The 243793-nt window shown below is 35.2% G+C and overlaps 14 protein-coding genes, 2 long non-coding RNA genes and 1 pseudogene across 23 annotated transcripts; 11 read left to right on the top strand and 6 right to left on the bottom strand.

Moving 5' to 3' along the window:
* Window positions 1-548: 548 nt before the first annotated feature.
* On the bottom strand, window positions 549-2744 carry LOC148587896 (uncharacterized). Its single transcript, XM_088519125.1, has 6 exons — window positions 1944-2744; window positions 1768-1830; window positions 1615-1677; window positions 1431-1505; window positions 1082-1289; window positions 549-1039 (listed from the first exon to the last, which is right to left on the bottom strand). Exons 1-6 carry the CDS (start codon window positions 2742-2744, stop codon window positions 549-551), a joined length of 1701 nt encoding a protein of 566 aa, XP_088375251.1.
* Window positions 2745-7722: 4978 nt separating this feature from the next.
* Window positions 7723-12818, top strand: LOC132172240 (uncharacterized). The gene is made up of 5 exons (XM_059583706.2): window positions 7723-8156; window positions 8790-8877; window positions 9603-9850; window positions 11123-11342; window positions 11500-12818. Exons 3-5 carry the CDS (start codon window positions 9605-9607, stop codon window positions 12642-12644), a joined length of 1611 nt encoding a protein of 536 aa, XP_059439689.1. The 5' UTR covers window positions 7723-8156; window positions 8790-8877; window positions 9603-9604; the 3' UTR covers window positions 12645-12818.
* Window positions 12819-23393: 10575 nt separating this feature from the next.
* Window positions 23394-30486, top strand: LOC132168864 (Protein kinase superfamily protein). 3 transcript variants are annotated; one of them, XM_059579936.1, is made up of 8 exons: window positions 23394-23589; window positions 24058-24453; window positions 25069-25131; window positions 25212-25529; window positions 26385-26612; window positions 28136-28236; window positions 28837-28954; window positions 29760-30486. In XM_059579936.1, exons 2-8 carry the CDS (start codon window positions 24091-24093, stop codon window positions 30096-30098), a joined length of 1530 nt encoding a protein of 509 aa, XP_059435919.1. In that variant the 5' UTR covers window positions 23394-23589; window positions 24058-24090; the 3' UTR covers window positions 30099-30486. The 3 variants fall into 3 exon arrangements, with proteins under 3 accessions (XP_059435919.1, XP_059435917.1, XP_059435918.1); XM_059579934.1 differs by having other exon boundaries at window positions 24847-25131; XM_059579935.1 differs by having other exon boundaries at window positions 24023-24453; window positions 24847-25131.
* Window positions 30487-31997: 1511 nt separating this feature from the next.
* Window positions 31998-46780, top strand: LOC132170906 (ARM repeat superfamily protein). 2 transcript variants are annotated; one of them, XM_059582060.2, is made up of 22 exons: window positions 31998-32286; window positions 33259-33360; window positions 34784-34927; window positions 35023-35103; window positions 35203-35272; window positions 35443-35513; window positions 35588-35751; window positions 35854-35925; window positions 36047-36284; window positions 38588-38650; window positions 38752-39042; window positions 40062-40175; window positions 40330-40456; window positions 40543-40712; window positions 40801-40902; window positions 41588-41691; window positions 41782-42076; window positions 42235-42479; window positions 44508-45011; window positions 45241-45535; window positions 45659-45842; window positions 46488-46780. In XM_059582060.2, the coding sequence occupies exons 1-22, from the start codon at window positions 32173-32175 to the stop codon at window positions 46565-46567; spliced, it is 3630 nt and encodes a 1209-aa protein (XP_059438043.2). In that variant the 5' UTR covers window positions 31998-32172; the 3' UTR covers window positions 46568-46780. The 2 variants fall into 2 exon arrangements, with proteins under 2 accessions (XP_059438043.2, XP_088375443.1); XM_088519317.1 differs by lacking the exons at window positions 31998-32286; window positions 33259-33360; window positions 34784-34927; window positions 35443-35513 and having other exon boundaries at window positions 35027-35103.
* A 6357-nt stretch (window positions 46781-53137) lies between these two features.
* Window positions 53138-53643, top strand: LOC132172183 (uncharacterized). Its single transcript, XR_009439127.2, has 2 exons — window positions 53138-53352; window positions 53463-53643. It is a non-coding gene; the product is annotated as an uncharacterized LOC132172183 (long non-coding RNA).
* Window positions 53644-55269: 1626 nt separating this feature from the next.
* LOC132168710 (uncharacterized) lies at window positions 55270-56698 on the top strand. Its single transcript, XR_009438917.2, has 2 exons — window positions 55270-55577; window positions 56427-56698. It is a non-coding gene; the product is annotated as an uncharacterized LOC132168710 (long non-coding RNA).
* Window positions 56699-57949: 1251 nt separating this feature from the next.
* LOC132168709 (translation initiation factor eIF2B subunit epsilon) lies at window positions 57950-76164 on the bottom strand. Of its 2 annotated transcripts, XM_059579730.2 has the most exons (16): window positions 75959-76150; window positions 75544-75710; window positions 73522-73752; window positions 73029-73343; window positions 72140-72247; window positions 71246-71435; window positions 70835-71097; window positions 69626-69755; window positions 68496-68575; window positions 67951-68199; window positions 67781-67857; window positions 63907-63998; window positions 63000-63082; window positions 62114-62185; window positions 58482-58607; window positions 57950-58261 (listed from the first exon to the last, which is right to left on the bottom strand). In XM_059579730.2, exons 2-16 carry the CDS (start codon window positions 75676-75678, stop codon window positions 58211-58213), a joined length of 2202 nt encoding a protein of 733 aa, XP_059435713.2. In that variant the 5' UTR covers window positions 75679-75710; window positions 75959-76150; the 3' UTR covers window positions 57950-58210. The 2 variants fall into 2 exon arrangements, with proteins under 2 accessions (XP_059435713.2, XP_059435714.2); XM_059579731.2 differs by lacking the exons at window positions 57950-58261; window positions 58482-58607; window positions 62114-62185; window positions 63907-63998 and having other exon boundaries at window positions 75959-76164.
* Window positions 76165-81147: 4983 nt separating this feature from the next.
* On the top strand, window positions 81148-89110 carry NHX2 (sodium hydrogen exchanger 2). Of its 2 annotated transcripts, XM_059584497.2 has the most exons (15): window positions 81152-81552; window positions 81903-82222; window positions 82349-82467; window positions 84623-84720; window positions 85489-85548; window positions 85630-85676; window positions 85767-85961; window positions 86101-86147; window positions 86586-86652; window positions 86784-86884; window positions 86978-87079; window positions 87262-87400; window positions 87491-87553; window positions 87787-87870; window positions 88468-89110. In XM_059584497.2, the coding sequence occupies exons 2-15, from the start codon at window positions 82049-82051 to the stop codon at window positions 88795-88797; spliced, it is 1626 nt and encodes a 541-aa protein (XP_059440480.1). In that variant the 5' UTR covers window positions 81152-81552; window positions 81903-82048; the 3' UTR covers window positions 88798-89110. The 2 variants fall into 2 exon arrangements, with proteins under 2 accessions (XP_088372796.1, XP_059440480.1); XM_088516670.1 differs by having other exon boundaries at window positions 81148-81552; window positions 85489-85676.
* A 700-nt stretch (window positions 89111-89810) lies between these two features.
* Window positions 89811-95716, bottom strand: LOC132172256 (uncharacterized). Its single transcript, XM_059583728.2, has 3 exons — window positions 94590-95716; window positions 90875-91044; window positions 89811-90779 (listed from the first exon to the last, which is right to left on the bottom strand). The coding sequence occupies exons 1-3, from the start codon at window positions 95668-95670 to the stop codon at window positions 89973-89975; spliced, it is 2058 nt and encodes a 685-aa protein (XP_059439711.2). The 5' UTR covers window positions 95671-95716; the 3' UTR covers window positions 89811-89972.
* A 2833-nt stretch (window positions 95717-98549) lies between these two features.
* CSD1 (copper/zinc superoxide dismutase 1) lies at window positions 98550-102420 on the bottom strand. 2 transcript variants are annotated; one of them, XM_059582927.2, is made up of 8 exons: window positions 102227-102420; window positions 100988-101067; window positions 100796-100897; window positions 100579-100674; window positions 100355-100386; window positions 100199-100274; window positions 99164-99217; window positions 98550-98784 (listed from the first exon to the last, which is right to left on the bottom strand). In XM_059582927.2, the coding sequence occupies exons 2-8, from the start codon at window positions 101061-101063 to the stop codon at window positions 98762-98764; spliced, it is 459 nt and encodes a 152-aa protein (XP_059438910.2). In that variant the 5' UTR covers window positions 101064-101067; window positions 102227-102420; the 3' UTR covers window positions 98550-98761. The 2 variants fall into 2 exon arrangements, with proteins under 2 accessions (XP_059438910.2, XP_059438909.2); XM_059582926.2 differs by having other exon boundaries at window positions 100988-101076; window positions 102227-102417.
* Window positions 102421-103486: 1066 nt separating this feature from the next.
* LOC132171746 (coiled-coil domain-containing protein SCD2) lies at window positions 103487-114872 on the bottom strand. Of its 2 annotated transcripts, none has more exons than XM_088517808.1 (18): window positions 114572-114872; window positions 114136-114446; window positions 113049-113410; window positions 112524-112596; window positions 112295-112336; window positions 111914-111976; window positions 110486-110535; window positions 110365-110392; window positions 109441-109512; window positions 109206-109316; window positions 109054-109114; window positions 108341-108448; window positions 108049-108170; window positions 106605-106674; window positions 106282-106329; window positions 105754-105794; window positions 104447-104573; window positions 103487-103766 (listed from the first exon to the last, which is right to left on the bottom strand). In XM_088517808.1, exons 2-18 carry the CDS (start codon window positions 114433-114435, stop codon window positions 103648-103650), a joined length of 1797 nt encoding a protein of 598 aa, XP_088373934.1. In that variant the 5' UTR covers window positions 114436-114446; window positions 114572-114872; the 3' UTR covers window positions 103487-103647. The 2 variants fall into 2 exon arrangements, with proteins under 2 accessions (XP_088373934.1, XP_088373935.1); XM_088517809.1 differs by having other exon boundaries at window positions 106282-106323.
* A 2396-nt stretch (window positions 114873-117268) lies between these two features.
* Window positions 117269-120590, top strand: CAND2 (Protein of unknown function, transmembrane-40). The gene is made up of 6 exons (XM_059581798.2): window positions 117269-117642; window positions 119095-119286; window positions 119671-119833; window positions 119924-120026; window positions 120153-120234; window positions 120339-120590. Exons 1-6 carry the CDS (start codon window positions 117382-117384, stop codon window positions 120414-120416), a joined length of 879 nt encoding a protein of 292 aa, XP_059437781.1. The 5' UTR covers window positions 117269-117381; the 3' UTR covers window positions 120417-120590.
* Window positions 120591-127748: 7158 nt separating this feature from the next.
* On the top strand, window positions 127749-134363 carry VAP27-2 (vamp/synaptobrevin-associated protein 27-2). Its single transcript, XM_059583326.2, has 9 exons — window positions 127749-128102; window positions 128664-128801; window positions 129696-129766; window positions 129880-129961; window positions 131296-131411; window positions 131476-131649; window positions 132416-132700; window positions 133228-133305; window positions 134196-134363. The coding sequence occupies exons 2-9, from the start codon at window positions 128753-128755 to the stop codon at window positions 134304-134306; spliced, it is 966 nt and encodes a 321-aa protein (XP_059439309.2). The 5' UTR covers window positions 127749-128102; window positions 128664-128752; the 3' UTR covers window positions 134307-134363.
* A 10968-nt stretch (window positions 134364-145331) lies between these two features.
* LOC148587895 (putative disease resistance protein At4g27220) lies at window positions 145332-158813 on the top strand. Its single transcript, XM_088519042.1, has 4 exons — window positions 145332-148184; window positions 149968-150510; window positions 150621-151307; window positions 158394-158813. The coding sequence occupies exons 1-4, from the start codon at window positions 145380-145382 to the stop codon at window positions 158811-158813; spliced, it is 4455 nt and encodes a 1484-aa protein (XP_088375168.1). The 5' UTR covers window positions 145332-145379.
* A 24766-nt stretch (window positions 158814-183579) lies between these two features.
* Window positions 183580-183996, bottom strand: LOC148587894 (NADH dehydrogenase [ubiquinone] 1 beta subcomplex subunit 10-B pseudogene; annotated as a pseudogene).
* A 32934-nt stretch (window positions 183997-216930) lies between these two features.
* LOC132170809 (putative disease resistance protein At4g27220) lies at window positions 216931-224124 on the top strand. Its single transcript, XM_088518449.1, has 4 exons — window positions 216931-219717; window positions 221186-221728; window positions 221828-222514; window positions 223708-224124. The coding sequence occupies exons 1-4, from the start codon at window positions 216931-216933 to the stop codon at window positions 224122-224124; spliced, it is 4434 nt and encodes a 1477-aa protein (XP_088374575.1).
* Window positions 224125-226789: 2665 nt separating this feature from the next.
* LOC132172348 (Transport protein particle (TRAPP) component) lies at window positions 226790-231461 on the top strand. The gene is made up of 4 exons (XM_059583832.2): window positions 226790-226981; window positions 228175-228292; window positions 228402-228633; window positions 230896-231461. The coding sequence occupies exons 1-4, from the start codon at window positions 226830-226832 to the stop codon at window positions 230922-230924; spliced, it is 531 nt and encodes a 176-aa protein (XP_059439815.1). The 5' UTR covers window positions 226790-226829; the 3' UTR covers window positions 230925-231461.
* Window positions 231462-243793: the final 12332 nt, after the last annotated feature.

The raw sequence follows: 243793 nt of genomic DNA, 5'->3' as shown, positions 1-243793 counted from the left end.
CCACATCTTAAACAAAAATAAATCTACAACAAGTAATTACATGCATACAACACATTCACAATTTCCATAAAACAAATGTCCACATTTCTTCTTTCATCTACTTCCAACCAAGTCAAAACTATGTACGTTCACATCTTAAACCAAAATCAATCTCCAACAAGTAAGTAAGCCTGCAATACATGAATAATTTCCACGCAAATATCTCAATATTTGTATCCTACTTCCAGCCAAGTAAAAAGTATGTACCTCCACATGTTAAACAAAAAAAAAATCTGCAGCAAGTAACCAACCAACACATTCACAATTTCCATACAAAAAATGTCCACATTTCCAACCTACTTCCAACCAAGTCGAAACTTATCTGCAACACATTACCAACTTCTTACCACATATGCTGTTATCCATACATATATCCAACAACCAACCGCATATATTGTTATCCATACACATTACAAATGAAAATCACATATATTGTTATCCATACACATTACCAAAAAATGAAACATATCAAAACCACAAAAAACACATAAGGCTAATTGTCTATGACTTTACGGCTTCCATTGTGGATTGAGCCGTTTCCTCTTGGCTTCCATAATTTCAATACCCTTTTCTACTGTTGTTGCAATGCGTTTTCCTTTCAACTTTGCGATATTATCAGACTTTGCTACAGTACCATCAACATGAGGAGGTGCAGCAGTAGTAGGTGCAGCTATACCACCTCTGCCTGCACCACTTCTGCCTGCAACACTTATGCCTACCCCACCTCTGCCTGCCCCACCTTTGCCTGCAACATCAATGCCTACACCACCTCTGCCTCCACCACCTCGAATTGCAAATCCCCTCCCCATTTTAGCCATTTTAGGTCCACCACCCATAGTTTTCCGTCCAGTTCCACCACCTCTAGTTCTAAGCCCTGTACGTGAAGGTTGGGTTCCAGCGGGGACCTGTTCAGTAAGGTCAATATGTACAGGAGCCCGGGTCAGTGTACTACGAAAAATACCTCTAATCCTATCAGATGTACGAGTCCTTGATGTATGACCTTTTGTGACCATTACAGGAATTTCAAGGGCATCTTATGTACCTTCCACCCTGCCCCATGCTGTAGGTAAGGTAATTCCTACGTCAGGTTCAAAGGGGGCGAGATCGTCATTTTGGTCTTCAACAGGTGGAGGTGTTGCGCCTCTTTCAGCTCCAAATCCAGGGGGATGTGTGTGCTCTCTTTCATCAACAAGTCTAGGGATTACAAATCCACGTGGAGCATGTGTAGGTTGACCTTTCCCCTTACCCTTCTGCAAAAACAACAAATGAATATATATATATATATAATACAAAATAAATAGGTACTAGATGGTAGCAAAGATGTTATATGTCATATTAGGGTTTATATGAATAAATGTAAAAGTAAAGACGGCTATCATATAGTTAAGTACCTTGAGTATGGTGGATGCTTGTGGACCAGCGGTTGACCCAGATGCTGTATTGTTCTTGTTCAAGTCCTCTTTATTCTAAACAATACCATAGAAAGTAAGAACAAATTATGAACTAATAAAAATATACCCATTATGCGTTGGGTATGAGAAAACTTACTACTAAAACAACATAATTTCTAAGTACTTTTACTGCATTTGATGACTGGCTGGGACCACCACTGCCACTACTTTTCACCGCCTTAGCTTTCTGCTAACATCAAATGTAACAATTGTCAAGTGACTACATTTGCCTATAAACCGTAAAAAAATGGCAGTACAAGCGCCTAAAAATGTCTACCTTGCCCACAACACGTGCCTTGCTTTTACCAGTTGATCGAGTATTGGACCCAACACTTTGTGACTGCATAAAAAATTGGAAACAAATATTAGCATGTCATACAAAGTCTAAAACAAGCCAGTTAAAACCAGGTTATATATTAAGGACGATTTAATAGGGTTGAATAACACTTTCACTTGCTGTAGGGGGGTATTAAGCTGACTTCCTGAATATTGATTAAGTGGACAGCTCCTCTTATTGTGACTCAAACCAGTACACTTCGCATATCTCATCCTTGCTCCAAATTTCCTAATTCGATTAGGATTTTTGGGGTCCCTACTCTCATTAGGAGCCCTCTTTCTTAACCTCTTTGGTCTCCCGGGGGCCACTCTAATTGTAGGTGGTTCCAAATGATCATGTCTGGTCTTTATCCATTGTTCCTCACTAGGCATTGGGTAAATTATTGGTGCATATGCCTTCTTGTACGTCTCGATTGTGTAGCATGCATCAACATAGTCCTCCGAATTCCCACAATCATAGAGTACAACAGCAAATGCATGGGGACAAGGGATTCCAGTGATTTCCCATTGCCTGCAACCACATCGTCTTCTACGTAGGTCTACCACATACTGTTTGTTGCTCGGAGCAGAAACCTCAAACATTCCATCACCAACATAGGTTGCAATGCAGTCCATTGCATCCAACCCAATTACCTCCAATTTTTGCACAATCCTAGGGCACAACCTCCCTGTCAACTTCGCAATCCCTTCCCTCTTAGCCCGATATCTCCTCAACAACTTTTTTCTTATCATTTCCAACATTGTCAAAATAGGCTTGTCACGAGCCTTGAGGATGTATGAGTTGAAACACTCGTAGATATTGTTTATTAGCAACTCACACCTTGGAGCTTCATTAAACCAAGCCCGAGACCACCCACTGGGGTCAAGCTTGTTCAAGTAATCGTATGCATCCTTACTAAGTTTCTTCAATTCTTCCATATGAGTTGTAAACTCATGTTCAGTGTATGCGGTTGCTACAGCCCATAACTGCTCTTTCAATGTCAATCCTTTATGGCCCTCCAAGTCTCTGAAGTTGGCATCCAGATGCCTAACACAAATTCGATGATACGTCGTTGGAAGCACAGACTGTAAAGCTGGCATGAGACCCTGCACAACAAATTCATAATGCATGAAAAAATGACCAAAATAATAAAATTATTTAACAAATTTGTTTAAGTGTGATTTGAAAATTATGAGCAAAAATTAAATGTAACATAACTTACCTTTTGTCTATCCGAAATAAATGTAGGTCTGCAGCCCCTTTCATGAACTCCAAGATCGGACACTAGGGTTTCCAAAAATCATGTCCAAGAGTCCTTGGTCTCAGCTTCGACAACAGCAAATGCGATTAGGTACATGTTATTATTCCCATCCCTTCCAACTGCAGCCAACAATTGTCCCTTGAATGGCCCTTTTAGGAAGCATCCATCCACCCCTATGACAGGCCTACAACCATCCAGAAACCCCTTCTTCATTGCAGCAAGAGAAAAATACAATCTTCCAAACTTTGGAAGCACATTTGGGTTTGGCCTGTCAACCTTTATCATCATACAACTTCCCCTATTCGTTTGTCTCAATGTCTCGCAATAATCCCACAGGTGACCATATTGATCTTCAAGCTTCCCGTATATTTTTTGACATGCCTTAGCCCTAGCCCTGTACATCATACTTGGACTCACATCCACTTTCCACTTTTCCTTCACTTCATGTTGTATGACATTCAAGGGCATATTCGGCTGAATTCGGAACTTCTCAATCAACTTGTTCGATATCCAAGTTGAGTTCACAATGGAGTTCTTGTATTGCCTACCACACACATGTTTAGGCTGCATAAATCTTATCTGAAATGTTTGTTCATCAGAAACCTGCCTTGCATATACTCGGTACCGACACTTGTCATCCCTACACACAACAATAGACTTTCTTCTTTCATTCTTTTTGAACCTAATTTTCTTGCCCCTCAAAAGATTGTACTCTTTAACAGCTTCTCTAAATGTTTGTATGTCTGGGAAAGTTATGTAGAGATGCAGCACTGGGTTAACTAGGTCCATTCGCTGAAATTCGGGTGTTTTTGTAGATGTCCCTTCAGCTTCCTCATCACTATGGGGTGGTGACTCCAATATGTCACTTCTAGCCAATTCAGAGTTTGTGTCATCATCATCTACTTCTTCAAATTTTTTATTTTTCTTACGCCCACTTTCGGACCTAATAGAAGCATCAGTTCTGCGGGCCTCACCATGGTTCCCATCTTCTTCATCACCTGTTTCTTCCTCCTCACCCTCATTGTCATAACCACCATCACCATCACCAACGGTTCCAGCTTCACTAGTTCCTGCTCTGGTTGCTCCAGTTCCAGTATCGCCTTCGTCAAGATCTACATTAAATAAATCTTCATCATCACTGAGTTTGCCTTTCCACCAAGGGTCATTGTAATCAACCCTTCCCTCCTCTTCATCGTCATTTTCTCCTTCGTAATCCTGAACATCACCCTGACCCTCCCCAAAACACACGGCATACAAATGCACAATATATTGCCCTTTATGGCAGCCAACCATGAACAATACGTCGGCATCAGAGCTGATTAAATGCAAACCCCCCATTAACGTCTTATCAGGTTCTCTGAAGTATATTAGATCCCCTGGCTTGTACCCGTAGTCTTTACAAATATCTTCAAGCTCAAAAAAAGACAAGTTGTTAGGATCATACCCTTCACCATGAACAGCAACTTCTCCCCCCACGTAATTGCAACCACAACTTCTGTTGAATCTACCGCCATACCTAACCTCGAACACTAGATTCAAAGACATCCTACAAAAATAATGAATAAAATGTATGAGAAGCAGCTTTAAATAAGTTTACAAATATAATTATTGCTTAAGAATGAAGTTATGCAAATCTAAGCTCAAACCCTAAAAATACATACAAATATTTTGGAAGCAAGACAACCAGGTGATAATTCAAATATTTGTTAGGGTTAGGATTTAGGGTTTAGGTTTCTTAATATTTGAGAGGAATGTGTAGCGTGGTGTCTTGTGTGCACATGACGTAAGTTGGAGTGTCACATCAATAATATGAGTTATAATACTACATTGACTGTTAGAGTAAATGATTTTCAACATTGCATGGAATCTAATTTGATTATGTAGCTGATTACTAATTAAAGCCAAATCTGTAAAAATATAGACATGCATAATAGAATAGTCAATCTAGTCAATTACATTAGAAAGAAAAGGAGAAAAAAAAAAAGAAGAAAAAAAAAGGAGGAAAGACTGTTAGAGTAAATGATTTTAACCAATACCTCTAAATCGGACTTATTGAAACCTCTAGCTCAAAAGACCTAAATGGTATAGATTTTACCTTATTATTTATCACTATTTATTAATGAAATACTAAATATTGTTCAATCCAAAATGTCTATCATTTAATTTTAAAATAATGATTGAGATTTTAATATCTGCAATTTTTGTATCTATTTGTGTAGTTTATACCGAATGCTGCAAAGGATGCAAATTGATGCATCTTGCACGGCATGATTCGATTAGGTAGAAATATGAACATGAAGACTAGATCTAAACGTAAGAAAAGATGTGCATCCGGCCATTTTTTTTTAAAAAAAAAATAATAATAATAGTGATAGTGCATTAAATAATATAAGAAAGAGAGATAATTCTAAACAGGATCAAACAATATAGGAAGGAAGGAGAATTCTTTTACTGGGAAACAGATGAACAGATGAACAAAATTACCCAACTATCTCCATTGCAAACAATTATCTCACTTGCAAACATGCATGTGTGGGATTAAATATATGACAACATTACCCAATTTTAATATTTTTTTTTTAAAATAAAGAAGAAGGTCAAATTAGAAGGAAAAGATTATTGAGATATCGACCTATAGCTTAAGTGAAGTTTGTCTTTAAAATTTGGCTGGGAACAAAAAAGAAAAAAGAAAAAAGAAGAAGAAGTACATAGAGAATTCAAGTGGTCAGCATGATACATGTAGGCAACATTAACAAAATGTCTTATTCAATAGACTATAAGCAACAGAAATAAAACAGTCACTAGAAACCGATTTATGCTAAGTTGATGCTAATCGTCCCCCAATTTGATCAACCAACACACTAAGCTCCAACTAAACCTGAACAAACCAAACCATTTTTTAAGTTTTTTTCAAACATGTTATTATTTCCTTTTAAATGGTTCTTCTAATAGAGGGTCTGAAAACTCTTAATTACCTCAAACTACATAATTTCCAAGTAGTATTTCTATAGACATACATATACATATATAATGACTACTAGGCCCTGCCATGTCGGCATAGTAAGATAAAGGTATAATATTAATTACTCATATTCTAGAGCATAAGTTAAATATATACCATACCATACTTGAAATTAGGACGAACATAAGAAACAAATTTAAGAACTAAGAAGGCCTCTATAATTTTTTAAGCCAGATGTATGTTAATACCACTTGTACAGAAAATAAGAGAAATAAAAAGCCCTAAGAGTGAAGTGCGAAGAAAGAGAAATTGATGAGGGATTATTTGCATAGGGTCATTGTAATCAAACCAAACCATTTTTTAATTTTTTTTCAAACATGTTATTATTCCTTTTACTTTCAAATCCAAATATCTCACTTGATTAATAAAAATAAAGGAAAGAGACAACCTTCATCCATAACCACCAAACCCCATGCCAAATTCTAATGGTTTATTGCGAAAAAGATGAACAAAACTAAAAAATTATTACGAAATTAATAACTCATTTATCATCTTACAAAAACCTCAATTTACCGAAAACCCTTCTTTCATGGTAAGTCGGTTAAAATTCTATATCCAACAACATTATACATTTTGGGGACCACTTTTGTTCACAGGACAAGATTATGCACTTTGGGGACCACTTTTGTTCACACGACAACATTATACACTTTGGGGACCACTTTTGTTCAAACACAAACAACCAAGTTTACTCTCTCTTCGCAATAAATCAATATACAATAGAAAACAAAAATTTGTTAACAATAAATCAACATTATAGAGTTAGGGATTACCAAATTAAAAACCCCCTCAAGAAAACCTCAATTTACGAAAAACCCTAGAAAGCTACTACATAGTTCGGTGCAAATTTACAAATCAAAGATGGCAAAAACTCACCTCGTCGTACACAAATGCGCAAAAGATGGAACTTTGGGTTGATCTCGAGTGGGTGTCGGGTAGATTGTCGAGTGGCTGTCAAGGAGGTGGTTCCCTCTGTCGCGTCCCTTTCGCTCGTGAGTCAGCAAGGTATTCACCTCGTGCATGACGGAATGCCTGAGATTTTTTACGTTTGTTTATTTGTTGTAAGTCTGGGTTGGGTTGGGGGTTGGGTCAGCAGGGTTGGGGCGTGGGTGGGTGAGCTGGGTTAAGGCATGGGTAAGCCGGGTTAGTGAATGAGTCAGGGTTGGAATGTAGCTGGGGGTATTTTGGGCACTAAATTGCATAAAGTGACCACGTGCGTCGCAAGTGGTCACTGTTCCGTCAGTCAAAGCGGGTTTGACTGACGGAGTGCCTGAATTGCAAAAAATTGAAACTTTAAGGGGGTGGATTGCAAAAATTGAAACTTTGGAGGCAGAATTGTAAATCGCTGACAACTTTGAGGGAGTAAACTGTAATTTTCCCATTTTCTTATTTTGCTTTAAATTACTATTGTAATTTCTTGTTTCACTCGTCTAAAAAAATTTAAAAAAAAAAATCAAGAGGACAAAAAATGAACTTAAGTGTTATTTACACTCTTTTTTTTTTTTTTTTTTTTTACTACTTAATACTAAAAAATTATCATTAAATTTTGATTAAATAATAATTTTGAGTAGTATATCAAGAAATGTGCATTTGAGAATCTTTCTTATTTCTACCTTTCTTTCCCATGCGACTAGAAGGCTCCAAAAGTACCGACGCTCAATCGAAAGAAACAGAAATTACCGCCCTCAGGATTTTTCTAGGGTTTCTGGACGCTCTAGCCGTCGAGTAAATTCTTCTGCTTGTTTTTACAACGTAAATGTGCATAATTTCTCATCTCTAATGGTTACTAGAATCCACACTCCACACTCGACAGAATAACCACAACAACGTACGAAAATGACAGAGCTTCCACTAGTACACACAAAGCATACACTACCCTACACACCTCCATTCCTCGTAAATTTCACTTCCGTCAGCACGATAGAGAGAGTTATAGAATGGCGTGAAATATTTCTTGTTTACACTACTGTCTCTTACTTTCCCGCAAACTTTTTCCCTCACTTTCTCGGGAAATTTTTTTTCAACCAAGAGTCGGGACGGTTTCCGAGGTCAAATTAGACAGCCAAGGTCAGTGGCTTTCTTTCTAGCTCATACCCAGATCATTTCGCGTTCGTTTTCTTGGAGTTTTTGAAGTGCTCTGTGTAGTTGCCGAGCTACTTTGATTTTTGATTTCCTACTATTTTACAATTCTTTCCAATGATTTTGGGTCGTTTATTGTGTATTTGTTGATTATTGGGGTATGATCGAAATGGGTTTTGGATTATATTGGTGGGTTGGGGTTGGTATGAGCTGTTCAAGCTCTGCTTGGTTGCTGAGAAAATGTGGGAAAGAGAAATAAAATTGGACTTATGTGTGGTGAATTTGACCATGAAGGTATTCACCCTCTGTTTAGCTCGTGCTCGGATCATTTCTCAATTGTCTTTCTTTTTTTTTTTTTCACTGGGTTTGGGTTATTTAGTTCTTTTTCTTTTATTAATTAGGCCTGATCGTAGTGGGTATTGGATATTGTAGATATGCTTGTTTATTAAGTAGTTCTGCTTTATTACGGAAAAAAAAAATGGAAAAAGGATAAGTTGGAAATTTAGCAGTTTAATTATTGAGATACTGTGGAATACACTACTTTGATTTTTTCTTATCTAACGTTTGTGCTTTTCAAGCTTTTTTGTAAACTAATTTATTGATTTTTGTGCTTTTCCTTAGTTTTCTTGGCAACAGCAAGGCTTCAATCTTGTTGATTGAGTTCTTTGAAGGAGTTGACGACTGTGGAATTAGGGTCAAGAGAGAATAGGTACTGGACAGAGCTGATAATCATGTTTGCTTATTAATATTTGTGTTTTGGTTGATGGTTTGTACGTTTGTGATGATGACTTGGCTTCTTTACTGAGAAAGTATATGAAGGCTAAAGAGATTATTAATTTGAGTGCAAGAATCTTAGGCCTGTCTGACGAATTTTGTATTCTAAAAGCTCACATTTGAAATTTTTTTGGGATTCCACCAAAAAAAATGTTGACAGTTGAAAATGGGAAACAGTTTTAAAAACAGAACTGCTTTTCTGTTTTAATCTTAGATGTAATATGAAAATGAGAGCAAAAAGGCTTGACGGTCTTTTGGGAATGAGCACTTTCCAGGAATTTGAAAAAAAAGGGGGCTTCTTTCAGTGAGCTCCACACATGTTTTCCGCATAATTTCCTTTTTCACTTTCCTTTTCTATTTGGTTGTTCAAGGGATAATAGATTAATGGAACTGGAAACTTTTGTTTATTGTTAGTATTTGTTGCTTTGACATCATGGTTTGATAGAGCTTTTTATGGACTCCAAGAATTTGCAAGCTATTGCTTTGGTAGTTTTTTAAGAAAGGTCTTAAACTTCTTTCTGTAAAAGTTCCCTAATTTTAGTTGGAACACTTCTTGTATGATACACCTGAGAGTTATCTTTAACAAATCTCTTACTTTGGAAATATTATGGAAATTGGAATGCCCTTTCAAGCAATGTATAAAATTTCATATGCATGCAGACATGTATAAGAACCAATTACAAGAGTTAGCTCAGAGAAGCTGCTTCAACCTACCATCATATTCATGCATCCGGGAAGGACCAGATCATGCCCCTCGATTCAAAGCTACTGTCAATTTTAATGGAGAAACTTTTGAAAGCCCTACCTTCTGCTCTACTCTAAGACAGGCAGAACATGCTGCTGCTGAGGTAGCTCTGAACACACTTGCAAGAAGGGGCCCTTCTAGAGCGTTGGCTGCAAGAGTTCTGGTGAGCATTTAAGCAATTTCAAACATATATTTCTCCTCCTTCTCTATATTCACAGTAGTTTTATTTATTTAATTTATTAGTTTTTAGGTGCATAGAGAGCATAGATTTGAACTCTTGGGTGAGAGAATTATTGCCTCTTTTTTCTTAGAACAAAACCGTTGATTTTGTTTTTGAAAAGTAAGAAAAATAATATCATATAGTGTTTGAGTTGCATGATGAGAGTAAGAGGAAATAAGAAATAGGATTGAAGTATAAAACAACCATGGTAACTGAAGTAGTGTGGAATGCTGGAATAGAAGCGCAAATTGTGGGTTTTCAACCCTGAGGGAAGAGATATTGGGAAGCATGTGGAATGCTCTGTATTTAACGGAACATTAGGTCAAGTGCCTAGAAAGCACTTGTAAGTTATGTGTGGATTCTAGCAATTGAGAGGAATGTCCTTGGCCTATAAATTAGAAGAGATAAGTAGTGGTGAATTGTAATATTATAAATTTGTAAATCCTAATTGCCATTGGCTAGCCAATTTTAAACAAGTATTATTAAATATAAGCAATTCATAATATATATGATAGTGTTCATTTGGTTTAGCGGTTTGAAAAAATAACGATTTCAAAACACCAGTAAGGAAAATACAATTTTTCAAAGCGCAATTAAGTGTTGATAAAATCGTAGTTTAACCTTTAAAATCTTGCATTTTTAATGCGCCTCCTTGCCTGCCACCTGAAAATGTGAATTTTTTTCCACATTTTCAAACCACAATTTTTTTCAAACGTGACATTTTTTGCAATTTTGTTTACAGCGCATTTGACCTATAAAATCGCAAGGCCAAATGATAATGTCAGATAGTTTTCATTCATACACATGTAGTTGCCAAAAAAAAGCATGAAGACAAGACAATCAAAATTAATCAAAGTGAAACATGAATTGTCTGAAATACTTCATCCCTTTTTTATTCGTTCTTATCCTTTTCTCTAGACTTTTGAAGATTTTTGTCTCTCGGAGAGTAATGCAATTATTGGTGAATGGAAGGTTCACGCAAACTTGAGTTGATAATATAGCAGGAAAAGAAATAAAAGAGAACCGATTCAAGCTATTTGATAAATTCGGTCCTCTTTCTTATGCTGAACTCTAATACCATATAGCCTGCTTGTCATTTGCCCTTTCATGACATGTAATCGTAGATATATTTACTGTAACTGTCTTTAACTTACATGCAATCTGCCATCTTGAAATTGAAGGTCATGTGATTATTTTTTTCGTGTGCTCTTGCAGGATGAAACGGGAGTTTATAAGAATTTGCTTCAGGAGACTGCTCACAGAGCTGGGCTAAAACTTCCTGTTTATAGCACTGTTCGATCTGGACCAGGCCATGTACCTGTTTTCTCATGTACGGTTGAGCTTGCAGGAATGAGCTTTACAGGTGAACCATCTAGGACCAAGAAACAAGCTCAGAAAAATGCTGCCATGGCTGCTTGGTCTGCCTTAAAAAAATGTGAGAATGTCTCTCTCTATTTTAAGCTTCCTAGTGCTCAATTTTTGTTAGAATCATACAATCACTGTTTAGCTGTGCTGTAAGAATGCCTCTGGCACTCCTTACACGATAATTTGGGTTTGCTTGAATATCTAATTATTTAACATGCCATGTGTAGTGTCTCAGAGTCACTCATCTTCCCCCACTCCATCACTGGAGTCTAAAGCCAATGAAGAACAGGAGCAAGTAACCATTGCTCGTGTTCTTGCAAGTTTACGACCATCAGAGTCAAGTCAGTCTGCGGAAAATTATCACCGACATGGTCAGCGAAGATCCACACCCGTCTTATGGGGATCAACCCAGCCAACCCCAAGCTTATACCCTGTGCAATGCCAGAACTGGGCATACTCTAGTTTTTCCCCGGAGATGGCCATGTACCAAATCTGGCAGCAAGAACAATTATTACAGCAGCAAAACCACCTGTTGGCACTTACAGTTCCAGCAGTTACTCCATCAGCTCCTCAGATTTATCCATTTGTGCAATCTATGCTCCAGCCAGACCACTGTCTATATTTTCCAGGAAGGGAAGTAGAGTCAATCCCAATGGGACCCAAAATCACAATTGCTACCTCGGGCACATCATTCTGCTTCTCAAATCATTTGGTTCCTGGTTCAATCAGGGGCCGGTCCACAGTGACTATTCAAGAGATACAGGAAGAGAAACCAGAAGAATCATCCAGGTACTCTCCATCTAGTGTTGGCAACAATGGTGGTACTGAACCACAAATCCCAGAAACAGTTCGGGAGGACGACAAACAGAGCTTTAGTGGGATAGAAAGCAAAATTAGAAATCTTCAGCTGGAAGGGAACCAAACAGGACAATTTGAATATGCTTCTCATAGGAGCACGGATTCTGGATTTAAGCCGATTGAGTCTCAATTACAAAACCCATGTATGTACTCTTCTCGGCCTAATCTCAGACCCCAATATCCACCAAGAGCAAGTTTCCACAGTATTTTTGGACCACCTTCATCTGCAGCTGCTCCTGTGAGGATTAGAACCATCGGCCCCAATTCATCGATGGGATTTAGACCACAAAATATGTCATCACCTGGGGCTGCTCCGCCAAGAATGCGAACTGGGGTTCCTTCATGTTCAACCAGACCACCTGATAGATTGGACCTTGGAGGAGTGCCTCCTGCCTTCATGGCACCAGCTGTTCGAATCAGATCGGTTGTGCCAGTCTGCTCTGCTCCGCCAGTGAGAAAGATGCCAAGCCCCACTGGCGATGGAGGGTCAGAAAACAAGGAAAGAAAGAATTAGAACTGGAAGATTTGTCAAGAGCAGGTTGAGAGTTCGGGAAGCTTAGGATATGAAAGGAGTATAGATACTACAAGCGACTCTGTTTCTCTTGTATTTTCATATGCAAATTATGGTGGTTTTTGAGAGGCCATTAATGCTTCATCGTAATTAGAATAAATTGCAGTTCTTTCATAATCGGTGTAAATGTGAATTTTATATTGCTTGTGCTTTACTAGTATCGACCCATTTATTTATTTATTTCTATATGTATACTTGATCAACGATGTGTTGTTTTAAAATAATCTGCTTTTTGTTATCAAATGAACTTTGTTTCTGTGTTTCAAACCATCTGATTTTTTTTGGGGTTAAAAATCAGATTTGGTAAGAAAATTTAGTAAAAAAATTAAAATGGCTCGAGTTCCACTCGATTGTTTAGCTTTTAATCTGTCGAGTTCAAGACACAAGTTTGAACCCGAGAAAAAAAAATTGTGTATTGGGATTTTTTGTGGATTGTTTTTTTTTTTTTTTTTTCTTCAGAAAGTTGAAAAATGATTATGTTGTTCAAAATGCTAGCGGGGTTCACCCTCTTCAAGGTTTTGGATGAAGGGAGGCTTAACAAAGTTGAGGTACTTATCTACACTCTGCTTGGTTGTGGGAAAACTGAAGGAAAATTTTGTCCAAGATGGAATTTTATTAAGATTTATGTTTGCTTTTCGAATAATGAAAGGTTTACCTCAAGAAAAAAAGTACTCGTGTTGGGCAAAGTTCACTACTTTTTCTTTTTTGCTTATATATATGATTTGTGTTGCAGGACTTATGGAAGGAGTTTTCCAGTCCAGAGACAGCTAGGTATTAATCTCTCTGTGTCTATCTTTTGTTCTCTCCTAAACAAGAAGCATAACTTGGAAGAAGGAAACTCTCTTTAACATACTTCCCTCAAATACTGCTTCTCGTGCTCGAAAATTATACCCATTAGTTACCGAGCTTAGTAACGTGAGCTTGTAACCTGAGTAGGGGTATTATTGTGATGGGATACTTATCAAAAAAAATTATACCCATTAGCAAGTTGTGTTTTATCTTTGTAGGCCATTGTTTGTGGTTTTGATACGCTTCTAGCAATTGATCCAGCAGAAAGTCAGACAGCCACAGCTGCATTAAGAAGTGGTGAGTCTTGAGATATTCATGACCAATATTTTTCAATTAAAATGCATTAATGTATTCTGTTTTTGGCATCCTTTGATATTCATGGCTTCTCTAGACTTGACAATTTGAGTACTCTTAAATTCTTTATCTATCTAGGTGCTTCTTTTCCTAAGCCGTTGGTGAAACTAAGCGGAGAAATCCTTTAATCAAGTCATCTACTAACCGGAGTTGATGAGTAATTCACCTAGAGTCATTACAGTCAATTGCAGGTTTAATGTGATAGTTTGATCCCTAAACGTCATTATTGCCGATCAATGCTAATTGGTTTCTGGTCCAACACAACTTTGTTCATACACAGTGGAGACTGTTATTTAAAAATCATGATAATTTCGAACTCATTAAAGGTCAGGTTCTTAAACTTTTCCTCGTATCTATCTTCTAAGAAGACGCACTCCTTATGACCCGAAACAGTTGAGACAAGACCTGCTGTTGAAAAATCTGGTCTCCTCTAAAGCCAAATACCATTTTTGCTGAACTGGAATGGACTCCTGCTTGTTGCTCTTCTTCTTGTGTCTTTCTATTGTAACAGAGACTATAGAACACCTATCTGTTGATCTGGTAGTCCAGTAATCTGGTTTGTAATTGATTTTTCTGTTGAAGCTCTTATGTAGATTTTGTTGGCTGTCTTTTCATTTGTAAACTCAACTCAACTATTCCTCAACCAAATAATCAGTAGTGAAATAGATTTAATTGGGTTATTAGGTCAAAACCTCTACATGTATTTCTGACATTTACCTTGAAGTTGATATTATCACTCTAAAAAAGGATCTGCTGTCGAATAAGATAGCCTGCTGATAACTGTTCTTCAAATCTTGGATGTAGTTTTTGGACGAAAGTATCTTCTTCTATATCATTTTCACCTTAGCTCTCTTTTGGTGTATTCCTGATCTTAAAAGATATGCCAAATGGATCTGGGAGTGGCAGTTTTGTTTGCAATAGAAAACTCGGATGTTTCTTACACCCATGGAAACCAAACAGCTCTGTCTTATTTGCCTTAAAACTTCAAATGAAAATAAAGTCACTGTGTAAAGTGATAGGCATCACCAAAGCTCGTTTCAAGGTATGTTGATACTATTGAAATCCAAAAAAACTGATTACGTGTGATGTTACATGCTTAATTTATTTATTTTCTCTGAATTTGTCGCTTGTCTGATATCTTTCTGAAATTGTGTCTGTGTACTTCCAATTTTCCTCTTTCTCCAACTTTTTTTACAGTTCTTTTTGATAGTTAAACAAAGAAGTTTTATAAAAAGCCGCATACAAGGGATAGTTAAACAAAGAACTTTTCTTTTACAGTTCTTCACAACAGAACCTTATGCTTGTGAACCTTCTGGACTCCCAAAATATCCCCCGAGCAAGGAAATGGATGCTAAACGATGGGATGACGAAGATCGGAGGTGTGGATGCTCTAAACCCTGCTTTGTACTACACTTATTTGGTTCTTTATAACCATATTTTGAAATTGTGCATATTGCTAAAGGTCTGATTGATATCAACCTGTGGGATCATATCCTAAGTAAGGACTATTATTATTTTAGGCTTTTTATATTGATTGCTTTGGTTAATATGGTAAAGGGCCTAGGCAACTCCAGTTTTTGTCTTAATTTACTCATGCTCTTCATCTTGGTATGTAAACATGTATATTACCATTGTTTTTACTTTCTAGTGCAGATTTCTACACTAATGCAAAACTTAGACCTCACTGTGGTTTGAGGCATATTGTTTTCTACATTTGCTGGATAGGTTGGAGATGTGTTTATTGTGATATGGTTAAGAAGCATATGATTTAGAATCAATAAGTATTAGAGGTCAAGTTGGCAATCTTATTGCTGTCAGTCTCCTTTTCAATTTTTGTTATATCTTTCAATTCTTATTGTGCATTTAATCTTAATCTGTTTATAAGAGACTCTTCGTCTAGTTTTCTTATTATTGGTATATAGTGGTTTGCATGGACCTGTCTTGTTTATATGAGGTATAAAATGGAAAGAATATTAACTGTATGGTTGTACAGATTAAGCACTGCTAGTAAAGCCTAGGCTGATGGCGTAAAGAAAACACATACCCGCGATCGTGCTGTTAGGGCATATCCTGCTCCAGAAGCTAATGCTGAGCTTCAATCTAATCTTGATGTATGTTTGATTCGTTGCTTCTATCAACCATCCCTTTTTTTCTTTGTTAATATGTTTTCTGGTTTGGCTTACTAACCTACTGCATGAAAGTGGGTTCAAATTTTAGTATCCTCTTTGAATAGAAAACCAGATGACGTGCTTTACCATTATGTAGAGATAATGTTATTAGTGCTCTTTGTGTGCCCCCTCCCATTTTTCTTCTCCTTTAGGTACTGAAGTTGACTCAATATTCTTGCCTCGCTGATGTTTATAAGTTATCGACTCAACTTACTTGGAAACAAATGTGGGAATTTAAGATTTGAATATTGTGCCCTTGATAAAATTAAAAAAATAAAATAAAATAAAATAAAAATGGCAATGTGAGCTTAGTTTCATATTTAGTCTATATGGTAGTTTGTAACCAATTGTCATCTGTTAATTTTGAATTATTGGCAATGTTAATAAATAACTCTAAATGAGACAGGAAAAAGTATCATCGTGTTTCATAGGCTATAAGTGCAACACTTGGGAACACTTTTGAATTTTTTTCTGAAATTGTAATGACTATGAACTCTATTTGAAATGTATCTCGCTCTCTCTCTTTCCCACTTTACACACACACACAGGCATTACACACACAGAGATAGATATTTGACATGCACGCATGTGCAGAAACACTAGGAAATTACCAAGATGGATATGAATTAGATGGATGATAATCCAATACATTAATGTATGAGAGCTATTGAAGTTTCTTTCTTAGTTTCCCATACTTGTCTTGAATTGTAAATTAGCGTTCCCTGTCTCCTTGTTATTGCTTGGGCTACCAGATTTGGTTCTAAAGTCTATTCAGAGATATTTTCTTGGAAAATGCTCATTTGCTAAGATATTCAGACGTTGAAAAAAGTGTTGCATAAGTAAAATGGATCATTGGATTTGGAGCTCATGACGTTTGAATAGAACTTGTCACTGAAAAAACAAGAAGTTGCAAATTTCCTCACCTTTACTGAGCTTGAGATATATGGGTTAGCCAATTCCAAAAATTTGATGAAGTAGCTTAGGCTCTCTTGTTCTAACTCTTAGCGACATCACGAGTGTGTGAAAGATCTACATGCATACAATTCGCATGTCAATTTGGCCAAATTTTAAAGTCACTCTTGGCTCAGTTTAGGCTTTAGCTCTAGTTTATCTTTCTTGACCCTTGGCTTTCTTCTGAAACTTAAAAGGCGTCTTGTTATCCAAGCAAATGCAAAGAGCAAGAGTGAGACCAAGATGGACAACTTGGCTTTCCCTTGGGTGCTTCACATCATATTGATTCTGCCATCGTTCCTGAAGATGTCCCATATAGTTCAACCTCTTTGGCTTATCCAAAAGAACGGCTCCAAACTTGGTCGGGTCCATTGGGTGTCCCTGCCGGTCTTGGTGCTCCAAGGTGGAAGAAGCATGCTGCAGTAAATGAACAAGAACTATCAAAACCACAGACGGTGGCCTACAAAGATGGAATTGATGAGAGGCGTCAGACATCAGATGACAGAGCTCATATCCGGCCTTGGTGTTCAAGACTTGGCTCCAATGAGCTTGGGTTTATCTCATAGCTTATCTAGATACAAAGTTACAAACTGAAGTTCAGTGCTGACAAGGTGTGTCTCTTTTTATTTGTAATTGGTTGCGCTTGGAGATGATAATTAAGATTGCTTTTTATGATCGTTGTTACTGTTGGAGTACATTTGTTAGTTTTTGGGACAAATGTTGTGGATGTAACACCCACCAATGTGAAGTGTATCATGATATTAGCTTTAGATGCAATGCTTCTTTGTGACTTTAACTACCCATTTATGATTGATAGAAAGAATATGAACTCTGTTGAATTTACACTTTTTAGGTGGTAGAGCAGCTGGAAATGGTTTTGAACTGAAAAGTGAGTATACAAGATTGTATTCTGACTGGGCTGGATCAATTTGGTTGGATTTTGTAGTTGTTGAAGCCCATATTCTTGTTTTCATTTTCCAATATTTATTACCTTTTTGGGGGGATTGTGTGTGTGTGGGGTGGGGGGGGGGGGGGGGGGGGGAGTAGTCTGTGCCTGTGGACCTGTTGCTCGAGTAGATTTGTTTTCAGAAGAGCTATTTATTAAGCCTTGTGAAAATGGGACTATTAGCTTGATGAATGTATGATAACTATCAGTTCAATTCCAGTTTGTACAAGCTCTCATGAGTTATGCTACAAAGAGAAATTTTTGGACTTTCTGTTATGGCTGGTCAGAATTGGTATTATCTTGAAGAAGCAATTAATGAAATTTTGCAGGAATGCTGTTCCTTTTAACTCTGATATATAAATATTGCTTCTTCTTCTTCTTTTTTTTTCTTTTTTTCTAGGTGGATACCATGATCATTCAGGCCATTGGTTTGCTTGATGATCTTGATAAAGAGTTAAATACATATGCAATGAGGGTGCGAGAATGGTATGGTTGGCATTTTCCAGAGCTTACTAAGGATTGTCCAGGAGAACATTCTTTATGCGAGGACGGTGAAGCTCATGGATAACAGTACTGTTAATGCTGCAAAGATTGATTTTTCCAAGGTAGAATTACTCATTTTACTTTTTTAAGTAATTAAGTGCTCCCTATAGTTTTCCCCCTTCCCTTCTGTACCATTAGCCTTCTAGACATCTGAAATCCCAGCACCCACCCCATTCAAATTACTATTGTTATTATTATTAATACTTTTTATGCTATTATTATCGTTGTTATTTTTATTATTAGTTCTTGTCTAAAACCTATATGGATATTGACTAGTGGCTTCACCTGCAAATGTCATGCTACCAGCAAGTTACCTGAAAGTGTAATATGAACACACTTAAATGAACATACCTCACTATTGAAATTCTTAATCTCCTTACTGAGGAAAAGCATGGATATTGTTATCTGATTAAAGAAAATGAAGATGATAGTCATTAAAGTTTCTTTTTATTTTAATTGCTTAAAATATTGCAGATATTGCCAGAAGAGAACCGAGCCACGGTCCTTTAATTTGTATAAATTTGTCTTGTACTTGCCTGATCTTTTCTTTGAAGCATTATCTTATGTTGCACCATTGTTGACAGCTTGAAGCACGGTTAAGGAACTAGAAGGCAGAGAATTGGGTCGTTTTGCTGGGTCAGCCAAAGGCAAACCTAAGATAAAAGTCTATGTTAAGGATCGAAAGTAGGGAGCTGGTGGATTGATAACTGCTGCCAAGGTTTGAAATCTGTTTTTGTATATGCTTCATAGTTTTGCCCCTTGTTTTTAGGTGCTCATTGGCTGTCAATTATCCTTCGGTGGATTCTGTTCTTGGGAAAACGGCAAATACTGCTGCTGGCAATGAAGAAGAAACAGTCCCAAAAGGAGAGGAAAGCTGAGGAATTGTCTCGGGGAAGCAGCAGAGAAGACTCCATAAGAAAGGTAAGGAGAAGAAAGAGAAGAAGAAGAAGAAGAAGAAGAAAAAGAAAGTGTTGGGGTTATCCCACATTGATTGCGGAAGGAGCTGGTAGTCAATTTATAGGTGTGAGGGAAAGTCTCACCTCTTGACTTAGCTTTTGGGGTTGAGAGAGGCCCAAAATCACCAAACATTAGAATCAGAGTTCAGGTTCAACTAACAAGTTTTGGCCCAACAGTCCACGGGAGAAACGGATAGTCTCTGCATCGACCTAGAGCCCGATGTGTGAGGGGGAGATTGTTAGAGTTATCCCACATCGGTTGTGGAAGGGGCTGATGGTCAATTTATAAGTGTGAGAAAAAGTCCCACTTCTTGAGCTAACTTTTGGGGTTGAAAGATGCTCAAAACCACCCAACAAAAAGTTGATGAGGGGGACACAAGTACGCCAACCAATGGAAATGACCATGTGGAACAAGATGGTGAAGAGGTGGTGACAAAGGATATGAAGTAAAAAAAAAAAAAAAAAAAAGAAGAAACATTCAGCTGAGGATGCTTGTATCTGTAAAATTCATTTTTGGACCCTTCATCCTTTTCCTAGTGTGGTTTATATGTTATTTCTAATGTATCCTCTAATCTCTTGTGGACATGAATGCAAGTTAAGGGAGAGGACAGAATGTTATATTTGGTGATATCAGTTGATTTAGATTCATGTTGCTTTTGTTTCAAGTCCATTTTCAATCAGAGTTCTGCACCTTTGTGGTCAAATATCATTTCTTACTATTGTAAGAGTAATGTTACACGAACTTACTTCTCTACACCCATTTTTTCACACCTATAAATGGCTTCTAAACCAATATTGATTTTTCATCACAAATTTAACAGTAGTTTTAAAAGCCATCTATGAGTGTGGAGAAGTGAGAGCGTGTAGCATTTCTCTTGTGAAATGACGGAGCCTTAATTTTTTAAGTTTGATTATATTCCAGTTCCAATCCACCTGAAGGTTGTGGCTTGGGGTGTAAAGATTGTATTAGTCTTCTTTGTTCTTTTCTTTTGGATAATATTAAATCATTTGAAAACTACAAGGTATCATTTTCTTGGTGCACTGGCAAGCAAAAGATGGTTAGTTTTGCTGGATTGTTAATTCCTTTTTGAGCATGTTGATAATTGAGATTCTCCCTATCTTTTGATGAGATGGTCTAGATAGAAGATTTGATTGATGGTAGTCATATTTGACTGAACATCACCATGAATTTAGGAGAAGATTTTGGTAGAAAGGCTTTGCCCACGGATTATGTAAATGATTGGAAAGAAAAAAAGTTAGGGTGAAGCTAAACACCTATTAACTATAGTTTTTTCAAACGATATTACAATGATTTAAAAATCTAGATTGTCTTGTATACCTTGGCGGGAGTTAAATCTTTGGCCCCTTTACACTTTTCCATTAATCATGCATAGTGTCATGACAAATTGGTAGATTAATAATATAATAAAGCTTATTTTCATGTAATGATATCTTTCAGTCTTTGTAGGATTGAGATTTCTTATCATTTCTTATTTTCATCTAAAACTACTAGAACCCAAATAAAAATATTTCTGTTATTTGTAAATATATATATATATATATATATATATATATAGTAAAAAAAATCGATGGTTTTGTTGGGGTATTAATACAAGTCCTCATTTTCATGTAACGATGGTTATTGAGATTTGGCGTCTTTTGTTTGAAAAAGTATTTTGATATGACAAAAAAGTAAAAACTGTTTTTGTGTTTAACAAATGTGTTTGAGAGGAGAAATGAGAAATAAATTAGTTGATGTGACGTAAAAGTAAAATGAGTTGTAAATTTTTTTTTACGGTGAAAAGTGAAAGGAATTGTTTGTTAATTTGAAGAAATGAGTTTGAGTTTTATAGATAAAAAAAGAGTTGGTTGCCAAACCGGTTTGTATTTTAGATTGTTAATTAAAGATTTTATTTGAAAACAGCAAACTAACAACAAACAACAAAATTTTTAACAAACATGCTTGTCATTTCTTATCTTGCATCTAAAACCACTAGAAGTCTAGAACCCAAATAGAGATAGTTCTGTTAATTGTAAAAAAAAAAACAAAAAAATCAATGGTTTTGTAGTTAGTAGCACAAATCCTCATTTTTTGGCAACACTTTGTGGCTCTCTTTCTCCTAATAAAGAGTGTATTTACTAGTTAAATCTCAAACAATTACTTGATTTATTGAGCATCTTTCTTTTTTATGTTTAAGAACATGATTGAGATTGAATTTAAGAAATAGAGTTTTTAAGTCAAAAAACGCTTTTGAAAAAAAAAAAGTTTCGTTTTTAAGCTTTTACCAAAAGTACGTTTTAGCCATTTTTAGGCTTTTTGGATCCTTAAAAGCACTTTTCACTTTTTTACCAAACGAGTATTTTTTTTCTTCAAACGACTTTTTGAGTGTTAAAAGCATTTTTAGATCACTCAAACGTAATCCCAAACAGGCCCTAAGTCCAATTAAGGGTCACCTAAAGGGGTTGACTTAATAATAATAAGGGGCTTTCACTTTTCAAGTGATTAGGTAAGAAGGAAGACATGTTTGAGTGTTAATCAACACAATACTAAGAAGGCAATATTCATGCCCATTAATCCTTATTCACCGCCTTCTCGTGTGTTCGACCCATGTTGAGAGAGTACATGTGAATCTCATGCATTCCGCACAGACGGAAGTAGAGAGTTCCAACCTTTTAAGTAATTACAAAGGAAAACTTCACTTACCCTTCGAAGTGCCACTAGTTTTCAATGTCGACCTCGAATGATCTAAATTTGCAATGTGAGTATTCTATTTTTCAATTTTATTTTTATTTTTATTTTTTTTAATTTTTGCCCCTTTGTTTGGATTTTTCATTAAATTCTGGCTAAGGATGTCAAAATGCAAAATATTTCAGTTTTTTTTTTTTTTTTTAAATAAAATAAGAAATAAAATTCCCTTGTGACTCCACACTTCAAATGGGGCGATTATAATCGACCTACCAACCCCTAACTACTTTGTTAGGCGGTTATTAAAAACCGCTAACCTCTTAGGGCGGTTGCGGTTAGCGATTTTAGGGGGTATGGCAAAGCGGTTATAACTGCTAAGTGTCTTCATTTATATATAATAATATAAATATATATTATATTTATATATTAATAATTATCATAATATAACCTCCAAAACGACGTTGTTTTGATGTTAAACATGACTATGTATGTGAATTATGAAATATATAATGTGGTATGTGATGTTTTGGGCCAAGCCTTATTCAAAAATATTGGCTGGCCCAAAAAATTGCATATTTTTTTTTTTCATCTTTTTTGGAACATTTTGGCCTTAAACTCTTAAAATAAGCCCAAAAATATGCCAATCCCTTAAAATAAACCCAAAAAATAGGCAAATTAAAGGCTTAAGACACTTAAAAGGCTCAAAAGTCTATATAAAAAAAGCGGTTATAAAACCGTTGATTATTGGATTGAATAACCGCTAACTTCCTGTTATAAAATAACCGCTAAACGCCTAGGTGGTTGCAGTTATTAAAAATCGATAACCGCCCAAGGCAGTTGCGATTAGCGATTATAGTCTATAACTGCCGGTTAAAACCGCTTCAAACCCCTAGTGTTGATCACATTTAGATTTTTTATTTTTACTTTTTTAAAAAAATTAATTTTGTAATTAAGGATAAACTTTTATAAAAGTATATTTTACATGAGTATAAAAACATTTCACATATTTGCGGTTTGATTTAACCCTAATTTTAACAGTAAAGGTAAAATTACTTATATATATAAAAAAAAACAGTAAAGGTAAATTTTTTTTTAAAAAATATAAAAAACAGAATACCCACATTACAAATCTTGATAATTCAAAATCAATGTTACAAAAACTGTAATACTTTGAAGGTAAATGAAGTTTTAAAAAAAAAAAAAAAAAAAAGAAAAAGAAAGAAAGAAAGAGTCTGTCGGTCTATTTAGGAAAATAATTATAAAAATCCATTCCTACGTGAATTGTGTGAGAAGGGGAGAGAGAGAAAGAGTACATGGGGGTTTTGACTTTTGTGAAAATGGGAAGATCTCTGCTGCTCTTTTTATTCCTCTTCTTGTCCGAGTGCAAAGAAAAGACTGCATAAAACACCAAAACAGCAACAGAGCTCACAATCTCTCTCTGTGTCACTGTCTTGTACCCCAATTACTCTGTTTTTATAACTAAGATTCAATCACTGTAAGTCTCTCTCTCTCTCTCTTGCCAATTTTTTTGATGCCCCAACAATTTATTTCCTTTTATGTATCTCACTTTTGAAGCTCTTTCTCTGCCTCACTTTCTTCAATACCCAGATCACCTTTTGCCTCCAAATGAATCTTGGAAGCTCCAAATCATTGATAATTGACTTTAATGAGTCTGTTTCTATCTTTTTTTAAAAAAAAAATTTTAAATTTTTTTTTTTTTTTTTTTTATATTTGAATGGTTATATTTACTTTTAGTCATGTGGGTCAATTTTTGTATAATTAAATATGTTTGTTTTGTGAAATTGATATTGATCGATTGAAGTTCTTATGGATCGTATAGTTAGTGATAGACTTGATTTAAGCCGTTGACTCTTGAAGTTATTTATGCTTGTGGTTGATTTTTAGCGGCAAATTCTTTGTAATTGAAGGTCTCATTTGTGTATATGTGTGGGTGGGTGCGCAGACCATGTTGAGCAATGAGGCTTAGATTAAAGAAATGGGGTGTGTGATCAGTCGAGAAGTATCCTCGGGTATAGTATCCGAGGCAAAGGAGGAGAAGAGTCTGAGTGCTCAGTCTAATAGAAAGGTAGATGATCTTTCAGCAAGGAAAGTAGAAAGGAACGTTGTTGGGGCTCATAACGGTGGGATAAAGGAGGAGAAGGATGGTGGTGATGGGGGTCAGAGGTCACCGGGGGAGAGAAAAAGGTCTAAGGCGAACCCCAGGTCGGGTAATCTACCCAAGCATCCACGAGGAGAGAAGGTTGTGGTTGAGTGGCCTCCCTGGCTAACAAACGCATGTGGGAAGGCACTTGATGGGTGGATTCCACGAAGGGTGGACACTTTCCGCAAGATTGATAAGGTGGGTACCTTTTTGTTTTTTTGTGGAAAATGCAAAATATTTGGGATTTTTGGATGCCTCTCTTGAATGATTTTTCCCTGGCCATTCTGCAGTTAATAGCAATAAATGATGTTTATTTTGTTTTGGAAAGGGGGAAATGTGATGATGGTTGATGGGTCATGTTCAGAGGTTTTCCTTTTTGTGTTTTTTTACATCAATTGCCTATCACAAATGATGTGGCCAGTGACAGGCTCAAAATTAATGCACAATGTTGTTCAGTATATGTGAAAATGAAGGGGAAACGTGACAGTTACATCATTTGATATGGGCAATTCATGATGTATAGTGTTAAGCTTGGTGTATAATATTCCTGCTTTTGATTCTTTTCTTTTTCCTTGGAACTTCTGATGTTAGATTGGGCAAGGAACATATAGTAACGTGTACAAAGCAACTGATTTATTGACGGGTAAAACTGTTGCCCTGAAAAAGGTTCGATTTGATAATTTGGAACCTGAGAGTGTGAAATTTATGGCTAGAGAGATTCTCATTTTGCGGAGATTGGATCATCCCAATGTTGTGAAGTTAGAGGGTTTGGCTACATCAAGAATGTCATTTAGTTTGTACCTGGTGTTTCAGTACATGGAGCATGACTTAGCTGGGCTTGCTGCTAGCCCAGGAATCAAATTCACAGAGGCTCAGGTTTGCCGGTGTTTGCCTTGAAAATTGAAGTTAATGAACATGTTCTTTTTGTGCACTTCATAATGTTCCTCTTATTCCAGGTCAAATGTTACATGCATCAATTACTATCTGGACTTGAGCACTGTCACAACCATGGTGTGCTTCACCGTGACATTAAAGGATCAAATCTTCTCATTGACAATGGTGGAATACTTAAGATTGCTGACTTTGGGTTGGCTTCTACCTTTGATCCAAACCGCAAGCGCCCCATGACGAGTCGTGTGGTCACTCTCTGGTATAGACCTCCTGAACTTCTTCTTGGGGCTACTGATTATGCTGTGGGCGTTGACCTTTGGAGTGCAGGGTGCATTTTAGCTGAGTTATTGGCTGGGAAGCCAATTATGCCCGGTCGTACAGAGGTAACTAGTTACATTATTGTCTCTCTTTACTTTATTTGCAGTATCATATGTCAACCTTCTATTTCAATTTTGATAAACTTTGGTATTTAGGGTGATAGGTTCTATAGCCAATACTATTTTGAACATCCATGTTCTTGTCTTATTATGATTATTCCTAATCATGTCTACATTCTCTACCCCCAATGGTCAAAAAAATACTTTTTTTTAGATGTGCTATACATCCTTCCTCTCTCATTCTCACTTTTCAAAATCACCATTGAATCTGTGGGGTTCATGTGTGGGACCCATATGGCCCCACAGATCTAATGGTAATTTTGAAAAGTGGGAGGATGGGAGAAGAACTAGGGCAAGAAATGTAGCATTTTCCTTTTCCTTTTCCTTTTTCTTTTTCCCCTTTTCTTGCTCTTGGTTATTTTTAATTTTGATAGAAGCTTGCAAATGTTGTATTTATTGAGGTTCTTGTTATTGTTTGAGCACCTCTTTTTTTTTTTTTTTTACATTATCTATTATTTACTATTCTTTCCTTTATGTCAATAGATTTTAAAGCCTTGTTATTGCCTTATTCCGTAACTTAATGAATGAGGGGTTGGATATAATTGTGGTTATCTAGCTAGGTGATGTTGCCTGGTAATTTGATTTAAAATGACTTTGCTTTAGTAGTATGTCCATATTCCTATTTTGGATGATTCAAAATCTTGGATAGGTCAGATTTTGCATCTTATTGATTGGGAAACCTAAATTATATTTTGAACTTTAAATATATTCTTTTTTCTTTCCCTTCTTTTCACTGGTGGGTACGACATGCATATATAATGTATCTTTAGAGCAGGTCTGATATCTTTACTGCTCACTTAGGTAGAGCAACTACATAAGATATACAAGCTATGTGGCTCACCTTCGGATGAATACTTTAAAAAAGCAAAGTTGCCTAATGCAACCTTATTCCGGCCCCGTGAGCCTTACAATAGATGCATAAAAGAGACATTTAAAGATTTCCCTCCATCATCATTGCCCCTTATTGATACGCTTCTTGCAATTGATCCAGTAGAACGTCAGACAGCCACAGCTGCATTAAGAAGTGAGGTGAGTCTTGAGATATTCATGACCAATCTTTTTCAATTAAAATGCTTGAATGTATTCTGTTTTTGGCATCCTTTGATATTCTTAGCTTCTCTAGACTTGACAATTTGAGCACTCTTAAATTCTTTTATCTATCTAGGGGCTTGTTTTCCTAAGTCGTCGATGAAACTAAGTGGAGGAATCCTTTAATCAAGTCACCTACTAATTGGAGTTGATGAATAATGTACCTAGAGTTATTACAGTCCATTGCAAGTTTAATGTAATAGTTTGGTTCCTGAAAGTCATTATTGCCTATCAATGCTAATTGGTTTCTGGTCCATTACAAGTTTGCTCATACACAGTGGAGACTGTTATTTAAAAATCTTGATTTTACGACTCATTAAAGGTCAGGTTCTTAATCTTTTTCCTCCTAGCTATCTTCCAAGAAGATGCACTCCTTGGGGGTGTTTGTTAAACAACACCCCACCACACCGCACTGTTCATGAAAAAAAATAAATAATGATTGATATGGGAAAATGAAAAAGTGGTATTGGAATTGGAAAGTAGAAAATTTTGTTTTGTAGTGATTTTTTTATTTGAATAGTAATAAAAAGTAAATGATGTGATATAAAAAGTGAATGATTTGATATAAAAGTAAGAATGTTTTTTTTGGAAAAAATGAAGTGAATAGTGTGGTGGAATGTGGGGGAATGTGAGGGGGTTTAACAAACACCCCCCTTAAGACCCAAAAAAGTTGAGACAAGACCTGTTGTTGACAAATCTGGTCTCCTCAAAAGCCCAATACCATTTTGCTGAACTGAAATGGACTCCTGCTCGATGATCCTGTTGTTGTGTCTTTCTATTGTAACACAGACTATACAACACCTATCTGTTGATCTGGTAGTCCACTAATCTGGTTTTGGAATTGGTTTTTCTGTTGAAGCTCTTATATATATTTTGTTGGCTGTCTTTTCATTTGTAAACTGAACTCAACTATTCCTCAACCAAATAATCACTAGTGAAATAGATTTAATTAGGTTATTAGGTCAAAACCTCTACATGTATATCTGACATTTACCTTGAAGTTGATATTATCACTGTAAAACAGGATCTGCTGTTGAAAAGATAGCCTACTGATAACTGTTCTTCAAATCTTGGATGTATTTTTTGGACGAAAGTATGTTGTTCTATATCATTTTGACCTTCTTTTGGTGTATTCTTGATCTTAAAAGATATGCCTAATGGATCTGGGAGTGGCAGTTTTGTTTGCTATATAAAACTCGGGTGTTTCTGACACCCATGGAAACCAAATAGCTCTATCTTATTTGCTCAAAATTTCTAAAGAAAATGAAGTCACTGTGTAAAGTGATAAGCATCACGAAGGCTGCTATCAAGTTATTTAGATATATTGAAATCCTATAAAATTGATTATGTGTGATGTTACTTGCTTAATTTATTTATTTTCTCTGAATTTGTCACTTGTCTGATATCTTTCTGAAATTGTGTCTGTGTACTTCCAATGTTCCACTTTCCCAACTTTTTTACAGTTCTTCACAACAGAACCTTATGCTTGTGAACCTTCTAGCCTCCCAAAATATCCCCCGAGCAAGGAAATGGATGCTAAACGGCGGGATGACGAAGCTCGGAGGTGTGGATGCTCTAAACCCTGCCTTTTGCTACAAATATTCGGTTCTTTATGACAATATTTTGAAATTGTGCATATTGCTAAAGGTCTGATTGATATCAACCTGTGGGATCATATCCTAAGTATTATTTAAGGCTTTTATGTTTATTGCTTTGGTTAGTATAGTAAAGGGGCCTAGGCAATTCCACCTTTTGTCTTAATTTACTCATGGTCTTCATTTTGGTAGTAAACATGTATATTAGCATGGTTTTTACTTTTTAGTACTGATTTGTACAATGCAAAACTTAGACCTCACTGTGGTTTGAGGCATATTGTTTTCTACATTTGCAGGATAGGCTGGAGATGTGTTAATTGTGATATGGTTAAGAAGCATATGATTTAGAATCGATAAGTGGTAGAGGTTAAGTTGGCAATCTTGTTGCAGTCAGTCTCCATTTCAATTTTGTTATATCTTAAATTCTTATTGTGCATTTATTCTTTAATCTGTTTGTGAGAGATTGTTTGTCTAGTTTTCTTATTGTTGGTATGTAGTGGTTTGCATGGACTTGTCTTGCTTATATGAGGTATACAATGGGGAATAATATTAACTGTGTGGTTGTGCAGATTAAGAGCTGCTAGTAAAGCCCAGGCTGATGGTGTAAAGAAAACGCGTACCCGTGATCGTGCTGTTAGGGCACATCCTGCTCCAGAAGCCAATGCTGAGCTTCAATCTAATGTTGATGTATGTTTGATTCGTTGCTTCTATCAACCATCCCTTTTTCTCTTTGTTAATATGTTTTCTGGTTTGGCTTACTAACCTACTGCATAAACGTGGGTTCAAATTTTAGTATCCTCTGTGAATAGATAACCAGATACTAAAGTTTTAGTATGAGAGCTATTGATGTTTTTTTCTTAGTTTGCCATACTTCATGCCCTGAATCGTTAAGTTAGTGTGCCCTGTCTCCTTGTTATTTCTAGGGCTACCGGATTTTGTTCTAAAGTAGATTGATTCAGAGGTAGTTTGTTGGAAAGTGTTCATTTGCTAAGCTATTCAGACTTTGAAAAAGTGTTGTATAAGTAAACTGGGTCATATGGAGCTCATGGCTTTTGAATAGTATTGTTAAATCACCACTTATTTCAAAAGCTTAAGCCTAAAATGGGGGGTGAATTGACGGAGTCAGGATTTGAACTCATAACCTCTAGCTCCGGTACCATGTTAAATCATAATTTATCCCAAAAGCTTAAGCTTATAAGAAAAAATGAATTTTATTATTTAATCAATACTTTAACAAATAGAACTTGCCGTTGAACAAACAAGAAATTGAAAATTTGTTCGTCTTTACTGAGCTTGAGATATATGGGTTAGCCAATTTCAAAATTTTGATGAAGCAACTTAGGCTACCTTGTTCTCACTCTTAGCGTGTGTGAAAGATCAACATGCAAACAATTCACATGTCAATTTGACCAAAATTTAAAGTCACTCTTGACTCAGTTCAGGTTTTAGTTCTAGTTTATCTTTCTTTACTTTTGGCTTTCTTCTGAAACAGAGAAGGCGTCTTGTTACCCAAGCAAATGCAAAGAGCAAGAGTGAGAAGTTTCCTCCACCACACCAAGATGGACAACTTGGCTTTCCCTTGGGTGCTTCGCAGCATATTGATCCTGCCAATGTTCCTCGAGATGTCTCATATAGTTCAACCTCTTTGGCTTATCCAAAAGAACGGCTCCAAACTTGGTCGGGTCCATTGGGTGACCCTGCCGGCCTTGGTGCTCCAAGGCGGAAGAAGCATGTTGCAGTCAGTGAACGAGAACCGTCAAAACCACAGACGGCAGCCCACAAAGACAGAAGTGCAGATGCTCGTGGTAAAGGAAAGAACAGCATGGTTTAAACTTTGAGTGTTTACATCAAGATTCAGATCTGTTAAGCTGGATTGCCTATGCTCAACACAGTTTTGATGAAGTCCTACTGCAATGTAAGGCAAGTCTATCAAATCAGCCTGGCTTCTTTTCGCATTGAAGGATGTGATTGATTGGTTGGTTAAAGGTTCTGGGGGTATGATCAATTTTTCATCTATAGTCCCTTACCTTTTCCCCACAGAAAAGATAACAAAGAAAGCAAAATCCTGTTCAATTTGCTGTGACACTGAACAAAATTCTCATATGTATATCTTCATTTATTTATTTTAGTTCCAGGTTCCTCGTTTGAAAACTGAATCCTGACTAGAATGGTTAAAAAGAATCTAATAAAGGCAGCAGAGCCACATTCTTGTGTTTTAAGTTTTGTTCAGCAATCCGACTTCTCAAGCTAGATGCCTTTCAAATGCAGTAGACTGCAATTCTGTCTGTGTTGTTCATTGTACATCGTTTGCATAGCAACTTTTACTTTTTACTTTAGACCAATGCTTATGTTCGTTATTTTGATAATCTTTTGAATGGCCGGAGATATTTGTCTGAATAATGCTATAAATTACATTTTTATTTTACAATTATCTCATAATGTTAGCATAGCAATTTCAATCAACTTTTTTATTTTTTTGGTTATCTAATAAGGATTGATCCAACGGTTACATTGGTATTATGAGATAGTTGTAGGATATAAATGTTGTTTCTAGCCGTACTTTTTTTGTTGGCATTCTTTGGGCATTAGATTCGGCAGCAATCATTCCGTCATCAATGTGGGTAATGTATATGAAAATAAAAAATCAGTTGAAAAATTTCTATCACAAACTCTAAAAGCCAAGAGTTTGAGAATGATGCTCAAGCAGAAAATTTCCCTTCAATATTTCGTTGTAATTTTCTTCAAACCAGTTTAAAAGAAGTTTCCTCCTACCAACTTCAATAAGTGTGAAGTGTAAAAAAAATAAACTGGCATATTACCATTCTATTTGGACATTGACACAGATTCTCAAGGTAGGTTGGTAGGTTGAAATGCTTATCACGTGAATGAAGCAATTACTTAAACAAGTATTCTCTTAATTTCATTTAAAATGGATATAGTATTAATTTCATGATTAAGATTTAAAGTTAGTATGTTTAACGGGGATGCAAAAAATTTTTATAAAAAAAGGATTTTTATTTATTTTAGTTTCTCTTTTTTCTAAAAAAAAAAAACAAAAATGTTTGTGTTCACTTTATGTTTGGTTCCCTTTCCAAAAAACAAGAAAAGTGAAAACAATAAAGAAAATATTCTTAAATTGCTCTTTCAAATTATATACATATAAAAGTGGTATGAAATATATAATTGTACAGTTGCACTTAATTACTAAGATTATGCACTATTGAGTTAGAATCAAATCCTCATAAACCCTTTAATCTTGTTTGAAATATATACTTGCGGTTTGTTGAATTGTTTATTTATTGAATTTTAATTCAATGGTAGTTTTAAAAGTTATTTATAAGTATAAAAAAATTATGTAAAAAAATGGGAGTAAGTATAATATTCATCTTATTTTATTATTTATACTTTTTAATTTTTTAATCAATTTGTTTTTTTCAACTTGTTGTTTTAAGTTTAATCTATTAATCAGTCAAGATAATATCCTTCCTTCTTCACTAATAAATCATTTCTATAATCAATTCAATCCCCCGAGCCAATGGAGGGCAAATACCTATAAAAGGTGAACAAGAGTTAATTAACTTCGTGTAAACACTTCTTTTCCCTTTTCCTGAATTGAAAAGGAAATAATAATAATAATAATAATAAAAACCTGAAGGAAAACATCTTTCCCCATCCTCTTTCTTGACACACATTAAAAGAAATTTAAAAAATAAAAAGAATATTGCTTTTGCGCATGAGAAGGAAGTAAAAACCTGAGACTTGAAAATGGTGGCTTTTTCTCGAGTCCTCTTTACTTCTCTACCACTCCAACCGCATACATTTGTCTATCACTGTTCATTTTCTCCTTGAAGCCCAAGAAAACCTTTGAAAATCCCGTACTCGATACGGAGTAGAACCCAGTAGCCATGGAGGACAGTAGCACCAATACAGCCAACAATGTGGCCCGAGCCATAGCTGCAGCCCTCGACTGGACCTCCCCTCCCGACGCTCGCAAAGCAGCCGTTTCTTTCTTAGAATCTGTACTCCCTCTCTCTCTCTCTCTCTAGCGCGCGCGCGCGCGCTCTCTGTATATCAATTTATCTTCCTATGCATGTTATTCTCTGATATATTCAATTATCTATATGCAGTAGCATCTTGTGAATTTTTTTTTTGGTGTGGGGGGGGGGGGGGGGGGGGGGTTGTTTGGGTCAACTAAGATGAGTTTCACTATATGGGTATTACTGCTTTGTGTTTGAAAGCTGTAAATTTGTGATCCTTTGTGCTTTTATAGGGTTTTGGGCTTTTGGGTTTGAGTAAATTTTATTGATGCTAAGGTTTTTAGTATTTGGAAGTGGTAAATTTGTGTAACTTTAATGTTTCCATAGGCTTTATATCCATTTTTTTGTTGGTTTTTCTGTCAATTAAATTTGAAAGTTTGATTTCGTTTTACAAGGTTGGAATGGGTCTTTGTGTTTAAAAGACGTGAAATGTGAACTTCTTATGTTTTCTTTCCCCTGGTTTTGGGCTTTTGGGTGTCAAAAGAGTTGATTGCCTGCTCTGGTTTTAGTATTTAGAAGTACCAAATTTCTGAACTTCAATGTTTTTTGAAGGTTTTTGATTTTGTATGCCGTTAGTAATTTGGTTAAGTTGCACCAAAACTGTTTATGTGGTTTCATTTGAAGGGGGTGAACTTTTGAATTGCTTATTTTTCGACAGATCAAGACGTTATTTGATTATCTTTTATCAGAAGCATATTCATGGTGTCTCTAACTTTTACAAATTATCAAGTCTGCTTTAAATTCTTGGTAGTGGAAAAAGTTTACCAGATGAGGCTTGTGACTGTATTATTTCTTTTTCCCTTGAGTAAATTCAGTGGATTAACATCCCTATAAATCAGTTCAGTCACTAGCATTATAATTTATGCAATTTTGTTACTTCTATGTAATAGGCGCTCCAATTTCCTGTTTATATTTTGTTTTGGTTGATAACTACATTCCACTTAATATATGCAGATCAAAACAGGAGATGTACGGGTTTTGGCAAACACATCCTTCCTTCTAGTCAGAAAGGATTGGTCTTCTGAAATTCGGTTGCATGCATTTAAAATGTTGCAGGTGCATATACTTTTTGGAGAAGTTTCTTTATGCTTTTTGGTGTTTTGGTGATATGGTCTGTTGTCATCTTATCTAGAGAGAAATGCATTTTGTACAGCATGATTGTGTTATAATTTCTTTTATGTAGGAATGCTTTAGGTTATATGCTGTGGATGATCTAGGTGGGTAGAATTTTGGCCTCATATTCTGTCTACATGTAACTCATTAACTGCAACTTGTGTCCTGCACTCCTGGTTTTCTCTCATGATATATTGGAGGGGGCGTTTCTGCTCAGAATGAGTAGTAAAAACTCCACAAAAAAGAGGAAGGGCAACATGTTCATGCATAGGCACAGTGTATAATGCTAAAGAAAGAGAGTTACAAGTTAAAGAAATGAATCCCTACAAATGGAGACAAAAAAAGAAAATTTCTTTTCACTTGACTGCAGAGAGAAAGCTTTTTGGCAAAACTCTCTGAAACTTCACTGACATATGCTTCTCATCAGTTTCTCCTTATCCAAAAGTGCCAAAATAAAATAAACATGTAGGCGCGGGCACTGCCGGATGAGGTGGAATTGACTTTGTAGAAAGCTGACCCTTCTGTGTCTGAAGATATTGATGTGGGGGAATTGATGCTTGATTTTCAGTTCCTCGATGGAAAATGCTCTGTTAGGCAAAACTGTCATTTTATTTGTTATACTGCCTAGTCTCTAAAGTGCATCCTCCATATCCTTCAATAGTATTTCAACTTCATATGCCTCTTGTATCCAAAGGGGATTTACAAACCACCTAAATACAAATTGTATTATAAACAGCTACACTAAAATGTCCTATTCAAGTGCTAAAGTAAATGGTACTGGGATTCAGGTGAGTGATTGGTAAGTGTACTTAGTTGGATTTATTAGGAATTTAGATGCCTTGAAGCGAGTGGCACTGGAATGTTTATAGTGAAAGACATTTCTTAATACGTTAAAGTAAATCTCATTACATTTTGGCACATTCCTACAAGCTGGCATGCTAGTGGGTGGGTTGATAGTTTTATTTATCTGTTGCCCTGTGAACAGGAATTAGTTTAAGTAAATGCTACATATTTGCAGTTTTTTTTTTTGCAAGATTTCGAAAATGGTGGCAAATAAATTTTAAATTAAAATAATCCAGTCACAAAAAAAGAGTGCTTCTTGGATAAATTATTAATCTGTCAAGTGCGGCAAAACCACATAGAGGAAGAATTTAAAACGATATAACAATTTGCTGTTAAATTACCTAGATCTTGATTGATGTGAATGTGTTAGATTGTAAGATATTTACTAGACTATTTTTTGGTAGCCCCATAGTAGAATCTGTGGGTTGCCCTTTTCACACCTACATTACCTAGCTAACGCTATGATGATTTCCATTTTCACTGGTCTAAAAGATGTGGCTATAACATATGCATCTTTCTGCAGCATTTGGTACGACTGCGGTGGGAGGAATTAAGCTCTACAGAACGTAGGAATTTTGCAAATGTTGCTGTTGATTTGATGTCTGAGATTGCAAATCCTTGTGAGGAATGGGCTTTGAAAAGTCAGACAGCCGCTCTTGTTGCTGAGGTTTACACCACACCACACTGGTCTTGACTTATGTTTAATGCTGCTGATAATCTTATCATTTGCAGTTCTAGTGCTCATCTTATGATGTGTGACAGATAGTTAGAAGAGAAGGCTTAGTTTTGTGGCAAGAACTGCTCCCGTCTCTTTTTTCCCTGTCCAGCAAGGGTCCTGCACAAGTAAATCCATTTTCTGCTTGCAACTATGGTCTTGCATGATTACATTTTTATTTTAATATATGCATGAGGTATTATGTTGATTCTTTTCTTTTATGTTAGGCTGAGTTGGTTTCAATGATGCTGAGGTGGCTTCCTGAAGATATTATGGTTCACAATGAAGATTTGGAAGGTTATCATGGATTGCCCTTAGGCGTTCTTCACTGTCTTTTTTTTGTGTGTGTGTGTTCCCCCGGGGGGGGGGGGGGGGGGTTTATATGTTAATGCGCTTGCATGTCACTTTCTCGTCTGGAGTGGTGTTTCTTTATTTCTCTCTTACCCTGGTTTGAATGTACTACACAGGAGATCGACGTAGGCTGTTGTTGCGAGGGCTTACTCAATCTTTGCCTGAAATTTTGCCTTTATTATACACCGTATGCCTTGGTCCTTATCTTCAGTAGAAGTCATTTATCCTTTCAGTTTTGTAATGCCTTAATTCTTGATGCAGTTACTTGAAAGGCACTTCGGAGCTGCAGTGCGTGCAGCTGGTAATCAAGAAATGGATGTTGCAAAACAGCATGCAGCCACAACAATAAATACTTTAAATGCTGTTAATGCATATGCAGAATGGGCTCCATTGCCTGATCTTGCTAAATATGGCATAATTCATGGGTATGATATCCTTCTTTGCAGTTTGACATGGTTGGATTTGAGATGGTTGTACTGGTATCTCACTCTCTCACTCCCTCCCCCTCTTTCTCACTCACACGACAGGTGTGGTTTCTTACTTTCTTCTCCTGACTTTCGTCTTCATGCTTGTGAGTTTTTCAAACTTGTCTCGCCAAGGTATGCACTATAGTTTTCTCAATTGCATTTTCAATTTTGTTTGTTGTTAAAGACAAGCAAACATTTTCCGTGGTGAGGCTTTTCCATGAACTATTGTGCTACTCTGAATTGGGACTTGCAGGAAGAGACCTATTGATGACTCTGCTTCTGAATTCAATTCTGCAATGAGTAATATCTTTCAGATCTTGATGAATGTCTCTAGAGAATTTTTGCACAGATCAAGCTCTAGTGCTGGAGTTATTGATGAAAGTGAATTTGAGTTTGCGGAATATATATGTGAGAGTATGGTGTCTTTGGGTTCTTCGAACTTGATGTCTATTGCTGGCGATAGCACCCTTCTTCCCCTTTATTTACAACAGGTAATTAGACTCTAATATCATCTTGCAACATGTATCATTAGAGTTTTCATTGCCAATTAGCGTTATTTAGTTCTACTCAGCTTCACATGGTAAGGCATTATCACAAACTAACTTTGCGAGTTACCAAAATTTAACTTGTTGAGGATGAGTCTGCACTGAAACTTAGCATTAACATCTGATGCTTGCTCATTGATAAGCCCTAGCTCCTATAACCTTTCCCTTAATTTCACACCATACAGATAGCTTGTCAGCATCTAATTAATCTCATTATTCATTGGTCACTTGTGTGAAGCTATTGGCAGCACTTGAACTAGGTTGGCATCATTTTTCTCAGTTTGGTCTCTTCTCTCTGCAGCCTTGGTTTGAGGGATCGTAATTATATGAATGAACAAGTAATGGAGTTTTCATGTTGCAGGAACTCCAATGCACTTGTAAATGCCATGTCTTGACCTTTCAAAACATAGCTACATTTTTTTTTGATAGGTCAATAAATGTATATATCAAAAACCCAAAAGGGCACATCACAATTACATAGGGAGTATAAAAAGAGAGCGCCAAGCTCACAAGGAATACCCAAAACCCAAACAACACCTACAATAGATAACCAACACGAATGCCCCTGAAGAAATGTTGTCCATCCTACCCCGGGCAGTCCTGCTGGCCAAGCCAGAGTTGATTGAACTTTCTAAGTTCAACAGCTCTCTCTTGCCACCATTCCTGAGGATCTATCTCACCTTTCGACGAGACAACACCCACCACAAACCCCTTCGAGGACACGTCCATCTCAGGGGGGAAGGAGAAAACATTTTTAGACCCAAACAGCCCCCGTCGATGCTGGAACTTCACCGGAGAAATAGAGCAATCCAGATTTTTGAGCTCCCTCATCCCCTTAACCTTAGGTGCAGAAACGACGACAACAGGAGTATCAACCACCAACTCGGCTATCATCTCCTCGTTCTTGTGCAACTACTTAGCAACCTCTACCTTCACCCTCGGGAGTACCCCAGCTGAGACTTGGAGACAGAGGGAGAAATACTCACCGGAAAAACAGGAACCTCCGCCTGAGAGAGAGAGGCCACCACCGGATAAGCAGGAGTACACACCGGAGAGGTCTGCCGGACAGCAGACGAAGACCCAGACCCAACATCGGCAGCCCCAAAGAACCCCCGTCTGATCAAGCCTTTAGCTGAAGAGGGGATCCAATCAGCAGCAAGAGATTCCTCCGTCGCCGGAGAAAGGACAGGATCCGCCGCCCCCGAAAAAGAAACCTCCCTATCCTTACTCAGAGGGCGTACCGGATTATCCACCGCAAAAGGGATAGAGAAAGCCTCAAGAACAGAAGGGCTCACCAGCTTAGAGTCCGACAACAAAACTGCCTCCGGAAAACATAGGTTCTCAGTCTGAATTGCATTGAGCTTTTGAATTCTATCTGAGCTGAGCTTGGTCAAACTTTAGGACCTAAATCCAAGTTTTGGCTGAGCTAAGCTCGACGCAGCCTGGAGTATAGAGATACCTTCATACTTTATGCACTGGCGCTGCCTTTTTAACCAAAAAGTCAGAAGTGGACAAATCCTCAGGCTATTGAGTTTTGATTTTAAAGGTCTGAGGTAAACCAAAATTAAGTGAGTGTAGTTGTTGGGTGCTAATATAGATTAAAAAAAAAAATTCTACTAGATGAGCCAGTCCAAATTCAGTCAGAATGGGCCGAGGTCAGGCCAGGCTTGTGGGCTTTCTGTGGGCCAGCTGAGACCTCGGCAATGATTTCTTCTAAGGGTGTGCTTGAGGTCGCCTCAACTGAGCCTGAATGGCCAATCTACAGGTGGTCTGCCTATTTTGGTCCATCCACATGGTTTGCATGGCACAAGTGGGTATACTAAAGGTTCTTTCGCTAAAAAAATTATTCAATAGAACCTGTATCAGTCATTTCTTATAGGGTGAGAATTTCAGATCTTTACTATTCTTAGTTCGATGCTTTGCTTTTCATCTAGACATTATATGGGCATCTCGGTGGCTTTGAGTTCTTCTTATATCTTGTCCTTATATCTCTTATGGAAGCATGGAGCTTGTTATAAAAAAAGAGATATATTCCCTGTTTCTTGATTTAAATAACTTATGTGATCTGGATTTGACTTGCACTGCTTTTCATCTGCAAGAGCTAGTTTAAAATCAAAATTGTTGAACTATAGATTTTTATATTTCTGTTTAGAATCCGAATGATTTCTCATCCTGTGTAAACTATTCATTTTTATGAGCGTAAACTGAGTTGTTCAATTACTGTATAACCCATTTCTTATTCTTTTCAGATGCTGGGGTTTTTTCAACACTTTAAGCTAGTTCTTCATTTTCAATCCCTGCTCTTTTGGCTGGTATGTAGTATTTTACCAATAATTTTTTTAAGGTGTCCATAATAAAGCTCAGCTAGCAGCTAGCTATCTTTGAATATTTTTTATGCTTGCTTCCCTTTTAGGCACTAATGAGAGACTTGATGTCAAAGCCAAAGGTTGTTGCACATTCAGCTGGGGACAGTTCGGCTGTTAGTAGTCTAAGCACTGGTTCTGGACAGGCTGATAGTGAAAAGAGAAAGATCTTAGATTTTGTGAATGATGATATTTGTAGTGCAATTCTGGATATATCTTTCCAGCGCATGCTAAAGAGGGAAAAGGTTCTTCCTGGAACTGAACATACCCTGGGGGCATTGGAGTTGTGGAGTGATGATTTTGAAGGCAGGGGTGATTTTGGCCAGTATCGTTGGAGGCTGGTATGTATCACATGTCTAGGATCTAAGATGTCTTTGTTTTTCACATTTTGCATTATGATACTTTTCTTTTTCTTGTTTATAACCTGCTACAGTTACAGACTGCTTTCCTTTCAAGCTATTTCTTTGCAAAATGGAGTGAACCGGCCACTAGGATCCTAGGTCAAACCTGATTTGGGTCCAATGAAAGAGGGCCGATCCAAACCAATCAACTGAAACCCAAACCAACCTTGCCTGATCCAATCAACCTTACAACACGGAACCAACGGAGAGAAGAAGCCCAATTAAAAAAACAATGCTGAAACACACGAAAACCCATGGGCCAAATAACTTGGGTGGCCCAATTAGCTAGGAAGCCCAGAACCATAACTGAATAGAGCTATTCCATAACCAACCCATGATTATCCTTATTTGAGAGAAGGAAAACTGCAAAGAATTGATTTACAAGAAGGAAGGGAATATTCAAATCGCAGGCTTTGATGCCATGTTAATCATGATGGAAAAATGGAAGAAAATGTATGAAAGGAGGACCTGTTTATATATATATATATATATATTCAGCCCTCTACTATTCATTCCATAATATAGGAGAAATGATGACAATAGAGTGAGGAATATTCCTGAGAATGCAAGCTGGTACTAGGATACCTATTCTGGACACCTCATATAAGTATTCTTCTAGAATCATACAACTTATTACAGCATGCATTCTATCATGAACCTAGTGTATTATGAGTTGGGATTTAAAAGTTGTCCATGGTCTCTCTTAGGTCACAGTTAACTCATAATCTGGAAATCTGGTAATTTTCATCCAATGCAATATCCTAACATGGTAATTTGGTTTTATGATCAAGTCAACAGAGTGGTCTTGGATTGGGATGATATCTCTTTTCAAATAGTTTTTTTCTTTTCCTAAGGGAGGTTAAGGTGTTAACATTGTTGGCATAAAGTTGTTAGGGTTTTCCTTTTCTTGTCTGTTTTTTCTGGGGTTTTGTCTACTGATTCATGATCTCTTAATGCAGTCAGAGTTAATCAGGTTTGTTGCTTCTTACAAGCCCCTTATAGCCAGTGCTAAAGTTTCTGAAAGAATTATTACAATCATCAAACACCTCTCGCTTTCTCAAATGCCTGCTCAGGTTTGGTTACAGACTCTTGTTTTTATGATTACTCTCTCTGGAGTTACTCATCAAAAAATTTACTCTCTCTGGAGTTGCCAGATCTCCAACATCACTTCATTTTTATATTAGAAATGACAGTCTTCTGGTATGCACATGCTTTTCCAAATTTCAGGACTTGGCCGTGATGGAAAGTATGCAATTGGCTTTAGAAAATGTTGTGAATGCAGTTTTTGATGGATCAAATGAATTTGGCGGGGGTAGTTCTGAAGTTCATCTTGCACTGTGTAGAATATTTGAAGGTTTGTTAGCAACTTCTTGTATCTTATTAGAATTTTTTAGATTTTTATTTTAGACTCCTTAAAAACTTTTGTTACTTGACCTGAAGATTTGCTCCAGCAACTTCTTGCTTTGAAATGGACCGAGCCAGCACTTGTGCAAGCACTTGGGCACTACTTAGATGCATTGGGTCCCTTTCTGAAGTACTTCCCGGATGCAGTTGGTGGTGTCATCAATAAGCTATTTGAGCTCCTAAACTCACTTCCTTTTGTTGTTAAGGTTCTCTTCAAATTTTAGTCTTCATTTCCATTTTAATTCATGTAAAGACAATCAAGGCATGCAATTCAAAACCATGTTTGCTTGGCAGGATCCTTCTACAAGTAGTGCACGACATGCAAGGTTGCAGATTTGTACATCATTTATTAGAATAGCCAAAGCTGCTGGCAAAAGTATTCTGCCTCATATGAAGGTGACTTCTTTTGTCCATGAGTTAAATTGTAAGCCAACTCCAGAGGGTTCAAACTAAAACATGGAACTTAATGTACGCATTTGTGATCACATATAAGGCTTTTTATTGGAACCAGATGTAAATTAGTGGGTAATGCAGGGCCAAATGACCAATTGCTATGCAATCTGGTGGATCATTGACAACCAAAATATGAATGATACCCAGTTGAGGCCTAGTTAAATCTAAAACTAAAATTAATGAAACAGCTCCGGAAGTTTTGCTGGAATTGTGAAAGGTTTTTTCACAAAATGTAAAATCAGAAGTGCAAGGGCTTCTTGGGATTGCCATTGATTGCTCTCAAAAGAACTCTACAAAGCCTTTGGACGCCATATCAACCTGTTCTCTATTGTACTTTCTCAATGTGATAAAAATTGTGAGAACCTGTGATTTCCACAGCTTGAGAAGCTGTGAACACTGCTGAGAAAAAATAAATGTACTTCAACTCAAGTACTACCTCATAGGCAGCTTGTGCATGCTTGACTATATATATATATATAAATACAAATATATACTTAGAGTTAAGATGCCTGCTAAGCATGTGAGGAAAATTTATTTTATAACCATACATGCCTGAATAAAGGAACCTAAAAGCTTACCCCTTATACATCTTTCTTTTAATTCACCTTGTAATGTTTTCTTTATAAAGGGTATAGCTGACACCATGGCATATATGCAAAGAGAAGGTTGTTTGCTTCGGGGTGAACATAATCTTCTAGGGGAAGCATTTCTTGTAATGGCTTCTGCTGCTGGGTAATTACTTGCTTAGAAGGATGTCTCTGTGTTCATGTTTCGGATTTCGCTTGTGTTCCTTTTTATTGCAAGCTTCTGTAATTGTTGCAGGATTCAACAGCAGCAAGAAGTTTTGGCATGGTTACTAGAACCCTTGAGCCAACAATGGACGCAGCTGGAGTGGCAAAATAATTATTTGTCTGAACCACTAGGTCTGGTTCGCTTGTGCTCTGAGACACCAACCATGTGGTCAATTTTCCACACTCTGACATTCTTTGAGAAGGCACTTAAGAGGAGTGGATTTAGAAAAGCCCAGTTGAATTTACAAAACAACTTGACATCTGGCTCTACTCCTTTGCACCCCATGGCTTCTCATCTGTCATGGATGCTACCTCCTCTTTTAAAAGTATGCTTGCCACTCCCAAAAATATGGCCATGTTGAATATTCTCATTAGTTTTGCTCTTTAAATGTGACAAAACTTCTAGGACCATATGATTTTTTGACATATCTTTTCTTAAAGTTTAAGATAGTAATAATTGCAGCATGTCCTTGTTTTTCCGCAGCTGCTTCGCGCTATACATTCCCTTTGGTCTCCATCCATATCTCAAATCTTACCTGGAGAGGTGAAAGCTTCAATGACAATTACTGATGCTGAGTTATTCAGTCTCCTAGGGGAAGGGAATCCTAAATTATCAAAGGGTGCCTTAACTTTCACAGATGGATCTCACTTTGACATGGGTAAGGAAGGAAATGCGGAGCCAAACGAGTCTGATATACGCAACTGGCTGAAAGGTATCAGAGACAGTGGGTATGTATGTATGCCTTTGGGTTGGTTTTGAATAACTCAAAGTTGTTTTTTTTTTTTTTAATGTATCTTTATACTATTTCCTTTTCCCCTCTCCTTTTTGTGGCCTTTTCATCAAACACAACCACATTAGAAGATAAAGAAATTGAGAAAAAAAGGTATAAAGATAAGTACAAAAGAGAATGGAAGTTCAACCAATTGGCAAATGTATTAGTTGTTTCAATAGAAACCATGTTCCAATTTAAGAAAAAAAAAGGAGTAAACAAGCTGACAAGTTTGTTTGAATTAAATTTCTAGCTTCAAACTGCTATATGATTCCCGGTGTCAGACGCAGAGAAAGTAAATTATTATATTATCTATTGAATCTACCTATTGTTAATGTAATAAAACTATTGAAAATTAACTGCAAGTCTTAAATGGCTTGCTCAATCTATCATGGATAACAGTATTTGCATCTCACTGAGGTATAGTTAGGCAGTAGAATACTTGTGGTGGCAGGGGAGTTCTTACAAATTTGGCAACTGAGCCAACATTGATTTTAAATCTGAAGTACTGAAAAATATTTTCTCAAGGTGTTCAGAGCTAGTTTATCAGAGACTATGCATTTGCTTCTTGTCTGATCAACGAGATGAAGATAGAAGTTCCACCAAAAAAATTTAATAAACGAAAGATATGCTTGGGAAATTTGTCTTAGATTTAAATTCTGCTACAGGTTTTGCTGCTGTAGAATCATGAAACAGGGAGAATGTACGACTGTAAATGAACTGAGCTGTTCATGAATAGCTTGAGCATGGCTCATATAATCTCAACCTGATTTGGTTTGTTTAATAAACAAGTCGAACTTGAACATATTATTGCTCAAATATTAATTGAATGAGCCGAACTTGGATAAACTTGGTTCAGCACGGTTTAAGCTCACGAACAATGCTCATATAAATTTGACTCGGCTCAAGCTTGTGTATGTATACACATATGTGTGTGTTGGCACACATTAAAATATTAACTTAATAGCAAAATACTAACATAATACATAACTATGAGTTTGTACATATACACTAAAATAAAACGGATGTACAGATTCATGTGTAATACATATATATATGCATGTATACTTATATGTATATAATAACATGATACTGCTATATTAACACACGCACACACGTTGTAGAATAATATATAATAGAAATTTTATAGTGTTCGCATGTTCAGCTTAGCAATTTTATGGCATAGAATTAATGTTAATTTTCCTTGTAAAAAAAATTGGAAATGAGCTTGAGTTCGGCTTGTTTAATTAAACGAGCTGAGCTCGAACTTGGTTGATTTCTATTGAGTGGAGGTCGAACATGTTCCTAAAGCTCGATTCGAGTTCAAGCCAAGCTTGAGCCTATGTATATGTTTTTTGAGCTGATTTTGAATAGCCAATACTCTGCTCAATTACAGCCCTAGAAGAATGTGTAAAAACTTTACATACCCAAGTATTTTTCTTCATTCAATTAGTGTTATTTGGTGCAACTTTTAGCTTCATCTCATTAATCAAGTAAGAGGCATATTCGAAGTCATAAGTAAAGTTTCCATGAACATTTTTGAATGGCTTCTCATTAGCTGCACTTAGTTTAGGTAGTGATGGCTTTGTCACCGTAAGTTATTTACTTTGGAATAGTACGTCTTTATAACTATTATGTTACAAATTTCTTGCTGAAATTACTACTGAATATTTATGTTAGTGATTGGCGGAGTGAATAAGTCTATAGCTTTCCTAATTAAATTTCATTTATCAATCCCAAAATATGTGTTGGTTTCATTTAGTGTTCCTCTCTTGACTGCATGTGGAATTTTGTCACTAGCTTTCTTCTTCTTTTTTATTTTATTTTTTTTATGGATCAAAGTTTTACTCTCCTCCTCCCTCCCCCCCCCCCCCCCAGGGTGCAATCTTAAACTTATTTTTAAGCTAGTTTTGTCATGTACTATTTGTTTTTCTAGTTGATGTGAACTATTTCCTTTTTGGTACTGATGTGTCTTTTATTCTCCTAGGTACAATGTATTAGGGTTGTCAACAACCATTGGGGATTCATTTTTCAAGGGTTTGGATATAGATTCTGTTGCACTAGCCTTAGTGGAGAATATACAGTCGATGGAGTTCAGGCATATAAGGCAGCTTGTTCATTCAGTTTTGATTCCTTTGGTTAAATGTTGCCCTTCTGATATGTGGGACATCTGGCTGGAAAAACTTCTGCACCCATTATTTCACTACTCTCAGCAGGCTCTCAGCTGCTCATGGTCCGGTCTTCTGCATGAAGGTAGAGCAAAGGTTCCAGACATCCATGGAATAGTTGCTGGGTCAGACTTAAAAGTGGAAGTAATGGAAGAAAAGCTACTTCGAGATCTAACTCGTGAAATATGTTCACTCCTCTCCGCTATAGCTTGGCCACCGCTAAATGCTGGTCTTCCTTCTTTAGAACAGTCTGGGCATATTATCCGTGTTGATATGTCTTCTCTCAAAGATTTGGATGCATTTGCATCAAGCTCTATGGTTGGGTATGTGGATTTGCATTATTTTCTAGAGCTTTGTCTCTTGTTTTCTGCGATTGCTTTTACATCCCTATGATTTCTGTTTTGGTCTGTAAGTTTGATTTGTTTGTGGAATTATCTTGATTTTGTATATTTGTTCCTTTTTTTCTTTTTTCTTTTTTTTTAATCTAATGGTAAAACAATCTTTACTCCAACAAACTCTAATTTTGTCCAAAACTTTGTAATTCATTTGCAGTTTTCTTTTGATGCACAAAGGTCTAGCCCTTCCTGCCTTGCAGATATGTTTAGAAACTTTCACACGGACAGATGGTGAAGCCGTGACAAAAGTTTCTTCCTTTTGTTCTGCTGTGGTTATCCTCTCTGTATCAACGAATAACGTGGAACTTCGAGAATTTGTTTCTAGAGATCTATTTTCCGCAATTATCCAAGGGTTGGCCCTCGAGTCAAATGCTATTACCAGTGCAGATCTGGTTGCTCTGTGTCGTGAAATATTTGTTTTTCTCTGCGATAGAGATCCAGCTCCCAGGCAGGTTAGTTGTGATACCTACATTTTGTTTTAATGTCTTCGTGTATGACATTTACAAGCGAGTATACTTTGATTAAAGGAGTATCAAATAAGTTATTAATGGAAAAATGTATTGAGTTTTTCCCAGGTTTTGCTTTCACTCCCTTGCATCAAACCCCATGATTTGGCTGCTTTTGAAGAAGCTTTGATGAAGACATCTAGTCCTAAGGAACAGAAGCAGCACATGAAGAGCTTGCTCTTATTAGCTACTGGAAACAAGTTAAAAGCACTAGCTGCTCAGAAAAGTGCAAATGTTATTACAAATGTTTCATGTAAGCGTTCTGACTTTGTTATTATCTTTTTGCACATGCGAGAGCATTTTGGCTTCTGAGTGATTCTTAAGCTGTTTTAATTATGCTGTAGAATCTGCGCTATTATTGATGATTGCTTTTGTATTAGACTTGAGTTCCTTAAGGATTAGGGATCATGGATCATGAAATGGTGAAGCACGGAAACCGAGAAATGTTCTAAATGAAACTCCATTACAAAGAGGCTGAGGAATGCTACAGATACCTGTTGCTCCTCAGTTAAATAATCATAGACATTATTCTTCCTGTATTGGACAAGTATTTTTATCAAGAGAAATGCTACACACAAATCTACTCCTACACTCTCATTTCCACACTATCTGGCGCGGCTTTTAAAATCACCATTTGATCAAAATTCAATAGTGATCTGTCACAAATTTAATGGTAATTTTTTAAGTCGCACCAAAGAGCATGTGTAGCATTACTCTTTCATCAAATATTATGTATTCTACTGAAGAAAATGAATTGAAATGGGAATATTCTATGAAGTTGGGAAGTTGAGTCTAAATTTACTAAAAAAAATCCTTCCATCATTAAGAGACATTTATTTGTTGTATTTTTCACATTCAATACTATATTTTACTAACCTGTTGCACTCCCAACTTTCAGTGAGGACTCGCAATTTGGTAAATGTTCCAGAAACCAGATCTGATGATGGGGATACTCTCGGGTTGGCAGCCATTCTGTGAAGGGTTCCTATGATCTTGGCTGATTTTCTTGTACAGAAATGAGTTTTACTTGAAACAGGGACCATCTTGTTTGACACATATACCGTGGTATGAGGCATCTTTTTGTCGCCAGAGCTCCACACAAGTTGTAAACCACATTTCCTCCTCAACACTACTTCCAATGGAAGATTTTGACCTCTTTTGAATAAATGTTTCAAAGCATTTCATTATTCCTCTTAGGTGTTTTTCTTGTATTTACTTATATTTTTTCTCTTTACAATGCAATCAGAAATTGTTTGTCCAAATTGTCTATCTATATCATGTTTTGAGGCAGATGTGGGTTTTCTGAAGTTCATCAAATGCTTTCAGCACCTTTTGATCTTCGCCATATACTTTGTCTATATCAATGCTTATCTTGCCCTCCGATATTTGTAAAAGGAAAAAAGAGAAGAAGCAAGCAACATAATACAAGAAAAGAAAAACTGAGCAAATTCCGAAATAGATTATTACATTAGTTTGTAAATGACTTCGTAGTAAAAGTTGTAATATTTTAAGCATTTTTTCTATATTACTATGCTTGGAATAGTTGCTTTAACCTTTGAAACCTTAATCCTAAACCCTTAAATGAGTTCACACAGAAAAATTTAAAATGAAGAAAGCATGAGACAGGACCAAAACTGTTCTTTCTTCCCAATTTCTAGTACTCAACTTATCAAAAAAAAAAAAACCTCATTAACCGGCACCTTACCTATGGAAGTAGGAGATTTGGAAAACAAATATTTTATTGATGTCTTTGAAAACAATTTGTTGCTTAGATCTAAATTTACAATTTTTTTCATCTTTTTTTGAAATTTTTTTTCGGTTAGACTCACTGTTCTAACTTCTTAGCATCGATTACATATTTACATAAAAAAAATAAAAAAAATAAAAAAAAAGAAAAAGAAAAAGAAAAAGATATTACGTAGTCATTGCTTGCATGTTACCTAAATTTGTAATGAGTAATGCTTCCTGTATGTCCATGTGGCAGAACTTAGCACTCCAATACAAAAAATCTCCACAAAATCACTAAGTCTGATAGTCGGTGCCACCCCTAACCACCACAAGGAGGTGACTCCGACCACCATATTTGATTCATTGAGGTGGGTCATGACCACTCCAGGAGAATTGGTGAGGGTGACCGACCACCCCTTTGCCTTTAAGGAAGTGTTCAACTACCCATAGGAGTGGCTATAAATTAATTGTCCGCCACCTGAAAATAACTCACACAAAACAAAGAACCCTATTCAACACAGAATTCTTAAAACCCTTCTAAGAAAACACTCTATTTCCCTATTCAACACAGAATTCTTAAAAAACTAATATTGCCTTCATTATGCTTTCTTAAGACTTCACTTACCCTCCAAAAAGTCTGTAGTTTATTTACAACCAAATATGAAATATCCGTGTTGAGCTGGGGGCTCTTTTGCAGAGAATAATCTGACTGCAGTTAGCTTTCAGCTAGAGTCTATGGAGATGAGGAGGCATAAGTTACTTTCGGCTAAAAAGAAAAAGATTGTTACTATTTGCAATGGTAAATAAAGCACTGTCTCAAAATAGTGCTTTGATGGCATCATGTGGCAGCACAGATTGTTCTAGAGACCAACATTGTGACCCAGATCGAAATTCATCCTTGTGTGCCAAGGAAAATGCATGGGCATGCACATTATTTTAGCATGATAATGATAAAAATGGGACTTTTCAAAGGGAAAAGAGTCTAGCTTTGACTGGCAGCTTGAGGAGAAGAGTAGGTGCAAAGTACTGTTAGATTTGATTGGTGGATAGCTGCTTGATTTGGTATAAATGTGAGTAGATAGATGCATGCATGCTTCTAGCTTAAGCAATTCCCTCTATAAACCCCCATAAACCCTCGGCCTGTACAAGTCCCCAGAGAGCCATTACAAACTTTTGCTATTGTTGTGCACATTGTGCAAAGACAACCTCTAAGGTTGTGAGAGAGCTCCTTGTTTTGGTGGCCGGAGATCACAGAGAGCTAGCTAGTAATGGGCCCAGGAGGACCGGGACCGGGACCGGGAGGACCCCCCGGACCGGGTGGATGGGGCCCACCTGGTCCTGGTGCACCAGGACCTTTCTTCTGTGGCTTTTTTGACATGATTGGTTCTTGGTATGTTGATTTAATATCAAGTTTTTATAATTAGTTTACTAATCCTGATTTTAATTGCTTTCATTTTATTTGGGTGCATGTTCGGCTGTAGCCTGAACTTCATATGCTGCTGCTGGTTGCTACGAGATTGCTTCGGAGGTCCATTGGGCCCACCTGGGCCTCCCGGACCCCCCGGCCCAGGTGGCCCACCTCCTCCATGAATCATCTGCTTCCCAGTTCCTACCATACTACGTGCTACTGCTATCTTATTAATTTTACAGCTATCTATTATGTAAAAATAATGACAGCTTTGGAGCAAAAGGACTTGTATTCTTGAAAGAGATTGATGTCTGGTTTTTTGTGTGCCAGTTAACAATGTCTCTTCATCGATGGATGTTTGACATTTGTATGAATTGACTTGATCGTAGCCGTCGGACCCATCACCCATGGGTGTTGCATTTATTGGCCAGCATCAATTTTACCATGAACGGGTTTTTGAAAGTCTAGTGACAATAGATTCGGCTTCTATGCGGTAGTTAGTTTGCACTACCGCAGCAGCTATGCGGTAGTTCAAAACTGCACCGTTTGGTTCACAACGGTAGTTTGCACTACCCCAGCTATGCGGTACTGGGAATAATTGTGGGCTCCATCTACTTAATAGGTTTTTTTTTTAAAAAAAAAAATAGAATCAACAAATCATTAAAAATTAAATATTATAAAACAAACACTGCAGCAAACGAGAACCCATCAAGGCCACCGGACCGGACAACGACATCATCCTCCATAAGGGCCGGGGACCCTGCCGGGTTGTCGACCCCCAACGAACACTGGCAACACCTGTCAGTGATGACGGTGCATCAACAGCAATAGCCGAGCAGCATCGGCTTTTTGTTTTGGTGGTACAAGTAGATTTCTTGGGTGGCTTCAAGCTGGAGCTGCTGTAGTGGAGCTTTGTCAGGAGGAATTTCTGCAACTGTGGGCTTAGTAGTGCCATTAACAGAGTTTGAATCAAACTCAGTTCGATGGCTCAAAGTGTTGGAAAACAGCTTTGGACGAGGAAGTGGTTGAGATGGTTTGGTTTTGTGGAGGATAAGAGAGAACGAAGGAAGGCCTCTAACCGTTTGGCCCAGTAGGGCCACCACCAAAAATCAAACCCAAAATTTTTTTGTTTTTATTTTGCCTTTTTGGGGTGGTTTGGCCAAACCACCCCAATGACCAAGAGGTGGTTTTTCCACTTCAGACCGGCCATGCGAGATGACTCCCGCCACTCCTAGTCACCCCATTTTAGCAAAGTGGAGCCACCCCTTTTATTTTTTTATTTGCTTTACTTTTGTTTAATAGTTTTTGTTTTATATTTTTAAGAATTCATAGGCATTCGGTCGAAAACAAGATGGTTTATAAAAGTAAAAGGGAATTTGTAAATGTAAAGGTTGATTTTGACTGCTAAATCATCCAAAGTGTATAATTAAGAATCTACTAAATAGTATTATTCTTTCATTTACTAAGGTTGAATGGCTATTTTAATATTAGTTTTTATCATTTTAAGGTTACTAATTAATCATTAGTTGGGGGTGTTATCTATCTCGGCTTATTGTAAGTCTATTTAAAGATCAGAGAATTAATGCTAACAAAATAATCAAGAAATTTTCTATTAACAACTTTCGTTGTTAAGAGGCTCGAGTTTCCTCAAAGAACCGTTACAGCAGTGCATGGTTGGACATTATTTGTAACAATTGGATACTATAAGTTCACCATTAATATTTTTCTACACTCAATATTTTAGAAGCGACAAAATTACAAATGCCATTCATACATGTTATATATGAAGAAATTCATAATAAAATAGAAAAATAAATAAATAGCGGAACTAAAATAGAGTAGAGACAAAATATTTTTACATGGTTCGGTCTATGAACTACGTCCACAGATAAATGCAATCTTAATCAAATCTCCTAATTTAGGGTGATCAAATTATAATAAAATCAATTAAGCTAATCTAATCTTCATTAATCTTCATCAAATTCTTAACTTTAAGGTCATTCAAATATACTTTAACATGTCATACGTAAGAGGGCTAGAGGAGGCTACCTAAACCCATCATTATCTGCGATGATGGGCCTCTAGGAGCAATCATGCATGGGGGCAACTATTGGAAGGGGATAAAGGAAGAATGTGTACATGAGCTGGTTAGATCTCTCCCTCTTCTGGTGTACGTGTTGAAGGTGGCGCATGAGGTTCACGCGCCAAGAAGAGATGGTGTGAGGAATGGAGTGGGGTCGGGGAGAGCCAAGGTGGAAGAGTGCGTGGACAATGGAGACAGACTTCGAACAATAAATTTGAGTTGTGTGAGACATACTTGTGCCAACAACGGCGCATGGATTCCAAGTGCTATACGGAGTGGCACGTGGATGGTGTCATGAGGGAATTTTTTTTTTTTTGACATGTCCACATAAAAGGAGGAAGGATGATTCGAACTAGTAACCTCTGCTTCATTAGGCGTGGTCTCAGCTGATTGAGCTACCTCTTGAGGACGTGTCATGAGAGAAATTAAGATGATGTTTTAGTGCAAATGTGAGGAAGTAGAGGCCAACAGATCTAGCCGTGTGAGAGAAAATAAGTAGAAAAATGAAAAAAAGTCCACATACTCCCACCTTTAAATTTGAGAAAATATAATTGAAAACCCACGATAATGCCATGGATCTTGTAACTCATAGCAATGTCATGGGTCAACCTTTTTTTTAAAAAAAAAAAAATTATTATCTTTTTATTAAAGACATTTTTGTCATTTGTTGGATATTAATAATCCAAAGTTTGTCCTCAAGAAGTAGTTCAATCAGCTGGGACCACGCCTAATAAAACAAAGGTCACTAGTTCGAATCTTCCTCCTGTGTGAACATGTCAAAAAAAAAAAAAAACAAAATCCAAAGTTTAGAGAGACATTAACAATCTAATAATGGTTTAAATAGGGTATATAAACTTTTTTTCAAAACACTAATAAACAACGGGAAGGAGGGGAAAGGGTAGGGGCAAGTAAGGGGCCGGCGGCGATGAATGGGAGATGAGGAAGATGCATGATAGGAAGGAGTCTCGAACTCTTAAGCGAGGGTCTCCCTCCTAGGTCCCAGGACTCTCATGCAGGGGAGGAGGCTCCTTCCCTCACGGCGGAGATGGAAATCCCACTGTACATATATATAATTAGTGAGAGTCAATATTGACTCAAACGTACATGCATCATGCATGTGGGTTACCTAAAGACTAGTTTTAATTTGTTTCCACTTATTGAATTCCCGAATTCTATCTACCCTTCCTTTCTATACGAGCTAGGCCTTCAAAAATTAAATGTACATTAATCCTTTTGGGCTCATTAAACATATTGTGGGAACGAAAATAAATGTCTCACCCACTACAATTTCAACATGAATGCTCTCGATCGATACAGCTTCATTTGTTAGATGCCCGTCAGGACTGTCTTCCCACCTATTTAAGAAGCCACCTGTCCAATTTTTTTTTCATGATAAAAATCCTACAAAGTATAGTCACTTTGTATACCTATTCCTGTCACTACAAGAATCTATTTTTTTTGTCACGAACCATTAGTAACGTGTTTATGGTGTTAACATGTTACTAAAGTTTAGTAACGTATTTGACGGGTTAAAAAATTGGTCGTAACTATTTCAATTTTAGTAACATTATGACACGTTACCACATGGTAACGTGACATTTTCAACACGTCACCAAATGGTGACATGTGGAAAATGACACGTTAGTATAAATTTATACTAATGTGTCGACAATCAACACGTCACAATATGGTGACGTGGCAACAACTCATGAACTATTGTGCCACATCACTAAAAGGACAGTTTTTTGTAGTGTGTCGGGCAAACTTTAGACGTGTGCAAAGCGTGCTCCTCCGCATAATTCGAGTAAGACTCTTACTTCAACAGCAAGTTAACACGGCCCCAAAGAACAAAGATTTTAAACTAGATACAAGACAGTTGTCCAAATATAAATCTAAAGAGTGAAGTTTTGCAAAATTTCAATATTTAGACAAGTGTTTATATTTACTTATAAGAATTTATCCATGTTGTAATTAACTTATCCATTGCTTGATCATAAAGGTCGGTCCACCCACGCCACGACGTGATGAGTGAAATGCATCATTAATTGTGAGGGTCACGTATAAGGGTGCATGTGGCATAATTAATTGATTCAAATTGGACCGACACCTGCCCATTTTAAAGCAACGAAAAATCTCCAAAGTCTTTGAAACTCCCCCGGGTGAATGTTAGGTCTAATTTTGAAGCTTTGAACGTTAGGTTTTGAATATTAGGTTAAAAGAAAAGTTGATCCAAGTATCCAAGAAACCCTCGGAATATGTACTTTTAATTTCTTAACCATTAAGCTTTCTTAATTTATCCCACAAAAAAAAAAAAAAAAATAAAATAAAATTCTCTCTCTTTCGAAGGTCTATATAAAGAGGCCTACACTGTATGCATGTTTAGTTCATTTCCATCTACTACATTGCAAGCTTGTGCATATTTCAAAAGAGAAAGACAGCGATGCCTCCGCCTTGGGGACCGCCACCGGGGCCTCCAGGCCCGCCCGGCCCATTTGGTTGCCTTGATTTCCTCTGTGGTGGTATATGCCGCCTTGTATCATCCTGGTCAGTTTTTTCTTTTTTTTTAATATATATATATATATATATATATTTTTTTTTTTCTCTAATGTGACGAAACTCATGATTATTTTTTTATTTTTTTATTTTTATGACAGTTTATATGTGCTGTGCTGCTGCTGCATCCTAGAGAGCTGCTGTGGACCGATGTTTGGTGGGCCTGGTGGCCCGGGTGGCCCGGGTGGGCCACCCCGGTTCTGATCATCCGCTAACTTCCGAAACATGGTGTAATTTTTATGAGAGAATACAGAAATAAAAAAAGCTTGTTATGTGATTTTATCGTTTGATGTTTTGATAGCTAGTCTTCAATATTCCTGCATTGTCATGGGTGGTGTTTGGGAATGTGAGAAAAGCTATGCCGGCATCGGTTAGGTTTGAGTTTAGTTGGAGTCTAATTAAACTGAATAAATGGTTGGTGTTTGGCACTTATTTTGGAAATATGTTCAAAGCAATGGTATTGTCAATGGGTGTAAAATTACTAAAATGGAGCTTGAATGCCACCAAAAAATATGGAACAATTAACTTCTAATGGAATTAGTTCGATTGGTAATGTAAACATTGTAATCGTTATATAGATTATCACGTAGCTATTGGCATAATAAGCGCTACATGAACTATCATGTCAGTCTGTAAAAAACTTACAGTAAAAATAATAATACCCGCTTATCCTGAGAGTGTAAAATCTTGAAATGAGATGATGAGATTTTTTAGGAATAGTAAGATAGGGAGAGGAAAGCGGAAACAAAAGGAGAAAAAAGATATGATAAATTTTGAGTTAGTTCAGTGTTAGACATTTACATCAACCACATCTAATTGTCTTAAGGCCTACGTCTTCTTTTATGAATCAAATTCAACAATACAACATTGCATGACCGACATACATATACCTACCAAAGATTAAGATAACAATTATATTTGTGTCAACACTAGGAACAAATTGGGAACAAAAACAGGTCATTGTTTGACCTTGATGTCACTAAAAAACTATCTCTTGGCGACCACCTAGACCCTTCCTTTGGAAAAGACACAGAATAAAACAAAACACTGATCATGTGATGTCAAGGCCATTTTCAGTGTGCTACCTTTATTTTCAAGGTAATTGCAATCTCCAGCCACTTATGTCATTTCAGTGTGCTACTGTTTTCTATATATTTTGTGGCCATATAATCCTCTCTTCACTTAGAGCCAAGAAATAAAGAGAAAGATATTTTTTTAAGGGTAGGTAAGTTTGTGTTAGCGTGTTAGGTGACATTTAAATGAGTGAGTGACACAATACAATCCATATAATCTATTTAATAAATAATTCATGTTGGATTGACCCAAACTAAACCCGTTTGAATAGTTTAAACTTATTGACAAAACAAAGAATCCCTTTCGTAAACGCTTATCCCCTTTTTAAAATGACAAAAAATACATAATTTTCTCGAATGTAAGCCAAATTTTATCAATCATGCATTAAGATATGCACAAAATATTATAACTATCAAATTTAGAAATTACATGCATATTGCGCAGTTCTAATGTTCTGTGGGTTCAGATATATACGAGCGTTGTAGTTTTTACTGCATCTTCATACAAACTCAGATAGCAGTCCACACAACATTTATCACGACAACTACTAACTAATTAAACTGACAAGTCAAATACAAACTCACATGACAGTCTACATGACACTTACTATATTAGTAACTAAATAATTAAATTTACCCGTTAAATCTAACTTGTAACTAACGTGGTAAATAACATATAGACTCCACGAAGACGGTAGTAAAAACCGTAATACCTTAAACATTTTTCAACTAATATTAACCTCAAGATTGAATCCAAAAATTTGTTTTAGTGGAAACAGCCAGATCGATATGTGTTTTGTGCCCACAGTGAATAACAAAGTCAATGTAAAAGCAGGCACACATGTGAACTTTTGAATATTTGGTAAACAAAAGTAGACGGTACTCGGTGTATCCTTATCCTTTTGCTTGCAAGTCCAAGAGGGTGCTAGAAAGTCAAGAATCCTAAGCCATTGAGCTCACTACCTTTCCTTTTGAAGTTCCATAAATGCATGTACCCATCTAAAATTCCTAAAATTGAAAAACAGAGAAGGAAAGAAAGATGCCGGGTTGGGGACCGCCGCCGGGAGGGCCGCCTGGGCATCCAGGGCTGTGTGGTTGCTGTGATTTTCTCTGTGGTGGTATATGCCGGCTTGTATCTTCATGGTGAGTAACATGTCTCCAGCTTAATACTAACATGACCAAAATCAGTGATATTGTCCTTTGATTCTAATGTTATTATGTTTATATTTCTGGATTTTTAATGTCTATGTACGAGATAGAAACTTTGTCTTCTAAATGGGATGATTGCTGTATTGTAGATGGGATTGGGATGGGGTGAATTTTTTTTTTTTTTTTTTAATATGTCCGCCCAGAGAGTGAAAGAGAGATGAGTTGAAAAAAGAAGTACACCCCCTTCTAAGGAAAAAAACAAACAACAAAACCACTTAAAGAATATAAAGCTTTATGGCAGGAAAAATTATGAATTAGGCTCACAACCACCCAATCTTATTGTGTAACTCACTAATAGTGTATCAGTGCTATCAAGGATACTATAGTTTTTACTATAATCTTCTTATAAATTGACGTGATAATTCATAATTAGTAAAATGATTAAGAGTGTATGATCGACAAGTAAATTGATAAGTTTGATTTTTTGCTTAATCATTTTACCAATTATGAATTATTATGTTGGTTTGTAAGAATATTGCAGTAAACGTTGTAGTATACCAAACATTTTCCTTTGCTGCTGCTGGCTGAAGTACACCAAATAGTTTGTAATGATTATGAATTATCATTCATGAGAAATTTTATACGAATTCCCTCTCTTACACTCCCAATTGTTTACACTCTAACATGGTAATTGCAGAAAGAGAGTAAACAAATGGATTAAAAAACCATCGCATTAAAAAAATAATTACTCAAAAATGTAAAAGAGAGAATTCGTAGATTTCTAAGTAAATTGCAAACATCTGGTTTTGTTAACCCAATTCATGTTTTGTTGGCACTTGGCAGTTTCTATTTCCTTTGCTGCTGCTGCATCATAGAGAGCTGCTGCGGACCAGTGTTTGGTGGACCGCCAGGGGGCCCTGGCGGCCCGCATGGTGGGCCTCCTCGCTTCTAAACAGCCCATTTTCAGTAGAGTTATTGTACATCCATGGTTAATCATGCATTCTCCAGACCTAAATAAATAAAGCAACAAAAATATGGTGTTTATTTGTTAATGCGGATATGTAATATATTGTTTTGTATATTTATTGATAGTTATATGTTTGACGCATTTTATATATTGTTGGGCAGAATCCATTTATTTCTCTATATTTATTTCCTCAATTTTTGAGTGTCAAAAACTCCCGGATAATATCTTTCGGGGTGTAAAAAAATTATATTTACTTACGATTTACCGGATATTTGTTTCAAGTATTTGGAATTGAAAAATGTTATATAAACTCTCTTTTATATTTGTAAGTGTGTACTCTCAAATGTTATAGTAAAAAGCTGACGTGTCAACTGTTACATTAAAAAGCAAGCACTTCTGAATTTGCATGTACATTAGTGTGGTATCACATCTACTTGGTGAAAATGTATGTACGCACATTTCCTTGTTATCCAAAAAATTTAAAAATAAAAAATAAAAAAAAAAGTGAAAAAAAATAAAATAAAAATAACGTGAGAAATGTGAAAAGGAATTGCATTATGATCTATGTCCACCACCCCAAAAAAAGAGAGAGAAAGCTAGCTTAGGAGCAAAGTGGGGGTTAGGAAGATTCAAAAAATGAGATCGAGTTACATGGGTTTAGGTGAGAATAAATCTTGCTTGGAGTTTGAGATGACCGGTTAATGAGTTGGATTGAAATAAGGTGCCTAGTTTTTGCATTTTTGCAATACTCTAATATAGGATGTTTATATTTTATCATATCAGCTAAAAAAAAACTTAAACATTCTTTTTCCACCAATCACCGCAACTCTCACAAGCCTCACTAGGGTGGTTGACCACCCCTTTGATTTCTTAGGAGTGGCCAAACCACTCTAGCGACCATTGAGGTGGTTCAGCCACCTTCAAGCAGCTAAAAGGGTGGCCGGCCACCTCTAGTAATAGTGGTGAGAAACTACGAGGCTTGTGAGGGTGACACTATAAAAAGAAATAACTTTAAATTTTTGGTTGACGTGAAAGAACCTAAGTTGTTCATTTTAGGTAATACAGGATTTCAAGTGAAGGAAGAAAAGGCAGAGCTAAGTGGCTTCATTTTCTTGGTTTTTGAGAGGTTTTTGATGATGGGAGTGAGCCTGTCTAGGAATTTGCAAAGAATGATGGATCAGCTTGTTTGAAAGAAGGGTGCTTGTTAATCAGCTTGTTTGAGACACTCTTGCCAACAAAGACGAGAGGTTGGAGGCATTTTTCTGCCTCTATCGCCTATGGGGATTATTTTCCATTACCTGAAGATTATTTTTTGCCGACAATTTAACCCAACACCAGAAAACACAGAATATTAGAGTTCCAGAGGTGGTTTTTCTGCAGAACAAACAGACAACCCGAGTAACAAATTTTAGAATTTACTTTCTCAAACCTTTCATTTTCATTCAAAATCACATTAAATGTTAGATTAAAAGTTCAGGTTTCTGGGTTCCCTCTATTCCTAGAGTAGATATTGGCTGGCTCCTTCAAATTCAAAGACCATGGACAGAACCCTTATCCCCGCTCCACAATACAACACCCCTGAAAGATGATACATCAATTTGATATTTATGAAAGGATATCTCAACCCCCCACCAAATTAGATCTACAAATCAACTCCTCCCTAATCTTCTCCGACTTCTTCGTCTTCTTCTTCAGGTGCCTCTCTCAACCACTGCAACCAGAAAACACACATATAAAGAAGATGCAAATATTATGATACAACAAACAAATCAGGTGAAGTCTAAGAGAGGCATGATTCATCAATCTTAAGTTTTATTCCTGAAAAGTCGAACAATCCAGCACATAAATGATGGCCACGCTGCAAGAACAACTAATTGATTTCTTTTTCCTTTAGAAAAGAGGAAAGGAGAACGATGAATAGTAATACTTACTTTAATGAATTCTTCCGACTTCTTAACAAAAACTTTATCCAAATCATCAGCGTCTTTTTTCTCATCATCCCACTTTAGAATAGCATCTTCTTGTATAATTTCTTTGTCATACAGAAGCCACAGTATCTGTAAAAGAACATAACAATGACTTGAATCAGCAGAAAACAACACAAAATACGATCAAAGCAAGACAAAAGCAAAAAGAACTAAGAATGCAAACAATCTCCATAATTTCTAATCACATGGCACCTATTTTGGCCAAGAATCCAGTTCCCTTTAGCCAACCAATTCACAAAGTTAAACAACTACAGAGCTAGAAAGGTCAATAGCCTTTCTGAGTAGATAAGAAAAGTTCCAACGACTTCAGTCCAATTGACAACATTTTCACAATCATCCTCCACCATTACAGAAACCCTGCCTCCTTCCACTACCAATCTCCACTTTATTTATGGTAACTTCACCAAAAAGTTGGAAAGTGGAAAGAAGGAATAGATCCTTAAGGTTTCACATGAAACCTACCCCAACACCAAGTTGGCCCAGGTTTCCAAGAAATAAACTATCTAAATTCATGAAACCAACCAGAAGATGGCTCTCAAAGTAGATCACGCTGAAGTAGACCAAATAAGGGCCAACATCATAACTTTCCAAAGCCATCTTCAGCTTTTGGCTCCGAAGCAAGGAAAATAGAAAGAGAACACCAAGGAAAAGACAAAAATTGGCTGCAAAACAGGCAGCCACTCCTGCTGCCTGATTACACAATCGTCTCATAGCCCACTAATGTTCAAGATGCAAATAATCTTCATGTTTAGAAAGTTGGTTTTTAATTTGCCAGTGGCAGTACTACTCTTCATCCATTGCATGAGCTGCTGGCCAAGACAATAGTAGCAGCAGTTTGATGAGCACATTGTGGTTTCTCCCACATTCATTCTTTTTTTTTTTTTTTTTTTTATAAGTAAAGTTGTATATATCAAAAAGCGTAAAGCGCCCCTAAGTACACAGAAAAACCAACGTTAGCCCACAAACAAAATGACGCCAATAAAAGAGCCCTAATACCCAAAAAAACCCTAAGCCCGCATACAGAACCCTGAAACCCCAAAAAAACCCTAAACTCACAAGGCAGTCATCACCCTACCTTTGCGACTTTGCCCCTACTGTAGCCACTACCTCTAGCCTCAAAGTTAATGAAGCATTCCAAATTTTTAAGCTCCCTCTTCACATTAGTATTTGAGGCAAAAACCCCATCTTCACGATACCGAACCTCTTCAATGACTGAAAAAAGATCCTTTAAGTCTTTTCTCGTCATCCCCAAAAGACAACCCCATAGTGGGAGCAACTCCCATCACATTGAGCACCTCCTCGGAATAGCCCTCCACCCCCATCAATAGAGTGGCTGCCAGAGCCTCGACCATCAACTTCTTATTCAGCTGCGCACCTATATTGTTCTTCACTCTCCGAGAATACCCCTGTTGTGACTTGAAAATAAAAGTATAAATAGGTGCTCCACCCTCCGAAATAACAGGATGAGAGAGGCTAAGTCTCATACCCAGCTCAGCCGCCCCTAAGGAAAAACCACCAAAGAACTCTGGAGAAACAATCTTTGAGACGGTATGAAGGGCCTGTAACCTTGCTATCAGAGGACCCATCTTCTGAGAAGCAAAAGAATCTTCCTTGGCAACCAATGTTGACGAGGATGCCTCCTTCACCTTAGGCGGAGATGAGGAAATGGTTCTTAGCCCAAAAAACCCGCACCAGAGCAAGCCCTTCGCAGGAGAAGATTTCCTATCAGCCTTGCTAGGAGCTTCCTCCACCGCCGGAGATACAGAAACCACCGCAGCCTCCATACTTACCAAAGGTTGAAGACTAGTCAGACACTCCACCGCAAAGAGAAGACCTTCACTGTGTTCGTCGGAGAAGCCATCAAAGACCACTGAAAGCAGCGGAGTTAACACCGGTGACTCAGAGACAGGCTCCATGCACTTGAGTAGATCACCTTGTACCACCGCCGACACCCTCTCTGTAGATGCATCCCCAAGACCCATTGCATGACCTGAAACTACCTCATCTCCCAAGAGAGAAACAAGACCCAACAAAGACCCAAATAAGGGCTCTAAATCCGGACCCAAAAAAAGGGGCCTAACCTTCTTGAGCGATACCTTAGGCCCAGCCCTCATCTTTAAACCACGAAATGATTTGGGCTTTAGGCTCAGCCTAGTAGAAAGGACCTGATCCATGTCATCAGCCCTAATAGTTTCGAGAACCCTCTTCAACAAGCGCAGAAGCTTCATCGTTTTCAACACTGGAGCGCCGCCTCCCTGAGAAAATCTCCTACCCAACCTTCTTCTTTTGAGTCGGCGCACCATACTCAAACTCAAAACAATTTACTGGTGATCTCGCCTCCTCACCACCATTCACCAACTCAGAACAACCTGCCACTGGAACCAGATCTAAGTGATTCACGGACAACAGCTTCAAACCACCAGGAGCCGCGAAGAGCATTGCCACATAAGAACGAGTAGACAAAATATCACCACCGCCAGAGATAACTCTAGAGACCAGTGGCCGATCCTTTGCGACGATGAGCACTAGCAAATGCCGTAACTCGACCACGAATTGACGCCAACCCCATCCTCCACGGCCCTCAGGGAGCCAGATAACCCCTTTTTGGCCCCCCTCAGCAAAAACAGCCGCCTCTAAGAAACGGCCAGCCTTATTGCTACCCTTTTTTTTGATAAGTAAAAGTAATATATAACAAGAGCGCAGAGGGGCGCAACCCATATACACGGGAAGTATAAAAAGAGAGCGCCTAGGAAGGAGAGAAATGAAAGAGGAAGTAAGAAAAACTAATTACTAAAGGAGCTAACCAAGCGGCCGTCCAAGAGTAAAGAGTGAAGAAGAAAAAATGAGTCAGTTCCTCTATAGTCCTAGTAGAATTCTCAAAACATCTAGCATTTCTTTCAATTCATATACACCACATAAGACATAGAGGAACCATCTTCCAAACTACCACGTTTCGAGCACGACCTCCCAGCCTTATTGCTACCCTTACGAACCATCAAAACCTCCACCTCCTCACGGAAAGATTTAACAAAATCCTCCTTCCCCTGATACAACAACGCCTCCTCCACTATGTCCAACAACCAATTAGAGCACCGAATCCCCAAAGAACAAGAACCACCGAAACTTTTCCTTCTTTCCTCCAAACGAATCCTTGACTTGCCTGTTTTCACCAAGAGAGAAAAGGATTTAGCTTCCACCGTAAAATGACATTCCATCTCAAGCTAACCAACCGTATCTCACGAACCAAAAACCAAGACTATAGCGGGACGTGCCGCCGCTAGAGGAAGAGAGAGGGAGAGTTTATTGGCCAAGAGAGAGAGAGAGTATATATATATATATATATTGATCAACCGCATTGTCAATAGATATTATAGAGGGCAATATCGATGAATTTTTTCTAAAACTTTCTTGAACTATATTGATGTGATGTCATCTTCAAGATGCAAGAACAAGCACAAAATGTGTGTCGTGTGAACCAAAATATCATCATAGGGAACCATTATCTATTGAAGCGGAGTGCACATCTCATTCTCTTCTGATGAGATCTACATTATAAAGTATAAAGATAAATATACCTGTGAGAACAATGGGGAGAACTCCATGGCAGATTCCAAACACATTTCTTCAAACTTTAGTATTACTTCAATCTGCAAAGTATTCAAGAAAAATTTATTAAACGGAATTGACTATGAAATAACGAGACTTATTTTGGTAACCACCAAAACCAAAGGAACTGGGTGCACAATATCTAATTACATTCTAGAACCAAGTTAATCATATTCCTTGTGTAAACATATCTAAAACTCAACTGCAATGACACATGACTCTGATATGTAAGATCAGCATTCAAGTTCCCTTGGTGAGAAATTACTGCATTACGAACTTAAAATCTACATAAATAATTTAAAGATGTAAAATGTAATTGGCACTCAGGTAAATGCTGGTGCAATGCCAACACTTTATTTGATTGGAGATAAGGACAAAAGAATTACTGGAAGGAATTTTTTTTTGAGATATTCCTAGAATCCCTCTATAAAGGGGAAAAATTAAAAAAGAAAAAAGAAAAAACAGGGAAGAAATAGAAACTCAATAAAGATTGTTCTATTGCGTGATACATATAACAAAGTGATGGGCAGCACCATGCACACCGCTTAAATTTAGTAGATGCATAGTCTGAAAATGGTTGAGATAAAATCCTCCTAACAGACGCCTAGCACAAAAACTAAATCGGGAGTCTAAATTTCTATAAATTAGTCTTTCCTCTTTTCTTATGAATTGACATAGGACAAGAATATGATTTGAAATCACCTAATTTAATTCAAAACTAGCGATCTTAAAAGGAGAATAAAAGGAAGGACTCATTACAAAACACCAAGTTCAGTAGTAGCACAAGCAGACATTGAAAACTTTACTGGTCAAAGAAACGGCAACAATTATCTAAAAGGATTATCATAAACAGACCTGGTCATCAATGTCAGTCAGGAAAGACTTCAGAAGTTTTTGCCATTGTGTAATTACATTCATGGCATTATTAAACAACTCACCTGAAAAGTAGATTAAGAAGAACCAAATTGTTTATTCCATAGATCAAAAGGCAAGGAAAATAATTTTTCATACATAAATGAAATCTGTTACACAGAAAGATATGTATAGCATTAGGAAGTAATGTACAAACAAGATATGCTATCATTGAAACAGGACTGAAACCATGACAAGTTCAGTTGATGTGTATCAACCTTATCCTAGCCGGCCCTGGACAGAGCAAACCCCAATCCAAATCCTCACCAATCCCAAGTCCCTCAAAAGTACAGTAAAACAGACACAGTTTTCTTCAGTGTTGATACTTTTAACAACTTATTTCGGGCCAAAATAAAGGGGGCACAACTAAGGATCGAGATATGTAAAGGGCCTTAATTTTTAACAGAAGAATATTTTTAAAAGTACACAGTAAGATGATAACGCCTTTCAGTTCTTATAATATAATAGGATTACTCTAAAGATTTCTCAATATATAAACTATTGATGAATGAGGATCTATAAATTATAATTAGGTGTTCAGTCATCCATAAACATAACTCATTCTCTTCACACACATAGAGAGAGAGAGAGAGAGAGAGCAGACTACATAAGTAGTTATGGTATGCAACACGAATAAACAACTTTTGCCAAAAAAACGTTTTTTGACTTAAAAGCTCTATTTTTCAAACGCAATCCCAAACAAGCTCTTAATCTAATTTAGACATATTCAACAAAATTCAAAAAGCCACTATCACTTTCGAGCATAAAGAGCTTTTATTTGAAATCAAATAAGAAATGAGAATCCTCTACCTGAATGTATATCAAAACAAGAAAACATAGAAAAACTTACTAGGTGAGCTATGTGGAGTTTCTAATGACAATTTCATCATTGAATAAAATATAACTCCAGCAGCGTCTGCACATGACTTCGTGCATGACATCCTGTTAAATAAATGGCCAAAAAAGTTATATGATAAGCAACTAATCCACACAGAACAAAGCATTCTATACTTAACTCGGCTAAACCTCATACCAACTGAATATATATAAAAGCATCATCCCAGTAAATACATCCAAACATAGCCTAGAGAAAAAAATGCAGAAGAATCATATAAAGTGTGCATTTGGATGGAAATGGGGAAGGGTTTGCAATGCTGATGTAGGACAAATTCCAAAAGCTGTGTATAATACTTATTTCTTCAGCTAGGGTTTTGCCAACAGAAGATTTTAGAGATTGGAATAACTGGTGAAGGAGATCAACATTGGCATATTAGATTTCTGAGATCTTCACAAGATTGGGTGCTTGAATCAGTTGACATTTTCTTGGAGCTAATGTATTATATTCCATTTGTTGAAGTGGAAGATAAAATGTTTTGGAGACTTTCTAAGAATGGAAGATTCATGATTATAAGACTCATAATGGGGTTTAGCCATTGAATTTTCTCCGAAAAGTATTTGGTGTGTCAAGGTACCGACAAAAGCAGCATTCTTTGGATAAACACCTGCTTTGGGTAAAATACTGACAGTTGATAACTTGGAAAAAAGGGGTGAGTACATGCTGCATGTGTAAGAATAATGGTGAGAAGGTAGATCATCTCCTCTTACATTGCATTGTATTAAAAGAATTGTGTTTGTTTGCCTTATCTTATTGAAGTGTATTGGCTGATGCCTCGGACTGTGATAGAAGTTTTTGCGAGTTGGAAAAGAAGACTCGTTACCATGAGCCCTTTGCATCATGTGGACATTTAGAGGTTAAAAAAATAATCACTTTCAATGATGTCAAGTTTAGCAGAAACTTGCTTAAAACTATTTCTTACACTCATTAATTGATTTGTGCATTCTTTGGGAAGCAAACACTGATTTTCTTTTGAATTTTAAATTGTAACTTATTGAGAGGTGAAAGCTCTAAATAAGCTTTAACTTCTAACTTTTATATGAAGCTTTAATACATTTTTTTATAAGTAATCGAAATATCATTAAAAGCGAAAAGCGCTACTTAGGTACATATGGAATATACAAGAGAAACATATAGTTAGACGGAGAAAAAAGAACAAGAAAATCATGAAAACTAAGTACCCAAGAAGCTACAAATGTAGATGTCCAAGATTAAAGAGTAAAAAAGAAAAATGACTCAAGCTCTGCTAACGTCCTATCATGCTCCTCAAAAATTTTGTCAAGTCATTCCCTCCAAAGACACCACAAGAGGCAAGAAGGCATCATTTTTCACACAGCAACACCCAGAGTGCTACCACCAATCCACCAACAAGCAAACAAGTCAACTACTCTACTATGCATCACCCAAGCTAGCACAAAACAACTAAAAAAGACATAAGGTGCAAGCAACCTCACAATGGAGGAGAAGATGGTCTACGAACTCCCCATTCCTCTTATACGAACAACACCTATCGACCACAATGACAAGCCGCCGCTTCCTAAGGTTGTCCATAGTAGGGATATTTCCTGTGGCCACCAACCAAGCAAAAAAGGTTGCTCTCAAAGGAACCTTGGTCCGCCAAATACTCTTCTAAGGAAAAGGAGTGCCATCATTACAAGCAAGGACACTGTAGAATGAGCTAACAACGAACAACCCTTTTCTGGAGAGGACCACCAAAGCTTGTCTTCACCATATCTCACCTTTTTTTTTTTTGATAAGTAATGTTTATATATCAACAGCGCAGAGGGGCGCAACCCTTATACACAGGGGGTATACAAGGGAAACGACTAGCTAGAAGAAAAAAGAACAAGGAAATCAAGATAGCTAATAACTATAGGAGCGAGCCAAGCCACTGTCCAAGTATAAAGAGTATGGAAAAAGAAGGCCGTGAGCTCCTCCAATGACCTCTCAGAATCCTCAAAGCATCTCTCGTTCCTTTCTAACCAAAGACACCACATAATGCATAGAGGGACCATTTTCCATACAACAGCACTCCTAGATCGACCTCCCGTCGACCAACAAGCAAGCTGGTCTGCCACCTTGCTAGGCATTACCCAAGACAACCCAAAATGACTGAAGATGACCTGCCATAAGGAACGAGCAATCTCACAATGAAGGAAAAGATGATCAATAGTCTCCCCCATCAACTTTGCATAAGCAACATCTATTAATCACGATGATATTCCTTTTTCTGAGATTATCAATTGTGAGAATCTTCCCTAACACCGCCGTCCAAGTAAAGAAAGCCACTCTCGAAGGAGCCTTGGTGCGCCATATACTCTTCCAAGGAAAAGGACTTGCTTCTTTGCTTACCAGGATGTTGTAGAATGATTTAACATCGAACTTCCCTTTTCTCGAAGGGATCCACCAAATTTTGTCCACCCCCCCCCCCCCTACTCCACTTGTGAGAATATAACGTAGTATAACAAATTGAAGAACGAGGCCCACCCGATCATGAACTGATCTAGGAAAGCTTATGTTACACTCATTCAAGCCACCAGAAAACTCCAAGTGCGGCGCTACTGAAGCATCCCTTGCACAAGCAATACCATATAAATCTGAAAAGGCTTCCTTTAGAGCATTCTTCCCACACCACAAAACAACTCTCAAAGACTTGAAGCTTTCATTTCTCAGATCTCTTCATGAGTGGGATAGAGTACTAGTAGTCTCTCTTTCTAATCTTTTTTTAAAAAAAAATCAAATATCCTAAGTTGTTTTCTTTTGGTGTTTCTCTTGTAACTTCCGATCCCCCCTTTTCTATATTAATTGCTACGCCACACAGTACAGTACTGAATTGTGTTGTCACACCCCTTTTCCATATCAACTGCTAAGCCACACAGTACAGTGCTAAACTGTGTTGAACACAAGGACAAAGACCTCCAACCATAGGTTCCATACTACTTTATTTAATGTTATACAAACCAGACAGTAATTGATGGGATTGATCTTATTCCTCTATTCTCTAACTGGGTGATGCAACATTTGTAGGCCTACTCTTTGGCTGCTCATCTGTGGTTTCTGAGCATAATTCTCAAATCTGCCTTTTACATTATACTTATCAACACCGTTTGAGTCGATTACCAATTCCTTTAGAGTAATGCTAGAAGGAAGATTATGTATCCTCCTAAATGTAATGTGGCTTTTACAATCACCATTGAATTCGATGATTATTATTAGATTTTGATCTATTAATAATTTTAAAAGCCACATCAAATTTGGGAGGACACAATAAGGACTCTAGTCATCCTTCTAGCATTACTCATTCCTTTATAACCTTGAACATTGCAACACAGTAATACAAACACTTCTTTTCAAAGTACCAAGTGTGAAACTCACCAAATGGATAAGAAAATGGACAAGAAGAGGAGAGGAAGGGGAGTGAATAGTTTGTGGAGTACTTAGGAATATATAAGCTAGTAATTAAACCAAACCAAGTCAAAGAAACTTTGTAGGCAGGTTACAAACATCATTAAAGTATGTCATCATTTTTGGCATCAAAAATTAAATATTCAAATGCATATTCCATTTTTTCCAGATACATAATATTTGTCCAAAAAGTCTTTGTCCAATGAGCCATAGCTCAAATGGCTCCTCTCCCCCATGAAGGAACAGGAAGGAGGTTAAGGCTGTGGGTTCAAGAGCTACTAGGTATGTGACTAAAAAAAAAAAAAAACAGAAATAGGAAAAGAAAAATTAAATATAATGAAACACAATAGTAGAGGCACAATTACGCAAACAACGGAGTGAATTGAAGCAGTTTAAAGTGTAAATACAAAAAAAAATAACATACCGCAATGTGTTCAGTTCTAAGATTGCAGAGCCTTCTTCAATATTTTCATGCACAGCCCGTAGAAAAGTTGCTTCAGCCTGCAAATGATAATGGCTGAATAAATGTTCATTCTCTGCAAATGTGTATCCACTAACATCATCATTTCTGGTTTGACATTATTTTTTTATCACCTCCGTCTCAAAGGAGTCACCTCTGGAATCCTCATTGACATCATCATCTGAATCATTATAGTCAGGTTTCAACTCTCCCGCAGTTGGGAGAACACTGCCATCATGGGTTAACAACACCAGATCATCGTCAGTAGTTTGCATTGCCTCGGCAAGCTTATCTGCAGGAATTGGTGCAATTGAATGTCTCCATTCTTCTTCATGGCTTCCTTCACATACTGACCAAACATATCCAACCCCACCTGTACCAAGCTGATCGATAATAGTAACTGGTATAAGAGTCAATGACATATTAGTTAATGATCTCAAACATTGATTTGTTCTTTCTTTCTTCCCAGTTTTATTTTATAACCAAAAATGAACCCCCCCCCCCCCCCCCCCCCCCAAAAAAAAAAAGGGGGGGGAAGAAGAAATAAATGTTCATTACCAGTTATTTGTTTGCCAGTTACTGAAAAATCTGCCACATATGTGACAGAAATAAGCCTGGACATTTAACTCTATCAGGCTAGTGTATCCTGAGCATATACCAAAAAAAAATGCCAGCTAACCTCATAAGTAGGCCAACTTTGTTTCTCCAATAATTGGGATGTCATCGCCTCTTTTGACCCTTCCAATGTACTTGTGATTGCTGCATATAAAAAAACTTATAATAACGCACAACAGCACTTCAAAAAGTTATATACATCTTAACTGTCAACAACTAGTATAAGGCAGAAGAATTGTAAGGCATTAAACAACACAGCTAAGAAAGCATCAGTATAAAGACACTCTGGCCTCATCTACCAAAACACATATGATGTCTAAAACTCCATTTGCAATTTGTTAGCAGCAAAGAAATAAGTATAGCTCTAATACTTCAGTCTTTGGAAAACACAATTCATACAAACACGCACAAATATATTTATATGTGTGTAAACATGCATAGATAAACTTTGATAGGGCGGCGCCCTATAAAGTTTAATGGGATCTCACCCATTTTCGCTTTCAATGGTGAGATGTTTTACAAATCCGAATCATTCAAAAACCTACAAAATATGAAGGTGGATAGCTTTCAAATTTTGCTTAAATTAATGAAGTAAAATGATTGATATCTTTACTTATATTTGAACAGTGATTACTTATTCTTCGTTTTTTATGTCGAGGGACCTCTCCAAGGCAGGGCCCTTCGGACCCACCCCTGCAGAGTAAACCTCAATCTCGTGCACTGCACCCTCGGAAGTTTCCCTACACGGAACTGGTTAAATCGCTAACTTTTCACCAGGGGGTGTGGCCCCAAGGGACTGTTTGCACTCATGAAGGGTTAAACCTTAGAACTTAAACGGAGCAAACCCTCAAGACCAATGTCTTCACCACTTGGGCCAACCCCTTGGGGTTAGTGATTACTATTATGTATGCGTCAATAAATAAGGTTCACACACATAGATATGTATATGGGAACCCCGCCAAAAATTTTGTTCTTTCCATACAAATTCTTAATTCCTCATCACTTCAAGGCACCCCCACTTTAAGGAAGCTTAAGAGGTTTATATTATCTAAGAATTATTATCAGTAACCTTGATCTCCTGCCCATATCATGGTTAGATCAAGGCTATACGCTTTGCAAAAACAATTAATCTAACTGTAACTTAACTAGACAAGCCAGAAAAGTAGGAAAAAGATGGGATGCAGTAGAAGTTACATAAAATTTCAACAACCCCGCTGCTATCGTCAGCATACTCCAGCTCCTCATCACTATCCTGCTTAATTGGTTGTGGATGCAATGATACCTTTGAGTATGAAGGAACAACAAACTGTTGCCCTATTACAACCTGGAGGATAAGAAATTTCAAAACACCATACAAACTACATATAGTCATAAATCACAAAAGGATCATAACTTTCAATATTTGTACCTTGCAATTATTATTTTTCAAAAAAGAAAGATGAATTTGAAAAGACACAAATAATATATACCAAAACTTAATGAAGCAGATAGGAAATTTAACTAATTAAGTTGATTCAAAATTGACCGATCAGGTGGATTTTTCAGCTAAAAAGGGGTGGCACCACTTTGGAGTCATGTGCGCCCCAAAACCAGATGTCCTTAAGTTTTGCTTGTTCGCTTCTTTATATATGTTTACTGTATATCATAGTCTTGAGTACCCTCCTTTCTTCCGGAGAAAGTGCCCACCTTAAATTAGCTTTCTTGCAACAAGGACTTAACAACGAAAATGTATGAAGAAGGATAAAAACACATAGCCACATTCTTAGCGATCAAGGTAATATTTAACTCAATGTATAGAAGAAGAAAGCAGAAGCTTAACAAAAAATTAGAGCTTAAGAGTCTTCAGCTTAATTTCATAACCAAGAACATCTCTACCAATCATTCCATATCAGTGGATACCCAATGTCAGAACCCTATAAGTAGATCAACAGTCTTGATTACATTGCACTTTTTTTGACAAGTAATTTCATTATTATTAGCGCAAAGGGGTGCAACCCTAGTACACAAAAAGCATACAAGAGAACCTCTAATCTGAACAAAAATTCAAAAAACCTGAGAAACTAGAAATATGCACATATGAAATTCTACATTCATACAAATATGCTGTCAATCAAGAAGATTTCCAATCCCATAACAATATCACTATATCCGTTTCCAATGAATTTATTCCCTCACAATAAAAATTTTATTCTAACATATGGACTTGTAATCAGTAAACATCTTGTTGCCATGTAGTTTGGGAACCAACCCAACAGTAAGATGAACTGGAGAAGAATAATAATTTTTTTGATAAGTAATTGAAGTTTTATTAAAAAGCGTAAGAAGCCCCTAAGTACACAGAAAGCAAAAGAATAATAATTTAGCAATTCAAACAAGGTATAGCAGAGATATAAAGACACATACCTTAAAAGATAAAACCACGCCAGGTTCCAAAACTGCTCCTGACTTCATAACCACTCCATCACATACTATTGCATGCATTATCTTACAGTCATCTTCAATAATGACATTATCCCATATATAGGAACCTTCTATTGAAACATTTGATCCTATAGTACAACCTTCCCCAACAACTGAATTTGAAATCTTAGTGTTGCTCTCAATCTTGGTACCATTTCCAATAACAGTAAAAGGACCAATTTCTGCAGAACGAGATTGCACTACTTCTGGTATAAAAAAAAAATTAAAAAACAAAAAAAAAAAACAAAACCCCAAAGTTTATTAAATCCTGTTTAATGGAGAAATTACAACAGAATATGTAACTCTTGTAACCAACTACATAGATTATTGACCAATTAGATCTTTGATCATTACCCGATGCTCGATACATTCCCTGTCTTTCAAGTTTGGTGGCAGAGTTCCCAAAGAACTTAACATCTGGCACAAATGGATATGTCCACCTCTGGATTATGTCCTTACTAATGGTGTCATAGCTTCGGAAGTTATCAATTCTAGCCGCATAACTTGAGTGAATTTCATGAGTGAAGATTTTGTAGCCCATAATCTGATAGAAAAATATGGATATCTTAGAAGTGTGAAATGAAAAACACCAAAACCAACAGAAAATGTCTAATTATCGAACATACTATTAACAAGAGGGAAGCAAATATAAGCCAATAAAATGTTATTCATTGTAAATGAGCATACTAAATGTTTTGACTTCTTTTAAATGTGCCAAAATGGAAAGAGATGTCTTAATAACATAACTAGATACTAAGAAAAAAATAATAATGAAAAAAATCTAAGACGCTTAAACATTGCAAAAAAATGAAAATTTATGATTCTGCTAAGGAAACTTTTTTACTCAATTAATGAAACGACATCTATAGTCATGCATGCATAAAAGAGTGTATGTATTTTTTTCATTGGATGCAAAGAAGGAATGTAGAACACATCCATTCTGTTAACCACCCTTCTATCAAAGATATCTACACAAGCTTGTGACAAATGCTGAGATATTTAATAAAATTTCTATCTACGTCTTCTAATCAAATAAGGTTCAATTTACACTTTGAAAACATACTTAGAAACTAATACAGGGAGACATCAGTTGGCAGGGAGATCCATCATCTTATTATGTCTGTGTCTTTGCAACACGCATATGTAAATGTGTAGAAGAGGGCGCTTGTCAGCGTACCAGCAGATTATTTGCACATGAAAGTAACTAAATTTAGCTTACAGAAGAGATGTATAATGAGTTACGCATACATCATCAACAAGCAAGGCCTTGACAAAATGGCGTCGTAGATGTTGATAATCAAAATTGTCAGTAAAAAGGCTAAGCACTTCTGGCGAGCAGATGTCAATATAGCAATCCTACAGAGAATAAATTAATAATTTAGCAAAAATTTGTATCACAGGTCTCCTTAGAGAAGAGACATATAAATGAAGAGAAAACTAATAATAATTTCAGATAGAATGCCAATGCATCTACTGACAACAAACTGAAGCAGCCACAGCATGGAGTGTAAATGCAGATTTAGCCAGTAACAATAGTATAGTGCCTTCTTATGCTTGGCACACACACACAGCACTAAAAGCAACAATCCATCCCTCAACAACAGTGCCCAAAGAAAAGGGTTAGGGAGGTGGTGAGACATAAGCGAGAATGGGTCCTTTAAAGTACAAGAAGCAGCCCATGCACATTCACTGCCTCAGCGATTTCAGAAAATCTTGGACTGAGACAACCGCAAGACATGAATACCATCACTATATAAGGACAAAGAAACACTTTAAATACCTTCTTAGAAAATTGTAACAGGCAAGCATTATAATGTCAAGTAATATTGGCTATCAAAGCGAATCAAAACTCAAGCCATTTCCTTATTATCGAATTAAGTAAATCCACTGCAGTGTTTCATTTCCTTCATCACTCTACAATAAATTTTGGTCATTGTCATGATAAAAATAACTTCTTAGAGAAACAGCTATTGTAAGAAGACAAATTAGCACTAGTTTGAAGACCAAAACAAAAGCCACAGGGAGGAGGAATTTACCACTAATAGATTACTACGAAAGCTGAAAATAAATCTTATTTTTATAAGGTACTCTGAAAATAAAACTAAAAGATTTTGAGGGAAAGATTCAAGAAATAAACCTGTGCATCGTTGTGTAAAGAAATTGATGGATTATCAGTGAGCAGCAACTTATCAAGACATATCACCCCTTTTGAATAGTCTGCCTTGTCCTCATAATATAAAAGCTGCTTAGTATTAGGATCTATTGCCATAAACAGCTCATCAGTACCAAGTCGAGATTGGCGAGTAATTGGAGAAGGCTTTGACCGTCTAATAACCATGGTCATTACAGCATTACTATCTTTCTTCTTTCTCTCCTTATGTTCTTTAAGCACCTGTGTAAGTGCCATGTTGCTCACAGTATCTCCGCTAATAAGGACGAAATCTCCATTTATCTTCAAAAGCCACAGAAGATGATAACTTCGTTACACTATGAAACAGCAAGTTCTAAATGCAAGCATAGGTGGAACTACATTCATTAAGAACAAATAATTAAAACTGATTGGAACAAAGGACATTCCAACTTCTCATAAAGACAGAAATATAAGATGGGAAATTGAGACATGGACATACCACATTACGCTCATAAATTACGCGCAAAGCATCACCAGCACTGATAGAATTGTGGGACTCTATCGTTGTGACCGAGAAGTTTGGATGAGAAAACCACTCAGAACTCTTCAAATAATCAATCACTTGCTTGGAATGAGCACAGCAAAAGACAATAACCTCTTCAACACCAGCAGATTCAAGCCATGCTAAGGTGTAATTTATCATCGGGACATTTACTAATGGTAATAATACCTTCAACACCAAAAAGCTTACATAAGTGCAAGAATTGGTATCAAAAGAACAAAAAAATCTTTTTGCAAGACATACGAATTCACAAGTTTGGCCTCCGTACAAGCCCATGGCATTGTCTATATACAAATTCCCAAAGAATTTCTTTTTATTAAAAATTAAAAATTTAAAAAAAAATTTTTAAAAAAAAGTATCACTAAATACTGAAACATCTCAATATGCAAGTAACACAGGCGGTCATCAAAAACATCCAAATTTTAAGAATGTATTTTTATTTCATATTTTGTCTAATATATTCTTGTCTACGCATTCTTGTGCAAGAAAATAAAGAAGTTAATAAGTGAACCTCCTATAGCAGCGAAAATGGAGGGACAAATACTTGAACAATACATCTTATATTTTTTTTATCACATAGCTCAGTTAAACAAAGAACTATCCCATTCAAGCATGAAATAGCAAAAGAAAAAAGATTAAAATCCAAAAGCCCCCAACCCCTTTTCTTCTTCGTCACCTATAAGCAACAAACGGGGCACAAAGAACTATCCCATTCTTGTCTACGCATTCTTGTGCAAGAAAATAAAGAAGTTAATAAGTGAACCTCCTATAGCAGCGAAAATGGAGGGACAAATACTTGAACAATACATCTTATATTTTTTTTATCACATAGCTCAGTTAAACAAAGAACTATCCCATTCAAGCATGAAATAGCAAAAGAAAAAAGATTAAAATCCAAAAGCCCCCAACCCCTTTTCTTCTTCGTCACCTATAAGCAACAAACGGGGCACAAAGAAGCCAAAGTTATCAAATGAATACACAAACTTCATCTTAAAACAATTTTCAACCGAATTTTCTCTCTTCGTAATCACGTTAAATTAGCCTCCAAGGAAAATTTATGAAGAATACAAATATTCCAAGCAATGTACATGAATAGCATAATTCAACATCCCACATAGATTCATATGCACCTATATCTATGCACACATGCGTGCGTTCATACATTTATTCGTATAAAACATAGATACCAACATAGGCAATGTAGATCGTATTTGCTGGTCTTCGTCCAAGAAGGGCAAGTTTGAGGTTAAGTCGCTCTTCAAGGCCTTGTCCAATTCTAATCATGAGGTGTTTCCTTGGAAGAGCATCTGGCGTACTAAGGTGCCTCTGCGAGTGGCATTTTTAGGTGGACCACAGCCCTAAGCAAAATTTTGACTCACGATACTCTGCGTAAGAGGAACCTAGTGGTAATGGAATGGTGTTGTATGTGCAAGAAGACCGAAGAGTCAGTCGATCATCTTCTTCTCCACTGTGAGCTCACAAGTGCTCTTTGGCATACGATTTTTAATCGGTTTGGGTTGCATTAGGTCATGCCTTGCAGGGTGAGGGACTTGTTCGATAGCTGGTGGTCGGGAGGACGATCTCGAAGCGCGGTTGTGTGGAAGATGATCTCGCTGTGCCATATGTGGTGTATATGGAATGAAAAAAATACTAGATGTTTTGAAAATTCCACTAGGACTATAAAGGAATTGACTCATCTTTTCTTCTTTACTCTTTACTCTTAGACGGCCGCTTGGCTAGTTCCTTTAGTGATTAGTTTTTCTGACTTTCTTTTTCATTTATTTCCCTCTTAGGCGCTCTCTGGTTATACTTTTCGTGTATGTAGGTTGCGCCCCTTTGCGCATTTTATATATCATTATTACTTATCAAAAATAAATAAATAAAACATAGATACCAACATCATATATGTATGTACGTACGTACAAAGATACACAAAATCGAGAGAGAGAAAGAGATTACTTTGGGGCGTTCTAGGGTGATGGGACGGAACTTGGTGGCGAAGCTATCAGCCAAGAGGATGGCCTGCAAGGGTACGCGTGTCAGTTCCTCGGGGTCCTCGGCAACCCTATTTGCACCCTTTCTCTGTACACCCATTGCTACTCCTCCTTCACCCTCCTTAAGAAACTCTGGAAATCAAAGATACAGTAATTCCACGGATATCAATTAAAATCAGAGAGAATTGAAAGAAAAAACAAAAAAGATATGAGCCTCCACAGATTGCTTATAGCAATGGATTGAAATTGTTATTGGATGATTAGCCTAGGGCACTTATATTAGAAAATAAACCGAATCTTAATAAGAATAAGAATTAATAACCCTAAACTTTGTAGAGAAGAAATCTTAATTATAGTAATATAAAATAGAGGGTTCGTACCAAGAGAATTGTGAGCTAAGAATTGCGATTTCGTAAAGGCCCAGTTTCAAATCAAAATTCCTAATCAAAAACCGAGAATTGGAACTAAAGAAAAACCCTAATTAAAACCCTGTGTAGTAGAGAAAGACGGCCTTATGATGTGAAGCAGAACACTCTGACTGTTTTGGGCTTGGCTCATCTACGGTCACAACTATGCATCGGTTTTCATTAGCTAATAAGGGCTTACCCAAAGGGGTGGTTCAATGCCCGAATGAAATCCTCAAGTGGTAAAGTAAAGTAAGCACTAGAATGTAAAGTAAGTAATAGAATGTAGATTCAAATTTTCACAACGAAGAATCTTCATGTTTGATTAGTATAAACCATTTTGGTTTCCATTTATGTCTTAGTGGAGTAGGCAATTAAGCTATAGCTCAGCTAGTCTTGAGAGTGCTTATGCGGTTTCTGCCGTTTAAATCCCTCTTAAACTGTCTTACATGGGTTGGTATTATTACAGTCACGCTCGGCTAGAATAGCCACAATTGGTCTCCCTTCTAACTTTGTTTTGAATAGAGGTCTTCACACAAATCAAGACATTTGTGCCATTCAATGAGCGTCTGACAATTCAACGTGGAACACTTTAAGCAAAATAAGCAAAAACATCTGATTTTTACATTCATATTACTCATTTAAAAGTAAAAAGCCAAAAAAACTTATTTCTCATTTTTCCTATTTATCTACCTAAACCTTCCTCCGTCCTCCATCGGCCACGATGCCAAGCAACCACGACGCTGCCAACGACACTCCTCCACACGGGTAATATCTCTCTCTCTCTCTCTCTTACCAAGAGCAAAGCATATTGCAAACAAAAAAAAAAAAAACTACGAGCGGTGTCTAGGCTTTTCAATGTGGTCTACTCTGGTCGGCATCGTCTCCAGCACGGTCTGGGCTGGTTGGCATCGTCTCCAAAGTGGTCTTTGGGCTGGCCGGCAGTGAAATCTAGTGGTTGGTGGTGGGTATAGCCATATAAGTATGATGAATATGAAAAGTTTATTCTCGAGATCTCTTATATTAACGCATATGAGGTCTTGATGAATAAAACTAAGGTGTTTTTGCTCATTTTTGTTAAAGTGTTTCACGCTAATTTGTCATGCATTTATTGGATGGCACAAAGGTCTTAGTTTGTATCAAGACCTTATAGAAATTATTCTCAAATTCTTATATAATTGTCATGTAATTGGGAAAACGTGATAGTAAAAATCAACTTTTGAATTTGTTTTTTTACAATATATTGCTAATCTAAATATTGCTTTTTTACTATTACATTATCACAGTTATATAATAGTCGCACAATAGTCTATTAAATAATATACACACATTTCAAAACAAACCATTTCTTTTGTTCGCATCAATTGCCCTGGACACCATATGTCTCAAAGGAAAAAAAGTCATTCATGCATGGAGGTTTTACCCCTAATGCTCTCCATCTCTCAAATCAAGTGAAAAACCTATGCTGTGATAATCTCAAAAGCCTGGAGTCATAAATCAAGTCTCAAGAAATAAAACTTGTCACCAGCTCTTGGAAATTTCTTCAAAATCAACTTTGGTTTTTGTTGTCCCTATCAATAATGGATCTCAACCTCCCTAATGAGTAATGTCCTTCACTTCTTTTTCTTTTTGTTGCTTTATATGTTCTTTCATTGTATGTTCATTTCATTTGTTGCACCAGTTGCTCCAGTTGCTCAAAAAACATGTGTGATAATCATAACATGGAGTTCAAGTCAAATGATTGAGTACCTGCATGTTTCATGCATCCACCACATGGAGTGCATCATGTTAATTCTTGTGTAAATTTGAGTTCTATAGAGAAAAGTTAGATTTCCCTTTCTTTTTTTAAAAAAAAAATTCTCAAAAGATTAATTACCATCCCATCACTTTACGTCTATATTAAATAAAATAATAGTGATACATCATTTAGGAACCAAAGTTTAAGAAAAAAATAACTAGATCGAAACCTAATATTTTTTTGTTTTATATCACCGCATTAGTAGTAGAGCTTAAAAGGGGTAAATAGAATTCTTCACGTGCGCCCGTGCTATGTGTAGCATAAATTTGCACGTGTCGAATACTATTATTGACTATATATATTATGGTATATTTTTTGTTTGAAAAATACTATATACTAGACAAGTATGCACATTCTATTCACCAAAACTAATGTCGCTTGGATAGACTGAGATACTTGTCTGGTATATATAATATCTCTTTTATTTAGTCAGGAAAAGGAAAAAGATAGGTTATAACTTAACTTAATGACCCCAACCCTAATAAAAATAAAATAGTAGGATGCATGTGGACAAAGATTAATGGCCATGATAATTAGATGTAATGCAAGCACATTAATATTGATGCAACATTGTTCCATTTAGTACTCTATATATATACAACAGTATTTCTCTTTGAAGTTTAGTTTTTTATTTTTTTAATAAATTTATTAGTCATTAAAAGAAAACCTGCATGAGAGACCATAGAAAGATCAAACTAAGCAACATATAGAGTGAATAAACAATAAAAGGCACACTCACACACACAGGGTCCATGCTTAATCACATGGGGGGCTAGCAAAAACTCCAGCCAGATCAAGTCCACGTTCTCTTTTGTTTATTTTGTTCTTTATATTGTTTGTTTCTGATGTATAATATATGCTTGTTAATTAAGACTTAATTAATTAAGGGCCCGTTTGGATTTATGATTTCAAAAAGTGTGATTTTAAAATATGCGGTTTGAAAATGTGATTTTTTAAAACGCAATTAAGTATTTAGCAAAATTGCAGTTTATCCTTTAAAAAACTGCGTTTAAAAAAAAAAATACTTGTCTGTGATTTGAAAATGTAGATTTTTTTATTTTTTAAATCTCAATTTTTTAAAAATGTAATTCGAAATAATTTATTTTTTGTGATTTTGTTTAAAACTATATATTTTGTTTATAAAATCGTAATATAAAACACACTATCAAATTCATTTAAAAAAATTGCAAATTAAGGATAATCCCTACAAATTCTTTTCAAGATCTTAGCGTAGATTCCAAGTGCTGCTAACATATTTAGTATAATTATATGTTGCTTTCAAACATGGCTTGTCTTCCAACCTGACCACAAGTTTTTTTTATCATAGCAAGATTCGAAATCACTTGTATACGTGGATGGACAACGACCTCAACTCACTTAATTAGTTTTTATTTTATCTCAATTATTGAACCATAATTGATCTTATATATAAATAAAATAAGACAACTTTTACATAAGGTCCCGGCTCCGTTTGTGAAAATTTTTGTTTGGTGTCGTTTGTTTTCTCTTTTAAAAAAAATAAATAATAATTATAATTTGACAAAAGGAAGAGGAAGAGAACTTTAATTGTAATTCCGTGATACTTATCAACATCAAACCTAACTTACTAAAAATAAATAAATAAATAAATAAAACTATTGACTTTTAGTCCTGAGACTCCCGTGATCGAGTTGGGTGCAGCTCCTCTGAATAAATTATCTTCTACATCATGGTCTATCTTTTTTCTTTTTTTTTTTTTTTTTTTTTTAATTCTACTTTGGTTTGTAATAAAATGATTAAATGTTTGAAATCCACAATGTGAATTTATTATTATTATTTTTTTTATAATTTTTGACATGTATCAGCTTATGATTGGAGGGTATCAAATGCTTACAAATTAAATTTTTACTTTATTCACATCTTTATATAGAGAGACCATTTTATTTTAAAGACACGCCACAATGATTTATAAGCTCATTTTAAAACGACAAACTTTTACTCGATTATAATATTTTTGTCTCCCTTCTCTCGTTTAACTTTTTCTCTCTTCTTCTTTCTTTCACACTCTTTTTCATATAAAATAATATTTAAAAAAAATAGATAATATAATAGATAATTTGTTGGAGTGTGTATGAAAAAAATAAGTAAATAAAGTAAAAAATTATATTTTTTTCAGTAGCTATTTTGCATACTTCTACTAGAGATGCTCTAAGGTTAATCTATGGAAACTAATTTAGCATCCTTTTTTCTTAAAAAAAAAGAAAAGAAAAGAAAAAGAAAATGATGTTGATAATCTTCCATTATGTTAATAAATACGGATCGAAATATTATCATATTTTTTTAATGAAATTTATGTTTGGACATTATCTGATATAATATGCAAGGATTTATAATTATACTAAAAGAATAACGATTTTTAATAACCGCAACTGCTTAGGCGGTTAGTAGTTATTCAAATTAATAACCAGCGGTTAGCGGTTATTTAAACCAATAACCGGTAGTTTTATAACCGCCTATTTATATTGGCTTTTTAAGTGTTTTGGGCCATCAGGGCCTATTTTTTGAGCTTATTTAAACGTTTTGGGTCAAAGTATTCCAAAAAAGATAAAAAGAGCATGCTTTTTTTTTTTTTTTGGGTCAGGCAACATTTTTGAATAAGGTTTGGCCCAAAATATCACACACCGCATTATATTTCACATACATTCAATCATACACGGCCTAAATGACGCTGTTTTGGATGTTATATATATATATATATATATATAAGGGTAAGCGGTTAACGATTATTAATCGCTTTCCTCTACTCTTAAAACTGCTAATTTTAATCGTCTTAAATAATTAAAAAAATTTTATAATCACCTACTACAATAGTTAGAGATTAGCAATTAGGGTTCGCAGTAGGTTTGAACACCTATCATCTTTTTGACTAAAATCTATAAAATTCCAACCAAAATACACGTGTCAAACAAAAAATGGACAAAAAAAATACCAAAATAAAATAAAATAAAATAGCATTTCTCTTGTTCTTTATTGTGATATAAATACCTATGTCCAATAATTGTATCGAACTATAAATATATTTATAGGTCTCTGAAGAGCGATTCACTAATGAGATTGTGACACTCCCTAGTAAATACGATAACAACAACCACATTAATGGAAGCAGCCAATTTGTCAATCAAATCACAAAATCGCACGTGACTGACCACCCCTGTTATTCTACCGCGAAAATAGTACTAATTGGATCGGTTATGAAACGGACGGTCAGGATTGAAGATTCACTGTAGTGATATTCTGTGCCTCCGTATTATACCATCGTTTCACTACCTCTGTGCTAGTCCCTTCCTTTCGTTTTCCTGTCTTGTCTCTGTCTCTGTCTCTGTCTCCGTCTCTCTGTGTGTCTTCCCTCACCACACGTCTCTCTCTCTCTCTCTCTCTCTCTCTCTTTCCAGAGGCTTCCATCCTTTTCTCTCTCTCTAAAATCCAGCTTTGTGAAATTTTCTTATTATTTCGCTTGTTTTCTAAGCCTCTCTCGCTGTCTCTGAGGAAAAAATAGCGTACCTGAGATTGTTGCTATCCTGAAAATTGGTGGATTTTGCGAGAATTACGGAGCTGTGGATCTTGCATTGCGCGAGGGATTCGAACCAGAGATTGATTGCTACCTCTCTCTCTCTCTCTCTCTCTCTCTCTCTGTTCTTCGAATTCTCTGTCTGCCTTTTGGTGTTTGATGCTCCAATTCGCAAACTTCGTGCGTGAAATGCGTTTTCTCTGCATGTTGCCACGCAGCGCTTTGGTGAGCCTTTTTTATGTTTCTGAGCCTCGGAAACAACTTCCCCGTTAGATTTCTGATAGAAGAAAAGAAAAACAAACGAAACAAAATTTCGAATAAGATAAATCGCTTTTTTTTTTTCTCAGCAACCAAACGTTGTCGTGATTTTCGTTTCTTTGGGCTAAAACGAAAGCTTCATCTCCTTCTGCTTTATGATCTGTTTTGGTTCTCAAAACTTGTTTCTTGTATTTATGTACCTTTTCTTTTCGCGTCCTTGTTTTTGTGATTTGTTTTTTTACTGCTTCTAAAAACGGAAAAAGAATGTTATGAAAAGCATGTTGTATTTAATTGTTCTGCTGGTTTACCTAATGCAGAGTTGGTTTGGCTGTTGAGATCAAAAGATCTTTATGAGATGGACAGTTCGGAGACATAGATTCTTTGTGTATTCTTCGTCTAAAGGAAATCTTGATCTTCTAAATTTACTATCATAGTCTGGTTACATTGCGAGGAGGTGGAAACAATGGCTATCGAATTGAGTTCTATCCTGTCAAGGTTGCAAACGCTATCCACTTCTGATCATGCCTCCGTGGTTTCCATGAACCTCTTTGTGGCCCTCCTTTGTGCTTGTATTGTGATCGGCCATCTTCTTGAGGAGAACCGATGGGTGAACGAGTCGATCACTGCCCTTTCGATTGTGAGTTTCACTCTTACCCATTTATTTGAGTTCTTATGTTCGTTAAGTCATCAGTATAGGTAGTTATCTTGATTTGTTAAAATGAAAGTGGCTAATTTTCATTTATTTTATGTGGGTTGGTTGCAGGGTGTGTGTACTGGGGTTATTATTTTGCTGTTCAGTGGGGGAAAAAGCTCGCATCTTTTAGTTTTTAGTGAAGATCTCTTCTTTATATACCTTCTGCCGCCGATAATATTTAATGCGGGGTAAATTTGTAGTCTCATTAGTCTTGTTGTTTAGAAAATATAGCAATTTGTTGTTCTATACTGATTTCTGACATTTATTTTGAGTTATTTGCCTTTAGATATGCAACAATTGTTGGTTAGTGTTTGCTTCTCTATGCTTTTGATGGTTGCCTTGACATTGTCGTAGGTGGCTTATATTGCTAATTATGTCATTTTCTATTGCCATGTGTTTCTCTAAAATAACTCAAATTATCTTCAAACTTGCCTATCTTTTGGGGAATCAAAAACGTGTTTTAGCATTATTGCTGCCTTAGTTTGCAAATTAGGTTCTCTTAATTTGACATGTCAAATTTGATTTTGCAAAATATAGTAGAGGTGCAAAATGTACTATAAGTATAAGCACAGATAAGATCATGGACGATGTCAGTTGAATTTCACAATAGGAATATGTTCTATTTGAGGAATATGCTGTGTAGATGGTTGAAGGGACTGCAATGCCCGGGGTTTTTTTGGGAGTAGCTTATGATATCAGGAAATCACAGAAATATTTGATGTAAAATATCTGAAACCAGAATCAGAATGTATGGATGCCAGAAATATTGGATATATTTTGATACTTAAAAGTTATTTTAGAAATTAACTGTACTTTGCAGTGTCTTGTCTTATATTTTGAAGCTGTTTTAGGGTAGAAAATAAACCTGGCTAAACCATAGTTAGCCCCCTGCCCGGTGTATGGATGATGTTGAAGGCCTGGCTAGTGGCTAGTATCCTTGATTGTAGGGTGTCCTTTTTGCCTATGAAGTATTTGGGTCTTCCTTTGGGGGAACCATTTAAGGCAAAATCTATTTGGAATGACATTATTGAAAAGATGGAACGCCATTTGGTAGGTTGGAAGAGGCCTTATCTTGCAAAGGATGGTAGGATCATTTTGATTAAAATCACTCTCTCCAATTTACCTACTTATTTTCTGTCCCTTTTCCCATCTCAATTGGAGTTGCTAACTGTATCGAGAAAATGAAGAAGGATTTCTTGTGGGGAGGAGTCTGTGACGAGTTTAAATTCCATCTAGATAGTTGGTCCAAGATTGTTCTTCCGTATTCTTCAAGAGATTTGGGGGTTAGGAATCTAATTTGTTCAACCGAGCCCTCTTGGAGAAATGACTTTGGCATTACACTACAAAGATGGAGACTTTGTGGAGAGTGGTGGTGGAAGCTAATTACAAGAGCTTGTGGGGTGGGTGGTTGCTCTAATGCGGTGCAAGGGTGTTACGGGGTCAGCGTGTGGGAAAACATTTGGAGGGAGTTGAGGAATTTCTCTAGATTTGTGAGATTTTAGGTGGGAGACAGGTCTAGAATTTGGTTTTGGCATGAAGGTAGATTGGAGATAAGACACTGAAGGAAGCTTTCCTTTCCAGTGTTGTTTAGCATTGCTTGATCTTAGGCCTCGGTGGAAGACCATATGCAGTTTTCAAATGACACTTGTCAATTGAATGCTTTCTTCATAAAATCCGTGCATGAGTAGGAGATGGAGATGGTTACTTCATTCCTCAGCCTCTTGTACTCTATCGGGCTGAGACGAGGAGATAAGGATAGATTGGACCCCTTCCAAAAGGCATACTTTCAAGTTCAGATCTTTTTATCATGCGCCTAGTTCCCTCGTTGGCCATTCTTTCCCCTAGAAGAGCACTTGGAGAAGCAACGCACCTTCAAGACTGGCTTTTTTTTGTTTGGTCAACACTGTTAGGGATAATTTTGACATTGGATAATCTAAGAAAAAGGCATGTTATAGTAACGGACTGATGTTACACGTGTAAGAAGAGTGGAGAATCCATTGATTATTTTTTGCTTCATTGTAAGAAGTTAATTTTACCAATCTCATGGTTTCTGGAATGCTAAACACAAATTGCACCTCCTTTCTCCTTTTGTTATTATCTGATGAGTGAAGCTACTAAAACAATCAATCTGTTGACTCAGCAAGATAAGAAAATAAAGCATGGTTGTAACAAGGTAGTTCACAGTCATGTTTTGATTGAGCTGAGTGTCATGTAAATTCCTTTTATGAATGAAATTTACATATTTACTTTACTTCTGTTAACTTCATGTTAATGATGGATTTTTTATATTATTCTTCTCCCAGTCTTTTGATATTTGATCTTAATTTCTATTATCTGCGCCAGGTTTCAGGTGAAAAAGAAGCAGTTTTTTGTTAACTTTATTACTATTGTGTTGTTTGGTGCTGTTGGTACATTAATCTCCTGCACCATCATATCATTAGGTAAATCTGGTGACTTTGCTGTTGTTTTAATTATGCATAAGTTTGCTTTTGAGTTGTACAAAGGCATGAAAAACCATCATGCGAAATATGTTAAGCTGCACCTTTTTTTCTGTTGATTTGGTGGTCGAGCTAAAGAACATTATGATTAAATCCCTCTATACGTGGACAACAGCGTACAATAGTCCACATTTGTCTCTTCCTTTTTTTTTTTTTTTTTTTTTTTTTTTTTTTGAATTTTTCGATTTTTGTTCTTCTTTTTCTCCCTTTTTAGGAGTCTCTCTTGTATACTTTTTGCATATTAGGGTTGCACTCCTCTGCTCCATATAATGAGATTTAATTACTTATAAAATAATATGTATTGTCAATTACACTTTGTGAAGAAGTGATAATGCTCATATCTATCAGTTTATTTCCGCAATCTGTGTGGTTGAATTGCATTGGCATTTTATCTTTATATTCAGAGATGGTTTTTGAAGGCACCGTATTGCTTATTCATCTTGTGATGGAAAAAGATGTGATATACACATACTCAAGGGTCAACTTCGTCTAAGTTGGCTACTTAGGGTAAAATGGCTTAGGTCTTGGCAAAGTAATATGCATGAGTCTTTTTCATTAAAATTTTCTTGGCTTCACCATGCTTGTACGACTTACATGTTTGAAATGGATTAATGTATGTTTTCCCCAGCAAAGACAAGGAAAAAATAATTTGAGTGATTGGATTTTAATTTAGTATCTTATTGTGATTGTAAAATTCTATGGTTGACTCAGGTGTTATTCAGTTCTTCAAAAAAATGGATATTGGTTCGCTGGATATAGGGGATTATCTTGGTACACGCCTTTGTTATTCCTTCCTATTTCTAGTAAATCTATTTGCTGTTTGGTTCTCACTGTATTCATCTACTATTTCAGCAATTGGTGCAATATTTGCTGCAACGGATTCTGTATGCACATTGCAGGTATGACAGATATCAGCATTTTGGCAGTGTATTCTAACAGTTAAGGTACCAATGCTTCAAAACTGAACTTCTCTCAATGTAATGGTGCAGGTGCTTAATCAGGATGAGACACCTTTACTCTATAGTCTTGTTTTTGGGGAGGGTGTTGTAAATGATGCCACATCGGTGGTGCTTTTCAATGCAATCCAGAGCTTTGACCTCAATCATATCGATCCCAGAATTGCTTTGCATTTTACTGGCAACTTTTTTTATTTGTTTATCACAAGCACAATGCTAGGGGTGCTAGTAAGTCTCTCTCTCTCTCTCTCTCTCTCTCTCTCACACACACACACACACACACACATATTTGTTTGTGTCATTGCATAAGTGTGTTATGTTAAATGTGCTATTCCACTGTGGTATGACCATCTCTTTCCTCCTGCAGACTGGGCTGTTTAGTGCTTACATCATCAAAAAGCTTTATTTTGGCAGGTATATTGTCAGAATTGGAAAGATCAAATAATGCTGCTTTTATTGCTATTTGAATAATAGTATTCCATTAACTATTATATCAGTATTGAAAATGGACAAGGCTCATAATAAGATGATACCTTGTTTGGTCTTTATATCATACAGTTGATTTTTCTTTGTTGAAGTGAACTGGTCTGACTATCAAGGTGCTTTCTTTTGTCTGTATCAGTTGGATGAGTGGTTGAGTTAATCATAAATAAAACTAGAGATAATGGAGAACTGTTTCTTGGCAAAGACTACTTGTGATACCTAATCTATAAGATTGTCTCCTAATTTGGGCTCTAAAAAGATCATCAAACCTTGTAGGAAGGAGTATCTTAAAATCATGTACTGAAAATAGACTCCAATACTTATTAAAAAAAAATAGACTCTAATAATATAATTTCTGACATAATTCAGGCACTCTACAGATCGTGAAGTTGCTCTTATGATCCTCATGGCATACCTTTCATATATGCTGGCTGAAGTAAGACTTCTAATAGCTCTATGGCACCTGTTTTTTATTGTTCTAAGCTTCAAGTGTTTTATGTTGATTTGATGTTTTGCTAATTATTAATCATACAACTAAGATGCCAGTTTATTTGATCTGTTCTGCAGTTGTTCTATTTGAGTGGCATTCTCACTGTATTCTTTTGTGGGATTGTGATGTCCCATTACACCTGGCACAACGTAACAGAGAGTTCAAGAATCACTACCAAGTGCGTCTTAGAAGTTGTTCAAGCTATTTGAACCCAATTGTCATATGTAGAACATAGTCCTAATGCTTTAGTTTTGTCTACCAATTATTGCAGGCATTCTTTTGCAACTCTCTCATTTGTTGCTGAGATTTTTATCTTCCTTTATGTTGGAATGGATGCCTTGGACATTGAAAAGTGGAGATTTGCCAGTAACAGGTATTACCGCATACTAGCAGATGACTAGACTAGCTAGTCCTTGTAGTTCGGAGTTCTTGACGTCTTGAACCTTATAGCTATTAGGTACTTCTATGTACTTTTAAGGCAAAGTATGGTATCGCTGCCTTACTGAAACATTATTTGTCGCTTTTACATCCCATGTTTGATTTTCCTTTTTGCAGCCCCGGAACATCCATTGCAGTGAGTTCAATATTGCTAGCTCTGATTATGGCTGGGAGAGCAGCTTTTGTTTTCCCCCTATCATTTTTAATCAACTTAGTTAAAAAATCTCCAAACGAGAAAATCAGCTTCAGGCAGCAAGTATGGATTCTGTTTCTGTAACAGCATAATTCTTTTCTCTGTCCTACTTTATTGATCTACCAAATCATGCCAGCATCTTTCTTATTGTAGGTGATAATATGGTGGGCTGGTCTCATGAGAGGTGCTGTGTCTATGGCACTCGCTTATAATCAGGTAAAATGTGGACATTCTATTTTATTCGGGGCTAAAGACCTATGAATTTTACTTATTAAGAAAAAAAGACCTATGAATTTAAAGCCGTAGCAGAGAAGAAATAACCTGCAGGAAATTAATTTTGTAGAGCATAGAGTTTTTCTGCCTGTGTGTGTGTGTGAGAGAGAGAGAGAGAGAGAGAGATGTTTGAGGAGATGAGATTATTCAGTAAAACTTATAATTTTTAAATGCAGTTCACAAGGGCAGGGCATACTCAATTGCGAGCAAATGCAATCATGATCACCAGCACCACAACTGTTGTTCTTTTCAGCACAGTGGTGAGACATCTCCTGCCTATTTCGTGATTTGAGAAATTGTTTTGACAGGATTTAACGGGTTCTCTAACAATAAATATTTTCTTGCCATTCTTTCTGCTTCTCTGATTTTTAAACTGCTCATATGGCTCCCCATTGAGGTTCATACTTATTTATGTATCATATCTTTATGAAGTCATGTTAAAATAGCCTGATTTGGCCTCTTGATATCCCAAGGGTTTTAGTTTTCTGGGAATAGCTGCTAGGACTATAATGAAAAGAGGTGTTAAAGGAATATAATGCTTTCTATTTAGGTTGTTGCTGTTAATATTATTAACCATCCCCGTCTACCAAGAATATAATTGTTCCATTTAGCTCAAAGTTGTGGCAGAGGCTGCTTCTTCTATATCTAAGTTGTTTTCCTTAAAAGATATGGTGCTTCTTAGGGGAATAAGATAACCAAAGGCACTTCCCATGAGTTTATGTAGCAGTTATGTAAATCAGATCAAGGTTTCCTTTTATGTAAGAGAGATTTTAGTTAAATTTTCTGAAAGAATTGTACATGTAAAATGTCAATGGTCTTGATGATGGTAATCACCCTCCGTGTATGATTCTGGTCAGGTGTTTGGTTTGATGACTAAACCTCTTATAAGGTTCTTGCTGCCTCATACAAAACACACAAGCAGCATGACACTGTCAGATTCATCGACTCCAAAATCAGTCAATGCGCCACTTCTTGGAGAGGGGCAGGACTCGGAGGCTGACCTTGGTGACACTAACATTCCCCGGCCAGGCAGCTTACGGGCACTCCTGGCCACTCCTACGCATACTGTTCATCGTTACTGGCGTAAGTTTGATGATGCCTTCATGCGTCCAGTATTTGGTGGCCGGGGTTTTGTTCCGTATGTTCCTGGATCACCAACTGAACGGAGTTTCCTTCAAGGGCAGTGAGAAGAAGGCCAAGCAAAAATGTATTCTAAATTGAATGCACCTTCTGGAGAATCCATCACCACATGCTTTTGAACCAGCTTGTGAAATAGTTCTTGTACTTTAGCTAGTGTGAAGGCTGTGTACCATAAGATTTTGAAATGGCTATATATTATTATGTATAGGTGATTGCGTTTACACCAAGGCCCGAGCATTGGAAGGGGCTTACAGTTTTTTTTTTTTTTTTTCTTTCTCCGTCGCACTCATTTACATCTTAATGATTTTTGTGACAAGATGATCTTAGGATTTGATTTAATGTAACGTCTGCCTCCTTTAATAGTGTTCTGTAGATTTTGGTAGAGCTTCCTTGCTGCCATGTCTGCAGGCTGTTTCTTGTGCTGTGCGTGCCTTTGTTGGTACAGAAAGAACACGTAGATGGCTTTTAAAATTATCAATAGATTAAAATTTAATAATAATCTAAAATTTAATGGTAATTTTAAAGTCACATTACATTTGGAAGAACTTTAATCATCTTTATATCATTACTCTTTAAAAGATTCATTTACAGCTCTTGCAAAAGAGATCATAAGGCTGAAGAAACACTTCCTGTTCTTGTTATGTTTTCCATCTAAAGTTACATACATTCCTAAATATATTTGGTTTACTGCTGACGAAATCTTTTCAATAATTTGGAGCATGAAAAATTGCATGATCCCACATTGACAAATAAGCATCTAGCAGGAATAGGAATTTGGAATAAACAATTACATCATTGAGCTATAAAAATTTAACAATTAAATAAATAATTGACTATTTTATTATACTATAATATTTATTTCACAACTATTTTACAATGCTAATGCAGTAATATTAATTAACTCTTAGATCAGTCTTTGTTATAAACGAAAGATCCTATTTTTTTTTTTTCTTCCGTTTCTTTATCCTCTTGGAAACATGACAAAATTATCATGAGATTTATGGGAAGGATTACTAAAACATCAAGAATAATATTAGCAATCACCAAGACATTCAGATCGTGTAAACCAGGAGGATCTTTCTTTCTACCTGCAAGCCGTACACAAGAATGTCTACTTAAGACAAGTTAAGTTTCAATGAGGAGGATAAGACAGAAGCAGGGAGCAAGAAAAGAAGCCCTCAAGAGTAATATCTAAAGATGATGAATAATGGTTGGCAGGGCATCATAGCCATACAGACCGATCATACTGACTATGGGGTCTAGGTGGATGCCCCGGATAATAAGGAACGGGTCTGTCCGGACTTGAATTAGGAGCATAGCCCATGGCTGCAAGGGTTCCAGCTGATCCAATCCGTCCAGTGCTCCCATTTGCAGCAATACTTGATCCATAATGCCCAGCTGATGAGCTCATGCGAGCAGTGCTGGGGATAGAGTCCGCCATTCCGTACTGTCCAGTACGAGTGGGGCTCATCAATCCAAAAGGTCCACCAGTCAAGCTCCTGGAATGCAGCAAACCATACCGTCCAGCCGGTAAGCTCGCATGTGGCGGATCTGGAGAGTAACGTGCAAAACTATATTGTCCAGCAGACGGGGTTAAGTATCGAGCATGTTGACCAGTGAATGAGCTTTCTGGTTGATGATGAGTTGGTTGCCTAGAGTGGCCAAAAGAAACATTAGGCATAGCAGCTGCTGCTGACGTTCCGGCAGATGGGTTTAAAAGTTCGGCACTTTGACCTGCATAAAAGCCGGCTGGTTTGAACGCTGCATCACTCCGAGGACGCTTATTTCTGTTCTGCTGATTCAATTGAGCTTTGTTGTCAGGGGCAGTACGTTTATTTGCACTCTGTTGGTGCACCTGAGCCTTGGGGCCCGACGCCGTTGCAGTAGCCTTCCTCTCTTTTCTCTTCTCTGTCAGATGCTTGATAAGGTTTCTAAGGTTCTCAGGAGAGAGTTGGGAACCAAGCTGGTAATTATCAATGCATTTTATTACAGCTCTTATAGCAGCTATTTCTTTGTTTGTGGCCTCATCCTGTAAGGAGTTTAATGAATATAGTATTAAGGAAACAGCAATTTGATTCCATTTATCAGGGTGTTTGTGAAAAAGAAAAAGAAGGGCAAAAACACCTGTGCTTTGATAGAGTTTTTTCCCTTGCAACTCATCGCAATCTTCTTGGCAAGCTTCAAATGGGCTTTAAGCAGGGGTACTGGAGGGAACTTGTCAACCATTTCGTATGCATAAATAAATCTGATAGCATCAAGTCGCTTATCCTGTGAAATTAGCTTTTGGATAAAATCTGGACACATAAAACAGAATTGCATGCCCTCCATCAGAGTTCGGAAAAGGACGTAGGAAATATGAAACCAAGAAAATCAGCATACTTCATGAATATTTAATTAAAGACCAGGGGCAAAGTGATACAGGCAGCAAGAAGTGACCACACTAGCAGCAGGGAAAGAAAACTAAGAAGCTAAAATCATTTTTTTTTTTTTTTTTGATAAGTAATGTTGTATATATCAAAAAAAGTACAATGCACCTCTAAGTATACAGAGAGTATACAAAGGTAAAACCCGCGAACCCAAAAAAATCCCATATACAGACCCTAGAACCCCAAAGAAACCCATCCCAAAAAGCCCGAGAAACCCACCCCAAACCATCTAAATCACCCTGCCTTTGACCCTACTAGAGCCACAACCTTTAGCCTTAAAATTAATGGAGCATTTCAAATTTTTTAGTTCCCTCTTCCCTCTAGAATTTGAAACTGAGACCCCCTCTTCACGGTTCCGATTCTCTTCAATGTCTGAAAAAATATTCAAAAGTCTTTTCTCATCACCTCCAAAAGTATATCCCAAAGTGGGAGCGAGATCCATTGCGTCGAGCACCTCCTCGGAATAACCCTCCACCCCCACCACCGAAGTCTCAGCCACAACCTCGGCCAACAACTTCTTGTTCTTGTTTAGCTGCTTACCTATCTTATTCTTCACTCTCCACGAATACCCCAACTGAGACTTGTAGATAGAAGAATATATAGGTGCACCATTGTCCGTCATTCTAGGCTAAGAGAGGCGAATTCTCATACCCAGCTCAACCGCCTTAGAGGGGTGGGCGGCCGTACTGGCCTGTGACCCTGCAGTCGGAGGACCCAACTTCGAAACAATATAAGAATCCTCCTCAGCACCCAAGGCTGGCGAAGGGGAAACATTTCTCGACCCAAGAAACCCTTGCCGAAGCAACCCTTTCGCCGTAGAAGATTTTCAATTAGTCTTAGAAGGAGCTTCCTCCACTGCCAGAGAAACAGAAACCACCACAGGACTCGCCAGACCCACACTCACCAAGCTCTGAGGACTCATCGGACCCACTGTCGCAAGGGCGAAATTGTCTCTGGGTACATCAGAGAGGCCAACGGAGGCAACTACAATCGGCGAAACAGGCTCCGGCGCCACTGCAGGAGACTTTGGAACCACCTTAGACACCTCCGATTACGAATCCCCAACACCTCGCGAACCTGGTTCCAACACCTCGCCTGCAGGAGACACAGTAAACTCATCGAACTTGGACACAGTAGGGCCCGGGCGGACCTCAGCCTCCAAACAAGCGGCCACCTTGGGCAAAGCCGCCGGGATCAAAACAACCTTCGGCCAGACGGCCCCGCACCTGGAAGAAATGGAAAGAGGCTTCGGCATAAACTTGAGGGCTTGCTTGAAGCCCTTGTGCCGGCAAGCTTGGGCACCCTTATGACCCTCGGTAAGTTTGGGCTTGCGAGAGGACCCAGGCTCGAAGCCCTCAAGGCCTTTCAGAAATTTTGAAAAGGCCCAATTCTTTTTCCTTTTAGGTATAACAACCAGCCCACCTAAAAGGCCTTCAAGCAGCCCGGCAAAAACCCAACCCAACTCAACATGGAAAAACCCTAACTGCTGCTTAACCCATTTAGTGACAGAAATGCCATTCGTCATCTTCACGGAGTCCACTGCTAGCAAAGGACAAGTCGCCAAAGGTGAGATTGGAGCTCTCTTCTTCTTCGGCAGAACCTGTTGAGCCCTAGATTCCGGCTTCTCCAGCTCAGAACAGTCCACCGCTGAGTGTGGCTCATTTCCGTCATACCCCGGCTCAAGGTATGCCGGCACCGAAAGCAAATCAAAGATATGCAAAGACCGACATTTCAATCCAATTGATTGCACCTCAGAGCGAGGCGCTGATCTTAGTACCTCCACAAAAGAGTGTCCAGGAGGGCTTCCATCTCCCAAAACGAGCTTGGTTTGCTTCCCCGGCATGTCAGAGGCCAAAGACCCAGCCTTTCCTTCAGGAGGTGTCAACATCCGCCGCAACTCACTTGCAAACCGACATCATCCCCGCCCACCACGGCCCTTTGGGAGCCATATGACTCCTTTACGACCACCCTCAGCAAAGACGGCCACCTCCAGGAACCTTCCTGCCTTTTTCTCCCTCTCATGAACCATCAAAGCCTTCTCACCACCCTCACGATAGGACTTGGCGATGTCAGCCTTCACCGGTAAATGACTCACTGCCACCACCGTATCCACCAACTAGGAAGCACATGGTTGGCTCACAAAGATGACCCTTACGAACCCTTTCCTCTTTTCTTCCAATCAAAACTCAAGACACCCTTCCTTTGCCGAAAGGCAGAAGGTTTTTGCTTCAATAGATAAGCGACGTTCCATAACAAACTCACCGGACCCTAGCGTGCAGCGCCTACACACGCCACCGCTAGGGCAGAGGAAGAAAAGAAAAACGAAGAGAGAGAACTTGGGGGTGGCCGAACCACCCCCCAAGCATCTAACAGTACAAAGATTCACCACAGAAGGCAAAGTTACCATAAACTCTCTTCAGAAAAAAGAACCCACATACTAAAAATGATGTACACCTAAAATAGTTAAAGTGATTATCATGAGGCAATCACAACCACAAGGGCTACCCAGAGCCCACATGAATTAGCAAATCTGAATGCATCGAAGTCTATGGTCCATAAGTACACTGACCTTTCCAACCAGGAAACATTCCTTTTTAATACATAACAACATATCAGAAACTCATACCCAAACAAAGGAAAAGTTCCAGATTCAATTAAAATTCAGTATAATAATTAAAAAATATATATATATATATATATATATATATATATATATATATATATATATATTGTATAGAGAGCCACTGAGCAACTGACTGCTGTATCTAAATCTGATGGCGTCAATTAAGAACATTATGTCAAGAAGTAAGAAAAATGTGAATCACATCCTGATATGATTATATAATTCTAGTGGTTGATCACTATAAGCATATAATAACTATGATTGCACAAATATTCCGCTCTTATTTGATCTTAGGAGCACACAAGTACAAATATATAAAAGAAAGTGCATAAGAAGTCTCTAAATAAAAAATAATAATCTATTACAAACCATCCGGCCATGAAAGATGCCTTTTTAATAATTGATACTAAACAACTCTTGCACACCAAATGATACAGGATGGATGTCTCATGGCCACTCCAATCATTAGCAGTGCTGGTACATAATGCGATCAAATACGGAACTCGTCAAAGGGAAAAAGCATCAACTTCTCAGAGCATTATATGCATGTTCAAATAGAAGCATTGAAACTAATCAGCCCAACCAATCAAGCTCTCACCCATTATCCCAATATATAGAACAACCAACTATCCAAATTACAGGAAAGAAGAGTACTGAGGCCACTGATTTACCACTCCAAAAAGCACTAGAATGTCAAATACACAAATAATAAGTACCAAAAGGACTCTTAAAACTATCTATTCATGCAAATGCCAAGTTCAAAAGGCAAGAACAATTTTCTGAAACTCACCAGACGCCTTATCAGCAAAACCAAGAGCCTGAAACAACTCAGGGGCGTGTTTTCGCTGCAGAACACAAACAAAAAGGTCCAAAACCTCTTCACTTTGAAACTCACCCGTTAACCCAAATGCACTCAAAAGCAGCAAAAACCCAAAAATCTTCCAAGAGTTCTCCACCCCCACGCTCAACTTTGACTTACACTCGAGGGCTAGGTTCACTGCCTCTTCTCTCACTTCTGCTTTAATAACCGGTTTCACTCTCATCAACTCCTCTAACAAAAGCACACAACTCCTCCTAACAGCAGCAACCTCGGGATCTATATCTCCCTTCTTCTTTTCCAGTGAATAAAACCATTTCATTGCCTCAAGCACTAGCTTCCCCGAATCCACTGAAACCTTAAGCGCATTATATAAATCATCGCGCATTGATTCGTGTTCTTTCAAATGATGCTCATTCAAGTGCAGTAACAATGCCTTCCCATCATATATTGGAATGCCGTTAACAGATGGATTTTCGGGCACAGATTCTTCAGTTTTCGCTTGGCTTTGAAGGATTGTAGGTTGGGTTTCTTTAGATTTTGCTTGGGATTTAAGAGTTGGAATCAATTGGGTTTCTGTACTGAATTGGATTTCAATGGTTGGAGCCAATTGGGCTTGCTTGGAAGTGGATTGGGTCTCTTTGCCTTTGTCTTGGGATTGATGGGTTGGAGTCAATTGGGTCTCTTGGGATTTGGCTTCGGATTGGAGGGTCGGAATCAATTGAATTTCTTCGGAATTGATCTGGGTTTCCTCGGATTTGACTTGGGAAAGGAGAACGGGAGAGAAAAGGGTTTGTTGGAAACCGGCTTGGGATTGGAGGGTTGTAGCAAGTTTGGTCTTTTCGGCTTCGAGTTCTTGGAGTTTGACTTGGATTGAATTGTTGATGGAGAGGAAGTGGTCCTCCAGGTCCTGCCATTGAAGGGTGAAATTGGCAACGGCAGCAGCGTGAGTTTTAAGGAGGTTGAAGGTTTTGCGTAGGTTCTGTTTCTTGGGCTCTGCGAGTTGAAGATCGGCAGCGACTTCTGCAGAGACTTTGTCCAACGTCGACGTCATTTCGGTGAGAAGAAACCGGAAGGGGAAGCGATGCCTGGACAAACACTACCAGGGGGAATTGCTTTCTTGAAATATGATTAAAAATTAAAAGTAATTAATTAAAATTTTAAAATGTTACTAAAATAACTATTTTAATAAATTCTAATTTAGCTTTTCTATTTCTTCTTTGAATTATTAAAACACAAAAGCTACAAATATAAACTACAAACCAAAAAATGTAACCATTTGAAACTAATCAATAAGCAATTATTTATTCCTAACAGAAATTTTCTACAAATCAGTTTGTATGAATTTTCCTAATAACATCTGCTTCTCACATATATATTTTTTTTAATAGCTTTAAGAACACGTTATTTTTAGAGGCTGATTTGTTAAAAAATTGTGTCCCTCAACAAAATGGTCAGTTCTTATATATGCAATTGACAGTCCTAGATTTTTCAGACCGTCAATAAACATATGCATGAGTTTAAATTATTCATATCCCATTACTAGATGTTTAAAATATATGACTTTCATATTAGGTTGGTAGATTTTTTTTTTTGTATTAGAATATTTATCATTTTGATTGTAATCAAATCTTAGAAAGCTAATTACCTTTAATCTATTTCTCCTATAAATAGGGTCATATTGTACTGTAAATCAATCAATTAATAAATTTGGTATATTATATATATAAGGGTAGACAGTTAGTGATTATTAACCACATTTGCCTACCCTAAAAGACTAAAACTGCTAACTGCACTACTTTAAGTAGTTAACTGTTTTTGTCAACCGCTCCACTTATACAATACATTTGTCTTATAAACAATATCATATTGTATTGTAAATCAATCAAGTTAATAAGAGCAAAGTGTAGCCTTATGAGGAATGGCGGAGGTAGACATCTGAGGACAAATCACCCCCAAAATCTTTTGTCCTCTTTTTCCCTTCATTTTATATTTTATTTCAAATTTCTACACTAGAAATTAATTTCACGGTGCTCCTAAGAAATCCCAGTAAGGGCTTGTTTGAAACTGTTTTCATATTCCATTTTTTGCACTCAAAATTGCCTATGAGTACAACAAACCAGAAAACATGTTTGGCATTTAGAACTAATTTTGAAACCTATTTCAAAATCAAATTCAAACATAAAAATCTAGTTGATTCTTCAAAAGCTAGCCACCATATAGATAAATTCAGTAGCCATGCATCCACTGTAGGTTACCATGCGACTCCATCAACCATGCCCCATCACTTGAATTCGATGGCTACTATTGGTTGAATTATAGATTTTTCCATTTGAAAGACAAAGACAAAGTAGTACTCAATTACAAAACTTTGTGGTATAACCCATATATTATATTGTATAGCCAATTTTAAAACATGCTATTTTAGAAAATATAGATTTCAAAATGTGTGATTTTAAAAACACAAAATGTAATTAAGTATTTGATAACGTTGTAATTTGAAAATGAGCTTCGAAACGAGACATGAAAAAAATATTTTTGGCCTGCAAAATTGCGAACCCTTGGAATTCTTAGGGGAATTCCAAATTCTAGAATTAAGGATCCAGGCCATCCATTTTAATCCAATTGCTACTGTCCTGCCACGTGTCCCACTTATAATAAAATAATAAAATAATATTTAAATTTAAAATATATATATATATATATATATAAAAGAAATAAAAAATAAAAATACTTTGGAGCAGCTTTGGCCACCCCCATGGAAAAAATGGGGTGGCCATTTTTTAAAAAATTTCTTTTATATTTTCTTTTTAAAATTTAAATATTATTTTATTAAGTGGGACACGTGGCAAGACAATAGCCATTGGATTAAAATTGATGGCCTGGATCCCTAATTCCAAAATCTTAAGAATTTCAGGGGATCCTGATCTTGAAATTGCAGGGCCAAATAGGCTCCTAAGCCCCCTTTATTTTGGGGTAACTTTTTTTTTTTTTAGAGAAGTTTTTTCCTTTTTGTAGTGTTTGTCGTGATATAAAATATTGGTCAACTTGAAAATGTTTTTAGTTGATCAAAGAAAACAACATTCACAAGGTGTAAAATGATTTACGTTTACAAATAAATATCGAACTGCCCAAACACATGACCGGACAAATGAGCCCCACAATGACCATATTGCAATTGGAGCAAGCAATACGGATAAAAAAGCTACACTAAATTTCAATCTCATCCTCAAAAGTCTAATATTCCACACATCTATGGATAAAAAAAACTACACTAAATTTCAATATCATCCTCTAAAGTCTTATATTCTACACATCTTCTTCCTCTACAACAAATCTTTGTTGTTTTTCTCGGCTCCTTAAATTATATGAAAATATAATAAATATTTGACAATTTTTTCATATAAGCCGAACGTCAAAAAATATTTTTCAAACCATTTTCAAAATTACAAAAAACGAAAAATATGCACTCATCTTTTCTTTGAAAAATGTTTTTAACTGGACATTTTTTTGTCAAAAACAAACCAGCCTTCGACGTCTCTATTTCGGTATTTTCCATCTCTTTGACCTTCATAATTTCACATGCATGTCGTAGTATACTTGAGAGATGCATAAGAGCAACCCACTCTCAAGTATCAAAACAGCTCATTTTCACATCCTTTCACTCCTCCCCCATACTCAATTAGTCAATTGTCTTGCTCCCCCATTTAACTAGAAAATGAATCTAGAGCCACCTAAAGGAGCCCAACAAAGAATAGTTTTATATGCAATTTTCGGACCTCAAGCGGTTGCCCGATGCCCAATAATGAATGGTAATCGTTGCATCCTTGGCCCTTAGAAAGTGTTACATTCTAGCAATTTGCTGCTCAAGTTGCTAGCACTTCACACTTGAGATCCAATTTTGTGGTCATATTTTGATATAATTATTTAGGCTGAATGAAAACTTAACTTTTATGTAATACTGCTAGCAAAAGGAAAGTACTACAGCAAGTAGAAACAAAGCACCCAACTCAAGACCACAAAAAGAGACCAAATAGAAAATAGAAGGTTCGTTATTTATTTATAAGAGTTCTCACAAGCCCTTCACAAGCACACGGGCAGGATGCGTGTTCTACTGCATGCGGACAGGGTTTGGGAAAGGCACTTCATCCTTGAAGACCAATGATGCCTGCACAAAATACCGAAGAGATAAATATTAATGTAATAACAGAAGGTAATTCTGATACTTGTTGGGTAACAGAATATATGTTCAACTACCCTGACTGGGTGTAGAACTAGAAATGATTAACAACAAAATTTCACTCAGTTGGAGATTATGCAGGATTAGAATCTCAAGCAATTTCTTGTAATTTGGGCAACAATTTTAAGAGAGCCTGTCCAAATAAATTTGGGGATGCACAACCAACTATCCGGCCATGTGGTTCCATAAAAACTCTCTCACATTTGCCGCTCGAATTGCTAGCAAATGTTACATAACAAATAGTTTGTCTAGGATGTTTAAGATATGTTTTGATTTTATTTTGGTATAATCCCCCAAATTTACGTACCACAAGCTACTCGGCCTCCAGCATTTCCGGTGCTTTTGCTAAGTTCATGTCCCCCTGAACATAAAAAAAAAATGAAATTGGATTAGATGGGGCAAGAAATGCCAGAAGAAGAGATGAAATAAGTAAATAAAAAAAAAGTGACCTATCATGGCAAGTCATTACCCACTGCATGTCTACAAGGAAATTATTTTCAACCAGCAAAAGCAGACAAATTGTACATAAGTATTCATCTAATATAGAGAGGGTTGGCTAGAAACTAAGGGTCGAAATACATACACAGCCAATCCACTTGTACTGCTCCAGAAAGATAGCCAATACCACTTTTGGAGATTAAGGTCAAAAGGACTTGGGAAATGGAAAAACTTCAATTACAAATGTTGATGTTAGAAAACAATTCTGAGGTTTAGCTTCGAAAAATAAATCAGAGGTTTCAAATAAGATCATCAAGGAGTGGCTGTGACCATCAACTACCTCCCTTTTGGAAACAAGCATCCCTTTCCAACACGGGGCTTATTTTTGGTATAATCAAGAACTTGAGTGGCACTATCATTTCAACTTTTAATACACTTGCTGGAGGATATCAAAATGTCAGGTTTTAATATTGAATAATGCTATAGACACGCCCTACTTTCCCACACCCATTTCCACTCCCTTAAAGTGGCTTTTAAAACCACCATTAGATTTGGTATGGATCTTTATTGGATTTTAATCCAACAGTGGTTTTAAAAGCCACCTAAGGGAGTGATGAAATGGGTGTCGGGAAATGGGAGCATGAGTAGCATTATTCCTTAATATTTATGCAAAACATCTAGAGCTCTAGCTTGAAGTGGCACCAATAACCCAAAACAATAGCAAAAGCAGCTACTTGTACTTCTTGTTTACTCAAGGAAAATATAATTTATTAAAACATATAAGAACTCTAATTTTGAGTATTCTAAGGCACTGATAGCCGGCTCTAACCATCAACGATTATCAAGAAGCCAAAACTATAACAGAACCACTTAAAAGGAGAGTATCAAAAGTGGGTAAAATTACCCCTGCCAAGATCATCTGGATCCCCGTGGACAACAACAGCCCTTCCAATAACGGAATGTGGTCCGGAAAGTGGAATCTGCAAATATAGAAGCATATGAGTAAAAGGAACTAAAGAAATAAAACATAGGTTAAAATTAAATAAGAAATGAGGCAAACCTGCTTGTCAATTATTGTGAAACTGGCAGTACCTGTATCAAATGAGCACACTTAGTATTAGTACCCCACAAGTATAAAAATCTATTCCTATCTCAAGCGTTCTTATCCGTTGAAAAAACGGCAAAAACAATTTCCCCATATAAAAATAGAATATAATAAAATCTAATGATTGCACAGTCATCAAAGAACAACTTTAAAGTTTTAGAGGTAAATACAACACATACCATTATCACCAACGGTGACATTTCCCAGATCACCGGCATGGCGATTCTCATCCTCAGGAGCACCATGCTCTTTGCCAGCAGGATTGAAATGTGGTCCTGCAAGCAGATAAATTGAAAAATAAAGACAACAGGGAATTTAATTGGAACAAAGTGGGGTTTAGTTTGCCCTGAATACTTTAGATACAAGGAAACAAACATTACAGTCTTTGGACTATACCAGTTGACATGCAACCATTTGTTGTGTCCCCAAGCGCATGGACATGGAACCCATGGAGCCCAGGCTGAAGGCCACAAATATTTCCAGTCACTGTAGTTGGCCCTGAATATTTTGAAGAAAAAATAATTATTTTAAATAGGAAAAATAGCAATTTACATTTCCTGAATGGTCAGACAAGATTTTTCAAGTTACCATCAGCTTCTTGGGTAAAGTAGATAGTCCCACTGACACCTGAACTGTTGCCTAGCACAGCCACCGCCTTCACCATCGTTCTATGTGATCTAAAAGGAATGGCTTATTAGAACCATATAAAAGACAACCTTATAAAGGAAAAATGACAGACAAGCTATGGAAAGAGCAATACAACTAATAAACGAATCAATCTAGAATAAGATAAATGAAATATTAAACCCTTTTTCAGTTATGTTTCAGATAGCCAAAAAGAAGATACTTTTCCAACATTTCTTAATGAAGCTGCAATAAATGAGAATAATTGATAATCCAACTCTTAACTTCTGATTTCTCCTTTACAGAAAACCTTTTCTGGGAAAAGACAAATTGAAGGTCCAATATAAATTGTAATTTACATCTTTTCAAAGCTATGAAAACGTATATTGCATATCTCCATAAAAGGAAGCCACTTGCTGTCAAATAATCTAGAGAACTAAAAACTAAAATAAGCAGATAGATAGAAATAAATATACAAGTCATGAAAATCATTACCAAGCAAAAAATTAAACTTGGCTAATACAACTACATGGCCTAATTGAGGTGAATATTCATTTTTTTTTTCTTTCAAAATACCAGTAGGTAGATAAAAGATATCACATAAGATTCCAGATCATATACAGGTGCTTTATCCACACTCCAAACTGTCAGGCAACAAAACTCGCATGGACACAGAGGATGAAGCAGATGCAGCTGAAATTCAGGTCAAAATAAGACTACCCATCATGGTTTCTCTTAATTTCCTGGACCTTCTCAATCAACCCAAGAATATAATAAAAATCGAGCAAAATCAAACTGAAAATGAAGAGAATAAAAAGTTACTCAGAGCATCATTATCTAACTCAACAAACGCAAGAACTGATGCGATCCGAAACAAAAATAAAAATTCACAAACTTAGCTACAAAACTCCTTAAAATTTGTCTTCCTCAACAGTCATATTGACCCAAAAAAAAAGAAAAAAGAAGAAGATAGAAATAAGAAAGGAACATTTGGTTTACATGTAAAACAAACAGCAGATCTTCAAGATCAAAAGCAAATCCAGCAAAATTATGGAAAGAAAGATATAAAAGAAAAAGGAAATGAGCAGTCTTTGTGATGAATCAGATAAAATAACCAAAACCCAGATCATAAAACACAATCTAAACCCAAGTGACAGGAAAATCAAGAGTGAAAGACATGGAAATGAGGGAATCAAAGCTCACCTCAGAACACCCCACTGGAATTGACAAAGAAAGAGGAAGAGAGCTGTGAAAAAATCTCAATCAAGTGGAGCCGGTTTGTTTGGCCAGTTTATAGAAATCAGGTGTGTTTGCAAGGGAGAAGGGAGAGAGTGAAGTACCACCGAGCCCAATGGAGTTCTAGACTGTTCCTTTCACCTACCCATGTTTTGGGGTTGTCAATGGTAATTATCTATGTTTGGTTGACCAAGTGGGTGGCACGCCTTCAATGGTGGCCCGTGGGAGTAGATGAAGAACGAATATATATATATATATATATGCTATTTTTTTTATTTTTCTTAAAGTTAATCTGAAAAAGAATTTTATTCTACTCGGAAACTGTTTTCAAATATATTTTCACATAAAATAAATATTAAAAAATATATTTTTTATTTTTCTTCTTAAAATAAAATTTTCAACGAAAAAAACAAAAAGAAATATTTTTCAATCGAAACTATATGATTACAAAGTTTGTATACGTCCAAGGCTCCTTAGAGTTGTTGATCAGTTAAGGATAAGAAGACCAAATATTAAAATATTAAAAATGATAGCCACTAGCCCACTATCATTAATTAAGGGGTGATGGTCAATAATTAATGCTATTATTGACATCAATTTAAAATATTCTTTTTACACTATCTGATGTTGTCTGTTTTAAAAGGTTTGTCGTATTGGCTAATTAAAAATAAAAAAAAAAAGTTTTAACCTCTTACAACATGTAATATTAGTTAGTATAAAATAAGTGTGATAAATAAATGTGAATAATATCATTAATCTTAAGTTGTCTGCATACATTAATGCCATCAATTTCAAATACTACTACTTTTTATCACGTCTTAATCCATTGAAATAATGTGACCGTGGTCAATTTAAAAAAAATAATAATAATAAAATAAACATATCTCCAACAAATACACATTTTGCAATTTTTTCCCTATAAATAAAATAATATCAGCCAGTGCCCCCCCCCCCCCCCACCCACACATATATATATATATATATATATCCAACAAATACAAGAGGTGAGAGTTGGAGGAAGGGTGAACAAAATTAAGAACAATACACATTTAAACTTCTGTCATCCTCACAAGAAATCTCATACAAATACTGGTAATTAATTGAAATGAACATGCACCAGTGTGGAAATTTTACACAAAAAAAAAAAAAAAAAAAAAAACTCAGTGAGATAATCAATGATATGTGGCTCAAATTATCCAGCCTCAGAGAAGGCTCTCTCCCATTTGATTAACTCAATGAGCAAAGAAGAATAATGATTCTCTGAAACATTAAATTTCAGTATTTTTTTTTATATAAATAAAATAAGGAAAAACGGGGTACAGGGATCAAACGACAACAAAAGGGTGAGCACTTCAACAAAAATTCCAGCAAATTAGTTAAACTGTGTGTTAGAAGTCAGACTGACTACGTGGCTTGGAGGTGGAGTCTGGGTCAAGCCACTTGCGAGATACTTCCCATAGTTGGGTTTCAATACCTAGCTTCTTGATTTCTGTAAGGCCACGCTCAACTGTACATGCATGGAAGCCAAATATCATGAAGTAAATCAAAATTCAGATTTATAATACATACCATTACTTCATGGTACCAAGATTTGAAGAAAAATCAAGGTTTATTTCATTAACCATGTTTAATTTTATAAGTCTTTAAGATGTGGTGCATGTTTGGAATTTATTCACTATTCTGAGCTTTTTGGTATGAATTATATATGAGAGTAATTGTCAAAAAATTTCATATGGGGTTCCATGTCATATAAAGAACTCATTCCAAGAATCACAAAGCTTACACATTGCTTTAGGGTTCATAAAATATCCATCATATAGTATTAGAAAAATTTCTTCTGATAAAGAAAAAGCAGGGTAAATTTCAGATTGGGATTGTGTGTAGGGGAAAGGTCTAAAGTTTAGTCTGAAGATTCCAACATTTAGAGCTTGTTTGGAATTGTGTTTAAGAAATAGAGTTTTTAAGTAACATTTTTTTGCCAAAAATGCGTTTTGGCTATTTTTAAGCTTTTTGAATAATTAAAAGCGCTTTCAATTTTTTTTTTTTTTTTTTTTTTTCAAATAGACTTTTTAAGTACTAAACGCACTTTTCGGCTCTCAAACGCGCACCCAAATAAGCCCTTAAGGTACCAGAAGGAAAATTATATGGTCAAGCAACCGTGTGAACAAGAGGGAGCAATGAGAGTACCATCAACTGCATCATGTGAAGTAGGTGACTTGGAGTTGTGGTTGATCCAGAACTGCAAACGCTCCTCTGCTATGTCTGTTTCCAGCCCATGGTCTTTTGCTCTCCTCCAGAAATATGTCAGCCAAGCCTACAAGAACACAGCAAGCAAGCATCCAAGAAGCCATGCAATGTGAAAGATGTAGTCAGAAGCAATTAAAATTATATGCAAACCTACGACACATGTCCATCAAGATACCTCTTTGATACTCATTTCCTAGTACTTATTTGGGAAGACTTCACTTAACTCTCTTGAACTTTCACGTGTTTTGAAATTACCTCTTCAAAGTTCAAAAACTCTCAACTTAGGGTATCATTATATTTTGTAAGTGCCCATCATATTTTCCCCTTACTATTACTAGTTAGGGTTAAGACTTATTATGGTAGAGATACTACAATATTGTTACAAACTATGTAACTTGATGTATCCATCACTGCACACATCAAATTAGTAGATGTGCCTACCATTACAAATTAGTAACCAAGCCAATTAATAAGTAAAAGCTTCAGCACTTATAACCAAATTTGTATTAAAACTATACCTTTGTTTAATACGCAAAGAGATTGTACCATTTAACCACAAGAGTTTACACTTTTAGTTTCTTAGACCTCTTCTGCTATCAAGCATGTGACCCATTATTTCTAAAATGCTTGTGCTTTGTTCTTTATAATGCTATACTTAAATGCATCTTCGTCAGGGGAAACTTTACAAAATCCCCTTAACTTCCACGCATTTGAAAATTTCTGTTAATTCCTGTCAAAAATTTCAAATTGGTCATTTTTTTTATTATATAAAAATAAAATAAAAATTTGCAAAGATTCAAGCGTTGGTCAGGATTTAAAGGAATTTGTAAAAATACCTATACTTGAATCTTTAAAATTTGTTTCTAATTTTTTTTTAAAGGGTATTTTTAGAATTTTGACAAGATTTAATAGAAAATCCTAATAGAGGGAGAATATTACAAAAAATTAAAAGTTTGATACCTTAAATTGAGAGTTTTTGATCTTTATGAGAGAAATTTCAAAACGCGTAAAAGTTTAGAGGATTTTTGTGAAGTTTTTCCTATTTGTTAATTACTTATCCAGGATTGCACCACCATAAACCAGTTAAAAAATTAATAGTGGTAAGAAGTCTTGACTGTCCTTCTAATGGCGCTAACTTAATGAAGAAAACCCACATGAGAACCAAACAAGATGAGATAATACAGTGAACATATGTATGACATTTTTTCAAGCTATAATAATTTCAAACTTTAAAGGTGTCATCATACCTGCTTAAACAAGACATCTTCGCATTCCTCTTGGCTTAGTTCTGAAAGCAAACATTAAATAATATTTATTACATTAATAACACCAAAGAGATCCAAATTTCCAACAGCAACATTATATTAGTAGTAGTAAGGTTCATGAACACGAGTAATAAAAGTAAGCATAAGAGATCAGCAACCTCACAAAGGGGTGGCATCGTAAACTTTTTAAATTTGGATATACTAAATTAAGAGTTTTTTAAGTTTAGGCGGGGGATTGCCAAAAAGTGTTGAAAATTCAGAGGAATTAAGTGAAGTTTCCCTTAAAAGTAAGTATAAGAGATCAGCAACCCTATTACAACAAATGCACGCCGTAGTTTTTATTTTTATTTAAAAAAAGAAGAAGGAACAAACAAGTGTCACATACAGTGTTTTACTCTTATTAACCCAGAATGGAAATGAACTATATATAAATGGATGGGCAACCTTAATTACTAGTTAGTGTCAAAGAAAGAACTTCAATATGAAAAGTGTGGCAAGTGATAAACCTACCAAATGCTTCAAATTGTCCCTCGGCTGGTAGCTTCACATCATCTGCACCTACAATCAAGAAGAATGAATAAATAAAATAATTGTTGGGCAACCAGAAGTCACTTGTTATGACAATTTGAATCAGTAAACAAAAACATTCATTCATATAACCTTGTTCAATTAATTATTACTATAGTATAGTCTGCCAGACAACTATCTAGTCCCCATCAGAATTTTCTTCTTAATTCATATAAAGTCTTAACTTTCTAGTGAATTACACATAATTGAGACAAACGTGTGAGAAAAAAAAAAGATTATATTGGAATGCAAGAAGTACTTGGCACCTGAGGCCCAGGATCTAAGTGAACTTGAGCGCCGATTTTGAGCCATTGCAACTGCCACTGCTTCTTCTACCTTTCAAATAATTGCATTCAAAACCATCTAGTTATAAGAAATCACTGGTTTAAAAATAAATATCAAAACAAATCTACTAATCTTGCAAGAATGGTAGTTCTTTTTTCCTCAATTAGCTTACTGATAACAAAATATGTAACGCTTGGATTCACAAATACAGTAATGTAGAAAACTACTCTTTTTTTTCTTCAAATTTGCTTGCAGTTTCAATAACACTGTTCAAAAAGGAGAAAAAGAAAAGCAAGAGAGGAAGTTTTATGTTTGAAAAACTCCATAAGTACGTTTTTTTGTTTTGTATTTTGTGTTTTTTTTTTTTTTTTTTTTAAAAAAATTTATTTATTTATGAAGAATCCTTTTAAAGCAAGACCACTTCGTATATCCACTTCAGTAAGGTAAACCTCGGACCCGTGCAAAGTGCCCATTCCATACGGATCGGATAATACTCCGGTTTCATAGGCAGTTGGTTCCAAGAAATTATTTGCACCCAAGGAAATTTGAACTTTGGACCTGATGAAAATGCCCACAAGACAAAGGTCTTTACCACTTAAGCCAGACCCTTGGGGTTCTTAGTAAGTACTAATTTATGTCTCAGTTAATATAATGGCATAAATTATATATGAAAAGCCCAAAGTTCAGTTTTTCATTGATTTCGTAAACAAAAAGTCCCAACATTGAAAGGAAGGTGTATTTAATAAAATCTCTAATTATTGAGAAACATAAATAGAATTAATGGACCTTCATTGTGGGCCTTTTTACCATTTTTGAGTAGATGGGAAAGCTGTAGTTCTTTAAACTCCTATAGAAATTTGACTAAATGCATGCAAATTTAAACTTAATAGAATACTATAAGAGGATGGAGGTTCAACTGTTTAATATTAGTTACCAGACAATGTCAAAGAAGTTAGAAGTTAGAAGTTAAAATATAGTCAAGACTAGAAAGCTGGCCAAGGGATCAAAAAAAAAAAATCTGGTCTTAGGTATTTCAAAATATTCACATGTAACTTCAAGAATGACACTAAGAATCAGCATTCAGATAATGATTGGATGATATAAAATGTGAACTTAGGAAGATTAAACATGCCACTTTGGGGGTGTGACACTGTTCCAAAGAACACATTCAACTCTTCTAAATTGTTAAGTGAAGAGGCAAAATAATTAATGGCAAAGGAGCAGTATATGAACTTAACCATCCATTACTGGGACATGTATTTCTTTGGGTACTCCCCATCAAGCAGAAATACAGAAAGCAGAATCATAGAAACCATGGATGTATATGAGCAATCATCTGTTGCAAAGCTTTTCAGGAGAAGACAGATGATATTCATAAACAGATATGTTTGCCAAATTTGTAAGCATAAGGATATGACCAGAAACCTTTAGTGAAGCCAGTTCCCGCAGACCTTTCTCAACTAAAAACATGTTTTCAATATTTCCCTCTCCAGAAGGTCCATTCAAATCACGTGTAACTTTTTCTCTTTCCTCCAAATCATCATTTACTGATCAGCATGAGATCAAAGAAAAAAAATGAGTTAAACTAAGGCATGAGATGTGTAAAACAAATCAAAAGGCAAGGGACAAAACCCGTTTTCATCCTCAACATGCAAAAAAAAAACAAAAACAAAAAACAAAAAAGGACAAGTGAAAAGCATCCAAAAAATATTCTTACTGATCTCCTCCTTAGCTTTCTGTCCAGCAGCTAATACCACATCAACAGGAAGAGAGGCAAAAGTCGACCAGTATTCATATCTTGCTCCAGCAATATCTGCATGTATACCTGCCAAAATTTTCTAGTGCCTGTTAATCATCTAAGAAGTTTTTATGTTAAAATGTGTTCTAGTGCCCTTAGGCTTATAAACTCAGCCAACCTCTGCAACTCAACTCAACTAAGCGTTAATTCTAATTGAATTAGGGTCCATTACAGATCTCATCAATTAATCAGGATCTATTATGTGTATTCTTTCCCGCCATCTGTTCTATCTAAAATCATACTCTCTATAGCATCTTTATTTAATATATCTTTCTCACTACTTCTAACATTATTATTTGGCCTCCCTCACGCAACCTATGAAATCTGTAAAATTACTAGTTATCCTAAAAGTTTAAGTTGATAGAAAAAAGTTATTATTCTAACAAAACCAAACCTGGAAATATTAATTCTATGGAATTGAGTACAACAGGTCTTAAATTCACAATCATCAAAACTAACCCTGTAAACTATATGTTAATTTGCCGTGGCTAAGGAAGAGGTGGGGTGTTAGAATAAGTCTTAGGTTCAAGTTTTACCTAGAAGAGGGAAAAAATGAGAACTTTATGTATACCTTAGGAAAAGAAGTTGCTACTTAGGAAAAGACAACAAAATGGAACACATAATGAATTTACCATGTTGAACGCATAAACTCCAATACCGAGCAAGCCAACACCTCTTTAGAACAACTTCTTCCTAAGATAAAAACTGCAAATCAGGTTACTATGACATAATGTATTAAGAAAAAAATTTGCAAAAATAAGGTAAAAAAATATTGAATACAGACCATCTCTTCCTGAGTCAGTGTCATTCTCTGATTCATAACCTGAAGTGATTGTAGTTCACACTCAGCTTCATGCAGCTGTTCCAAAGCAGATGCTGCCTCATCCCTTGCAGTCTGAATGAAAGTTCCAGGGTAAGTGTATATTTAAATTGCACAGGACCTTGCAATTATCCTCTAGAGAATGGTAGGAAAAAAATAAAAGAAAAGGATAAACATACAAGCTAGAAGTTCTGGATACCTCAACTTCTGTCCGAAGGGAAACTATCTCACTGCCACGACCATGAGTTTGTGCAGCAACTCTCAGAGCAGCCTGCAAGGAAAACTGTGTTCATATACAATCTAATTGGTAATCTGTATTCTATTAGGCTTTAAAACATTTGAAGAGAGATGCTATCCACAACATGGCAGTTTGTTAATCAAACATGTATTACCCATGTGAGTTGTAGCAATAACTTGATCAAAACCTCAGAACCAGTCTACAATATGATGAGAATAGGTAAACCTCACACTGTTCATGTTAAAAATCTGAACCTACTACGATTTGGAATATAGATGCACTATATGCAAGGGATGCAGCATATTCTTTGCGCCTGAGTCCCTAGGGTCTGTTTTATTGATCACATTCTTCTAAGATACTAGGACTTGTAGGATCTAGAAAATGAACCTGTATAATCAACTTGTTTGTCATAATTGTTGATTATGATATATCAGCTTAAACAGAACATATCGTTGACTCTTGCCCAACTAGTATTTTGAATTCATTAAATAAGTGCACAAATAGCCCCTTTCATTTAACAGATCTTGAAACAGCACAAAGCCACAAACACACGAGTCTGGTATACTAGTAAACATAAAGTTTTAATTTTAGAAGTCAAGAGTGCTCCAAATTTACAAGAACAGGCTGCTTGTTGTGTGGATATGTAAAAGGCTCTAATAGCATGAAGGAGTATGTGTATCCTATGACATGGGTTCATGTCTTGACACTAGCACAAACGAGTTAAAACACGCAGATTTTAACGCATATTGACTTAGTAATATAAACTTATGCATACAACATGTAAGAGAGCATATATTTATGACTATAATTTTCAGTAAATTATATGAGTGATATACTCTTGCAGAGTCGTTGTATAGAGATAGCTACAGTCTTAGCTCTACAAACCTCTCTTTGCTGCAGAGCTGCCTCCTTTCTGAGGAATACAGTGTAAAAAATTAGTGTACAAAAAAAAAAAAAAAAAGGAACAAAACAAACCTTACAAATACAAATGAACCTTTAAGCTTGCCTGCTTAAAAGACGGGCTTCTAAAGTTACACCTTCGCCAAGGGTAGCAATCTAAAGGAAAGCATATAAACAGTTAAGGTAAAGGGATAAACCATCAATACTAGAATCTGCATTACCACAAAAAAAAATAGAATACAACAAACTGCAATAGAAGACGCAAAAGAAAAATAACCAGGAATAATTAATGTTAGGTACACTCAAACTTCATACATAAGTAATAATTTATGAACAAAAAAACTTTCTTACAAAAAGTAATAATTTATGAACAAAAAAATTTCTTACTAGCAAAAGTAATATGTGAACAATATGTAACAACCTAAGGAAAAGCGCTAGCCACAATTGTACTATCGCCCCAAAAAAACTAGTCAATTTGAAGTTTCCCTAGAATCACTTATAAATCCCAGTTTTCACCTAGTAAGTAAGTAATGTGGGACTTAGCACCTATGAATATCTTTATAAACTACTCATTCTATACGAATTACTTATCTTCCCAATGTGTACCACAGTGATACAAACTTCTCCCTTAAAGCCCTAACGTCAACGTCAAGACCACGTCATGTGGTGCTGATAGTACCACATGGCATTACAAGGTAACTTTGATACCATTTTGTCACACCCCAAATCCAAAAGGACATAATAACAGTTGTAACTTCAACAATCAGAACAACTAATAATTCCATCAAAATAATTTCCAAAGTTCACAAGATGTCGGCATCCACAATACCATAAAAAAACCTAACGTCATAATAAGAACTCCATAAAGTAAATGTCCACAATAATAATTTCAACAACTTCTAAAATTCACAACGGAAAATTATTGTTGTGGACATTTACTTTATGGAGTTCTTATTATGACTTTAGGTTTGTTTGATGGTATTGTGAATACCGACACCTTGTAGACTTTGGAAATTATTTTGATGGAATTATTAGTTTCTCTAGTTGTCATGTTTCATTTTGGAGATTGTTGAAGTTACAGCTGTTATCATGTTCTTTTGGGTTTTGGGTGTGACACACCATGTTTGTGAGTACTCTCCATGAGACAAAGTTTCAATAAAGAGCTTATTTAAAATGAGGAACCACAATTATTTAACAAGTGACTAAACTAAGTCCATCAAATATCTATATCTCTTATTCATCTACATGACCCAGCATATCAACAACAATGTTCATGCAATTGATAAACAGAGAGGCGACCTTATTTATATATTTGCAATAAAGATTGGAAAACGCAAACCCATTTTATTGCATGTATCTAAATCAAAAAGTGAAAGTCATGCATAATCCATTAAAGTTATTCATATAATTACCATAAAAAATACATCACATGGTTTTACCTATTTAACAAATAAAGAGTGGAATATTTGTCATTTGATATAGTTGTAAGGAAACATCATCTAATTGGTTGCCTTTTTAACTGTAAGCAAATTACCTGTTTCTCAAGCTGCCGACCTCTTGCCTCTGCTTCCTCAAACCTCTCCTCTGCAAGTCGAAGCTGGGGAGGCACATATCAGAACAGGGTACCAAAAGAAATAGTTGATAGATTATCAGAATTAGACCATTGGACCACTATAATTTTCTGCCTAGAATAACATCTTCTTTGTTGAGTGAATGTGCTGCAACAGCAATATCCGCATGACAAGCAAATAATTTGACCATATTGATTGTTTGGGGATTACAATTGCAGCACTCCCAAACATTAACTCAGTGCGCCAAAAGCTTAAGAAAACCGGCTTGATGCACACAACTACAAGCCAGTGTCAAACATTTATACAATATAGCAAAAATGAAGTGAAAATTATATTGGCATCACCTTTTCAAGTAAACTTTCATTTTCTTCCTGTAGCATATCAAGCTGCAATGAAATTCACACCTCATTAGTAGATTCTCAATATAGATACAAAGTTTTTCACAATGATCCCAGTTGCCAACTAAGTAAAAAATGAAGCGTATTAGCAACTTCAGGCATTCCAAACCAAATCAATTACTAACCATAAAGACCTTATAAGCACAAATGATATCATCTTGAAAAGCAGAAATACCTCATCTTGTAGAGCAGAAGAATTCTGATTACCAGTTTCTTTTAGGTTCATATTCCCCAAATCCATTGACATCCTGCTTATCATCCAAAACTACAGAGGATTAATTTAAAAGGAATTGAGAAAACAAATTGATGAATATGTGCATTTTGAAACACCTTTGTCAGTATGTAGGACAGTATTGGATTGAAGTACTTCATAAAAGAATTAATGAACATCCATATTTACTAACAGAATAACAGCCATACTCTTAAAAGTCAAATGCATACAGCAATGGTAATGAAGGCATGGACTGAGCAATTCTGTCGTAAAATTGTCCCAATGGCAAATATTATTTCTTCATAGAATTTGGTATGTTTAGAATTCAAAGGCCAGATTAATGGGGACAAACCACATTGAGTGTATGCAAAGGAACAAACACTTAATAAGCTATTAAGATTCAATTCTTACCCCTAAGATGAAAAAATAGATATGATAAGAATATGATTCTTCATAAGAAGGCTATACAAGTTTACAGCCTCAAGATACCTTTTATCTCTCCTACCATCAATGGGAACGTCTGATGGAATTACAGAAAATGTTGGCCTTAGTGATATAGGCACACTAGCTGGTACCATGGGAGCTATCCTGACTCCTAAATGTGGACGGGCAGCTGATGTAGAGCGAGCAGATGAAGGTTGTTCAACAGAATTGCTAGGCACAGAAGATCGGAGAGTTATTGTAGAACGAGCAGGTAGAGGTTGTTCCACAGAGTTAGTGGATTGAGACGGCCGACTAGCTGATATTGAACGAGTTGAGGATGGTTGTTCAACAGAGTTGTTCGACAGAGATGATCGACCAACTGATGAAGAACGTGCAGATGGAGGTTGTTCTTGACTTGTACGAACGGCCTAATAAAGACATCATTGAAGTCAGAATAAGAGTTCATAATATCAATCTTGAAATATCAATTCATTTATAATTTCTTTCCCAAATGCAATCATCAAACACAGCCGCATCTATTGTCATGCCAAGTGCAATATTATTCATCATTTAAGAAAAACTTCATAGGATCATAAATAAGAATGATTAAAATGTGCACAATGTAATCCCAACTTGTTAAGTTTTTCGTGCCATCAGTCCTAGACTGACCAGAACACTTTCATGTCAGCATACAATGATGCAATGCACTTTAAATAAGAAAAACAAAGGGCAAAAAAAAAGGAAAAAGAAAGGAACAACCTTGATCAGTAACATACACTAGAACGCTCAAGGAAAGTGATATAGAAATACATGCAAGCTTCTTTACTTCAAGGAAAATGGCTACTTCAATAGAGTTGTGAATAACTTTTCTTTTCTTTTTTCCCGATCAATCCTGCTTATTTGAACATAACTCATCATTTTCTATGCATATTGTCGATCTTCACAGTTCCCATAATCAGTTCCACCCATTGTATGATTCCATATACGATATCTTAGAGGAAATTCTATGCCACCAACTACTACATTATCATTCCATGAACGTAGATTACTGATATTATTAACTATGTTCTAACATTCTTATATGCTAAAGCCCATGTTTCTTTTACAACATTAGCTTGACAGGGACAATTTTAGGCATAATTAAGGCAATTACCAAAGGCGATCGAGCCCGCATTGACCGTCCACCTGCAAGCCCTATGCTCCCTACGCCACTCCCCGAGGTATAATCATCAAAAAGCTCATCCTCCTCGTTTCCCTCATCAGCTTGTTGATGTGCCATCACCTGTGCCAGCCTCTGCGCTGCGGCTTTCTGTTTCTTCAAATTAGCCACCCCGACCGAGCCCGACCGTGTGTGGCGGTGCAGCGGCAGCGGCGACAACATTGGCGACGATGGTGCCCCTGGCGTCCCTATTGCGCTCTTCTGCCGAACATACACAGGTCTCACTCGGTCCATAGCTACTGCCACTAAAGATTTTATTAAGAAGAAAAAAAAATCCAAATAGAAAAACGAGAATGAGATTCTGATCAAAAGCAATTCAATTACAAAACATACATACACACAAAGAAAAAGAAATTGTTAAGACACTCACCTAATGCAATTGGTGATTACGTTGATCTTCTAATTCGGGATTTCTTAGAGTGCAAGTAAATACAAATTGTTCATAAATTTTTGCTCCAACCCATATGGCTGATTTATCGATTAAAAAAAAAAAAATCAAACCCAGAAGGAAAATCACAATGTGATTGATCGTTAATGCGAAAAGATGTTTGAAAGTTTTATCCAAATTGAACTTTGATAATCAAAATGAAATGGGCTCGTGAAAATCAAAGTGTTAATGATTTTAAGAAGAAGAAGAAAAATGCGAAGGATCTCCAAAACGTTTTTACATTTTGGATTCTCATTGTTGAAGCTGCAAATGATGGGATCCGAATGTTAAGGCACAGAGCTAGAGCCTGGAGGAAAAAGTGGAGGTTTTGCCGTTTTGGCGTAGTATACAATGCCACGTTTGGTTTGAAAAAGTAACGGTCAGTTTGGGCAAATATCTACAATTAAGGAATTAAAACAAAGCGCATGTAACTTTTTGGTCGGGTTTGGTTTTAATGAAGCAGTTGGTTACCCAAAAAAACAAAAACTTCTTTGGTCGATGAAGAGATTTGGTGGTTTTGCTAGGGAAAAATAGATAAATATATGTGATCCTTTTCTTTTTTTTTTTTTTTTTTTTAAGTAATATATGTGATCCCTTGGTAAGGCGTAATATCACGTGGGTTCCTTCGGTTTCGAAAAGTATTATAAGTATTATCAATCTTGAACTTAAGAAAACACACGTCAAACCAATCAGAAACTACAATGTAGCCCATATGCTTCATTAAAAATTTGAAAAGGACAACAATAAATAAATAAATCTATGGGGTGGTTTCGGTCGCCCTATAACTAAAAGGCCCAAACAAATTAGGATTTGGCCATATGGGGGATAGCCAAGCCGCCAAACTGTGGGCGGTCGAGCACCCATTGGCCACCCTTTTTTTAAATAGTTTTTTTTTAATTTATTAATTTTTTTAAGAATATCTATTAGCCATATGAGACATGTGCCATGTTCTGAAAGTTATTGATGTGTGTCTCTGTTAAATTTATGAGTAATACTAAGGACCAATTTTTTATCTTTTTAAAGTTGGTGTAATTTTTAAAATCACCATTAAATTTTAGATGAATCATATTTGAATTTTGATCCAATTGTGATTTTGAAAGTCACATCAGCTTTAAGAGGATAAAAAAAATGGTTCTTAGCATTACTCTAAATTTATAGGCAAAAGTACCACCTCAATATTTACGCTCAAGACAAGTACTACTTTGAATCATATTTGAATTTTGATCCAATTGTGATTTTGAAAGTCACATCAGCTTTAAGAGGATAAAAAAAATGGTTCTTAGCATTACTCTAAATTTATAGGCAAAAGTACCACCTCAATATTTACGCTCAAGACAAGTACTACTTACCACATTTTTTGAAATCGAGGCGACCTTTTGTGAAGTTTCTTTACTCCATGTACTAAAACAATATTTAACCCAAGGAAAAACAAAAAAAAAAATTGATGGTTTTTAGCCTTTGAATTTCAAATTAAAAAAAAAAATAATCATTTTAGAATAATGGTAAATCTACTTACTAAATCATTTCCTTTTTTGGGTAAAAAAGGAAAATACAATTTTAAAAAGAAGAAGAGGATTTTTGAGATGGCAAGGAAGTTTTTTGAAATACAATTTTAATGTTATCTATCTTGCTCCAAATTTTTAGCATATATGAGATTGTTTTACGACTTTTGAAAGCCCGTTCCAAGGTATACTTTGAGCCCAATTTTTTAAAATGCGATCAAGGCTCTATAGAATTTTTAGGTAATTTTATCCAGTACATTTCTTTAAATGTCAATTATTATTTATTATTTTCATTAAATTGCTAAGATTTTTAGTTATTATTTGTTAAGATTTTGGCTGAATTAAATTGATTGAGCTGTTTTCTGGGTGTCTGGATTGGTTTTATTGATGTCTTAGTGAATTGATTCTCGGTTGGTTGGGTCGGTGATTTCGGTCGGTATGTTTTGTGGTGTTTTTCATGGTCTAGTTTGTTGGTGTGGTTGCTCCGTTAGGTTTATTACGCTAGTTTTGGAGAGAGAATGGGTTAAAGAAAACAAAATCCTAAAGGAGTGATAAAATTGAAAGAAATTGAAAGATGGATACGAATTTTTAAAGTTTACGAGGGTAATTGTAAACAATGCAACAATTCAGAAGTTAACCACCTCTAATTGATTGACTGAGCCCAATTCCAATAATAAAAATACCGTTTCTAGTATTACTCAAATACATATAGCATATCGAAACAAACCTAAGCCTAAACTCATAAGAAGCTACCACACCTCAAATTTTTCGCTTGTAGGAAGAATTATTTCAAAAGTAATGTTAGAAATTACATATTTATTCTTCAACTATCTCATAATGTCGATGTAACTATTCTAATCAACCCTTAAATCTGTCATTATTATAAAAAATAATAAATTAAGGAAACAACATGAGATAAAAATTAAGGAACTTTGCCACCAAATTTACTTAGAGCCAAACATGTTTGGTCACCAAACTGTCTCAAAAGCATCACTAACTACAATTCTCCACTTGCCAAATCCTAAACGACATATCAAATGGAACGTGTTTATAAGGAGTGTATATTACATAGGTCTGATTGTACCAAAACGACATATCAATCAGGTTTTCGAGTTTTGTCCTTATCCTGTAATCCACGAAACTATCTGCATTTCAACCAGGTTTTTCCCTTTTGAACTGAACCTAGGGTTAGGGTTTTCCAAATTCTTCTTTTCCTCCCCGATTGAATCCGGGTTTTTGTTTCGCCCAGAAATGCGTGCTCTCCAAGAATCACTCACGCTCTCTTCGCTCTCAAACTCGGACCCAAGATTCTACGATTGGCTCTTCGAGTGCCACGGCTTCTGGCACAATGTGGCGCTCATTATTCCTTCCCTTCTCTTCATTCTCTACCTGTCCTTCCAAGCCAAGAAGAGCTTCTCCAAGCTATCGCATGGACGGTCTTATGTTATAATTGCGTACTACGCGTGCCTCTGGCTTGTTAGCTTGTTCAACCTGATTTGGTGCTGTTTTCAGGTTTTGTGTTTTGCAATTATAGAGTAATTGAATAAATTTGTGATGGTGGTGGTTTCTTCAGTTTATTACGTTCTCGAATTTGGTAGTTGACTTTAGTGGCCGAGTTTTCTTGGTTTCTATTTGGGTTTCCTTCAGATTTTCATATTTAGTTGTTTGTAGCTGAATTTGTGGTCGTTTCTGCTTGGGTATAGGATCCTCGTTTACCTTCTTGGATTTGAAAAACTGAATTGTGGTGGTTTCTATTTGGGTTTCTTTGTACTACTGGATTTAGTTATTAGTAGCTGTATTTGGATTTTTTTTTTTTTGGATTCTTGTACTCATGTTTAGTGGCTATATTTGGGGTGGTAAAACTGTGTTATACAAAGTTAACATCAAGTTCTATGTTTTATATGAGTAAAATGAAATTTCTAAAGAATTAGAAATCTGAATAAATTGATCCCATCTAATCGCAACTATATGAAATTTTAATTATTTGAGTAATGTTACTTATTCATCTCCCATCCCACTCCCATACTACTATGCTGATGTGACAATGCTCATCAACCTTTAAATTAATTTTTATTGAAAAAAGAAAAAAAAAAATACAAGGGTTGATGAGACCGTCACATCAGCTTAGTGGTTTGGGAGTGGAATGGGAGATGAGTATTTAGAATTATTCTTTCATCAGAGTTTGAGATGGTGAATGGAGGAAATTAGGTGGCAAATAGAGCTTAGGGTTTGATCTGTGTGCAGGGTTCATATAAAAAATGCCATTGACTTTGTTTATGGCAACTAATTGTGCATTTGGAAGAATATAAGAATGTTCTTGTGGCCTATGAAGTTTCAATTGTTAAGTTTATTTAATGTTTGTCTTTGGTGGTGCAACAAGTGTAAGAGATCGAAAGAAGTTATGAAAGAATGTAAGAAACAATAATAAAAACAAAAATCTTATTTATACATGAAAATAAATTCTGAATATAGAAGAGGAAAAAATTTTCAGTTAAGGGCCATTCTCTCGCGTGTGCAGGTGTTCACATGGTGCTGATGCTCTTTAATCTTGATTGTTTCTTTAACTCTTTTGTCTTCTAAACTCTGGTTCCAACATGTGTTGACTTTGATTTACTTACATTTTCTAATCTAGTATGCATGTACCAGTAAGATCCCCATAATATGGGAGATGAGCTTATGTTTTCCTTGTTATTTTATCATAGTTTTGGAATTTCTTCACAAGGCAAAGATTCTTGGTTAAATCGAACCTTTGCACATTGACATCTTCCAAGCCACTGTCTGACTTTCTTAAATTGCTTTTGGTGTAATGAATTAAGTAACTTTTCAGCAATCAAAGACAGTGATTAAGTTTGATAACACATGCAATGGGGCTGTTCTAAACTCTTGGTTTCATCTACATTCCTGTTTGCTTGAAACTTCATGTTGTTCTTTTAGCTAAGAACTGGATCCTCTTTATTGACACAGGCATGGGAGTGCACTCCCGGAAAAGAACTGGCATGGAATGTCTTGTCTTTGCTTACAACATCTGGAATGCTATTTTTGGAAGTAAGCTTGGTGGCCTTTTTATTCCAAGGAAATCATGTGAGTGGGTTAGAAGCGTTGACACGGACATTTGTTGTCTCAGGGCTTATCGTCGGTATGGATTTCCTCCTAAAGGTATTCTTTGCTTCTTCGTTGAAAAAAAATCCACTTATAAATAATATTTCCTTTTCCATGATGATCAGAATGCAACATTATTATGGGGGACAAAGCATTATTTTTTTCCCTTCTCATATGTGTTTTAATAGCACACTCGACATTTCTTGGCTCTCAGCTCGTACACTGATGGACCAATGAACTCCTATGCCATTTTTAATTGATTATGTTTGGAGTTGATATATAGAAGCTTTTGCACATATTGAACTACATGCTAATGCCAGTACTAAAATTTGGATTATTGTTGAAGTTCGTTTTTTTTTTTTTGAACTTGTTGATAATTGTTCAGCGACACAATATTGCATTAAGTAATGGATCTTTCCTTGCCCATGGAATCTCTTTCAGGCAATTTATCTATTTGGATTTGGGATCCCGTTATTCATTGACAGCAATGATCATACACATCAGATGAAGTGGAACTTGTGGGTTGTTCATAGGCTGGTGCTGACCGCAGTCTATGGCTTCATACTGTTCATGTACCATTCCAAGTGGAGAGAAAGATTACCTGGTAAGTTTGCATATGCAGATGGTTAAAGTTGTCTCGTATCAATTTCATGGCTGTTTAATCTCACTGTTTTTTTTTTTCAATACTCTGCAGCAAGACCTGCATTCTACAACTACATTGCTATCATGTTCTCGACGAATGCTCTTGCACTGTTTGCTTGTGCACTTACTGGAAACGGGGCTAGTTTTGGGTTCTGGTAAATTTTTTTTTTTTTTAATCAATCTCTTTAAAACTAATATTCCATTAACACCTCAATTGTAGAGTCATTTTTCTAATAGTTTTTTTTTTTTTAAAAAAAATAAAATTAAAATTTCTGTCACAGGTTGTACGGTGCCACCATTGTCTGCTATCATGCCTTCTATCTTCCTCTTCTATATGTGACATTTCTGGCTGACTTTTTCCAGGTTATCATCATCATTCATTATTTGCAGGCTTCTTTTTATTTTATTTTATTTTAATGTTATAAGATAGTATTGTTTTTAATTGATGGTGCTCTTGATGGACACAGGAGGAAGATTTGCATTTAGAGAACGTATACTACTCGGAGATGAAAGATGCTGGTTTCTTTGATGCTGATTGGGAGTGATATGGTGACTTCTGAATCACAACATGATCTGGTTACAACACTCTGTATATAAAAGTAAATATGTACTTCAATCTCAGAATGTTGAGATGCAGGCAATGTTTGATCAATGTTTGTATGGCTCCATATCTTTTTCTCAACTGTAGAAGCTATTACCATGTTGTCCGCTTTTTGCTATTATCTTGCATACTTTACCTTGTGTCTTTCAATAGAACTTTATTACATATAAAAAAAAAATTCTTCCTCCCTTTTTGTGATATCCAGTAAACTTGCTTGTGCCTGTGCATCTCCTTTAAACAAGGAAAAACCAGAACTTATGGAAAGGCAAAAATTTTCTCAGAATATTTATATGGTAATGTGTAAACTGTGAACAGGTGGTTGCCGCAAATTTTGAATCGCCAGTAACTGCAGTGTCATCTGGTAAAGCCAGTTGCTTCCTCATTATTTTACACACCTTTTCTACAGTCATATTTATTCGAGTTCCAATAAGTAAATTATGGAATTACATATTTGAAGTACCCAAATATCAAAGGGCCCTGTGGCTGTGGGCTCAGCTGAGGGCCCGTTGGCCCAAAGGTAGCCTTAGCCCAGATCTAATGGAACCCTCCCCCTCGTTTATGCTCCAAATGGTAATAATCATATCAGGAATGTTATCCGCCTATTCACCAATTACTTTGTTATTTCAGACTTGCTCAATAAGGAAATGAGGTGTTGGGGCTCTCCCTCAAAGGAAAGTAATTTATGAGACCTTACTGTATTGCCTGTTTCAAACCCACATGGTAAGGAAAGGACCCGTTGGAGGTGTCATTCAAAGGGAATTAAATTAAGAAGGCGCACCACTTTTTATATTATCCCCTTTGACCTTTGATACTTGTCTTGTTATATTCGCTTGCAAACTAAAGACGGAAAACCTCTATAAAGGTAAAACGGCCCATGTCACAGTTATTCAAGCTCTTTCACCCTTCTTGCGTACATTTTGTCTATATACTATCTTAATTTCACTCTTGCTAACTTAAGCATCAAAGGTGGTTTCCCATCACTCTTGGTCTTTTTGTACGTCTTTTATACTAGATGTTCGATGTGCACGGTCATTGTATCAACTTTGGCACCGTTTGTTGGAACTACCGTTCTAACTAGGTCATTTTTCTTTGAGATAAAAGACTGCCCATGATGAACACACGATCTAGGAGCACGTAAGAGGCTTTTGCTAATACCTTTAGTCCACCAAAACCCTAACACAAATCCTCAAATGAATCATCAGTTAAATCCTCAACAACATCCTCCACCAAAACCCCCAAACAAATCCTCAGATGAACCATTAATAGAACCTCCTCCAACAAAACTTCGATCGAGTTGATGCGATACTGCTAGCTCAACCCAAATTGAAAGGAAATGAAGCCTATCTAGACTTCGCCAACTAAGTTACTAATAACATTAGTTATAAATACAAAACTAATAATAAAGATAGACGTTATCAAGTCTTCTCATTCTGGTTATGTTTGTTACAGATAAGATTATCTCATGATCCACATTAAAAGACATCAAAACTGTTTGTATTACTTAGTAGACGTTATGTCTATTTAGATTTCTATATTACATCTTTATGTATTAATTAGTAGCAATAAACTAAAAAATAACCTATAAGTGACCTTTCATGTAACCTACTCTAATTCTCCTATAAATAAGAGTATTTTGTATTGTAAATTTAACCAAGTGAATAAGAGCAACAATGTAGTCTTTAGCCGTTCACCAAAAAAAAAATGTAGTCTTTAGGATTTTTATTACGTGGATGTAAGTTATAAACCGAATCATGTAAATTCTTGTGTCTATTTTATTCGTTCCACATTTTCCTTTAATTTCTATTTACAATTATCTTTTCTTTCAATGTTGGGGATGAGAGATGCAGTGGGTTGGCCTTGCTGAACTTTTGCATTATCTTCATCAACAAGTTATATCACATCACAGCACTAAAATTCGATGTTATTAGGTTAGCTTGCTTGAGTACGTAGGTGAGCTCTACAATCTCCTTCTTTAAATTGTTTGAATTTCTGTATTATTCGGACAACTTAATTGTAGAAAATTCTACGAAGAACCTAATAATATGAAATCCTTAAAATTCAGGAGTTTTTTTATCCTATATCACAAACATGGGGTTTCATTAGGCTTGCTTGCAGGCTGCAAAACCATATTCAATGATTCAGAAAAAAAAAAGGTAGTTGAAAGGTTGGAGGAAAGCTTTAATTTTTGGTTGTGCTTGTGACAGTTGAAGGAAGCTTTGAGTTGACAGGACCCAGTTATTAAAGCTTCCTTATTCCCTTTCCAATTTCTCAACTACCAAGTTGGTTTTATATCATTTTCGTACTTGTAAATATTAATGCTTTCATATATAGATGCATGAATATTATAATACGGCACGACACTTTCCAGGGCTAATCATGTACTATATATATATATATATACACATAATTATACATATATATTATTCATTGCCTTTTCTCTTTTGACTAGTAAAAGACAGTAGGGAGATATAGGCATCAAAAGTTTAGAACCAATATTATAGAAAGAGAATCATCCCCAAAAAATATATATATATATTAGAAAAAGAGGAAAAGGAAAAAGGCTTGTAATTATGAAATGACTTGATGAGATCTAAAAGGAAGAGATTGTTTGTAGAAAGGATGTTTTTGGTTCCATTCAATGCTGTTCTCAATAGGGCAACACCAACGTTGGATTTGGGACCTTTTTTTTTTTCTTTTCCCTTGCTCCCTTTGACCGGTTATCCGTTATAGTTGCACTCATATTTCAAATTTATATCTTATAAATTTATATTTTTTATTTTTTTTTTAAAAAAAAACGTTTCAAAATTATAAGGCTATTAATTGTTTCTCTTTTGAACGGTGCATTGACCACTGAAAAAATTGACTGGTAGGAAAAAAATTATGACCATTAGAAAAATATGACTATTGAAAAAGATGGGTGTTTGAAAATATGAGTGTTGGCAAAAATATAATAAAAATAATTAAAAATAATATTTAGATAAAATAAAGAAGATACTAAAGAATTTATTGAAGTAAAAGTAGAAAATTATACTTTTTGATTAAGTATCTTATCTGTTTTTGTTATTTGGTAAAGAGTTTTGTTATTTAGAAGGAGTCGGATGGTGTTGGTTTGGTATTTTTTATTATTATTTTTTTTTTGTGAGAAAAAAAAAAAAAAAAAAAAAGAAGAAAATTGCAAAAGCCACATTTTGATGTGAAAGTCGTATTTAATTCCCATTTTGAGGTGAGGTGGACTGCAAATCTGGATCCATGATCCTATGAGATCCTATGAGAGATAGGGAGAAGGATGTTTCTCTACAACAAAACTAATGGTTACATCACATTAATTTATGGATTAGGGTGGCTTGTCCCATCCAAACCCTCATACATTGAACATTTTAAGAGGTTCTTATCAAGGTTACTGCAATGGAAATTAATTGTTATCTTATGTTCCCTTTTTTATTTTCTAAGATAAATATCTGCTTTTATTTTCTTGCATTTTATTTTTTATTTTTACTTTTTACAAATTTACTACTAAATTTTTAAAATTCACATGAGTTTTACGTATTAATAATAAATTTGCACATTTCTTATTCGACAATGGACAAGAAATGTGCAAGAGGAAGACACGAAACATATCTCTTGTTTTTTAATATCTAACATGTAATAGTTCCATTGAATCTTACAATGCAAACTGGAATGCAGTTATTTATGCTTAATGTTACTCTTCATACATATGTCACTCCAATAACTGTGATATGTTTTAAGTAAATATCAGCCACACATCACATCAACTGGTGTGTGATATGTATGATAAATGAGTGTTAAGAGTGTATATATATGTATAAAGTAACACTATTAGTAGAAGGCTATACAATTATCATACAACTTGATAAATGCGACATTGAAAATCACTGTTAAATCAAAGTCCTACGTACAACATTAGTGGTATTAATATAGTATTAAAAGGTATGTTAATTAATGAGATAGAGAGAAAATCAAATTAAATATGAACCTTTAAAAAACAGAAGTGGCTTTTTTTTTTTTTTTTTTACATGTCCACACAAGAGAGGAGAGGGAGATTCAAACTAGTGACCTCCGCTTTATTAGGCGTGGTTCCAGCCGATTGAGCTAGCTCTTGGGGACACTGCAGTGGCTTTTTACTATCAGTTTAATGTTCAAAATTATATGTTTAACTTATTTTTTTATGCCAAAACTGTTATATAACTTCAAAAAATAATTAAAAAAATTATCATAAATGAACAACTAAATGTAAAGCTAAGTGGCTCCTAAACGTTTAGACCTATTCATTAATACATTTCAATCTTATCCTATGATAGTTATCCTTTGGTGTCTCAAATAAACAACAAAACGCAAAAAAACCTATAAAATTTTCAAGATCTTTTCCAAAAAAATAAGTATGAATTATCTGTCTTTCAAAATAAAAAAAGAAAAAGAAAAAGAAAAAGAAATATCTGGACACATTTATGAGACGTTGCCAAAGAAGTCGCAACCTTTTGAGGATGCCAAAACAACTAATGACATGCCTCTTCATATCGGATTGGATATTTTTTTTTTTTTAGTCACCAATCCATTCATTAATGTGAAAAATGAAAAATACTGTACTTAGTCTTTTAGATTGATATTTATTTTTAATATAAGTAACATGCATTTTTTTTAAAATACATATAAAAATTACGTGTTCTAAGAGCCTATAAATATATCTCAACCAATGGTCTTCTTGTTTAGTTTAATTATTTGAAAGAAACCCCTATGCACAAACCAACATTAAAAAAAAAAAAAAAAACCAAAATAAATTTCAAAATGGGTTTAAGCTTATTTTCCTTTTGGTTTCTTGGAAAAATCTGAAATGTCACTCAGGTTGGTTTAAGCTTATTTTCCTTTTGGTTTAAGCTTATTAATAAATCACCTAATTCTATGAATTAAAATTCTATTCCAACTCATCTACTAAACCTATCTCACCCTAATCTTATTAATTAGTATCAAAATTTATGCTTGAGCTGGCCACCATTTAAAAGTTTGCATTTTAAACTTGGATGACATTGAATGGTTTCATTATTATTATTTTTTTCTTTTTTGTCAAAAGGAAATTCATTATATTATAATTTTGGCTGAAAATGTTTTTTCACCATTTTTATAAGGCATATTAATTAATCAGTAAGGCTGATCTGTATTAAGGCAATTTTGTTAATATATTCTTTCTCTTGATCCATGAGTTCGGGACATCTCAACAAAAGACTGGATAAGCATAAATGAATATTCATAATCAATGCATAAAATATATTTCAAGAATAATACATTTTAATTTTTGCCAGTTGGCTAGTTAAATTATTTATTCACATGAAATTCCTCATAAATGCTGCCTTTATTACACGTGTTTCCTGTTTTGTTGCACAAAAGTTCATTAGCATTACCACTGGTTCGCATTTTAGATTTTTTTTTTTTTTTTCTTCTTCTTAATAACAAACACCGCGGTGAATCGGATACGAGTTTAATGAGTTGAGGTTGAGAGGTTGATTCGTTTAATTAAATGAGTCGAGTCAGAGTTAATCTATATAATTTTATACTCATGACTCAATACGACTCGATCTCGATGCAACATAAAAATTAGCAATTTTTGACGTGACTCACAAATTCACACGAAATTAGCGAGTTAAGGTTTTACTCTTATGGACGAAAAAAAAATAAAAGTTGGGAACATGGATTATCTATGTATTAGATTGAGTCTGCTTGTAGCAGATCTGTTTTATAACTGAAGTTTAGACATGGTTTGACATATGTTGAAGTCATAAATATGACTTAATTGTAAGATTTTATGTTTTTTTTTTTTTTTTTTTTTTTTTTTTGAAGCGTATCATTCTCATTCATTGATAAAAGTTGCGAGCCTAAAGCTCTTACAAACAGAGCAAAAAGCTCTGAAGTAAATCATAGCCGAAGCTAAAGATACAGTCATCAACAACAAACCAAATCAACCAAAACACAGCATCCGCTAACCTATGACTAAATATCAAGTTGAAAACTCAGATCTGCATCAAACAGACACCATCTAATGCATAGGTAGCGCTTATTCCTTGGCCTTGAGAGCAAAACCCCCAAGCCAATACTTATTCCTCGGCCTTGAGAGCAAAACCCCCAAGCCGATACTTATTCCTCAGCCTTGAGAGCAAAACCCACAAGCCGATACTCATCCTCCTCGACTCGAAAGCTAGGATAAATTTCACATCCACAACCCAAAGGTTTGGACCAGTAATATCGGGCAGCAACCGGGCGCAGCAAAGCAGGAGGAGAAAGCCTTATTACAAGCATAAATAAAACCATACAGGGAAATAAAGGGAACAATAAAACTAATGCAGGAAAAGAAATTACAGCAAATAAAACCAAATACAGGGAAATTCAAAGGAAATACAAAACAGAAAAACAACAAAACATGAAAATAAATGCGAAAAACACTCAAAGCGGGTCACGGCAGCCGGAGGAGGCCGATCGCGAGCTGGCTGGAAACCGTCGCAGAAGGTGGCACAAAAAGCTTGGCGCAGGAGGGGCGCGTGAAAAGACCCGACAGCGAGCGGTGAGCAGCGAAGCGAGCGCGGAGGAGATCGGCGGCACACACAAACAAACAGGGAGGGGGAGAGTTTGAGTGAAAACCCCCAAAAGCAGTACCCACCGAGAGAGAACACAAGCACAACAAAACATAAACACTAAAGACAGAAACAAACCTAAAACAAAAATCGGGAAGCAAGGAAGGGAGGAGGGATGCAGGCAACGGGCATCCCTCCTCCCCTAAGGCGGCGGCGCTCTGAAGGGGGGCTTAGGGTTTCACAAGGCTTCGTAAGATTTTATGTTTATCTTTATGACGTTGTAACATTATACCTTTGGCTATAATTTATAAGAGCTTTATGCTTTTAATCTTTTTTTCAATGAATGAATATAAAAAATTTATCTAAAAAAAAAAAAAAATTAACGAGTTAGAACCGAGAATTCTAATCCAGACATAAATTGCGGATCCATGTAATTAAAGCTCATTTACATGATCCAACATGTAATGAATTTGTACCCAAACTGGCGTGTAATGTGTATGGCATAGAAAACAAAGAAACCTGACGTTTATAGTGAAGCAAGGTATCAAATTTTCTCCACTATACGATTCGGACCCGACAAAACCGGGTCGGCTATGGTATCGGCATCGGTTGAAACGGCGGGTACAACTAACGCTACCAACAGGCACCGGTTCCCACTTACCAGACTTTGCTTTCGCTTCCTTCCTTTCCAACAAGTCTTATGTAGTATCGCCTGTACGTGTTTCAGACCACCAAACACACCCTCTCTCTCTTACAGTAAATAAAAAATAAAATAAAGGAAAGAAGAAAGATATTTTTCTCTTTAAAATTCCGAGCCCTGTACGTTGAAATTGAAAATTATCGAAAGCGGAGTTTCCACGCAAAATTCCATTCAATTTTCTTGTCTTTTCAATTCAATTCCACTTCCAGTTTCCACCCTTGAATTCCTCTCTCTCTCTTTGATTCCAAACGCTGTCGTATCTCTGGCTCGTTTTTCATCTACTGGTTTCTCAAACGATCGAATTCCAAGCTGATTCCAGAACGTCGGCGTTTTCAGTACCACAACCGGCAAGGTAACCGCTTTCTCAATCTCTCTCTCTCTGATTCCGAACGCTGCGGTTTCCATATCTCGTTTTCGTCTACTGGTTCTTTGAACGGTCAAGTTTTATTTCTGAGTGCTGTTTGGACTGAATTATTTGAAAAAGTTTTGGAATTCCGATACTGCGTTTTCGTGTATTTCAAACTTCTCTGAGTTGGAAACCGAGTCTGACGTTGACTCTTTTCGTTGACTATTCTTCTTTTTCCTTGTTCGTTACTTTCTGGTTCCATACGCTGAGCTTCATTGTTTTGAACGATCTGAGTTGGGAATGAGTTAGAGTGTCAGTGTTGAAGTAAAACGAGTTTACGTTTGGTGTTTTTACTTTCTGTTTGGTTGCTGAGAAAGCAGAGGAGAAAGGAAGGGGGTCATGTTTGAAAATTTTCCGAAGTCTGGATTTTTTTTTTTTTCTCTCTCTGGGTCGGCAATTTGGTTTGTAGTTATTTAAATTTTTTTTGCTTTTCCTACATTTTCTTAGGAACCAAACGGAATGGTCTTTCGGCCTTTATATACACATTCGTACGTGTATTTTGTGCAGGGCAGAGAGACCTGGGCATTGACCGCGAGTTTTGCGCACTGAAAGGATTGGATTTGAATTTGAATTTGAATTTGTTGTGAGGAACAGAAATGAGTACACAGCTTTTGGAAATTCAACCCAAGGAACTGAAATTCGTATGTAAGTCGATGATTACGAGACCCATTTTAATCATTACCCTTTTATTTTCCCTTCTTGCTCTATTGATGTGCTATATTGGTGATATTTACCGTTGTTGTTGTTACAATTTCTTTACACCACGTTTGATCTTTGAAGAAAAACAGAAAATAAAGAATTATGAAGGCTTGCTTTTGTTGTTGTTGGATTTAGTTATTTTTGTTAATTTTTTGATAAATAATTTTTTATATATATAAAAAAAAAATTCTGATCTAAATTGGTGAAAATAGTAGCGAACAATAAACAAAATACCCAACTCAACTCTCCAAATAACTGGTGGAAGACAGAAGAATTTGTTGATTGTATCTGTCCCCCAATTTTGAGGAAAACAATGAAATATGAGGAGTCTGATTTTGCTGTCTCTTTTTCATTCCCCTCCCCCCCCCCCCCCCCCCCCCCCTTAAAATCTCTAACTATACAAAAATAGTCTGCGAAACCAATGAATTTGCGAATAAAATAAATTATGGGACCTCTGTGCCTTGGGTTAGGTAATGAAGGGATGCAATGTTGTAGTTTAAGGTCTTAGGTTATGGGTCTATACCTAAATGTTTTTATTTTATTTTATTTTAAAAAAAAAACACACATACACGCACGCAGACACTTACAAACGAAGAAACAGAGAACAAGTTGCAGATTAATTCATAGTCTTAATGTTTTTAAATGAAAAAATTCAGTGACCCTTTAGTTAGATGTGTTAGATGTGTAATGTTTTCTTCTTCTAGTATTACTCAAATATGGTTGTTGATTTTATAGGAATTATAGGCTGGTTTAACTATTGTATTTGTTGCAACTTGCACCCATCTACTTCTGAAAGATGAAGTTATGGACTAACATGTCTGAATTCCTTGTTTTTCATAGTTGAATTGAAGAAGCATAGTTCATGCTCAATTCGACTCGCCAATAATACCCATAACTATGTTGCTTTTAAGGTGTGTATTACTTCTACTTATGTTTTTCTATTCTCAGCTTTCAAGAGTGTTAGACTGTATAAATTTTTTTGTTGTGTATGATGGAATGCTCGATAGCTATATGATATTGACAGGTTAAAACCACATCCCCAAAGAAGTACTGTGTGCGACCAAATGTAGGCATTATTTCGCCGAAATCAGCTTCTGATTTTACAGGTATGCCCTTCCCATATCTCATCGCGTACATTGTGAGCTTTTAGATGTTTCTGTGATGTTTAGCATTAAGTATAATGCCATAAGTGGCCTATTGTCCAGCTTCAAAAGACAATGGTTATTGTTTACAGTTTCACCGGGAGCACTTTATTTTTAGAAATAACTATTATTTTACAAGATAAAATTCAAGGGCAAAATTATCCTTTTAGACTTGTAGTTATCCATATGCTATATATATTAAGAAGAAAAGAAAATAAATGTCAGCTATAATAGGTTGGTACCCCCTTTTTTTTTCATTCCTGGGATTCAATTTTTACTTGTCCAATGTCTTAAGCTCTCTAAATTATTTATAGAAGCTGCAAAAAATTTGTGTGATAAATCTAGTGAGTTAAATAGTATGAAATAATTAATATTCATTAAGTAATATTTTGGTTGTTTACAATGTTTTTTTTTTAATATACGTGTAAGTGCTTTGTTTGATTACTTTTGCATACATAGTATCCTGGTTTTTCAACTTTAAACTGATGAAAATGAATGTAGAACAAATGGGAAACGAATGTGGGCTCTCCATAAGTGTTACTTATCATGTGTATCATTGAGGAGAACTTCCTTGAGATTGATGGCAGTTACGGAAATTTCCATAGTCTGACAGGTTTTAGGAAATGTGTCATTTTTGCTTTTCCAACTCAACTTCTAGATCTCTTTGAGGGAGGAAGTTGCTGGTTCTACCTAGCCAACATTATGCTTTTTGAAAATATTGTGAGAATGAGAAGTTAATAGACAGAGCATGTTGGCAAAACACGATTGGTGTATCCACTTCAAACAGTTGGAATGCAGCTTCATGTGATCGTGCGCTGTTGTAAAACCATCACATACAATCTGATCCTCTGTGTGTGTGTGTGTGTTTGTGTGAAGAGAGAGAGAGAGAGAGAGAGAGAACTGAAAAGTGTTAAGCAAATTCAATTGTTTTAAGTCTGGCACCCCAACTGGGCTTGTTGCTCTCTGGTAGTTTCTCTATTATGCTTTCATGTTTGAAGTCATATTACATACTTGCGTGCGCATACATACACAACAACATAGTCAGAGGTAACTGCACAGAGTTTGGGGTGCTTTGGAGGTTAATTTGGTTGGTCATTAAGGGTTTCATCAGATATTTTGTAAATAAAAATTATTGGCATGTCATGACATCACAATGCGATGAAGAAAAATCTGCTGATACTTGCAAATGTTGCTTTAGTATATTTCCTTTCACATAGTTTTGCTCTTTGGTTTGACTGCATAGTATTTCCTTCCGTTGTTTTTGTTTCTAAATTCATTTCCTTTTATTTCAAATTTAGTTACAATGCAAGCTCAACGGACAGCTCCACCTGATATGGAGTGCAAAGACAAGTTCTTGATCCAAAGCACGATAGTTCCTGATGGGACTACTGATGAGAACATTGAGCCTAGCATGGTAAGTATTTGTAGTTTTTGTTGTTGGTTCTCTATTATTGGCTTCTCATAGATTATTTTGGCAGTTTGCCAAAGATGGCGGCAAGTACATTGAAGAGAACAAGCTGAGAGTAATCCTTGTTAGCCCACCCCATTCGCCGGTGTTGTCGCCAATTAATGGAGCACTGAAACAGGGGCTGGCTTATGAAGCTTCAAAGTCAAAAAGTCAGGTTTTGAGTAGAGTTGAAACAAAGCAAACGGTTAGAGAAACTCTTCTTAGTTGACAATTTTGTGTTAACGCTCTCTCTACCTCTCTACCCCCTCTGCCCCCTTCCTCCTCAAATTTTTGAATCTCGCAACATCAATTGGCATTGCTTATCATCTGATTTTCTTAGATGTCTTGGATTGACACCCCCTCCCCCTCCCCCTTTCTGAGTTTAGCAGGTAAGAATTCTCCTGATATATGTGATCAATAGTGTGTTTGATGGATTTTAAAGTCCATCAAGCGTAGCGAGCCCAATTTGCTTATGCTGTGTTTGGATGATAGATTTTAAGTTAAGATTTTACTTCAAATTATAATTGGAAAAACCAATGTTGATTTTCTTTGTTTGGGTAAATAAGATAGTTATTTCAAAAAAATTGTAGTTTAAACTTCCAAGCTTCCAAATCCTTTGTTTAAATTAAATGGAGGAAGGTAACATTGTGCAAATTCTACTAAAAATGTCTTCTCATACTACCTACCATTACACTTCACGCTGCCACCACCATTGCCCATTGAGCATCAAACCATGACCATCAGCAGCAGCAGCCCCCACCTGTCACATACAACCACTGCTGTCGCTGCTGCACCATCAGTATCCCACCATTATTACCAAATTATTGCCATCATTATAACTATTATAATACTCTTATTATGTGAATTTTTAAATATAGTAATACAACCATTTTGGAAGTTCTAAGAATTTTTCAAATTTTTATCCAAAAGTAATCTTATGGAATATAATGTGTCTTATTCTATTATATCAGGTTACTAAGGATGTAGATGAGTTCAAATTGGTCAATGATGAGGTGCTAAGGCCAGAAAAGGATATGGAGTTCGAAGCAGTGGAGGATGCAGAACAGAGTCCAGCAAATGATGCAGAACTGAGGACAGCAAACGATGCTGAATTTGAGCCAGAAAAGGATTTGAAACTGAAGCCAGCAGAGGACGTGGGGTTAAATTCAATAAAGAATGTAGAGGAGTTAAATTTAATTAAAGATATTGAGGAGATGAAGTCAAAACTAGATGGTCTTGAATCAAAGCTAAGGGAGGTTAGTCTTTCTGGAATCTGTTTTAAAATTGATGGTATTATTATAGCGTGACATATCAGGCTGGAAAAAAACTAATGGTATGGTAATAGTGTAGCTATTCTTGTTTGCCTCCAATTTGTATGCTGAAATTCAACTACTCCCTTGTGACCATATAAAGAGAATGGTTACTCAAATCCATCTCTTATCTCTTCACCTTTTCCAATGAATTATTAGGTTTTGTTTTTCTATAAAATCATTATGCGTCCATTGGCTCGTTGTTCCCATCACTTCTCAATTAGAGGTTAGGTCTGAATTCTGCATTGGAACCCCTAATGAAAATGAAATATGTTCTTTAGTAATTATTATCAGTCTTTATTTGCTTGGGGCCCTTGATTTTTCGTTCTGTGAGCAGATTCATCCAATATTTGGAACTTGCAAACTCTTGAGGTGATGAGGAAAACTGTGTTTTTTGCTTCCCCATTACATCTGATTCTTTACATTCTTTTATTTACAAGAATAGTAATCAAGTATTTGGACTTCCTTTGCAGGCTGAAGTTACTATTTCAAAGCTAGCGGAGGAGAGGAGATCAAGCATTGAAGATATAAAAGTCTTGCAGGAGAAACTTGTAACTTCTTGAACCACATTCTTTTCATGGCTCTTTTCTTTTTATATGCTTAAAGTCAAAGTTCTGCCCTAAGCCCAGCAAATGTTTCGAGTTGTTATCTAGTGCAAATAGCTTTCATGACTACAAAGTTTTCCAGAGCAGTTAATATTGGGTTGATTAACAAGTTTTATATTTTGGTCCTGACTGTACTGGGACAATGACTGATTTTCCCCAACTGCTTTTTATATCTCCTATGAATGCCTCTTTTGTTTTTTTTCATTTGTCATCTAATTTAGGAAGATATAGCTATGGGTGCTTTAATAGCACCTCCCTCAAGGAAGAATGAATTAGATGGAAGTAAATAGATATTTGAGGCAGTTCCAGTAAAATATTCTCCTGGAACTGCCTTTCATTTGATAGTTCCAGTAAGATATAGTTAAGTGTCTGTGTTTGTGATCCTGAAAAGCTCATGACTTTTTGTGAGGGAGAAGATCCCTATTCATTGGATATGCTTGGAAGGTAAAATGAAGTATTATAGTGTATTTTCCTAGAATTACTTTGCAAAGTTATTTTGAAAAGCAGGTGTTAGCTTTAATTTGAGGAATCACTAAAGTGATAATGAATAATGTATTGGCCTGTTCTTGATAGTATAGTGCATACTAATCAGTATTGGGTAGTAGAGACTGGTTTTCTTGAGAATTGATTCCTGTGAAGTTTTTTAGGTTATAATTTGACTGACTGCAGCAATTTCTTTTACTTTTTCTATAATATGTAAAAGCTAAACTCCTCACTTTTCTTCACCCCCAACCCCTGTGACTGTTAATTCCTGCACCCATGTTCAGACACGTCATGCTTCTTTCTTATTTGTGGCATTTGCATTATTATTATTTTTTTCACTTCTTACTTTGCAGGCTGAGTTGAGCAGAAGAGGAGTAAGAAGAGTTCAAGTAGGATTTCCTTTGCTATTTGTTTGTATGGTGGCACTCATCAGTGTTGTGCTTGGGTACCTTTTACACCTTTGAACAGTGCACAAAGCTTTAACAATATATTGATAGTTAAGAGGTATAAAAGTACAGGAATCCCTTAAACGGAGGTAGTTTAGTCAGCATGTTGAGGAGGTATTTTAGTATAAATCTGCTGCGTGTGGATGTAATTTTCTTGAAAAAAAGGAAGAAAAGGCAAATGAAAATGTATGTAAGTGAAGCCATTGCTTTGATTAATGGATGAGAGGTGACTCTTTTTTTCTGATATAATAATGTCTGTACAAGTACAAGTAAGCTACAGTCCAGAATTTCCATCTTCTCCTCATCTTACCAACTGCAAATTTGGAAAATTGGAAGCTAAATGTACTTATTTATTTATTTTTTGATATTGAGCTTGATGGTATCGATTGGATTTAACTTAAGTAGAAAATGTAATGCTAAGCCAACCCGAGGCAGATCTAAGGACAAAGAGTCGGTGGCCTGCGGCATCTAAGCATATAATTATGAAGGATTTAAGTTGGTATTTTGTTCTCATCAAGCATTTGTTCTGCTTGGCTAGAATATTGGGTTTTTTTTCTTTGTTGCATGTAATTTTTCTTGAAAAAAAAAAGGAAGAAAAAGCCATTACCTTGATTAATGGATAAAGAGGTGACTCTTTTTTCTGATATAATAATGTCTGTATAGACTGTACAGTGAAGTTACGGTCCAGAATTTCCATCTTCTCCTGATTAACCAACCGCAAATTTGGAAAATTGGAAGCTAAATCTGTTTATTTATTTTTTTTGAGCTTAAGGATGAAAAAGTGGAGCTAAACCCTTCATTTTTAAATGATTAATTCTTATAGAAATTAATTGACAAGTAAATTAATTTTATTGTTTATTCTTATAGACATTTTGCAAGTAGAAACAATTAGGTGATATAATGTGAAGATTATTTTGAGGAACAAACCCAAAAGCCTAGCCATGTTTTCAGCCAAGATTGAGTGAGAGATAATTTTTGATTAATGTGATATAAAGTGAAGATAATATTTGAAAGGTTCATATGAAACGAGGAGTATGACTTTTCTTTTCCAAGAAGAAGTTGAACATGACAGCTGCAGATAAGAGTCAATCGCCCACCACTAATGAAATTTCTTCTTGGTTTGTGGTTGATATTCGTTGCCACTGCTTTTTCCACCCTTTCGAAGTCTTGAGGCTCTTAAAGTCAATCTACCAATTGTCTTGATTACAGTGTAACTTTGATTGCCAAACTCTCATCTTGATTTTCATATTCATTCCGGTGACCATCTTTGAATTGCATTCTTCGTTCGGAGCACTCAAACAGATCGAGGTACGTACATACGTTGTTCTAGTGTCCATCTTAAATTAATTTGAATGGCTTTTGTTTAATTTATTGTAGTTTTTATGAGTTTAATTGATTGAGCACTCTTGATACACAACTATATATAAAGATTAATTGTAGATTTGCACTTCTTTATCTTAAAGGTGTAAATATTAAATGCAAAATAACCTTTTAATTTAATCGTGTCACATTACTTTTTCCCAAATGAATTCGAAAGAATTTATCCTCTCAAGCATTACTCCTTGAGAAGAGTAATTTAATATTATTTATTTATTTATTTTTGACATGTCCACACAAAGAAAATGAGGAGGGGGGATTTGAAGTTTTTGAACTAGTGAGTAGTGACCTCCACCTTATTAAGCGTGGTTCACAGCCAATTGAACTACCCCTTGAGGACAGAGTAATTTGATATTAATTGTACATAATAGAGTTTTAGGGGTTCAATATAATTTTTGCCTTAAAATTGTTTGATGGAAACAATCAAATTCACACTTGGATTTATGTCATAACCAATTGTATATTGACACATAGCATATTTGATGATCCACAGGGTATTTACTTCATTAGCTGGGACGATTTTCCACCCCTTTAAGAAGGGAGGTTGCCTCTCATCAGATGAGTAGTTGCCCTTCATTTGGTGAGTGATGGCTCTTTTCTTTTTTCTTTTTTTTTTCTTTTTTTTTTTTTTTAAAAAAAAAGAAAAAATTAGGGTAAAAGTGTCGAGTCCTTAACCTTGCTATGTAGCAATTTGCAAGTGGTTGTGATGTAGATTCATGTGTACATTTAATTATTTTTAAATAATAAAAAATAATATTTAAAAAAAAGTAGACAATTTATTAAAGTTTGTATTAAAAAGTTAGTAGGTAAAATAAAATAAAAAATAAAAAATGTGTCTGAAGCGAATTTTTATTTTTGAGAAAGGTGAACTAAAATATACAAATATAATAATTATTTTATTTTTATTATATAATATGTTCTTCTATATATAAAATATAAGAAAAAAATTATAAAATCAATCCTCACATAGGGGATTGGCCTTAGGGTTGATTTGACCATCTATAGACTATGAGGTGGATTGGCTACCCCAATATATAGTCAAGGGGTTGGCCCTAGGAGTGATTTGATCATTTCCATTCGGCCAAAGTGGGTCACCTCTTCTGCTTTTAATTTTTAGTTTTTTAATTGTTATATATATTTTATATTACATATCTTTATATTTTTTATTATGGATAACACGTATTATAATTTAATTAGTATTGAGGTGACACTTAAAATTTTTCATTAAAAGTGTAGACAAAAATGAAGTGTGGGAATTTTTTTTTTTTTTTTTTAATTTTTAATTTTTTGCATACCATTGCAAGCTTTTCAGCAAATTTTTATATCACATAGATTTATTGCAAATCTTATTTATAGAGACTAATTTTACAATTTGTTTTTCTTTTAATATACCATTAATTCCATATTTTAACAATAAAAAGCTATTATAAGGAAAATACTTTAAAAAACAAAAAAAATTTAAGAAGCTTTAAGCTATGATCATTGCGTGTTCTTATGTGAAGCACCCCATTTTTTGCCAAGGGGGTGGCTGGACCATCCCCTTGGCCTCCAGCCACCCCCAAAAGGCCAAAAAAAAAAAAAACGGGATGAGTTTGGGGGTGGTTTCGGCCACCCCCTATGGCCGGTATAGGGGTGGCCGAAACCACCCCAGGCTCTTGGGGGTGGTCCGGCCTCCCCCAAAAGCCCCAAACCCATCCTGTTGTTTTTTTTTTTTTTGGCCTTTTGGGGGTGGCTGGACCACTCCCTTGGCTATGGGGGTGGTTCGACCACCCCCAGACCGGCCATGGGGGTGGATGGAGCCACCCCCTTGGCCAAAAATGGGGTGGTCCGGCCACCCCATTTTGGCCAAGGGGTGGCTGGAGCCACCCTGATCTTTCTCTTTTATTTTATTTTATTTAATATTTTGTTTTTTTTTTTAAAAAAATATATATATATTAATGCCCAAAAACGACGTCATTTTGGGTTGGGTGAGTGTTGTAGTTTTGAAGCCCAAACGGTGTAGTTTTAACGTGAGAGCATAATGGGTATAAAAAAGACAAACCGTTTAATTTAACGTTGAAAACTGACAGAGGGGTCCAAAGTGAGAGCAAATGAAAGTTCAGAAGTTCAAAATGAGAAATTTGGAAGTTCAAGGGGTCTGCAAAATCGGCCGGAAGTTCGGGGGGCTTAGTGAAGTTTTCCCAATTGTTAATAATTAAAAAAAATAATTAATTAAAGATCCCAATTCCTATAGTAATAATACAAAGGGTTAAATACTCTAAACTCCCCTGGGGTTTGGTAACTTTATTTTTTTTCCCCTGGGGTTTCATTTTTATCACAGGAGGTCCCTGTGGTTTTGATAAGTGACCAAGTTAGTCCATCCGTTAGTTGACCGTTAGGATTGACACGTGGACCAATCAGACGTCGACATGTGGCACATATATTAATTTTTTTAAATTAAAAAAAAAAAGTATTTAAAAAAAAAAAAAAAAAAAAAAGGGAAAACATTGGGGGTGGCCGAAGCCACCCCCTTTACCCACTGGGGGTCGCCGAGCCACCCCCATGGAGCCCTGGGGGTGGCCGAAACCACCCCCATGGAGCCTTGGGGGTGGTTTCGGCCACCCCCAGGGCTCCATGGGGGTTGCTCGGCCACCTCCAGTGGGTAAAGGGGGTGGCCGAAGCCACCCCCAATTGAAAAAAAAATTTTAATTAAAAAAAATTAAAAAAATTAAATTGGTGCCACGTGTCAGTCCTAACGGTCAACTAACGGATGGACTAACTTGGTCTTTTATCAAAACCTAGGGGGGTCCTGTGATAAAAATGAAACCACAGGAGGGTAAAAATAAAGTTACCAAACCCCAGGGGGGTATTTGGTATTTAACCCTAATACAAATTCAGATTGAAAAGAATCTCTTTTTCTTTTTCTTTTTCTTTTTTTTTTTTTTTTTTTTTTTTTTGTATATAGTACCGTTGCACTGGCCACATAAGTGGGTTTAAAGTAAGTGGCCCAGGTAGCAGTTGAAGCAATTAATCCGCGCGGTCGATACTGAAGCTGGTTCCCTTTCAATTCACACAACAATATTTGACTGGTTGTTTCTGCTTAATTAGTATTCCTCCAATATTATATATTTAACTGGTTTTTGTGCTTAATATTCCTCCATGATTCATTGTGCCCCGCTCTCATCTCTGTTTTCATATTGATTCTAGTCACCATCTTTGCTGATCTGCACACCACTCAGAGACGTAAAAAACAGGTACGTGCTCTTTGGGATATATATGTTGTTAGATTGAATTTGCAAAAACAACGAAAAAACAATTTAGATCATTTCTCATGCATGCATTGCTAAAACAAATTTACTTGGATATATCTATTTGGAAATGTTTTTGATTTTATTGTATTTTGAAAAGTTATTTTGGTTAAGTTTCATTGCCATACTCTGATCTTGATTTTCATTATTTTCATTCTAGTTACCATCTTTGCTAATCTGCACAAGAGTCACTCAGAGGCATAAAAGAGAGGTACGTGCTTTTAGTGTCCATATATATATATCTTTACTTTCCTATTATATTGTTATCCGAGCCAATTATTTTCCTTGCATATCTCTCTCTACGGATCTGATTGGCCATGCAATTTTTGTTCTTTTTATCTTCTTGGTTCAACTTTTTTCTTACTCTTCCCGTAATGTTGAATGTCACTTTCATGTTCTTCTTTTACCATCTCAAAAAATAATATGATTTTTTAAATTATTATTAGATCAAAATTAAATAATAATTTTAAGAATTATATCAATTTCCTCTTTCCTCCTCTCTTTTTCTCTTCTACTTTTTAATCATCTCATTGTAGTCCTTATCAGTGCACTATATATGTTTTAGTTAAATAATTATAGGAATATATGATTCAGTGTTTTTGGATCTATTTTTCACTTTATTTTTAGTTTTCATTTCTTATAATAATACCTATTTTTGGCTGTTCGTTAGTGGCAGGCATCCCTTCCTTTTGTAATTTATTTTAATGTAATGGTTATACTCAATAAAAAGAAAAAAGAAAGAAAGAAAAAAAACCCTCAGAACTTTCATGCGTTCTAAAATTACCTCTAAAATTTAAAAACTCTTAATTTAAGGTATCAAACTTTTAATTTTTTGCATTGTTTTTCCTATCGTAGGATTTTTTATTAAATCTTGTCAAAATTTTCAAATTGCATAGATTTAGGCGTAGATATTTTTGTAAATTTCGTTAAATCCAGACCAACACTTGAATCTTTGCAATTTTTTATTTTATTTTTTTATAATTAAAAATAGGGGTATTTTGAGAATTTTTACATGATTTAATGAAAAATTCTAACGAATGGGGAATATTGCAAAAAATTGAAAATTCAATACCCTTTATTGAGAATTTTTGAAACTTTAGGGGTAGTTTAAAAATGCGTGGAAATTCATGGGAGTTTTTGTAAAGTTTCCTCCTAAAAAAAAAGGAGAAATAGAAATTTCAATTAACTTCCTCAACATCATCACTTTTGCAATTATTTTCCTAAGAGCATATCCAACAACACCTTGCATTTTAGCTACTCAAAATATAATTTTTTTTTTTTTAACAAATAGTTTTTCACTATACACTTTATCAGAACATCTATTTTAACCGTCTCTTCTAATTAAATATTATTTTTTAATACTCTTTTATTATTTTTTATCATTCCCTTTTCTTCTACATCTTTCAAAGTATTCTCAGCTACTTCCTCGTCATTTTTCCTACATTTAAGAATCAAAACTACTTTTTGTTTTCTTATGGCAAAATATACTCCAATAAATTTCTTTAATCATTCCATATATCATTAAAATATTTATTTTTTTTAATTATATTATATATATGAGATGAGAGATGAGAGAGAATTGTGAGACATGAGAGGAGAGAGGAGAGGAAAGAAGAGAGAGAATCATTTTTTTTATTATTTATTTTAATAATCATAAGGATTGCAATAGTGTAACCTAGAAAATTTGGTTCCACTGTAACAATCCTAATGTTTAGGGTTTATTTAGGGAGTTTGCTGTGGGATGTTTTTTGCAATTTTTTAAACATATTTCTTAAACTTAAGAAACAGACTCCCTTATAGAGAGTCTGCTGGGAATGCTCTCTCACACACAACTAAAATTGATGCGGTGAAGATCACAACTTCTGGAGGGAGGAGAGAGAGTTGCGAAACCAAAAATTCCTGCGAAACCAAATGGGTAGGAGAGAGGGACTGGAGGGAGGAGAGAGAGCTGTGAAATATATTGATGCGGTGAAGATGAGAGTTTGTTTTAGTGAATGAGAGAAGAAGAGAAAGAGGGAGAGAACAGAGAGAAAGAAGAATAAAATTCCGTGGCTATGGATGTGTGGTGGTCGGAGGTAGAGTTTTTAATAGAGAGGAGAGGGTTAGGGTCTGCTGAAAATTGTTCGGAAAGAGAAATAAATGTTTGAGAGGAAGAGGAAGAGGAAGAAGAAATGGTTTAATCAGAGGAGAATACCTAAAACAATAAACAAAGAAAAAGCAAGAGTTGAAATAATATTATATTTAATTTAGTGTGTTAAAGTGTTGTTGTTCTTTACTGTAGCAGTTAAGGTAGAACAGCTAATATGAAGCTATTCTGTCGGAGCAAAAAAAAAAGTAAAAATAGCTATAATTATGGAAATACAATTTAATTTATTTATTTTTTTAATTTTTTATTTAACGTAAAGATTCATGCCTTGGTATTTAATGGAATTTACAAAAATTTCTATACTTGAGTCTTTACTAATTTTTATTTTATTTTTAATAATGAAAAATATGGATATTTTTTAAAAAATTTTGACATTATTTAATAGAAAATCTTAATGGAAGTGTGACATTGTAAAAAATTAGAAGTTCGATAGATTAAATTTAGAGGTTTGAATTAAAAATCTATTTTAATTGAGAGGAAAGAAGAATAAGTATGAAAGATAAACTTTTACTTTTTGAGCTCTTTACATTTAGAAAATATTTATGATAAGAGGTATATTTGACAAAAGCTAAAAGAGCTTATTAAATTGTGCTCTTGTTCGAATTTTAGGAAAAAAAACAAAACAAAAAAAACAAACAAATATAGAGATTTCAATGTGAATGTTCTTACTCTTATCTTTACCCTTAAAACAATGAAAAATAATATTTTAAAAAAGTAGACAATTTATTAAAGTTTGTATTAAAAAGTTAGTAGGTAAAATAAAATAAAAAATAAAAAATGTGTCTGGAGCGAATTTTTATTTATGAGAAAGGTGAACAAAAATATACAAATGTAATAATTATTTTATTTTTATTATATAATATATTCTTCTATATATAAAATATAAGAAAAAAAACTATAAAGTCAATCCTTACATAGGGGATTGGCTTTAGTGTTGATTTGACCATCTATATAGACTATGAGGTGGATTGGCCCCCCCCCCCACATATATAGTCAAGGGGTTGGCCCTAGGAGTGATTTAACCATTTCCATTCGGCCAAAGTCGATCACCTCTTCTGCTTTTAATTTTTAGTTTTTTAATGGTTATATATATATATTTTATATTACATATCTTTATATTTTTTATTATGGATAACACGTATTGAGGTGACACTTAAAAATTTTCATTAAAAGTGTAGACAAAAATGAAGTGTAGGAATCTATTTTTTTTTTTTAATTTTTTTTTCGCATACCATTGCAAGCTTTTCAGCAAATCTTTATATCACATAGATTTATTGCAAATCTTAATTATAGAGACTAATTTTTCAATTTGTTGTTCTTTTAATATACCATTAATTCCATATTTTAACAATAAAAGGCTATTATAAGGAAAGTACTTTAAAAAACAAAAAAAAAAAATTAAGAATCTTTAAGCGATGATCATTGCATGTTCTTATGTGAGGAGCCATGTTGTGTTAGTACTTTGTTTGTGCCTGACTTGAATATTTCCTCGGGATTTGCTTGGATTCGTCGTCTGCGCTTTTCCCTCAATAACATTTCTTTCAAGTTTATTCCTACTATCAAAAAAAAATGACAACCCGAGAGAAGAATGTGGTGAACAAAAGTGAGAAAATGTGTAAAACATGGTGAAAAAAGGCTCAAACATATATAGTGATATGACCCAGACCCACCACAATCTTTCTTTTTGCTGATTGTTTGTGCTTTTTTCTTTTTTCCTTTTGCAGATTGTTTGTTTGTGCTTGATTCGCCGTCTCTGCTTTTTCTACCCACTTTTAATTTCCTTCCTTTCAAAGTCTTCACGCACTCGAGTCATTTTACCATCTTCATTACACATTAGACTTTGATTCCCAAACTCTCATCTTGATTTTCATATTCATTCCGGTGAGCATCTTTGAGTTGCACTTTTCATTCGGAGCACTCAAACAGAGGTCTTACTATATAGTCTCCATCTTTGCTTTGCTTTTGTTTAATTTATTCCAGATTCAAGTGTCCAAATTCTTTAATTTTATTGCAATTTTTCTTAGATATGGTTGTTTTCTTCTTAGTTTTAAGTTTGTGTCTGCTCCCCACCACTAAAGCAAACGGAGAGGGAGGACCGATGATACTAGGGTCTAATAATAGAGGTATTTTAAGATTTAAATATTAGAGATAAATATTATCATGAGAGTATTAAACCAATGAGTCCTGGTATCGGAATTCTCCGAAGCATTAATTTATCTATCCGAATTAGAGTTGACAAACATCTATGGGCCTATGGCTCGATGGCCGTTGGCCCATAAGCCTGCGTCGGGTGAATTTCCTAACAAATACCTATTTGCAAATTCAGATACGCCTTCAATGTCGTGTACTTTCCTTACCAGACATTGCAGCAGTGCTCCACTTTAGCGGCTCCGGTGTAGGCTCTCCTAGTGCTATGTAGCTTTCAAGTTGGCCTGTTGCCGGACAAGAATAAAACAAGGACAAGAATATGTTTTAAAGTCCTTATCGTTTGGGACAAATTACTTAAATCATCTTTAGGGTTTAGGGTTGTACCAAACTGAACTTTATAGGCAACCAAAAATATCGTTAAGGTCCTTGTGCTAAACCATTTGTTCAATATAATTTTTGCCTTCAAGTCGTTTGATGGAAACCATCAAATTCACACTTGGATCTATGTCTTAACCAATTGTAGATTGACACGTAGCATAATTGATGATTCACCACTTTTTTTTTTCTAATTAAAAAAGGTAGGTCGGGAAGACCAATTGTGGTTATCCTACTTGGGTGTAACCATAGTAACGCCTACTCGTTGGGAGCCACACAGGAAAGGCCTAAAAGGTGGGAACTGCAGGCACTCCCTCAAGTCTGACTGAGCTATAGCTTGACTTAACCCTACCAGGGCATCAGTAAGAATCTAAGGTAGCTAATACTAACTAAGCATATGTGGGAATTTTTCATTGCGGATATTCGAACCCACGCCCTAGTACATTCTCTGACAACTTGAAAACTTCTTTGGGCCATTGAACCACCACAGAGCGAGTTCACTCCGTGAAGGATTAATAAAAAAGATTGCCCCTCACAACCACTCTTCATTCGGTGAGGATGCAATTGAATTCTCAAATTGCCTTTATGTGGTTGCATTAGAGAGTTTGAAGAAGTGCTACATTTTTCAATTATTTTTTTTTTTCAAAAGTTAATTTTCAAATTATGTGTTACAATCTCATAAGATTTTTTATTTTGAAAAATGTGTCACCAACTCATAGGATGATGACACAGCATTTTGAAACCAACTTTTAGAAAAAGAAAAAACTTGAGAAGTATAGCATTTCTGGTGCGTTTGTATTTATGAGAAATAAATTTGGGTATTTTTCTCTTATGCCAAATATTCTTAAAAGGTTGTTGACGCCCTTAGTTCTTTTTTCTTGGTTGCCCCATCACAAGGTGTACAACCTAAGTAAGAACATACTTCATGTAATTTTTGTGACATTCAGACAATTTAAGAAATGATGTTGTCAGGCTTATCTGTTTTGAACAGCTTAAAATGTGGGCCCGTAATCCTTTCTCTTCTTTTTAAAAATGTCTAATAATAAAGGATTTCAGTTGGGTCTAAGTTGGGTTTAAATTGTACATTTATCATTTTTCATATATATATATATATATATATATATATAGCAAACTTGATATTTCTTTCCCCTTTCCCCCTCTCCCATCTTGAACAGAGAAAAAAAAAAAAAACCACATTATATTGCTTTCAAAGGCTGATATCCGAAAATTAAATGTTAGATTCCAAAGTAATAAGGTTGATCCAATTGTATGAGTTTATGAGTTGTGTTTTGAATGGAAAAATAAGACGTACAATATTGTCTTTCATTATATTTGAAGTTTTAATATTTTCAATCTTACCACCTCCTGTTTTCTGATTAATTTACACAATTTGGATGGCTGATGATGAATCAATTAATTATGCAGGTTTGAAATCATAGCCCTACTAAGAGTTTAAGATTTGGTCTCAGAGGTACACAGGCTCCTATCTAGTTTCCACATTTTCCTTGCATAATTTGGTTTCCAACTTTATTCTACTCACCTTTTGCTCCGGTCCATCAAAAAACCAATTGAGTACATCTACTCCTTTAATTTCCTTGTTTCTCCCTATGATTTATTTTCATTGCAGTTTCTAGTTGTTTCTTGTCCCTACTGTTACAAAAATCCAAAAAAAAAAAAAAAAAAAAAAAACTGAAAAAAAGAAGAAAAAAAACAAAAAAAGAAAGGAGAAGGAAAAGGGATAAAAGATTGAAAGCAAGAATGGAGAGTAGTTTAATGGAGTGTGCTACAAAATTCCTTGAGTGGACAGTTGCACCAGTCGGACAATGGTTATGTTACTCGTTTCACTACAAGAGCAACATTGGGAGTATGAAGAACCAGGAAAAGGAGTTGGAGCTTGTTAGCGGAAGACTGCAAAATTCCATTGAGCTTGCTAGATGTAACGGTCTACAAATTGAAGGTGATGTTAAAAAATGGTTGGAAGAGGCGGAGGATGTTAAAATAGAGAACTTGGTTAGAAACGTTCTTGAACGTGAAGAAGAAGAAGCAAAGATGAAGTGGTACAGTGGGGCATGTTTGATGAAGTTGAAGAGACGGCATCAGCTAAGCCGAAAAGCAAAGAAGATAGAGCGAGAAATTGGTAAACTACTCCAGAGAAAGCCTAGTTCAGAGAGAGTTGGCTTCCGTCCTGCTCCACAAGGGATAGTGACTGCCGGATCTACGGATTACGTGGCCTCTAAATCAAGAATGTCGACTGTGATGAGACTTACGGAGGCACTGAAAGATGATAAGATTCACTTGATCGGGGTGTGGGGCATGGCTGGTGTGGGAAAGTCTATGCTGGTGAGAGAAATTGCTAAGCAAGCAATGGAAGAAAAGTTATTCGATGAGGTGGCTATTGCAAATGTGACCCATAGCCCAAACCTGACACAAATTCAAGGAGAAATAGCGGACATGCTGCGTCTACAGCTTCATACTGAGCAGACTGTAATTGGAAGAGCAGATCGTCTACGGGAGAGGTTAACAAAAAACGAAGATAAGAAGATGATACTTGTTATCCTTGATGATATATGGAAGAATCTTGATTTGAAGGAGATAGGAATTCCTGCTGAGGGATGCAAAGTATTACTGACATCAAGAGATCGAGAAGTATTTTCTGGAATGGACACCCAAAAGAATTTTGAACTTAAAGTTTTAGATCAAGAAGAAGCATGGATTTTATTTGAGAAGATGGCGGGTGATTGTGTTAATAAAGACCCCAATTTGCGATGCACAGCAAAAATGGTAGCTGAAGCGTGTGCAGGTCTGCCTCTTGCACTTGTAACGGTTTCTAAGGCATTAAAAAATAAGGAGTTATTTGAATGGAAGGATGCACTGCAGCTACTAAGAAGACCCGCTCCCGAGCACCTCAAAGAAATGCAGTCAACTATATATTATCCCATAGAGCTGAGTTATAAACATCTTGAAAGTAAGGAGGTCCAAGACGTCTTTTTGCTTTGTGCTCAACAGGGTTACTACATTCACAAGCAGGACTTGTTGAAATATTGTTATGGTTTGGGTTTATTTCATTGTATTAATACATTGGAAGATGCAAGAAATAGACTACATACAATACTTCGAATTCTGGAAGACCGTTGTCTGTTGCTACAAAATCCTTATAACTCTAAATATTTACGTATGCATGATGTTGTTCGTGTTGTTGCTACATTAATAGCGTCAAGGGATAATAATATGCTTGTGGTGAGGGCTAATGGTGGGCTAGAATGGCCAAATGCGGATGCACTCAAAAGATGCGGGACATTCTCTGTTCGTAAGGGAGACATCCATGAATTTCCTAACAAAATGGAATGTCCAGAATTAAGATTATTGTATGTGTATGGTGGAGATCGTCCTGTGCAAATCTCAGACACTCTCTTTCAAGGGATGGAAAAGCTCAAAGTTTTAGATTTGACCAAAATGCAACTTTCATCACTTCCGTCATCACTTCATTTCCTTGAAAATCTGCAAACATTGTGCCTGGATCGATGTGTGTTGGATGACATAGCTGTGATTGGAAAGCTAAAGAATTTGGCAATTCTTAGCCTTCTTAAATCCCACATTTCACAATTGCCAGAAGAAATAGGATTGTTGAGTCGTCTGAGGTTGTTGGATTTGAGCAATTGTTCCAAACTTGAAGTGATTTCACCTAATGTCCTATCAAGGTTGAAAGCATTAGAAGAGTTGTATATGAGAAACGGTTTTGTTCAGTGGGAAGTTGAGGGACTTAATAATGCTAGCCTTGTTGAGCTAAAGCATTTGTCACATTTGACCACTTTAGAGATACAAATTCCAAATGCTAGCAATCTACCAAAAGATCTGTCATTTGAAAAGTTAGAAAAATACATAATATCTGTAGGAGATGAATGGGATTCGTCTGGTGAGCGAGGAGAAGCCTCAAGAACATTAAAACTCAAGTTGAATACAAGCTTTCAATCGGAGGTTGGGATTAAAATGATATTGAATAAAACAGAAAATCTTTATTTAGATGAGTTAAAGGGTGTTAAGAGTGTTATACATGAACTAGATAGGGAAGGCTTTCAACAACTGAAGCATCTCCATATCCAAAATAATTCCGAGATTGAGTATATCATTAACTCGAGGACGTTAATGGATATTGTCTTTCCTGCCTTGGAGACTTTTCTTCTAAAAAATATGACAAGCTTGGAAGAAATATGTCATGGCCAACTTCCTAACTTGACATCCTTCGGTAAGTTGAGAGTTGTAAAAGTGGAACGCTGTGATAAATTAAAATATTTCTTCTTGTCATCAATAGCCCGGGGCCTTTCTCAACTAGAAGAATTGGAGATAGGGGAATGCAGCATCATGGGTGCAATAGTCATGAAAGAAGAAGGCGAAACAGAAGACGAAGATACTGCATCCTTGTTCCCTAAACTACGTCGCTTGGGACTTAAGCATCTTCCAAAGCTCATGAGCTTATTAAGGACACAAAATTCACTCATAACTGATGATGGAGAAATTATCATGGAGGGCAAGCCTGATTTTCACATGCCAATTCTATATGAACAGGTATAATATGATTTTCTTCTTTGATAAGGATCATATTTTTCTTTCCTCAACTTGAAATCGATAGTGATGATGGTTTAATATGCATCTTCAATTAAGAAGGTTAGAGATGAGAGTTCATGACTATTTATATCGTTAATGACAATCATATATTGGCAATAAAACAAATGCAACAGATGAAACATGAAAAGTCAAATGCATATAGGGAGAATCCTTTATACAAGATCAATCAATTAAATATCTTATCATGGTTTGAGTTGTGCACAAAATAAACCCATGAAATAATGAAATACAAATTTCAAGTTAGACAAAACATAATATTTGATTCTAACCGGTTTGATTCGCTTCGGTAAAAAACATATAATCAGTTTGGATGGTACTAATTATTGATTAAGAAGTTTAATCTCCATTATGGTGTCTAGGGCTAAATGCTTTTCACATGGTTGTCTGAATTTTATTAATTGAAAGTTTGCAACACTATGTTAATTGGTTCTTAAGGCATGCTTTTCATTAAGCATGCATTGCTTAATATGTTTCACTTGGTCTTCTCCATTTCTTAATTGAGAGTTTGTAAGAATATATATATGTCCAATGTCGATGGGCCATTGGAGACTAGTTTTTCTATTTCATCATTTAGGGTGCGTAGTGTCTAAAATGCCATACCTATACAAGCTATAGATTAAAATGCTCCTTTTTTTTTTCCTTCTTTTTTTGGCCCAAATTGCGGATTTGATTAACTCTTTATTTTTATTTTTTTTGGATAGGTGGACTAATTCTAGTCTCTTTCGTGAATTTAGTACCTATGAATAAAAGAGTATAGATTGTTGAATTCCTCCCCACTCCCTATTAACCCATCATTCTATTAACAAAAATTCTAAGAAAATCACTTTTGGAAGGAAAAATATATAATTTTCTCTCCTCTCACATTTTTTTTTTTTTAAAGAAAATTATTTTTCAAATTTTGATGTGTTGATGGAGATTGAGTGAAAATTAATTTGTGATTTAATATGAACCAGTTCCAAAAAGAAAAGGAAAAACAATATGAAATAAAATTATTTCGTTTGTACACTTTTACTGGAATTCATAAGAAATAGATTTTAAAGTTTTATGCTTCAAAGAAGAAAACCCAGCATTCCCTCAAATTTCCATTTTAAACAAAAGCGCACCAAATGGTCGCCAGTACTCGTACAAGTCAAACCGGAAAGCCTAATCCCAGCATATAGTTGTTCTCAATAACATGGTTGTCAAAGCTAAAGTTGTTGTGCCAATTAACTTCGCCCAGAATCCGGATCCTCTTCAAAAAAGAAAACCATATTCTAAAGTGTTGGAGATCAGCCGGTTTAATGATTAAGAAAATAATAATTCATAACAACCAAAATAGATGTTTGGAGTATATTGATTCAATGATAACCATTTATAAGTAGTGTATCAATTTCTAAATTTCAACATCCATGAAAAACAACCAAAATTAATTTTAACTCTTAGTACTGGATCCAATGAATGAACTTATCCACGGAGGTGTGAGAGGCATGTGGCTCAAGTGAGGTTATAGCTGAAGACACCTTAGTCATGTCCTAATTTACCAAGCTAAAATTAAATGTTGCATTTTTAGGACTTCCAAGTTCATTAAGTAGAGAAAAAAAAAATATATATGATGAGACTTAATTTAGAATCATTATGACCCCTAACTCTTGCATGTTCAAATAAAATTTGAATAATATCGATACCCTAACTAACTGTGCATCTTTTAGTTTGTTGGAAGATAAAGATTTAACCACTGCTGTAGGTTGTGTTTCCCAATTTGGAAAGATTGGTACTCTCCTCAATAGGCTTGGAAAGCATCCAACACAACCAAAATCTAGCAACAAGGTCCTCTTGCATATTAGAGAACATGCAATCAATGCCAAGGTTTCAAAATTTGGTAGTCTTGAAGGTGAAGGGCTCCAATAATATAAAATATTTTTTGTCATTCTCTTCAGCTAGATTTATGGTGCAACTCAAATACCTTCACATAGTTGAATGTGAGGTTATGGAAGAGATACTTGTCATTGAAGATTTAAGAGTAGTAGGAGAAACAATACCTAAAGTATTGTTCCCTCTTCTAAAATCCCTAGTCCTAAACAAGCTTCCAATGCTAAAAAGATTCTGCGAAGGAAGTAATATCAAATTTTCATCTTTGACGGACCTAATCATAGACAATTGCCCTAATTTAAAAACCTTCATATCCAAACCTGTTAGTTTGGACATGATGACCAGCTGCAGAGAACCAAAGGAAATGAATGCAGCAGAGAGCCCTCATATCGCTATGCAACCTCTGTTCAATGAAGAGGTAAATCTTTTTCTTTTTTTTTTTTGCTTGTTCCCCTTATTTTTGTTCTAGACTCCTTAGTGAGTTATTACGAATAGGTGTGTAATTAGCACATGGGATGAACCCTGCAGGTTTCCTTCCCTTGTTTGGAAAGGTTGGTAATGTCCCAAGTGGATGACTTGAAAATCATATGGGAGAATCAATTTGCTGTGGATTCCTTTTACAAGCTTCAGAGTATAATAGTACATTCATGTGAAAATCTTCTTAACCTCTTTCGATCTGATATGCTAGCAAGATTCCAAAGTCTTGAGGAACTTACAATACATGATTGTCGTTCACTGCAAGAAGTATTTAAAGTGCAAACGATGAACGTTAAAGAAAGCCATGTTGTAACAAGAGAAGACCCCAAACCAATTTTCAGCTTTCAAAATCTACAAAGGGTAAATGTTCATGGATGTAGGAGTTTGAAAAGTTTATTTCCTGCCTCCGTGGCTACATGCCTCAAGCAATTACAACAACTTGTGATATTTGATTGTTTGGATCTTGAGGAAATTGTTGCAGGGGAAGAAGCAGAGCAACCAATAGCTAAGTTCGTCTTCCCTAGAGTAACTGTTGTGCATCTTGTGTTGCTACCATTTCTCAAGTGGTTTTACCCAGGAGTGCACACTTCAGAATGGCCAATGCTGAAAAATATGTTTGTGGCTGAGTGTCCAAATGTTGAGATATTTGCGTCTGAACTGTCAAGCTTTCAAAAAATATTTGGACAGAGCCAGGTTGAGATCTCCATTAAACAGCCCCTTTTCTTGGTTGATGATGAGGTACGTAAGAACCTTAGATTAAATGTCCGCACTTTTAGGTTGAACTAATATTGCTTATAAATCGAACAAAGAACTTTATCTTCTTCACCTCCTAATAGAAAAATAAAAAAATTAATAATAACAAAGGAAAAATAAACTAATTAGTCTCCTAGAAATGTGGTATGACTTCTCTCACTCTGTTTTCTGTTAATCTAGTGGAGATGAAGGCTTATGAAATCTGTCAGTTGGGTTTCTAAATTAATACTAGTCACTCTGTTACCAATTTACTTGTGTGCTACAGAATTATCTTTTTCATTTTATTTATCTATTTATTATTACTTGTTTTAATTATATACATATATTATATTTATACTAACCCATAACTTATGTTATTCGCAGGATTTTTCATTATAATTTAATTTCAAAACTTAAACACATTTTATTATAGATTAAAAAAGGCGTGTAAAATAATACATCATGCCTTTTTAAATAAAAATACACACTAAAAGTAAAGGTTATACATAACTCAATGACACATAGAACATTATATCTTGAATCTATAAATCATAGAAAATTTTTACCATGATATATAAGACTCTTAATTTTAGTTTAATCCATATAAATTAAAATATGTTAAAATCTTTATTTCCATATGTTCAATTTAAAATGATAAGTATACCAAAAAATAAAAAAGAAAGAATATAACTTAAATTTTAATTATCAAAACATTAATAGAAAATTAAAAGGAATCTATGATAATGAAAAGTTATGTGTCAGCATGATCAGTTCGATTTCGTGGGGACACCTCGATCAGCTTGATTAAAGAATGCCATGCATGAGCCAAGAGCCAGGCACAAATTTCATCTCAATTTTTTATTATGCATGAAGTAAAGTAGATGTCCAAAAAAAAAAATGTGGTATCACCAGTGGTATTGCTAGACAACTTGAGATATCTCAATTCAGAAAACCCTTTCCTTGGTCGAAGAGGTGATAATTACCTTCTCTACTTGTTTAAGATGACCACATTAATTATGAAGTGATATATATTGCATCTAGATGAAGACATGGACTATGGAGTGAGCTTATTTTCTTTATGATTCCTTATTCTATCATGCAATCTCTCTTCTACAAAGAGGTGGATTTTGCTTCTTTTCCTTCTTTTTCCCTTGACAACCTGCTTTGTGCTTGTTAATTAAGATTACAGACTTAAAAAATATTTGTCATATTTTCTTGGTATCTTATCTTCAATTATAATGGTTGGATATATCATTAACACATACAGCTGGATGAATTTCTGTAGGTTCCATTCCCTAGTTTGGAAAAATTGAGAATCATCTGCATGAATAACTTGAAGATTATATGGCATAACCAATTCACTGCAGATTCCTTTTGCAAACCTCAGGCAATGAAAGTAGAGTTTTGTGAAAATTTTATTGATCAGCAAGAAACATGTGGTGTTACATCCACTCAATTAAAAGAATTGCATCTTCTTCATCTGCCAAAACTGAAGCATGTATGGAATATGGACCCACACGAAATTTTCGGCTTTCGAAGTCCACTTGATTCATTTGAAGCTAGGATATTGTCTGAAATAATATTAGGCAAAAGTCCTAAAATCATTGTTCAGTTTCAAAGTCGAGGTGCGAGTCGTGGTACGGTCAAGGCAATTGTTTTGAGTAACCAAAACTCGGGTGTTTCCCCCGAAGAGCGCATAATTGAGATCGGCAGCTGTTGAAAGAATTTGACGTGTATTCATGTTATCAAGTTAAGATATTTGCTTCGAAATTTTTGAGCTTTCAAGAAACAGTTGAGCAGAGCCAACTTGAGACCTCCTTTTAACACCTTATATTCTTGGCTAAAGAGGTAAGAGGCTAATCAACTACTCTTTTGAAATTTACAGTTTTATAAACCCATTTAAGGTGGTTTTGGCCACCCCCATTAGAGCTCATGGAGTGGTCGAACCATCCCCAGCCCATAGGCCGTGTGGGTGGATTGCCACCCCCAATCCAGCTATTTGGGGGTGGCTCTTGGACATATGGGGTTGGCCGAGCCACCACCAATAGGTTTGGGGGTGGTTTCATCCACCCTCATTTGTCCCTTTGGAGGTGGCCGAACCATTCCCAATGGTTTTGGCCACCCCCTTTGGCTAACCACCCCCCCCCCCCCCCCCCCCCCCAAAATGGAAAAAAAAATTATCACGTGACACTCACGTTGTTAACTTTCCATATTCTCAGACGAAATTAATTAACGGATTGTTCGAATTGCAAAATTTTATAATTTTATAAGGGTACATTGCAAATTTTTAAACATTAGGGTTCAAATTGAAAAATGGGTCAAACTTTGGGGGGTAAAGTGCATTTCTCCATTTTTTTATTTTTTATTGTCCTTATTGCAAGTAAAAGAAGAAGAAAGTTGGAATTACACTTTGTTTTCTATGATTCAACGGTCCAAATGATTAATGTGTTTATCTTCAATACAGTGTTTTCTGTTAGGCAAAGGTTCAGAATTCTGAAGAAGATGAAGATCATTCTTAATATGCAGCATTTGGAATGTGGCTTTTCTATGTTTAATTAGTTTGTGGCACTAAGGATCTTGTTTTTTTTTTTTTTTTTTCTTTGAAGTCGGTCAAAGGGACATCAAACATGGCTAACCTATGGTTACTTGTTTGATATTGCTTCTTTATTTTCTTGTTTTGTGATGTATTAAAAAAAAAAAAAAAAAAAAAAAGGAGTACTATATTTATGTATTTGCATGATACATTCCTTCCCGAAGTGTTAACTGCTACATGATATTCTGCATACATTAAATTTGTTTATCATAAGTACTGTTGAAGTTTTGGAGTGTGTAATAATTTATGATGAAATTTTTCTATAGCTTATTCTCTTCAATATCTCTGTAGTCGACTTAGACACATATTGCGGCCATGCACATTAAAAGAGGATTTTTTTTTTATTATTATTATTATTTTTTTAAATGTAAACTAGCAACTTTGAGTGCCTAACTTGATTAATTAAAGATAAATTTTAATATGATATGTGCTGAAAATTTGCTTGGCTGCCGAATTTGTGGAGCGACTACGAAAGGCACCTAAAACGCCATATGTGCATAGACCAATATCTTCTTCAGTTCAAATAAATTGGTTTTTCTGTAGTTCAATTGATATGGAGAGAATCGTATGGGGCTGTGTTTTTTGAGCTAAACCACAAGAAAAACTTATTAATTGACAGCAAATTTCGGTACTCAGGTTCACGATAAGTCACCTACAACACCTTAAGTAAAGTATAATCAGTAGGGTTTAGTCTGCCGACAACATATGACCAAATGGGGTAATGTGGCAGTATGGAGAAAGAACATTAGTTGTTTAGTGTTGTGATAAGAGCATTAGCACCAGTTTTTTCAGATTTTTTTTTTTTTTAAAAAAATAGCTTTCATTATCCTTTAATTATATCATTTAAATATTCTTTAAATTAAATGTTAGAGAAAAAAATATGAAAGAAAATAGCCATTTAAATATATATTTTTCAAATAACTGCTAGAGAAAAGAGATAGGAAAGGGAAAACATTTTTACATTAAAATAATGTTAAGAGAACATTGTATCACTTTTGGTTCTCTTGATTTCCCTTAGTTTAGGGAACACTAAGAGAGTCGGTTGCAATAATTTTTTAGGAGTTTTTCTTAAAAGAATGAAATTTAGAAAAATTGCTGCTAATGCTCTTTATACATGGAACCCTATAAAATTAATGGGTAATTTAACTTTAATTACGAGACACCTAATTGCTAAGGTGTTGTATTCATAGTTGATAGCTAAAGCTAACAGGTGTGACAGTGACATGGCATGCTTGATGCTGAAAACAGAGGCACAAATAAATAAATAAAATCTAACCAACGAAAGACATTACAAATTTTTTAAAATTTGATACAGTATATCGAGAGTTTTAGAATTTAATGGAAGTATATGTAAAAACGATAAAAGTTCAAGAGGTTAAAAACTTATTTGAGATTGCGTTCAAAACTCAAACTTTAAAGCAAAAAAATAAAAAATTTCTCAAAGGTACGTATTTGGTTTCTTCTTTTTATTAGAGAAAAACAATTAAATAAGTACTTTATGAGTTATTTTTGCAAAACGGACTAATTTTTTAAACTCCTTAATGTAATTTCAAATAATCTCTAAGTGAAATATTTCACTACGCTGATGACTGATATTTTAAGATTGCTAATTTACTCTTAAAATAAGTATTGTTAAAAAAAGAAATCAATAATAATTTAGCAATGCCACATTAATATAATGTGACAGTGACGTGGGCCTATACTATTGGGCTTGAGTAACCAAAACCATTTCATAAATTTAGAAAAATCGAAGAGCAAATTGAGAGAGAGAGAGAGAGAGAGAGAGGTCTCGGAGAGCTGCGTGGACAGCCTACTAACAGAAATGGTGTCCTCCTACTGTGATTGGTTCTACGCCAACAAGCCAGAGCTCGCCGCCCGTCGGATCGAGGCCATTGGCTTCCAGGTCGGCCACCAGCTATCCGAATGGTACACCTCCCTCCAGGGCCGGCCCAATGTATTTGAGGGTCTTAGACAAAATTTTAAAGCTGAATCTGTTTTTAAAAATATTTAAATATTAATTAAATAATATTTATTTTAATAATATTATTATATTTTTATAATATTATTATTATTTTCATTTTCATTGTTGTTTCATGACTTTTAAGTTTAACTTTTAACTAGTTGTCTAAAAAAATTGATGTGGCATATTTGTTTTTTTTTTGATTAATTGGTCTTATTTTACATGGGCTTATTATATTGGAGCCTTATTTTAGATGCCTTAAATTTTTATGAGAAAAAATTTTGGGGCTTATTTAAAAAAAAATTAGGCCTTAAGTTAAAATAAAATTAAAATGTTTTTAGGCCTTATTAAATTTTTTTTTGGGCCTTATTAAAAAAAATTTTGGGCCTTACTAACTGGGGGCCCAGGCGACCGCCTCAATGGCCTAGCCATTGAGCCGGCCCTGCCTCCACCACACCTTATCCAAGCCTATGAAGCACAATTTTTCTCTCATTGCTTGATTTAGGGCTTTATAGTAATTTGAAGTCTGTGCCTTAGATCTGAACGAGTTGATGTGAATTGTATGGTTTGTCAGAAATGTAGAGAGAAATAAAAAAAATCGGCTCTTCTTTGTTATCAAATTGTTATTCGCTGTTTGGTTGCTGAGAAAGTGCAGGAAAGGTCAAGGATAAATGAATTTGAATCTTGTAATCATTTTGTTGTTTGAGACTTTGAGAAAGTTAATCCTTTCTCTGCTTGGTCTAAGAAGAGGAAAGAGTTAGATTTTGATTCTATTGCCTCTTCACTCAGTTTCCGCGCAAGAAATAGAATTTATGAATTAGGCCTGTGTGTGTGTGTGACTTAAAAAATGACAAAGAGAAAAAAATCTAATGGAAAAATGCTTGTATGAATTCATCCAAAAAAAAAAAAAAAAATGCTTGTATGTGGTATGGATTTGCAAAATGGAATATATGTTGATATCATGCCACTCTATACTCGATCGATCAAGAATTACTTCTTTACTTTTATTTTTCTTTTTCTTTTTTGGTTGATATGTTGCGCACACACACACAGTGAGTCTTCAACCCATGACTTCACTCAATCATCCCATTTTTATACGGAGGAACTAGCATTTGAACTAGAGATCATTGACTTAATTCTTTTCTGAGCATTAGTACTGGAAAGATTATATAAATTCTTATTGAAAGCAAAGCCAAAGTGATCTAGTTCTGTGTTTTTCTAAAAGTACTTTACATGCATTGCATACAGACTGTGATTTAATAAGGTCAATTTTAAAGGTGAAGCGTGGGCAGTATCTACCCAACCTTTCACTTATTAATTCCAGGATCTACTCAAACTCGTAAAAACAACATGGTATATGAATATATGAATGTGATCTTGATTATGACATCATTTAGTTGCTCTTGCTCAACACTGTTCTTACACTGTTATCGTGTATTTCTAGCTCTTTATTTTGTTGGGCAAACATTGAATGTAATACCACAATAGGAGTGCCACAGAAGAAATATGTTGAAGCATGAAAAGCTTGTAATACTTATTATAGTTCTCATAATTTTGTTATCTCATAATTCTATACACTTGACCCCTTCCCCCTCCCCTTGGGGCCATTTTACTTAAATAAAAAAATAAAAATAAATAAAACCTATATAATTTTGAACATTCGAGAAAAAAAAAATGATAAAGTCCACACACCCCTCTCAAACTATCACTAAATTGACAATGTCTCCCCAAACTTTCAATTGTGACAATGTTTCTCTCAAACTTCCAAAATTTTGTCAATGTCCCCCCTCCCCCCCCCAAAAAAAAAAAAGATTTTTTTATGACTTTTTATGGTTTTTGATTTTATTTTTTAAATCCTATATATTGGTTTTTCTTTTTTCTATATATGGGATCCTAGTGTTTTCCCGGTGTCCTCCTAGTCCTAGATGAATATTATTTTTTAAAAACCAAGTGAAAGAAATAAGGACCACTAAACGTATTAATAGATATTAAAGGACTGGTTTATGCCACATGTTACAATTTTAAGGCACTTACGGGGTTTTTGGCTTATATAAATATATGAGATGAGTATGTATCTATTTGTCCAAATGAAAAGTTATGTGTAAGCATGAGTTCGATTTCGTGGGGACATCTCAGCCTGATTAAAGAATGTCATGTATGAGGTGAATACAGTTTGGATAGTTTTTATTTACTCAAAAGTCTTGCACAAATTTCATCTCAATTTTTTATTATGCATCAAATAAAGTAGATGTCCAAAAACAAAAAAAATGGGACATCACCAGTGATATTGCATCTAGACAACTTGAGATATCTCAATTCAGCCAACCCTTTTCTTGGTCGAAGAGGTGATAATTACTTCACTTTTTTAAGATGACATGGCGTGAACTTATTTTCTTTATGATTCTTTATTCTATCATGCAACCTCTCTTCTACAAAGAGGTGGATTTTGCTTCTTTTTCTTCTACTTTTTCCCTTGACAACCTGCTTTGTGCTTGTTAAGATTACAAACTTAAAAATCTGTCATATTTACTTTCTGTAGGTTCCATTCCCTAGTTTGGAAAATTTGAAAATCTTCTGCATGCCTGACTTGAAGATTATATGGTATAACCAATTCACTGCAGATTCCTTTTGCAAACGTGAGATTATAAAAGTTGAGTTTTGTGAAAATCTTATTGATTATCAAGAAACATGGGCTGTTACAGCCACTCAAGTGAAAGAATTGCATCTTCTTCATTTGCCAAAATTGAAGCATATATGGAATAAGGACCCCCACGAAATTTTCAACTTTCAAAATCCACTTGAAGTACATGCTATAGAAGGTGAGAACATGGAAAGTCCCCTTCCTCTAATCGGTGTTGACTTTGATAATCATGGTGCCGTCAAGGAAATTGGTTTGAGGTACCAAAATTCGGGTGTTTCCCCCGAGGAGTGCATAATAATTGAGATCGGCAGCTGTTGAAAGAATTGGACCTGTATTAATGTTATCGAGTTGAGATATTTGCTTCTAAATTTTTGAGCTTTCAAGAAATAGTTCAACAGAGCCAACTTGAGACCTCCATTTAACACCTCCTACCTAGTCTTGGTTGATGAGGTAAGAGGCTAATCAACTATTCTTTTGATATTTACTTTATTTTTTGTTTTTCGTTTAGCTGTATTCCCGTAACATGTTGGACCATAATGTAAGATATTCAATATACATATTAAATGCTAATTAACAATACAATTAGCAGCGGAAATAATTTAATACGTATATGTACCTCCGGCCATTGCTTTGTCCAAGCAGCTTGAAGAACAGCTCCACAGCAACCAAACTAAAACTAAACAATTATTGAGAGGTTCTTCTGACCTATGCCTACCAGTGAGTGCCAATTGATGGAATACACAGGCCTTATTTATAGGTAGGTCAGGGGACCCTCAATTAGAGCTGTTACCTTAATTATTCCTCCCATCAAGGAATAAAAATCGAATCAATACAGCTAATTGATTCCACAAAAATAAAATCTTTAATGAAATCAAATACTTGTTCCACAAGAATTAAATCAGTGCTTTAATTCAGAATATTTGATTGGAATCAAATACTTGTTCCACAAGAATTAAATCAGTAATTTAATTCAGAATATTTGATTTACACAATAAGCTTTAATTGGAATAAATTATTGAACACCGTAATTTTATAATTACAATAATATATGTGACATAAATGGACATACTTTAAATGGAATTTCTTACATTCTCCCACTTGGCCCTTATGACACATAAATTCTTTATGGTGTTCAATTCTATGATATAGCCAATACTTTATTTATTCCAATCATTCATGGAATCCTCCCACTCACTCAAGGAATACTACACACGAATCATAGCGGTAAAGCTTTTATACGATAAGCCGTCCCTTCCATGTATCACGATGTGTAATACCTCCCTAAATGAGTACTTTATGGATAATGTACTTTATGAATGAACTTCCTATAAGTCATTCGGGTCCAACTTTAATTTTATCCCCACGGATAAGAATAATATATGTGTGCACAAAAATCTTTATAACATAACATTTATGTCTATAGACCAATTAAAGAGAAACTAAGCACAAATGAATTAATGAATCTCATATATTCCACATGACTTTATACTTTATTTATCGGTAAACCTTTAGTCATGGGATCCGCGATCATTAATTCAATACTTATATGCTCAATAGACACTTATTGTCACTTGATGTTCTCTTTCATAGTAATACCTTATGTCGATATACATACTTCTGCTTCTACTCAGTTTATTCTTAGAAAAATAACTGTAGTAGAATTAACTCAGAAGATCTTTATGGGTCTAACTATAAAATCGACAATCTTGAGACATTTAACAAAAATGTCTCAACCATGATGCCTGTGTAATTAATTCACAGCATATCATGACTTTTGCTTTCATGGTAGATGTAGCAACTATAGTCTGCTTACTGCATCTTCAGTACATATATACTGAAGTTGATTCTCTACTATCTACACATTTAGCAAAAATCAAACCTGAATAAACACCACCAAATGGTAAATGTATCTTTAGGTTAAACTGTAGTTCTTGGTTCATTGCATATTCCATAATACTATATTGACCCAATAGTCCAATGGCTATTTCAATGTCAGGTCTAATGTAGACCTGTGCATACATATGGAATATTTTTCTTTTGCCTTTGTTCCAATGCATTTGGGACATTATCCCCTTTAATAATAGGTGCTACTGAAGATTCATAGTTCTTCATTCTGAATCTCTCCCAAAAACCTTTAGTGAGATAAACTTTATGTAGCAAACCTAAATTAATGCTTGCAAGCAAAATATTATCTATATACAGGACTAAAAGAAATGTAACTTTACTCCCACTGACCTTAAGGTATATTCAATGATTAACAAGGTTCTCAATAAACCCATATGAGGTAATAACCTTGTAAAAATTTTGTATACCATTGATGAGAGACATATCTTAGTCCATTAATAGATATCCTTAATTTGCAAGTTTTCTAACTGTTATTAATAAAACCTTTAAGTTGTCTTATGTACACTTCCTCCTTAAGATCCTCATTCAGGAAAAATTGTTTTTCACATCCTTTTGATATAGCTCTAAACCAAAATGAGCTACTCATATCATGATAATCAATGCCTTCCTTTTGAGTAAGATCATTGGCTACAAGTCTAACTTTACATCGTTCAACATTACCCGGAAGCATCCTTTTAGGTTTTATAAACCCATTTGCAGCCTATGGCTACAACTCCTTTTGGTAAGTCAACAAGATTGCAGACTTGAATTTTAGTCAAAGATTTCATCTCCTCCTTCATGGCATTGAAACACAATGTGAAGTTATCTCCACCCAAAAAGATGTGAAAACAAATTTTGGATCGTCCTTAGGTCCGACATAAAAATCAGACTCCTGGAAGTATACAACATAATCACTAGAGATTGTTAGTCGCCTTATTTTAGAAAATCTTCTTAATCCTACTGCATTTACTTTTGACAAAGTCTAAGTAGGTTCATTCTGAACTTGTTCCTTATGAGTTGACTGTTTCTGAAATCGATTGTGCTTGAAGATAATCAAGTTGATTTTTCTTAAGCACAATCAAACACCCTTCATGTGAAGGGGTTTCAGTCAACTCTTGTGCTTCCTCTAATTTAATCCCTTAAGGATAAGCACTCCCACTAAGTTCAGCGTTCTCTAGAAATTTTTAATATTAGACTCAACAATTCTAGGACTAAATGAAGAACAGTAAAGCCTAAACCCCTTGGAGTTTACTGTATAACCTATAAAATTCCGCTAGTTGTCCTTGAAGCTAATTACCTTAGGTGTGGATTATAAATCCTCACTATAGCAAGACAACCCCATATGTGTAAACAATTTGAACTTGGTTCCATTCATTCCTTAATTTAGGTGTCTAATGTGCAACTCTGAATGGAATCGAGTTAAATGTATACACAGCGGTTTTCAAGGCTTCACTCCATTAGGAGAATAGAACATTACCTTTCATGTCCCCTTTTCGTATACCTATCATAATACTATCTACCTCTATCAGATCTTATGATCTTGATTTTCATTTGTTTTGTTTCTCTACTTCTACCTTATAGGTACTAGAAGCATTAATGCCCAAACCTTATGATTTAGAAGATAGAGATACATAAACCTTATATGGTTATTACCGGAAGAGATAGGATATCTCTAACCATTGAGGCAACAAGTATGGAAAATGTTACACTTGTACATGATCTCAAGAATATAAAAAATCCTTTTGTTGGCACCTTTATTGGTATAGTTGGTCTGCTTTTCCTTAATGCAATCCACATAAATACCAAAGGTAATAAATTTCAAGAGTCATAAAAAACTCTATCATTTATCGACCTTTTATTCTTTATAGAGATATATTCCAATCTCCAATGCCATAACATAGAGGATTTTCTCATTCATATGACTCTGCTTTATGTCAACATTTATATGCAAGGATTAATTTTTCAAAAAATTGGGATCTAAATCAATTTTTAAATAGACCATTAATTTAATATTCCACCCAAAAAATTTTAACAATATTCAAATTTGATTTAACAAACAAAAATAGAAATTAAATTTCTAAAAGAATTGTGGAATATATAAAAATATTATTAAGGTCAAAATGACATAACTGAATTTTTAAAATTAATCTATGGATCCCAACAACCTCCAATTGTAAATAAGTATTATTTAGAAAACCCTGCATTATGTTGACAACGTGGACTGCTAAACCAAATTCAATCCACATAGTCCTTAGGAGAGTCAATAAAAGAGATTCATGACACACTAGGTGTATGAGATTACCTTTATTTTAAGTCATTTATGATACTTTATGCAATCATTCTTTGTATGCCCATAATTTTCCTTAGTGTAAGAGAAATAAGTATCTTAATTGCCATAAAACTTTGTTGGCACCTTGTTCTCATTCATCAACTATTGGACATGATTGCCTATAAAGGTCTTTCCCTTAACATGAGTAACTTTTTGGATTCTCATGTCTTAATCTCTCATCTTCTTGAACACACATGATCAGAAGTTCCTTAATTGATCAGTTATCCTTATGTGTGCCACAAGATACTTGAAAAAAATATCATATTTAGATGAGAGAATAAAATTGACCATAATGACTCAAAAACTCAACCTTTAGGGACTTTATAATGAGCTGTTATGTCCTTCATTTCCATAATGTGCTCAATCACATTTTAAAAAAGGTTTTACTTTAACGCTTTTCTATTAGGGTGCAGGCCAAAGCCTTATTGGAACTCACTAAATGTTCCTTAATGACCTTTCTTTGGCCCTAAAACACTAAGGAATAAAACCCTAATGCTTTCCTTGATATGAGATTTCATGAACGTTGAAACTTAAGCGATTTAAATCACTACAATCGTTCATGTTTAATAATCTCATGCGGCGTACTTGATTCCGTGGGAGAAGGTGATTCGTCCACACAAAACGCCAATTCAGTCTCCAAACACCCCAAAGTGAAAAAAAAAACACATTTTTCTTTTCAGTCAGGAAAAATTACCACTAGGAGTTATTGGAACATAAAATACTAATAATTAAAGCAGTAGGAATACATCCAGTAACCAAGAAAAATTATATACTTTAATGCTATGAAATAACCTTATTTAAATTAACCAATGTTAATTTAATAGTAAATTTCAACCTACCTGTGGGCAAAGGTGCATCACGCATGAAATTTACTCTTTATTAATAACACTAATAAATTTAGCATTAATAAATAAAATTTTCTGTACCTGTGGGCCCAAGAGAAATTTTATTTTCAATGTTAAATTTACTATCTTATTCTAATTAACTCATAAAAATAAAAATGTCCCTGTGGGGATTGGCAAATTAAATTTATGAATTAATTACAACACGATGGTAATTTTCTTTATGAAGTTCATATATATAATCTTGATGCAATTATCATTATAAAATCGGGATGCTGTGGCTCTCCCAAAAATTATTATGACAATGACGACTTCATTAACATCATTAATTATATAGATGCCCAAAAATAAAGTTCCCAAGAATAAAAAACAAAACTATCATGTTAGTGGGTAAATAGTATTTTTCCAATGTACAACCGGATAGTGTCCCAAGTAAGCGGGGGGGCGCACAACGGCACACTTAAGTCCCATGACTTGCCTTGCCAGAGCTTTCCGATTGCAATTTTGGATAGTACCATAAACATTCACCAATACATGAGATTTAATTAATTATTCTCAGGTCCAGGCATCAAACACTTTATATTTAAACAATTAAAAGAATAAATATATCCTCAAGTTCAAGCATTAAAGAAACAATAATTTAATACTGAACAATTAAAATCATAAGGTAAATATAAATGTAACATTAAAGCATAGTAAACTGAATAGCCTAATGGTCTTGATGTGACCTTAGGCTCTTTATACCTTAAGAACCCAAGTTCTAAACCCAATGAGCCCAAATCATTTTTCTTTTTTTTTTTTTTTTTTAATCCGAATGGGCTATTTGTATTGGGTCTTTCTTTATCGGGTTGGACCACTTTATTGGGTTACGGGTCAGCCCACTTAATGACCCAGCTCCTTTTTTTTTTTTTATAACTGGATCGGGCTTGGGTTAAAATAAACCCATACCGAATAGCCCAAAACACTAGACCCGGTTCCATATGGGTTTGAAAAACCCTACCCGGATCATCATCTTCCCCAACCTGAAAATACCCAATCCCTAGCACCGCCTTCCTCTTCCCCATATGCCCCCGCCGCCGCTCTTTTCTCATGCGCCGGCACCGGCGCCGATTAGACAAATTTTCTCAACACCAGATGGGAGCTTGACCCTGGTGGTGTCGTTATAAGGGTTGTGGCTAACAACAAGATTGTAATCCCAAGAGCACCTGGCAAAATCCCACGGTCCCAAACATGGTGCTCAACAAGAAAGGGGCTTCTCAGTTCTCCCTCTAAGCCCCACAGGATCCCAATCTCCAAAAACCACCTTTAATGCCCCCATGTCAGGTTACATGCTCACACCACCGAGCTTGGCAGTCGGTGCTTTGGCAGCAGATAACCGCAGCAAGAGCTTCAGCTCTGTTCCCCACACGGGCTGCCGCTGCATTGAGCCATGGCGGTCCTCATCGGGCCGCCAGCGCTCACCTTATGCGGCCAACGCCGCTGCTATGGGGAGCCGGCGAGCTCTGGTTCCGGTGGGCGGTGGGCAACCTTCTAGGTACCTTGTCTCTTTCAGCTATCTCCTCGTTTTGTTCCAAAAAATTCTCCAGAGACAAGAAGGGCAATTTGGTCAAAACAAACATTAAGTGGTTCATTTAGTTTCAATAGAAACAAAATGCTTTATGCTCCTCGCCATATTTTTGTTTCAATAATCGAATAAACAAAATAAAATATTATTGAAACAAAAATTAAATTTTATAGCAGGCATATCTTAAAATTAAACTGAGCAAATATAGCCTAGAGGAGGCTCTGATACCACATGTAAGATATTCAATATACATATTAAATGCTAATTAACAATACAATTAGCAGCGGAAATAATTTAATACGTATATGTACCTCCGGCCATTGCTTTGCTCAAGCAGCTTGAAGAACAGCTCCATAGCAACCAAACTAAAACTAAACAATTATTGAGAGGTTCTTCTGACCTATGCCTACCAGTGAGTGCCAATTGATGGAATACACAGGCCTTATTTATAGGTAGGTCAGGGGACCCTCAATTAGAGCTGTTACCTTAATTATTCCTCCCATCAAGGAATAAAAATCGAATCAATACAGATAATTGATTCAACAAAAATAAAATCTTTAATGAAATCAAATACTTGTTCCACAAGAATTAAATCAGTGCTTTAATTCAGAATATTTGATTGAAATCAAATACTTGTTCCACAAGAATTAAATCAGTAATTTAATTCAGAATATTTGATTGGAATCAAATACTTGTTCCACAAGAATTAAATCAGTAATTTAATTCAGAATATTTGATTTACACAATAAGCTTTAATTGGAATAAATTATTGAACACCGTAATTTTATAATTACAATAATATATGTGACATAAAGGGACATACTTTAAATGGAATTTCTTACACATAATCCTACCTTTAACTTAAGGGAATTCTCACAAATATATTTCATTACATAATATCTACAATAAATTCTAAGAATTAATCTAAACATCTTGAGAGAATGGATGGAAGACTCTGCATTCCTTTAGGAAAAACCACAAGGATGACAATTATCATAGTGGAAACATATTACGACTTGAGGTTCGCCATTTTTAGCAAAAATACAGTCCTCATAATCACACAAGGATTTCTCATAATATACCTACTATTATGCCCATATGCATCCTAAACACACTAGGAAATAGTGTTTTTAGGACAGAAATTTCCATTAAACTAAACTCTAGGAGTCCTTATAACCCAGCCTTTGAAAAAAGATGTGTCCCTTATCATGTGATCTCAAGGTTGCAATCAATTCCTCATGTGTTATCATGTTCCTCTCACATGCTTAAATGACACATATCACTTGTTAAAGATTGGGTTCTAGGAAATCCAACAACCCAGTTTGTAAAAAAATTTATGTCCATATTTTATTCTAAATGGAAAGTCGGGTAAGCAGGATGATTTTAGATTTTTTTATTTTATTTTATTTTTTATTGTCCTTATCATAAGTAAAAGAGGATTTAGGGATGGACACACCCTTTAATCAATGATTGTGCAAATTTAACATAATAATAATGGAATAATAAATAATAAATGCAAGAGATCAACACACAGTATTTACGTGGTTCGGCAATGGGCCTACATCCACGGAGCTAACTTCGATTAATCCACTATAAACAACTTGTTACAATGATGTTTACTCAAGTTATGCAAAACTTGAGTTAGTACAAATATAAAATAATACAGAGAAAAACAATCTCTGTTGAAACTAATATACACTCTCAATAGTGTATTAAAACATTTTTTTCCTAACTCTCTCTCTCTCTTTGGAGTATAACTGAAGCTCAACTCCTAGCTTCTCTTCTCGTGTGCTGTTGATGATTAAGGCATAAGGCCCCTTGGCTATTTATAGCCAAAGACCACATGATTTAAGCCACAAACTTAGCCTCCAAGTTAGAACCATCTAGATGGTGAACTTAGCCCCCAAGTTAGAACCATCTTGATGATGAAAATAAATTGAGAACCTTCTAGATGGATGGAGAACCATCTAGATAAGTCTTTGTAGGACATGCTCCATTTTGTTTAATCAAAAGTGAAAAACTCTAAACAGATAAATATCACAATTTTATGCGGAATTAATGGATATTTATCAAAACAAACAATCACCAAAATATAAACAATCACACACAAAGATTTGGGTGACGAAGAGGAAACCTTTTAGAAAATGTTCTAAAAGTAAAACCTCTCCGGGGCAGCAAAACTCAGGAAATCACTATCAAACGATTATCCAGAGATTATAGATACTAGGAACACTTACAACCCTTTGCAAGACCTTGACTCTGTAAAATCGACAAGCCTCCAACTTGTTTCCTCGCTCACAATCTTCTTCAATGTGATTCTCCTTTATCGGACCCTTCTGATAGACTTCAATTAAGCACATAATCAAAACTAACAAAAATCCTCTAAGAGGAATCAATTTGGCTCACAACAAAATAATCACTCAAGCACAGCCTCACACGAATTCTCCGGGGGTGAAAATTCGTACGTCTCTCAATTATAATGATGTATATATACCCCAACAAAACCCTACACCTAACCCACTTAAAATCATGTTTTTTAGCCTAAAATTTATGGGGTGTATGGACAGGTTAATGGGCTGTCCGGACAGGGCCTTGTGGAGCAAAATTTTAGTTTCTGGAAATGCGGTCTGGACTTGGGGAAGGGCGGTCTGGACCTGGCATGCAATTAGCATTTTGGAAATACTGTTCAGTCTTGATCAACAGCTCCGATCGATGAGAGTTTGTGGTCCGATTGAGCTGAAATTTTTCAGGGACGTTCATAACACATTAATCTACATTATGAACGGTGGAGATTGGATTCTGAGTATTCTATATCAGTGTTTGAACTTGTAAACAATAGCCTCTGCATTTTGAAACTGAATTAAGCTAACACAAGAACTAACAAAAAGCTTACCTTAAGTAGGGAACAAACTTGTCGGCAGCCAACAAGAGGAACATAGATGGAATTACACTTTGTTTTCCATGATTCTTTTATGAAAAGTTTTACTTGATGATGTCAACAGTTCTAATGATTAATGTTTTTATCTTTGATATGGTGTTTTCTGTCAAGCAAAGGTCCATAATTTTAAAGAAGACGAAGATGATTCTTAATACGCAGCACTTGGAATGTGGCTATTCAACATTTACTTGGTGGTGCCAACTGCCAAGGGACATTCATTCTCATGGTATTGAAATAAATAGGGCTAGTCGATGGTTGTTTTGATATTGTTTATTTATTTTCTTGTTTTGCGATGTATAAAGAATTAAAAAAAGAAAAAGAAAAAAAGAAGAAGATCGAGTACAATATGTATTTGCATAAGAAATACCCAATATGGACGGGGTGTTGCAAATTCCTTCCTGAAGTGTTAAGTGCTACTTCTAATTCGTGCCAAAAAGACAATATGACTATCTACATGAATTTCTGCATACATTCAATTTGAGTGTGTAATAATTTATTTATGATGAAATTTTCTTGTTGCTTATCCTCTTCAATGTTTCTGTTAGCAACTACTGTATGGATGTTTGTTGGTTCTATTGAATACTGACGAAACAAACTCACTTCCAAGATAACAATAAGTTGTCGTTCGGCTCAACTCGTTGAACTTCATTGTTTTGAACGATCTGCGTTGGGGAATGAGTCAGAGTGTGAGTGATGAAGTAAAGAGAGTTTACGTTGTCGTTTGGTGTTTTTACTTTTTGTTTGGTTCATGAGAAAACAGAGGAAAATGGAACCAAACGGAGTGTAAGAGCTAGTTATTACTTTTTTGCTTTTTACTTTTTGTTTGGTTTTCTGGGCCAGCAATTTGGATTCGAGTTATTTAAATTTTTACTTTCCCTACATTTTCTTAGGAACCAAACGGAGGGTCTTTTGGCCTTTATTTACACATCCGTACATGTATATTATTATTATTTGTGCAGAGTAGTTTTGTTTTATTTTTATTTTCCGAAGAATTGGACATGTGGATTTCAGTGTTAACGTGTTGTTGGATTTATTATTTTTGTCAATTTTTTGATTAATAAATTTATTTTTAAAAAAAATGACATAAATGGGCGAAAATAGTAGTGAATAATAAACAAAATAGTACTCAACTGAAAGCTGCCAAATAACTGGTGGAAGACAGAAGAAATTGTTGATTGTATCTTTCTCGGCCCCAATTTTGAGGAAAACAATGAAATATATATGAGGAGTCTGGTTTTTCTGTCTCTTTTCACATTTTTCTTTCTTTCTAAAATATACAAAAATAGTCTGCGACACCAATGAATTTGGTAACAGAAGAAATTATGGGACCTCTGTGGTTTGGCTTAAGGTGTATTTCAAAGCTAACAGAGGAGTGGAGATGAGAATGAAGCAATCAATATATAAAATTCTCTTCATGTCTCAGTGTTTCTTTTTACATGCTCAAACTCTGTAATTTCTTACTTTGCAGGCAGAATTGAGCAGAGTGTAGGTACACACTCTATTAGGAATTATTTATTTGCTATGTCTCCTGAAGAATTAAGGAGAATTGTGAATTATGTGAGTGCTAATTAACAAGCATAGGATACCCTATACTATAGATAACCCCATAAGGGCACAAAGGGGTGAAAACCTCAAAACTTCAAATGCTCATATTGATATTTGAAGAGTTGAGGATGAGTGACAATGAGACGTTGGACGAGTTCGATATATGCTTGTTTGAACAATATAGTAAACTCAAATTTCTATCTTGGGGAGAAGATTGCTGACAACAAGGTTAGAAAAATATCGAAGTATTTGCCTGAGAGGTTTAGACCTAAAGTCACTGTGATTGATTGAGGAGAGTAAGGAAGTGGATCCTCTTAGGATTGAAGAACTTGTAGGGTCTCTTCAAATTTATGATTTTTTCCTATCTCAGCCAAAGAAGAAGAGTTTGGCTTTGATATCCTCAAGGAAGAAGGTAGTTGAGTCCTCCAATGAGTATTAATTTGATGAAGTGGTCATAGCTAGCTTTGTTGGCCAAGAAATTCAGGAGATTCTTGAAATTCAACAAGGGTTCCAATGACCCTCGAGTTGATGCTGCTAAGGTTGATTCCTCATGATCCATCCAAGGTAAGAGAGAGAAGCCCAACAAGGACAAGAATGCTTGAGGCGTTTAATGCTTTAAGTGCTTAGGCACTCAATATCTAATACTGAGTGTCCTAATTTTCTGAACACAAAGAGTAAATGTGCCTATGAGTGATAAATCCGAGTTTGACGACTCAGAGAGTGACTATATGACTTTCACCGCTTTTTTTTTTTTTTTTTTTTTCTAATTGAAATGGGGACTTTCACCGCTTTAGTGAATGATCTAGCTAATTCGAGTGAGGTTGACCCTCCCGTTCCTTGTGAGACTTGTGATGATGAATCACAAGAGCTAAGTCTGATGAGGAGATTGATCCCCTGAAGGCTTACAACCAGTTGTTAAAGAATATGCTAAATAGGAAAAATAAAAAATAAAATTGGCTGATTTGAATATGGATAAGGAATCTTTGATTGAACAATAATATTGTATAATCTGAATTCTTTGTGTGATTCCTTAAAAGCTGAAAACTCTGGTTTAGTGGATGATCAACTTGATTGTTTGGTTGCTTCGCAATTTTATGTGCCACACAAGTCTAGCGTTAAACTAGATAATTAGTCTAGTTTAACGCTAAAGTTTGACCCATTAGTCTCATCACCCCCCACGCATCTTACACAATCTTTTACCCATTCCTCTCCTGCTCTTATGCAATCTCTAGACCCACTAGATAATCCACCTTCTCCTCTCCAAAATCAAGAAACCTACGTGATCCTTCCTACTCCCTTAGAAAATGACAACACCCATCAACTTTCTTGGATAATGACAACATTCAACCCTCAAATCACGTGCAAACCCCTCTATCTCACTCACCCGAAATTCATGTGCAACCAAACACTCTATCCCAAAATCACGTGCAACTATGACTCTACTGGACCTTCTTTTCCATTTGCCCATGATACCCATAATATGATATTAGAGTAAAAGATCTTATATTGAACTTTGACTCCGTTAATTCATTCTTTATTTAAATTAAATATTCTATATGTTGGTCTCACCTATTAAAAAAAGAGAATTTGAGTCAACACGTGAGGGGAGTGTTAAAGTTTTAATTAAGTAATTAAATTTATCTCTTCCTATCATATTAAACTTTTGGAATAACTAGTAATTTAACATTATAAACACCTATTCACCCCGTATATTTTGGAGTCTGTTATTTATTTTCAAGAATGCTGTGTCTAGATTGGATAATAAAATTAGGAAAGAAATAAAACAAAAAACATAAAAGACTAGTAACGAAAAAAATCCCTCCTGACTCCTGTATGGGGCTAGAGGCGACCCCCCTCCCACACATGTATTAAATAATGGTCACATGAGCTCAAGCTACACAAAACCTGGCCCAACTACTGCTACATCAACCCATGAATAAACTATTCAAGGCCCTGAAAGGTTAAGGGACCAAAAATCATAGGCGTTTACTTGTTATATATGTTCAACCGATCGAATTGAAAAAGACTATTTTGTTTGGTGGAGTTTCCAAATTGCCGGCCTGCCTTGAACGGTTGGTGCATGTAATAATTTCTTTAAGTACTCAACTTGTTATAAAAATCTATTGGAATATTGGAGTCGCTTGAAAGATGACAAGCATATATATATATATATAGCTGGGCTAGTTTGAAGCTTTCCATACTAGTACCAAATATTTCAATTTTCTTTCCCTTTTCCTGCCTTTCACTCACTTGAGTTGAGCAGCTTAATTTCCACAATGATTCTTATTTCCAGATTACACGCTTTGAAAATTATGGCAGGCAACTAACCTCATTTGTTTAACAGTAAGAAACTTGTTGAGAGCACTAACCTTATTAAGTAAGTTTCTAATCAACTTGTCATTTTCCGATTTACACGCTTTGAATACTGAAGTGGGTGATCTGTGAAATAAGGATTGAAAGAGGGAGAGAGGGATTCGAACTAGTGACCTCCGCTTTATTAGGTGTGATTACAGCCGATTGAACTACCTCTTGAGGACATGTGTGACTTAATTTGATTTTGATAAAAAAGGCTTTGTGTTCAAAAACCACATCGAACACCCAAGGGAGAATCATATATGTTTGTCCGAGTTTTAAGAAATTGGATAAGGGAAAGAGAGTCTTAAAGCCTGAAGGACCTAAGATAGTTGATCAAGGGAAAAAGGTTAAAGTTCCTTTGAAATTCAAGATAATTGAGATTATTAACCTTAATTCCTAGGAGACAACCTCTCAAGAGGTTTGTCTCTAAGTGTTACGTACTATTATGGTAAAATGGGCCACACTCAACCCCATTAATTGTTACCAACCAAAGAGAGAGTCTCCCACCTAGGGCTAATCTAGCTGAGCTTGATCTGATGATTCAGGATGTTTTTTTTAGACTGGACAATAAAATCATGAAAGAAATAAAACAAAAAACATAAAAGAGTTAAAGAAAAAAAAAACCCTCCTGTATGGAGCTAGAGGCGATCGACCCCCCTCCCACACATGCATGTAATATTAAAGGGAAAAATATAAAAAAAAACCCTCCAAACTAACAATCGTTTTTTAAGGAGTTTCACAATGTTCAAAAAGTGTTAAAGTAGCTATTCAAACTACCAAAGTGTGTCAAAAATACCACATATTTTTGTATATTCCAATAATATATATATATATATATATATATATATATATATATATATATATATATACCCTTATTCTTTTAAAAACTCAAAGTAAAAAACTAAAAATTTAGGGTTTTTTTTTTTTTTTTTTTTTTTTTTTTAAGAAAAGGAAAAAAGAGAAAAGGAAAGTGGCGGCTTTCCTTTTTTTATTTTTTATTTTTTTTTAGTTTATTTTATATATATATATATATATATATATATATATATATATATATATAAAAGAAAGACACGTGTTGCCATTTTTATTGGCGTTGACATTACATTTAACAAAATTCGTTACATTTTTAATGGAATTTGACTCTAAGGACTAAATCGTTACATTTTTACTTTCATACTACATGAAGCGATTTGTAATTTTGGCCAATTACAATGACTAATTATTTATTTATTCTATTTTTTTTATTCGCCCATTGGCTTTTTTAAAAAAATTATTTTTTAAAAAAGAATAGGGACATTATAGGAATATAAAAAAATAAATGGTCTCTTTGATACATTTTGGTAGTTTGATGGGCTACTTTAGTACATTTTGAACATTGTAGAGCTCTATTGCAAACAACTATTAGTTTGAAAAACATTTTTATATTTTTCCTAATATTAAATCATGATCGCATGTGCTCAAGCTAAACAAAACCTGGCCCAATTAATGGTACATCAACCAATGAATAAACTATTCAAGGCCGGCCCCCTGAAAGCTTAAGAGACCAAAAAACTTTAATATCATTCAATTATTTCACAAATGATTGTTTAATATATATATCCTAGGCGTTTATTAATTTGTTATATATGTCCAACCGAATTAAAAATACTATTTTGTTTGGTGGAGTTTCCAAATTGGCAAGCCATGAACAGTTGGTTCATATAATAATTTCTTTAAGTAGTCAACTTGTTATAAAAATTTATTGGATTTGTAGTTGCTCGAAAGATGACAAGCATAGGCTGGTTTGAAGCTTTCCATACTTGCACCAATTAATATTTCAACTTTCTTTCGCTTTTCCTGCTTTTCACTCACTTGAGCAGTGCTGCTTTCCATAATGATTCTTGTTTTCATACGTAGCTATTTTTAGGTTAAAACTCAGTTATTAATTTTTTTTCCCAATTTTTTTTTTTTTAAAAAAAAAACTACAATCAAATACTAAGATAGTATTTTTAGATTCCTAATCTAAAAAAATGAATATTTTTTTGAAGAATATTATATATTAAACAAATTTCATTAAGAGTACCAACTTCATCAGTTTGGAGTCTATAATAATCAACGGTGATCATTTGTTTAACAGATTAGACGCTTTGAAAATTATGGTGGGCCGTGGGCGTGCAGGAGCTGAGTAGGCAACTTGTTGAGAGAGAGCAGTAACATCATTAATTAAGTGTTTCTAATCATCTGTCATTTTTTGATGAAGTGGGCAGAAGCAGACACAAATGTCGTGATGCGTGAAATATACAAGGATTGGAAGTAATGCGTGAAATATTTTAAATGAGTAGGTGTTCCCACGCGTTGTATATATATATATTTTGAGGTGTGCATCATCATTTCTCGTTGGTTTGTGCTTATCTTGGCCTGCTGTTTGTGTTTTTCCTCCCTGATTCCTTTGACTGGTTGTTTGTGCTTATTTGTTCTCCCATGATTCCTTTGCCATCTGCGCTACACAGTTAAGTTTCATTTGCCACACTCTGATATTGGTCTACTCACAATCTTTGCTGCTCTGCACACGAGTAAGAGGTACGTACGTGCTTCCAGTGCTCATCTTTGCTTTCCAAATTTATTACAGTGATCTTGCTCCAGATTTACTTGTATATTGTTATATACGAATCAATTATTAATTAGGTGGTATTTTAAAGGGGGTGCATGGACTCTTTACTGTGACGTACATTTAAAATGAGTTGTAAAGGAAAATAATTTTGAAAGATGGGAGGTTTGAGAGGAATAAAAGAGATCCTGCATATATGCATATAACGTGTATTACGAGATACATTTATAGGTATGTTGTTGGTCAAATATGCAGGGTATTCTGCTCGTCCCATCTGCTTTATATATGGAAGTGGAATAAAAAACCAGTTCAAACAAAAGCCTTTAAATCAAATCGTCATGTTAATTAGGAAAGTATGGTGATTTAAACTTGTCCAATTAAACAAACCATGCATCATGAAAGGTTACACACTTGCTCTTGAATACCTAAAATAAATTATATTTCGTAAAGTAATAATTAATTAAGCAACTTACAGTTCCCACAAATATGCAGGGTATTCTATAGGCTAAATTTGCAATGACATTTTTCCTCCAATTTGTACACTTTTGTTGACCTCATTCTTCTCTCGTACATTTTTTTTTTTTTTTTTTTTTTTTTTGTGTTTGATTCGTTGTCTTTGCTTTTTTCCTCCCTTTCAAATTCTTCACGCTCTTAAAGTCACTTTACCTTATCTTGATTACAGTGTAAAGTTTCATCGCCGAACGACTCTGATCTTCATTTTCATTTTCATTCAGGTGACCATCTTAGCTAGAATTACAGTCTTGATTCGGAGAAGTCAAACAGAGGTGCGTGCTTATAACTACTGTCCATCTTAATTTGATTTGCTTTTGTTTAATTTATTCCAGATTTAAGTGTCCATGCAAATTCTTTAATTCCATTGCAATATTTATTAGATATGGTTGTTTTCTTCTTAGTTTTAAGTTTGAGTCTGCTCCTCCATCACTAAATCAAACGGAGAACAGGAGGACGGACTCCCTCTTTCCTCCCCTCTAGCTTTTTCTCTTCTACTTTTTAATCATCTCATTGTGGTCCTGATCAGTGCATTATATATATTTTGGTTAAATAATTATAGGAATATATGATTGAATCTTTTTGGATCTATTTTTCACTTTATTTTTAGTTTTCATTTCTTACAATAATACCTATTTTTGGCTGTTTGTTAGTGGCAGTCATCCCTTCCTTTTGTAATTTATTTTAATGTAATGGTTATATTACACAATAAAAAATAAAAAAATAAAAAAACCTCAGAACTTTCATGCATTCTGAAATTACCTCTAAAATTTAAAACTTTTCAATTTAGGGTATCAAACTTTTAATTTTTTGCATTGTTTTTCCTATCTTAGGATTTTTTATTAAATCTTGTCAAAATTTTCAAATTGTAAAGATTTAGGCGTATATATTTTTGTAAATTTCATTAAATCCAGACCAACGCTTGAATCTATGCAATTTTTTATTTTATTTTTTTATAATTAAAAATAAAGGTATTTTAAGAATTTTTACATGATTTAACGGAAAATTCTAACAAATGGGGAATATTGCAAAAAATTGAAAGTTCAATACCCTTTATCGAGAATTTTTGAAACTTTAGGGGTAGTTTAAAAATGCATGGAAATTTATGGAAGTTTTTGTAAAGTTTCCTCCCTAAAAAAAAAAAAAAAAAAAAAAAAAAAAAGAGGAGAAATAGAAATTTCAATTAACTTTATGAACTTTCATCACTTTTGCAATTATTTTCTTAAGAGCATCTCCAGCAACACCTTTCATTTTAGCTACTCAAAATATAACTTTTTTTCATTTTAGCTACTAATTTTTCACTACACATTCTAACAGAACATCTATTTTAACCATCTCTTCTAATTAAATATTATTTTTTAATACTATTTTATTATTTTTTATCATTCCCTTTTCTTCCCCATCTCTCAGAGCATTCCTAGCAGCTTTCTCGTCATTTTTCCTACATTTAAGGATCCAAACTACTTTTTGCTTCCTTATGTTAAAATACACCCTAATAACTTTTCTTAATCATTGCCTATATCATTAAAATATTTGTTTTTTTAATTATATTATATATATATGAGAGAAGAGATGAAAGAGAATTGTGAGACATGAGAGGAGAGAGGAGAGAAGAGAGAGAATCAATTTTTTTTTTTTTTTTTAATAATCATAAGGATTGCAATAGTGGAACCCTATAGCAATCATAATGTTTAGGGTTCATTTAGGAAGTCTATTGTAAGATACTTTCTTGCAATTTTTTAAACATATTTCCTAAACTTAGAAAACAGACTCCCTTATAAGGAGTTTACTGAGAATGCTCTCACACGCACAACAAAAATTGATGCGGTGAAGATCACAACTTCTGGAGGGAGGAGAGAGAGCTGCGAAAAATATTGATGCGGTGAAGATGAGAGTTTGTTTCAGTGAATGAGACAAGAAGAGAAAGAGGGAGAGAAGGGAGACAAAGAAGAAAAAAATTCCGTGACTATAGATGTGCGGTGGTTAGAGTTAAGAGTTTTTAAAAGAGAGGAGAGGGTTAGGGTCTGCTGAAAATCGTTCGGGAAGAGAAGAAATAAATGTTTGAGAGGAAGAGGAAGAAGAAATGGTTTAATTAGAGGAGAACACCTAATAAAAACAATAAACAAAGAAAAAGCAAGAGTTGAAATAATATTATATTTATTTTAGTGTGTCAAAGTGAATAGCAACAAATTGCTATTTTTTGTTGTTATTCATTGTAGCAGTTAAAGTAGAACAAGTAATATGAAGCTATTCTGCCGAAGCAAAAAAAAGGCAAAAATAGCTAAAATTATGAAAATACAATTTTGTTTGCAAAGATTCATGCCTTGGTTAGAATTTAACGAAATTTACAAAAATATCTATACCTGAGTCTTTATTAATTTTTATTTTATTTTTAATAATGAAAAATATGGATATTTTTTAAAAAAATTTGACAGTATTTATTGAAAAATCTTAATAGACGTATGATATTGTAAAAAATGAGAAGATCGATGGATTGAATTTGGAGGTTTGAAACTTTGAGAGGTGATTACAAAAGTAATGGAAGTTGAAGAGATTAATTGAAGTTTTTTTAAAAATAAAAGTTTGTGTGTGCTACACCCGTTTAATAAACGAACCAAAAAGTTTATTTTTATTATTATTATTTATTAAAAGTACAATATGCTTGACTTTACCATTGGTAATGGTGGGATATAATGATATATAGTGATAGTATATAACACTAAAGTTCTCTTCCGTGATGCTGGATGGGCTATCGTCCAGTGATCGCAAAAACTAAAGTTCCAATCGCAAAACAAAGTTACTAGGCTTTTGGAATGAATTTCAAGTATAACACATTGAGATTACTTCCTTCTTCTTCTTCTTCTTTTTATTTTTTATTTTTTCCTAAGTACATTGATATAATGATATTACCTTTAAAAGGCCTCTTTTTTCAGAAAAAAACAAAAAAAAAATGGCCTCTTTCGTATTTTTCTTGTTTAAATGATTTTGTTGAAGAGTTTTTTTCTTTTTTCTTTTTTGGGGAATGTACAAGAGTGGAGAACCAAAACCCAGACGTGCAAATGCATTACTCCTTTTTTTTTCTTTTTTTTTTTTCAATTACAATGGGATAAAAATGTAGTTTTTATGAGATAGTTGTTAGATAAAAATATGGTATATATATAACACTAATAATTTTTAATTGAGTAATACTAAAATTTACACTTTTATACGGATGATTAATCCATGTCACAACCAATTGTAATTTCAAATGTAGTATAATTGATGATTCACTACTTGTCATTATAAAATTATAAGTTTATCTTGAAATTAAAAGAAAGTAAAATAAAATAAAAAAAATCGCATGTCACAACCACTATTCATCAAGTGAGGAGCGATTGACCAACTTTCACTAGGTAAAACGATTGACAATCTTTATGTGAAGAGAGGCTGCCACTCACGAGATGATCGAATCCGGTTTCACTGACCGTCCAACCTTCTTATTCTTTAGTTGTATTTGTTTTTCTCATAATGCATGACTTTCCTTCATTTCTCAAGTTTGATTGTCCCTCTAAATTAAGCATTTTTATGTATCGTTTGGAAGTGTATTTTTAAATCTACAATTTGAAATATAAATTTCTTTATATTTTTAAACTGTACGCAAGGGAATGCGTTTTTTAAAACATGTAATTTTAAAAGTTCAACTATGATTTTAAAAGGTCAAATTATAATTTTATCAAAAACTTAATTGAATATTTAAAAATCGCATATTTTAAGATTGCTATTTTTAAAATCAAAAACTCAAATGGGTCAAAAACTCGTAAGGTACTCATTTGGGCATAAAGGATATTGCAATTACTTTATAGTGTTATCATCAAATTACTCTGGCAAAGGAGTTGTTAGATAAAAATAAACAGTAACATATAGGCTCAGTCTCGTACACGATGCTAATAGGTTACAAGTCTACCTCATGATATCTTGGCATAATAATGACAAAAAAAAGGAGACAATAACCTGAAAAATTGCTGTGAATAAATTAATATTCAGAAATGTTTATATATATGAAAAATAAAATAAACGAGAAAATAAAAAACTAAAATATAACAAACTTTATATTTCTTTCCCTTTTCCCCCTCCCATATTGAAAAAAAAAAAAAGAAAAAAAAAGAAAAAAAAAAGAACCTTTGAATGGCCGATATCACGAAAATTAACACATCAACAAATACGTATTAGAAAAAAAGTAATGCCAGCCATACAAGTGAGTACTCACATTTTAATTCCATTGTGCTATTTTATTTTATTTTCTAACATTGGTATTGGAGCAAAAATGTTGTTCCCGTGTTCATTTTTTTTTTTTTTTTTTTTAATAAATACAGTGTTCGTGTGTCTTAATTAGATTTTTTGAAAAATCAAAGTGAATGTTTGTGATAACCCAGCTCGTGATTAATAAATAAGAGAAGTTTTTGGGAAGACAAATTAGGGATTAAATCTTTGCAGGTCTATAATTATGTGAGGGATATGAATGGGCTTAGTAAAGTAAATTCTCGGCCTATTTAGGATTGGGGTTGTGAAATTAGACAGATGAGAGCCTACCTACAGATTTAATTAATTGGTCCCAATGAAAATTTGCTTGGTAGCTGAATTTGTGGAGGGACAGCACAAAGCCACCTTAACACTTTTATGTGTTAAACGTGCATGGGGCTGTTTTTATGAGCTGGGCAGCAACAAAAACTGATTAATTGACAGCAAATATGGGTACTCAGGTTCACGTTAAGTCACCTACAACACCTTAAGTAGAGTATAATTATTAGGGTTGAGTTCTTATGAAGCGGAAGTCACTAGTTCGAATCTCCTCTCCCCCTCTTATGTGGATATGTAAAAATAAAATAAAATAAATATATATATTAGGGTTGAGTCGGTTGACAACATATAACCAAATGGGGTAAATTAAGTAGCAGTATATATGGAGAAAGGACAACAATGTATATAGTTGTTAATGTTTCCTTAATCAATATTACCAGCAGTTTTTCTTAGATTTATTTTATTTTTTTATTTTTTTATTTAGAAAACTAAATTATCTATTGCTTTCTTATGTAAGAGATATAATACAAGAAAAACCCATTACACCTTTTTCAAAATAAACTATACAATAGCTTTGTTTATCATTTTTTTTTTTTTTTAATACAATTTAAAGCTTAGGAAAAAAACAAAAACCTTGGAAAAAAAAGTGCTAGAGAAAAGAGTGGAGAAAGAGAAGGCATTTTTAAATTAACATAAAGTTAAGGAAAGCAAAGTGCTACCAGGATAACACTTTTGCTTCCCATAATGTTCCTTAATTTAGAGAGTCCCCGTAGGTAACTTTTTAAGAAATTTTCCTACATTTAGATAAGAGTTTTAATTTATTACCTACATCTACATGTTAAAACTCTTACAAAACTTAATTAAGGAGCCAGTGGCCGTCAGGTGGCAGCAGGCCTGTTCTACTTTTTCTATATCTTAATGGGTAGGTGTGGGTAGAGCCTAAAAACAAATAAATTTGAGTAGGTGTTGACATTTGATCCTATATATACCAGTATACCAAGCATTCTATTTTTTTCTCTATTTTTTTTTTTTTATAACAAATTTACGCGATTTTATTGGTTGGTTTACGTGGTAGTTATGCAAAAAGAAAAATGTAGAGTTGATGACTAAAAATAAAGATTTAAACAAATGTGATTCATATGAAAAACAAAATGACCTTTTTTTTTACTATTATGTCATTCTAATAATATGATAGTTTATAATAATGATCAATCACAATGCCAATAGTAATTTTAGAAGAAAGACACAAAAGTGACTTCTAGTATTAGCTGTTATCAGTTAGCCCGAATAATGAAATTTTATCCTTAGCTATCTTCTTCTATCTTTTATTGGAGAAAATTAAAGTTTCATTAGCTAAGAAAAAACAAGATACAAAGTAGTTGGGGGACCCAACAAACTCTCTAATATAATTGATAGTGTCAAATAAAAACTATAAAACATTAAAAATTAGTAAAATAAATAACTCGGTATAATAGCTTTTGGCCCACGAAGAAAGATCGTTTTTACAAACTCTCGTTTTTTTTTTTTTTTTGGGGTCTGAGCATTTACAAACTCCATGGACAAAGAGGTAGAGGACGGCCAATTTGGTGGGAAAGCGCAATGTATCTATTAGATGCTCATTTGTGTTTATCTTTATCAGTTAATTTGGATTGAGAGAGATATAATAATGGATGCTATGTCAAAGGAGAACATAGAATACATGTGCACTTGAAGTTAGGCCCTTGTCATATAGAAACTAGAAAGAAATAAGCGGGGCCGACAACTTGATATTTTTTCTTAATAGATAACTTGCGAAATTAAAACACATACAACTTTGCTCAATTATTAAAGTTTGAAGGGGACAAAATTGTAAAGTAGAAGTAGGCATCGTTAATGTTAAGGTATTAATTAAAGAGGTTTGATATGGGCACAACACAAACCCAACTCATGGCTAACTTCTCTCCTACGTGTAAAAAAAAATTTGAATTTTAAACCAAACAAATTGTTTTTTTTCCCAAATTTTCAGAATCTCAAAATCCTCTCTATCAATTTTTTTTATTTAAATGACACGTAGAAGAGAAGTTGGCCATAAGTTAAATTTATGTTGTGACCTTAACATTTTTCTTAATTAAAAGTAAGGGTTAAAAATCTTTTTGCCACGTGGTTTAACAAGTTTATTTTTTGCCTTTTAGGGTTTAATTTTTATCACAAGATGTATTTAGGGTTTACATAAAAACAGAAATATTACCTCCGTCCAAAATTTAACGGAAAGACACATCAGCACCATTAAAAAATTGATACGTGTCCATATATTAATAAAAAATACAAAAAAATAAAATTATAAATATTAAAAAAATAATAATAATAAAAATAAATAAAAAATAAAAAAAAAGCAGCAAGAACTCCGTGCATCTTCCTAGGAACAAGTTTGCCTTCAATTGTGTCAATGGTGTAACTCTTATGGGTATTTCGAGTTGTGAACGTAAGTGTCTAATACCAAACCACTTGTAAAGTTCTTTATGGCCCCATTTGCCAACAGTGCCAACAGCACGGAACGGCACTGTAGTTGGAACGGTACTGTTCCAGCTACAGTACCATCCTTTAAAAAAAAGTATATTTTTTTTCTTTTAAAAAAAAATTAAAAACTTAAGAACAAAAAAAAAAGAAGAACGCCCCAGCCCAAACGGTGTCGTTTTGGGCATTAAAATTATTTTTTTTTCTTAGAAAAAAAAAAAAAAAAAAAAAAAACAGAGAAAGAGATCGGGGTGGCTGGAGCCACCCCATGGACAAAGGGGGTGGCCCAGAAAGGCCAAAAAAAAAAAAAAAAAAGGGGGGGGGGGGGGGGGGGGGGGTGGGAGGATCGGGTGCATTTGGGGGTGGCCGAACCAACTCCAAGGGGCTGAGGGTGGTTTCAGCCACCCCATACGGCCAGTATGGGGTGGCCGAAACCACCCCAGCCCCCAGACCACCCCCAAATGTACCCGGTCCCCCTTTTTTTTTTTTTTTTTTTTTTTTTTGGCCAAGGGGGTGGCCCGGCCACCCCCTTGGCCTGGAGCCACCCCGATCTCTTTCTCCGTTTTTTTTTTTTTTTTTTAAGAAAAAAAATTAATAATAATTTTAACGCCCAAGTGTTTTTTTTTTTTTTTCTTAAGTTTTTTAATAAATTTTTTTTTTTTAAAAAAAAAAAAATTACTATTTTTTAAAGGATGACACTGTAGCTGGAACAGTACCGTTCCAGGTACAATGCCGTCCCACACTATTGGCACTGTTGACAAACGGGGCCTATGTTATTTTCTATATTGCTTCTATTATTATTTTTGCATCATATATATTTATAATTTTTATATTTTTTTATTATAAATGATAAGGATCATAATTTAATTGATATTGACAGTTTCTGCTAAAATATTATATTGAAGTTAAGTGTAAGGACTTATTTTTTGTTTTTGTATACCATATGTAACTTATAAACTAATTAGCATAACTACATAAACTAATCGGTACAACTATATAAGCTGATTTTACTTTCTTTTTTTTTAATATAGTAATATACTACTATTAATATCTATTAACAATAACAATCTGTTATATAAGAAAAATTACTTAATTTAAAATAAATAAATAAATAAATAATAAAGATTAAGATGCATTTTTTTTTTTTTTGACATGTTCACATAAGGAAAGGGGGAGGGGGAATTCGAACTAGTGACCTCCACTTCAAGATGCATTTAAGCATTGGAGATAGGGAGGAGGGGTGTCCGTCCCTACTCCCTAGCATGATGAAAGAATTCGCGGGCCTCAAATTATGTATCTGGATGGTCAACAATCTACTAAAATATATATATATATATATACTTTAAAAAAAAAAATAATAAAAACCTTTAAAAAAATTGTAAAGGTATTTTGTGGTGGCTGCACTGGCTGGCCACCACTGTAAGAGGATAGGGGTCTGGGGTGGCTCCTTGTTCCTTGGGGGTTGTTAAAAATAAATAAATTAAGCTGCCGATCGTTCAGACTCAACCGCCTCGACCTTCAGACCTGATTCAAAAAATCAAAAGAAACAAAACTCAGCAACCTGAAGAGAAAAAGAGAGAGCAAGAGATAGAGAGAGAGAGAGCGGGTACCGTGGAGGGAGAGGGGGGCGATGGTCCTTGCCCCAGCCGATGCCGCGGGTGGCGTCGAGGTACTCTTGGACGAGGTGGCGGCATTTCTAGAGGTGGTTGACGCCTTCGATGCGGTAACACCACCAGAGCTTCTCCGTCAGGATCTTCACCTTCTCGATGTCGATCCACTTCTCCCTGACAATGTGCTCCCTCATCTCCAGCATCGCCACCGGATCCTTATACGGGTTCGACAAATCGAAGTCATCCGATGCCGCCTCATCGAATTCCACTCCCTTCTTTCTCCCCATTTTCTCTATTCTCACTCTCTACCCTCTGCTTTCTTTTACTTCTACTTACCCCTCCCACCATCGGCAGGGGTGGACGATCCGCCCCCAAGGGCTATGGGGGTGGCCAAAGCCACCCCAAGGCCACCCCCAAGGGCAAGGGCTAACTATTATTTTTTATTTTTTATTTTATTTTTTTTAAGCCCTTGGAGCCACCCCTAACCTCTAACGGTGGTGGTCCGCCACCACCTGGCCACCAAAAAAAAAAATTACAATTTTTTAAGTTTTTTATTAGAGAGCCCTTGCTATGCGATCGGTGCATAAAAAGGGTCTTTTGCAGCACCCATTTAGCTGTCGACATATCACCCATTGCATTTTAACAAAATAACATAAAAACAATAGATGACAAGCAAACCCAAACCCAAACCAAAACCCACAACCCAACCACCAAAGCGCCGACAAGCAACCCATCGACGGCGCCGGCCAGACCCAATCGTGGGTCTGGCGTGAACAGGTAGAGCCGTAGAGAGATGCAGAACAGATGCTTCAATGCTCATCATCACCTACACCTCCAGCCATAACCATCCAGGTCTTGATCTCTCCACCACCAACCTGATCCAAGTCCAACCACCAAAAGAACCCAAAACAATTCCAGTACTGAAGATCTCCCAACACTCACAAAAGAGGAACAACAAGAGGAGCTATTAGAAGAAGAACAAAATGATCCCATTGTGAGCACCAAAAAAAAAGCACCGGCCAGCATCCCATCGGCGCCGGCAGACCCAGCCGCCCCTCTCCGGCCTCTTTTCTGCCAAACTCAGCCTCAAAGTCGGCTTCTAATGTCTCAAAACTCGTTTCAAATTCCTCAAAACTCGTTTTTTATTCAAAATTAAAACTAGAGCGAAAGGTTAACCCCTTTAGGAATTTTTTCATCCTAAAGCCGAAAAAAGTACTCACGGCACCGGAGCCAGACCCACGCCAGACCACGATGGATCTGGCCGGGTGGTTTTCAGCAGAGACCCACGAGGAATCTCTCACCGCTGACGCCGTGGGTCTCGACCCACGGCAGACCCTCGCTGGCGGTCGATGGGTCTAGCTGGGTGGTTTTCAGCACAAACCCACGTGGTGTCTTGCTTTCTGCCTCTTTAGTTCAATTTTTCTTTGTTTTGAGTTCAAAATCCAGTGCATTAAGTTGTAGCTTGTTTGTGTGTTTTTTTTTTGCTTTAGGTGATGTGTCTTTGTTTTATTGGTCGCTGCAAAAGACCTCTTTTGCAGATGGACCGCATAGGAGGTTTATCATTTTTATTAATTTTGATTTTGAATAATATTTTGTTATTATTTTTTTTTAATAGATTGTTATAAATCGTTAGATCACATTCAACAGTCCAGAACTCCAAGTGCGTAAGAAATTCGAGGAGATCCCGATCCATCCTTTGTAGGGGAGGCCGGGAGGGAGGCCGGGGGGTGTCCTTTCAACTTTACCATGTGGTGGCTTTTTGTGGAAGGGAAAAGAAAAGTCATAATTCACATTTGGCCTTTACTTGATTCAATGACTACTATGGCCCGCACGAAATAATGCGGCAAGCATCTTGATAGACTAGTATATGCTGGATGAATTTCAATTGTATAATGACAAGGAAAGTTAAAGGGGAATTCAATTTGAATCCTTAAAAAATTACGGTATAGATGTTAGAGCATTCTCAATAAAGGAGTCATATATATTTTTGTGTAAAATAGCTCTTTAAAACTCACTTTTATCTAATTTAGGTAAGTCATTTTTAAATGTTTGTACATCCGATTAGTTATATTCCTATCTATTCTATTAAGATATTATTAAAAGTAAAAAAAGTTTTGGGAATAAGAGAACATGTGAGAGGAAAAATGAAAAAAAAAAAAAAATTGGGAAAAAGAGAACCTGCAGAGAAAAGTAGGAAAAGATATAGAAAAAAGAGAAAACAGGTAAGAGAAACAATGAAAAATAAAATAGCTCCCTTGAAAAGTGCTGTTACATTTAGCTTTTTTTTTTTAGCTCTTCTAATCAAATATCTATTTTATATTTTTTTTTTACTAATCTAATGTAGGGGTTTTTTAAACATTTGAAAAGTTATTTTAGATAAAAGTAACATTTGGCTCTTGCATTGGGAATGCTCTTATAGCTTCTTTTTGGGGAAAATATAATTTAGCCTCTCAAATTATCAGTTATTTTTATTTTAGTCTTTAATATTCAAAAAGTAATAAAGTAGTCCCTCAAAGGCTCAAACTACAAAACAATTGTAATTTGGCCACTCCATTAGTCAGGGGGCCAAAGTGAAATTTTCCAAAATTTAACCTTTTTTTTTTAATTTTTATTTTTTATTTTTTAGTCCCCTCAAACTACTACCCCAATGACAATCTACTCCTCAAACTATCAATTATGATAATTTGCCCCATAAACTACAAAAACAATGACAATGTATCCTCCAATGGTTGCAAAATGATAAAATTACCCCTATAGAATTTTCAATAAAATAAAAATACCCTTAAAATTTTGAAAAAAAATAAAATAAAATTTTAGTATTTTTGTTTTTATTTTAGTAAGGATAATTTCATCATTTTATTAAAATTATGGGTACATTGTCTTTGTTCTGGTAGTTTGAGGATAAATTGTTGCAATTAATAATTTGAGGGGTAGATTGTCATTGAGATAATAGTTTAATAAGGTAAAATAGCCTTTACCATTTTTTTTAATATGTTATTAACAATAAAAATTTGTTATAAGAAAAATTATTTTATTTAATTTTTTTTTTAAAAAAAAATAAATTTAAAGATTAGGATGCATTTAAGCGTTGGACATAGGGAGGAGGGGGTGTCCTTTCAACGTTGCCATGTGGTGGATTTTTGTAGAAAAATAAAGGACGGGGAGGCCAGAGGCGATTGATTGATGAATGAAAAGAAAAGTCATAATTCACATTTGGGCTTCGTTTGGCAAAAGACTTCTTCTAATACTGTTCATCTTTTGGCCAGTCGACCATCAGTATTTGAATTTTCAGCATCAATATTTTACACACTATTCCCATATTGCCCTTAGCTTTCTCTACAAACTTTTTGAGTTTTTTTTCCTTGAAAATCTCCAAAGCACATTCAAGCGTCCCCCACCCCCCTGCATGAGATCCTTAGGCCTTATTTGGGAATGCTATTTTTTGATTTTGAACTGAATTCATTTTTGAGTTTGTTTTTAATGTGAATATCGAGGAGAAAAAAGAGTTGAGATTATATTTAGATGATAATTGATAAAATTAAGTAAAAATTATAAAAATACATATAATTAAAAAAATTATTAAAATATTAAAAAAAAAACAAAATTATTTTTTTTTTTTTAAAAAAAAAAAATAGGGGCAATTTTGAACCACCCCTAAGGATGGCCAAACTACCACCAGGGGGTGGATCGGCCACCCCCGAAACTAATGGGGGTGGTCGAGCCACTTTCAACAACGATTTTGCCACCCCAAAAATTGCTTGGGGGTGGCTCGACCACCCTCAACGGCTACTTGGGCATGGTCGATCCGCTTATAGTATGTGGATTGACCACCCCCGAAGCTAATGGGGGTGGTTCGGCCACCCCTAGCTGTTACTTAGGGGTGGTTTGCCACCCCTAAATTTGACTGGGTGGGGTTGGCTATTAGCTTCAGCCTTTGGGGGAGGCCGATCCTCCCCCAGGGGGTGGATCGATCACCATCAGATTCTTAGGGGTGATCCAGTCACCACCTGTGGTGTCCCGACCACCTTAAATTTATTTATTTATTTATTTTTCAATCTTTATTTATAATTTTTATTAATTGGATTGAAAATTTTTGAGTTGAGTTGAGTTGAGTTTAAAAAATTGCCAAACATGAATTTAGAAAAAAATTGAGTTTGAGTTTGAAAATCTTACTTCCCAAACAAGGCCAACTTTTTGATTTTTTTTTTCCTTGCTTGAGATATAGCTTTCTCTGCACCGAACCGGAACTGATTTGCCTTTTAACCTCCAACAACACAAATCAAAATCCTTCAAAAGCCCAAATCCTTCCAACAACACAAATCAAAGAAAAACCCAAATCCGGTGTTCGTTGGCCGGAGTGACAGAGAGGGTGAGCGAGAGGGGGGAGAGCGGGAGAGGGAAAGGTTTTCTGACAGAGAGAAAACCTTTCTCAACTCTTCTGCCACTCTTTCTCAACTCTCGCAACCTCCCCTCCTCTTCCCAATGACCCATCTCCATCCTTACAACACCCAGAAGAAGAAGAAGATGAAGATGATGATGAAGAAGAAGAGATTGAAGAATTTGATGGGAAAGTTGAGAATGAAAGCGAAGAGTTGGAAGCAGAAGGGAGAGAGGAGGAGGGCTCTCGTGTGATGGATGTGGGCTCTTCGTCGTCTTTGTCGTCTTCTTTGTTTTCCAACGCTGGAAAACAAAAGGCTAATAAGATAATTTTAAGAGGTGGGTCATGAGGGTTACGTGTGCAATGACCCAAAGCCCGAGATTGCATAGAATCTAGGCAACCCTCGACCCAGTTGCCAAACACCACCTTGGCCTTTACTTGATTCAATAACTACTATGGCCCACACGAAATAATGGGGCAAGCATCTTTATAGTATATGCTGGAATATTTGAATTTCAAATGTTTAATCAGAAGGAAAGTTAAAAGGAAAATTCCATTTTAATCCGTACAAAATTAATATGCTAATTTTAGCTAATATCATCTCATTTTTATCTCTAGTAAATTAGGTTTAGAATAGGTAAAATACAATTTTTACTATAGCGTTATTCACCGCAGCATACTAGAGAAATAAAATATTGTTTCACTTGTTGTGTACTATTTATATATTTAGAGGATTCACATCTAGCTATTCCAAAAAATTTTAAATTTAATCCTATAACTCTACTTTAATTAATTTAGCTAGCTAATTTTCAAAATTACTAAACATTAAATTCTCTAAATATTTATCTATTTTAATTAAATATTTTATTTTGTTATGAAACCAACTTTTTGACTCTTTGAATTAAAAATCTATTTTAATTGAGATGAAAGAAGAATAAATATGCAAGATAAACTTTTACCTTTTGGGCTCTTTACATTTAGAAAATATTTATGATAAGAGTTATATTTAACAAAAGCTAAAAGAGCTTATTAAATTGTGCTCTTGTTCAAATTTTAGGAAAAAAAAAAAAAAAAAAAAAACAAACAAATATAGAGATTTCAATGTGAATGTTCTTACTCTTATCTTTACCCTTAAAACAATGGAAAATAATATTTTAAAAAAGTAGACAATTTATTAAAGTTAGTAGGCACTACAAAAAATCATTGGTTTAGTGACGTGGCTACTGTTCATTTTAGTTATGCCACGTCACTGAATTGTAACGTGTTAAACTATAACACGTTACTATTATTTTTTGTAATGTGTGTGTTTTTAACCGTCACTATATGGTGACGTGGTATAAATGACACGTTACCATATGGTAACGTGTTATTATAACACGTTACCATATGGCAACGTGGCATAACAACACGTTACCATATGGTAATGTGTTGTTACCATATGGTAATGTGTTGTTATGCCACGTTGCCATATGGTTACAATTTTAAATAAATTAAAAAATAAATTTTTTTTAATTTATTAATGATAAAAATAATTTTTCAAGCACCCTTTGCATCATTTGCTAGGTGAGAGTGTATTTTTTTATACAAGTGTAATTGTAAATGATTATATAATTTTGTTGACATTAATTCATTATATTATTAATATCTTTGAGAAAAAAATATTGGGGCTAGCTTAAGACTTTGGGGCAGGCAAATTATAATCTAGATTGCATGTGAGTCTCCAGGAAAATATCAGAACCCAAAAAAGATATAGCTAAGATATGCCTCTAGAAAAGAATATGCATTAGCGCTTGTGTTTTACAACACTATAGGCACGCATCACTCCTTATGTATCAAGCATGCTTGAGGCTATCAGCTCTATAAATACTAACACCATGTTTTATTTCATAATTAGAATATGCACTAGCATTATAGCCCTATGTGCATCAAGCATGCAAATTACAACACTACTTAATTGATCAATTAATTAACTAATAAATTAAGAGAACTGACCGATGCAAGCCTTGATCAAGGCACGCCATATACGTAATATTACGCATATTTAATATGTTGGATCGATTCGACTACCAATTAGCTAATTAATGAGCCAAGTACTCTTGAGGAATATTAGATACAAGTAGGGACAAATTAATTAAATAGAGCGGCTCTTTGTCATGTATAAATATACTTTACATATTATATATATATATATATATATATATATACTATACTAATTAAGATATATATAATATATTAAGTGTATTAATATATATAATTAATATTTATTTTTTTAGTAGTAACGTGCCATGCATGGCACGTTACCTTTTTGTAACGTGCCACATGGACACGTTACAAATATAGTAACGTGCCTATGTGGCACGTTACTACACGACATTGGGAACCCGCGGGCCTGCGCGTCCTCTTTCTTCTTCCTCTCCTTTTCTTTCTTTTTTTTCCCTCTTTTCTTCTTCTCTCCCCCGCGCACAACACCGGCCTGGCCTCTTCTTAAACATTTCTTCTGCATTTTTTCCTCTTCTTCTCCCCTTTGATCTCTTACCAAGTAGCTATAGCTTCACCACTCCGATTTTAGAACTTAAGCTCTTCATCCTAAATCAGCCGCACCAGCCACTAGGGCTGAAATAGCGGTTGCGGTTAGCGGTTAGTGGCTAAAACCGCTAACCGCAACCGCCTAGGCGGTTAGTAAAAATTACTAACCGCCTCCGCTAACCGGATAGCGGTTAACCGCCTAGGCCTGTTAACCGCCCGGTTAGCGGTTAACCGCTTTGTGATAACCGCTTTTTCCTAACCGCTTTTTTGGGCTTTTTTTGGAGCTTTTTTTTGGACCAGTTTTGGGCCAAATTTGGACCGGTTTTGGGCCAATTTTGGACCTGTTTTGGGCCAATTTTGGCCCGGTTTTGAGCTCACTTTAATCATTTTTTTTTGCTCATTTTGAACCCTTTTTTTTTTTTTTTCCCCTTTTCATGGCCATTGTAGCATTAAAAATTGCTATATACCAAAATCTTGTTGGCCACCTTCTACAAATCTACACATCATACAATATAATGATAAAATTACAACAAAATCATTACTTCACTTGTAGTCTTATACAGAACATACACAACACTTGAAACTCTCATAATCCCAAAATTCTGATACATATAATGTTGCTTGCAAATTGTAATAAACAAACTTTGGATTAACAGAAAAAAAAAAAAAAAAAAAAGTACAATGTTTGGCCGAAACCCTAGCTACTTGGGTCTAATCCTCTAATAATCTTGTGTAAAACTGTAAATGGTGTAAAAATCAAAATCAAGTTAATAACTTACCTTGCTTGGCGCCGAGAGATGGCGAGTTGAGAGAGGGAGCGACGGAGACGGCGAGTTGAGAGATGGAGCGACGGAGACGGTGAGTTGAGAGAGAGAGCGACGGAGAGTCGGAGACAGCGAGTTGAGAGAGAGAGAGCGAGAGAGCGACGAGAGACGGAGACGGAGTTGTGAGAGAGGCTGGCTTGAGATGAGAGGCGGCAGAGACGATCGCAGACGCAGGGAGGGAGAAGCAGCTACAGATTTTAGGGTTAGACGTTTTGCACTTCTATATAATAAAAAATTAATAAAAAAAACATTTAAACCGACGTTAGGGGGAATCGAACCTCGGTACTTTCGTTGGTAAACTCGCGTATGTACCACTACGCTGCAACGCCTCATTGCAATTTACTATATGAAATATATATATATAATATAAATATATATTATATTTAAAAAAAGCGGTTAACGGTTAGCGGTTAGCGGGTTTCCAAAACCCACTAACCGCTAACCGCAACCGCCTAGGCGGTTAGCGGTTTTTACTAACCGCTTTCAAAGCGGTTAGGCGGTTAGGCGGTTAGCGGTTAGCGGTTAACGGTTAGCGGTTGCGGTTAGGCGGTTTTAAATTTCAGCCCTACCAGCCACCGCCGCCTCCTCTCTCCACCGGCGACATCATCTCCGGCCGACAACTCACCGGCAACTGACGGCCAACGCACCACTCACTCATTTTCCGGCCATCTCCCTCTCATCATCGTTCACCGATTTGCTGGTATATATATATATATATATTCTATATTTATATATTTATAATCTAATTTTATATATTTAATTATAACGAATTTGTGAGCATTATATATATATATATATATATATATATATATATATATAATGTAATTTTTTTGTTAGCTAATTAACTTATTAGTTTGGTTGAAATATAATATTTTTATGATCCATGCATGTTTGTATGATAGGTACGTACGTAGGAATGTAGAGGATTGTTCAATATGTGCATGCATGCAAAATATTTATATTTACGTTTTTTAGAAATCTAATTGCTATCAGGTTACTTTTTTTATTTTGTGTAGGTTTTGCAATCCTTTATTATATAAATTATCATTTATATAGTAAAAAAAAAAAATAGGAAATAAATTTATTTTTGTAATCATCTATATATATAAATGATTACAAATATAATAATTAAAAATACATAATGTGGTTATATAACCTACATATGTGGTTAATTAGATTAATTTTATTTAGGGTCTCCATACGAAGTACAAATTATGTAACTTTATTTCTTTAAAAATATTGCGACATAAACATATATAATTGAGCTTGATTTTATTTAGGTCCCCGTAACAAATTATGCTTTTCAATTTGTTTCGTGGTTGGTTTGGTTTAGGTTTTGCAAATTTTTATTAGATCGAGTACATGTTATTAATAAAACAACGAACGTACATGTTATTAGGTTTAGCGTAATTCTTATATATTTATGTTTATAATGTACGTAGTAACACTATGGACAAGAGTTGGATGAAGAAATCTAGGGGTACGAAGGAATACAGAGACGGATGCAGAGCGTTTGTGGACTTCGCAGTTAGGAACTGTGACACTTAAGACAAACTTATTTTGTGCCCTTGTAAGACGTGTCGCTGTAACAGGAGACACCCCCCAAATTTGGTATACGACCACTTGACAGGGGGGAAAGGAATGTGGCCCCAATACACATACTGGATTTATCATGGCGAGAGGCCTGTTAGAGCTCCAGTTGATGGCTCCAATTCATCACGTCCGGCAACAGCTGTGGGTGCAAGCACTGAACAGGCTGGAAATATGCACGCCATGTTGCGTGATGCATTCGGCATGCACGAAGTGAGAGATGACAATAGTGAGCCTCGGGTTGAGGTGCATGGAGAGGAAGAAGACATTGTGCATGACGAATCTGATGGAGGTGACATACGAAAGTACGAGGAATTGCTGAAAAATGCAGACAAACCACTTCATGATAAGACGAAACATAGCAAGCTGAGTGCTACTGTACATCTGTACAATTTGAAGTGTGTGGGTGGAGTTAGTAATACGATATTCTCGTGTTTCCTCAAGCTAATCAATCAGTTGCTGCCTGCAGATGATGGAGCACTGCCAGTTAATACATATGAGGCGAAACGGTTTCTAAGGGACATGGGACTCGGGTATGAAAAGATTCCGGCTTATCGCAATGATTGTATGTTGTTCTGGAAGGGCAATAAGGACTTAGATTCATATGTTAAATGTGGAAAATCTAAGTGGAAGGACGAAATTCATTTGGACAAGGATGGCCACCCCATAGAGTCTAGTAAGAGTCGTTCGGTAAAGGTTTTGCGGTGGTTTTTCATCGTACCACGGCTACAGAGGCTTTTTATGTCAGAGCATACTGCACCCTATATGAGGTGGCATGCAAAAGGCCGCACTAACGACGGCATATTGAGGCATCCTGCCGATGGCGAAGCATGAAAGTTATTCGACAATTTATATCCGGACTTCTCATCAGACAGTAGAAATGTAAGACTTGGCCTAACCTCGGATAGATTTAATCCTTTTGGGAACATGAGCACATCCCATAGTACTTGGCCTGTAATGCTTGTACCGTACAACCTCCCTCCTTGGATGTGCATGAAGCAAACGTCTTTCATATTATCCCTGCTTATTCCAAGCCCAAGTTCACATAGAATGGATATAGATGTCTGCCTGCAACCGTTAATTGAGGAATTGCAGTTACTATGGAATGTGGGGGTACGAACATTTGATGTCTCTTTGAAGAAGAATTTCATGCTCCGAGCGCAGCTCATGTGGACGATTAATGACTTTCTGGCATATGCGGACTTGTCTGGGTGGCCTACAAGGGGTGAAAAGGCATGCCCTTGCTGTATGCATGCAACAAGTTCTAGACGGTTAAAACATGGAAGTAAGTTTTGCTTTATGGGGCATAGGCGATACTTGCCCATAGATCATCCGTGGAGGCGGAATAGAAATACATTTGACGGTAACCGAGAACTAGAATGTGCCCCCGATGTTCCAAATGGAGATGAAATCTTAAAACAGTTAGAATGGATGGTATTTGGGGATGAGAGTGCCCGTAAGTCAGTTAACATTGATAATTCACATGCAAAGAGGAAGAGGACTGATAATATATTGTGGAAGAAGAAAAGTATTTTTTTTCGTTTGCCGTACTAGAAGGATAATTTATTGCGGCACAACCTTGATGTCATGCACATAGAGAAAAATGTGATGGACAATATAATTGGCACAATACTAGACATTAAGGGAAAAACGAAGGACAACCTTAAAGCCCGTAAAGACTTGCAAGAAATGGGTTTGAAACCAGCACTTCATCCTTTCACAGGTGATAATGGAAGAATCAATATGCCTCATGCTTGCCACACGATGTCAAAAGAGGATAAAATTAGTTTTATAAAAGTGATTCGAAATATAAGGGTGCCAGAAGGATATGCCTCAAACATTTTCAGATGTGCAAAACTTAAGGACCGAAAATTATCGGGTTTGAAGAGTCATGACAATCACGTATTGATGCAACAGCTTCTCCCAATTGCATTGCATGGATCATTGCCCGGTAACGTGGTTAGACCACTAGTTGAGTTGTCTGCATTCTTCAGGGGCATATGTTCAACGGTGTTGACCCAAAAGGATATGGCCCGACTTGAAGCTGTGATCTATATCACTCTGTGCAAGTTGGAACAGATATTCCTCCTAGTTTTTTTCACCAGCATGGTTCATGTTGTGGTGCATCTTGTCCGTGAATGCCGACTCGGTGGACCGGTACAGTATAGATGGATGTATCCGGCAGAGAGGTAACATTTCCCTGAAAAAATTAAGACTATAATTTCGTTGTCATTTATTTATTTAAAAACAATTATTAGATGTAATTGATTAGTTTTGATATGTAGGAGTCTCGGGGTGTTCAAATCTAGTGTGCGTAATAAAGCGGCACCTGAGGGCTGCATTGCGGAGGGCTACATTGCGGAGGGCTACATAGCAATCGAGTTGGTGACGTTCTGTTCGATGTATTTAAAGAACGCACCGACATTTTACAATAGGCCGCAACGAAACCTGGATGGTCCTAAAGGGGCTGGAACCCGAGTCGTCCTCGACCGACTCATGTTGATATAGATTCACCGTTACATTCTGTTTAAGTCAGATGACTTCCTCCAATTGCGGACGTGAGTATTGTGTAATAAATATATGCATACTCATATTCTACAACATCGTTAGTTGTGAATTAAATTTAATTGATTTTATATCGGGTATGTAGGATGCACAAGGATTCGATAAGACAAACTGCAAACAGGGGGCGAACAACGGACGATCAGTTGGAAACCCAACATTTTTATCAATTTTGTGATTAGTACCGTGACTTTGTAAGTCTAATGTCATGCACACCTGGTGAATTCCATAATGTTTCGTAATTGCACTAATTATACTTCGTCATTGTATATGCTTCGTAGGTCGATTGTTCGGACGATCGACGCAGAAAGGAGATGGGTGAGAAACTAGTAATGCATTGTAGAGGGCCAATGGTCTCAGCAGTCCAATATAATAGATATGTAGTCAACGGCAAGTTCTTTCGCACCGTCGCACATGATGTGGGTAAGAGGTCTCAAAATAGTGGCGTGTGTGTGCCGACTGTTGATGGCGAAACATACTACAGGAAGGTAACTCAAATACTTGAGGTGGAGTATTACGACAGGACAAAGTATATTATGTTCAAGTGTGATTGGGCGGACACCACAACGGACAGAAGATTCCAAGTTGACGAGTATGGCCTAACGTTTGCTAACTTCAAAAACCTTGTCCATAAAGGGGAGTTGATTAGTGATGAGCCGTATGTACTAGTTTCTCAAGTGGAACAAGTTTTTTACGTTGGAGATGAAAGGAACCCAGATTGGGTTTGCGCGGTGAGGACAAAACCTAGGAACATATACGATGTTGGTCAGGGTCAAGTGCCTTATAATGATCATGTGAATTATCATGAGAGTGAGCCACTCATTTTAAACAATAATCAACTAAACGATCCGCATGATGACATCCAATACGTCCGACACGGCTTCGCACCAATCGAAGCGTATGTCATTCTAACACCAATACACAACTAATTTGTTGCGTTATGTACTTTGCAGGTAGATATGAGTACTCGAGGGACGACTAGAGGACGGAGGACACAAGCTTCTGGGTCGAGAGGCATCATGCCCTGACTGACAGTGAGACGCAGGAGGTTGCTATGCTTATGAGGTAGCAATCAGGGTATTGACCCATACTTCCACAGCATGTGGAAGGACATATACCTGCGACAGGCGATTATGACCTCGACATTCCAGGCCCTTCGAGTGCTACGTTCACAGGTGGTCTCGGATACCCAGGCGTTTCGACAGGCCTTACCCAGTTCGGGTATCAGTACGACCCTACTCCTCGCGCCTCCGATGAATCACCACGTATGCCATCGATGGGGCCCACATTGACACAGATTGGTTTATTGCCGCACGGGTATTTTGATCACCGTCATCCACACAACAGCGCATGTGTGGATGACAGTGAGACCCAAGTCCCCGATGACATGCATGATGGGACAGCTGACCCTGCTTGGCCAGCATTGACCGTCAACCAGGTTCGCATAATAGGTATGTATGTATGCTACTTTGAACCATAAATATGTACATTTTTATGCATAATGGTACATGTGGTAATTAAGTTTACAAATTCAAATAATATATGTTTAACCATTTGTGTGTTAATATATACTTTATCATTGCAGATAGCGAGAATAACTTTGAAGTGCTGACCGTAAGTGACTCGCACAAGTTGTGGGATATTCCTGAGGGGAAAAGGGTCGTCATGGAGTATAATGGCGTGTGGCTGCCCGTAGGACAAAGCGGCAAAAAATTTAGACGGATGATGGGCAAGACTTGCAAGGCCGGGTCTTTTATCAGGCTATCCGACGACTGGAAGGATGTACCACGATAATCCAAGGAGGATTTATTTGATTCACTTATGGTAAGTATTGTAGATTAGATGTTCTTCATTTATGATATGGACATATATTAATATTAAATTATGATATGTATATTAAATTTGGTAAAACAATCAGTGTTTTGATACCCTATTTTTTAATCAATGCAGAATTACTTCTACATCATGCCTGGGTCGAATATGAAGGAAATTAAAAAAGACGCTTTTAGAGACATGTGCGAGAAGCAGAAGCTTTTGAGGCACAAGTTAAGGCAAAAGCTTATGATTCAAATGGATGACACTCCTGCGACCGTGATGGCAAGGGTGGGCGCGATCACCACAAAGTACAACCCCATAGACGTGAAAATATTGGTGGTGAAATAGTGCAATCTCGCTTATCAAGTAGGTCACTTCAAACTATATGTGTTTTGTTAGTTGTAATTGTTCGGTGGTTTAGCTATAAATAACGTCTACATATTGTGTTCGTAGGCTTTTTGTGCGCACATGAAAGAAATACGAGTACTGAATGAAACGCCACACTACACCGGATCGAAGAGCTATGCAAGGGTGGCATATGAGGATGTATTACTATAACTTACCATAACTATATATATATATATATATATATATATATATATATATATATATATATATATATGTCATATACTGCGTAGTGTATATATGAACGTTTCATTGATGGTTTAAACTTATTGCAGGTACTTAATACGGGCAAGGCCCCTACGCGAGCCAAGACTTATATCAAGACTCATAAAAAGAAAGATAGTAGTTGCCCAAATCCGGTGACAGCAGCTCGAATTGTAAGTGGCAGACACATTGTCATGAATTTTTATTTATGTATTAACTTATTGAGTCTTAACAATTATATATATAACAATGATCACGTACAGGCACGGATGGAAGAGTTATCAGAAAATGACCCTGCTGAGAACGTCGTAGATGGGCCCCAGGACACGATTAAATGGACACCGGATGACGCGTATGCTCAGGCGCACGACAATAAGGCTGAGTATGCGGGTCGTGTACGAGGGGTTAGTAAAAATATTTTGCCTGCATGTGGTACCATCCACTCGTACTATACACCATCCCAAACATGGTCGCAGAATCAAAGCGGGATGGTCTCGCGTGAAGAACTGGAAAGAGCCATTCAAGCGGAGAGGAAAAAGCACATAGAGCAAATGGATGCGAGGCTAGCGCAGATGGCTGACCAGATGGCTGCTCAGATGGCGGCGTATGAGGCTCGGATTAGGGCCGGCAATTTTGACACGACCCGCGAACCCGACACGAACACGACACGAAAAAACAGGTATTGGGTTTGGGCTAATCGGGTTCGGGTCGTAATCGGGTCTACCCGATTAAGACCCGAAAATTTCGTGTCTGGCGGGTCGACCCGCCACAGTATCCGGGTCTGGCGGGTTGGCGGGTCGACCCGCCAGACCCGGATGTTTTATTATTATTATTATTATTATTTTTTTTTTTTGCCTTGCGGACTCCTCACGTTTACACAGACTTTAAGACTTTTTTTTTTTCTTTTTTTTTGCCTTGCGGACTCCTCATGTGTAACTTTAAGACTTTTTTTCTTTTTTTTTTCTGCCTTGCGGACTCCTCATGTGTAACTTTAAGACTTTTTTATTTTTTTAGTTTTTTATTTTTTTTATTTTTTTTAAGTACAGACTTTAAGAAATTAAGACTTACTTTACCATTTTTAGCTTTTGGGAACAAGGAAGCCTGCTTCAAGAAATAAGTTAATACATAATTACCAACAAAAGAGAAAGCCAACAAGAAAACTTAGATTTTCATTGTTTAAATTAATTTTTTAACACTTTTGTTACATGTGGGACTAAATAATAAGTGGACTATTTTAATAAATGAACTTACTTGTTTTAACTTTTAGCTTTTAAGTTTAGGTGAAATTATGAGTTTAGTAATTTCTTTTGGAATACAATTTGTCAATTACAGTCACTTTCCGATATATATTTTTTTCTTATCCTTTATTAAAGCCTTTAATCTCTTGGAACTCAATTTTTTGTATTGACTATATTGATATATTATTGTATTAGTATTATTATTACAATTTTGAATTATTATTTTTTTTTTAAAAAAAAAAAAATAAATTATAGTTTAAAGTAATCGGGTCGTGTCGGGTCGTGTCTACCCAATTAGACCCGGTTATTTTAGACGGGTAAAACGGGTCGTGTCGGGTTACCCGGCTATTTTCGTGTCATAATCGTGTCAAACCCGATTACCCGTTTAGCTAAACGGGTCGTGTCTGGGTATAGGCTAATCGTGTAACGGGTACCCGCGGGTCGTAATCGGGTCGTGTCAGGTACCCATTTTGCCACCCCTAGCTCGGATTCGCAACCTTGAGGGGTCGAGACAGATGGGGTCCGAGCCGGAGGTGACGACTTTCAGGAATCTGCAAGATTCAGAATCCCCAGCCCAAGTGATTGTGAGATCCTCAGTTGATAGCCGATCAGGTAACAATATATTCTTATTGTTTTTATTTGAGTAACACGATTATCTTACGAGATGAATATCATTTTAAGGGCTAGTAATATTGTTAGGTAAATAAATTGTAGTCATATCTAACATAATTGTATTTAACACAATTGCAACGTAATTTGCATGTGTAGATGACGTAAGAATAGAAGCTGAGGGCGACGATCAGAACGAAATCCTATACCAGACACCGGCTGGACAGAAGTCTCGTTTGTCTAAACAATATACCCGTCGTTCAGGCACCCCGTGAGTATATATATATAAACTCAAAAATACTCTACTTTGCTGTTCCTGGTTGGTTTGGTTGTGATTGGAGCTTTGCATATATAGTTAATCTTACCATATTTGTTGAAGCCGCCTCATTGAATTAAATGTATATGTACATATATATGTATGTGTTTATGTATGTCGTGCAAATATGTATGTCGAGGTTATTATGTGACAATAATTCAATTGTTAATTTTATCACTTACTTAGACATTGCTTATCTATTAGGAGTTCATAATATTATATTACAAATGTCAATTAACTGATTGATTGTTTGTTTTATTATTTGCAGTTAGTGCGGAGAAGTCGGAAGATAATGGTCATCATGATGTTAATTTGGCTTTGGGCGAAGTAGTGTTTGTTTAAGGATATTTGGTATTTGTGCATAATCTTAGTGTTGGATTATTTAATGTTGGAGTATTTGTGTATATATTTAATGTTGGATTATTTGTGGTAGTTGGATTGTGGATAGTTGAATTGAATTGAATTGTGGTATTTGTGGATAGTTGGATAGTTGGATAGTTGAATTGAATTGTGGTATTTGTGGATAGTTGGATAGTTGAATTGAATTGTGGTATTTGTGGATAGTTTGATTGTTAATTGAATTGTGAATATAGTTTGGATTGTGGTATTTGTGATAGTTGGATTGATAGTTTGGATTGTGGTATATGTGACTCGTATATCAGGTTACCAAATTGTAACGTGTGAGCGGAGAAAATTTTTGTAACAGAGAAATTGAAAAAAAAAAAAAAAAAATTTCCCCAATAAAATTTGGTAACGTGGGAGATTCTGCCACGTTATCAAATGGTAACGTGGCAGAATCTGCCACGTTACCAAGTATGGTAACGTGTCAAGGTTACGCCACGTTACCAAGCATGGTAACGTGGCATAATTTGCCGCGTTACCATGCTTGGTAACGTGGTAGAGATGCCACGTTACCATGTGTTGTAACGTGGTAGCTCTTTGACACGTTACCACACATGGTAACGTGGCAGATGTCTGACACGTTACCATACATGGTAACGTGGCAGGTTCTAGCACGTTACCATTTTGTAACATGTGAGAATCTACGCGTTACAAAATTTATTGTAACGTGTTATTGTTTAACACGTTACCAAATTGTAATGTGTCAGAATCTGACACGTTACTAAATTTAATATAGTCACGACCACTTTCACAACACGTCAAACACGTTACTGTTAACACGTTACTACGCTTTAGTAACGTGTTAACAGTGTTAACACGTTACTAATGGATCATAACTAAAAAATAATATTGCTGTAGTGAGGTAAAATGAAAAAATAAAAATAAAAATAAAGTGTCAAAATCAGAAGTTATTTTTTAAACTAACTGGACTTGGGTCTAAACATTCTCATACTTTTGAGCACACTTTGTTAGTTTTGTCAATGAGAAAATTTTACGGCCAAAAAACATAGTCTTACTAGTAGAAGTTTGTGCTGAGTGATACTATGTTCTTTTCATCATTAGAAATGTTTACAAGACTCATTTAATTACTTATAAGATTGTTAAAATTGGAATTTTATATTAAGTATTGTTGAAAATTTGTCTTGAATGGTTATATAGCAAAAACATATGGTTTCGAAGTTACAAAATGTTGGTAGTATAAGTTTTTTTCTAACAGTTCATGCCAGATTTTTCTATTCATATCTTTATTCTTAGGTGCTTCAATATTCCTTTCACGTTTTAAGTTGATGAGAATGAAGTTCAATTACTGAAAGAAATGTTTATCATATTTGTATTAATTTTTTAAAGAAAAGTATTTTTAAATGGAGAAAAAGTGGTATTATTGTTGGGATATGATAGATTGTAATTGGTTGGGTTTTTGTGACTTTGTTCATTTTCTATTATTGATTAATATTTTACATTTTAATCATTTTTTTTCCTTTATAGAGTTTTAAATTATATATATGGAAACAAATAATTAACAGGTTCAATTTATAAGATTAAACTTTATGAATTTTTAAATTTATTTGATATAAGGGTTTATGGTGTGAAGTAAAGAAATATGGTTCTATATAAGAATATCCCATATGGGTTTTTTTTGTAGTGTTTATTTTTGTGCTTAATGATTTTTTTGGTTGGTTTTGTATGGGTTTTTGACAAATTTTTTTTTCTAAGTTTTGTTTGAAACAGAGGTTTATCAAAGAGATCAAGAGAGGGGGTTTTTTTGACAAGTAATAGCGTTTGATTTATGTGGTTCTATTCTATATAAGAATATCCTTGGGTTTAACCTAGGTAGTGTTTATTTATGTTCTTTATTGGTTTTTGACAATTGTTTTGGTGAATTTTGTTTGATGTTTTGTTCTATTTGATTATAGGAATTGTATTGTACTATTTGTTTAATTTATGCTGTTATGGGCAGATTTTCTGTTTTTTTTTGGGAGAAATGGTTTAGTTGCGAGTTTGATAGAATATTTTAGATATTTTTCTCTTAATCTTCTATTTAATCTTGACTTTTTGGGTTTTGTTTCTTATTGACGGTAAGAGTCTAATTGTTTTAAACTCATGTAAAGCTTATTAGTGATAATATGAAGTTGGATTTGACCTATTCAGTCATCCTTATCCTTTCATTTTGCATTATTGCACCTAGAAACTACTAGAGCCTCTACCTCTACTGTCTAATGTGGAAGCTTAATCTGAAATTTTATAATATTATAGAGTAATAAGTGCCTTGATTCACGCTGCAGCAGGTTCATGAGTGTTTTCGACCACTTTCTCCTTTTCTTTTCTTTTTAATTTTTTTTTCTCCTACTCTTTTCTTCCTCTATCGACAACTTCACCCACCCCCATCTCCTTCGTTCTTTTTCTCCTTTTTCTTCTTTCTCCCACCTTCTCCGCCACTTCCTCTTTCTCTTTTCTTATTTTCTCCTTTTCCACCACTCACTTTGCTTTATATTATTTTATTTATAATAAGTGCCTTGATTCACGCTGCAGCATGTTCATGAGTGTTTCCGACCACTTTCTCCTTTTCTTTTTAATTTTTTTTTCTCCCCTCTTTTCTTCCTCTATCGACAACTTCACCCACTCCCATCTCCTTCATTCTTTTTCTCCTTTTTCTTCTTTCTCCCACCTTCTCTGCCACTTCCTCTTTCTCTTTTCTTATTTTCTCCTTCCCCACCGCTCACTTTGTTTTATATTATTTTATTTATAATAAGTCCCTTGATTCACGCTGCAGCAGGTTCATGAGTTTTTCCGACCACTTTCTCCTTCTCTTTTCTTTTTAATTTTTTTTTTCTCCTCTCTTTTCTTCCTCTATCGACAACTTCTCCCACCACTTTCTTCTTTAATTTTTTTTTTTCTCCTTTTTCTTCTTTCTCCCACCTTCTCCGCCACTTCCTCTTTCTCTTTTCTTATTTTCTCCTTCCCCACCACTCACTTTGTTTTATATTATTTTATTTGTTTCTTTGTCTCCCACTATCCACTCTATTTCTTTCTTTTGTTTTTTTTTCTTCATTTCTTTTTCCCTCGACTTCCCCAGTCACACATTCCTCCCTGATTCGGATTCCCTCTTATTAGTGAAAAAATTAGAAAATTTTCAATTGTGAATCTTGGCCATTTAATCTCATCCAACGACCTACAAAATATCACGTGTCCTACTAAATTTTAAATTATAAAATATTATTTAACTTTAAAAAAAATATAAAATTAAATGACAATGGTGGACGGCCACCCCAATTGAGCCTAGGGGTGACTTCAGCTACAGTAGACTAGTGGAAGCCAATTATAGAATATTTTATTATTTAAATTTTAGTGAGACATATGGCATGATATAAACCTTTGAATGAGATTAGATGATCAAGATTCACAATCGGAGAATCTCTAATTTTTTCAAATTCATCTTCCGTCTCCTTTCTCTTCTCACATGCACTCCACGAGTTTTTTAATGTGTTTTATATATTTAAATACCTTTTTTGAGGAATAAGCTTAAGTTTTAATTAAAAAAAGAAAAAAAAAAGAATCTAAGGGACGTCATTACACAATCTAACTACACTTTAATATTCATACAAGTAGGGGTGCAAAGGCGGTTACGGTTAGCGGTTAGTGGCAATAACCGCTAACCGTAACCGCCCTAGCGGTTAGTAAATTTCACTAACCGCAACCGCTAACCGCCTAGCGGTTAACGGTTAGCGGTTAGTGGCCGGTTAGCGGTTAGTGAAATAGATAACCGCCCGCTAACCGCTTTTTTAAAATTGGGCTTTTTTTTTTTGGCTTTTTTTTACCCTCATTTTTTTTTCTTGTATTTTTAATATCTTCTTGGGCCCAATTGCTATAAATATTTGAATTGTCATTGGATCATATGATTAAGTGTTGATCTTATAAACTTACAAACAAACAAAAATACTTCAATTGTAGTTATAAGTAACACATTGTTTAATCCAATGTCAATTACTTAATTTGATATTATATGAATCACATTGTCATTGTCATTGTACATGAATAATTGATTAAGTATTGGAATTGTAATTGGATCATATAGTTAAATATTTATCTTATACATTTATATTATTCAATATGCATATAATATAACTATAAGCAATTATATATATATATATATATATAAAATTCAAAATTGTTAATTTTTTTTTTTCTTTCAAAAAATGGTTAAATTTCTTTTTCTAAAAAATGTTCAAAAAATACATTAATACTTCAATTGTGATTATAAGTAACACATTGTTGAATCTAATGTCAATTACTTAATTTGATATTATATAATCATATAGTCTCATTAAATTATATCATATGATTCATATGATTAATTATTTAAATTCTTATCATATTTACTTATAATCTTTTTTCTTTGAATTGAACTTAATATCTAATGGTAAATGGTAATGTTCAAACTCCTAAATCCTAAATTCCTAAAGTATCTAATAATGCTTTAATTAAATTGTAGACTTGTAGTTATAAGTAACATATTGTTTAATTCAATTGAATCAATTGTGATTATCATTGTACATGAATCATATGATTAACTTGTATACTTATGACTTATGAGTTATGTCATATTATATATGTATTATTTATTATTATATAATCATATGATTTAATGATCAAGTCATCATGTGATATAATCATATCAATTATAGTGATAATATATAAATTACTAAAATTATAATGATAATACATTAATACTTAAATTATGTTTATAAGTAACACATTGGTCATTGTTTAATCCAATGTCAATTACTTAATTTGATATTATACGAATCATATCATCATTGTACATTAATAATATGATTCACTTGAAGTCTTGAATAAAGTATTTGAATTGTCATTGAATCATATGATTAACTATTGATATTATACATTTATATTATTCATATACATATGTAGACTTATATAGACTTATAGGTTTATAACATACATTGGAAATAAGTCTCTAGATATTTAATTGTTGTATTAGTATGAATTAGTATACTTATGAGTTATGTCATATTATATATGTATAATTTGTTATTATATAATCAAATGATTTAATAATCAATCTCATGTGATATAATCATATAAATTATAGTGATAATATATTAATACTCAAATTGTGATTTAATTATTTTTTTAAAAAAATTGTGATTTAATGATCAAGTGATTATATGATATAATCATATAAATTATAGTGATAATATATTAATACTCAAATTGTGATTTAATTATTTTTTAAAAAAATTGTGATTTAATGATCAAGTGATTATGTTATATGTATAATTATAAAAATATATTATATAAAAATGCGGTTAGCGGTTAGCGGTTACGGTTAGTAGACCCAATAACCGCTAACCGCTAACCGCTAGGCGGTTATGGCGGTTAGGCGGTTAGCGGTTAATGCGGTTAAACGGTTAGGCGGTTAGGCGGTTGGCGGTTATAGCGGTTAGCGGTTAGCGGGCGGTTAAAAACCGCCCGCCTTTGCACCCCTACATACAAGGAATATCCTTTACAAGAAAGGAAGGAGAAAGAAATGAAATGCTAATCATACAATCACACAAGCGCACATCAACCTCCTAAAATGCCTCAATATCATCAAATGAATATCTTACAAAAAGATTTAGATCCTATCACTACTTATCAATGCAATTTATTCAAAGTTAGCATTAGGAAGAGCTAAAGGCAGCAGGGGAAGTGATTATTTTTAAATTGATATTAACTCCAATTTAATATATTTTAAAAAAATGAGAAATTATATATAAACTCCTTAGGTCAACACGCTTTAATTAAAAACTCCCTAGGTATTTTTTTTTTCAGAAATTTAGTAGCTAGGTCAATCGAAACTATAATAAACTCCCTACTATCAAATTTTTTTAACAGCAGTTAGAGCCACTCAAAACTTCTCATTTTACCTTATTAAAATATTAATTTTTTTACTAATTTAATTTAAAAAAAAAAAAAAAAAAATTGAAGGGAGGCCAGGGATGGACACCCCCTCCTATAGGGTGGCTTGTGGCTACCCCATGGGTGGAAAGGGATGGCCGTGAGCCACCCCATGGGTGGAGGGGTGGCCCACAGGCCACCCCAAACCCCCAATGGGGTGGCCACGAGCCACCCCATGGGTGGAGGGGTGGCCTGCGGGCCACCACAAACCCCTAATGGGGTGGCCGCGAGCCACCCCAGGGGTGGTTTGCCCACCCCTAGGGTGGCTTGCGGCCACGGTTTGGGGTGGCCTCCTCCACCCATGGGGTGGCTCACGGCCACCCCATTGGGGGTTTGGGGTAGCCATGGGTGGAAAGGGGTGGCTACGAGCCACCCGAAACCACCCAAGGGGTGGCTCGAGGGTGGTAAAAACCACCCCTGGGATGGCTTACGGCCACCCCATAGGGGTTGGGGAGGTGGCCAGGGGTGGCGCTCAATTTTTTTTTTTTAAGATTTAATTTTTTTAATTAAATTAATAAAAAAATAATAATATTTTAATAAGGTAAAACGATGAGTTTTGAGTGGCTCTAACGGCTATTAAAAAATTTTAACGGTAGGGAGTTTATTATAGTTTGGATTGACCCATGGGCTAAATTTCCGAAAAAAAATACCTAAGAAATTTTTAATTAAAGCACATTGACCTAAAGAGTTTATATATAATTTCCCTTAAAAAATGTATTTACTCCCATATAATATTAGTTGCCTTTCGACACAAGGTCTTCACCTAATGAAAAATATTAAAGGCACAATTTTTTAGCATAACTTTGGCCTAACTTTTTTCTTATGTGGTCATTTAAAAATATATATATATATATAAAATAAAAAAAATTTCTTAAGCAATAACATTTTGTGTAGTCCTTTTTTTATTTTGTATTTTGTTTTTTTTTAAAAAAAAAAATGGTATTTTTCTTCATAATAATGACCATTTTTATGAAGACGAGAGAGAGCAAGAGCGGGAGAAAGCAGACGAGAGCATACGAAAATGAGATTGAGAAAGAAGAAGAAATCTTCGTGAAGAAAAATGAAGGATGGGTATTATTAGGGTTAGGGTTATATTGCGGGGCGGGTACCCAATAATTTTGAAAAATGATACCCGCCTCACCCTGCATAGGTATCCTAACTTTTAACTGTTTATGCAGGGAACTGGGCGGGGCAAGGCAGATCGGAGCGGTTTCGCGGGTTGGGTGGGGTTTTGCCCACCTCACCTATATATAGTCGCGGGGGGGGGGGGGGGGGGGGGGGGGTTGGCTTTAGGAGTGATGTGACCATCTCCATTTGGCCAAGTAGGGCTGAAATAGCGGTTGCGGTTAGCGGTTAGTGGCTAAAACCGCTACCCGCAACCGCCTAGGCGGTTAGTAAAAATTACTAACCGCCTCCGCTAACCGGATAGCGGTTAACCGCCCGATTAGCGGTTAACCGCTTTGTGATAACCGCTTTTTTTGGGCTTTTTTTGGAGCTTTTTTTTGGACCGGTTTTGGGCCAAATTTGGACCGGTTTTGGGCCAATTTTGGACCTGTTTTGGGCCAATTTTGGCCCGGTTTTGAGCTCACTTTAATCATTTTTTTTTGCTCATTTTGAACCTTTTTTTTTTTTTTTTTTTCCCTTTTCATGGCCTTTGTAGCATTAAAAATTGCTATATACCAAAATCTTGTTGGCCACCTTCTACAAATCTACACATCATACAATATAATGATAAAATTACAACAAAATCATTACTTCACTTGTAGTCTTATACAGAACATACACAACACTTGAAACTCTCATAATCCCAAAATTTTGATACATATAATGTTGCTTGCAAATTGTAATAAACAAACTTTGGATTAACAGAAAAAAAAAAAAAAAAAAAAGAAAAAAAAAAGAAAAAAGAAAAAAAGAGTACAATGTTTGGCCGAAACCCTAGCTACTTGGGCCTAATCCTCTAATAATCTTGTGTAAAACTGTAAATGGTGTAAAAATCAAAATCAAGTTAATAACTTACCTTGCTTGGCGCCGAGAGATGGGGAGTTGAGAGAGGGAGCGACGGAGACGGCGAGTTGAGAGACGGAGAGACGGAGACGGTGAGTTGAGAGAGAGAGAGCGAGAGAGCGACGAGAGACGGAGACGGAGTTGTGAGAGAGGCTGGCTTGAGATGAGAGGCGGCAGAGACGATCGCAGACGCAGGGAGGGAGAAGCAGCTACAGATTTTAGGGTTAGACGTTTTGCACTTCTATATAATAAAAAATTAATAAAAAAAACGTTTAAACCGACGTTAGGGGGAATCGAACCTCGGTACTTTCGTTGGTAAACTCGCGTATGTACCACTACGCTGCAACGCCTCATTGCAATTTACTATATGAAGTATATATATATAATATAAATATATATTATATTTAAAAAAAGCGGTTAACGGTTAGCGGTTAGCGGGTTTTCAAAACCCACTAACCACTAACCGCAACCGCCTAGGCGATTAGCGGTTTTTACTAACCGCTTTCAAAGCGGTTAGGCGGTTAGGCGGTTAGTGGTTATAGCGGTTAACGGTTAACGGTTGCGGTTAGGCGGTTTTAAATTTCAGCCCTATGGCCAAGGTTGTTCACATCCTCTTCCATCTTTTAATTTTTAGTTTTCTAATTGTTATATATATTTATATATTACATATCTTTATATTTTTTTATTATGGATAACATGTATTATAATTTCATTAGTGTTGATGTGACACTCAAAAATTATCATTAAAAATGTAGACAAAAATGAAGTGTAGGAATCTTTTTTATTTTTTATTTTTGCATACCATTGCAAGCTTTTCAGCAAATTTTTATATCACGTAGAGTTTTTGCAAATCCTAATTATAGAGACTAATTTTACAATTTTTTTTTCCTTTTAATATACCATTAATTCCATATTTTAACAATAAAAACATATTATAAGGAAAATACTTAAAAAAAAAAAAATTAAGAAGCTTTAAGCAATGGTCATTTCGTGTTCTTATGTCAGCTGGAGCCATGTGGTGTTCGTTTGTTTGTGCCTGACCTGAATATTTCCTCGGGATTTGCTTTGTTTCGTTGTTTTTGCTTTTTCCTTCACGCTGGAAATTAAGAGTAATTTATTCAAAAGTGTACATCTAGGAGGAAAATGTGTAAAACATGGTGAAAAAAAGGAACAAACAAAGTGATATATGAGTCTATGAGTCAGACCCACCACAATTTGCTGTTTGATTGTTTGTGCTTGATTCAATTTCTCTGCATTTTCTACCCACTTTTTCCTCCCTCTCAAAGTCTTCACGCACTTAAGTCATTTTGCCATCTTCATTACACAATAAAGTTTGATTGCCAAACTCACTGATCTTGATTTTGATATTCAGTCCGGTGAGCATCTTAAAATTGCACTCTTCATTCGGAGCACTCAAATAGAGGTGCGTACTTCTAGCGTCCATCTTTGATTTAAGGCTCCATTTATTATGACGTAAAATAGATTTCAAAAAATAATTTTACATTTTACCGTGTTTACTTCGATGTAAAATAGTGGTCAACGAAAAATATATATTTTTTTTACCGAAAATTCTTTTTTAATTTTTGAAAAATGATTTACGGTTTTCGGGACTTGCCCAGGACCAGCCCGGGACCTACCTGGGACCCGCCTGGGACTTGACCGAGACTTGCCCAGGACACAGCTGGGACCTGCTCGGGGCCTCGCCGGGACTTGACCAAGACCCGCTCGGGACCCGTGTGAGACCCCGCCGGGACTTGACCGTGACCCTGCAGGGACTTGACCGGGACCCGCTCGAGACCTGACTGGGACTTGCCCGGGACCTGACTTGGACTTGCCCTGAAGCTGACCGAGACCTGCTTAGGACTTGACTGGACCTGCCCTGAACTTGATCGGGACTTGATCGAGACCTAACCAGGACCTGCCCGAGACTTGCCTAGGACACCGTCGGGACCCTCCCGGGACTTGACAGGACTTGTTCGAGACTTTCCCGGTCGGGTCTTGATCAAGTCCCATCTGGGTCCCGGTCAAGTCCCGGCAAGGTCCCAGGCAAGTCCCGGTCAAGTCCAAAGCAAGTCCTGTTGGGGTCCCAGGCGGGTCCCCATTAGTAAGTTCGGGTCTCGGTTATATATATATATATATATTAAAAAAAATATTTTCTATGTGTGCAGTAAGCGTTGTAAAATGTTTTCGACATAAAATATTTTTTTTAAAAAATTGCTTCCATGAAAATATTTTCCAATAAAAATCATTTTACGTAAACGGAGCCTAAGTAATATGTAATTGTATTTGGAATGTGTAATAATTTATGATGAAATTTTCTTGTTTCTTATCCTCTTATATATTTCGGTTGTTGTTTTTATGAGCTGGACAGAAAGGAAAACTTATTAGTTGACGGCAAACATGAGTACTCTGGTTCACGTTAAGACACCTGCGAAACCTTAAGTACAGTATAATAATTAATTACTGTTGACAACATATGACCAAATGGGAGTCTGGAGAAAGGACAACAATGCATATAGTTGCTTAATGTAGTGTTTAGGACATGGAATTGACACCGGTAAATAAGATTAATGGGAGATTTAGCTAACTTAAGTATTAAGGTGTTGCACTGGATGCCTTAATAGGTCCATTCGGTTGACACATAGAGGCTAAGATAGAGGAATGCGTAAATTTAATATTTTAACATGATAAGTTCGAATTGAGATTCTCTTCTAATACCTTGTTAAACATATTTTAGAAATTTAAGTTAATGAGAATAATAAATTTAATCATTTATTTAATATTTAACATTCTCTAGTTCAAAATTTTAAGGCGTTAAAGCTTCATTTGGTGGCATATAGCATGACAATCCCCTATAAAATTATGGAGCATTTGTTTAATGAGGGTAATTACGTAATTTTATAGGTTTTAATGAGGGCAAAATTAGAATAGAGGGCATCAAAATTTCACGTGAGACGCACGTATGATGATTTTCGTCAAATTAGGCAAAAATTAGTAACGGAAGGTCTGAATTAAAAATTTTTAAAACATTAGAAAAATATATTACCAATTTTTAAACATTAAGGTTCAAAATAAAAAACTCCTAAAACTTAAGGAGTAAAATGAATTTTTTCCTTTATTTATTTGTATTTGCTTGTGTAGGTTGAGAGAATTGGATGATGCTATTATAAAATGAAGCTGAAAATTTTTTGTCGTTAATGCTACTCCAGAGTGTGCATGGTACTAAAGTTTTTTTATACTTCAATTAAAGAGCAATCTTTTTCAGTGGAATCATGGTGACCTCTCTGCTTTTATGGAAAGAGATAAAAACATCGCCGGTTACTGTGATAGTAGAACGTCATTTCATTACCTAAGTATGACTTTTTTATTTTTAGAAGTAATAAAAGAAGAGAGAGAGAGGGAAAAAGCTTTGCCAATGGAGAAATGCAAGAATTACAATCATTTTCACAAATAGAATTGCACAAGTTGACGTGGCTATGCAACGTTGGTTTGTTTTTATTAAATAAAAATTCTACCTCTACTTCTATAGAACAAAAAAAAAAATCAGAGGAAGTCAAAGGGAAAAATAGAGAAAAGAGAAACGATCTTACCTCTTTAGATTGATGGTCGCTCGTTTTGCTACGGCGAAAATGGAGAGAGAGAGTGGGAGAAAGATCGAAAATGGAGAGAGATCTGGTTTTATTTGAATGAGGGAGGTTATGTTTTTTTTCAAAGAGAAAAAAAAAAAAAAAAAAAACCAGATCTCTCTCCCTCATCCAAACAAAACCAGATCTCTCTCCATTTTCGATCTTTCTCCCACTCTCTCTCTCCATTTTCGCCTTAGCAGAACGAGGCTTTATTTTTTTTGTTCATCTTTGATTTGCTTCATAAATTTAACGATAGAGGCTTTTTGAACCATTTCTGCATTTTTTTTTTTAGCTTAAACTTGTTCTCGAAGAGACCCACTAGCGATTTTTTTGAGCTTAAACCTGTTTTTTTACCAGATCGGTTTGTGGAGTTTTTTTTTTTTTTTTTTTTTTTTAAATTTTTTTTTAGTCTTAGCATTGTAGCCTTCTAGGTTTGTTTATAGAATTTTTATTTAATAAAAACAAACCAACGTAGCATAGCACATTAGCTTGTGCAATTCTGTTTGTGAAAATAGTTGTAACTCTAGCATTTCTCTTGCCAATGAGGAAGCAAATCTTGAACATCAAAGCTGCAAAGATTCGCAGTGAATTTTCTAATGGAGTCAATGGCCCACCACTTAATGCAATTTCTTTCTTGGTTCGTGGTTGATTCGTTGTCTCTACTTTTTTCCTTCATTTCAGTCTTCAAGGTCTTAAAGCCACTTTACCTATATATCTTCATTACTGTGTAAAGTTTATCGCCAAACTCTGATATTGGTTTTCATATTCATTTCGGTGAGCATCTTTGAATTACACTCTGGATTCGGGGCAGTCAAAGAGAGGTACGTGTTTCTGGTGTGCATCTTAGGCTTGGTTTGGTTTAACTTATTATAGTCGCCAGATTTACTTGTATATGAGTTTCCAAATTCATTAATTCCATTGCATTGCTTTGATTGTTTTCTTCATGGTTTCAAGCTTGTGTCTGCTCCTCTGCTCTCTCGAACCCCTGCCCCCTCCCAAAACAAACGTCTCTGGATCGTAAACACTAAAGTTTCAATCGTAAAACAAGTTTACTTGCCTTTTCAAAAGTTTAAATATAACACACATTGATATTATAATATCTATCATGAGGGACGTCCCTTCTATTCCGATATGGTGTAAACCCACTTATTTACTTACAGCATCCAATAAGAGGACACATCAGTTTCAAACACCAAATAGAATAAAACACAAAACTACTGGACCACTTACACCCTTCTCCTCCACTGTGGCAACCCGATCCAAACAACATGACCCATTTTATGCTCATAATCCGGCCCTTCCCTTCGTGACACAAGTTTGATCTTCACTTTAAACCCGGTATTTTTGGGGACAATGATCTTTTGATTCTTTTCAATTTTAGATTAAATAGATAATATCCCAGGTGTGATATAGTCACAACTTAAACCCAATTTTGACTCAACTTTTAGACTAATTTTTTCGCTTTAGTTTAAGGCTCTCTCTCTCCTCCACATGCAGTTTTTTTTTTAGGTGTGATACAGCCACAACTTAAATCTTACTTTGGCCCAATTTCTAGACTAAATTTTTTTCTGTCTAATTTAAGGCTCTCTCTCTCCTCCACAGATAGTTTTTTTTTTTTTTTTTTTTTTTTTAATTTTTTTTTTAATTTTTTAATTTTAAAAGAGAAAAGTTAGGCCAAAATTGGGTTTAAGTTGTACTTTCATCATTTTTTTTTTTTTTTTTTTTTTTTAACTTAAGAGAAAAGTTTGGCCAAAGTTGGGTTTAAGTTGTGCCTTTATTTTATTTTTTTTCTTTATTTTTTTTATAACTTAAGAGAAAAGTTTGACCAAAGTTGGGTTTAAGTTGTGCCTTTATTTTATTTTTTTTCTTTATTTTTTTTATAACTTAAGAGAAAAGTTTGACCAAAGTTGGGTTTAAGTTGTGCCTTTATTTTATTTATTTATTTATTTTTTTTAACTTAAGAGAAAAGTTTGGCCAAAATTGGGTTTAAGTTGTACATTTATCATTTTCTATAGTATCCATCTTATTATCAGGATTTAAAGTTAGAGAATCTAAAGGTGTACAAGATTTCACATTATTTAATTGTTTTTTAAAAAAGTGGCAACATTAGCTTCATATACACCGTTAGATCAATTAAGAGCCTACTTGAGTATGCGTTTGAGGGATCTAAAAGTGCGTTTAAAGAAAAAAGTATTCATTTGATAAAAAAAATTGAAAGCGCTTTTAAGAGTCTAAAAAACTTAGAAATGGCTAAAATACTTTGACAAAAGCTTAAAAATGAAGCTTTTGTTAAAAAACGCTTTTTGACTTAAAGCTTTATCTTTCAAACACATTTCTAAAAATGATATAACTATAAATATGACCATAAAATTGAAACTATCCATTTCATTTAAAATGAAGATGATCCTATTTCGTATCGGATATTTCTTTATACATGCATAAAGGATGTTGCATCTATGATACTAAAATGGAGAGATTCTTTTAAAGTCCTTGATGCCCTTTTGGAAAATTACTTAAATGACCCCTAGGGTTTACAGTTGTACCAAATTGAACTTTAGGGTACCAAAAATAAAATATTCTCAAGATACAATTTGATTATTTGGTCATTTATCAAAATCACAAGGACCTCATCTTATGTTAAAAAAAATCAAACACTAAGGCAGAAAAAAAATAAAGGAATGAAACCCAGAAGTATTAGGTATTAAACCCTCACATTAATCGAAGAGGAATTATGACGAGCTATATTTAACATTGACTAAAAAAATTGCTAAAAAAATTGTTAAATTACTTTTTGTTTAAATATATATATATATATATATATATATATATATATATATGTTTTGATTAACCCATTTGTCAAGTATGAAATTTCATTAAAAGCACCGCTTCATGGGCGTGCAACCAAAGTAACCAAAAAAAAACTATTTCTCTCAAAATTAATTTTATATTTTACATCACATTAATCACTTTTTATTAATATTTAAATAAAAAAATTATTTCTATTTTTTTTTATTTAAAATTTTTATTTTTTATCATATCAATAAATCTATAATTATATTCAAATATCATTTTTCAAGACCTTTCCAAGCGCAATCCATCAGTTTGGAGTTTCAAATCACCTGTCGACCTATTTGCTTAACAGATTAGACACTTTGAAAATTATGGTGTCTGTGCGCAACTTGTTGAGAACGAGCACTAAAAGTAACAATATCATTAATTGATTAATTCTTTCAAAAAAAAAAAAAAAATCATTAATTAAGTGTTTCAAATCAACTGTCATTTTGTTACAAAAAAAAAAAATCAACTGTCATTTTCTGATTTACACGCTTTGAAAACTAAAGTGGGAAGACACAAATGTCGTTATTCGTGAAATAGGCGTGGAGCCTATGAAATAAAATAATATGAGTAGGAGTTGACATTTGTGCATGTCTTGACGTCCGTACTGTTTGTGTTTTTCCCTCCACCATTCCTTTGACTGCTCGTTTGTTTGTTCTCGATCCTCCCATGAGTCATTTTGCCATCTCCGCTCCACTTTAATTAGTTTCATTGCAGCTCTCTGAACTTGGTCTACTCACAATCTTTTTGGCACACGACTCAGTGGCGTAAAAGACAGGTACGTGCTTCACTGCTTCTAGTTCTAGTGCCCCATCTTTGCTTTTCAAATTTATTATAGATAGTGACTTTGTTCCAGATTTACTTGTATATTGTTATACGAATCAATTAATCCCCCATGCATTTGCATTTGTCTTCTTTTTATGTTCCTGGTTTAACTTTTTGCTTACTCCAACTTCAAAAAAAAAAAAATTACCATATGGTTTACTTTGATTTGGATCCGGATCCGGTTTCACTCACTGTCCCGCCTTCTTATTCTTTGGTTTGGTTTGTATTTGTTTTTCTCGTACACAAGGTTGATCGTCGCTCCATCTATATCTTTAAATATGGGAAAGTGCAATTTTAAAAAGTTAAATTACGATTTTACTAAATATGTAATTGCTTTTTTAAAATTACATATTTTAAAAATGTTTATATATATATATATGAAAAAAAAAAGGAGAAAAAAAAAAACACTCAAATATACCACACTTTATATTGCTTTCCCTTTTACCCGTACGTCTCCCATATTGAATAGAAAAAAAGCTTTAAATGGCCGATATCTCGAAAATTAACACATCAACAAATACGTATTAGAAAAAAAAGTAACGCCTGCCACAAACTTGTTTGCATTTGCCTTCTCCGGGATCATTAATGTCAGATTCCAAAGTATTAAGGTTGATTTAATTGTATGAGTTTATGTATTGTGTTTTCAATAGGAAAGATAAGACGTACAATGTCTTTCATTATATTTGAATTTTTAATACCACCTCCTGCATGTTTCTGATCTTCACACTTTGGATGGCTGATGATGAATAAATTAATTATGCAGGTGTACGTGGAACTGATGCAGGTTTGAAATCATAGAAGTCCTACTAGGAGTTAAAGATTTGGTCTCAGAGGTACAAGCTCCTACTTTCCATCTTTTCCCACTATATTCTACTTAGTCCCTTTATTTATTTGTTTCTCCCTATGATTTCTTTTCATTGCAGTTTCTAGTTGTTTCTTGGTTTTCACTTTGTCCCAACTTGTACAACAATCAAAAAAAAAAAAAAAAAAAAACAAGAAGAAGAAGAAGAAGAAGAAGAAGAAAAACTGAAAAAAAAAAACAAAAAAGAAAAAAGAAAAAAAGAAAGTAGAAGGAAAAGGGAGAAAAGATTGAAAACAGGAATGGAGATTGTTATTGCGATTGCTACAAAAATCGTTGAGTGGACAGTTGCACCAGTTGGACAGTGGCTATGTTACTCGTTTCGGTACGAGAGCAACATTGGGAATATGAAGAACCAGGAAAAGAAGTTGCGGCTTGCTAGAGAAAGATTGCAACATTGCGTTGATGCTGCTATAAGAGACGGTGGCGAAATTGAAGGTGATGTTCAAAATTGGTTGGAAGAGGCGGCTGTTATTATAGGGCTGGTCAGACAAGTTCTTGAAGGTGAAGAAGAAGAAGCAAAGATGAAGTGTTCTCATGGGGCATGCTTGAACTTGAAGTTGAAGCAGCAGCATCAGATAAGCCGAAAAGCAAAGAAGATAGTGAAAGATATTGGTGAACTCTTGAAAAGGGGCAATTTTCAGAGAGTGGGCTTCCGTCCTGCTCCACAGGGGATAGTGACTGACAGATCTATGGATTACTTGGCCTCTAAATCAAGAATGTCAACTGTGAAGAGACTTATGGAGGCACTGGAAGATGATAAGATTCACTTGATTGGGGTGTGGGGGATGCCTGGTGTGGGAAAGTCTACACTGGTGAGAGAAGTTGCTGACCAAGCAATGGAAAAAAAGTTATTCGATGAGGTGGCTATTGCAAATGTGACCCATATCCCAGAACCTAGACGAATTCAAGGTGAACTCGCGTACACGCTAGGTCTAAAGTTTGATGCCGAGGAGACTGTACTCGGAAGAGCAGGTTGTCTACGGCAAAGGTTAACAAAAAAAACAGACAAGAAGAGCATACTTGTTATCCTTGATGACATATGGAATAATCTTGACTTGAAGGAAATGGGAATTCCTTCTGAGGGATGCAAAGTATTACTGACGTCTAGAGATCGAGATATATTAGTTTCTGGAATGGGCACCGGAAAGGATTTTGGGCTTGAAGTTTTAGATGAAGAAGAAGCATGGAGTTTATTTGAGAAGATGGCAGGTGATTGTGTTAAAGACCTCAGTTTGCAAAGCACAGCAACTGAGGTAGCTAAAGCGTGTGCAGGTCTGCCTCTTGCACTTGTAACAGTTTCTAAGGCATTAAAAGATAAGGAGTTGTTTGAATGGAAGGATGCATTGCAGCGACTAAGAAGACCCGCTCCCGAACACCTTAAGAAAATGCAGTCAACTATATATTCTTCCATAGAGTTGAGTTATAAACATCTCGAAAGTAAAGAGGTGCAAGACGTCTTTTTGCTTTGTACTCAACTGGTTAATTACTATATTGATGAGAGGTTCTTGTTGATATATTGTTATGGTTTGGATTTATTCCAAGATATTAATACAATGGAAGATGGAAGGAACAGAGTATCTACAATAGTTCGCATTCTAAAAGATTGTTGTCTGTTTCTACATTATAGCTCTGAAAGGTTATGTATGCATGATGTTGTTCGTGATGCTGCTACATTAATAGCACTAAGGGATCATAATATGTTTATGGTGGGAGATGAAGGTGGGCTAAGAGAATGGCCAAATGCAGATGCACTTAAAAGATGTGGAGCATTCTCGTATCTTGGTGGAGATATCCATGAACTTCCTAACGTAATGGAATGTCCAGAATTAAGATTCTTGTGTTTGTGTAGTGGAGATCGTCCTTTGCAAATATCAGACACTTTCTTTAAAGGGATGAAAAAGCTAAAAGTTTTAGATTTGAGTCAAATGCAACTTTCACCACTTCCGTCATCACTTCATTTCCTTGAAAATCTGCAAACATTGTGCTTGGATAAATGTGTGTTAGGAGATACAGCTGTGATTGGAAAGCTAAAGAATTTGTTAGTCCTTAGCCTTGAAAATTCCGAAATTTCACAATTGCCAATAGAAATAGGGTTGTTGAGTCATTTGCGGTTGTTGGATTTGAGCAATTGTTCCAAACTTAAAGTGATTCCACCTAATGTCCTATCAAGCTTGGTCGCATTAGAAGAGTTGTATATGAGAAACAGTTTTGTTCAGTGGGAGGCTGAAGGGCTCAATAATGCTAGCCTTGCTGAGCTAAAGCATTTGTCACATTTGACCACTTTAGAGATACACATTCCAAATGCCAGCAATCTGCCAAAAGATCTGTTGTTTGAGAAGTTACAGAGCTATGTAATATTTGTAGGAGATGAATGGGATTGGTCTGATGAGCAAGAAGAACTCTCAAGAACATTAAAACTCAAGCTGAATACAAGCTTTCAATTGGAGGTTGGGATTAAAATGCTATTGAAGGGAACAAATTATCTTTATTTAGATGAGTTTAAGGGTGCTAAGAGTGTTCTACACGAATTAGATAGGGAAGGCTTTCAAAAAATGAAGCATCTTCATATCCAAAATAATTCCGAGATTAAGTATATTATTAACTCGAAGATGTCGGTTATTCCCTTTCCTGCCTTAGAGACTTTTCTTCTCACAAATATGACTGGCTTGGAAGAAATATGTCATGGCCAACTTCGCAGCTTGACATACTTTTGTAAGTTGAGAGTAGTAAAAGTGGAACATTGTCATAAATTAAAATATGTCTTTTCATCATCCACAGCTAGGGGCCTTTCTCAACTAGAGCAATTGGAGATAAGAGAGTGCAACATCATGGGTACAATAGTCATGAAAGAAGAAGGCGAAATAAAAGACGAACGTACATTGTTGTTCCCTCGACTGCGCCGTTTGGTACTAGAGCATCTTCCAAAGCTCAAGAGTTTCTTAAGCACACAAAATTCACTCATAACTCATGATGCGGGAGAAATTATCTCGGAGGGCAAGCATGATTTTCACATGCCAATTTTACAGGTATATAATATGGTTTTCTACTTTAATAAGGATAACTTTTTTTTTCTTTCTTCAATTTGAAATCCACCGTTATGATGGTTTGATATGCATCTTCAATTAAGAAGGTTAGAGATGAGAGTTCATGACTTTTTATATCGTTAATGACAGTCATATATTGGCAATAAAACAAATGCAACAGATGAAACATGAAGAGTGAAATGGTTTTATATACATATATAACAGGCTAGGGAGAATCTTTTAGACATGAGCAATCAATTAAATATCTTATCATAGTTTGAGTTGTGCATTGCATGTGCTAGCACAAAATTTTAAGTTAGACAAAACATAATATTGCATTCTAACAAGTTTGATTCGATTAGAAAAAAATAAAAAATAAAAAATAAATTAAAAAAATCTAATCATTCAGGATATTTCTAGAGAGATCCTAGCCATTAACTGGATATTTTCCAGTCCAAAATGGACTGGAGAGGATCCTCTTCCCTTTGGCCAACGGTAGCATCAAGAACTTTGTTCGCGGTGCTCAAAACATAGGCATTTAGGAAGTGCACGATGGAGGCAGTATCTCCCTCTGTCTCTGTCTCTTTCAAATTTCTGATTCCTTAGACTGTTTATTTCATTTGAAAATGTCTTGCAATAGATCATGATTACAATCAAGCGCACATGAGTTCTTCTCCTTTCCTCTTATGAAGAACAAAATAGTGATGAAGAAAAAATTCGAACTAAAAATCCAATACACTCAAAGTCTCACGCTTTTACCAAAAGAACTTTTTACTACAGATTTTGTTTTTCTTAAATCTTTGAATATGAGCCCACACTTTCTTAAACCTTTGATGGAGATTTGGTGAAAATTTGTGATTTAAAATGAACCAGTTCCAAAAGGAAAAGGAAAAATAGTACGAACTAAAATTAGTTCGTTTGTGGATGATAGTACTACTTGCAATTACTTGAATTTAGAAGAAATAGATTTCGAAAAATTTTATGCTTCAAAAAAGAAAACCATATTCTAAGTGTTGGAGATCAGCCGCGCGGTATAATGATTAATAAAATAATAATTCATAACAACCAAAATAGATGTTTGGAGTACATTGATTCAATGACCATTTAATACTGTATCAATTACTAAATTTCAACATCCATGGAAAACAACCAAAATTAATTTTAACTCTTAGTACTGGATCCAATGAACTTATCCACGGAGGTGTGAGAGGCATGTGGCTCAAGTGAGGTTATAGCTGAAGACACCTTAATTAGTCATGTCCTAGTTTACCAAGCTAAATTTAAATGTTGCATTTTTAGGACTTTCAAGTTCATTAATTAGAGAAAAAAATATATATGATAAGACTTAATTTATAATCATTACGACTCCTAACTCTTGCATGTTCAAATAAAACTTGGAATAATATTGACACCCTAACTAACTGTACATCTTTTAGTTTGTTGAAAGATAAAGATTTAACCACTGCTGCAGGTTGTGTTTCCCAACTTGGAAAGATTGGTACTCTCCTCAATAGGCTTGGAAGACATCCAACACAACCAAAATCTAGCAACAAGGTCCTCTTGCAGATTAGAGAACATGCAATCAACGCCGATGTTTCAAAATTTGGTATACTTGGAGGTGAGGGGCTCTAATAATATAAAATATCTTTTGTCATTCTCTTCCGCCAGATTTATGGAGCAACTCAAATACCTTCACATACTTGAATGTGAGCTTATGGAAGAGATACTTGTCACTGAAGATTTAAGAGTAGTAGGAGAAACAATACCTAAAGCATTGTTCCCTCTACTAATATCCCTAACCCTAAAAGAGCTTCCAATGCTAAAAAGATTCTGCGAAGGAAGTAATATCAAATTTCCATCTTTGAAGCAACTAAGCATAGACCATTGCCCTAATTTAAAAACATTCATATCCAAACCTGTTAGTTTGGACATGACGACCAGCTGCAGAGAACCAAAGGAAATGAATGCAGCAAAGAGCCCTCATACTGCTATGCAACATCTGTTCAATGAAGAGGTAAATATTTTTTTGCTTGCTCCCCTTATTTTTATTCTAAACTCCCTAGTGAGTTATTACAGATAGATGTGTAATTAGCACATGGGATGAACCCTGCAGGTTTCCTTCCCTTGTTTGGAAATGTTGCTAATCTCCCAAATGGATGACTTGAAAATTATATGGGGGAACCAATTTGCTGTGGATTCCTTTTACAAGCTCCAGGGTATACAAATACTTTCATGTAAAAATCTTCCTAATGTCTTTCGATCTGATATGCTGGCAAGAGTCCAAAGTCTTGTGGAACTTATAATATGTGAGTGTCACTCATTGCAAGAAGTATTTGAAGTGCAAGGGATGAATGTTAAAGAAAGCCATGTTGTAACAAGAGAAGACTCCAAACCAATTTTCAGCCTTCAAAATCTACAACGAGTACATATTACTGGATGTAGAAGTTTGAAAATTTTATTTCCAACCTCTGTGGCTACATGTCTCACGCAATTGGAGAAACTTGTGATAATTGGTTGTATGGTACTGGAGGAAATTGTTGTAGGGGAAGAAGCAAAGCAACCAATAGCTAGGTTCGTCTTCCCTAGAGTAACTGTCCTTCATCTTGTAGTTCTACCAAGACTCAAGTGGTTTTACCCAGGAGTACATACTTCAGAATGGCCGATGCTCAAAAATATGTTGGTGGCTTATTGCCCAAAAGTCAAGATATTTGCATCTGAACTTTCAAGCTTTAAAGATATACTTGGAGAGAGCCGAGTTGAGATCCCCAGTAGACAGCCCCTTTTCTTGGTTGATGATGAGGTACGTAAGAGCGTTAACTAATATCATTAAAAGTCCACACTTATAAATGGAACAAAGTACTTAATCATCTTTACCATATCTAGACTTTTACATATTGTTTATAAATTTTCTATTTGCTCTAAGAGGAATGGCTGATTGGAGGAGAAATGTCACGTATTCCATTCTCTGTTGTCTGATTTTGATGCTAGTTCATGCCGGAGCAAAGGCCTTCATTTTTGAAATAGTATTGAAATAACAGTTCCGTACAGATTTAAGTAATAATTTTCTTTTAATCTTTTTTTTTCATTTTGAATATCAAGTAAATTTTCTTTTTTTACATGTCTGCATAAGTGGGAAAAATGGGAGAGGAGAATTCAAACTAGTAACTTTCGCTTCATGAGGCGTGGTCCCCAATCGATTGAGTTACCCATTAGAAACCTGTCAACTGAGTTTTTGAAATACTAATTTATGATTAATTTAGAAGCCATATCGCATCCTTAAAACACAAATTAACGAGTAAAATACTATAATGTGACATTAATTAGAAAAGCTGTACTTTTTTTGTGTGGCTAGAACCTTAGAAAAGCTCTTACATGTGTGCTACATTATTACCCATATTGAAGTATCTTCCTTGGTTCATGATCACGCAATATCTATGTGGTTCTTTCATATTTTTTTTATTTACTATTATTTGTTTTAATCATATACATTGGGGGTGGTTCAATTCGGCACACCGTTTTTTAGGTTGAAGAGGTGAGAGCTTTAACTACTTTTTAAAGATGTCCAGCATTATGCAGGTAGAAGTGATATTGCGTCTACACTAAGTGAACCTAATTTTCTTTATGATACTAATTATAACAGGACCTTGTAGACGGAAAAGGAGACAAAATGTAAAAAAAAAAAAAAAAAAAAAGGTATGTATTTTGAGAATTTTGACATCATCTGTTAAGATTTAACTGTAAATCCTAACAAATTGATGAAATTGAAAAGAATTGAAAGAGTAATACACTAAATTAACACTTTTAAATTTTAAGTATATGATTACAAATTTTCCGTTAATTTTTTGTACCTTCTACTTGTTCCCTTGACAACCTGCACATTGTGCTTGTTAAGATTATAAACTTACAAATCTTTGTCATATTTACTTGGTATCTTATCTTCAATAAGATGGTTGCATATATCAATAACACATACAGCTGGATGAATTTCTGTAGGTTCCATTCCCTAGTTTGGAAAAATTGAGAATCTTCTGGATGGCTGACTTGAAGATTATATGGCATAACCAATTCACTGCAAATTCCTTTTGCAAACGTGAGGTTATAAAAGATGAGTTTTGTGAAAATCTTATTGGTCATCAAGAAACATGTGGTGTTACATCCACTCAATTAAAAGAATTGCATCTTCTTCATCTGCCAAAACTGAAGCATATATGGAATAAGGACCCTCAAGAAATTTTCAGCTTTCAAAATTCACTTGAAGTACATGATATAGGAGGTGAGAACATGGAAAGTACCCTTCCTCAATTCAGAATTTGCTTTGAAAAAGATGGTGGGATCAAGGAAATTGGTTTGATGTACCAAAACTTGGGTGTTTCCTCCGAGAAGCGCATAATTGAGATCGGCAACTGTTGAAAGAATTTGACCTGAATTAATGTTATCAAGTTGAGATATTTGCTTCGAAATTTTTGAGCTTTCAAGAAATAGTTCAACAGAGCCACCTTGAGACCTCCAATTAACACCTTCCATTCTTGGTTGAAGAGGTAAGAGGCTAATCAACTACTCTTTTGAAATATACAGGACAGTAAACCTATGCGCTATATATACTACAGTGCGTACTTTAGTTTTTCCTTCAGTGTTTGGAAACATTAGATCACAAGCCGTACAAATTAATCCACAAGGACTGCTTAGTGATTCTAGTTTTGGGAATTTCTTTTCTTACAAACTGCTCTTACACCACCTAATTGTATTTCATTCACAACGCTTGTTGTCACATTATTTTGTGTAGACTCTTTGTATTGTTAGAAAGTACACAAATTATAGTGTTCTTTGATCTCTACTTTCTTTTTGTTTTCCATCTAGCTAGGTATATTCCTGTAACAAGCTGGGACCATAATCCTACCATTAACTCCAGGGAATTCACATATGTATTTCATTATGTAGCCCCTACAAGAAATTCTAGGAATTAAGCTGAATAAAACACTAGATGACACTTATCATAGTGGAAACATGTTAGGACTCTGAATTTTGCCATTTTTAGCAAAAAATATAGTCCCCTAAACACAGCTAATAATGTTTTTTATTCTAATTGGGAAGGCACAAGTAAAATAAGACTAAGAAAGCTGGAATTACACTTTGTTTTCTATGATTCAACGGTTCAAATGATTAATGTTTTTATCTTTAATATGGTGTTTTTTGTCAGGCAAAAGTTCATAATTCTGAAGAAGACGAAGATCATTCTTAATATGCAGCACCTGGAATGTTACTTTTCTATGTTTAATTAGTTTGTGGGACTAAGGATTTTGTTTTTTTTTTCTTTGAAGTCGGTCAAAGGGAGATCAAACCGGGCTAATCTATGGTTACTTGTTTTGATATTGCTTCTTTATTTTCTTGTTTTGTGATGTATTAAAAAAAAGAAAAAAAAAAAAAAAAAAAGAGGAGTACAATATCATGTATTTGCATGATACATTCCTTCCTGAAGTGTTAACTGCTACACAAATTTCTGCATACATTCAAATTTCAATTTGTTTATCATAAGTACTGTTGAAGTTTTGGAGTGTAATAATTTATGATGAAATTTTCTTGTAGCTTAGTCTCTTCAATATCTCTGTAGTCGACTTTTTTTTTTTTTTTTTTTGACATGTCCATACAAGAGGGGGATAATGGATTCGAACTAGAGGCCTCCGCTTCATAAGACGTGGTCTCTAGCCGACTGAACTACCTCTTAGGGACATCTCTGTAGTTGACTTACACACATATTGTGACCCATGTACATACATTAAACGAATAATTATTTTTTTAAGTAAACTAGCAACTACTTTGATGGTAAAGCTTGACATGTTAAAAATGTCCTAAAACTTCGTTGTTTAAAAATGCTCTTAAAATTCAATGTTTATAAATGTCCTAAAAAAATTAAAAATACAAATAAAAAAAAATTATTTTATATATATACCCGGTTACCTAGTTATAACTAGGTGCTAAAAACTAAAACCAAAACTGGATACCCGGTTACTGGTTTTTTCCAACCGGTTTCCTGGTTACTGGTTGGTACTCGGTTTTTTTTAACACCCCTAGTTAAGAGCATTAGCACCACTTTTTTTAGATTCTTTTTTGAAAAAAAAAAAAAAAAAAATTAAGGAACCAAATTACATTTGTTTTTCTATTCAAATAAACTCCACAATAGCTTTCATTATACTTTCATTATACCATTTAAATATTCTTTAAATTGAATGTTAGAGGAAAAAGAAATGAAAGAAAATAGCCATTTAAATATATATTTTTCAAATAAATGCCTGAGAAAAGAGAAAGGAAAAGGAAAAATATTTTTATATTAAAATAATGTTAAGAGAAGCATGGTATCACTTTTGGTTCTCTTGATTTCCCTTAGTTTAGGGAACACTAAGAGAGTCGGTTAGAGATAATTTTTTAGGAGTTTTTCTTACATTTAGACAGAAGAATGAGATTTAGAAAAGATGCTCTTAAGACATGGAACCCTATAAGATTAATGGGTAATTTAGATTTAATTACGAGACACCTAATTGCTAAGGTGTTGTATTCAGTTGATAGCTAAAAACAGAGGCGCCAAAATAAATAAATAAATAAATAAATAAAATCTAACCAACGAGAAATATTACAAATGTAACCAACAAGAGTTTTTGAACTTCACGAAGGTGAATGTAAAAACGAGAGGTTAAAAACTTATTTGAGATTGTGTTCAAAATTCAATCTTTAAAGCAAATAAAAAATAAAAAAGTTTTTCTCAAAAGTACGTTTTTTGCTTATTCGTTTTTATAGAGAAAAAAAAAATCAAATAAATACTTTTTGAGTTATTTTTACAAAATGGACTAATTTTTTAAACTCCTTAATGCAATTTCAAATAATCTCTAATTTTTCAAATAATCCCTAATTTTTTAAACTCCTTGATGCTGATATTTTAACTTGCTAATTTACTCTTAAAATAAGTTTTGTTAAAAAAAAAAAATCAATAATAATTTAGCAATGCCACAATAATATAATGGGACGGTGACGTGGGCCTATACTATTGGGCTTGAGTGACCAAAACCATTTCATATATTTAGAAAGTAAAATCGAAGAGCAAATTGACAGAGAGAGAGAGAGAGATGGGGAGGGAGGTCTCGGAGAGCTGCGTGGACAGCCTACTGACAGAAATGGTGTCCTCCTACTGTGATCGGTTCTACGCCAACAAGCCAGAGCTCGCCGCCCGTCGGATCGAGGCCATCGGCTTCCAGGTCGGCCACCAGCTATCCGAACGGTACACCTCCACCACACCTTATCCAAGCCTATGAAGTACAATTTTTCTCTAATTTCTTGATTTAGGGCTATATAGTAATTTGAATTCTGGGCTTTAGATCTGAACGAGTTCATGTGAATTGTGTGGTTTGTGAGAAATGTAGAGAGAAATAAGAAATTGGTTCTTCTTTGTTATCAAATTGTTAATTTGCTGTTTGGTTGCTGAGAAAGTGCAGGAAAGGTCAAGGATAAATGAATTTGAATCTTGTAATCATTTTGTTTTTTGAGACCTGAGAAAGTTAATCCTTTCTCTACTTGGTCTAAGAAGAGGAAAGAGTTAGATTTTGATTTTATTACCTCTTCACTCAGTTTCCGCGCAAGAATTAGAATTTATGAATTAGGCATGCGTGACTTAAAGAAGTAAAAGAGAAAAATCTAATGGAAAAATGCTTGTATGTGGTATGGATTTGCGAAATGGAATATATGTTACTCTAAATTCAATCGATTAAGATTTACTTCTATACTTTTCTTTTTCTTTATATTTTTTGGTTGATAAGTTGCACACACAAAGTGAGTCTTGAACCCATGACTTCACTCAATCATTATACGGAGGAACTAGCATTTGAACTAGAGATCATTGACTAATTCTTTTCTGAGCATTAGTACCGGAAACATTATATAAATTCTTATTGAAAGCAAAACCAAAGTGATCTAGTTCTGTGTTTTGCTAAAAGTACTTTACATGCATTGCATACAGACTGTGATTTAATGAGGTCAATTTTAAAGGTAAAGCGTGGGTAGTATCTACCCAACCTTTCACTTACTAATTCCAGGATCTACTCAAACTCGTAACAACAACATGGCCTATGAATATATAAATGTGATCTTGATTATGACATCATTTAGTTGCTCTTACTCAACACTGTTCTTACACTGTTATCGTGTATTTCTAGCTCTTTATTTTGCTGGGCAAACGTTGAATGTAACACCACAATAGGTGTGCCACAGAAGAAAAATGTTGAAGCATGAAAAGCTTGTAATACTTGTTATAGTTCTCATAATTTTGTTATTTCAAAATTCTATACACTTGACCCCTTCCCCCTCCCCTTGGGGCCATTTTACTCATATAAAAATAATAATAATAATAATAATAATAATTCTATACATTTGGGTTTGAGTGCTGCCTATAAGAATGAAGCTCTGCTTCTTTTTTAGGTATACAATGGAGCGGCCTCGGTTCAGTGATCATTTAGAGGCAATCAAGTTTATCTGCAAGGACTTCTGGTCCGAGCTTTTCAAGAAGCAAATAGACAACTTGAAGACCAATCATAGAGTTAGTTCAAGTATCTAACTCTTTACTTATAAAAAAATTTATCTAAAGTGAATATAGAATATATGTTTTTGTGTGAATTTGAGAAAAATGGCTCTTGTTTGTCTTGTAGGGCACCTTTGTATTGCAAGATAATCGGTTTCGTTGGCTTGCACGCATGTCAGTTGATCCATCATCTGAGGGTGGAGATTTATCTCAAGATAATTCTGCAGGCGCACCTGAAAACAAGGCAGCACAAGCTACAAGCATGCATCTCTATTTCCCATGTGGAATTATAAGGGGGGCTCTTTCAAATCTTGGCATTCCTTGCGCAGTTTCTGCGGATATATCTAATCTTCCTGCATGTGAGTAACTGGTTCTTGAGCTCATCAGATTGTGATTACGTTTTTGCGCAGCAATGTATTACCTTTATAAGCACTCCATGATACGCTTTCTTTTGGTCAATTGAGGGTTTGTTGGATGATAATTATTATTTATCATCTAAGCATGAAGTGAAACGTGCTTCATGACCCGCTTGTTTGCAATTGAAGTTTTGCTGATTCACTCTTTGTTCACGTAAAGTTGGTAATTGACTACTGGACCCACCATAATTTTTTCTATTCATGGTTTCACTTTTCACTTGTGTATCTTTTGCCTTATGTGTTCGTCATATTAGGCTTTGTTTGTTGATTACCTATTGGAGTGAGTCGTTCCTGGTTTAAACATCTTGTCTCTTCATGTCTCAAAATAAGCATATTCAGTAATTTTTTTTTTTTTTTAAAAAAAAAAAGCTGAGACAGAGTGGCTGTACAACAACCCTTAGCTGAGGAGAACGGTGGCCATGCGGCCACTCTTATCCATCTGAGGTGGCTGCATGGCTGCCCCTTCTTGTTTGGGATGGTTGTGCGGCCACCTCTCTATTATTATTATTATTTTATTATTATTTTGTTAATCTTTTTAAATAATAAGTCAACCCCTACTCCTGAAAAATTAAGCCCTTGTTTTCTCAAAATATTCCTATAAAGATGTAAAAAGTTTTCTAACCCAAGGGATTGGCTCAAGTGGTAAAGGCCTTAGTCTTTGTGGCATTTCCATTAGGTCTAAGGTTCAAATCCCCTTGGGTGCAAACAATTCCTTGGGGCTAGCCAAGCCAGATCATTACCTTAGCTGTGTGAAGGGGAAGCTTTACATGGGTCCAAGGTTTACCCAAAAGGGGGTGGGTACATGAAGTGTCCTTGCCTTGGAGGGTTCCTCATCATAGTGTAAAAAGTTTTCTAAAAATGGGTGGTCTCACGACCACCCCTCTCCTCAATTGGTGGTGGTTGTGCAGTCACCTCTATTTATTATTTTTTAGTCTTTTTTATAAATAATAATTCAGTCCCTACAATTATGTACTTGTTTTCTCAAAATATTCCTATAAGAAAGTGTGGAAACTTTTCTAAAAAGTGTGTCGTGTTTTGTTTTTTGAGAAGTTTTTATGTTTTGGTTTTTGAAATTATGTTTTGAAAAGTCAGTTGTTTGTTAAATGCTGTAAGGTAAATGATCTCATCTTCTTGACTATGGCATTTAATATTAGCTTTTCTAATTATATCTTAATGCTAACCCCTCATTAACCCAAAAAGAGAAAATTCCTAACTCCTCTACACTTATCTACCCCCAACCACCACCCGTCCTTGGCGTTATCATACAAAATTTTTTACTTGTGAATCTCCTTGTCCCTTGCCCCCTTCCTTTTTGTGTAATATCTTTTAGACTCTTTGATAATATCTTATCCAAAATCCATTAATTTAAAAATTGACTCACTAAAATTTTGAAGTTGTTATTTAACAATCTTGACCTATTACACTTGTATATTGGTGGGTGCACTTCCTGTGTATCTCCTCCCTTGTTTAAGGCCTTTGCACACATTTCGTTTCATGAAAAATCCTATATAGCTCTGGTAAACAACTCTTGTTTGTTGCACCTGTTGTCAACTTGCTGCATCTCTTATGAGGGCATGAGGAGATGGTGTCCATCAATATTGTATGTGATAATGCTTGAAATTATCATTAGATTTCACTCAACATGGTAAGATTGAGGGAACTAAATTGAATGATTTCTCATCCTTACCTAAAGTCTCCTATTATGCCTTCTTTTGAATAATTACTTCAAGATGTACATACAATAAAGCCAACAAAAAAAAAAGGACCATCTTAGAAAGTGATCTAGGGTGAAATGAAAATGTACTTTACATCAATGCATTTCCAAAACTTCCTGTTTTTAATTGTTGCATTAAGAATTTGTTATGGTTTCTTATCTTTCGGCATTGTTTCAACCAATGATTGTGGCCTTTGTTTTGACCGCTGAATGTGGTACAAATCAATTTTTTTGATATGCCACTTGACGTGACAGATATCTTTTAGCATCATTGATAAATCAACTTTAAGATATTTTAACCGTCTGGCACTACTAGTCATTTTGTCATAGTTTTCTGATTAATTTTATTGCTCTACTCTAAAAAATGCATCTAGAGCTGTTTTTAACCTGTGATTTGTATGCTTATTTACATTTATGAAATCCTGTTTTGTTATTATGCAATGTCTTTGACATGCTTCAAGTAATCATGCTTGTTGGAAATTATTGAACAGGTTCATTTGTAGTTCGCATAAAGGCCTGATGAGCCCTTAGAAGCTCCGGCTTAAGACTGCAGTTTGAAGTATCAGCTTACTGTTTAAATTAGGGCACGCGCATCTTCCCGCTTTCCTTTTGCACATTAGTTGCTTGATATGAGAGTGTCTGTTGCATTCAAACTCAGGAATATTTCGGGAGACCCCTCTGTTACCTGTTATGGTTTTGAGTTTCAGATGAAGATATTATAGAGGCTAGGATGATTGCAAGATTGTTTTCTAAGTGATTAGAAGTTCACTCGACAAGAAGGTGATTGTCATGCTTTAGAATGAAAGGTAACCTTGAACAAGGCCCCTCAAACTGTAATATGGATGTGATCTAATAAATCACCTGGGTCTGGTGTGTTATGAAATGATTCAATCATGATCCATATGCATATTATGATATTTGAACATATAAAAGGAGCATGCTTAATCCAGCCGTTTACCATGTGCTTATGACGATTGACATGTACTGTATGAATTATTTCGCATTGATTTGAAGTTTTTATGGATTGAATCAGCCTCCGTAGCGTGATGTTCTTCTATCCAGGAATTTCCTTAATTATGCTATTGCTTCTTTTTTGTTTTGATTTTTCTTATATATAGATGAGAATAGAAAGAAACAAACAGTTACGAGGGAGGATTATTCCCACTGCTATTTAGAGAGGGATCAAAAAAACTAGTTAGAAACCTATTTTGTTAAATTGTGAAAGCAAAAGTTAGCACTACTGGAAACCTTCAAGGCTGACCAGCTTTGAAAGGAGGTAAGCAAACCAAGGATGTTTGACACAAAGAGTTGCCTTCTAAGATGTTGTCAATCTTGAGATCAAAGGCTGTGTAACTGCAAGCATGGCTGCCGTATTTGTTTGTATCAAAGGGGGTTGATCTTAGTAATTGCTATGTTTAGTTGCAGATGCTATGTTCGTTGAATTATGAAAAACGCAGTTTGCCTTATGGATCTTGAAACCTACAGATCTTCTCACTAATAACTAATAGAATTAAGAGTTTTGGGCTCTCAACTTACTCACAAAACCTTTTTTTTTTTGTTTTAAGATGTCCGCACAAGAATGGGGAGGAGGATTTGAACTAGTGACCTCTACTTCATTAGATGTGGTCCTGGCTGATTGAACTACGTCTTAGAAATTACTCTCACAAAACTTTTACTTATTCTTGAGAATACTTAAGAATATAAAATTCTTAAGAAATACTGAAGAACTAAAGTGTATAGAGCTCTTTACTTATAAGCTTAGCATATTGAGAAAAGAAGTAGTTACAATCCATTTGAGACGAGTAGAATCATAATCCCAGTAGGACTAGTGGGGGCGTGTGGCAGGGGTAAACTGATACCCAAGCCGCACCCCTTGCACAGAAATGTTTTTATGCATTCTCAAGACCATCTCTTCACCATCTCTCTTCTTAATTATTATTATTATTATTATTATTATTATTTTGGAAAAAGTGAAATACACTAAGAAAAGATGAAAAGATGGTCTTCAGAATGCATGGAAGCATCTCTCCCCCTTGCATACGCTGCCTGGTCTAAGATTTTACTCCCAGCCCAAGCACCTACTTCTGTGTCCTAAGCTTGGGTTCTATCCTCAAGCCCAGACTCTTCCCTATGCATTAATTATCTTTTGCCAAATAAATAAAAGCCTCAACTTGGTTAATTTATATAAGCTTGATGAGGGACTCAAATGGAAAAATATTACTAACTTTAAATAGGACCGTGACCCTTTTTCATAACTGTTAATAGGTTACTATTTAAGGGAGAGGCTTACATGCGTCATGCGGTAGACAAAACTCACACTGGAGAGCTTAAGTACACTGAGATTAGTCAAACAAAACAGGGAAGCTTAAAAGCAAGCAAAATCTAAGAGCAGAGAAATAGGCAGCCTTGTTTGGCTAGGCATGTTTTTGTTTTTGTTTTTGTTTTTGTTTTCAAATTCATATTTTTTGATTTTGTAAACAGATTTGGCACAAATTCACAAACTCAAAATTTTGCCTAATATTCTAAAAATCACACAACACATATGTATCGGTTTCTTAAAAAATTCAAAACAAAAATAAAATTTAACCCATCCAAACAACACATCTGCATCGATTTCTTAAAAAATTCAAAACAAAAATGAAATTTGGCCTATCCATATGGGTTTCACCATGGGTCTGAACCTCCTGCTCCTCGTAGCCATGGTGGCCACCAACATCCTCTCCCTCTACCACCTCTCCTCCACGCTTCATGATTCGTTTGGAAATGCGTTTTTAAAAAAATAATATGTGTTTTTAAACAAAATCGTAATTTTGAAGTGTTTGGGATTGCGATTTTAAAAACGCAAATTTTAAAATCGAAAAAAAATTCGTAATTTTTATAAGCTGACTAAGAGTGCTTATTTGAAAAAGTGCGAATTTAAACCAAAATCACGATTTCGCTTAAAACAATATTTGGCGCAATATTTACCTATTTGGCCATGAAACCGCAATTATATGCTAATGTTATCTAAACACTCAATTGACAAAAAAAGTACTTCTTAACATGTTTTACCAAACGCCTATGGAATTTTAAAAAATAGCGATTTTAAAAACACAATTTTTAAAATTACAATTATTAAAATTGCACTCTCAAATGGGCCTCAAATACCCAAGAGACCCCCCTCTCCGGCACCAGTCCCTGACCATCTCCTCCACCCAGATCTCCTCCTCCATTTTGGCCAGGGTGGATGGAGCCACCCTTTGGTTTTCTTTTTTTCCTTTATTTTTTATTTTTTACTTTTTTAATATTTTTATTTTTTAATTATCAATTTGTTTATAATTTTTATTTTTTAATAATTTATTTATTATATTTTATTGAGTGGTGGGGCCCACCCATTACCAACCATTATTTCTTTCCAGCTGTAGTTCAAAACTGCACCGCAGCTATGCGAAGCCGAATCCATCTTTTAGTACCCAAATTTAATTAAATAATTATTCTCACACATGTAAAGCTCTTTTCTCTATACATATATAAATATTTTAATAACTCTGTACCAAAATATTATGGCCATAGACTGAGAATAGTTACTCGATCCATTGAATCTATCTAGGACATTTCTTATCCTTTTATATAAATGATTTGTATTTTTTCTTTAAAAAAGCAATCCCACAATGTTACATGTGATCATGAGTAATGCTATAAATCTCTCTTGAGTCTCTTTAAAAATGATGTGGCTATTAAAATTATCATTGAGCCTGTGATTGATCATTATTAAATTTTAATCAAATAGTGATTTTAATAGCCACATCATTCTTGGAAAGACTCAAGAAGAACACAAAAGAAACTTTTAGAATTACTCATGTGATCACACAATGCACCGAAAATATTGACCGTTGTAAAGGTCGCACTCCCAAATGCATTAAAGTGACTTGCACTTGACATCTAAGTTCACAACCTTCTTAGGATTTAAAATCAATATTATAAGAAAGTCTAAGGATTTAAAATCAATATTATAAGAAAGTCTAAGAGTTATGATCATTTATTTTTTACAATATTTATAAGGAATGACAACTTTTGTGGTCTGTGCGGTGCATTGCATTCATATGCTTCCACATCAACACTTCAACTCAAAATCTCTACTTCTCTTAATCAAGATAAAATTATTATGGTTAATGTGTTACAATCTTAACAAATTCAAAGCACTGTTCCATTGATTGCGAACAACAAATTATAAACTTGTAAGGTTTATGGTTTAAGGTCTTCAATAAAATATATTCAATTCAATTCTTGGACAATTTACATGTATATGGTAAATACTCAATAAAGATAAGCATGTAAGTAGATTATATGCTAATAAATCAATGATTAATATCAACTTCATTCGATATAAACTAAAATGTCTTACAATAAACCTGAATTTTAGGACACTATCCCCAACAGAAATGTCCATGAAATAAAGGTAGTCTACATCTATCTCCAACACCTCGTACACATTCCAATTATTTTCCCAAACATAGACCCACCATGGTAATTTAATAGATCCACCATGATGCGATTTCTGCACCAAATTTAAAAGTGCAATTAAGACACATGCACTCACATATTTGAGAGTAGTTAAATAAACACATGCTCTCACATACCAATTAAATACATGGATTAGGATCCTCGGATCCTCTTCAGTTGGACAAAAAACGAAATTAATGTTAAAGCCTAGAGCCTACTAATCATTCAACCAACTAACCAATAAAATATATCATACTTTATGCATAACATGTGAAAGATACCCAAAAAATAATGTGAATTAGGGCCCCTGCAAAATAAATAAATAAATAAACTCTCTAAAACCGACAAACATGTGAAACCCAACCATAGATGTCTACCTAAGTTCCATGAATGATAGAACACAAGGAACTTTTCCATATATAACTACATATACACACAACACAAAATAAAACTTTATTATACGTCATTTTTCTTCTCAAGTAAGAGTGAAAAATGGGAGAGGTGTCTTGTTTGAGTAGATACCTTTGAGTTTGAGTAGATGTGTGGAAATAGGCTCCAGCGACGGCTACGTACAACAACCTCAAAAAGGGCTCCGACGATTGCAAGACCACATGCTCCACCATTTAGACCACCAGATTCGGCCGAAAAGTATGATTCTTTGGAGGAAACACAGGAATTGAACAACAAGAGGTTGGAGTGGGGGCTCGAATTGGAGGAGAAAGGATATATCGAAAATGATAATTCGTTTTGTTTCGTTAATTTTTCAAAATATGCAGCAACTGATGTGTTTAAAATTCCACACGTGTCAATGACGTGGTAATAGAAACCGCTAAATAGGCTATATGATGTGGCGTTTGGAATAAGTGTCTCTATACCACCTACAATATTTATTGAAACTGAAGTAGCTATTTGATAATGAGTCTTTTTACATGGACTTGATACCCAGGTATTAATGTTGTTCGATCACCGAAAGAAAAATAATATAGGATACTAGGATTTGATTCTACTTGTAATGTATGGAAGACCCAAATTAGTCCTTTTTACGTATGGAGAGGGATGAAGAGTTAAAGCAATTTCAAGACAAAGATGTTTTACAATTAATTAGTTGCTATTTTATTTTATTTGACTTAAACTTGGCCCAAAATTTGATTCAGATCGAGTTGAAATCATGTTGATTGATCAATGTGTTTAAATTTTGGTTTCAACTACGTCGGGGGAACTTACAACTAGATCTAAAGATTAGATAAATTATTATATTAAATTACCATATTATAATTAAATGAAATTATAAAGAAAATAACAATAAGAAACCATATTATAATCACGTTGGGCACTAGTTGATTGTGATGCACATGCGGGCCCATATCTACAACTATATGCTTTCAGGCTTTCAGCTATTCATTGTCCGCATATGTGAATATGGTTAGTAAAAATCATTATTCGCATACGTAAATAGTAGTTTTAAAGTATGCAAATGCGATACCCTTTCTATATATATATAACAAAATGACGTCGTTTTGGTGTTTAATACCAAAATAACATTGTTTTGGATTATGTATAAGTTATATATGTTTACATTGTTTTCAAAAGTAAAGTAAAATTGATATATTTTCAAAACATTATAGCTTTAAAAAATATTTAAAGCAAGCTCGACACTAAAATCGGCCCTAATTATTTTTAAAAATCATTTAAAATAGGACACCCAAAGAAAGCCGAAGCAAAAAAAAAAAATTTACAAAAAGCTCATTACCTAATATGCAATTGCAAATAATAATAACGCAAATGCAATTAGTAAAAATATGATACGAATACCAATATAAATATTATAAATAACCACATCTGCATATAATATATATCCTTAATCTCCTACTAGTAGAATTAGAAACAAAAGGAAAGAGCAGAAAAAACTCACATGTCCAAATAGATAATTGAATAATTCAAAATTTATTTAAGTAAAATATAAACTCTTTTAGATTCCTACCCCGACATATACCTAAATAGATTGATATGACAGAACAACAACAAACCAAACTATATGCTCACGTTCGATTTATCAAAACTTAAAAGGTCAGTGGGGGGCAGAGGGCATATTACACAGTTGTGACACGAATCCATTAAAATGAGTGTCAGAAAACGAATATTTTTTGAGATTTTGTTTTTTGTTTTTTTTTTTTTAAATACATTATAAATTTTTTACCACTCTCATCAAATTTTTGTTTTTCTACCTAAAAAAGTATTTTAAAATTTCTTATCATGCCAAACTGGACCCAAGCATCTAGAGTATCTCTTCGACACCTTGGATACCCCGAAGATGAGTTAAGGGTGTGTTTGGCAAACTTTTTTGTTTTTGTTACTACAGTCGACGTGAATTAATGTGATATAAAGTTTTGAATTTTTGTATTAAAAATAAAAATGTTTTGTAATAATATTTTTATTTGAATAGTAATAAAAAGTAAATAATTTAATATAAAATGTGAATGATGTAAAAAAAAAATAATAAATATAAAATAAAAATAAAAGTTGATATATTTTGATGTTGATTTTTTTAAAAAAATGAAACATGAATGGTATCAAAAAGAGGAGAAGGCATTGTCAAACGGTGCCCTAAGTCAACGGTAGGAATGGTGGGCTCCATTTAGAAGCATGCTGCTCACGGAACATGAGGTATCAAATTAGTTATATTTAAAAATTAATTTTATATTTTTAACTTTATAATAGAACAAAAATATTATTTTAATATAATTAATTAGATATTCTTTGATTTAATTATTAAAATAAATTAGAGATAATCTTAATTCGCTGCTCTGACATCGTGGCTTGGAAAGAGCATGCTAGCCGGTGCAGACTGGATTGCCCAAAATTATTGCATCAATTTGCGCGTGCTCATGTACGGCTATGTTACTAGTCCATCATGGTAACCAGTACAGACTTGATTGCTCATAGTACTTAGTGCATCATTGCACGTGCTCATTTGTAGCTTTCTTCCTAGTCATCCAAATGATATTCTTAGCGATACTTAACTAAAAATAAATAATAATAAATAAATATAAAATTAGTTTTTGTGGTTGACTTAAAGTGTAAATTATTTTATGTGATATAAAAATTAATTTATAGATTCATATAGTTGGCATAAATTACAAATCACTCTTTATTATATAAAAAAATAATTTAAGGTCTTCAAGTTATGCCAAAATAACAGTTTACTCGTTGAAATCATTTTTCGTTAAGTAAATTAACAAAATATGTCACTTTGCCACATCATATCCAATAAAAACACGACACGAGTTATTATTAATTTATGACTTTAAAAAAATGACAATTAAGATTTTTCACACTATTTTACAACGCTGCCTAAGATTACACATCAGCCTCACTCCACATCATTCTGTTATAGTAAATTAACATAATCTCTTATATCCCCAAAATTTTACTCTCTACGTAATCCTCCCTCATCTTCATCTTTCTCGACTGCTTCACAAAATGCGACTGTCAAATTCTCGTAGAATGTTCCCAAATCATGGCGAGGGAGATGAAAATGAGGAAGGGTTACACACAAAGTAAAATATTGGGGATATAAGATATTAGGTTAATTTACTCTAGCAGTATGAACTGACAAAGTAATGGATTCTGTTATGTTAATTAACGGAAATTAATTTTAGGGAGTAAATTGTTATTTTGGCCTACCCTGTGACCTATAAATTATTTTTTATACTACATAGAGTGATTTGTAATTTAGGCCAACTACAAATACCTATAAATTATTTGTTAGGGTTAAACTACTTTATTAGTACCTCGGTTTACACATTTTTATTTTTTCCTTCCTATGTTTTCAAAATAGCCAAATGTGATACCTCACCTATGGGAAAATGCTAAATCAATACCTTGTTAGTTTCCGTCAGTCTAAATTAACGGAATTCCACGTGTCACTCTCATAATACTCTACGTGTCCTAAAAATTAAAAATAGTTAAAAATAAAAAAATTTTGAGGGGTGGCTGTCTTTCACACCTAAGGTCCCCATCTTCCACGCCTGAAACCAATCTGCAACCCACACAACCCATCACTGCCCCCACACGCAACCCATCTTCACAACCCACGATGTCTATCCTCATCGAAATGCCGCACTTGGGTAAAACAGCTGAGAATCAAATCCTTGCAATTTTGGCTTACTTTTTTGGTTTTGGCTTCTCCTTTCCTTGTTACCCTTGCAATTTTGATTCTATCAACTATATTGTTCATTGTCACATTCAAAAAGAAAAAGGTGATTTTGGATGAGAAACCAGTAGAAGATGAGGGTCGTCTCATCTGTGAGCAGAAATGAAGTTGAATCAACCCATGATACTCTTGTTCCATCAGACAGTGAAAGTAGCAATGATTATTTATGAATTTTAATTCAATAGTGATTTTAAAAGTCATATATGAGTATGACAAAATGGGTGTAAGAAAATGAAAGTATGTGTAGTAATACTCAGGGTTATGAAAAATGGTTTTTCTCATTCTTAATTTAAATGGAAGAGAGAATATGAGACCAATTGAAAATTTTTCAAAACATAAGGTTAGAAGCGGCTCATCTAACTAATTAAAGATGTGCATAGTAATTTGCACTTTTAGACCCCTTTACAAACCTTCTGGCTATGAAAAAAAGGCAGGTGAAATGAATATAAGAAATGAAGCAAAATTCCAATCCTTGAAGGGATCTAGTTGTTGAAGTGCAGAAAGTAGATCCTACATAAGGCAGCAAAATGAGGGGCTCAGTATAGTAGAGAACCAAATCCATTATCAAGTTCAACCCTCAGAGGAAGAGTAATTCTAAATGTCACCCACATGTTTCTTTTGTGTCCTAAAATTGATGTGACTTTTAGATTATTATTGGATCAAATTTAAGAGTAATTTTAAAAATCATATCAGTCGTCAGAGGATATAGAGGTGACATATAGCATTACCCTTAGAAAAATAAGGATCTTTTTAATTTGGTGAACCTAAATCAAAACCCTCTTTCAACTATTTGCCCTAAGAACATCCACCCAAAGCAAATGGGTAAATACTTTAAAGAGATTTTTGATTTTCTCATTTCAACATTTTCCCCTACCACCCTTCAAAACATGATAACAAACAAAGCTAGTTCTTTGGTGGATTTTTTCTTTTCAAAATAAATTATCTTCTTTAGGATTTATCAAATTTTTCTTGAAAAAAAATAATAAAGAATGATTTTTCTGACATGCTTTTTTTTATTTTTTGACATGTTTTACCACCAACGTGTTTGGAATCGGTAGGAAGTTTGGAATTCGTACATGTCTGGCGACAAATATCAAGCAAAATAGAACTACATGTTTGGAATTTTCATAAGATCTGGATCAAGAATGAATGAGATTTTTTTTTTCTTTTTTCTTTTCTCATTTAATTAGAAAAAAAAAGAGAATTATTTCAAAAAAAAAAAAAAAAGTAAGAATATTCTAAATTCTTTAGGGATATTTAGGGATAAATGCTTGGTAAAAAATGAAAATAGTCATTTCCAAGTAATTTTTCAACCTTTTTGTTATGTTTTTCATTTTATGTTCATATTTTGGGACCATTGGCAAGGAGTTTTGGTCTTTCAGATTACCTCTGCAAGTTGCAAGTTGAAAGTTGCTTATGAAAGCAATCATTGATTGCTGGACAGAGAGAGAGAGAGAGAGAGAGAGAGATCCTTCCTGGGATGCAACCTGCATAGAGATGAGAGATCACGGCTGAGACGTCACCGTGTTATTTCTACCTACTACACCCCACCAACAACGAACATGATTCATGCTACAATCTGGAATTCAGAAGGACTGAAATTTATAATAATTATTTGTTTGAAATTAGGGAAAAATATAAACAGGCCCTTCAAACTAATAGTCATTTGCAATAGAGTATTGTTCAAAATGTACTAATTAAAGCAGCTCATCAAACTATTAAAGTGTGTCTAAAATGCCACATCTTCTTTTATATTCCTATAAAACCCCTATTCTTTTAAAAACTAAATAAAAATTAATAAAATAAAAAATAAACTAAACTATTTTTTAAACAAAAAAGAAAGAAAAAAAAAAAAAACCAATAGGTGAATATATATATATATATATATATATATATATATATATATATATATATATTGGAATGAATAAAAAATTAATCATTATAATTGGCTTAAATTACAAATCCCTCGTATGGTATAAAAAATATGAATAAATGCAAAAATCAAACCCTATGGTTGGCTCTAGGCCTGGGTATCGGTCAAAACAGTCCGGTTAAGGACCTTATCGGTTATTAACCGATAATTTTCGGTTAAACGGTTTATTAACTGATACCGAACCAATAAGAATTTTAACCGATAATTTCGGTTAAAACGGTACACGGTTAAACGGTCCGGTTAAACCGGTTAACCGATTTAACCGAGAGCTTTATATTGAGTTATTTTGTTGGACCAAAAACCAAAAATGAGTTTTTTTTATTTTTGAGAGCCCAAATACTTTTTGTTGGGCTAAAATAATTTATTAAAAATGAGTTGTTTTAGGGACCAAATACTTTTTGTTGGGACCCAAATATTTGTTTTTTGGGCTAAAAATTGAAGCTTTTTTATATTGATCCACTTCAACTTTTTTTTTTTTTTTTAATATTATAAAATACATTTTTCCAAAGCAAATTGACTAATTAACATAATGAATGCTAATTAGACTAGCAAAACTAGTTAATGAAAAATGTTTTTACCAAAGGCAAAGAAATCTCATCAAATGCCATCACTTAAAAAAAAAACATCAAACCTACCCAAACCCAAATTAAAATGAAATTCATTAATGAATAATAAACAAAGTATTAACTAATTAAAGTCACTTAGCAAAAGGAAAATAAGTCATGGGCAACACCATTACACAAATTCGGAAACCTGTGTCACTTGTAGGAATTTGGAAACCTCTCTAAAAGACTAAACGGCGCCGTTTTGGGACTAGGACTTAAAAAAAAAAAAAAAAAAAAAAAAATCCGGTTTCTTATCGGTTAACCGGTTAACCGACAAGAACCGCTTAACCGGACCGGACCGGACCGGACCGAATTCCGGTATACTTTTTTTAACCGATAAGGATATCGGCATATCGGCTACGGTTTATATCAGTTCGGTCGAAGCCGGTAGACGGCCGGTTAAACGGTAACGGTTAATTTGCCCACCCCTAGTTGGCTCAGCTGGTAACCACCTTTTTTATTATTATTATTTATTTTGAAAAATTAATTTTTTCGTTTTTCATTTTATTAATTTTTTATTTTAGGTTTTAAAAGAATAAGGGTATTTTATCTATTATAGATTTGTACATGTATGCATTTACAAATCTCCCCTTTCATCATCTTACTAATTCATCACTCATTTTCACAAAATTAGAGTTTACAGCAATATAAAATTAGTTTCATGTGAGTTGTAAACATGCACGTTTGATACATAAAATAATCATGTCTATGCCAAAGTAATTAATAACAAGTATCCGTGTGATCCCTAACAGAGTCTTAACATGATCCCTAACAAAGTCCTAAACCACAATAATGCACTAATGCATAATAACATACGTTCAACATCATCAAATTTCTAATCTATTGTTAAGCTAGTATTAAAGTCAAAAACCATCTAGAGGCTCAAACCTACAAGTTATGCTAGAAAATAAACCAAACAGTAAAACAACTAAAGAAACAAGTTGGGCTAAAGTTACATTATTTGAAGCACAAAAGACCAAGAAGTCTCCTCCTTCTCCAAGGCATTCTCTCACACTCACTCTAGAACCAATCTAACAGGAAGAGGCGGAAATAGGTGAAGGAGGGTGAATATGTGGTATTTATATGCATCCAAAAAGTGAGGATACGTATGAGTCGTCATTTGTTTTTAGTATTGCCAATTGTTGAACGTTCGGGTTATACTGTGTTGAATGTTCAAAGCTATGGTTTCAAGTGAATGTTTGGTTGCACGATGTCAAATGTTCGGGTCTAGGGTTAGAGTCAAAGATTCGGACATTTAACCTCGAACGTTAGTCTACAACAAAAAGTCAAAATTTCTTTCCTCTAACAAATCCTAGCAAACCCATTAATCCAATCAAAACTTACTTATTTCTAATTAATATTTTGGGGTATTACACACGTGCAGTACCTCTAGCAATGATAGTTATTTTACCTACTCAAAATACAATTTTTTTTTGTATTTTAGCTACTAGTTTTTTACTACATTCTCCAACCGAAATATTTATTCAACTCTCTAATTTCTTTAAATATTGTTTTAATTATTTCTTACCTCTTACTTTGAGGGAGAGAGAGAAATTAGAGAAAAATAATAAAAGAAGCTTACAAGATGCTACAGTGAGCTTTCAAATATGAAAGTTTATTGTAACAAATTTTGGTAAAAATGTTATTTTGAAGTGTCTATTGGAAGAGAAAAATAACTCATAATATTTATATTTAACTATAAAGAGTTATTTATAACATATGTTATAGATGCTCATAAGAAAAGTAAGTGTACTAATCTTTATTTACACGTGCAATAAAGCCGGCCCTAAAAAAGTTCAAGGTCAATGCAGCATCTTTTCTCCAACGACAAAGTGATAATGGACACGACACACATGCACTCATACATTGCCAATATGTGAACATCACACACATGTGGACAACGAAAATTTACATTTAGACAAAAAAACGAAATGATTGTGAATGCCTAATATACCAATCAACCGTCCAACTAACCAATCAATAAAATATATAATACTTTAAGTAAAAGACATCGACAAAAAACTGAATTAGGAGCCTAAAAAAAAAAAAAAACTATACAACGGACAAACATAGGAAACCTAGTAATAAAACTTTATTATACGTCATTTTTCTTCTCAAGTAAGATGCACAATGGGCAATGGGCTTTGATTAGATAC

This window comes from Corylus avellana, chromosome 1, assembly GCF_965113065.1.
Source record: "Corylus avellana chromosome 1, dhCorAvel1.hap1.2, whole genome shotgun sequence".
Taxonomy (NCBI): domain Eukaryota; kingdom Viridiplantae; phylum Streptophyta; class Magnoliopsida; order Fagales; family Betulaceae; genus Corylus; species Corylus avellana.
The sequence above is the reverse complement of the archived record's forward strand: the minus strand, read 5'-3'. Positions and strand labels throughout refer to the sequence as shown.

Bases quoted from the DNA above. Each gene is read 5' to 3' on its own strand.
- LOC148587896 (XM_088519125.1), bottom strand. From the start codon at position 2,744: ATGGAAGAATTGAAGAAACTTAGTAAGGATGCATACGATTACTTGAAC. The intron at 1,290-1,430 runs GTACTTAACTAT...TTGTTTTTGCAG, and splicing joins AAGCATCCACCATACTCAAG to AAGGGTAAGGGGAAAGGTCA. The intron at 1,040-1,081 runs GTACATAAGATG...TGGTCACAAAAG, and splicing joins AGCATGGGGCAGGGTGGAAG to GTCATACATCAAGGACTCGT.
- LOC132172240 (XM_059583706.2), top strand. From the start codon at position 9,605: ATGTATAAGAACCAATTACAAGAGTTAGCTCAGAGAAGCTGCTTCAAC. The intron at 9,851-11,122 runs GTGAGCATTTAA...GTGCTCTTGCAG, and splicing joins CGTTGGCTGCAAGAGTTCTG to GATGAAACGGGAGTTTATAA. The intron at 11,343-11,499 runs GTGAGAATGTCT...TGCCATGTGTAG, and splicing joins TTGGTCTGCCTTAAAAAAAT to TGTCTCAGAGTCACTCATCT.
- LOC132168864 (XM_059579934.1), top strand. From the start codon at position 24,091: ATGGGGTGTGTGATCAGTCGAGAAGTATCCTCGGGTATAGTATCCGAG. The intron at 26,613-28,135 runs GTGAGTCTTGAG...ACTTTTTTACAG, and splicing joins CAGCTGCATTAAGAAGTGAG to TTCTTCACAACAGAACCTTA. The intron at 28,955-29,759 runs GTATGTTTGATT...CTTCTGAAACAG, and splicing joins AGCTTCAATCTAATGTTGAT to AGAAGGCGTCTTGTTACCCA.
- LOC132170906 (XM_059582060.2), top strand. From the start codon at position 32,173: ATGGAGGACAGTAGCACCAATACAGCCAACAATGTGGCCCGAGCCATA. The intron at 38,651-38,751 runs GTATGTAGTATT...CTTCCCTTTTAG, and splicing joins AATCCCTGCTCTTTTGGCTG to GCACTAATGAGAGACTTGAT. The intron at 40,457-40,542 runs GTTTGTTAGCAA...CTTGACCTGAAG, and splicing joins ACTGTGTAGAATATTTGAAG to ATTTGCTCCAGCAACTTCTT.
- LOC132168709 (XM_059579730.2), bottom strand. From the start codon at position 75,678: ATGGGTGTACAGAGAAAGGGTGCAAATAGGGTTGCCGAGGACCCCGAG. The intron at 68,200-68,495 runs GTTAGCTGGCAT...ATTATCGATCAG, and splicing joins AAAGTTGGCCTACTTATGAG to CTTGGTACAGGTGGGGTTGG. The intron at 63,083-63,906 runs GTAAGTTTTTCT...TCTACTTTTCAG, and splicing joins AACTCCACATAGCTCACCTA to GTGAGTTGTTTAATAATGCC.
- NHX2 (XM_088516670.1), top strand. From the start codon at position 82,049: ATGGCTATCGAATTGAGTTCTATCCTGTCAAGGTTGCAAACGCTATCC. The intron at 82,223-82,348 runs GTGAGTTTCACT...GGTTGGTTGCAG, and splicing joins CGATCACTGCCCTTTCGATT to GGTGTGTGTACTGGGGTTAT. The intron at 86,148-86,585 runs GTATATTGTCAG...GACATAATTCAG, and splicing joins AAAAAGCTTTATTTTGGCAG to GCACTCTACAGATCGTGAAG.
- LOC132172256 (XM_059583728.2), bottom strand. From the start codon at position 95,670: ATGACGTCGACGTTGGACAAAGTCTCTGCAGAAGTCGCTGCCGATCTT. The intron at 91,045-94,589 runs GTGAGTTTCAGA...TTATGTGTCCAG, and splicing joins TTTTGCTGATAAGGCGTCTG to ATTTTATCCAAAAGCTAATT. The intron at 90,780-90,874 runs GTGTTTTTGCCC...AACTCCTTACAG, and splicing joins AAAACTCTATCAAAGCACAG to GATGAGGCCACAAACAAAGA.
- CSD1 (XM_059582927.2), bottom strand. From the start codon at position 101,063: ATGGTGAAGGCGGTGGCTGTGCTAGGCAACAGTTCAGGTGTCAGTGGG. The intron at 100,898-100,987 runs GTAACTTGAAAA...CAAAATATTCAG, and splicing joins CTTTACCCAAGAAGCTGATG to GGCCAACTACAGTGACTGGA. The intron at 98,785-99,163 runs GTACGTAAATTT...TATTTTGTGCAG, and splicing joins TGGAGGCCGAGTAGCTTGTG to GCATCATTGGTCTTCAAGGA.
- LOC132171746 (XM_088517808.1), bottom strand. From the start codon at position 114,435: ATGGACCGAGTGAGACCTGTGTATGTTCGGCAGAAGAGCGCAATAGGG. The intron at 111,977-112,294 runs GTGATGCCAATA...GTGCCTCCCCAG, and splicing joins ATGAAAGTTTACTTGAAAAG to CTTCGACTTGCAGAGGAGAG. The intron at 109,115-109,205 runs GTCTGTATTCAA...TTTTTATCTTAG, and splicing joins CACTGACTCAGGAAGAGATG to GAAGAAGTTGTTCTAAAGAG.
- CAND2 (XM_059581798.2), top strand. From the start codon at position 117,382: ATGCGTGCTCTCCAAGAATCACTCACGCTCTCTTCGCTCTCAAACTCG. The intron at 119,287-119,670 runs GTATTCTTTGCT...AATCTCTTTCAG, and splicing joins GTATGGATTTCCTCCTAAAG to GCAATTTATCTATTTGGATT. The intron at 120,235-120,338 runs GTTATCATCATC...TGATGGACACAG, and splicing joins TTCTGGCTGACTTTTTCCAG to GAGGAAGATTTGCATTTAGA.
- VAP27-2 (XM_059583326.2), top strand. From the start codon at position 128,753: ATGAGTACACAGCTTTTGGAAATTCAACCCAAGGAACTGAAATTCGTA. The intron at 131,650-132,415 runs GTTAGAGAAACT...CTATTATATCAG, and splicing joins GAGTTGAAACAAAGCAAACG to GTTACTAAGGATGTAGATGA. The intron at 132,701-133,227 runs GTTAGTCTTTCT...CTTCCTTTGCAG, and splicing joins TTGAATCAAAGCTAAGGGAG to GCTGAAGTTACTATTTCAAA.
- LOC148587895 (XM_088519042.1), top strand. From the start codon at position 145,380: ATGGAGAGTAGTTTAATGGAGTGTGCTACAAAATTCCTTGAGTGGACA. The intron at 150,511-150,620 runs GTAAATCTTTTT...TGAACCCTGCAG, and splicing joins AACCTCTGTTCAATGAAGAG to GTTTCCTTCCCTTGTTTGGA. The intron at 151,308-158,393 runs GTACGTAAGAAC...TACTTTCTGTAG, and splicing joins TTTTCTTGGTTGATGATGAG to GTTCCATTCCCTAGTTTGGA.
- LOC132170809 (XM_088518449.1), top strand. From the start codon at position 216,931: ATGGAGATTGTTATTGCGATTGCTACAAAAATCGTTGAGTGGACAGTT. The intron at 221,729-221,827 runs GTAAATATTTTT...TGAACCCTGCAG, and splicing joins AACATCTGTTCAATGAAGAG to GTTTCCTTCCCTTGTTTGGA. The intron at 222,515-223,707 runs GTACGTAAGAGC...GAATTTCTGTAG, and splicing joins TTTTCTTGGTTGATGATGAG to GTTCCATTCCCTAGTTTGGA.
- LOC132172348 (XM_059583832.2), top strand. From the start codon at position 226,830: ATGGGGAGGGAGGTCTCGGAGAGCTGCGTGGACAGCCTACTGACAGAA. The intron at 226,982-228,174 runs GTACACCTCCAC...CTTCTTTTTTAG, and splicing joins GGCCACCAGCTATCCGAACG to GTATACAATGGAGCGGCCTC. The intron at 228,293-228,401 runs GTTAGTTCAAGT...TTTGTCTTGTAG, and splicing joins ACTTGAAGACCAATCATAGA to GGCACCTTTGTATTGCAAGA.